Consider the following 288,358-nt stretch of genomic DNA (forward strand, 5'->3'; position numbering starts at 1 on the left):
GAAACCCACGAAGACACAGGGAGAACATGCAAACTCCAGGCAGGTGATGCCATAGATAAGCTTTGAACCAACGACCCTAATACTGCCAGGCGGAAGTGCTAACCATTTAGCCATTGTGCTGCCCGATATAGATACAAAATGGGGATGATTTACTAAAACTGGAGAGTGTAAAATCTGGTGCAGCTCTGTATGATAGCCAATCAGCTTCTAACACCAGCTTGGTCAATGAAGCTGATTTAGCACTTTCCAGTTTTAGTAAATCTCCTCCAATATTCCTTTCAGTCCCTTTTGCAGACTGCATAGGAATTGTTTCAGCAATCAGGATGACATTTCTTAGACAAATTCAGATTTAAATTTAGAGGAAAGGAATGTAGTAAATCTACTCTTGTCACTGTTTTTAATGAATAGCTCATAAAACCCAACACATTTGATTGGATCCAACCCTCTTTGACCCCCTCCCCCCAAAAAAAAAATATGAATCTGTTGTTTGTACAGCAGAAAAGCCCGCCCCAGATTGATTGTGTCTTGGATAAACATTGGGGCATCTTCTAAAGAGATCACATTCACAGTGGTATTCTCTTAGATAAACCCATGAAAATGGGTGACTAATATTACTGGCTCAAATAAACATAAAGCTCTTGCTTCTTCATCATCTTCCTTTTTCAGTTCTTTCAACATATTCGTTCGTGGAACATGAAGCGCAGATGACTGTGTTTTAAAATTAATAAAAGGAGAGAGTTTCATATTAAGTAGTTTGCCAATTTTACTCCATGGTCTTACTTATTCTTGTGGAAACAATAATATAGGCTTCATGATTCACACCCTTAGGACCAAGTTTGTTGAGCAAGAGTGCCTTTTTATCTTTTCTGTGACCTGGCATTCCACTGGGTTTGTTTTGATAATATGCATTGATGAAGTCACTTAAATGTACAAATGTATCCTTTTCACTCATTAGGTGGTTTGCATACACTATCGAGTGTGCTCTGTTTCTGCTTTTATATTAACATTTTTCCTAAAACTTTGCTGTCCCTACCTGCAATTTTTGCTTACCCAGCCAGGGACAGCCTTAAAATGAAAAAAAAAACAAACTATGCTAACAATAAATAAAGGCTAATCTTGAAATATTCTTGCAAGTAAGGAACAAAACATAAAAATATACTGTTGATGGGAGGAAAAATGGGTTGTCCTGGACCAAGTTTGGCTTTCATCACTTCCTGTTGCTGACAGCATGGCCCAGCTATTGGAGTGTAGGCATGGCCTTCTGGGAAATAAATTGCCATCTGGTAGCTGCCTATGTGGTGCAGCACAAGCCATAAATTGGCAAAGGGAGATCCATGGAGGGGAGGAGAGATGCTTTGGCTTTTTCACCTTTGGTGCTCAAGGGCCTTCACTGGCCAATGTGTGTGGGGCTTTAGCTACTGCTTCCACCCGTCTCTTTGGTATGAATTCCTGTGTTTTCTCATGTATTTGGTACCCAAATGGCTGTTACTTTTACCATCGAAAAAACGCTGCAGACAGACGCTAAATACCACAAAAGTACTGTTGCCAGATGGTACATTAAAAAAACGCCCACACTGCATAAATCTTTCAATTTGCTTCCTTTTCAAGTTTGATAATGTCATTTAAGCACATATCTAAAATTCTTAATTTGAATATTTTGGGAAAATAGAGGATACAGGCATAGGGGAAGGGGTTGAGGGAATGCAGAGTTAGGGTTTTAACCACTTGCACTCCAGAAGATTTTACCCCCTTTATGACCAGAGCATTGTTTGATATTGAACACTGCCTTGTTTTAACTGGCAATTGCTCTGTTATGCAACACAGTATGCAAATGTTTATAATTTTTTCACACAAATAGAGCTTTTTTTATGGTATTTGAACCCCTACTGGGTTTTTTCTTTTTTAAATGAAAAATGAAAAATAATTCAAAAAGGTTGAAAGGAAAAACAATATTTTCTACATTCTGTTATACAATATATCCAATAAAAAAAGAAAAAAAAATGTCTTCATAAATTTAAGACAACTGTATTCTGCTACATATCTTTGGTAAAAAAAAATCCCAATTAGTGTATATTAATTGGTTTGTACATAGGATATAGCGTCTAGAAACTATGGTATATAAACTGGAATTTACGCAGCCATGACTCCATACTGATAATGGTGGTGATCAGCAGCTTATAGTGGGACTGTCTATTGTGGCAAGCAATCTGGCACTGGTTGATGCTGGCTGGGAGGTAATCTAACTGACTAACTGACACTGACATAATTTGTGACACTAATGCAGTGATCAGTGCTAATAATCTACACTGTCACTCCACTAATGACACTAGCTGAGAAGGGGTTAACATTTGGGGACGATCAAAGGGTTAACTGTGTGCCTAACATTGTGTAATATCTGTTATATGTGCTACTTTTACTTTACTGTATGGCTGTTCCTTGTACACAGAGCTCTATATTTTGTAATCACAAAACTCTGTGTGTGATTGGATATAGTAGATTAGCTGACTTGAGCCATAATCACTTGTTGAAATCAGTCTGTGCCCAATCACTTTTGTGCGCCCCAAACCCAGAAGAAAGATCGTGACATACAGGTTTCTTGCCTGGCTTGGAGCTGCCATCTGCTCACAGTACAAGTCATTATTTTTCTTTGAAGAGTACAATTTCCTGCAGCTTTTAGATTTGCTGTGGCGGCCTGTGGCTGCGTGCTAAATCAGGTGTAGCATCCACAACTACCTAAAAAAATTTTTTTTCCCTAATTATCAGAATTAACTGGATTTGGGTGCTGCTGATCGGCACGGAAATTGGTGGTGCTCTGTGTCCATGGGACACAGCAGATCACCAGTCACAGGAAAGAGCTGATAACGCAGGCACTATCATTTGATCAGCTGTGTCCAATCACAGCTGGTTGCATGTAAACAGGAAATGCTGGTTATCGGCAGTCCTCTCCTCTCGCTGACAGCGCGTGAGGAGAGGAGAGCTGGTAATTGGCATTCCTCAGAGCGGACATGTACACTGATCATCAGGGTACTGATCATCAGTGCCCTGATTATCAGTGTAGCCCCATCAGTGCCACCTATCAGTGCCCATAATTGCCACCTGTCAGTGCCCATCAATGCCACATACCAGTGCCCATCAATGCCACATATCAGTGCCCATCAGAGCTGCCTTTCAGTGCTGTCTATCAGTGCCAGTCAGTGCCTCCAATTAGTGCCGGTCAGTGCCGCCTAAGCGTTCCAATCAGTGCTGCCTCTCAGTACCAGTCAGTGCTGCCTATCAGTGCCTATCAGTGCTGCCTATTTTATTTATTTATTTATTTATTTCAGGTACTTATATAGCGCCACCAATTTGCACAGCGCTTTTACATATATATTGTACATCACATCTCTAACCCTCAAGGGGCGTTCAATCTAAGATCCCTAACTCACATTCATACATACACATACTAGGGGAAATTTAGACAGGAGTCAATTAACCTACCAGCATGTCTTTGGAGTGTGGGAAGAAACCCATGCAGGCACAGGGAGAACAGAATCAGTGCCATATATGAGTGCTGCCTTTCAGTGCCCACCAGTGATGCCTGTCAATGCCCATCAGTGAGTCCTATCAGTGCCTCCTCATCAGTGCCGCCTATCAGTATTCATCAGTTCAGCCTATCAGTTCCCATCACTGCAGCCTAATTAGTGCACATCAGTGAAGGAGAAAAAATACTTATTTACAAAATTTTATAACAGAAAATTTTTTTTTTTCAAAATTTTCAGTCTTTTTCAGTTTGTTTAGCAAAAAAAAAAACAGTGGTGAATAAATACCACCAAAAGAAAGCTCTATCTGTCTCAAAAAGAAAGATAAAAATTTTGTTTGGGTACAGTGCTGCATGATTGTGCAATTGTCATTCAAAGTGCGACAGTACTGAAAGCTGAAAATTGGCCTGGGCAGGAAGGAAGTAAAAGTGCCCAGTAGGCAAGGGGTTAAAGCTAACCAATAATATAACATTTAAAAATGTATTAACCATGCAAATCTTGTGATGCCAGCATGCAGTGCCGTTGACACTGTGAGAGTCGCTCTTTTCTGTAACACCAAACGCATCTCCCAAGCATGTTATTGAAAAGGTTGGTGTTTTCCCATGCCATACTTAACTCTCACACTTATATGAGTTACATTTTCAGCTATTATACTTTGTAGTTAAAATGTAAAGTGTTGAATTTAATATGTTTCTCTTGGTTGGGCTGGGTTGCCTTTACAACCGAACTGGGTATCATAAATGTAGTATTTTTCAAGATGACAATATCAGGCAGTAGCTCGTCACCGCCATGTGTAGCTCTAGGATTGCATAGGCATGATTTGATTGTGACAATATGCTGCACATTTGCTGTAAATGATATTCTATTGATTGACTAGATAAGACATTTGCGTTTACCATGTTTTCGATTTGTTAGATATAATATATGATCTGTAAGAATTGTGAAATCTGGCAACATATCCACATATTTGGCACCTCAGGGCTGATTTGTTCATGTTAAAAAAAGAAAACTGGAGATTTTGCCCACCTCAACCATCAAAATCTTAGCTGTCTTTATCTGTAATAGCCATGTGAACGCTGGCACCTAATCTCTTTCTATAGGAATGTTCTCAATTAACTTGTCTTTGTGCCATATGTGGCTTACATGCATTCGAGTTACTTATTCATGTTACTTATTCAGAAAGTAACGTGAAAGCCAATGATGAACAGCAAAGTGTAAAGACCAGCAACCAGTCAGTTTTCAGTTCTGTGAAAGCAAATAAGTGAGTAAACAGTTTTTCTTGGTTGCTTTAAGTTGAACATTTTTCAAGTTGGCGTTAGACCTGGTTCACTCCTGCCCTATCCAACCCTCAGGTTTAGTTCAATATTATGTGCTCCTGATATTGTAGCAAACAATGATCTGCCTTAGAATATAAGCACTTAAGATGGCTTGAGATGCATGCTTTCCTGGCCATGTTGGAGAAAGCTGAATTTGGGTAAGATGCTGAACCTCTTTGAAGCTGGATGCACATTGTATAGAAATCCATCTAATGTGACTGTACAAGCTTTAGATTATTAGACTAAATTATCCAGTCAAAATGTATGTGATCTGGCAGGCCCTTGCACTACAAAGTTGTTGGTAGATCTCAAGGAAATTGTAAAATCACATTGCAACTTGTGTGGTGAGCCTAATGCAGGCCATAGATGGGTCGAAAATCGGCCGATTTTTCAGCCGAAAATAAAATCGGCCGATTTTCGGATCGTTAGTAGGCTAATTGTTCGGCTGTTTTTCGGTATTTTGGCAGATTTTTTTTGATCGGTAAAGTTGGAAAAAAATCGGCCGATTTTGCCAATCGGACGATTTTCACGGCAATTATGGGAAAATTGGCCGATCTTTTTACAAATAAAAAAATCTGCGCATGAGCAGTGACCTGCAAGAGGAAGACAAAAAAAAGAAGAAAAGAAGAAGAGGATGAAGAAGAAGAGGAAGAGGAAGAAGAAGAGGATGAAGAAGAAGAGGATGAAGAAGAGGAAGAAGAGGATGAAGAAGAAGAGGAAGAAGAAGAAGAGGAAGAAAAAGAGAATGAAGAAGAGGATGAAGAAGAAGAAGAGGACGAAGAAGAGGAAGAAGAAGAGGATGAAGAAGAGGATGAAGAAGAGGATGAAGAAGAGGAAGAAGAAGAGGAAGAAGAAGAAGAGGATGAAGAAGAAGAAGAAGAGGATGAATAGGATGATGAAGAAGAAGAGGATGAAGAAGAAGAAGAAGAAGAAGAAGAGGATGAAGAAGAAGAAGAGGATGAAGAGGAAGAGGAAGAAGAGGATGAATAAGAGGAAGAAGAAGAGGAAGAAGAAGAAGAAGAGGAAGAAGAAGAGGAAGAAGAAGAGGATGAAGAAGAAGAAGAAGAGGATGAAGAAAAGGATGAAGAAGAGGAAGAAGAAGAGGAAGAAAAAGAGGATGAAGAAGAAGAGGAAGAAGAAGAAGAGGAAGATGAAGAAGAGGAAGATGAAGAAGAGGATGAAGAAGAAGAAGAAGAGGAAGAAGAAGAGGAAGAAGAAGAAGAGGATGAAGAAGAAGAGGAATTCCAGTCCGGCAAAAAAGTGTCCCTGCAGAGAGCTCCGCTATTTCTTTGACAGTTCCTTGACATTTATAGCGGTTGCAACAATGTATCTATTTGTTTCCGAATAAAACCATCTGTATCCTAAATGGATACAAATAGATACATTGTTGCAACCGCTATAAATGTCAAAGAACTGTCAAAGAAATAGCGGAGCTCTCTGCAGGGACACTTTTTGCCGGCTGTAGACAGGATGAAAATCGGATTTTATTTACCGTTCCTGGTAACGTCGGCCGATTGAACGACCAATTTTTCGTTTTTTTAAAGAAAAATCAGCCGGTTTTCTCCCCATCTATGGCCTGCATAAGGCAAGCCATAGATGATTTGAATTTCTTTCCTGCAACCTGTGCCCACTCGATTCCTCCATATAACACAGAGGTTGATTTACTAAAACTGGTGAGTGCAAAATCTGGTACAGCTTTGCATAGAAACCAATCAGTTTCCAGTTTTTTTGTCAAAGCTTAATTGAACAAGCTGAAATTAGAAGTTGATTGGCCACCATGAACAGCTGCACCAGATTTTGCACTCTCCAGTTTTAGTAAATCAACCTCTGTGTTGTTCGGAGAATCCTTCCAGCAGCACTATTGTTTTCTGCTGGCGGGTAGCCTTCCCTGCTGGCTGAACACAATGATTATTGCTATAGACATTGGCTATTTGCTGTAATTGCATGCTAAAAATCCAACAGGCCGTTGAACCGATTCATCAGCAGAGATGATGTTTGTAGTAGATATGTAGTACACTTTAGCCTTAGTATGAAGGTTGTGTTTAGACAATATGAAGTGTTTTTTGAAACAGGATTGGCAAGCTTTGGGAAATACCATGACTGGAATACTGAACTATTAGTTGCAGTTTATAAAGCCTCATACGTATTTCATTTTGTAATATTCTTATTGTTGCTTAGACAACACATCCATATGTCAAATAAAAAAAAAAATGTGGCCACATTGCCATTTAGATTTTTTTGTCTCTCATATGGTAGTTATCATATGTTATCATTTAATTACCTTTTTTATAACAATAAAACACTTACAAATCTATTGGAAAATAAAACTTCTTTAGTTCATTATAACTGTCCCGTTGTCAGTGATACATCATTTTATTGCCCTCCTTTAGAAGCGTCTTCATTTTCTTACATTTTAAAATAGTTTTTAAGTAGTTTTATGGTGATGACACCAACATGTTTTCACAAAAATTGAACATATACTCTCCAAAGATTAAGTCATACATACATCTGAAAACACAGACTTAGAGGAAGAAGGGGACAATAGGAGTTCTCTAGGCGAAACGAAAACCCACATTTCGTTAGCATTCCTAAAAAACGTTTCCAGCCTTTGTAACTTCTACTGAAGTTGAAATATGCTCAGCATCACCTCAAAGGTGTCCACGCTGGGTATAACTACAATACCATGCTTACTTTTTATTGTTCATGAAGTACCTTTGTTTTCCATGGCTTCACTACATTAGAAGTCTTAAATAGTTCCAACTTTATGGAATTATAAACTTTTATTTAACCATTAAGAGTTTTGCATTCACTGACTGTGTAGGTGTTTAAGTTGTAGCAGTGCTCCAGTTCAAGAAAGCATCTTACATACATAGCAGCATTAATCTCTTGTTGTGGCTTTTCCTAACGTGCCAGTTACTTTGCTGGAATAGAAGGAGTGATTGGCATTGAAGTCACTCGCTGTTGTTATTTCTTTTTCTTCTTTTCGGTTTCTTTCTTGTTATCTCCTTCATTTACCATGACTTCACTGCATTGGAAGTACTAGGTGAAATAGTCTCAACTTGACTGCAGTATAAACTCATTTTTATAATTAGGAGTTTTGCGTTTGCCAATTGTGTAGGTGCTTAAGTTGTAGCAGTGCTCCAGTTCGAGCAAGCATCTTACATACATAGCAGCATTAATCTCTTGTTGTGGTTGTTCTTAGAGCTACTTTGCTGGGAGAGAAGGAGTGATGGGCATGGAAGTTACTCGCTGTTGGTTTTTCCTTTTTTTGTTTCCACCTTCCTCCTTGTTGCGATTTCTGTTCTTTTTTTCCTTTCCTTGGTTTTCCTTCTTCGGTTTTCCTGTAACTACTGCAAAAAGTAAATAGGTATGCATCAGGATTTGTATATGTAGACACACATCCTGTGTGTAGTCATAATATGGAATTAACACTAAACTGTAACCCTGTATTATAACCCTATTAGCAATTTTTCTAACAGAACTTACAACCTACAAAAATGGGATATGCACTATATTGCCACAAGTGTTGGGACACCCCTCCAAATCACTGGATTCAGGTGTTCCGATCACCTCCATGGCCACAGGTATATAAAATCAAGCACCTAGGCATGCAGACTGCTTCTACAAACATTTGTGAAAGAATGGGTTGCTCTCAGCAGCTCAGTGAATTTAAGCGTGGTACGGTGATACATTGCCACCTTTGCAATAAGTCCATCCATGAAATTTTCTTGCTACTAAATATTCCACGTTCAACTGTTAGTGGTATTATAACAAAATGGAAGCAACCGGGAACAATAGCAACTCAGCCACAAAGTGGTAGGCCACGTAAAATGACAGAGCAGGGTCAGCGTATTCTGAAGTGCACAGTGTGCAGAAGTCTTCAACTGTCTGCAGAGTCAATAGCTAAAACCTCCAAATTTGGTGTGGCCTTCAGATTAGCACAATAACACTGAGTAGAGAGCTTCATGGAATGGGTTTCCATGGCCGAGCAACTACATTCAAGCTGTACATCACCAAGTGCAATGCAAAGCATTGGATGCAGTAGTGTAAAGCATGCTGCCACTGGACTCTAGAGTAGTGGAGACGTGTTCTCTGGAGTGATGAATCACGTTTCTCTTTCTGGCAATCCGATGGACGTGTCTGGGTTTGGCGGTTGCAAGGAGAACAGTACTTGCCTGACTGCATTGTGCCAAGTGTAAAGTTTGGTGGAGGGGGGATTATGGTGTGGGGTTGTTTTTCAGGGGTTCACATTGGCCCCTTAGTTCCAGTGAAGGGAACTATTAAGGTGTCAGCAAACCAAGACATTTTGGACAATTTTATGCTCCCAGCTTTGTAAGAACAGTTTGGGGATGGACCCTTCCTGTTCCAACATGACTGCACACCAGTGCACAAAGCAAGTTCCATAAAGACATGGATGAGTGAGTTTGGGATTGAGGAACTTAACTGGCCTGCACAGAGTCCTGACCTCAACCTGATAGAACACCTTTGGGATGGATTAGAGCGGAGAATGCCAGCCAGGTCTTCTCGTCTGACATCACTGCCTGACCTCACAAATGCACTTCTGGAAGAATGGTCAAATATTCCCATAGACACTCCCCTATGCCTTGTGGGCAGCCTTCCTAAAAGAGTTGAAGCTGTTATAGCTGCAAAGGGTGGGCCAACTCAATAATGAACCCTACATACTAAGACTGGGATACCATTAAAGTTCATGTGTGTATAAAGGCAGTACTTTTGGCAATATAGTGTATGTCTCAGCACAAAATGTTAAAGGGCACTGTATTGTTATTTACTTTGCAGTTAGCAGTGCATGGCATGTACAGCGATAGCGCTAGATGCATAAAAACCGCATCTAAACATATTCAAATTAGGTGTTTGGCTACCAAGCATTTTTGCAGTACTTTGCCATTGTGTCAATGATCTTCGTTCTGGTTTTATTAAATTGTGTTTGTGATCACTGACCTCACCACATTAAATTACAGTAACCTGGAATGTAAACCCAGCCAGAGCCATTGCATGAGTTTCTATTCTCTTTTTTACACAGAACATTCTGCTTGGTAAATTATATCTGTACCATACCAGAGTCTTACGGGAAACGTTTCCCTTTAGTTCCTTAAATGGCAGTGGCTCAGGGGCCCCATGGGTATTCAATTACATAACATTTCTATTATTTATGTCCCATGTAAGTAGATGCAGTTAAGAAGGATCTTTTTATACCTTCCATGAAACAGACCCAGCAAATTCTATTTGCTGGGAAGCTTCCACTTATGAGCTTATAAAGGAGAACTCTTTCAAGTGCACTGATACAGATTGCTATTTTTTAGCCTTAAAAAAGCCTAAAACAATCTTCAGATCTCTGTTTCCCAATAAAAATTCACCTGTTTTGTTTTCATTGGAGGGATTGGATTAAAGTAACTCTTTTGCTAGATTAAAAGATGCATATAAAAAAGTAATACTCACCTGAACTGTCGATCTTCACTTTTTTGAAAAGGTAATATTACTGGAAAATAATTGCACCTAACATACTTCAAGGTGTGTTGGGTACCTGGTCCCTTGAACTGTGCTTCCTTCCAGCCCTCCTACATCATATGTAGTAAAGTAGAGGCCAGGAAGATCAGGTCAGAGATCATAGGGGGATCAGGAATCCAGCACACCTTAATGTTGAAGATTTTTGAGCAAGTTTAGCGCTTCAAGATAGAAAAGATCATCACCATGCACATTGGGATGGCACAGTGTTCACTGTTTTTTTTCATTGTTCTTCCCCCATAGGACAAAGTACATGTAGTACGGTATTGTCTGATGTATCTAGGTGTTTCCTATGAAATCCAGCCTGCCTGCTACGCTTCCCACATGACAAATCAGACAACAGCTAGGAAGAAGACTGATCCATGATAACTGCAGTTTGCCTTGGCTCAGGGGTTTTGCCCCAAGACAAGAGGAATGCTGGGTGTGTATTAGTCTCCTATCTCTACATTCCTCTTGCCAAATTTGTTTTGGGAAACTGCTTTGAGCCTGGGCAAATTGTAGTTGTGATGGATCCATCTCCTTACAAGCTGTTCCCAGATTTGCCATGCAGGGAAGGGGGTAAGTGGGAGTTCATTACTAGACCACAGTACTTTGTCCCATGAGGGGCAGAACAATATAAAAAACTGCAATAATAGTTCTTTAATTTTCTTCTTTGCAGGGAGATATTTTATTACTTTAATAGAGTTTCTGTTGATGACTGAGCTAATATCAATCACCTAAGTGCCAATTTTCTCGTTGTTTTATCTCTCTATATATCTTGGAGTGCACTGCTTTGTGTTATACCCATGCAGCTCTCACTTTGGTGTCAGAGACTTCTACCGATCTCTCACTCACTACATAGAGGGCGTTTTGGTAGATCTATATTTAAAATTGTACTTTTTTTTATTTTAAAAATCCTAACATGCGAAACAAACATGACAGTTCTCTGCACTGTTAATAAAACTGCTGACTAGAGTTCTCCTTTTAGATGTGCATTTTAATAGGTTCAGAATTTCATAAGAAGCATGTCTATAGTTATATTGATGCTTCAGACTTAGCATTCTTCACAGACCGACGTGGGTGTTGAGAAGGAGCAGGCATATCATAGATAGATTTGTTTCTGCAGTTTTTCTCCCTCTGTTGATGTTTTGCAGCTCTAGAACTTGAGGTTTTGTTTTGGAGATAGCATCCGGGGGTCCAGCCAAGTTTGTACAGGAAGAATGTAAGCTGGCCCCTTTTAATTAATGCCCTTTTAACAAATGATACGTATAAGACTAAACCAGAGTCTAGAAGTTCACTGCAGAGAAATTCCTGGAGCAGAAAGGTATCTTAAACAGAAGCCCACTTTCAAAAGCTAAGCCACTAAGACGCCTGTGGCACAGTCTGAATTCTCATGATCTCACAAAGCTGCATGCACTACACTTTTATCATCATCCTTGGCCCTTACAGAATTCTATGATAGTCTAACACATCTTTGTGGTGAAACTTTCAGTGCCATCATGTATTTTGAGTTTTTTACAACAAATCTCACAGCCAATCAGAATGTAAAATTCTCTGCCAACTGCTGTCTGGAGTACTCCCAAGTTTCAGCGGCTATATTTCTAAATAATCCAAACATATCATGAAGGAATAAGAAAATGAAAGTCTTTTTTTAATTTCTAATCTGGGACAAGGTAATACTTTTTACTGGAAAGACTTTACATTCCTAATTGTAAACAAAGGTCAGATTTTCTGAGGCATAGATGTGAATGATTATCTATTTCATGCTCACTAACATTTTTAACTGAACAAATGACATCTGAGATTTGAGTAAAAATGTTCTGACATCTGTTCCAAGAACATTTTCCAAACTGCAAACATATTTCCTTTAAAATTAACATAAAAGCACATTCTACCCACTCAATACTTTCATTTTTCATACGTGTACTGCTGCAGTGCAGAACAGGATGGGAGGTGTGAAACTTGTGGAACTGCTCTGTTCTAGTTACATAATTCCATTCCTGAGGTCAGGAAGTCTTTGTAGGTGTCATTTACTTGATTTGTATGGCTACATGTGTGAACTGCTTTCAAAAGGCCAGGGTAGATATCTTAAACTGGCATTATGCGTGGAAGACAGATCCTGTCAAAGGCCCCCACTGTTAAGGGATGGCTATTCCAGTTAGACTTAGGTGACCTCTTTCCCATCTCTTGTGAATCATTTGTCCTCTCTGTCCAAAATATGCACCTTACTGTTCTCAAAATAATTTTGCTCTCCTAAATTAGGGCATTTCTTTGTTGAGAGGTTACTTTGTCAACACGATGTACAGGTCTTTTCTTCTTCTCTGTGCTACACTGCATGTACTGCTATTACTACTAAAGTTAAAATTCCGACACTTGCAATTAATGCCAAAACATTCCTTCCTCTGACTCATTGCTAATGGCTTATCACTATTACAGACTACCTTCCTAGCCAATAGAAATTGTTGGAAGTACTGGATCTTTGCCTAATCAGAAAGCCCCAGAACTTGGTAGATGGGAAGCAGCAAACCACCTCTAGGTGGTTCAATTTCATACCTGCTAGCAACCTGACAGAGTATCTCTAAGTTTATGTGGGTAAATTTTACAGCTTTCAGTTGCTAATCAAAATTCCATCAAATAATCTACCAATTGAGATTAAGGACCCTGAATTAGAATCCAAAAGATGTGGCATAAATTCACAGACAAGATGGTTTAATATTTAGTCTATTTCTGTTTTATACTTCCAAATGGCTGATGTGTAAACAGTGCATAATCAAGTGAACAAGAGCCAGAGTTTGTCTGAGATTTGTTTTCTCTAAATGCATATTATGTAATCGTAATTTGTACGGTAATAGTTGAAGCTCTTTAACAGGGATCGGTGGACAGTCATAAGGAAAGTCACCAATGCAAGAGTGATATACAGTACAGGGGTCTATTATTTTTAAGGTGGAAGATCAACACTGGCAGTCTCTGTGCTTCCTATAGATTTCAATGTAATTCAAAAATGGTGTCATGAACACCTGGATGCCTTTGATGGCCTCCATGATAGCCTATAAACATCAATGAGCCTTTACGGCTGGTCTTCCCAGTCACCAGCTCTGAACATCAATGAGCCTGAAGTCCTGGAGACTTTCACTTTCTTCACCTTTTCAAAATGTTGAGAATTTTCTTATTGAAGAATTGGGCAAAATATTGCAACAAAAAGTTTATGACCTGTAGCAGAACATTTCAAGGAGGACAAAAATGACAAATAGTAAACAACAAAAATGTTTTGAAAACTTTAGATACACCTTGAGGTGTCCAGTATTTTGTTTTGTTATTTTACCACCACGCTCCTTGATGTCATTGATCATTAAAAATCTGCCCTTCCTAACAGCTGTCCATTGTGATGTTGTTGCTTTCAGGTTATGCAGTGTTTATTTTCTTCCTGTGTGATTTTTGATAGTAAATAGAAATGGTATAATATCAGTAACAAATGATTTTCATGCATCTGGAAAATCTGATTGATCAGTTAGCATTCTGGATCAGAGATTCAAACTGTACTAAACAGACTGAATTGCTTGTGAATATTACACAGTCTGTGTCCAGCGTAACTTTGCAGTTACACCGCTAAGCTCCATTCATACCATGTGAAAAACATTCAGGAAAAAGCAACTAGAAGAACTTTAAAGGAGAACTATTGTGCACTTTGGTTTTTAGTGAGATCACATACCAACCTTTTGGACAGGGGGTTTGGAGCACTGTACATTTCCTCCTTTCTTTTGTGACAGGGCAAAGGGATGCTTCCCCCAATGGTGCTTTTAGAACTTTCCGACTTCTCACTTGTGTTCCTTTCTTTTTCCAGCACTGTTTCGCTGGACGAGAGCAATGACTCCAAGATCCCCACTCGCTCATTTCACATTGTTCTGAAATACAACAGAGGAAACCTTAAACCTCACGAAACTATATGCATACTTTTCTGCTACATTTTTAAGTTGCATTTTTATTCTTTTTATTGAGATCAAAGCAACAAAACAGTATGCCAGGCCTAAGGTTAACATGGAGTTTAAAGGTGACCTATCAGTAATGTCACAAGTCTAAATGGATAAATTCTTGAAATGTCAAAATATACAGCAGAACAGTATAATGCTTCAAAAAACTTGTATCCATTTGAACAGCCCTTGAACTTAAGTGAAGAGAACTTATCTAGGTTGACATACAGAATTTGAGAGTAAAATTATCAGCCTACAGCAGGCAGAAGAAAGCATTTCCTCAGTCTCCTTTCTCCTTGTCATCACATGACAAGGTAAAAGGTAGCAGTAGGGACTGATATGTTTAAGATATTTGTACACACAGAGCAGATCATCCAGCTCCAGGATATACATGCTTGTGACATCTAGGGAAAGAGGTTCAGTTCAGGCAGTAGATGATAACCTTGGCTTATGACTGAACAAAAGTGGTGCCAGCCTTCTGGAGAAAAGAAGACAGGAAGAATGCATTCTCAGGGGGGAATGGTCTACTCTGATCTCTTCCAGTGGTAATACAAACCTGCAAGTTATTACTAGAATAGAAAACCTGAAGTCTGCAGCATGTATAGTATTAGCTGTTCTGCCTTCAGCAGGGAAATTCATTGCGTCATCATCTCTGCAATATTAAATTTAGCCACTAGATAGAGCCTGAAATAAATGTAATGTTTTCCAGAAGCTGGAGACTGATCAACTTTGAAAATAACTCTCATCCCTCATTTTGAGAAAAGGAAACAGGTGTATTGTGGGAGCTTAGACTCCATCTTAAAACTGAGTGAGATGAAACCAGCTATCATCCTTGCAGTTGATAGACTAAACCTACATCCCCTAAAGACAGCATTGCTGGTGAGCATGGACTTGTTGCCATCTGCAGCCTAATTATTTCATTGTGTTTTTGAATGGTTCATACATTGTATGTACTTCTCATTTCTTTTTCACATAGCTTCACCCACCTTGTTCTATTAATAAAGCTTCAAGACTACATTCAGTCTGGCTTATTGCAGAATAGGAGGGTTTAGCTGCAGTCCAATTACACACCAGGAAGCATGTAGCACTAGCCATTGGTGTCCATAAATGTTTGATTATGACCTTCTGGTTGTAAATATAACAGCCATTGTTTATCCTCGGCTGTTTTTCCAGAAAATTAATCCTCAGTTTGTGTTTACTAGCTTATGCCTACAAAACCTGACATAAATTTCTTTCTGTGCTGTATGGTACTGCAGTAGTAGAAGTTTATCATGAGGCTTGCAGAACTTGGCAATACAAGATATAGATAATAGCACATCTGCCTTGCAGTAAATGAGCCATGGGTTTGATTCTCCACCATGGCCCCTCCTGCATGGAGTTTGCATGTTCTCCCTGTGCTTGCGTGGGTTTCCTCCGGGTACTCCGGTTTCCTCCCACACACCAAAGACATGCTGGTAGGTTAATTGGATCCTGTCTAAATTGGCCCTAGTATGTGTGTGTGTATGTAAGAATGTAAGTTAGGGACCTTTAGATTGTACACCCCTTGAGGGTTAGGGACTGATGTGAATGTACAATATATATGTTAAGTGCTGCGTAAATTGGCGGCGCTATATAAGTACCTGAAATAAATAAATAAATATAGACAGTACTGGTCATAGGTCCCTTTTCTGGGGGCAGGACAGAATTGATTTGTTCAATAAAAAAATGCATACACTGAAAATTGTTGTTTTCTTAGTGTAAAAGCTGTTTGCAAGTATCAATTTTAGGTATTAATCAGCTCCAACATGTCTGCCAATGGAATGCCTCTCTACCATAGCAAAAACAATAAGGGCAGTTGCTAAACATTATTTCCATTTCAATTATATTTCAAAATGGCATATCTACAAACCCATCATGCACCACCACCATAACATTTATGGATCTTCTCTGTCTGATATCTGGCACCTTTATAATTATCAGTTTATTAATTTTAATAATCCAATATGTATTTCTACTTTTCGAAACAGAAAAACAATTATACATCTTTTAAACAAGGTCAGGGATTCAGGAACCATACATTCACCGAAGAATCTTGACCCACAGTACAATTACAGAGTTAATACAGGAATAATGGCCTTTGATCTCTGTTATCTTAGACCATGCAGAAGCTGAAATGGAATGAAATTACACAATACTGCCCAGCAAAGCCAAGATGTTTGTCAGGAACACATATTTTTGGTTCAGTTTGGAAAGGCTATCCATTCTTGTTCTGGTAGGTACTCAGTACTAATGAGTTTCCCTTTTAAACTTTATTTTCTTAATTTACACAATTGCTTCCTGCATCTTGGCAGCCCTCAAACAGGTCAGTCAGAAAGTAGAGAAATGCTATAAATCTTGGAAAACACATTTATTGGGGCGAGGGGTTTACATTGTATTATGGTACTCCAGTGACTGTTTTTATTGCTTTAATTTAAAGTGTCAACAAAGGTATATTGAAACCCAGCTAATGTCAGTTCTAGGAGAAAAAAAAATGACCTGCACACTAGCCATTAATGCACAATCTGGCCACCAAAGTACTGTTCTTACGTTTGATTGTTGAACAATCATACAAACATACAGTCGTGTTCAAAATAATAGCAGTCAGACATCACTAACCTGATCAATCACTGTTTTTGGTAGAAATGATATTTCTACATGGCAAATTTTTTTTTTTTTTTTTTTTTTTTTTAAGTCCGCAAACGTGCAACTATAACGAAAAAACCCGTAAGTGTTCACAAAAAAGTGCAAGTGCAAAACACCACACAAAAAGTGCACTTAGGGGTGTGCTTTTGTCCTACCCCCGAAGGGGTTGAACCGTTACCCTGATCCCCCGGGGCACGAAGCTCCTGACAGGGACAAGGTTCCCATTTGGTCCTCCTGGCCAAAAGGCCTGGTGGACCACCGTTCCTTATGCCCAGCCGAAGCCGGACATCCAGTACTAGGTCAGGGGGTTCTCCCGAAGAGAAAACCCCCTAGGGACAGGGGAGGAAGGAACCGTATGGCCACACATCCTCCCCCTAGACGTCAGGGTAGGCCCGAGGACCCACACCCTCCATCCTGTGAGAAAAAAACACACACAAAAGTAATAGGTGACAAACGTGGGGTGAGGAAAAATAAATAAATAAATAATTAAATAAATCTATAAAAATAATAAAAAGTGTCGTGCCCAAATTGTGCACTGACCAGACCCTGAGGCCTGTAGCAAAAAAATTGCCCAGAACTTGACCAAAAGGCCCGGTCCTAGAGGCGCAGTGCAAAAAGTGTTAAACTCGGTGACCATGTGCTCATTCACAGCATGGGGTCCCACACCCAAGTGTTACTTAGAGCACCCCTGAGGCGACTACTCAGGGGGCACCTAGTTTGCGGACTCTCTGCCTTCCCAGCCCCAGGCCAGACCAAGGTAGACCGTCCGAATCAGGAGGCAACTGGGTCCTTCAGACGTTCCAAAGGAGAATTACTCCCGAGGCCCCAGAACGAATCATGGCGCTCCCCGGTTTCTGTCCTCCCCGTAATAGCCATCCAGACCCCCATCATACCAGTGAGGGTACCATACAACAACCATCCTCTTACCAGAATGGTCGGTAGCACCCCCACTGGACACTGATAAGAACAGATACTACACTTGATCTTAGCCAAAAGGCCGAGAAGCGATTTCTACATGGCAAATAATTTACTAGCAGGTGTAGTAGAGTAATAGAAATCCAACAGACCCAACAGTCATGACATGCATGCTGCTGATTCTGTGTAATTGAATCACTAATTGAGAGGGGCATGTTCAAAATAATAGCAGTGTGGAGTTCTATTAGTGAGGTCATTCATTCTTTGAAAAACAGGTGGCAATTATTGCCCTTATTTAAGGAAGGAAGGCAACAAATGTACATGCTGGTTACAGTGCATTTCTCTCTGAAATTCTGAGGAAAATGGGTCGTTCCAGACATTGTTCAGAAGAACAGCGTACCTTGATTAAAAAGTTGATTGGAGAGGGGAAAATATATAAAGAAGTTTAGAAAATGATAGGCTGCTCAGCTAAAATGATCGCAAATGCTTTAAAATGGCAACCAAAACCTGAAAGACGTGGAAGAAAGCGAAAAACTACCAATCGAATGGATAGAAGAATAGCCAAAATGGCAAAGACTCAGCCAACAATCAGCTCCAGGAAGATCAAAGAAGGTCTAAAGTTACCTGTGAGTACTGTTACAATTAGAAGACGCCTATGTGAAGCCAAGCTATCTGCAAGAAGCCCCCGCAAAGTCCCACTGTTGAAAAAAAGACATGTGCTGAAAAGGTTACAATTTGCCAAAGAGCACATTGACTGGCCTAAAGAGAAATGGCACAACATTTTGTGGACTGATGAAAGTAAGATTGTTCTTTTTGGGTCTAGTGGCTGGAGACAGTTTGTCAGACGACCCCCAAACACTGAATTCAAGCCACAGTACACTGTGAAGACAGTGAAGCATGGTTGCGCAAGCATCATGATATGGGGATGTTTCTCATACTACAGTGTTGGGCCTATTTATCGCATACCAGGGATCATGGATCAGTTTGAATACATCAGAATACTTGAAGAGGTCCTGCTGCCTTATGTTGAAGAGGAAATGCCCTTGAAATGGGTGTTCCAACAAGACAACGACCACAAGCACACCAGTAAATCTGCAACATCTTGGTTCCAAACCAACAAGATTGACGTTATGGAGTGGCCAGCCCAATCCCCGGATCTTAATCCAATAGAAAACTTGTGGGGTGACATCAAAAATGCAGTTTCTGAGGCAAAACCAAGAAATAGAGAAGAACTGTGGAATGTAGTCCAATCATCCTGGGCTGGAATACCTGTTCACAGGTGCCAGAAGTTGGTTGACTCCATGCAACACAAATGTACAGCAGTTCTCAGAAACAGTGCTTATACAACTAAATATTAATTAAGTGATTCAAAGGAAAGCAAAATATTCAAACATTTTTCAGTTTATATAATGAATGTTTGAGTTTGTAAAGAAGAATACAAACACTGCTATTTTTTTGAACAGTCTAATACTCATTTTTCTTCAATTTTTTTAGAGGAACAACACTAATTTGATATATTTTTGTTCATGTTTTAATTTTGAATAGAATGTGTAGTGTTCCCAATGCATTTGTGTGTATGGAAATTAAAGCTATTAGAAGGATTTTGAGCTTTATTCACTTTTTTCAACACACTGCTATTTTGAACACAACTGTATGTGTGCATATGGAGCATATAGATAGAGGGCGATCAGATACTGATTAATAGTGACAAGCCACACACCCTGCAGCCAGTCACAAAGTATTTTACACAGCCAGGTACACACACTCTTTCGCTTATTGTCTTCAATGGCCAGTCTGGGGGAAGTTTGTTTTTATTGTAGAACTGGGGATAAGGATGGGGAATTTAGAAGGATACTCCAAAATTAGAACTATTCACACTGAGGGCATCTAGCTGATCTCTTAGCACTCTTGAAGTCCTGGCTGAAAGCAAATAGCTGACTTCTCTTTAAATTATAGTAACAAGTAGTTTAGAAGTGAGCCAAGTCCCTTTGCTGGTAGTAGTAGTTGCAGGGCTGAGCTTCTCAGGTACATGCCTGTTACGGCAGACTGTAGCAGCCCACAAGTAATGGAACCGAGCAAAGTCCTTTGTGGTAGCAACAGTTGGAAAATCTCTTCAGAACAGCAGTCAGTGTTCCCTTTTTCTCAGACCCACGCTGACTATTAAGCACCAGAGGGGTAGCAAAGCACACAGAGTCCCCAAGATCTCTCAGTGTCTGCACTCACAAGTCCAAGGACAGAATGGCAACCTCCTTCCAATCTTCTAAGCAACTCTCTCCAGTGATACCAGACAGATCTTTGGCAGACAGCTCCCCTCAGTCAGCTTACTGTAGAACCAGGGTCACTCTTTCTAACTTCAGGCCCTCAGGTCACCCACTCGAGGCCTGCATGGCAGCAAGTGCCAGGTGAGGCAAGCCTGCCTCAAGCCTTGCTTGGTGCAATCCTCTCCAGGGAAAGACGATGAATCCATGTGTTCACAGAACATAACTACCACTCCCAGTATGCAATGGGGTCATCTTCCCCTGCAATTGGCCAGGGCTGTATTCATGCTGCTCATTTGCCTAGTTCCCTCCCAGGTTTTGGAAGGCTCTCATAACTTTCTAAAGGCGGCACAACTCATGGCAAACTCAGCAGCACCAGAGCATCATGAGCAGACCTGACTAATCCATCACAACACTCTATTAAGCAGAGAGCACAATTAGATTTTCCTGACAGTCTCTCTGTTAAGCAGATGCTGAATCAGGACCACAATGAAGTCAATGGGAGCTGAACATTAAAAATAAATTCTGGCCTTTTGCTGAGGTAATAGGCAGATGATTGTCAAGCAAATTGCATGGGGGGCTGGACACTGACCTGCAGGACCAAAGCAAAAAATTATTTTTGAAAAATCTGTTTGGCAGGGAGGAGTGGTTATAGTAATTCTTAAAGTGAAACATTGAAAATGCAAAACTCTATCAAATTACATGCCTGGGGAATGCCCTGACCCTGCCAGCGAAATGGGTAATCTGTGCGAGGTATAAACCTACAACAGCAACATTGACATTTACAAAGAACAAAGTGTGTTTACATTGCCAGAAAACAATTGACAGCTCCCAGCCACTTTGTTCTGTTTGTAAACAAAGCAGCCAAGGATTTCATTAACCACTAGCCTACAGGGCACTTATACCCCCTTCCTGCCCAGGCCAATTTCCAGCTTTCAGCGCTGTCGCACTTTGAATGACAATTGCGCGGTCATGCAACTCTGTACCCATATGAAATTTTTATCATTTTTTTGTGACAGATAAAGCTTTATTTTGGTGGTATTTAATCACCTCTGGGTTTTTTATTTTTTCTTAAACAAACCAAAAACCACTGAAAATTTTGAAAAAAAAAAGTTTTTTCTTAGTTTTTGTTATAAAATTATGTAAATAAGTGATTTTTCATCTTCACTGATGTGTGCTAATGAGGCTGTAGTGATGGCCACTGATAAGATGCACTGATGGACACTGATAGGTGGCACTGATGGGCACTGATGAGGAGGCACTGGTAGGTGGCACTGATGGGCATTGACAGGCATCACTGATGGTCACTGAAAGGCAGCACTGATATATGGCACTGATAGGCGGCATTGACTGGCACTGATAGGCGGCATCTTATATGCCTCTCTTCTATTTTTTTTTTTTAGCAGACTGGATTGGATTAGATTGGAGGTAGGCAGATGTAAACACACACAAGTCAGTTTACACCCGCCTGTCCAAAGGGGTGAATGGAAGGTCCAACCATGTCTGCCTGAAAAACCAACAGGCGGACCTGATAGGACCCTTCGTGTGAAAGGGACCTCTATAGTACTTTCTCTCCCAGTGACTCCAAAATAGAAGACAAGAGTGATGGGAGTTATCAAGGAGGAAAGACAGCCAATAAACATCTGACATAGGTTTTAAAGCTTCCCCAATCTAGCCAAAGCTAACGTTTTGGTTGAAGTTAGCCTTTAAAGCTGGGTACACACACATTGAAATTCATCTGGTTCAACAGGAACCGGCCAAATTTTGATCCATGTGTTGCCTTCACTGTCCAACAGAAGCTGATTATTAGACTGGCTTCTGTTGAAAAGTCATGCTGGAAAACCAGCATTCGATCAGCTGCTGCAGCCAACAGCTACAGCGCTGAGCAATGCATTCTGATGGTCAGCTCAGCAGGGGAGATCCCTGCATCCATATCGCTTGTGAGGATGTGAGACTCTGTTTTATTTGTTCAACTCACTGGTTGAACAAAAAAAGAAAAAAAAACTATGTGTACAATCCTGTTTTATATATTGCAAATCCTATACTTAGGTGATGAGATTTTGTTAATTGTATGCACAAAAGGTGTCCACTTACCGGAGCTGCATTCCATGGTACCATTTGCTGCAATAAATCCCTCTGGACAAGTGGAGTAGCAAACTCCTTTATGTAAGTAGAAGCCATCGTTACACTTTGTGCAAAAGTTCCTGCTGAAACAGTTCTCACAGTTTGTCACTCTACATTCTAAAGAATAAAAAAACAGATCGTAAACCTCTATTTTAAGGATGTCATTTATGCTATGCAATAAATTCTATTAAAAGTCTACATAACTGAGATTACTTCATATAGTATAGTCAATAAAAAATGTAAGTATATGCAAGCCCAAGAATGAAAACATATATTGCAGTATATCAGTCATTTAATGTGGTGGCTGCATTTGTTTTTAGTCCTTCTTCATTTCTCACTTGGTGATCCTGCCAGAAACACACAGTACTTCCTGTCCTAGGAGACGATTCCCACTCACAGTACTGTATATACGGAGGAGCAATGTTGTCACCCTAGGCTGCATGTTCTAGATTTGTACTATAGAACACCTCCGCCTCTTCTGATATCCATAAAGGTGGAATTCTGTAGTTCACAGAGGATAATTGGTCATGGCTGATAAGGGGGGAATTCTGTAGCTCATAGAGGATAATTTATCAGGACTGATAAGGGGGAATTCTGTAGTTCATAGAGGATAATTGGTCAGGGTTAATAAGGGGGGAATTCTGTAGTTCAGAGGATAACTAGTCAAGGCTGATATGGGTGAATTCTGTAGTTCATAGAAGATAGCTTGTCAGGGCTAAGGGGGAATTCTGTATTTCACAGAGGATAATTGGCCAGAACTGATAAGGGGGAATTCTGTAGTTCACATAGGATAATTTGTTAAGGCTAATAAGGGGGAATTCTGTAGTTCATAGAGGATAACTGGTCAGGACTGATAAGAGGGAATTCTGTAGTTCATACATGATAACTGGTCAGGGCTGATAAGGGGGGAATTCTGTGTTTCACAGAGAATAATTGGTCAGGACTGATACGTGGGAATTCTGTAGTTCACAGAGCATAATTAGTGAAGGCTAATAAGGGGGAATTCTGTAGTTCACAGCGGATAACTGGTCAGGACTGATAAGGGGGAATTCTGTAGTTCATAGAGGAAAACTGGTCAGGACTGATAGGACTGCTTGCATTTCAGTGCAGCAAAAACACAGAAATTAAGAAGCTCATTGGATCTGGCAGAATCAAGAAGCTTTTTTTCTTTAATTGTGCATGCTTTCACTGGTATATTTAACAGAAAGAATATATGATAAAATATGGATGAATATTGATGTTGTGTCAGTTTTTACCAACCTGAAATGATAGGACTAATGACAGTGTGTGATTGAGATGTATTTTATATATTTTAGCTAAAACATAGTATTAAAACATGTACCTTTCCCATCACATAGTGAAATGATTTGAATGTTGGTTCAAGTATCATGCAGAGAGCTCTGATTACTCTAATATACAGTATGAATTTGTAGAACAGTATATAACATTGTAACCTACTGAAATGTTATTAATCACAATACATTAAAACCGACATTAGATGGCAGTGGCCATCTAAATTGGATTTGGCTGATGAACAGTGCTTGGGACTACATTTCTGAGGAGAGGTAGTGTGTGGGTGAGGGCATATAAATATCAAAGCTAGAGATATTGGCCAGGAGTGTGCAGAAGGAGATTGAAGGAGAAGGAGGTGTGCTGACACACTGAAATAGGACCCAGGACTGGAGAGAGAGTGCAGAAAGAACTCACTGACCGCCCGGCTTGCTATACACTCTAACAGCAGGAGAGCTGGATGCCAAGTCTAAACAAGAGGGCCCGTGGACTGTGTCTATCCATCGGGAAAGACGAATCATGGCATTCCACCGAACCAAATTGATTGGGTGAGAGAGACCCATGCATCCACTGACAAAGTGAACATTGATAGTTCTTCACCTCAGTTATCTGCTTGCACATAGTTGTGAACATTTCATACAGTTGCCCCAGTTGCTGCCTAGTTATACCAGCGCCATTGTTGGAATATACATGCAGTACAGTTATCATCCAAGCTGACCATAGGATATACAGTTATAGACAAAGATACATCAGTGCCAACTGTATCAACAGATCTCTTTCTGCAGAGCAGGATTCCTACTACAGTTTATCTTTTGCCTTTGACATCCAGATGGAGTTATCTATGTCCATAGACATGTATGCCAACTGTTGCTATTTAGCGCTTCAAGTTCAATTCATTACTGGAGCTCTTAAAGGGAACCTTGCACTAATTATTTGCCATCAATTAGGGAAGTGTTAGCTTTTCCCTCATTATCTTTGATGTGACTACTCTGAGGAACTAGCATCTACCCCCGGACGCAACTTCACACCAATTGTGCCCCAACAGGTGCGCAGAAGATCTTATAGGAGACACTGCTAATTATAACTGAATATTCTCTTTATTTCACATTTAATCTTTGTTATCTAGTTCTGAGAACAAACAGTGAGCTAATCTGTTATTGATAGAATTCTTGCTCACTGGGGATTCAACAGTCTCCTCAGACTTGAGGCAGTGGATTATTTCTGAAAGCAGGCCTGCTAACAGATACTGTTGTTTTATTGCGAATGCTGTCACCTATGCTCACGACTGCCAAGAGTGATCAGATTTGCTGCCAATATCAGCATTATTTTGTTATTCTTGACTTAGTTACCTCCAAATCCAATATAAACTTAATTTTGGTTTATACCACTCTGTGTGTGAGTCCATTGTACAGGTGTGATTTATCTGGGTCACCAGAGCACGCTGGTGTCAGTAGAGGTTGGGCTTTCAACGAGAGGTCCAGATTGGCAGGGAATCCAAAAATTACTAAGCAACCCTTAAGGGGGTAATGCTACAACATGTTAGTAGACTTACTTGTACACTTGTTTATCTCGCGACTACGATCACCATAAAATCCTGGGGGGCAGGACTGCAAGCAGACGCCAATCTGTCGAATATCATTCCTTTCCAAAAGTATAAAAAGCCTTGGTAAGCACTTAATACATCCGTTCACCTCTGAACATGCTTCACAACCTTTGCCACAGCCTAGGCTCACCTCTGTACTTCCTGAAAATAAACGTTTGGAACATTCTTTTAATAACAAATAATTTGTTACTTTATGGAAATACTGCAAATGAAAGCATCAAGTTATTGAGTTAGTAAATCAGAGCTATTATTTTGTGATCAACCAAATACCTTGCTGTTTGTTTGACTCTCTTCAGATGTCTTCAGGGGTGTATTTAAGTTTTTTGCTGCCCTAGGCAGCACAAAAATAAGACGCCCCCCTGGCAGAGATAGCCTGACACCAACCAACATCAGACCCCCTACCCCCCACCCCCACCCCCAGGAGAGAGCCTGACAGTGACCAACAACACCCCTGCCCTCCCACCCGAGAGTCTTCCACTAACAACCACACCCCCTGCAACAGAGAGTAAGACACTCACCTTTACGGCTTCGGACATCCCTGGGAACAAGCTCTGCATACACCATCAAGCAGCCCGCAGCCTTTTTCAGATCCCACCTGGTCCCCATGCCACATATGTCCCTTCTTCCTGGGGGGTGGAGGTGCTGCCTCCCTGAAAAATTCCGCCCTAGGCAAATACCTTGTGGTAAATACACCTCTGGATGCCTTGAACTGTCTACCACTACATATCTTTTGCAGCTTTTATTCACAAATATCTAATGCTGGGCAAATACATATTTATAAGTTTGTGCAATAGTATAATTATCCGTATGTTGATTGTATCGGACAGAGTTTTCAATATGAATAAAATATTTTTTCATCAAAAAGGAACACTCCATCCTGATGGATCCTGAAGGAAAACCTAATTACATTCATTAAATAAATACTGTTGTGGCAAGTGTTTATTTTTAAGCAAGGAACATTCAAAACAACCATATTTGTGATAACATTTATCGTAACATGTATGGGCAGCATAAGGGTGGCAAAAGGAGGCAAAAATAAAATCTAAAAATGCAAGTTTCATTGTATGTTCATATTGCATTGACCAAGTGACAATTTTACTTTATTAACACTTGTTAGCAAAAAACTTAAGTGCACTTAAAGAATATGTAAACCTTGCCGTGTGAAACAACCCATTCAGAAGCGTTTTTTAAAGATAAGCACAGGAGAACCTCCCAAATGCCTGGAATGTACTGAAAAATGGTAAATTATTAACTATTTCAGACTGTTTCAGCGAAATAGAGAGAGTAGAAGCAGAGACAGAAGTATGTGTTGAGATTAGCTTAGGTGTGAGTTGCTCATTAACTTTTGTTTTCCAAGGGTGGGAAAGGTTTCTGCTGGAGTGAGTCATTAAGGTCACCTGGCAGGGGGTCTTTATGAGGAAATTTAGATGTGAATGGTCATTAACATATCTTTTCTTTCCAAGGGTGGGAGAGGTCTGAGGTGTGAATTGGTCATTACAATGTGTGACAAGCTTGGTTGGAACATCCTGTTTTCAGTGTTTTGTCCATCTGAGTACCTTGAAAACACTTTGCATCCATTTTTCATGATGAAAAAAGGCTCTGGAGAGCATCGGGAATTGGAAGAGTTAAAAAAAAATTTCTGACGCAAATGCTTATAAACGCGATTTGCCACGTTTAGCCGCGTTTACAAGCATTTTGTGTTTGAAACGCTGATAAAATCGACTGCTGAACACAAGTTTTCTGTGTTCACAAAAACTACAGTAAACTTAAATGCCTGTAAATTACTGTAAACAAAGATGTGTACATGGACACATAGGAAAACATTAGGGTGAGTTCAGGGGCTGCTGAAAAAAACGCTGAACAGCTCCTAAATGTGAGTTTATTAGTTGCAGTGTACATGAGGAGGAGAAGCAGCAGTATACTGATCTTCCAAGTGAATGGCTGTGGGGGGGAAAGGAGGGGATGGCGGCAGTGTGTCAGGACATGTCTAATCATTGGATTAGCTCCCAACACAGCTAGAAAACTGACCATGCTGTGCTCTCATGCCTAGTGTGGTTGAGTGGTAATAGAAAAGCAGTAGGACTGGCAGGAACACCAGGGATTTCACCAGGAATCAATGCAAAGAGAACGGGGTACTTATTCATACAAGTACATGGTACAGCAGGAATATGAAATGTTGGCTTTACATATTCTTATATTCTTTACTTAACATTTCTGAGAACAAATAGCAGAAGCCAGCTTCTAAACCAAATTAGACCCTAATTTTGTAACACATAATAACACATACTTATATTATTTTCATATAAATTAACATGAGCTTGACCCTAACCCAGCCGGTTTGCAGTTCAGCGAACAGGCAAACCAACTGCCCAGTTCACCCGACCAAACCTCTGGCTGATGTTTGTAAACATCATTCTGCCCACAATTTGAAACACGCTGTGAAAATTTGAAAATACGCATTTACGTGTTCAGATGCCATTCATTTCAATGGCACCTGAAAATGTGGAGCATTTTGCTGCTATCGCGGCATGATTGCGCAAACAAAATTGTGGGGAACTTGACACCCAAAAATGGCTCCTTTTTTGGGCATCGCGCGTCCCACGATTTTGTTTGTGCAGTCGCGGCACGTTTGATGCAAGGAAAAATGCGCTGCTATCACAGCAAAAACGCCCCGCATTTTTAGGTGTCATTGAAATGAATGGCACCTGAACACGCAAATGCACGTTTTCACATTTTCACAGCATTCCCTAGTGTGAATGGACTCTAATGCTGCTTAATGACATGATAGATCTCTGTATGTAAACAAGCTGTCTGGGAACCTGGGTGACATCAGTGAAAAAATTAGAGCTATATTTGGCCAATAACATCATCCAGGATCTTTCCTGGCTTGTGTATATATAGAAACTGGCAGGGAGCTGTCATTTGCAGTGGTGAGTAGCAGCGGACAGCAGTGTCGTTCAGCGTGTCATTATCGTGGTAGGTCAGCATCGTGGATTGGGGCTCTTTATGATTGATGCACCGCTGGATGAAATGATTGATGTTGGAATTCAGGGGCGGACTGACAACTCATGGGGCCCCTGGGCAATAGGGGATCATGGGGCCCCTGTGTCCTTGCCCGAACTCAAAAAAGCCTATGAAAAAGGTACCAGGGGCATCTCATGGGGCCCCCTACTGACCCCGGGCCCTCGGGCGGTGCCCGAGTTTCCAAATGGTCAGTCCACCCCTGTGTTGGATTCACATTACTTTTTGTTTTTTATAACAAGCTACTTTTTTCATGGTGTTTTTTTGTTTAAGTATCCAGTACTCATTTACATGGGGGAGCAGATATTTTGGGCCCTCTTTGCTGCTGGCCAGGTAGGAGGGTGTAGGGAGCAGAGGCGGACAGACCATTTGGAAACTCGGGCACTGCCCGAGGGCCCGGGGTCAGTAGGGGGCCCCATGAGATGCCCCTGGTACCTTTTTAATAGGCTTTTTTGAGTTTGGGCAAGGACACAGGGTCCCCGTGATCCCCTATTGCCCGGGGGCCCCATGAGTTGTCAGTCCGCCCCTGGTAGGGAGTATGTGACCACCCCTCCCTCCTAAACCATACCAGGTCACATGCCTTCATTATTGAGAGGGAATCTTACAAATGAGCAGCAAACCTTAACCCCATGTTGAGAGGACAAGGGCCTCATTTCCCCATCAAAAAAGGGATATGGGGGTCTGTAGGAGAAAATTTTTAGATTCTGAAAGTCCCCTTTAAAACAAGGGGGGGGAGCACTAGATATAGAACTCCAATCCAACATCAATCATATTGTCCAAAAATGTAGATTCATCTAAATCACATTGACCCACTGACATGACAATCCTCAGTGCATGACAATGCCAACCTGCCACTACTCACATTTAGAGATATATATAAAATTTCTGGAAATTTTGAAACCATGGGAAAAAAACTTTTTCCCCTCTTTTTTGGAATTTCTGAATAATTGAAAAAAAAATTCAGTGTTGCCGCTTTGCTCTCAGAAGAAATTACACTGTTGAAATGTGTCCAAACTTGAGCTCTAGCTCTAGATCAGCTCACAACTTTTTTACCTTCGAGGAACCTCTGGCAAAAAGTCTGAGATCTCGGGGAACCTCTGAAATCATTTTCATATGTATAGCAATAGAATAAATATTAAAACTGCCCTACTTAATGTGAAACTCAAGCTTGCTTTTTTTTGCACAGATGCTCAATTCTGGGTCAAACTTGAGATAAGCAATGTACAGGAGGTCAGCAGGAAAGAGCACAGGTGGGCCAGGAGGGAACAGTATAGTGGGGGCCAGAAGAGCACAGCATAGTACAAGGGTGCCAGGAGGTATTAGTACAGGGGGGCCAGGAGAGAACAGTATGGAGGGGGCAGAATAGGAGAGTGTAGGGGGCTCAGGAGGGAACAGTATAGGGGAGCCAGGAGGGAACAGTATGGGGGGGGTCAGGAGGGAACAATGTAGCAGGGCCAGGAGAGAACAGTATGGGGGTGCAGGAGGGAATAATATAGGAAGGCAAGTAGAGTACAGCACAGTACAATAGGGCCAAGGGCCAAGAGGAAACAGTACTGGAGGGCACAATACCGGGATCTATAGTGGTTTTCCTCATGCAGAGTAACTCAAGAAAGATGCTGGATTTTATCTGGCACACTGGTCCCCACCTGCCCTCCTCTCTTGTCCCTTCTGAGTGATGTTACACACAGACACTTGGGACAGACAGGAGGGGAGGGTTGGCTGAGATTGGTGCAGATCATTGATGCAGCTTGACTTTCAGTTACGTGGGTATGCGATTTATACATCATCTGCTAGTGATGGATGGGCAGATCATGGCAGAACCCTGGTTGAGAAACACTGCTCTAGATTTTACTGAGGGGAGGAAAAGTAAAACCAATTTACTGACCAGACTACACATAAACATTATGCTGTGATGGTGGAGAACATTGATAGGATGTGTTAAAGATTATAAAGATAAACAAATTTACCTTCTTACATGTCAACTAAGACCTGAGAGGAGGACAGAAACTATCATCTACTGTATTTCAACAATCACAACTGTAGGAGGTACAAGATGGAGCCCACAAGCAAACTAAACTGGAGCCTTCCCTAGCAGTGCCCCCTAGCGGTAGAAATGCATATTTCTCTTGTTTGAGAAGTAGAGTGTTACTTGAATTGTATTCCAGGATTTGCTTGTCTTTAGCTGAGAAAACTTTACATAAAGTCTCAGAAATCTTTCATTAAGGTCTTCAAGTTATATAGTTTGAATACCATGTCATAGATATATTATTTATCATTTTAAAAGAACATATTCTACTCTTAATTTTTTTTTAAATATTCCAGAAAAAAACAAAAATGGCTTTAGAAATATATATATTTGTTTTTAAAGTATTTTTACAGTCCTTCCCATCTCTACTCCCATTACAATCAGCAACAGGAATCCTGTGTGATGTCAGTGACCAAATCTGGCCAATTATGTCACCCAGGATCCTTGCCTGCTTATTTTTGTAAACATCTGCCACTAAATGGTTTGTTTTATAAAAAGAAGCCAGACGGGGATTTTCCATTTAGCGGCAGTAGAGCTACTGCTGCTAAATGACAAAACCCCAGCCACTGTTTATAAACTGAAAATGTCACTTTTAAATGAGTACATTCTATTGCATCTGAAACTTCATGAGCAAGTCTAGGCATCCTCGTGCAAGTTATTTAAACAATTTATGTATTTTATCATTTCCATTTTAAACACATTAAAGACCTTCTCCATGCTGAATGGTAATGTTAAGCATTTTTTATTTGCAATGGTACATATTCCCCATGGTAGTGCCCCTTTACCAATGTTTTTTTAGCAAAAACTTCAAAATAGGCATTGAAAAAGGGCAAAAACGAAAACGTTTCTGCTCCTGTAGACTTTAATAGGGTTTTGCGCTATGTCCAGGTTTTTGCTGGGTTTGCGGAACCTCCTGCAATCCGAATTCATTGGTTTTGGCCATTTGGTGCATTGCCATTTGGTTCTTTTTTTTTTTCCTAAAAAAATATTAATTTAAGTTTCGTGGCAGAACAATTCAGCAATAACTAAACTGATATGCATGGTAGGGTAGTCAAAAGTACCAGGGGTTATCTTTAATATGTATTCAGTGGATACATCTATGTAATAAAGTATGTGATGACAAATACTTGAACGTGTAAATATTTAAGTAGGAACCACAGATGAACGATGAACCAAGTTCCTGGACCCTAAGCATTATATTTAGAGTACAAATAGATATCATATTTAGCAGTGTTAGGGGTTGTCATTATAAATAGCTCAGTGCCTTGTGAGTTTGTGGTGAGGATGGTTTTCCAAAAATGCCTAACCCTTTCCATGCTAGGAGTGTTTACAACCTTCTGTCTGAAAAGAATGCATGATTATTTATATTCTCAGCCCATAACAGCTTGTTATATCCTGTAAACAACCAAAGCAAATTACATCTCTTTTTATTCCAGCAGATCTTGGACATTATTATAGTACTTGTGGTTTGTGGTTACCTTGTTGTAAATACTTTTTCTACTCAGATTTTAATAGTCTCCTAGAATGTGAATTTAGCATGCAGTGTGATTTATGTGCCATTCTGGTGTATCATAATTCAGTAGTATTAATAGCCATCAGGTTGCGTGGTTTAAACAGCCTTGACATATACAGGTAGATGACTTTCTTGTAAGATAAGCGAAGTTTGTCTTAGAGGAGACAACATTTTCTTTACTTACTAGTCATTAAAAGGATTTCTCAACCTTGGTAGATACTTTTGATACCTCTTGGGGACTTTTTCAAAGATCTATATAGCTTTGCAAACTGGAAACATTGGTTGCTTCAGGTGGCATAAAATCTATATGCCAAACCACCACCCCCAACAAGAAGTGTTTTATTTTTCATTGTGAATCATAATGTGTTCAAGCCAAGATCCCACCATACCATGCACGAAATTCAGCATCTTTTCCACAGGTAGAAGGTTTGTACAGTAATTGCGTCCCTTTGACTTGGAAATAGATCACTATATCAAAAGATAATGCAAAAGCGCCTACATTGCAAATGTGTTCATACTATCTTTACACCTTAATGATCATCAAAAATATAGTATATTGTCAAATATATAGTATATTGATTTTGGACTGCACACTTTTAGATTATTACCATAAGAGTGCCTGCCCATATGGACGAAAAATATATTTGAAATATATTTAAAAAATATTCTTCCCAAATATATTGACATATATTTGAAATGCTACAATTTTGGCCATAGTCAATATATTTAAAAATATATTTCAATAAATAAATATATATATATATATATATATATATATATATATATATATACACACTGCATGTTGAAATGCGTTTTTATTACAAAATATATGAAAAATATTTTTCAAAATACATTTCAAATATACTGTATGTCTTTAAAAATAAAATCTAAATTTTTGGAATGCATTTACAAATATATGTAAAAATATATGCTAAAATTACTTTTTTATATGTAAAACAAAATCTGAAGAATATATTTAAAAAAATTCTACATTCCAAAATTGTAGATTTGTATTTTTAAAGACATACAGTATATTTGAAATGTATTCTTAAAAATATTTTTTATATATTTTGTAATAAAAACGCATTTCAACATGCAGTATATTTATACGTACTTTCCTAACTCCAGACACTACTAAACAACTCATTCACTCCCTTATTATGTCACGACTCCACTACTGCAACTCCCTCCTCACTGGCCTACCTCATTACAGACTATCCCCGCTTCAGTCTATCCTGAACTCAGCGGCCAGACTCATCCACCTTACCAACCACTCCACATCTGCCACCCCCCTCTGTCATTCCCTCCATTGGCTTCCGATTGCCAAACGCATTAAAATCAAACTACTAACATTGACATACAAAGCCATTCATAACGCTGCCCCAAACTACTTTACCGACCTGATACCCAAATACCACCCAACCCGTACTCTTCGCTCCTCACAAGGCCTCCTACTTTCTAACTCCCTGGACTCCTCCTCCTCCCACGCCCAACTGCAGGACTTCTCCAGGACTTCCCCCATCCTCTGGAACTCACTACCCCAATCCATCAGACTGTCACCTACCCTCCTCATCTTTAGGCGCACCCTGAAAACTCATCGCTTCAGGGAAGCCTACCCCACCCTCACCTAACAGCCGATCTCCTCCACTCCTCCCTCCGCTCCATCCCCCACAGCCACTTCCTCCTGTACCACTATCCCCTCCCTCCTAGATTGTAAGCTCGAAAGAACAGGGCCCTTGACCCCCTCGTGTTTTGTTTTGTTTTGTTACTGTATTGTCTCATGTACTGTCCCCCACTATATTGTACAGCGTTGAGCAAACTTTTTGGCGCTATATAAATACTGTATAATAATAATAATTATATATATATATATATTTATTGAACTATATTTTGAAATATATTGATTATGTCCAAAATTGTAGCATTTCAAATATATGTCAATATATTTGGGAATAATATTTTTTAAATATATTTCAAATATATTTTTCTTCCATGTGGGTGTGAGCCTTGAAGCCTTGAACTATTCCCCCTCCCACCTACTGCATTCTACTATTGGTCAGAACAAATGCCCACTAAGTAAATGACTGACAGTGAAGCACAGAAAAAAGGGCCAACTTCCTACAAAAAGTACATTTTTACACATAGTTACACAGTTGGTAAGGTTGACTATAGACACCAGTTTTTTTTCCTTCTTTCTTTGCATTAGTGTACCTGGGATGTTATACAAAATGCCCCAGAGCTGTGCTTCCCTGGGGGAGTGTAAGAGTGTTATATGTTACACGTTAAATATGGATGTAACATGTTCCTACAAGTGAACTTAGTCTTCTTAGCCTTTAAAGCGATATTAAACCAGAAACCAAAAATTAAATAAATTGCAGTCTACCAGCTCGTACAGTATATGTGGCAGCTGCATTAGCTTACTTTTTGTAGGTTTTTTTCCTTTTTATTTTATAACAGTAAATCTGTTACTTTTTATCTTCCCTTAGGAGACTAAGCTATCCAGCAAAAGGGGATTTTAAAGGGTCGAAACCATTAAACAATGGCGGCATGCTTACAAAGGTTATCTTTTGTTTATTTATGTAAAACCTTTGACACAAAAGGAAATAAAAACTTTTTGTGTAATTGATTACTAGTGTTAGCTGCAATTTGTCTGAATTCATCTTTAATTTGTTAGTCAAGTCCATCTAAATCTGCTAGTACATCTGTCACCTCTACAGATTGACAATGCCTTCAATGAAGTGGAGCCACCCCCGTACGCATGACAAGAATATCGGATGAATGATCGTCCGGTTTTTTTGCATGTTAGTTTCATATCGAAAGTGATGGAGTTACTAAAGTTACGAAAATTCTTGTATGACAGAAAGAAAATTTGGAAGTGATGTAATGTATTTGCATTCTATTTTCGGACAACAACTGTACTGCTTAAAAGAAAATCGTACGAATTGGTATCGTACGAGACAAATTTTCGTGCCTGTCCATTCAAATAATGTTGGACGAAAGCTGTCTACTAATGATCAGATTATTGTACGATTGCTTTGAAAGCAGTATTTTTCATTTGATTTTCTCATCGTGTGTGCTAGGATTCCACAGGAATTGTGTTACTGGCTGGATCACCAAGCAAAAAAAAAAGGAAAAGCAGCCTGAAAAAGAAAACAAGTATAGCTGAAATAAAATTGGGCAGTTCACATCAGGGATGGACTGACAACTCATGGGGCCTCCAGGCAATAGGGGATCATGGGGCCCCTGTGTCCTTGCCTGAACTCAAAAAAGCCTATGAAAAAGGTACCAGGAGCATCTCATGGGACCCCCTACTGACCCCGGGCCCTCGGGCAGTGCCCGAGTTTCCAAATGGTCAGTCCGCCCCTGGTTCACATAAAAAGATAGCATTTTCAGGTCAAAACATGGTAATGTGTTCCCAGATGTGAGCGGATTACATGTGGCCTAGAGACTAGCAGGCATATTCAACCCAATAAAGACAGAGTGAAAAGGAAAAGGAAATACATCACAAGCTAGTGGGAGGGAACACATGATGGAAGACAGAAAAACATGCAGTAACCAAAATATCCACAAGATAGCAGTATATTAACCAACTATATTGAAACTAATAAACAATGGCTTAAAGCGGTGTTCCACCTAAAAAAAAAAATATATATATAAAAGTCAGCAGTTACAAAATATAGCCACTTACCTGTCGCTCGGTCCAGCGGTGTCTTCACCACCACTGGTTTCACCAGCCATCTTCTCTCCCTGGTGCCGGCATCTTCAGTGTAGGCACCTGGCAGTGACAGTTTGTGGCTTCACAGACAAGTGCCCACTGCGCATGCGCAAGAAGCGCTGCGCTTTTTGAATGGCCCCGTAGTCTTCTGGGACCTCTCACGTGTCCCAGAAGACTACAGGGAGTGAGGGGGGGAGAACAACTTCCATTCGTGGGACCACAATCTAGGTGCCAGCAGCAAGTGAGCGATTGTGACTGGGTTAAAGCAGAGCTCCAATCAAATGTAAAAAAAATAAAAGTCAGCAGCTACAAAAACTGTAGCTGCTGACTTTTAAAGAACAGACACTCACCTGTCCTTCGATTCAGCAGTGTCCTCACCAAAGCTGGGTTCACCAGCCTTCCTTGCTCCCCAACGCCTGCATCTCCAGTGTGGGCACCCAGCTGTAACAGCTTGCAGCTTCACAGCCGGGTGCCCGCTGTGCATGCACGAGTAGCATTCTGAATGGTCCTGTAGTCTTCTGTGACCTGTCATGTGTCCCAGAAGACTATGGGGAGGGAGGACAACTTCTACTTCAGATCATCTAGGTGATCGCAGAGGAAGTGGGAGCGGGTACCTGTCAAATTCGGGTACTCGCCCCACCCCTGCTTCCCAAAGGTGTCCATCCTTAATGGCGAGTGGGGGGGGGGACAAAGGCTTAAAGCGGAACTTCCCCTTTTGGGTGGAGCTCCGCTTTGAAGTGTTACTAAACCCACAACAGTAAAATCAGGCTGTATATGCAGTAAAGCATGCTTCATGTACTCACTGTGGAACCTAAGGGGTTAATCCACTGCATTGTGTAAAAAAGGCTGTTTGATATTTCTTCTCTGTTCCTCCTCTTGTTGAAATGGCCACCTGATACAGACTGAACCCATGCCCGTGGTCACATGCACATGCTCAGTTTGATGTTTATTGCTAGAGAGGTTTTTTTTCTTTGGAGGGTTCATGTGATCAGCACAGGGCCAATCAGCACTGTCCAGACAGAGGGTCAGAGGTTTCACATCCTCCTAAAGCAGAAAGAAAACTCCTACAAGCTTTAACCAGTACTCTGCTGAAGTCACAAGACTGCTCTAACTGCTGATGAGAAAAGGTATTTAACAGTTTAGATTTACTAATATAATAGTATTTTCATGTGTGTACTGTGGCAGACCAGATATAGTGAATGCAGGGTCCTGGGTTTAGTAACAATTTAAGGAAAAGTAACCATATAAATTCTCAATTGACAGTAATATGAACATTAACCATGACTATGCATTGTGTTCTATTTTTATACAACAAGTGTAACAGCACACATATGGCACATGGGGCCCGGGTCACCTGGCATGTGTTCCATTAGGGGTTAGCACTCAACACCAGTAAAGTAACTCCTTTTCCCTAATCACCACCTTCTCTGGAGCTGACCAGGTTTTCACAAAAATACACACTTGCTCTTCTCCCCAAATGAGACTAATTCTACAGTATCACACCTCTGGTACGCCCAGGCTTTAGACAATGAAGAGGAATTTTTTGAGCTTCACTTAAAAAACAAATAGAACTAGAAAAGCTACAATTTCTGGGGAAATTGTGTGAAGTGTTCTTGCCTCCACCAGTAGTCTACAACTGGAGTGGGCGGAGTAACTGGGTGGAGTGGCTTGAGTAAATGTTGTGTGGTTGGAGTGGCTGGAGTAACTGTGAAAAGGTTTTGTCAGCTCCCACTCTAGTTTTGAACATTCCGCCATTCATTCCTATGGGACCAATTTCACCACAAAAACAGCGATATTTCGTGAACCATTCAGCGAAACGTTCCACAAAGTAATAGCACACCAATCAGGAACAATCCGCACGTTTCGGTATATTACTGTCTGTAGTGTAAAAACTGTGGGAGGAGTTAGGGTGGTAAATTTGGCTATAATAATAAGAATATATATGTGAGATAACAGTAAGTGGTCTTGCCATGCAAGAACACTTAAATATGAACAGACTCCAAACATTGGTAGAGAGTTGCATTGAAAAGATTATCCACATCTTGGCTATCACAGCAACTTAGTCCCACTAGCTAGACAGGAGGGGGTGCTGTGTTTCTACGCAGAACTTAGGATTCCATAATGTCCTTTCCTGGTCCTAGGCCCCATCGCTTCCCTCTTTCAGGCCCCCCAGGGGAAGTGCTTCTTCTTTAGTGCTGCATTCTGCTATCCTTGCTGCTGATGAAGACCTCAGTTAGCTCCTCAAATCAAAATTTAAAGGAACAGGGCTGAGCTAATATAGTGGATACACCTCCCAAGGGGAGTTGGCCATATGTTAAAACACCTGCCTACTCTCCCCACTCTATAACCTGGCACATGTGCCTGCAACTACCACAGAAGACATAACCTCAGAACATTGTCCCAGTAGAAACATACGATAGTCATTAACAAACAGAGTTAAATAATAGTTACTCTGTAACACTTTAGCAGTTAAGAGTTTCAAGGTTAATGAGTCCAATGTGTCATTAGATGTAGTACAGAGGGTCTGGCTTCCTTACAAATTTTCCAGTCCTGGGATGAGGCAACTGAACAAAACAGATCACGTCTGCTCCTGTAGGTCAGACATTCAACATCTGATCTTTAAAAGCGTGGTAACCCACACTGAATTCCTTATAGCATTTCTGAAAATTCTTGTGGGCCATATTTTGCAAAAGTTCATTCTGGAAAGGCGTCGGCATTTGAAGAAAGTCCCAAACGGCTTGGTTGTAGATTCCTATATGTTGTTGTTACAGGGAATCAAAAGGGATTCCAACACATAGCGAAAGTCCATCCCATGCTCGACCTTAAGATAGTGGTTGAAATAGGGGAGCACCTGCCTACACAGCAATGAATGTTGCCGCAATGTATAAATGGGAGTCCGCCCTTAAAGTTAAAGAATATGTAAACCCAACATTCATTTATTTATTTCAGGTACTTGTATAGCGCCGTCAATTTACGCAGCGCTTTACATATACAGTTGTGTTCAAAATAATAGCAGTCAGACATCACTAACCTGATCAGTCACTGTTTTTGGTAGAAATGATATTTCTACATGGCAAATAATTTACTAACAGGTGTAGTAGAGTAATAGAAATCCAACAGACCCAACAGTCATGACATGCATGCTGCTGATTCTGTGTAATTGAATCACTAATTGAAAGGGGCATGTTCAATATAATAGCAGTGTGGAGTTCTATTAGTGAGGTCATTCATTCTTTGAAAAACAGGTGGCAATTATTGCCCTTATTTAAGGAAGGAAGGCAGCAAATGTTGTACATGCTGGTTACAGTGCATTTCTCTCTGAAATTCTGAGGAAAATGGGTTGTTTCAGACATTGTTCAGAAGAACAGCGTACCTTGATTAAAAAGTTGATTGGAGAGGGGAAAACATATAAAGAAGTGCAGAAAATGATAGGCTGCTCAGCTAAAATGATTGCAAATGTTTTAAAATGGCAACCAAAACCTGAAAGACGTGGAAGAAAGCAAAAAAACTACCATTCGAATGGATAGAAGAATAGCCAAAATGGCAAAGACTCAGCCAACAATCAGCTCCAGGAAGATCAAAGAAGGTCTAAAGTTACCTGTGAGTACTGTTACAATTAGAAGACGCCTATGTGAAGTCAAGGTATCTGTAAGAAGCCCCCGCAAAGTCCCACTGTTGAAAAAAAGACATGTGCTGAAGAGGTTACAATTTGCCAAAGAGCACATTGACTGGCCTAAAGAGAAACATTTTGTGGACTGATGAAAGTAAGATTGTTCTTTTTGGGTCTAGTGGCCGGAGACAGTTTGTCAGACGACCCCCAAACACTGATTTCAAGCCACAGTACACTGTGAAGACAGTGAAGCATGGTTGCGCAAGCATCATGATTTGGGGATGTTTCTCATACTATGGTGTTGGGCCTATTTATCGCATACCAGGGATCATGGATCAGTTTGAATACATCAGAATACTTGAAGAGGTCCTGCTGCCTTATGCTGAAGAGGAAATGCCCTTGAAATGGGTGTTCCAACAAGACAACGACCCCAAACACACCAGTAGATGTGCAACATCTTAGTTCCAGACCAACAAGATTGACGTTATGGAGTGGCCAGCCCAATCCCCGGATCTTAATCCAATAGAAAACTTGTGGGGTGACATCAAAAATGCAGTTTCTGAGACAAAACCAAGAAATAGAGAAGAACTGTGGAATGTAGTTCAATCATCCTGGGCTGGAATACCTGTTCACAGGTGCCAGAAGTTGGGTGACTCCATGCAACACAAATGTACAGCAGTTCTCAGAAACAGTGCTTATACAACTAAATATTAATTAAGTGATTCAAAGGAAAGCAAAATCTTCAAACATTTTTCAGTTTATATAGTGAATGTTTGAGTTTGTAACGAAGAATACAAACACTGCTATTTTTTTGAACAGTCTAATATTCACTTTTCTTCAATTCTTTTAGAGGAACAACACAAATTTGAAATATTTTTCTTCATGTTTTGATTTGGAATAGAATGTGTAGTGTTCCCAATGCATTTGTGTGTATGGAAATAAAAGCTATTAGCAGGATTTTGAGCTATATTCACTTTTTTCAACAAACTGCTATTATTTTGAAAACAACTGTATATTGTACATTCACATCAGTCCCTAACCCTCAAGGGGTATACAATCTAAGGTCCCTAACTTACATTCATACATACTAGGGCCAATTTAGACAGGATCTAATTCACCTACCAGCATGTCTTTGGAGTGTGAGAGGAAACTGGAGTACCCAGAGGAAACCCATGGAGAACATGCAAACTCCAGGCAGCTGGTGCTGTGGTTGGGATTCAAACCAACAACCCTAGTACTGTCAGGTGGAAGTGCTAACCATTTAGCCACTGTGCTGTCCTAGCTTTTTATATTCCTGATATGTGCCAGATGTCCCATGTACTTTTATGAAAAAGTATCCTGTTTTGTATGCATTGCTTCATTTCTGTGAATTCCTGGTGGTATGGTCAGTCTCTCTGCTTTCTTATTAAAAACTCACCACACTAAGGCTCCATTCACATAAGTCATCTCCAAAATCATGCCATTTCCAGTGTTATTTGTGGTGTGACTTTGATCTGACTTTACATTCACTAGACTAAAGTGGCAACAAAAGTCATACCAAAGTGGTGCAGGATCTACTTTCAAGTTGCTGCTACTTGAAGTCGCACAGATTTAAATGGTACTCATTGGGAAACATGAGGTGTGAATGATCATGCGACTTTGGACCCCAAAGTTGCATGGCAAGTTGCACAAGTGTGAATGGAATCCAAGCAGAAGAACACACCGTAGTCAGTTCTCTAGCTGTGCTCTTTTGCAATGATCAGACGTATGCTGACACACCCCTCATGTACAGCCTCTCACTGGGAAGATCAGTGTGCTGCAGAGGGTATGTGTAAAGGTATTTATTATATATAAAGGTATTTATACATTTTTTATATCTATACACAAGTGTTTTGCCTTTCATTTCTGTTTTAAACTGAATTGTTTTCCAAGGTGAGAGTTTACAATTACTTTAATTTTCAAAAAAAGACATTTACTCAACATAAATGTATTTTTTTTAACCTCTTCTCGTCCAGCCCATGTCGATAAACGGCCAGATGGGAGTGCTGCCGATGCGGGGGGACATTTCTAAACATCCCCCCGCGTCCATTGCCTGTGCATGCTTCCTGGGAGTGCGCAGCACAGCGATCGGACCACAGCGGAACACAGATCGCTGTATGGGACCTCTGTGTGAGGTCTCAATTCAATTGATCACAGATTGGCCAATCAGTGATAACATGAATAGTAGTAAACAAGTTGTCACTTCCTGACATCATTGCTTACTACTTTTGAAATCTGTGAATGATCACAGAGGTCACATGGTACAAGGCTATTCACAACAGCCTTGTACTATGTGACAAGCTGTGACCAATCACAGCTCGCACGATATTTCTCAATGGCTGCAGGAATGCAGCCAGAGAAGAGGAGAAATGATTGCTTTTACAGCCTTTATGGGTGTAAAAGCAGCCAGTGTAAACAAAGAAAAAAAAAATCTTCATCACCCCCTACACGTAGTACAGAGTCACTATGGTGACACTGTACTGCTAGGGTGACAGTATGCAAAAAAAAATAAAAAAAAACCCATAAATAATATATATATAAAAAAAAATGTAAAGAACATTTTTTAAAAATTAAAATTTTTGGTTATAAACTAATTTAGGTTATTTTTTTTACTAGATGAATAAATTTTGGCCAAGATTTATGAACACTTTTTTAAAAAAAATTTGGGGATTTTTCATTTATATAGCAAAAAAATAAAAATCCCAGTGGTGAATAAATACCACCAAAAGAAAGTTTATCTGTCTCAGAAAAATGCTAAAAAATTCATATGGGTACAGTGTTGCATGACCGCACAATTGTCATTCAAAGTGTGATAGCACTGAAAGCTGAAAATTGGCCTGGACTGGAAGGGGTTGAAAGTGTCCAGACTTGAAGTCGTTAAAAAAATCAGTACAACAACATAAGTTTAGTGGTGAGGTTTTAAAACCCCATGTGTTTGTGGCTATAGGTTTTGGGGACTCTTCACATTAGTGCACATTTGGAACACAAATATGCTACCACAGTGCATGATAACTCACCAAACGTGGTGCAATGTATTAAAGTGCCCTTCATTTTGCATTGAATGAAGCAGGAAAAATGTCTTCTTTGTTGAGGTTCACAAAGAACATAAAGGTCCATTAAGGAATGTTGCAGCACATGCATTATCGCAGCCAGGGGCGGACTGACAACTCATGGGGCCCCCGGGCAATAGGGGATCATGGGGCCCTTGTGTCTTTGCCCAAACTCAAAAACGCCTATGAAAAGGGTACCAGGGGCATCTCATGGGGCCCCCTACTGACCCCAGGCCCTCGGGCAGTGCCCAAGTTTCCAAATGGTCAGTCTGCCTCTGATCACAGCGCATGAGAGTGATAGTGGGGCAGCACAGTGGCTAAATGGTTAGCACTTCTGCCTGGCAGTACTAGGGTCACTGGTTTAAATCCCAACCATGGCACCACCTGCCTGGAGTTTGCATGTTCTCCCTGTGCCTGCGTGGGTTCCCTCTGGGTACTTGGATCCTGTCTAAATTGTCCCTAGTATGTGTATGTATGAATGTGAGTTAGGGACCTTAGATTGTACACCCCTTGAGGGTTAGGGACTGATGTGAATGTACAATATATATGTAAAGTGCTGCATAAACTGACGGCACTATATAAGTATCTGAAATATATAAATAATAAAGCCTTAGAGTAAATTTAGCACATAAAAAACAACTACAAAATGCTCTTCTATTTTGACGTAATACTGTATTTGTTTGAAATGTTGCTAGATGGCACTGCTGCTTTAAAGTTCTTGTATGCCTGTGTATTCTACAGTCCCTGTTTCTTTCAGGGTGAAACTAATGCTAAACTGCTTTTAAGCTGCTACGCTAGAATGACAACGAAACCTTTTGTAACCAATCAGCAACATCACAGAAAGACAACTACCCCTCCGTACCAAGTTGTAAATATTTGATGCAAAAGATGAGCTCATGTCCTTGCAGAGAAAGCATGTACGTGTTATATGATCAGTAGAAGTAAATAATTGATCTTTGTTGTACCTGCAGCAAAACACCGTGCCCTGGCTCTTTCTACAATTACAGATGATTCTTTGTGACTCTGCCAAAGGGGATTATTGCTGAATTTAATGTTGAAGTGACTTATTAACCTTTTTTCCCACATACTTATATATGCACATGGCCCAGCAAATTTAGTCACTGTTCCTGGTATCATAGTAAGAACACCATTGAGAATAATTTCTGGGACTTTTCCAGTGCCACAGTGATATATTGCACATACCACATTGAATTATAAAAACAATATTTTTATTAGTTCAAAAATATAAACCACATCAAAAGAAGAGGGCTTGGTTCATATCCACAAATGCTGCTTGAAAACAGTAGCAGTATATTGTAACAACAGCTACGTCCACATACAATACCCTGGACACCCCACCAATCAGTGCTATACATATTCCAATGTGTGAAAGAACCCTATCACTTTATCTTAAGCTGATTTTGATGATGGGGCAGGGGTGACATTTGACACATTTTCCAGATCAAATGACCTGCTTTATCAGGAAATGTAGAGAGAAATTCTGAAGATATGATATCACACAGAAATTTGACATTGATAACATATCAGAGACATTCCTACATATATCAACATATAGGATTGCAATACATTATATGTGTATAGCTAACTTACTGTACATATTGTATGTACTACACTGTAGCCAAACACATAAAGCATCCAAGTCTTTCATACAGAGGGAGATGGTAGGTTAATTGGATCCTGTCTAAATTGGACCTAGTATGTGTACATATGAATATAAGTTAGGGACTATAGATTGTATGCCCCTTGAGGGTTAGGGACTGATGTGAATGTACAATATACTGTATTTTTCGCTCCATAAGACTCACTTTTTCTCCTGTACTATGTCTGCAGTCTATGGTCATCTCCTTTACTATGTCTGCAGTCTCTGGTCATCTGTACTGTGTCTGCAGTCTCTGGTCATCTCCTGTACTATGTCCGCAGTCTCTGGTCATCTCCTGTACTGTGTCCGCAGTCTCTGGTCGTCCCCTGTACTATGTCTGCGGTCTCTGGTCATCTCCTGTACTATGTCTGCAGTCTCTGGTCATCTCCTGTACTGTGTCTGCAGTCTCTGGTCATCTCAGGTACTATGTCTACAGTCTCTGGTCATCTCCTGTACTATGTCCGCAGTCTCTGGTCATCTCCTGTACTATGTATGCAGCCTCTGGTCATCTCCTGTACTATGTCGGCAGTCTCTGGTCATCTCCTGTAATACATCCGCAGTCTCTGGTCATCTCCTGTACTATGTCCGCAGTCTCTGGTCATCTCCTGTACTATGTCTGTAGTCTCTGTTCATCTCCTGTACTATTTCCGCAGTCTCTGGTCATCTCCTGTAGTACATCCGCAGTCTCTGGTCATCTCCTGTACTATGTCTGCAGTCTCTGGTCATCTCCTGTAGTACGTCCACATGTCTGCAGTCTCTGGTCATCTCCTGTACTATGTCTGCAGTCTCTGGTCATCTCCTGTAGTACATCTGCAATCTCTGGTCATCCCCTGTACTATGTCGGCAGTCTCTGGTCATCTCCTGTACTGTGTCCGCAGTCTCTGGTCATCTCCTGTACTACGTCTGCAGTCTCTGGTCATCTCCTGTACTATGTCTGCAGTCTCTGGTCATCTCCTGTAGTACATCTGCAATCTCTAGTCATCTCCTGTACTATGTCCGCAGTCTCTTGTCATCTCCTGCAGTATGTCTGCAGTCTCTGGTCATCTCCTGTACTATGTCCGCAGTCTCTGGTCATCTCCTGTAGTACATCCGCAGTCTCTGTTCATCTCCTGTACTATTTCCGCAGTCTCTGGTCATCTCCTGTACTATGTCTGCAGTCTCTGGTCATCTCCTGTACTATGTCTGCAGTCTCTAGTCATCTCCTGTAGTACGTCCGCATGTCTGCAGTCTCTGGTCATCTCCTGTACTATGTCTGCAGTCTCTGATCATCTCCTGTAGTATATCCGCAGTCTCTGGTCATCTCCTGTACTACATCTTCAGTCTCTGGTCATTTCCTGTATTATGTCTGCAGTCCATTGTTTCTGAAATTTTTTTTTCTTGTTTTCCTCCTCTAAAACCTAGATAAATTGATGGCACTATATAAGTACCTGTAATAAATAAATAAATAATAGAGAACTTTAAAAAATGGGTCCATTTCCACCGCAACTAACCAACATTCTCAAAGGAGAAAAAAATTTAAAACGTATGGGTGAGTATTACATTTGTTGGGCTGGTATCCATCACATTAGAGAGTCTCAGTTTTTTTCATATATATTTAAAATGTTGTTTATTCCTAACTTTACCTGTTCATATTAAGACTTCCCATTTCAGTTCCATGCACATTTATCCACTTGTTTATAACTGCATCAACACTGACCTGTGTAATGAAAGGAGCCTAAATATGTGTAGCACTAGCCCCTTAGGGACTGCTGATGAATTGGGTCCCCCTATAGTCCTGCACAGCCAGTCTTTCAGCATTTCCCACACAAGCTTTCATCCGGTGACAGAAATCAGTCCTTAAGTGTTTGTTTTGTTATTTTATTGAGGGGATTAGAACTTAGATAGGGAAAGGGGGATATAGGATGACCAAGGGGACTACAATCTGAGGACAACTTCCTGAACTATTCACAAGCTTCTCTTCTCTGATGCAGCCCCTGTTGGAGTGCTAGCCAGCAATTCCTAGTTGTACCACCCCAGACCCTAGATGAACTCCTCTTCACCCATAAATCTGGATACTTGCTTCCTGAGCAGGGGATCTACCTCCTGCTTCTTTAATTGAGGTGAACATTCACTAGTAGGGAGCTAATATGGTTTCCCATCAGACTGCTCCTTCCTCTATCCACCCAGGGGGTGCAGGTGTACTCACTCAGATCCATTTCTGTACCACTTGCGGGATGGCTGTTGCTTCCAAGCCAATCATCTGGGCTGCTCCTTCCCTGCTATACAGGTGGCCCTCGCTCAGGGGGCCAGTGAGTCCCACGTTATCCTCCTTTTCAGCTCCAGGCTTGCAGGCAGTCCCCATCTCACTAGGCCTCCTGGTAGACATCCTCTTCCAGCCTCACATCATCCTACTGCTTCTTCCATCTGACTCCACACTCCTGCTACTGACCAGGCTCTTACACTTTTAATAGAATTCCAGCCCCTTGCCAAGCCTTCTGTTGAGGATTGGTTGAGGTCCTTCAAGAGTGCCAGCAACCACTCCTCAGATCCACCCACTGCCTCCAAGTCTCTCCTCCGAAAGCTTCAGAGCAGGGGCAAATTTCAGAGGGGCTGGACTGCAGAGTCTCTCAGTCCTGACCACAATTAGACCCCTCTGGCTATCACACCTGAGCTGCTACCAGCTCCAGACTAATCATTAGGGTGTAGCTCCCCCTAGCTGCGCTCAGAGGGTGTTACATATGTTATATGGTATAAGTAAGTCTATATCAAACATATCTCCAGTATCAGCATTAATGCTTTTTATATATATTTAAGCTTGTGGTTATGCCCAATTTTACCTGCCCATGTCAGGACTTATTCTGGTGACATGCTTCTACATTCAGTTGGAATATAGGTTTCCAAGATTATTCTAGGTTACCCAAGGTGTTCTAATATAGGGTGACACTCATCGCATAGGTGATAATGTCAGGTATAAAAAAAGATATCAAGCAAACTAGTATGAAGGGCTTACTGTTTAAATGGTATAAAGTATCTGGTATGCTCTCAAGGCTCACAAAATTGCTGATATCAATTGGCCCCAAAAGAGAACCCTTCATGCAAAAGGGGAAGAGATAGCAGACTCCCTATGCAACAAGAAGGAGAACGTCTTTAATGTCAACCCACTGCAACTGCAATCACATACAGCAGCTCCGAATGTATTGAGTTACCTGAACATATCATCTTGGATACCTATATCATAAACTGGATATATAAGCATATCAATGGAACAGGAATTCCTTACATAAAGAGCTAGAGCAATTAAATATAAATAAATAAATAAATAAATATATATATATATATATATACACTGAGCCAAAAAGGTTAAAGGAACACTTTGAAAACACATGAGCTCTCAATGGGAAAAAATACCATGCTGGATATCTATACTGATATGGACTGAATAATGTATTAAGAACAAAAGGATGCCCCATCATTTGATCGAAATGAAAATGATCAACCTACAGAGAATTTAAAGACGCCCAGAAAATCAAAGTGAAAAAATGATGCAGCAGGTTAGTCCATTTTGCTGAAATCTCATTGCAGCAATTCAAAATGGAACCTAGTAGTTTGTATGGCCCTCACATGCTTGTATGCATGTCTGACAACATCGGGGCATGCTCCTAATGAGATGATGGATGTGTCCTGCGGTATTTTCTCCCAGATCTGGACCAGGGTATCACTGAGCTCCTGGACAGTCTGAGGTGCAACCTGGCGGTGTCAGATGCACCGAAACATGATATCCCAGAGGTATTCTATTGGATTTAGGTCAGGCGAGTGTGGGGGCCATTCAATGGTATCAATTCCTTCATCCTTCAGGAACTGCCTGCATACTCTTGCCACATGAGGCCGGTCATTGCTGTGCACCAGGAGGAACCCAGGGCCCACTGCACCAGCGTAGGGTCTGACAATGGGTCCAGGGATTTCATCACGATACCTAAAGGCAGTCAGGGTGCCATTTTCTAGCCTGTAGAGGTCTGTGCATCCCTCCATGGATATGCTTCCCCAAATCATCACTGACCCACCACCAAATGGTCATGCTGAACGATGTTACGGGCAGCATAATGTTCTCCATGGCTTCTCCAGACCCATTCACGTCTGTCCAATGTGCTCAGGGTGAACTTGCTCTCATTTGTGAAAAGCTCAGGGCGCCAGTGGAAGACCTGCCAATTCTGGTGTTCAATAGCAAATGCCAATCGAGCTCTATGGTGTCATGTAGTGAGCACAGAGCCAACTAGAGTATGTCTGGCCCTCAGGCCACACTCATTAAGTCTGTTTATGATTGATTGGTCAGGGACATTCACACCAGTGGCCTGCTGTAGGTCATTTTGTAGGACTCTGGCAGTGCTCATCCTGTTCCTCCTTGCGAAAAGGAGCAGATACCGGTCCTGCTGATGGGTTAAGGACCTTCTATGGTCCTGTCCAGCTCTCCTAGAGTAACTGCCTGTCTCCTGGAATCTCCTCCATGCTCTTGAGCCTGTGCTGGGAGACACAGCAAACCTTCTGGCAATGACACGTATTGATGTGACATCCTGGAGGAGTTGGACTTCCTGTGCAACCTCTGTAGGGTCCAGGTATCACCTCATGCTACCAGTAGTGACACTGACCCTAGCCAAATGCAAAACTAGTGAAAACCAGTCAGAAAAGTTGAGCAGGGAAAAAAATGTCAGTGTCCTTCACCTGTAAAGCCATTCCTGTTTTGGGGGTCATTTCCATTATTGCCCATCTAGTGCACCTGTTGTTAATTGAATTAACACCAAAGCAGCTGAAATTGATTAACAACCCCCTTTGCTACTTAACTGACCAGATCAATATCCCAGGAGCTTAATTGACTTGTGCTATACTCTGATTAAAAGTGTTCCTTTAAATTTTGAGCAGTATATATATATATATATATATATATATATATATATATATATACTGGATAAATAGATAGATAGATAGATAGATAGATAGATAGATAGATAGATATGTTTTATATGTTTACTTACACTATGTAACATTTTTATACACCTTTGAGTGCATGGGTCAGTCTTGGTGCCCTTGGAAACTACTTTATAGTATAAGTGTATACAGTGCTCGGAATAAATGAGTACATTACTTTTGAAAAATAAGATTTTAATCAACATCTCAATGAACACAAGAACAATTTCTAAAATTTTGACAAAACTGAGTTTTATAGAACATTTGTTTAGCTCATTACATGAAAGTAAGGTTAACAATATAACTTAGATTTCAAAATCTTCAGTTTTACTCAAATTAGTTGATGCAAAAATGAATACACCCCACAACAAAAACTACTACATCTAGTATTTTGTATGACCTCCATGCTTTGTAAGGACAGCACCAAGCCTTCTAGGAATGGAATGAACAAGTTGGCAACATATTGCAACATCTTTTTCCATTCTTCAAGAATGACCTCTTTTAGAACCTGGACTCTGAATGGAGAGTGATGCTCAACTTGTCTCTTCAGAATTCCCCATAGGTGTTCGATTGGGTTCAGATCAGGAGACACTCTTGGTCACTGCATCACTTTCACCCTGTTCTTCTGAAATGCAACAGTGGCCTTAGATCTGTGTTTTGGATAATTGTCATGTTGGAAAAGTGCACGACGGCCAAGGGCACGGAGTGATGGTAGCATCTTATCTTTCAATATAGAGCAGTATATCTGAATTCATGATACCATCAATGAAATGCAGCACCTTGGCACTCATGCAGCCCCACAGAAGGACACTGCCACCACCATGTTTCACTGTAGGCACCATGCATTTTTCTTTGTACTCTGCACTTTTACAATGTCATAAAGTTTTGCAGCCATCAGTTCCAAAAACATTTATCTTGGTCTCATAACTCCAGAGTACAGAGTCCCAGTAGTCTTCTTTTTCAGTATGGGCCCTGCCAAATTCTAGGGGGTCTTCTTTGTGCATGGGCTTTAGGAGAGGCTTCCTTCATGGACAACACCCATGTATGTCATTCCTCTGTAGTGTACGCCCTATTGTTTCATGGGAAAAAATCACCCCAGTTTGGCTTTCTACTTCTTTAGCTAACTGCGGAGAACTTTCATGGCAATTTTCCTGCAACCCTTCTCATTAGAACACACTCCTGTTAAGGTGTTAACCTCCGTGGACCGCCTGAACGTCTCTGTGAGATTGTTGTAGTTCCATCTTTGTTAAATTTTTGTATCACTTTTGCTACAGTATTCTGACTGATAAGTAAAGCTTTGCTGATCTTGTAGCCTTCACCTTTGTTGTGTAAAGAAATTATTTTCTTTCTCAGACCTTGTGACATTTCTCTTCCATGTGGTGCCATTGCTGACACCATGAAATGGGAAGGGGTTTTCTTTGTTAAGTAATGCCCTTTTATAATCAACTGTCTACTGGACACCTGTTTGATGAATAATTTGACTCACCTGTAGTTGAATTCTTCTTAATTAGGATTTTGCTCCTCAGACTTTCATTGGGGTGTATTAATTTTTGCAACATGGTCTTGAATTAATTTGTTAGGAAAAATGTTTTTTGTGTGTGCAAATTAACAAATCTTGTTTTCAATCAATGGCCCACATTTGTGGGAGTATTTTGTAGTATAGTTTTCCATAGAAAATGTTGGTTCTGAAAGGAAAGTAAAGGTTTTCTGACAAATCTGTTGGGGTGTACACGTTTATGCTGAGCACTGTATATGTGCACTGAATTGAAGTAGGAAGTCTTAATCTGGACAGGTAAAGTTGGAAATAAACACAATTTTAGATATATAGCATGTAATACTTATCCATAGCATATTACATTTTTGAGACACTTTGGGTGAGATTTACAAAAACTGGTGGGCATAGAATCTGGTGCATCTCGGCATAGTAACCAATCAGCTTCTGGGTTTCATTGTCAAAGCTTAATTGAAGAAGCTGAAGTTAGAAATTGATTGGTCACTATGCACAGCTGCACCAGATTCTTTGTGCACCAGTTTTTGTAAATCCCGCCCAAAGGGCCTTAGACTTCTTTTTTATTTGCCCTTTTTACCTTCCTCTGAATGGAAACCGGCCTTGGATTACATTTTTTGTTTGGCACATAGTTCAATACACAAGTAACTATGCACAATCTTTGATAAATATTGCAACAATATATGTTGGTAAACGTTGGAATGTCTCTGATATGTTATTGATGTAACATTTTTCTTTGATATGATATCTTCAGATAAGCTCTCCACATTTCTTGACAAAAGAGATTGTTTGATCTGGAAAACGTGTTGAATGTCACTCCTACCTCATCATCAAAAACATAAAGTTTTGGCTTTATGTGTATATCTTTTATTGCTTGCCTTGCGGCAAGGTTGGCTGAGCCATGAATATAAAGGAACAGGGCTGTATTTCTGAGAATATATCCAGAATACATCTAGTCTTAGCAATAGTGGAGTCCAATTCACTTTTTTCTGTTTTATTCTGCAATATGTTTTGATGTATGTTTTCTTTCTTTCATGTCTTAGAATGTCATGTACATCACCATAATCAGCAACTAATCATTTAAAAAGTCTCTGTTAATCAGTAGGTTGTTATGGGAGCTTAATGTTAAACTACAGGTAAACAGCATTGAAATACATACATGAAAGCCAATTTATCTGCCAAAATATTTGTGTCTGTATTTTTGAAATCTTGAAATGTAGAGTTGTGTTCATGTTTGCATACCGTTGGAGAATAGGCAACATGCAGTATGTACCATTTTTAAAGAAAACACGAGTGAACAGGCAAAATACATTTATTTCTTATGGTATTCAAGTAAACAAATGACATGATCCATGCTCAAAAGTCTGCATAACCTTAATTCTTAATACTGTGTATTGCCCCCTTTAGCAGCAATGACAGCGTGCAGTTTTTTGTTATAGTTGTCTATGAGTCCCCGAATTCTTGCCGGTGGTATACAGTAGCTGCCCATTCTTCTTGTCAAAATTCCTCCAGGTAATGCAAAGTCTTTGGTTGTTTTAAAAAAGGCCTGGATTCTTTCCTAAAATGTACATAATATAACTGGATACTACTATTTATAGGTAAAGTTGATCCAGGGAATATCTGGTTGCCTATTGGGGGATCAGGAAATTATTCCCCCCCCCCCCGTTGGAACATATTGGATCATGCTTTATTGGGGTTTTCTTCTGCCTTCCTCTGGATCAGCTGTGAGTACAAGATTGTGTGTTTATAGGCGTATATACATTTTTTTCCTTTTTATTGGTTGAACTAGATAGACTTGTTTCTTTTTTCAACAAGACTAACTATGTAACTATGTCTTGCATGAACCACACATTTGGGATCTCCCCAGAGTGGCACAATGATATTAAGGTCAGGAGACTGTGATGGCCCTTCCAGAACCTTCATCTTTTTTTGCAGTAACCACTGGAGGATCAGCTTGGCCTTGTGCTCAAGGTCACTGTCATGCTAGAATGTTCAAGAGCTTGCCATGTGTAGCTTTCGTGCAGAAGAATGCAATTAGACTGTCAGTATTTTCTGATAACATGCTGCATTCATCTTTCCATCAATTTTCAGATTCCCCGTGCCTTTAGAGCTCACACACCCCAAAACATCTGTGAGCTACCACCATGTTTCACAGTGGGGAGACCTTGTTGACCTAAAGCTCTACTTTTCGTCACTCTAGATTACAGTGTTCCAGAAGATATGAGGTTTGTCAAGGTGTTGTTGGCATATTGTAACTGGGCTTTTTGGGCACGGGTGCAGTAAGGGCTTTTTTCTGGCAATTTAACCATGTAGCTCATTTTTGTTCAAATATCATCATAATGTGTTCCTTGAAACAATCACGTTGTCTTTTTCCAGAGCAGCCTATATTTTTCCTGAGGTTTGCTGTGGGTTTTTCTTTGTATCCCAAACAATTCTTCTGGCAGTTTTGGCTGCCATCTTTCTTGGTCTACCTGACCTTGGTTTGGTATCAAGAGATCCACTTCTTAATAAGTGATTGTACAGTACTGACTGTCTTTTTCTATCCTTTTCCATCTTTATGAAGTTCCATTACCTTGTTACCCAGGTCTTTTGACAGTTATTTTCTGTTCCTCATGGCTCAGTATCTAGACTGCTCAGGGTATCCATGCAAGAGTTAACTCATTGACTATTTATACACAGACACTGACTGCAATTTAAAAAGCCATGTGGGAAATCAAACATTAGTTGCTATTTTAAATTATGTGTGTCACCTTGTGTGTCTGTACTAAGGCCAAATTTTCCAGGGAATGTAAACTTTTGATCAGGGCCATTTGGGTGATTTCCGTGATCATTATGATTTAACCCCTTCATACCTAAGGGTAAAACAAATCTTAAAGCCTAAGCACAATTTAGCAACTTTGACATGTGTTAGTAAAATGGTACATGTCTTGTGCATCTAGGTGGATAATACCTTGTTTTTTTTTCAGGACAAATTGGGCTTTCATTTGGTGGTAAATGGTAATGGATATCTCTTGATTTTTTTTTATCATCAAAGGAAAACTGACCCAAAATAGTAAAAAAAATTAAATTTAGTTGTATATGTCTTGCTACAACCATAACCAACCACCAAAGAATAACCCAAAATAATTTCTCCTGCTCCTGACGATCGCAGTGATAGCACATATGTGTATGTTAGTTGTTGATTGTACTCGTAGTACGGCCGAGAAACAATAGTGCGCATTTTGCTTTTTTTTTTCTATCCTGCCACTAACTGACACTGATACTAATTTAAAAATTAAAAAGAAAAATCCTGACAAAAAAAAAAACACTGACCCTAAACTTGACCTTTGATTTTGACCTTGACCCAAACACTGACCCTGGCACTGACCTAGATGAAACCTTGATCTAGGTATTTTTATTTATTTTTTAATTTCCTTTTTTAATTATTATTATTTTTATTTATTTATTTTTTTATTTCCTTTTTTAATTATTATTATTTTTATTTATTTATTTTTTTACAAACACTTTTGTTTTTCTCTCTGAAAGGACAAAGAGAGATAAAATGTTTTTCTCTCCTCCATTCAGAGAGAGAAAACAAGGGGGGCGGGCTTCACAGTGACTGAACACTGTGATATCCAATCAGAGACTTTCACAGCGATCATGTGATCTGGAATCGGGAGTTTCGGGTCCCGATCATTAGAACAGGACCCGGGGCTCTCACTGACACCCAAGTCTTTGTGTAGCACAAAGACAGGAACGCAAATTAATGGCTCCACTGAAAAAAAGCCCAGTCCAGTGGGGCCTCTAATGCGTACAGTCGGTGCCAAGAGGTTAAAAAGGAGCCAGACTACTATGTGATATTGACATGATCCATCATATTTTCAATATCAATGCCAAAATGTCATGATTTCTGCCAGGGTAGGCAAACTTTTGAGCACAACTGTAAACAGCCTGCCAGACAGCACAGCAACTCAGTGCCCTGGCGTTTTCCTGCTGCATTTAAACTGGAAGTGTTGTCACCTCTCTGCTCCCAAGATGCAACTGAACAGTGAAGAAACAGCAACAGGCAGTGTGGGTCCTTCCTTATCTCTCTCCTTCTATCAGCATTTTTTCTTCCACAAATATAAATGAAGCACACCTGACTGGCTTTCAGTGCCACCCCTCTCTCTTCCAGTCTGAGTTCTGATGAACAGGGGATTACAAGTGATACCTAAACAAATCAAGGTGAAATCTCTCCAAAGTAAAGAAAATCCCCTATAAATAGTTCTCACCAGGGGCAGACTGACCATTCAGAAACTCGGGCACTGCCCGAGGGCCGAGGGTCAGTAAGGGGCCCCATGAGATACCCCTGGTACCTTTCATAGGCTTTTTTGGGTGTGGTTTGAGTGTGGGCGAGGACACAGGGGCCCCATGATCCCCTATTGCCCGGGGGCCCCATGAGTTGTCAGTCTGCCCCTGGTTCTCACTGGAACAAGTATCTGTTTTGAGCCTCCATTTCTACTTCAATGACAACTCAAGATTATCAGTTTTTCTTCCCTTGAAATCATGCCATCAGAACAAAGAGAGATAATGAATCGTCCTCGTGAGAACAAAGTTGTAAGGCTTTAGATATGCTTTAATTGTTTAATCTGTATATAGAAGTGGGTTTAATAAAAAGCCAAAAGGGCATCTAACCCTTCCATCACTCAAAACTGAAAAAAAATGGCTTTATATATATACAAGGTGGCATTAAAAAGATTAGTTGTGTAACACACCAAAGATGGCAGCACAAGGCTGCACGCACAGTCACAGGCTGCTGACCCAGGAGCACAAGGTACACCACTTTGAAGTCTTCCAAGAACTCTGTCAGCTTGTCGTGGATGACCCATCCTTCATGTTGAGGATCATTACAGGTGAGGTGACAAAACAGGTTTTATATGGGTTTCACGCAGAATTTCATGTTTGCTCTTTGTTCTAAATTGCTGTTCATGATGAAATAGCAGACTTGGTAGCATGGTCAGAATAGCACCAGTTGCACAGCTCCCAATGTACACAGAACAATGTCTTTTGGTACAATGACTTATGAAAGTTGGTGCTCCCTGTGACTGTGAGTGCAGCCTTGTGCTGACGTCTGTTGGTGTGTTACAAAACTAGTCTCTAAACTATTTGATACCACCTTTTACTTTAATTGTTAAATACATATATAGTTGTGTGGGTTTATTTTCCAATATACTTGGAGATCAACAGTAACTGGAATACATTATTGCTCATTCTTGGCTACCACAGATATACTAAAATGTAGCTATGTCATCAATGCATACAATTTGCCAAAAGAAATGCTATGAATCAAGAATTTGGTTTAGACACAAATAAAAACAAATGACCTCATTTCATTGTTTTAGCTAAACGCAGACCCAATGCAACAAGCAACAAAAGAGATGTCTTAATTAAAGAAAAAAAGTGGAAAAAAACATTTTTTTTGAGTGGGCTTAGTTAGTCTGTTTGCGTTTCCCTTTCTAATCTGATGAGTAGCCCAACAAATAGCTGGATAATTCCAGGGTAATGCTCACTTCATTGCATCCCTTAGACAAGCACTTCCTGCAGATTACACAGCATCAGGCACATGCCAGCATCCAGAGTTTGCAAAACATACAACCAATGAGCCAAGCGGGCAGCAATCCCAGCAATATCATTACAGGGCAATGAACAGGGCAGTCATTCTCATCTGTTGGTATATATTTTGCTATTGTCAATAATGTTACTACAGAATGTATGTTGCCATCAACTTTGCTGTTGTTTATTGCTAAACTTGTTTAATTGAATGGAATTTTCTTGACAAACAGCTATATGAATGATACTGAAACAATGTGAAAAAAAACCTAAAAATACACAGTACAGGCTGCTTGAATATCTATCTATTAATTCATATTTTTCTAATAAACTGATTTTTAAGGGACTTACCTTGGCCATACCACTGCTTTAAAAAAAGGCAAATTTACTTTATAAAGCACAGAGCTGTGTTTTACAAATATATATCACTTAAACCTATTGATTTAAAGTGTTGCTAAACCCACAACAGTAAAATCAGTCTGTATATGCAGTAAAGCATGCTTGCTATACTCAGTGTGGAACCTAAGAGGTTAATCCTCTGCACTGTGTAAAAACGCTGTGTGATCCTCACTTCTCTGATCCTCCCCTTCTTCCAGTGCCCCCTCTTATCTCCTGATAAGACATGTCATGTGGAGTCACTCTGCACATGCTCAGTTTGGTGTGTATTGTTTTTTTTATTTCTTCAGAAAGTGCATGTGATCAGCACAGGGCCAATCAGCACTGTCCAGACAGAGGTCAGAGGTTCTGCATCCTCCTAGAGCAGAATGAAAACTCCTCCTCACAAGCTTTAACATTTTCTCAGCTGGACACTGATAGAAATCACAACATTGCTCTAACTGCTGATGAGCAAAAGTATTTAGCAATTTATATTTACTAAAATAACTGCATTTTCATGTTCTGTGTACTGTGAGAGACCAGATATAGTGAATGCAGGGTCCTGGGTTTAGTAACACTTTAACTATTTCCCAAAACAGTTACATTCAAGATATACTGTGAAAGATAAATGTCACCGTTTCTTGTGCTCTCAGCTGAACTGTCGAGTCATCAAATGACCAGTGTCATACCTGGTCACATGTGCAGCAAATGTGGCAAATGCAGATCAAAGAGGGTCTAAGATGGTGGCAAACTGGGCTGTAAAGTATAGGAGGGTTAAGTTCAGCTTTAACTTGCTTCTGGATTCTGAATCTAGCAAAGTTCTCTTCAAATTAATGAGGGAAAAAATTGTTAGGAGGAGAACCTGATTACAAGACCTGTCAAAGTCTTGTGATCAGCCTCTCCTCCAATCGCAGAATGTTCTTTGCAGTGTTATGTAGACAGAGCTCAGTGAGACACCGAATCCTGAATACCTCAGCCTGCATTTATCAATTACTAGTAAAATGAAGGAAGAAACACTGCAATGGCTATTGAAGACTGGATTGAAACATCCACTTTCGTTTTTAAATGGTCCAAATATGTATACAGGGTTGGGTCCTGGATGGAAGATATGTGCCCCCATTATTTGGGTTGTGGTCCCTTTAAGAGAACGAGAAAACATTTTGTGGAGTACTCAGGGATTCTCACCTGTGCAGGATGAGGGGTTCTGATGTGATCCGGTAAAGAGGAAAATCATCATTTACAATGATCTCAGAATTAAGTCTTGATATAGGACCTTGAATTTGGAGGCTCGGAGAGGTTTTGAGTTTGAAAGAGCCTCCAACCCTGACTAAGGGCACTAAAATGGTTAACCCATTTGCAAGAGAGCACTGAAAAGCAAGGAGGTAGCAGGTGTCCATGAGGTGTGGTGTGGAGCAGGACACGCTTGCGAGAAGGAGCTGTGTACTGTTTGGGCTATTGAGATGCTGCTGAGTTTGGTGATCTTTTATTTGGACCCCTGGATCAGGCATCCTGTTATGGGACAAGGATTATGTTGGCAGTGGGCTGTATCTTTGCTCTTGTAAAAGAAGTATATGGACTGTTTATTTTATTTATGCTGTTTGCTCTTACCAACACGGCTGGCTGGTGATCTGGACTCCCCCAAACATCCCCTGATGTTGAAGGACATGCCCAAGGTGGTGGGTAAGCTATAGGTAAAGAGTACATTATTCCACCAAGAGTACATGCTGGAGCAAGGTTCACTAACAAAGGTCATGGTCTAGGGTGGAAGGTTACTCACAAGGTTTCTCACAAGACATTTCAATGTATTTTAAAAGAGTTGTATGGAGTTGAAATAAAAGTATTTATACTCACATAAGTGGATGCAGCATCGATCCAAAGCTGCATCTGTTTGCCGCCGGCACTGCAGTGAGAACTGAGCGATCAGACTCTGCTCTGCCCCGCCAGCGCTCACTGGGCTGTAAAGGGGGTGGGCATGGCTAGCTCAGGCTCTCAGCGGATCGTTGAGAGGCTGAGCCAGGTGCTGTGGATCCTGACCATATTGCTCTTTTCAGAGCCCGAGAATGCGACATCAGTCATCAGCAGGCTTTAGCCCACTGTTGACTGAAAACGGGTCACAGGAGTGTAGAACTAACTGCACTCTTATGATTCATACAAGAAGTATTGCCAAAAAAGCTTTGGCTATACTTTTCCTTTAAAAGATATCAAACTGCCACCCTGCCTGTCAGAGCAATTGAACTAGGTTCTCATTATTGCTGTTCCTGATTGGTTAGCACAATTTTGTTGGTGGAATAGAGTACTCTTTACTTACAGCTCACCCACCATAGGCCTATACATCTGGAACCAAACTGCTAGAGCAACAGATTGACCTATTCTTCTAGTACAGCTTTTCTCAACCTTTTTGACACAGAGGAACCTTTTAAATAATGTTCCGGTCCAAGGGAATCCCTGTCAAAAATTTATATATCTACAACTCATGATACAATGTTCCTTACACTCGTGGTCATTGGGAAGAATGACCCCGTTATAGATAGCTAAAACGATCAATGGTGTTAATGGGAACTTATCTAAGAGGCAGAAATTGCTCATTGCTCAAGGAACCCCTAGCAACCTCTGGAGGAACCCTAGGGTCCCATGGAACCCTGATTGAGAGACCCTGTTCAGTGCTAGGTGTGCTAACTCTTTCAGCATCCCTGTAGTACTCTTCCCTGTGGTACTAAGGCTGGCAAGATGAATAGAGAAAGATGGGGCAGCACACCACAACTTCAGGGATAAAAATTTTAAGCTGACTCTGGCTATGAGAACTCCAGACCTGTATGACTATGACTAAGTCTATGAGACTCAGGGTTGGACTGACAACTCATGGGGCCTCCGGGCAATAGGAAATCATGGGACCCGTGTCCTCGCCCACACTCAAACCACACCTAAAAAAGCCTATGAAAGGTACCAGGGGCATCTCATGGGGTCCCCTTCTGACCCCAGGCCCTCGGGCAGTGCCCGAGAGCCCAAATTGTCAGTCCGCTCCTGGTGAGACTAGTAACGTTTGGATGTAGAGAACCTCTAAAGCAGCGGATTTGTCAACTTTTCTTGAATTATTAGTATTACTACTATATTATCTGTGCAATATTATATATATACAGGGGCAGACTGACCATTTGGAAACTCGGGCACTGCCCGAGGGCCCGGGGTCTGTAGGGGGCCCCATGAGATTCCCCTGGTACCTTTTTCATAGGCTTTTTTGAGTTTGGGCAAGGACACAGGGGCCTTGTCAGTCCGCCCCTGCACTGGAGTCACCAAGAGGTATTTGAAATAAGGGAATGATTTAACTCATTAGTATGCGTCTATAACTGGAATATCATTTTTCAACTAAAATGTCTGGGTTTGACTGAGGGCCTCACTGGTAAGTCATACCAGTAACTTTTCAGTTTCAGTTACATGAGTGTATGGGACACCAGGGGGCAAGGACCAGGGGCGGACTGACAAATCATGGGGCCCCCGGGCAATAGGGGATCATGGGGCCCCTGTGTCCTTGCACAAACTCAAAAAAGCCTATGAAAAAGGTACCAGGGGCATCTCATGGGGCCCCCTACTGACCCCGGGCCCTCGGGCAGTGCCCGAGTTTCCAAATGGTCAGTCCGCCTCTGGCAAGGACACAAGGGCCCCATGATCCCCTATTGCCCGGGGACCCCATGAGTTGTTAGTCCGCCCCATATATATATATATATATATATATATATATATATATATAGTAAAATGCTGAACTTAGTTCCCTATAAATAAAGTCATACATTAAACTGATAACTAAATAATAGCCTCCTAAGTCGTTGTTAGAATTAAGCGTGACATAAGATGATACAGAAATCAGAACATTGTTTCTGTTATTTTTTTAACAAACTGTTTTTTTTGGGTTTTTTTTTACATAAAAATAGAGACTGCAATGCAAAGCAGGCTTTAGAACGTAAGAGTAGTACTTACTTCTCCTGTGTCTCCTCCCCTTCACAACCTTGCTGCTGTCTGCGATATCCATCAAGACCAAGACAAGCACAGTAAATAGTCCAAACTGCATAGTAACTCTCCAGCACTGAGAACATGCACAGCCGGCTGATTGGAGGGACTCTGTGCCACTCTTATCGTTGTTTCAGTAACTGCTGTTTACGAATGCAAGTCTGTACTTGCCTGGTTCATCTCTGCAAACCATATCAGCTGTATAAAATAGATGTGGCAGATAACATGTTTCTTCTGACATCCTGGGCTTCCACCAAGTCCCACTGGGGTTAACACAATACTTGCTACATGGATTGAAGCCTATGTGGTCTTGAGCCACCTACACAAAAGAAAAATAGTTTGTTACTAAAGTGTTTGATCATTTTAAATACAGAGTTACTGTAGTTTTCAAGGTTTGTTTGTGTGTATTGTATGCAGTCACTAAAGGTAGTGTTTTTCTATTAACCTCCCTGGTGGTATGATTATTTCAGATTTTTGGTGCTGAAAGCGGTACCATTATTTTGCATGGAAATATGTCGTTTTTTTATTGTAGGCTGTAATTTTTAGGAATAACTCACTGAAATCTGTCCGAACAAGAGTCTATTAAACATCCCGGGTATGATAAAATTTGAAACAAAATCATAAATTATAATTTAATAAATAATCATAAAAAATAATAATATAATAATAATACATTTAATTCAATAATATAATCAAACCAAAAACACTGAAATTTGAAATATAGCGCCAAGTTCGCACATCACTGAGCAAAGTCGCAAAATTGTTTTCAGTGTCTGATGACAAATTTCCCCACGAATCATTATCACTCAATTCTGCAAGTGGTTCTGATTTACTATCGCTGTTCTCTAGCTGATCTAAAACCGCTTTTGACCTAAAGGGACGCTTTTTGGACGCCATGGACTTTTCTAAGTTTTCAGGCAGAAAGAACAATCAAAATGCAGACAGGGGACAGGACAGAGCACTCGGGACAAAATGTATGTGAAATGGTTTGAAACAGCAATGTTTTACTGTGAAAAATTTGTTTTGAAAAAAATGACATTTTTTTAAATTTTCAAATTTCCCGCCGCCATATGTCCCGACAACAGAGGGACCGGAACACAGAAGCTGTATGCCGGCACCAGCCAGAGGAGATGGCCGGGGACGCTGCAGGGGACACATCGCGGGAGCGAAGGACAAGGTAAGCTCTGCAGGGACTCCCTATGCAGCGCCGCATGGTAAGCCCGAGTGTAGCTCGGGGTTACCGCTTTTGGTACAGAAACTTTACCCTGAGCTACACTCGGGAATACCACCAGGGAGGTTAAAGAATGAATCCACCCAAAATCTGACATTTTAGGTTTGGGTAGTTAGGTGGAATTAACCAACCAGATCATCAGATTTCTTGAAAATAAAATGTGAAGACTCTTATAATTAAGTTTCTTAATTTACTGACATCCTCCAGTTTTTAAAGCGGAACTTCACCCAAAAGGGGAGGTTTCACTCTTAACTCCTAAACCCCCCCTCCTCTGACATATTTGGCACAGAATTTTTTTTCGTCCGTGAATGTGTATCTGGTTTTGACAGGTACCCACTTTAATTTATGTTTACATTGCCTAAGAGATGCACAAATGACTGAAAAAACGCTTTCATAAGCACTCTTTTTTTAAAATATATCTAAACACAAAAATTGGTAATATTGCAGCTTACAATTCCTTAAATGAGGTGGCTGCATTAGTTTTCTTTTTTCATATTTTTCTGTTTCATTTTAACCTGGTAATTTTGCCATTAACACACTTTCTTACAGTGACAACCATACTGAGCAGCATTGTCACCCTGGGGCAGTGAAAGTGTTAGGACTACATAACACCTCCCTCTCGTCTCCATACAGGTGAAGGTGTTTTTTAGTCCACAGAGATAGCAGGTAACAATGATAACTGAAGAGAGAACAGAAAGGCATCAGCTCACACGATTTCTGGCTGGATAAACAGCTATTTTTTTGACACTTGTTGAACAGATACAATAAAATGCCTTCAATGGTATATTTAACAGACCAAAGGGAAGTTCATTGTCAGGATTTACATACACTGTAATTTAGAGGCAGGGGCGGACTGACCATTTGGAAACTGCCCGAGGGCCTGGGGTCAGTAGGGGGCCCCATGAGATGCCCCTGGTACCTTTTTCATAGGCTTTTTTGAGTTTGGGCAAGGACACAGGGGCCCCATGAGTTGTCAGTCCGCCCCTGTTTAGAGGTATATACTGGCTCTACAGCACCTGAGCAAATACATCAGTAGAGGTGTGCTGTAAAAGTATTTAAAAAACAACAATATGCAAATGTGTAAATTGCAAATTAAAATGCTGTGTGTTGTTTTAAAATATTTACCTAAATATTTGTAGATGAATGCTTTGTGATTTCTGCATTTATAGAGGTATAGGTACATGCTGTCATCAGTTATCAGGTAGAAGTAGGAGAACCTATCTGTCAGTTTTGATGTATTGCTGTCAATCCACAGAGTGGCACGTTGGTGTCATAAGCTGGTGTAAAAAGTGAGATACAACATGGTATTGTATGCAGGGGCGGACTGACCATTTGGAAACTCGGGCACTGCCCGAGGGCCCAGGGTCAGTAGGGGGCCCCATGAGATGCCCCTGGTACCTTTTTCATAGGCTTTTTTGAGTTTGTGCAAGGACACAGGGGCCCCATGATCCCCTATTGCCCGGGGGCCCCATGAGTTGTCAGTCCGCCCCTGATTGTATGTGTTTGCAGCAATGTACTACATACACCACTTTAGCACCTGATGGATACCTGCATGTACAAGCTATTGGAATTTGAGCACAGGTATATCTTGTTTCTGTCGCATAGTGGGTCAGTAGCTAGACCTAAACCTAGTAGCTCTCCTCCACTTTGTGTCTGTTTGTCCCAGGTTGGCATTGTGTCCACAGTAGCATTTGTGTTGGCAGAACAAAGTAGGACTGGCCATAGAGGGATTCCTTTGATGCAGTTGGCCAACCTAAACATGTATTTCAATAAAGGAGGAGCCGTACGCCGTGACGTCACGCCGCACAAGGTCTGGCGGCCATCTTAGAGAGTGGCTGTTCTTTTTATGCTGATTTTATACTGGTATATTTGAGCATTTCCATGTGGAAGAGTATTAAGCTTATTTTTTACATAATAAAGCGGCAACATTACTACACTATGAGCATGTTTGTTATTGGCTCTGGTTTGCGCTAAGGATTCCCAGGACCCCAGTGGAAGCATGGCTGCAGAGGAGGCTTTTTTCCAGAGGAGGAATCCTGGTTTGATGCTGTCTGGCAGATCCATGTAAAGAGGGCTTCCTACAGATTCTTATACAACATATTGCGCATTAATCATGCGCATCTGGTGAGTGCGCATTTCTTACAATCTTTCGCATGGATTAAGTCACATGGAGTTATTGGATATCACAAGTGCATTAGGACTTTTATGGAGCACTGTATGCTGACCTGATTTCGTCAAGACTTCTCTAATTTATGAACACTTTTTTTCTTTTTGTTATAAGACTTCTCACAGTTTCACATTTATTTTTGGCGCCCAACTTAGCTCTTCATTAACTTATATTGTATATCACTATTTTATTATGATTAATTGATCTAGAAATATTATTGCATATACTACACATTTATTTTATTTTAATATTAACATATATTATTATAGCGCTGCACTGTTTTTTCAGATGTATTTCAATATGTGTGAACTAAAAATCCCTTTTTTCATCAACGTTTGCTATAAAGGATAATTAACAGAGGGTTCCTCCAGTTTTTCTAGTGTTAACAAATGTACTACATATACTTGTGTACTGCATATATATCATATAGACTTATACATTCAAACAGTCTGTCACACAGAAGGCAAAAGACATACTTACCAACGTTAGAAGCTGAGAAAGAGGAAAAATCTAGAAGGTAGAAAGCATGTGGACTGCACTGCCATGAAACACGTGTGAGGTTAAATTGGGCTGGATACTGAGTGTGGCCTAAAGGAACCTTGTTAAATATACTGTAGAGTAGACTAAGCCTACCTACACATTCAAGTGAAGCCAAATATATCATCAACAGGTCCCAGCAAATTGTGCAGTAGGTGAGCGGTGGTGCTGCAGTGGCCTGGCTGGCTATTAAAAAAATAAATGGTGGATAGTCACGACTTTGGGATTTGGGGCAACCAGGAAAAGATGCTCGGCATGTGCCCCAAGTTCCAGGTGCTAGCAGTGCCTCTGACTTTCCAACAACCGGTTGGCAGCAGGACACAGTGTAAATTTGCTGTGTCAGTAGGATGTTCCACAGAGTCTGAGACCGTTGAGAGGTATTTTAGCAGATGTGTGGACTTTAGTATAGGAGGAAGCAAAAGACACCAGTAAATATTCCAGTAGGACTTTTCCAGCAAAACTTGAACAGCAAAATAAATTGAAGTGATTACCTTGCAGCAGGAGCACTTTCCCATGTGTTCCCATATGTTTACTGCAACTGTCATGTGACTGGTGATGTCATTACTGAGCTAAAGTAAACTAATAGGAAAGTTTTCCTGGCTTCAGCTCTCAGGTGGAGACCAATCACAGAAAGGGCTCCCATCTCTGCAATGTAGTAATAACTACTGGTAGATGAGTTGGACGCTCTAAGAGTGTTGGCACTAACCACAAGTACCCACGAGGTCCTTGAGCATGCAGTATCTGCTTTTCTATATGTGATATAGCCGTAGCTTGGGTGATATATTACAGACAACTAAACTACATTATACCCTCTTGCTCCATCACATGTTCATAGAGAGGGAAGACAAGAGGTTTACTTAGATAGTAAGGCCTTATAAGGTGCTAGATCGATTGCCCCCCCTCCTTTGTCCCACATCATGCCATGGGACCCTCCAAGAACTCTTCTTCCTCTGGATCGTGACCAGACTAAGCATGAACCACCATGGCTCTCTAGTGATAGCACTCAATGTCGAGGCAGCCTATCAGTAAGTCAAGCCCAATCACATGAGGAAAGACAGTGTGCCTAGCTCTGTGCAAACACAGTTAGGGTTCATGTACACTGCAGCTGATAAACTGACGTTCAGGAGCTTTTCTGTGTTTTTTTCAGCAGCCCCTGAACTCACCCTAATGTTTTCCTATGTGTCCATGTACACTATGTCGTTTACAGGCAGTTGAGTTTACAGTCGGTTTGTTTTAACGCACCAAACTTGCGTTCAGGAGTAGATTTTATCAGCGTTTCAAATGCCAAACGCTTGTAAACGCGTGTAAACATGGCTAATTTATATAAGCGTTTGCGTTTAGAAGCGTTTTTTAACTGTTTCATATCCAAATGCTGTCCAGAGCCTTTTTTTCATCATCAGAAATGCACAAAAAGCGTTTTCCATGTATTCAAATGGACCTAGCACACCAGCGCAGTCAGTTCAAGGTTTTTCCTGAAGGAAAAAATGGTAGAACGTGCTGCATTATTCTCATGATGGGATCCATAGTGAATACAACCAGAAAAGACAGCTAATCTCAACACATACTGCTCTCCCTGTTTCTGCTCTCTCTATTTCTCTCACAATGTCTGAAATAGTTAATTTTTTACTGTTTTTCAGTGCATTCTGGGTATTCTGGAAGGCCTCCTGATGTTATCTTCTAAAAACGCTTCTAAACACAAACACACATAAACGCGCATAAACGTGGTATGCAAACGTGGCTAAACAGACGTTTTTTAACCTACGTTTTCCAGCAGTCAGTTTTCTTCATTCAGAAGTGTTTTCCAAATGTCCCGTGTACATGGAGCCTTAGCAGGTATTTGTGTAGGAACTTTCATAGGGTACAGTGGTGACACAGTGGTGACACTGCATAGGTGGCTAGATCAACAACAGGCACCACCTGGCACTTTATGGTCCATGAAGAGCTTAGTTTAGTAGACATAGCACAGTATCACATGTAGCAGAGATAATTTTCCATGGTGGTCACTTGCCGAACTAAAAACTTCTGCAAAAAATCTCTAGCCACTGGAGCAGGGGCGGACTGACCATTTGGAAACTCGGGCACTGCCCGAGGGCGCGGGGTCAGTAGAAGGCGCCATGAGATGCCCCTGTTACCTTTTTCATAGGCTTTTATGAGTTTGGGCAAGGACACAGGGGCCCCATGATCCACTATTGCCTAGGGGCCCCATGAGTTGTCAGTCTGCCCCTGCACTAGAGTCACCAAGAGGTATTTGAAATAAGGGAATGATTTAACTCATTAGTATGTAGCTATAACTGGAATATCATTTTTCAATTAAAATGTCTGGGTTTGACTGAGGGCCTCACTGGTAAGTCATACCATGTAACTTTTCAGTTTCAGTTACATGAGTGTACAGTCATGATTTCTCACCAGAGACTACTTTTTATTTTTTGTTTTTCAGATGGCAAACACAGTTTATTGCTCAGCTATTTTTAACCATCTAATTGCGTTGTTTTTTTAAGAATAAATGAATCCCATTCTTCAATACTATAGTAAATCTGTATGAAATCTATTTATTTTATGGTAGAAAGCTACAGAGTAAAACACTTCTTACTGTTAACCCTGGATGAAGGTCCTTGTTAAAAAAGAGAGCTGGTGTCTTGTTTTTAATGCTTTTTTTGGGATGCATCGTGTACACCCCTCTGCCAGTTTACTAGGCAAGGAGTAATAGCTTTACATATTGCAAACCCACAATCACACACAGTTTTCTTGGTACACCAGACGTAACCAGGGGTGGATTGACAACTCATGGGGCCCCCGGGCAATAGGGGATCATGGAGCCCCTATGTCCTCGCCCACACTCAAACCACACCCAAAAAAGCCTATGAAAGGTACCAGGGGCATCTCATGGGGCCCCATACTGACCCCGGGCCCTCGGGCAGTGCCCGAGTTCTCGAATGGTCAGTCCGCCCCTGGACGTAACAGAAACTCAGCAAAGCCGGCATGTTGACAGTAGGTCTATTTTTAAAGAAGGCCATTTCTTTTGAATCACCAGCATGAAACTGATGGGAGGAATGGCCAATCTGAATCTAAGGAATAGTATAGTTGATTAGTAGTTCCTTGGAGCTACGATTAAAGTGCATTAATGACCTCTGCTGACTTTAATTGTTCAGATGGTTACTACAAATTAATACCATAGTGAGGTGGTTTTTTCCACACTTCTGAAATGTAAGTTCAAATCCAGCCCTTACCCTTTTTACTTTTGGGAGAGTGAAGGATTAGAATGAACGGTTAGCACCTCTGTGAGCATTTTATCGATGTGTGTTTCTGATTTTAGGAATTATTTTTCTTCATTTTTTCTATTTTTAAAGAGCCAAACAGGAGTGGTGTTTAAACTGACCCACTTCCTTTTCATTTGACATTAGTCAGGCAGAACAAGAAGTGAGGGATACCACCACCACCACCACCACCACCACCAGAATCAAACAACAATAAAAAAAACTTTTTACAACGAGGAAGTTTTATGACATTTGCCAGGATATTATTTTAGCCTTTGCCTTTAGCCTGTGACAGATGTCAGAGCAGGAATAAGAGAGAAACCTCAAAAGAAATACATACAACATTTAAAACCTCTGAACAACAAACTCAAAGAGGTGCTGGGTACTTTTAGACTTGTAAGTATAGTAAGATGAGCTAAAATTTCGAACAAAATCAATAGTTCTGGCAAGGCAGCTCCCACACAGCAAGGCTTTCCTTGGCACCCAACAATAGCTCAAACCATAGAAATACAGAAAGGAGTGCCAGACCAAACTTAAATAAAACTATATAGAAGAGAGCAAAATAATTTTAAATGCTTGTAGAAAGCCATAACAAAACACAGCCAACACAATTTCAGGGGCAACACTACTCCCCTTCGTCAGGACTCAACACAGAATAAAACAATTAAAATTATGTTGGACTACCTTGGATTATCCTGTTTTGGTCTTGCGCACCTGACAGAAGCTCTATAACTTCCCAACTCTATCCAAAACTAAGGGCCATAGCTCAAATTTAGACAGATTAAGCAGGTATTGGATAAAATTGGAACCATCTGAAGCAAGCTTAACTTGTTGATTGATAGAAATCAATGTGAAACGTTTACTAAATATCTCACTTCACGTTTCAACCTCTGTGTGTGCTTTCCAGTCATTTATTTATTAATGGACAGAATTCTTTTATTTTTGCTCTCCTGGAATGTGCTAAAGGTCTGTTGACTTCCTTTTTTTCAGTATGCAAAGGGAATTCCAGTGACAACATCATGACACCAGTCATTTTCATCTCCATCAATTCATCAAAGCCACCACTGTTTAGAGAGGAATTTCCATGATTTCTATATATAATATTATGAATGCATCTGCAGGCATTGACCACGGTGGGAAGCAGGACAGGATTTAGTAAAGGAAAACCTTACAGCTGGGATCATTTCAGATATATACTGCAGTAGATTCATTTAAACATTGGGACTTTGGGGACTTTTTTGTTCTTAATTTCTAGACAGAGTAGACAGAGTTGGGGACAGTTACAACCTCTGTTGGATATTTGTGGCAGGGAAATTAACCATGACTTCTTGGAAATTGATGGGAAGTCCCATTGTAGTGCTCTGTTTTGAAAGGGGACAGTATACTGTCTTGGAGACATACTCTAGGGCAGTGGTCGGCAAGCCGCGGCTCGCGAGCCACATGCGGCTCTTTACACACTTTAATGCGGCTCTTCTGTGTGCCGGGCGCCCGCTCCCCTCCCTCCTCTCTGGCAGCCGCCCCAAAAGTCAGGACTCTGCAGCTAGCCCAGCAATGGGCAAACTACGGCCCGGCGGACCTTTTAATCCGGCCCGCGGAGCGTGCTCCAAAAAAAAAACAGCCAGGGCAGCGCGCTCAAATGCAATGATTGGCCAGTCTCGCTGCAACTCACATCCTGATAGCCAGTGATTGGCTGTCAGGATGTGTGTAGGCGGGGCAGCGTGACGAACGTGAGAGGAGCTAGGCTCCTCTCACAGTCCGCCCTGAAGACCGGAACGGCGCGGGAACACGGCGAGAAGAACGCGCGGAGCAAAGGTAAGTGAATTGACACAGGGGGGACTTGGCTTACTACTTGCTACTTACTTACTACTACTATATGAGGGATGAATTAATATGGGGGATGAATTACTATATGGGGGATGAATTACTATAGGGGGGGATGAATTACTATATGGGGGATGAATTACTATAGGGGGGATGAATTACTATGGGGGATGAATTACTATATGGGGGATGAATTACTATGGGGGATGAATTACTATATGGGGGATGAATTACTATGGGGGATGAATTACTATATGGGGGATGAATTACTATATGGGGGATTAATTACTATGGGGGATGAATTACTATGGGGGATGAATTACTATATGGGGGATGAATTACTATGGGGGATGAATTACTATGGGGGATGAATTACTATATGGGGGATGAATTACTATAAAAACCTATTGAAACAGTGTACCATCCTATGTATTTTCAGTTTTAAAAATGTGGCTCTCAAAATAAATTTCAATCGTGGTTTTGGCGAGATTTGGCTCAGTTGAAAAAAAAGGTTGCCCACCACTGCTCTAGGGTATGGAGCCAGTACATGTGCAGTATAGCACCTCAACCTCTGATTTCCAAAAACACTGCAGCAGTATAAGTGTCAGGAATTCAGAGAGGAGCCATGCGAGACCTAGGGACTTCTAGTTTTATCAGTTTTTTAGAGTAAGCTGAGGTGGGATGGCTTTATGCTTCAGTTACTTTGTTATCCTTTAACTTTAAATTCTTAAAAATGTGCTGAGCATTTATGATCTTATCTCAACAACATGGGAATTAGTATATGCAGACAAGGAACATTACCCTTTTTACTTTTGGGAGAGTGAAGGATTAGAATGAAATTAGCAAACATGCTAAACACAAGATTTTCCAGTCCATTCCAAAATATAAAGAGCAGTGCAGCAAATCATACTAGAGAGATTGTTAAATTATACTGTATAAGAAAAATTAATTAAAATTACATTCTTAAGAATAATATTTAATATATGCTTTTATCATAATATTTATTATAACTAACCAGTGCTTGTCATTTTAGGGGAGTAAAGACACACACCAATGATTTAAAATCACTTACATACCTCCTACCAGTCTTGGATTTCACTGGGACTTTTTACAAAATCCCAGCAACGTGTAGATCCAGGTTTTTTCCGCTGCTGATTGGATACTGCAACACTCATTTATCAACCTAACTTTGACTGCTTTGTACATAGAAATCGACTGATACAAAGTGTTCCCTATATATATCAGCATGGTCACATTAAGGTATTCTGTACACAGTGGAAAATGATAGGTCCATATACGCACTGTGCTGTCTGCACAGTGTGGCCATGCAGTGGGAAAAGCAAATAGAATTCTAAGATGCATCACTAGAGGGGCCACCAGAAGGAGGAAGGAGATCCTATATAGACCTTAATTAGACCTCTTTTAGAATATGTCCTATTCTGGGGACCTCACTTACAAAAAGATATTGATAAGCAAATCCAAAGACGGGCAACAAAAATGGTGAAAGGTCTGAGGGATAAAACAGATCAGGAGAGACTTCAGTAACGTAATGTGTACAGTCTGTAGGAAAGAACAGAAAGGGTAGACATGATCTAAACCTTTTTATACATCAAGGGGGTGAATAAGGTTCAGGAGGGCAGTCTGTGCTGAACACAGGGGTATGACCTCAAACTATCAGTAGGAAAGTTCAAAACTAATCTTAGAATGTATTATTTTATCCAAAGAGTAGTTAATGTTTGGAATAGACTTCCAGTAGAGGTAGTGAATCAATCAACAGTAATTCGATTTACCCACTTGACCTCCAGAGGATTTACCCCCCTTAATGACCAGGCCTCTTTTTGCTACTCGGCGCTGCACTAATTCAACTGATAATTGCGCGGTCATGCAATGCTGCACCCAAACGAAATTTATGTCCTTTTTTTTCACACAAATAGAGCTTTCTTTCGGTGGTATTTGATCACCTGTGCGCTTTTTATTTTTTACGCTATAAACAAAAAAGGCCACAAATTTTGAAGAAAAACGATATTTTTTACTTTCAGCTATAAAAAATATATAGTAAACTCAAAGTTAGTTATTCATTTAGGCCAAAATGTATTCTGCTACATATTTTTGGTAAAAAAATCCCAATAAGTGTATATTGATTGCTTTGTGTGAAAGTTATAGCGTCTACAAACTATGGTATAGATACTGCAATTTACGCCATTTTTTTGCTATACAGCGCTGCGCTAGTTTAACGGAAAATTGCGCGGTCATGCAATACGGTACATAAATGAAATTTACATCCTTTTTTTTCCCACAAATTGAGCTTTCTTTCGGTGGTATTTGATCACCTGTGTGCGGTTTTGATTTTTTGCGCTATAAAAAAAAAAGGCTGGCAATTTTGAGGAAAAAAAACAATATTTTGGACTTTTTGCTTTAAAACATGTCCAGTAAAAAAAAATTTTAAAATCAAATTTAGTCATAAATTTCTGCCAAAATGCATTCTGCGACATGTCTTTGCTAAAAAAAAACCCCAATACGTGTAAATTAATTGGTTTACGTGAAAGTTATAGTGTTTACAAATGGCGGGAAAGATACTGGGATTTTTAGTTTTTTTTTTATACTAATAATGGCGGCGATCACGACTTATTGCGGCAATCAGTGACTTATGGCGGCGATCAGCGACTTATGGCGGGACTATGGGACTGCGGTGGACATTCTGACATTGGGGGGTACTGACTTGGGGTCACTGACATCCCCAGTGACACCAATACAGCGATCAGTACAAAAAAAAAAAACACTGACACTGTACTAATGGCACTGGGGAGGAAGGAGTTAAGTTTATTATTCAGGGAAAGGGTTAACTGTGTGAGGGGAGTGTTTTACTAGGGGGCGGGGGTGTGTACTGCAGGGAACACTGCTGATCGGGAGAGAGAAACTCTTCTGTCCTGATCAGCTTGTCCTGGAGCTGTCAGGGAACTGACAGAAAGCACACTTTCTACTACTACTACTACTGCAGCCCTGCTCTCTGTCAGTGATTGCCGTCTAACGACCGGCTGTGACCCGGCGACTGACATCCGCGGCTGTGATCGGTGGGACAGGTAGGGCGGCGGCGCGCCTCGCGTGCGCCCCCTACCTGTTTTAAAAACACACATATTAAAACGTGGTTTTGCCCAGCCGTGCCTCCCTGCCGCCGTATTTCTACAGTGGCTGGGCGGCATGTAGTTAAACATGCTTTGGACAATATATACGATACTGAGATAAAAACGTTAAAAAAACCCCCAAAAAAACCCCAAAATGGACTCAGGGCTGTCACAGAGATTGTGTCCTTATCCACAGAGTGGATGACAATTCTGTGCACAATGCTGCCTAGAGTTACAGTTCTGCAGGCCCAAAGCCAAGTGATGTAGCCACACAGTGATGTACACATGAACACAGTAGAAGCCCATCAACCTCCACACAGAAAGTGACCCTTTCACTGTGCATCTACTCAGTGCTGGTTGTGAAAACACAAAGATGTAATGTACAAAGTTCCAAAGCGATGAACATAAACAGGGGACCTGTAAGCCAATGTACAGAAAGTGATGTACTCAGTGGATATATAGGGGTTTATTTACTAAAGCTGGAGAGTCCAAAATCAGACTCCCTTCTGCATAGAAACCAATCAGCTTCCAGGTTTCATTGCCAAAGCTTCATTGAACAAGCTGAGGTTAGAAGCTGATTGGTTTCTATGCAGAAGGGAGTCTGATTTTGGACTTTCCAGCTTTAGTAAATAAACCCCATACTGTCTGTGAATGCACAGTGATAACCTCTCTGTGCTGGTCTCAGCATAGATAGGGGAAAGTTCTGCACAGTTAGGTCTACATTTACCCAACAAAACAAATGCTGCATGAAATCAATGCTGGTCTCAGTGCTCACACAGAAGCAGATTCTGTTTAATTAGGAAGTATCACACCCCATACATGCATGCAGGGAGGTTACGTTGTATTGCTCCCTAGGGGCCCCTGAGGACACTGAAAGCCAATACAAATTGTACACTTTAATTGCTTACTTCATGTGGATATTAGCACTTTATAGGCCAGAGTCCACTTGACTCCAGAGCCCCACACTCACAAAGGACCATTTGCCTTCAACTCTGCAGCCCATGGCTAGGTCTGTTCCTATCTGCCCCAACAATGGACTCTGTATCATATTGAGAAAGCAACACCAAACATGTGCTTAACTCCACCAGCCCGTCTCACATCTTCACTTTATGCTGTCATTTATGTTCTGCCCGGAGGCACATAGGTTCAGTCCCTAGACACATCAGGGTTTATTTACTAAAGCTGGAGAGTCCAAAATCAGACTCCCTTCTACATAGAAACCAATCAGCTTCTAACCTCAGCTTGTTCAATGAAGCTTTGGCAATGAAACCTGGAAGCTGATTGGTTTCTATGCAGAAGGGAGTCTGATTTTGGACTCTCCAGCTTTAGTAAATAAACCCCATCCTGTACTGCAGCAGGCTTCAGGCTTCAGGCTTCAGGCTTCAAACCACTGGATATATTTTTTTGTATTTTCTAGTCTAGTCTAATGAGAAATTGTATCAAGTGAATATAAAGGAGAGTTAGTAATTACTCTTGAACTGTAGACAAAGTGTTCATGAGCTTTACTTTTCACACGTGCTACTGAGTACTTCTCTTTGACTTCATCCTTAGGCTGCTAGGTTAGTTGCAAATTATAGTTCTTTGATGCTTTACATATGGTTAAAACATGACTGCATGACTGTTGACTATCATGTCCAATATCCTCTTCTGTCAGAGAGGATAACAATACATTCCTAACTCACTAGTAGCAACTTAAAAGTCATTTAGGAAAGTGAGTAATGTGTGAAATAGTTTCTCTTACTTAACCCCTTCACGCCTAAGGGTAAAACAAATCTTAACGCCTAAGCACAATTTTGCAACTTTGACATGTGTTAGTAAAACAGTACATATCATCACAACTACTTTGTACATCCAGGTGAATTATACCTTGTTTTTTTTCAGGACAAATTGGACTTTCATTTGGTGGTAAATGGTAATGGATATCTCCTGATTTCTTTTTTATTATGAAAGGAAAACTGGTCCAAAATAGTAAAAAAAAACAATTTTTTTTTAAATTTAGCTGTGTGTTTCTTGTTACTACCGTAACCTACCACCAAAGAACAACCCAAAATACATTTTCCAGCTCTTGATGATTACAGTGATACCATATATGTGTATGTTATTTGTTGTTTGCACCTATACTACAGCCCAGAAATAATAATGCACGTTTTTTTTTGTTTTTTTTACCTAAAACACACTGACACTAACTGACACTGATACCAATTTAAAAAACAAAACAATAAACCCTGACCTTTGACCCTGACCTTGACCCAAACACTAACCCTGGCACTGAACTAGATAAAACCTTGATCTAGGTATTTTTTCTTTAATTTAATTTTTTAAGATTTATTTATTTGTTTTTTTTTTTTGTAAACAGTTTTTTTTTCTCTATGCAAGGAGAGAAAGAGATACACTGTATCTCTCTTCTCCATTCAGAGAGAAAAAAAAACAAGGGGGGATGGGCTTTAAAGTGACTGATCACTGTGATAGCTTATCAGAGGCTACCACAGTGATAATGTGATCCGGAATCAGGAGTCCTAGGTCCCAATTGTTAGAACCGGATCCGAAATCGGGAGTCCTGGGTCCCGACTATTAGATCAGGACCTGGGGCTCTCAGTGACACCTCGATCTTTGTGCTGGGAGCGGCCCCACAGAAAAAAGCCCAGTTCTGTGAGGCCGCATATTTGTGTGACGTTGACATCAAGGGGATAAGCTTGAAGACAGCCTGTACTGTGAACATATGGTGGCTTCCATGGCTGCCAGGCAGCTTGTATTTGTAGAAGGGAAGGATCAATAATGGCATCCTCCTAATCAGAAAAGGTGCTCCCGATATGGAACCATACGTAAATAATAAATTATGTTTATTTTCAAATTGTTAACACATCCAAAAATGAGTTTAAACACCCACAGATTCCATGATGTCTATAGAATAATACTACACCTGCTAAATGAAGAATCAATACAATCTGTACTGTATGTTTGCACCTCTTTTAGTGAGTTTACACAATTTTCAGTTGTGTAGTAAATAACATTTTCACTGCATAACAATATTACATTTGCAAACACATTTTATATTGACCCATTGTTTAATAGTCAAACATGAGCAGAGGAAGAATACTTTCATCATCTTGGTTAGTCACCATATTAACTCTTAATTTCAGTGGCCCAAGGATAAATTGAGGGCCCTGCTGCTGTAAATAACAGGCCTATGGACACCTCCCTGTAAAGTGGGTGGCATTGATGGGTGTTAAATGGGTATGAGATTTCCACAGACCACCAACTGATTGTGTGACATCATATAACTTACCTTTCCTAGATATTTTTTGTTAATGCAGATGGAGTCCTGGCTAGGAAGTGAAAACAGGGATCTAGCAATAACCACTAGACCACAATGATAAAGAACGGATATCTGCACATAGTTTTGTACGTTGACCACACACATCAATTTAATTTGGACTGTATAGATTTTAATTTATCAAAGTATTTGAAATAATTAAATATATACACCTTTACACACACACACACCTTTTAATAATGTGAATGAAACACACATTTGCGTTTGTTTTGTTGAGTATTAGTAATATAACATGTGGCCAATTTGAAAACACATAAAGTTAACTTTTTACCTTGTTCAGTGAACATTTGCTGGCTGAGTCTCCAACTGTATTCGATTCTACATATATGTATCAATTTTAAGCTAAAAAAGGCTTACAGCTTTATGGGGTTGGTTTATTAAAACTGGAGAGTGGAAAATCTTGTGCAGCTCTGCAGGGAAACCAATCAGCTTTCAGGTTTTGTTGTCAAGTGCACCAGTTTTAGTAAATCTCCTCCTATGTTTCAAGTACAGTATTTTTCTTTTTATGACTACTATGTTGCAACATACAGTATGTATTGGGACAGTCCCACATTTTTGGCCTCCATTAACACTATACATGTAATTTTAAGTCATGTCTTGTCATGTTTTAAGTATTACCTTAGTCTTATCCAGGTGAATTGATTTGATCCATTGGGGTTGATTTACTAAAAGCAAGTAAACAGTTCACTCTGCAATTGAAGTTATGCTTTACAATGAAATTTTCCATAGAGCTTAGGTGTCTTTTCTCATGCAGCAGTAAATAACTGCTGCTCAGTTCTCCGGCATTCTCAGAAAAGAGAGTTCTCCTCTGAATGCCTTTTTATGAAGAGGTGTAGATCTCTTTTCCGAATGAGGAGAGACGTGATCTACAAATGCTTTGAAAGCTAGAAAATGGCTGCTGTTACTGAAAACTTGCGAGATTACAGTAAGAGATCCATCAAACACAGTTTACTAAGCAGCTGTAAATTACCTCTGCTTCGTTTGCGGTTCCACAGATCCTCCACCTCTGGGCTGGAGAATCTGGAGGGAGAACACAGATCACCAGTGAAGGGCTGACATCACTCCTTCATACACTGGCCATTTGTGTGCTGAGATGATCAGCAGAGAACATGTTGTCTGCTGATCATCTCTGTTTCCTAAACCACTAATGATCTGAGATCAGCAACGATCCTTAGGATTGCCGCTGATCTCTGTTTCATAAAAGGACACCATAGTAATCTGGTGAAGCTCTGCTGGTGTTCCTCATCCAATCATGTGCGTGCAAAAATTCTGTTTTCCTATTTTCCTTGCATGTGATTGGGTATTCTTTGCAAAGTGAAATTTTACTACATTCACTAAGCTCTAGTCAAAATTTCCTGCAACTTCCCTTGCAAAGTTAATAGCCTTTTTGCCTTTAGTAAATCAACCCCATTGTGTCAGTAACTGTCCCAACTGTTACTTCTGAGTCATACCTAATTTATTTAGAGTACAAAAAAAATTAAGAATCAAATTTGAGAATAATTTATATACTGTATATATACTCTAGCAGCTTAATCTTTTAAACTAATTTTTAAAGTGGTTCTAAAGGCAGAGATTTGTTTACCTTACTCTCTGCATTAAGGTAAACATCTTTCTGCAAGCAGCACCCCCCTCCCATATATTTACCTGAGCCCATTCTCAATCCAGCAATGTGCATGAGAGCAGAGGCTCGGTCTGCTCTCTCCATCCTCATTGGCTCTGACACAGCAGTGGGAGCCATTGGATCTTCATGCTGTCAAACACAGCCAATGAGGAATAGACACACAAAGCTGGCTCAGGAGTGAACCTGTAGCAAGTGGAGGAGCCCAGAAGAGGAGGATCGGGGCTGCTGTGTGCAATACCAGTGCACAGAACCTGTAATTATGACATGTTTGTTATTTAAAATAATAACATGTAAACCTTTACAATAACTTTAAGGGTTCTGTACATGATAGATGAAAATGCTTGTGCTATTCTCCAAATATAGGGCCCACTTGGGCAAACAATAGAAGTGCATGAATACATAAAATTGGGTGCAGCGCTGATCATAAATAAATATATGTACAAAGGTGCTTAACTGAAGAAATTTGAACAATGACTTATTCAAATTAAACCATATAATGTGCTGATGGTATGAAATAAAGTGACATAAGTGTTAAAACATATGTAAACACACTGAATAAAGTGCACAATAAGAACCACATATAGTGGTTAAGGTGATAAGTGAATGTCCAATGTATTGAACATGAGGATCAAGGGGATCTCAAAATAGGTATTCCTTAATCTGGAATGGTAGATGGTGTGACCGATATTAGGTAAATTGCACACTCACCAGATGCACGATTTAATCATGCATTTGAGATATAACTGTCTCATCAGGTCAGCCAGATCATCCACTCTGGTGATAGCCAGGTTCCTGTTCCCTTCAGGGTCCTCCAATTAGTACCAGCAATGTCAGGTTTCCTCTAAGATAGGCTCTGCTCACACTGTCAGTATCCTCTGTCTGGTGCACTGTACAGGCAGGAGATCTGCTGCTACTGGCTCATTTTCATCCCGTCTGGTGCAGTGTACAGGCAGGAGATCTGCTGCTACTGGCTCATTCTCATCCAGTTGCAGTGTGAACTAGGACTGCGAGTAAGGTTGAACTCAAAGCTAAGCTCTATGTAAATGCACAATAGCAACACACATGAAAAACGTTTTACTTGACAAAGCAATTAAGCTTAACAAGTCCTGAGATTTACAAAGCTTTGCAAACACAGCACAGCCTGGTTTGATAGGTCAGGAGACCTATTTTTTTTCTCACTTACAGTTAAGTAACAGGTTTTGATCCTCTCCCATCCCATCAATAGTCAATGAAAGGAGAAGAGCTGGCTGACAAGCTCATATATTTGTCACTCTGCTTTCCCCTCCTATCAACATGCCTCTTGTTATACAGCTGACTGGCGCTTTGTGCTGCTTGTCCTTCTCCCAGTTTGAGTCTTTGCTGTATAGGGGACTACAAGTGGCTATTACTGGGTCAAATGCAAGTCTTTACACTGCCTACATTAAAAAAAAATAGTTATATGTTGATAAATATAAAGCTGCATTCATTTGTGTATTTTATATCTGCATGAAGCTGCATTAGCTTTAATGTGATGTGGCACAAAACAAAGCAAATGTGTTTCCTCACTTGGGATATAGTGTCTTGACCATACTAAATAAAATGACCAGATTTCCTAGGTTATAATTCTTGATCAGATTGTTTATTGTGCTATTCATGGGTGGACTTCTTCCAAAGTGGAGTTTGGTCCAGTCAGGCATGATTTCTAATTTAACTCAGCTATTTTGTGTTTTCACTGACTGTTCAACATCATCTGTTTATTTAAGCTTTGGCCACTATGCTCAATCAAATACTTTTTGAACCGTATACAGCAGATCAGCTTGCAATGTATTTTTTGAATAACAGCACCCAAAATAATGTCACTACTACTGTTGTCAACAAAATTGTAACCATGTGCTTGTGAACCATGCATTAGGTTAACATCCACGAATAAGTAGTTTTGTGTTAGACCCATGTCCAATTTATCTACTGTATGTTGCATATTATATTAAGTTCACTTGCTACTTCCTTTGTAGCATGCATCGATAGAAAGTTGCTCAAAGTTTTTTGGCCGCTATAAACTAACATCAATTTTGTATTGTATTCCTTGTTGTGCCTTGATTTCCATCCAGTGTAATCAGAAGGAAACCATTCTCAGCAGGAGAGCATAAGGTCTGGAACAGCCTCACAATCAATTCCAGGAAACATCTTAACATGCGGCACTCCAAGAAATGACTTAACGACCGACAATTTTATGCTAACATTTGGACACCTAGCTGGTTCTAATCTCTGACCTTCTTCCATTCCTATAAATATATTAAAAGACGTTCACACAATTGACTATGACAGCTGCAGTACCGCGGACTACAGCAAAACATCTGTTGCTTTGACCAGCATTTGTTTGCCATCAAATCCAAACGAAGTTGTGTTTGCAGATATAGTTAACCTACAGTATATTTGGAAGGTACTTGCTAAATAGCAATGTTAGATCCTATGATATTAGTGCTGCAAACAAGTCAGAGGCAATAATTAAATTTTACATTATTAAATGTTTATAGCTAATAGTTTCCAGCCAGCTGGTAAAACTGATAGCTGATGAGGATTTCAATGTCAACAGAAGACCAAGGAACTGTAATGGGATAAATGGTAGGCAATAGTGGACACTGATGCTACACAGTACCCTTAGATGAGTGTATTACCTTCATTTGGGCAGCACAGTGGCTTAGTGGTTAGCATGTCTGCCTTGCAGTAAATGGGTCATGGGTTCGACTCCCAACCATGGCGCCTCCTGCATGGAGTTTGCATGTTCTCCCTGTGCTTGCGTGGGTTTCCTCTGGGTGCTCCAGTTTCCTCCCACACTCCAAAGACATGCTTGTAGGTTAATTGGATCCTGTCTAAATTGGCCCTAATATATGTATGAATGTAAGTTAGGGACCTTAGATTGTACACCCCTTGAGGTTTAGCGACTGATGTGAATGCTCAATATATATGTGTGTAAAGCGCTGCATAAATTGACAGCACTATATAAGTACCATAAATAAATAAATTTGGCTGCTGGCCTCTCTAAGGTGCCTATGGAGTCCTTTGAAAAGCCAAAATGCCAGGAGGTATGACACATGTACCTTCATTCCATTGTGACCTATAACAGACTCCAAGAGCTGTCATATGGGGGTCAGGAGTAAGGGGCATGCCAGCCCTATGTGAATACCAACTTTAAAGAGAAAGCACTTTAGGGTGCCTGATGTACAGTATGTTACTTTTCTTGCTATTAAGATAATACAAGTTTAATGGTATTTTGTAATTATGTGTTCAGTAGTGACATGGTCATTAAAAAGACCCATCTGCAGCACCTAAGCTTTTTTGAGACCTGCTGACAATTTTCAGTACATTTTTAAATTTAAATAGTAGGTATTGATTTTCCACTTTTGATTAACCTGTGAACTTCTCATCCTTGGTAATCCAACAGCAGATTGTATTCTAGTACCTTCATATTCTTTTTTTTATATAACTATTACCATGATAAAATAAGGTGGTGCTTTATTATAGGAAACAAAGACCCTCATAGATAGTCTGCCTCTTTACTTTACACATCTAATTGTAGGCCAGTCACACTGCCTTTCGCAGCCTGTTACCAAGAGGGATAAAAGAACAGAAGGACCACAGCATGATAAAAAGGATCTCTCCTTGCAGCCCCTGCTTTTTGAAATAGGAACTGATTTTTGAGTACCCGGATACAACTCTAACATAAGTGTGCATACAAGAAACAGGAAAGGCACTCTAGATTACTACAGAGTCAGTCACAGGTTTTCTTCCATTGGAGAATTGCTTAAAAGGTAATAAAATAAAAAAAATGCTGTATCTGCATCATTATAATCACATATTCACTGTATATGAAAAATCTATGTTTTTTTTTCTTTTACCTACTAGCAATGATTTACACACATTTCCACATTACATAGCCACATAGGTGATATTAAACTGTGAATTAATGTCATCATCTCTGTCCACTGACCAGAAAAAATAAGCTGGCCCCCGGAATAGCAGTTATCATCTTAACTGGCAAGGGAACAGGTATCACATAAATAGCTGTTGTTATATACACCACTATGTCTACCTGTGTTGTAAATATGTATTTAGCAGTTGAAATTCTACTTTCAAATGAAGCTTCAGACAAAACCTGTTTTGAAAATGTAGAGCCTCTGTCAGATTTGCTGTCTGTGTCCCCAATGAAAATGATCCCTCAACCCCTGTCCCAGTGGTCACACAGGACTTGATACAAGACTGGGACACTGAGAGGAACTAAAATCTATTTGCCAAGCTTGTAAAAAGTCCTTTTGTTGTTGTGCCCCCATTGTGGGGATTTTCTGCTGATTTTAGTTATGGTGACCACAGAGGAAGTGTGGGAAAGTATCTGTAAAACGTACATAGACATTAATAAAAACCTGGCAAATAGATCTTTAATGAAGATAAACAAATATTAATATTAAAAATATATTACTGCACAAAGTATATTATTATTATTAGTAGTATTATTATTAAAAATAAAAATAAAATTTCTGTTTCTAACCCAGCAAGTTATTCAAACAGATCCATAGCTCCATTCAAGACTGGTATCTCCTGCACATGGAGACCTGGGTGCTGGCCATTATAGTCTGTCTCAACTCTTCATTGATAATAACAATAACTATCAGCTGCACTCCAATGAGCTCTTCTTGCGCTATTTTTTTTAATAATCAGTTAATTGACTGCATACAGTAATGTCTCCAACCCAAAACCAGTCTTCCTTGAAGCGTTTCACCACTCCTGACTTGCTCACAAGGATAGGGAAATTCAAACAGTGGTGAAATGTATCAAGGAAGGTTGGTTTTGTGTTGGAGATATTACTGCAAGAAGAGCTAATTGGAGTGTGACTGATTTCTTCCTATCTGCAATTTATTTTTATATTTCACCATTGATATATTTTAGGATTCACTAAATATAATAATATATTTACAAAATACATTAATATGCTCTAGAAATTCATTTGTTTTGTTATTTTAGCAATACTGCATTGATGTGTACTGATGAACAGCAATCGTTTTTATTTCAGAATGTATTTGAAATCTTTAGAAATGCAGATACAAATACAATTTTATTATCTTTTATGTGCAAAAAAATATCATTAATATGAAAATATATAATGGTCTGCAAAGAACATTCACTGACATGATCTAAGCCATGATGTAATTCAGCAGAAAGCTTTGCTGACTTTTCAGGGACAAGTTCTATGCCACTGGGAGGGAGGTGTAAAATATGAAAGTTTATTTCACTTGGATTGCAGAAAACCAGAAAAGACACATCTGTCCAAAATCCATAGTGTTTAGGAAGACCACACTCTATAAATCATAAAAACCACAACCATAAAACTAGTGAGAAAACACTGCTCAAGATTTTGCCAAGAACTTATCAAGATTATGAAAACTATTTATCAAAAAAGGGGAGCAATTAAAGAATAACTATTGTTTAAACTAATATTTCTTAAATATCTGCCTGTAGTTTGTATGTTCTCTGTATCCACATGGGTTTCCACTTCATGCATTAGTTTCCTTAATCTAAATATATATTAGGTAGTTAATCAACTTACTTTCAGAGCTAACCCTCTAGTATGTGTTATATGTGATAACTGTGGTATGGGCCATTAAATTGTAAACTCTTCTGGGGCAAGAACACAAAGGTTCTCTTCTCCAAGCTTCCCCTACACACTGCCATGTTTCACCCAATAGGTCTTAGTCATTATTATTATACAGGATTTATATAGCACCAACAGTTTGCACAGCGTTTTACAAAATGAAGGTAGACATTACAGTTACAATACAATTTGGTACAAGAGGAAACAGAGGGCCCTGGTCGTTAGAGCTTACAATCTAGTCATAGAGATTTCTACATCTTAACCCTATTGCGTGAAACACTTTAGCAAAGTAATGTTTGCTGATTTCCTATACAAATACTGTAAATGCAGATAATAGTGAATATTATGGTTTGTGGTCCTTCCTCTGGGGTAAGTACTGTTTGTTGTCAACAAATCTGGTTAGTTAAGTACCTTCTTGAATAATAAGCACCATAAGTCACCAAATGGTACCTTTAGTGCTCAGAAATGTTTTTCTAAGTGTTTTCCTGAACCTTCTAAACCATGACTTGAATTACAGAATGTGAAGGAAGACCCCATCCATATGACAGTAGTCAGTGTCTGATCAATTTGCTATAATGTCCAAATACTGCCACACTGCGACAGGGAAGCATGGTTGAGCTTTTCAAATACAGATGTTGGAGAAAGTCTTGGAAATGAAGTCTTGTTGGATCCAGCAAAGGTGGCAAGAGCCTCTTCTCTGACATGTTATGGTGCATCTGGGAGAGAAGCTTTGTTTTATATTTGTGAATTACAGGGCATTTTTAACGATTCAATGTCCTGTAAAAGTACTGCTGCGTTTGAAATATAAAATTGGAAAGGTCTGGTCTGTAAACATTTGTGATAGAATTTAATACAATTCTGAGAGACAAAAATGTAATGCAAACAAAGTGAGATGGACTGAAAAGCCAAGTCAAGTAAAAAAAAACAAGCACATAGAGTTAAAGCCTACCTCCTTTTTTAGTTTTGGGTGGACTGGAGAGAAGCTCCCTCAGGTTTTCATTGCTGTCTGCTACACCACTGGAGATAAGGTATAGACAGCAACAAAAACATTGTCAGAAGTTGTATCCTTCTCTTTTCTCTACAAAAATTTTTTTGTGTCCCTTTTAAACCTATTCCCCTTCTATTGTGGGAAGTGAGGAGGGATCTCCTGAATAGTGACAAAATAGAAACTATAATAAAAGGAGGTCTGAAAGTTTAGGATAGCACTTAATTTAAGGTCTCTTAGCACGTGCCAACTTTTATTAAATCCACAAAAAATAGTAACCTAGAAAGTGAGATGCTTTAATTATGTAAAATAACCACAAGGCCCTATATCCTTAAAAGCAGGTATCAACATGCTTTGTCTCCAGAAACAAAGAGTCAGTCTCTTTATTTTGGGAGACAAATCCATAATGCTTTAGGTGGATATAGTGCCCAGAAATTATTTAAAATGTTTTAATGTCTTTCACTTTCTAAGTTATATTTTTTTTTGTAGATTTTATAAAAGTTATCTTTTCTTCTATTTATTCTTTTATAATTCATATATCACTTGTTGCTACAGCAATTAAAACCTAAGGGAGGCTCAAACTGTTTCTCACTTCATCCAAAATTAAATAAACAATTTTGGCTTGAGTTTAATTTCAAATTGCGATATTTTTTTTCAATTAGTGTTTTTCCGAAAAATGGAAATACTAACTTTCCACACAGAGGTTACACCACAGACTTTTACAAATTAATAGTTAAACAATTTTTACATAAATATGAACCCAAATAGATTTTACTGTGTGTGGTCAGTTCAGCCACCAAAGTTAAAACCTAATTTTAGCCCCTTTGTTTTATTTAAAGTACCATCCTAAGAGCTAAACCAAGCCCAGTGAGTGATTATATAGAAATAGGAATATGATCTTAGCATCCTGGCAGACGGGAAGCCTAACTTGTTTGACTAAGATGTCATAACAATGCTGGTGTTCTGCAAGAACAATTAAATGTTTTGGAAAGGATTTGTTAGAAAAGGACTAGCAAGTGTCTTGTGTGCAGTAACTCCGATTCATAAAAGCTGAAATGCCTAACAAGAGCTCACAGTAGGAGAGCACATACTATGCTGCTTATAAAATGCACATAACACACAAAGTGGGGTACTTGTGGGATTATTTCTCACTTTGAGATATCAGACCTGTTTGAGGTTTTGGAATCTGATACTGGAAAAGACTCAGTTTAAAGGGTAGACAGCGATTATAAATGTAATCACTCTTAAGAGTATAGTTTTTGTAAAAGTGTGTGCCCAAGTAGAATCATTGAGAAGGGATTTGTACATTGTGTGGTTGGTTCACTAAAGGCAAATAGGCTGTTCACATTGCAAGTGAAAATTCACTTTTCAAAGAATCCCCAATTAAATGCAACGAAAATTTAAAAAAAAGTATTTTTGCTTGCATGTGTTAGAATGATGGAAGTCAGTGAAACTTCATGTTATTCACTATGCTAAGGGAATCTTCCCTTGCAAAGTGAACAGCCTATTTGCCTTAAGTAAATCAACTACAATAGGTGCAGCAGTAAATATGGCAAAGTGCTACATCTTTGGATGATTGGGTTAAAGAACAATTCCAAGTACTAAAAAAAAAAAAAAACAGTCGGTGAACTGGTAATGTCACGTAGGAAAGCTATACTGCAAATTTAAAATCAACTAGTATGCTTATTTTACTAAATATGATAACTCCATTTTTATTATTGATATATCCAGGGAAGCAAAGTCATTTTTGAAAAACAATTTTATTGCTTATCTGCATTGTGCACTGCAGACCAGGACTGAGAACAATCATGGCTGCATTTGCTTATCATGCTTGATTTAATGCATGTAGTGTCATTTGTCATTAATGAGTAATCTGCTGCACTGCACTCATGTAATTCCTGGAGAAAGAGACCACAAGCTGCTGGAGGGACACAAGCTCTGCATAATGTTCACTAAGCTCTCCTATACACATCCCATGTAAATACACAAGCCCTTTTAGGGATCTCTGGTGTATTTTGTTGTTCTATATCCTAATCCTCCACTCCTCCTACCACTCCATCCCCACAGCCACTTCCTCCTGTACCACTGTCCCCTCCCTCCTAGATTGTAAGCTCGAAAGAGCAGGGCTCCCGAAACCCTCGTGTATTGTTTTGTTACTGTATTGTCTCATGTACTGTCCCCCACTATAATGTACAGCGCTGAGCAAACCTTTTGGCGCTATATACTGTATAATAATAATAATAATCTGCAGTTCTATAGCTCTCTACACTATAATATGCAGAATGCAGACAGACTGAATGTAAGCAAAGCATTGTTTATGCTTGCACTCACCTATGAAGACACATACCATGGGAAAAAGGAAAATTCATGAGAATATATTTGTAGAGCAGCCTATTGCACCTGGATATATTACAGAACATGTTTTAAAATGCAGTTATCCTTTAATTTGAATTGTATAAAATCTTATGCAGCCTGATTGGATAGAATACCTTTCATTAAAACACCAGCCTCTTTCCAGTCATTCTATATTATGTATCCTACCCTTTGAACAATATTTTTAGAAGTTGACATTAGGGTTAATTATGGGAGTATATTTAATAGGTATATATGCAGTGATGTAAAAGAGTATATGTGAGAATGTTTGGCCTGTATTATCAAAGGTTAACCTTCACTTTTTGTCACATAGCCAAAACAGAAAGTGAGAGGAAATCTCTACAAAATAAAGGAATCTATTAGAGGCCCCCAGGTCACCAGAACCAGTGTCCCCACTGGAAACTTTCCCCTTTATTACTGTTCTGGGGACAACCCAAAATTTGGGTTTTTCTTTTACTTTCAATTATAATAGTAAACAGGACAAATAGAGAGGGTTTAACTCCCTAATGGGGGCACAGACAACAATAAAAACCTTACAGATGATCTCATCTACCTCCACTGCATCCAAAATTGAAAAAAAATGTCCTTTAGTTATACGTTAGGTAAATCAACCCCAATAATGTCTAAATTATAGGTTTCTATGCATTACTGTTGAAAGAAATGATCTAAAAAGGTAGGGGCTACTCCAAATTAGATATTATGTTTTTGCATTCCTTAAATACTGTATGCCTGGATCACTACTTAATTACCGCATACATTTAATGATTTATTTCCTTTTATGAATTGACTTTCATGCCTTTTCATGCAGTATTTACTGAGCATTTTGAGTGTTTTGCTGCAAATACCGCAAAACGGAATAGTGAATTGACAGTTTCAGGATCGTGTGCGATATTTAGGGAAAATGGGTCAAGACACCTGAATACCGCAAGTGATATGCTTTAGTGAATGGATTCCAGTGTGAAGAAATTAAAAGTGAACTATTAAAGGGTCCAAATGATCCTTTAATCAACTCTCCCTCGGCTGATAGATTGGCAAATGATCTAAATGAGCTAAAATCTTAGGGGCAAATTTGGCAAATCTTAGCTAACAGAAACTTAATGTCTTTTATTGTTATTATTATTATTATTATTATTAATAATAATAACAATAATGATTTATAACCTTTAGTGGGTTTGAAAGGTATAAGTGCAGTGGTGGCAAAAATAGTCTATTTGGGACAGTTAATAAACATGTCTACTGCACAGCTGTAAGCTTAATTTCAATGAATGGGCAATCTCAAAACAATTATGTAAACCTACATTTAAAGAGGTGCAAAGTTTTTCTCTTAGAGATAAGATTGCTGGATATATATATATATATATATATATATAAATCGGAATTAATATATTTAGTTTATTAGTTTGTAAGTTTGTATTCTTGACTTTGTAAGTCCAACGGTACTTGTGCAAATGTGTATCAAAATAATGATTCCAAGCAAACATGCACATAAACACAATATAGCCTCCAATTTCCTATGAAATATAAAAGGTGAAACAGTTAATACATTAGAAATAAATCTAGACTTGAAAAAAGGAATATTTGTAAAACAATAACAAATGAAAGCACAAAAACTGTAAGTGTCTTATGTAAAAACCTTTTCCTACTACCATTCTTCAATATTAAAATAAAAATAAAATGATTGTTACAATGAATGTAAATAAACTTTTATATTTGTGTATTTTGAAAGCAGTTAGTGCTTTTTTGAAGCCATCTAATATGCCCTCTGGAACTATTCCTTGTAGAAGTAATTTCTTATTTTCATAGTTCTTATATTGAAGAAAAAATCTTTTTTAGATGTGGATTGATTGATAAACAGCTTTCTACTGAATCTCATCTATTTATCTTTTTTTTTTTTTTTAATCAAGAAAAGTTTTTCTTTGATAGATCTTTAATATAGTTTCAAATACAGTACAGTGTAAAAGACCCATATACGTAGTCTGCAGTCCTAGAATTGTAATACATTTTAAAATGCATCAACTCTCTAAATATTAATTTCAAAATGTATACAATTTTATGTGGTGGTGATGTGGTTAAAATATAAACCAAATGGATTTAAAGATAAAGACAATGGGGTTGATCTATTAAAGGCAAATAGACTTAACTTTACAAGTGAATTTTCCTTTTAACCCCCCTAGCGGATTTCCCGTGTCTGGCTCGGAGTTAAATCGAGCTGTCAAAAGCGGTAACCCCGAGCCAGACTCGGGGTCACCGCAAAATACATTCTTGGTCCTGCGATCCGTGTCCGGGGTCCTGCAGCCTTCTCGAACCATCCGGTCTGACCGTCCCCTGTCTCCTTCCCGGCTATCTCACACTGATCTGTGTGATCAGCATGAGACAGCCGCGCTGTGCCGGCGGGGGGGGGGGGGGCTTGGGGAAAGTGGGAGTTTTAAAATTATACCTGTGTAAAAATAAAGTGTTACTCTAGTGAATACATTGTATCATTACCTCAGATATATCCATAGTGAAGTTTTTCAGTTTCTGTGACTAAAAACGGATTTGCACTCATGGCTTCCAAAAAGCGCCTTGCTAGCGCCAAAGCTGTTTTTGATAAGCTAGCAAACAGCGACAGTGAGGAGCTACTTGAATTGAGCGATAGTGATGTAAGTGATCTGCAAACACGGTGCACTATTGATTGCGGTATGCCAGCCCTGCCAAGATTCCCGTTTACTGGCGCATCTTGTATGAAAATCCACGTTGAAGGTGACAACCCCTTGGTGTACTTAGAATTGTTTCTGACCGATGAGGTTATTGAAATAATCATGATGGAGATAAACAGGTATGCAGCGCAACAATTAGCTGCTCTATACTGCAGGTTTTCACGAACCAGAAAGTGGGAACCTGTGACCAAAGAGGACATTTGGCTGTTTCTCGGCCTAATTATTCTTCAAGGAGTGGTGGGGAAACCGCTGCAGAAGTGGTATTGCACCACCAACAGAATGCTTGCCATGCCGTTATTTGGCACAGTCATGTCAGAGTACTGTTTTTCCACTTATCATGAAATTTTTGCATTTCTCAAACAATGACGATTTTGACAAATCGACTCATCCGACTCCCAAATTAAAGAAAATTTGGGAAGTCTCCCAAATAATTCTCAGGAATTTCCATCAGAGCTATGTACCAGAAAGAGACATCAGTATAGACGAAGTCTAATGGCCTACAAGGGAAGGCTCAGCTAGGTACAGTACATTGGATCCAAGAGAGCACGATTTGGCGTCAAATCCTACCTCCTTTGCGAATCCTCCTGGCTACATCTGGAACACAATTATTTACACCTGCAAAGGAAAAAAATTTGATCCAAAGTACAGCTAATATGGAATGGCAACATCTTCCATTCTGTCACTAATTGAGCCTCTGCTAAACCAAGGTTACTGTGTAACAACGGACAATTTCTATACCTCTCCAGAACTTTATGAGGTTCTTTTGCAGCACAAAACAGATGCCCATGGAACCATTAGGGCTAACCGGCACAACCTGTCATCAATGTTTGGAACAAGCAAACTGAAATATGGAGAAATAGTTGCCTGGCAGAAAGGCAAAATTATGGCACTGAGATGGTAGGACAAAAAGGATGTGTGCCTAATGAGTACCATTCACAATGCCTCCAAAGTGATGGTACAATTAAAAGGTGGGAAAAACATTTAGAAGCCCCAGGTAGTTATTGACTACAATAGCACCATGGGAGGTGTCGACAGAGCTGACCAAGCTATGACTTTCTATCCATCAATGAGAAAGCAGCAGAGGAAATATTACAAAAAGATTTTCCGGCATCTTCTAGAACAGTCCTTGTGGAATGCCTACATTCTGTTCCTCAAAAACAGTGACATGCCTGTGCTTCATGCGGACTTTATTTGGAAAGTTGCAGAATCCATCTTCCTGAAACACCAAACACCATCAATGTCTGTAGGTAGATCTGGATGACATGCTGTGGGAGTTGTCAACCCAGAACACCTGACTGGACTTCACTTTATGGACCACATCCCACCAACCCCAAAAAAGGCAGCACCTACACAGATGTGTGTGGTATGTTGCACTCAATGAGAGTGGAAAAAAAAAATCCGCAAAGAAACGAGGTTCCACTGTCCTGATTGTGATGTCGGACTTTGTGCAGTCCCGTGTTTCAAGATATACCACACCCGGAATGTTTTCTAGAACAAAATGCAATGTCTATATAATATTGTTTGGACAGAGTTCTGTGTGTTTGATTTGATTACATTATTTAATTTATTATTATTATATTATTATTATTTTTATAATTATTTATTATATTATAATTTATGATTTAATGTATTAAACTTTATTGTCTACTAGACGCTTTATTGTCTACTAGACGCTTGTTTGAACAGATTTCAGTGAGTTATTCCTAAGAATTACAGGCTTACAATAAAAAAACAACATATTTCCATTGAAAACAATGTACCGCTTTGAGCACAGAAATACTGACATAATTATACCGCTAGGGTGGTTAACTCAGTGAATGTGGTGAAAATTTACTTTGCAAAGAATACCCAATCACGTGCATTAAAAATAAAAAATATTTTTGCATATGATTGGATGATGGAAGTCAGCAGAGCTTCATCTCATTCACTAAGCTAAGAGAAAATTCTACAGTAAAGTGAACTATTTATTTTTAATAAATTAACCCCAAAATGTGTTAGGCCAAAACACAAAAACCTCTTCAGTGTACATGCAGTACAATTGCACTGAATTACAACTTTTTTGCCCATATAGCGTAGGCATGTAAACTTTTTTTTTTTTACGTTTTCTTGGAATTCAGCTGTAATAAACTTGTGCACATTTTTACACGTGCTTTCAACCAGTATATATCCACAAACATTGGTTATAGGATATCTAAATCCATCTATTATTTCATATTTTTTCATAGATGAGCATGGATACATTAGTTTTCTTTTTTAAAGCAGTACATGTTTTTGAATTCTTGCTAGAAATCCAATGTCTTTGTAACTTCCTATACACTGAACTGAAATCTCAAACAAAGATAACAGCTTTCCAAGCTATCTTCTGTGAACACTAAACTAATGCAGGCCATAGATGGGTCGTCCGCACGAAAAATTGGCCGATAATCACGCCGTTGGTGGGGCCAGCCCATCGGCAGTTTTTCGTGGATCTCCTCATTTATTTTTATCAGTCATGTTGGAAAATACTGTTTTTCATGGACATTGGTGGCAGCATCGCTGCCAGCAATGACCGATATTTCGTTTATCGGCCGAAAATTCGTCTGATAAACGAACCGTCTATGACCAGCCTAAGAAGGGGATCTGCTTGTAGTCCAAATCAGAAGACCAGCTTAAGGTGATAGTGCTGATTCTCAATAGATACAGTACATCTATTGAACATTGTCGGTCTAGGACTGGAAGTGTGTCACTGATAGGACTGTAAGGAAAAGAAGGCTGAAAAAAACTAATGCAGCCACTACATCTATGGAATAGTAATCTGCAATATATGACATTTTTGCTTTTGGGATTGACTACCCTTTTAGGTAAGGATACTGCAAAACATTGGACCATTATTCTACATTTTAACTTATTAATTTTAATCAGAACAACACAGAAAAAGGCTTCTACACAATAGAATTGTAGGCCTATGCTAAACTATCATTATAGGTGAAATGAAATCTACTAAAAAGAACCAAGTTAAGCTGGCCATAGATAGATCATTTTGTTAGGTGAACCAGTGGGCTGACAAAAAAGAAAATCAAATGGATTCCCCTATCCACACATTTGAGGTGGATGTAGGATTCCTCCCTGCTGTGCTATTATATTCTGACAGTGGGGACTCCTCCGCTGTCAGAATACACTGATCAGCACTGCAGTCAATTGGCTGAAGTGCCAATCGAAGAAAAATTTTCCATCATTCCTGTATGAGAGAAGGTGATCATTAAATCAACTTCCCTCAAGTAGGAATGGCCATGGATGGATTTAATTTTGCCATTTCAGCAAGGACCATTCGATCCAGCTATGGCCAGCTTTAGTCTTTTAAGGCATTCATAAGAATTTCTTTGGTTGAAATGCAATTACAAAGAATATTTATGTAATTTATTTTATATTGTATAATTAATGAGTTGGATGACTTAAGAATATAGTCAGATTTATTCTGTCTCAGAGGTCAACATCAACAGTGGGTATCAATGGTGAATTCTGATTTATTTCTTCTATTAATGTAGTCCATACAGACTGAATAGAACCATTCACTACTCATTGTTATCTAAAGAGCTTATCATCCAATGCCCCTAGAAAACAGACAGACAATAGTAACAATTTCAGAGGAAGGTTGGTAGCCTACCAGTTGGTTTGTGCCAGGAAACTAGAAGAAATGCACACAAATATAGTAAAAACATATAATTTCCTCACAATTATTGTTTTTCCTAGGATTTAAACCCCGGATCCAGAGCTACAAGGTATGAGGAGCTGAAAATGTTCTATGTGGGCATCTGATTTCTTTTACAATGTTGGTGTTCTACTATGTATGCTGTCCAACTTCTAAGATAAAAATTGTTGTTCCTACTAGTGACTGAAAAAGTGAATGTTTTTGGATACTATGTTGTCTTTTCGGCCACATAATTATTTAGCATATTATCTGTGCATGCATTGTTTTATTATTCTCTAAAAATAAAATTCATCAACTTATTACATGGAACACTCTATGCTATTTTCACAGAACTGAAAGCCTCATTGCAGAGTTTCTATATACACATTGTGTAATCAAAGGTCTTGTTTATTCTACTGCTGCCTATCGTGCAGGCCCAGAAACTAGGACACTCAATTTATCTCTGCCTGCCCAAGTAATATAAAGTTATACATGCAACTAAACAGCTATCAGAGCAGAATGATTTTCTGTTGTCATTAACCAGGCGCTGAGTAAAACCAGTTGCATTTAAGTAAAACACTTTCTCAATAATACGCTACTGTGGAACACAGACCCCAAGGAGTTTCAATTCGTCACTCCCAGCTAGGAATGAGAAAATTTACCCAAGCTCGAATTTGCAGAGGGTTCACTGAATCCTGTTTGAAATTCATGACACATGAACTTGGCAGCAAATCTCAGTGAAATATATGAGGGGATAATTCTGTTAATACTGTAAAATATTGGCCATTTTAAGGCTAATAGGGAAACTGCTGTCGAAAAAAGGCATGAACAGCTGGATACTACCATGGGGAGCCTGTGTCAATGCTATACTTTTTTAAAAAAAGAAAAAAATACAGTAGGGACAAGGTCTTGTGCAAATGCCTTAGAGGGTGACATAGAAAATACACAGATCTTTCAAATAACTGGTTTGACAAATGCCTTAAAGCTGTGTTGTAATTTGGAACCAGCATGGTACTATGGGACATTTTTTGGTCACAGTGTACTTTGGCAGCCTATTTTTTTCATGAGAAATCACAGATAGCAACAACAACCCAATCTACTTTTATTTGATTGATATCAGTTTAAAAAAATCAGGTGACTTGACTGGCAGACATAGCAACCCCAAAATACTGTAATTGCTCATAAAAAGCTGGCATTGTTGATGTACCCTATTCCTCCTCCTCCACTAATCCTTTCAGAGCCCTTGAAACTGGATACAGAGGAATTGTTTGAGCACTATCTATCATCTATTTATATATCTATCTAAACTCAACTATGTACAGTTTGTTATCTATCTATTGAATTTCATTATCAATCAAATTGGACCATCCCCAATATCAGTATCCAACCAGCGCCCCTTCAACTATTTGTGCCTGGAGAAGACGGAATTATTTAAGTGCTCTGATTTTTACCTTGTTGTATGTGGAACCATAACTAACTTTCCTTGTGTTCTCACGAGGAGGATTGACAATGACAAAATGATTAGGCTAATAGATGGGATCGCTCACAAAAACATTCACTGCAACTCTTCTTATATTTAGCACAAAGATCAGTCACTAATTTTTTTATCAGTATTTAGTTATATACAATCTTTTTTACTTTGTTTTCCACATCAAGGAAATATGGGCAGGGATGGGTATTTAAGTAATAAAAAAACAACCTAAAGTTGTGTTCTGTTTGCAGGAGCTTGCAAAGGAATGGGCCTTCTGTAGTCTGTTCCAGATGATAACATGCTGAAATAAGCAAAAATAATAGTGCCCTAAAATATACATGATGAAGAGTTGGTGAAAACATTCTCTTTCTTGCAGTTCATTGCCTGGTTGCTTCCATTATCCATAAAACATGTGGTGCTCTCTTCATGTATGGGTATACATGTGACACAAAATAATCAATTATTACACATGACATTTTACATGAAAATACATGAAAACCATATGTCCAAAGAAATCAATAGACATAGACAAAGTTGCTTAGTGATGACACCTAATATATTCCCAGTCCAAAGATCCACACCAACATGCAAAGTGGGTCCCACCACCTTTCCTCCTATGCATTTACCTCTAGTTATGGGCCTAAAAACATATGTTATTAGGTCTAAATGAAAATTTTACCCTCCAGACAGTATAGATGTAGTAGCCTCTATCTTCTTGGTTAACCTTATGGATGATCTTCTCCTTTAATTAATACTGGTGGATGTCCCTTTAGGAGACTGCCAGTCTCTGCCTTCTCTGCTCCCAGTACACTCAAGAAAACATACAATGGCCTCTCATAATCTATGCATTTTTTAACAGCACTTACAATAATCAAGTGGTAAAAAATGCCTTTAAAATCTCACTGTACAGCTGCAAATCGCTTCTTCTGCAGCATCAGCGTCACCCAGCTCCTCCCATGCGTTACGTCACACCTATGTGACTTCATCAGGAACTGGTTGCTTCCACATTAACATGTTCTACCCACCCCAACCACCCGACTGTCTCTAGTAACTACCTTCCCAATTTAGGTTTCACTTCCCCTAGTGTCTGGAGTGAAAGAAAAAAATGTTTGCAATCCACCCCCCACACCCAGCTTTTTTTGGTTGGTATAATTTTTTTCTGTGTAGGGCCAACCCTGTCCTGGTCAAGCAAAAAACAGGCTGGGATGACAAGGCTGTAAACAAAAAAAATGGACTACTGGTGTTGAGGGTGTACTACAGGCTGCAAGTAGCCTAATATGTTCTCAAGGTAATGGCCTGACCTGCTGAAAGTGATTTTATTAAAATGAATACTGTCTAGGTCACTGAGGGCTATGAAAAAACACACTGTGGAATACTACTTTTTTTTAATCCATTTAACAAAAAAAAAAAAAGTTTCCCTCTTAGTCTTACTGTTGCTGACACTAATGGCAACGTTTTTGTCTCTTGGCACCTCTTTTTCTTCTTCTCCTATCCCTCCTTCCCTTCATTAAAAAAATGACCCCTTAAATCTAAGGGCTGAAGTTTTAATTATTTTGGAAGAGAACTCTCTGTGCCTTCTGTCTTAACATTTGACTTTGATTATACTGTCTTGTGTCTCCACATTTAGACCTATGTTTATTTTGAAAATGTGGTGCCAGAGTTGCCAGTTTGTCCAAGACCTGAGCTCTGAGGAGCTGCTTGATGAGCATAGGCATTTCCAGCAATAAGTGATGTATTTTGCAGAACAGATCCTTCGGGTACACTACTTTTAAAGTAGTAAATATGACTTTCATTTAAAACACATACAGCAACAAAATTCACCTGCAATGAATGTTTGGTGAATGCCAGATTTGTAGCGTATCTACATTTTTATTGAAAACTTGCTTTTCTGCATCTGCACAGTTTCAATTATTCTACTTGGATATGGTAAACAACCACCTTGCTGCTGGTCAACTTTTCTTAGCCAATTGCCGCTTGTCCACAGTACTTTTATTGTGGGCGGGTGGCACAGCCAGGCCAGGCGACATACTGGTACATGCACACTAGCGCATCCCCCTTTGGCATCGAGCAGCATGATCCCATGATGTTGTGTTTAGTAGACACAACCAGGGCCGGGCTGACTATTTGGAAACTCGGGCACTGCCCGAGGGCCCGGGATCAGTAGGAGGCCCCATGAGATGCCCCTGGTACTTTTTTCATAGGCTTTTTTGAGTTTGGTCAAGGATACAGGGGCCCCATGATCCCCTATTGGCCGGGGCCCCATGAGTTGTCAGTCTGCCCCTGGACACAACGAATCATGGCGCTCGGTATGCTGCTATAATACAATAGCACAGTGCAAGTAAGTAAAACTTCTTTTTTATTTTAGGGAAAAAAATATAACTTAACAACCACTGTGTCTAAGATGATACACTTGAATTTCCAGCATAGCAAAATGCCTTGTGTTTTCATATTTTAGTCTATTGTAGTTGTTCACATTACTGTAGCTGTTTACCAAACGACACCTAACGGCTATAGAATAATTGAGTATTTGGGGATATGACAGCAGGTTGTGCCTACAAGCCTTCCACTAATCTCTTCTTATGCTGTTTGTCAGCAGCATTCCCCATGTTTTCCCTATCACAGATAAAGCAGAATGTCAATATGGCTATTGTGATCTCACCCTTTATAGTGTGGGGGCTGCCTTGTTCAAAAGTAGACTTATCAGTCCTTATAAGCCAACTGACCTACTGTAATTTCAAAGGCTAGGCAGTGTATTATGGCTTTAAAAAAAATTAAGTTTGGTGAATTTCCACATTCATTTGCTAGGGCAGTGAATTTCAAACCTGCTGGATTTACCGGATCCACCACACACAGGGATTTGTGTGTATGTTTCTGGGCAGTGGGAAAGGTGACTGACTAAAAATCCCAGTTTACATGATAGTTTTGGAAAAATCAGTTGCTACACAACCACTAGCTTGCAGTCACACCTGGGCCGAGTGTATTGCTGGTGATTGTTCCAGGCATTTTTCATTACAGGTATTTTTGCACATGTATCAAGCTTCAGGAGTTTGTTTCCTGGGCTGGAAAAAGGGAGGAGAGCAGTTCTACAGTAGGAGATGAATTCTTCAGGCACAAAAATGCTCAAAAGCGTGTGTATTGCATGTTTATAGGAGTTTCCATTCAAATCTATGGAGCTAAAATGCCTGTCAAACAACAAAAAAGAGGAATTCCCAGCTCAAAATTGCCAGCCAGCCTGCAAACAAACGAAATTAACCTGTCTAACAGTATGCGTTAAAAACAGGGGTTTAGTTAGCACACATTTGCAAGCACATGCGGAAGCTACAGAGCCTCGTCACGAGACCCCAGTATACTGTAGTTCCTAACTGTTCAATTTTAAGAGCCCCCATAGTAGAGGCACATGTATTTAATGGATAGACCAAGGGCAGATGGACCTGAGGGAGCCCACCCCTCCTTAAAGGTACAGGAGCACACTGGAGAGACTGGAGTTAAAACACCTGCCTACTGATGAGGTTATGGGTGTATTGCACCGAAAATGGATGGGACTACTTCTGCCCTTATCTTGTGGTGGTGTAGTTTCTTATACTGGCAAGTTTCCCCCTCTTTGCTTTACTTACTTCTTTGGAAAATGTTTTGGCCTTTTTTGTTTTTTGTGGATGCTATGTCTACCGCTTGTGTGCAAATGATGGAGGGTACAAGTTGTTGTATTGCCTAGATGATGTTCTTTTATGTTATCTTTTTTGTTGGACTTCATCACTACAATACCATTGCCCTCTGTTTGTTATCCGTATCCCAGAATTCTGAAACAAGAAAAAAAAAACTCCTGACTACATTTGAAAAATAGCTACTGTAGTTTTTCAACTGTTGTGCATATGGTGAACATGGAGATATAGAAATAACGGGATTCTGCAAGGTCACACATTGGGAACAAGCAGAAAAATGTTCAAGTGTGAATGGGGGCTTAGTGTGCACCAGATCCTACGATTTGCATCTGCCTGTGTGTGTCCAGCTGACCAGATTTTGGACAAGTCTCTGTTTAGTTTTGGCTGGTGGTAAAAGATTGTGAGAGTATGTTTGCACTAACTCTATAAGTAGTATTGCCTGGTTTATCTAACCTGTGACTTCTAGTGAGAGCAGTGTGTGTGGTTTGAGAAAGTCTCTGTCACAATCTGCTTGAGAGCAAAGCTTACTGACTAGAAGTGTCAGGAGCAAAGTTCCACACAAGTCTGCAAGTTGTGAGTGGTGATATTATTATTATACAGGATTTATATAGCACCAACAGTTTGCGCAGTGCTTTACAATATAAGGGAGACAGCACAATTACAATACATTTCAGTACAGAAGGAATATTAGGGCCCTGCTCGTGCAGCTTACAATCTAAAGGAGGGGGAGGTGATACATAAGGTGATAGCTGCGGGGGATGATCTGGTGGAGGTGATTCAAGTACAGTTCTTAGGTGGAGGTGGATTAGGCTTCCCTGAATAATTGAGTTTTCAAAGATCGCCTAAAGGCAGCCAGTGTGAGGGCTGACCAGACATACCGTGGTAGGGAATTCCAGAGGATGGGAGAGGCTCTATAGAAGACCTGTAGGCGAGCGTGGGAGGAGGTGACGAGGGGGCTAGAGAGGAAGATGTCTTGGGAGGAACGGAGCTGGCAAATTGGGTAATATCTGCAAATGAGGTTGGTGATGTAGCTAGGGGCACTGTTGTGGATGGCTTTGTAAGCTGTGGTCAGTATTTTTAATTTTATACGCTGGGTTAATGGAAGCCAATGAAGGGATTGGCAGAGAGGGGCAGCAGTCACTGATCAGCTGGAAAGGTGTTTGAGTCTAGCAGCAGCATTCATAATAGACTGAAGGGGGGATAACCTGTGTAACGGTAGATCAGTGAAGAGTTGCAGTAATCGAGGCGGGATAAAACCAAGGCATGGATAAGTTGTTTTTTGGTGTCATTGGCCAGTAAGGGGCAGATCTGGGAAATGTTGCGGAGGTTGAGGTGGCAGAATTTAGCCAGTGAATGGATGTGGGGCCCAGAGGAGAGGTCAGAGTCTAGGAGTATGCCTAGCACCCTGGCATGAGGGGAAGGGCCAATGGTTGTGCTCTTGATCTTAAAGTCATGAGTGGGGGATTGGGGAGGAGAAAATATTATAAGCTCGGTTTTGGAAAGATTGAGTTTAAGGTAGTGATGTGACATTCATGCTGATACGTCGCTTAGTAGATTGTGATACTTGAGAATATTGAGGGGGTGAGCTGGGGAGTGGAAAGATAGATCTGGGTGTCATCAGCATAGATGTGGTATTGGAAGCCATGGGAGGTTATCAATTGGCCCAGGGAGGAGGTAGAGAGAGAGAAAAGGAGGGCCCAAGGACAGAGCCTTGGGGTACCCCAACTGAAAGAGGGAGAGGAGAGGAGGAGGAGTTGTTGTATGTGATGCTGAAAGTGTGCTGAGAAAGGTAAGAAGAGAACCAGGAGAGAGCAGAGTCATGGAGGCCAATGGAGTGGAGTTTACTGAGGAGGAGCTGGTGGTTGACTGTGTCAAAGGCAGCGGACAGGTCTAGGAGTATGAGTATGGAGTAATGGCCATTGGTTTTAGCAGTTAGTAGGTTTTTAGTTAGTTTTAGCAGGGCAGTTTCAGTGGAATGTTGTGGGTGGAAGCCAGACTGTAGGGAGTCAAGATGGATGTGGTCTTTGAGGTAGCAGTTCATACGGTTGCGAACAAGGCTCTTGAGAAGCTTGGAGGCAAACGGGAGCAGGGAGATGGGTCTTAAGTTATTCAAACAGGTGGGGTCCAGCAAGGGTTTTTTAAGTATGGGGTAACCAGTGCATGTTTGAGTGGGGAGGGAAAGGTGCCCATGGAGAGTGAGAGGTTAAAGATGTGGGTTAGAGAGTTTAGGATAGAGCAGGAAGAAGGCTGCAAAAATCATGAGGGGACAGGGTCCAGGAGACAGGTGGGGAAGTGAGCCTTGGAAAGGAGTTCGGTAACTTCCTCGGTGGTAACAGGGTCGAAGGAGGACAGAGTTGAGTGTGGTGTTGGGCCTGGTATGTTGGTTGAAGGAGGGAGCTTAACACTGGAGATCTCATCACGAATTGTGTCAATCTTGTTCTTGAAATGACTGGCAATCTCCTGTGCAATAAGTAAGTTGGTGTTTGGAGGTAGTGAGGGATCTTTCAGGGCATCTCTTGCCAGGGTTGTGATGGGTGAGGCCTGGTTCTGCATGTAGTGAGGGGAGCAAGTGCGTCCAGGGAGGATAGATAGTTGTAGGCAGATGTGGCCAGGTCTGGGCAGGACAGGGGTGCAATTTTATCATAAAGGCACTCAGACGAATACAGTGCACTTCAGAATGACTAGGGTGTGCATGTTGTTTACAGTCACTACCTGTGTCTGGATTGGGAAACTGTTGGGTCATTTACCAGCTGGATAGTTTACCAGCATGCTGGTTGATTTCTGAGGACATACAACAGTCATATTTTGTGTATTACCTCCCTCAATCCATGACAATTGCCTTTGCAGATGTGCATCACAATGGACTTGGGTAGAAGGTGATGTCAAATGAAATTAGCAAGATGCTTTTATGTAATTTCTTTGAAAGTATGTACTGAATACCAATGAGCTATATGTGAACATATTATGCAGTGTATTAAAAAAATGCAGTAGGATCAATTATAATATTATCTCTTGTTCTTTTTGGAAAATCTTGGAAATTCTAAGCCATTCTGGTCTATATGTTTGGAATAGCTATTTTTACTTAGATAACTGAAAATTTGCTCAGGAGCAACCGTTCCGTGCCATTTTTGAGTAGTTCTTAAAGGACCCAGAAATTTCACTGTGAACAGTATTATCCAACAGTTACAAGAAATGTTATATTCTGTTCCCTGGTTGTTGATTTGTTGTTGTTTTCTGAGAACTGCTTGCTGAACTATGAGCAATTACCAGCAGTAACAAATCACAAAATCATATCAATAAATTGGAATACAGTAAACTGACACCTATCGCCATTGGGTTGCTACATTGTCTATATCTTCACTTTTCATTGCACTGGGATATTAAGCATGCATCCCGTTGTGGTGAATTATGGATTGCAGTCTTATTAGGGGTCTTTTGTTAAAATTAGTGGTGATGGTATTTTATACCACATTTTACAATATTGGGTCACATTTCTTTATACCTTCCTTTTATATTTTGTTAAGTAATTAAAGGGTTTGTTCACCTTTACAGAAAAGCACACTACTCTGTCCCATATGGAAATAACAACATAGTATGCTAAACCTACCTACCAGCCAGGGCTCCCTATCACTTCAAAGAATGTAAGCTAAAACTGCATTTAAAAGAAGTCTTATAACCCTCTACAGTCTCTGATGGCTTTAACCCAAATTATTGTAGGGATGAAGAAACCATTTGAACCAGCAAAAGGGAGCTGTGGCTGAAAGGTTGATTTAACAAACGATGCTGCTATGCAAATATAGGAAAACATAGTGTGATCTTTGGTAAAAGTTAACTAAACCTTTAAAGCTGAACTAGAGGCAGATATAAATGACACACATTAATGCAGCTCACTATTCAATAATATATCATTAAATGTGCTGATAGTAGGAGAGAGTAGAGTGACAGAGAGATGAGTTCATCAGTCTTCTGCATTTTCTTTCATGGTCCAGTCACAGGTTGGGAGTCAGGTAGGAGACCTGTAAGTATTACCTAAAGAGGTTCCAAAGCCTTAAGGAAGCCACTCACAGAAACTGGCCCAGTGTAAGCAGTCTCCATCTCCCTCAGACACGTGGTCGGTCATCATCTTGTTGGAGCAGTTGTGGACGCCGCTAGCAGATCCAGGCATGGAGTCCTCTGGGCCATCGGTTCCTGAACCTTCGGTTTCCGCGACTGATGACGGTACTGCTACAATCCTTGCGGCTTTCAAGCAGAGTAAAACCTCCTTATTGGTGCGTATTGACCGCCTAGCGGAGGAATACAATGTTATCTGGGGGTGACCTGGGATGGTGAGGGTATGGTGCTTGGGTGGGGTTCCTTTTGGGGGGGGTTCTCGCACGGGGAGTTGTGCTTTGGGGGAGGCCTTTTTTGTGGGGGGTGTTGTATGGGGGGGGGGGTTGGGGAGGGGGTGGATGGGTTACATGCACTGTACTTATCCATTGTATACGTCCAATAAATTATTCTGGTTATTAGCCATTGAGGTGGTTCATCATTTGTGCGTAGGGTTTTTTGTAATTATTTCTTTTTGGATGCGCCTCCTCTTTTATACATTGTATGGAGGTTCGGCATGAGCAGATGTACCACTCCCAGGATGGACTCTAGAGCCATTGGGGGTTTTTGCCCTTATGGTAAACCCTTACTCTTATGGAATTCTTTACTTTTCCTGGTCCAAGGAACCAGGCTGGCAAAGGGATTAAGTATCTCAACCAAATCTGTGACCATGGAGCCCTGGCAACCTTTGACTCCCTGAAACCACAATTTTTCTTGACTAACAGTTATCTATCTTCAGTTAAGACACACCTTCCAGTCACAATTTCATAATTGTCAGATTGTTTTTGAGGAGTCAGTTTTGGAGAGCCTGTCGAGGGAAGACTCCCTTACAAAACCCCTGTCTAATGTGTACAAAGCTCTTCAGCGAACTATTCAGGTAGAGGCTGTTGGCTAGTTGGACTGTAGATGCTCCAGACATGGATTCTGAGGACTGGGAGGATATCTGGGAGTTTCCTATGCAACAATTAGTATCTGCAAGAGATAGGTTGATTCAATTCAAGATACTACATAGAATCTATATTACTCCGCAGACGTTGCATAGGATCTACCCTACCCTCCCAGCCCTGTGCTAGTGTAGCTCAGAAGACCTGGCAAGCTTCATACATGTCTTTTGGCAATGTCCAAGGCTCCAGTCCTTTTGGAATGATGTAGCTGAGTGTATTGTTAAATGTACTCGGATATCTGTACCACTGACGGTTGACATATGCATTTTGAGTCTTGTCCATTTATTAGCCATGCCCAGAATGATGAGAACATTGATAGGCTTATTATTAGTCTATGCCTGCAAAGCCATATTTCTCAAGTGGAAGGCTTCAAGAGCACCCACACTTGACTTCTGGAAAAATTTAGTCAATTCCAGCATCCCATTGTACAAATAGACCTATGAGTCTAGGGGCTGTCCTAATAAGTTCTCTAAAATTTTTAATATTTGGGTTCATTCCTCTTCAACAACCCCATCAAGTGACAGCACTGTGTGATCTATATTCTGTCTAGTATATTTTGTTCTTTTTCCTATTTGTATTCAATGTGATAATTTTTCTGGTGGCATAAACCTGCTACATACATACAGTCATGGCCGAAATTGTTGGCACCCTTGATATTTCTCCAGGAAATCATGTATTTCTCACGAAACGTATTGCATTAACACATGTTTTGCTATACACATGTTTATTCCCTTTGTGTGTATTGGGACAAAACAAAAAAAGGGAGGAAAGAAAGCAAATTCGACATAATGTCACACAAACCTCCAAAAATGGGCTGGACAAAAGTATTGGCACCCTTTCACAACTGCGGATAAATAAGAATGTTACAAGCATGTGATGCTCCTGTAAACTCACCTGGGGCAAGTAACAGGTGTGGGCAATATAGAAATCACACCTGAAAGCAGATAAAAAGGAGAGACGTTCACTTAACCTTTGCATTGTGTGTCTGTCTGTGCCACACTAAGCATGGACAACAGAAAGAGGAGACGAGAACTGTCTGAGGACCTGAGAACCAAAATTGTGGCAAAATATCAACAATCTCAAGGTTACAAGTCCATCTCCAGAGAACTAGATTTGCCTTTGTCCACAGTGCGCAACATTATCAAGAAGTTTGCAACCCATGGCACTGTAGCTAATCTCCCTGGTCGTGGACGGATGAGGAAAATTGATGAAAGATTGCAACGCAGAATAGTCCGGATGGTGGATAAGCAGCCCCAAACATGTTCCAAAGACATTCAAGCTGTCCTGCAGGCTCAGGGAGCATCAGTGTCAGCGCGAACTATCCGTCGACATTTAAATGAAATGAAACGCTATGGCAGGAGACCCAGGAGGACCCCACTGCTGACACAGAGACATAAAAAAGCAAGACTACAGTTTGCCAAAATGTACTTGAGTAAGCCAAAAGCCTTCTGGGAAAACGTCTTGTGGACAGATGAGACCAAGATAGAGCTTTTCGGTAAAGCACATCATTCTACTGTTTACCGAAAACGGAATGAGGCCTACAAAGAACAAAACACAGTACCTACGGTAAAATATGGTGGAGGTTCAATGATGTTTTGGGGTTGTTTTGCTGCCTCTGGCACTGGGTGCCTTGACTGTGTGCAAGGCATCATGAAATCTGAGGATTACCAAAGGATTTTGGGTCGCACTGTAGGGCCCAGTGTCAGAAAGCTGGGTTTGCGTCCAAGATCCTGGGTCTTCCAGCAGGACAATGACCCCAAACATACGTCAAAAAGCACTCAGAAATGGATGGCAAAGAAGCGCTGGAGAGTTCTGAAGTGGCCAGCAATGAGCCCAGATCTAAATCCCATTGAACACCTGTGGAGAGATCTTAAAATTGCTGTTGGGAAAAGGTGTCCTTCCAATAAGAGAGACCTGGAGCTGTTTGCAAAGGAAGAGTGGTCCAAAATTCCGGGTGAGAGGTGTCAGAAGCTTATTGATGGTTATAGGAAGCGACTGATTTCAGTTATGTTTTCCAAAGGGTGTGCAACCAAATATTAAGTTAAGGGTGCCAATACTTTTGTCCAGCCCATTTTTGGGGTTTTGTGTGACATTATGTCATATTTGCTTTTCTGCCTCTGTTTTATATTTGTTCCAATACATACAAAGGGAATAAACATGTGTATAGCAAAACATGTGTTAATGCAATACCTTTTTTGTGTGAAATACTTGATTTTCAGGAAAAATATCAAGGGTGCCAACAATTTCGGCCATGACTGTATATGTTTCTGCCATAACAAATGTTGGTGAGCCCCTTTGTGACCATTACTGTTTTGGTTGCCATGTTCTTAAATTGTGAGGTTGTACTTTATTTGTTCTTTTTTATGTTGTTTATATGTAAATTCAGCTTGGGTATGCCCAATAGGCTTTGTTTTATACTTTTCTTTCGCCAAAGTTAATAAAGAGAATTTTCAGAAAGAAAAAAAGCCTTAAAGAAAGACCTTCTGTGCTGCAGCTCCCCCCCCCCAGCCCCTCCTTCTTCTTACCTTAGCTCAATCTGATCCAGCAATGTGCACGAGAGCAGAGGCTCTAGCCGTTGTCTCCCTCCTAATTGGGCAGATTGATAGCAGTGGGAGCCATTGACTCATGCTGCTGCCAATCAAATGCTGTGACACGGGAGCATATGGGGCGGGTGGGGCGGGGCCAAGCCAAGCCGCCCACTCTGAGTGAATGGACGCAGATAGGGAGCCTCGGGAGTGAGCCCACATGGGTGCCCCCATGGGTGCCCCCATGGAAAGAGGCTATTTGTGGGGGCACCCGCCAAAGAGGAGAGCCATGTATATATTTAATCTGTTACCTTAACCAGTTAACCACTGTTACCATGATAAAAAAAACAAAGATCCTTATTAAAATCATATATGGATGTCTTAGATTGTAACATTTCATTATAAAGAAGAGCTTCCATCCTTGTTATTAATTTTGTCACCCACCTTTATACTTTTTCAAATCTTCTGTCACTGTAAGCTGGCCAAAACTGTAGTCCATATTTAAAATGCAGCCTTATAAGTGATTCACATAGATGTAATACTATAACAGCATCAAGTTATTTTATTCTTCCTTTATCATTTTCAAGATTTTGTAGTTGATGTTTGACATTGAATTAAGTTGAGCCAGCATTACTAAGATCTTGTCCAGGTCTGTTTTCCAGAACTATATTTTATTTAACTTATATGGCAGGGTTCTCCAGACTATTACTCGTGGTCCACATCTGGCCCACTACAAGATTTTATCCATTCCCCAGCTATAGTCAGTGGCCTATCCTCAATGTGCACTGATTGAGATTCAAGGTCAGCGTAGGGTGCCTATGGTCATCGCTTGTGATGTAAGAAGGGACTCTGATGGGGATCCTGATGTCAGGAAGGACTCTGAAGGGGAACCTTACGTAAGGAGGGACCTAGAAGTGAGCCCTGATGTAAGGGGGGACTCTGATGGGGATCCTGATGTTAGGGAGGACTCTGATTGGGAACCTTATGTAAAGGGGGGCCTAGAAGTGGGCCCTGATGTAAGGCGGGACTTGGATGTGTATCCTGATGGAAGGTGGGTTCTGATGGGGAACCTAATGCAAGGAGGAATCTGATGGGGACACCTGATGCAAGGGGAGGAATCTGATGGGGAACCTGATGTAAGGAGTACCCTGAAGTGGACCCTGATCTAAGGGGGACTCTGATGGAGACCCTGATGTAAAGAGGGACTCTGATGGGGAACTCAATGTAAGGGGGAGCTCTGATGGAGACTCTAATAGGGGTCCTGATGTAAGAGGGAATCTCTTGGGAATTTATGTTGGCCCTCACATATTTGAAAAATATACAATTTGGCCCTTGCAATGAAAGGTTTGGAGACCCTTGTTTATGGGGGATCCCAGCTTGATGTAAGTTAAAAACCTTATCTTTATCATTATACTTTTCTTTTTTGTCATTTACCTTCTTAGAGTAAAGTTTACTAAAGCTCAAAAACAGATGTACAACTGACTCATTACTCTCTATGCACATTTTAACTACTCCTACTACTATTAGGCTTCAAACACTGTATGATACTGCTTCATAACAATACTTGTGAAACACTACTCCTTATCTGGTAAATTCGGAAAATGTTTCTGTAGACAACCACCCTTTGCCTTCTGCCTTTAACCACTTCTTTACCCATGAAAATACATGCTTCCTAAGGCCACACATTTACTTATCATGAGAAACAGCCAATTACACGCACACTCCTTTCTTTACTGTTGTATAAATCAGTCTTTCATGGGAAAATGAACTCATTAAAAGTCAACAGAAAATGATGCACTCATATTCTTATGCATGTTACTCACTTCATGTAGGATACAACCCTTATTTGCTTAGAAAAAAAAAATCTTAGATTTTTGGTTTTATTTCCACTCCAAAAATTATGTGAAAATATTCCCTATAGTGATGATTTTGCAACATAGGAATCTAAGTGCTATCTCTAGTACAACGATTTTCTTTTCAGAAAAGTTACTTTGTTTGTCTAGGGTGACCTATATATTCCCCTCATTCTTACTGACTTTTGAATTAGTACCTTTTGTCTCTGATTGATCTGTATCCTATGATCCTATTATTTCTACTCTCTGTACCTTTTGTCTCTGATTGATCTGTATCCTATGATTCTATTATTTCTACTCTCTGTACCTTTTGTCTCTGATTGATCTGTATCCTATGATATATTATTTCTACTCTCTGTCCTTGCTATACAGGTCCCCTCCTTAATCCTCTATTTTCACTTTTCTCTCTTTCTTATTTTCATGTTATGTCACCCATTACCAAACATTTAACTACATAGTGCTCTCCCCAGAAAGTAAATTAATAGTACAATGTGCTTCCAACATGTTTCAAAGATTTGTTTCCACTAACACTTCCCAGCTCTTTATCCACCAATAAAGCCACACTGGTGAAACATGTTGGGAGCACTTTGAACTGTAAATGTATTTTCTGTAGTGATCACTATGCACTTATATTTTTGGTGATGGGTAATGCAACTTGAGGATAGGAGTGAGAGGAAAGTGTTAGGACTTACAGTATATAGCAAGGACAGAGAGTAGATAATAATGTGATATAACAAAAAGCATATTAATCTAATCAAAATGCCTTATTCTAATCCTATGCAATTTTATTACCTCTTAATATACTGTATTTCCTATTTGATCTGTCATAATAACCTCAAATAATGTATATGAAACACCCTACACATCATAAGAAACTGGTTTGAATAGTTTAAAAAATAAGACATAATGACCTATCCACTATGTAGCTAAAACAATGTTTTGCCTTTAATGTTTACAACAAAAATGAGTACAGATATAGCACAAAATACAGGTTCAGCAATCAATATATCAATTTATTGTTTAACATAAAACATAAGCATATGCATGTGGTTACTGTGCATAACAAATCAATTACATCAGAGCAGAACCAAAAAGTACATCTTAAAAAAATCTGTTCTGCATTTGCATCACCACTACCCATATGAAATTTCTATCATTTTTTTTCACACAAATAGAGCATTCTTTTGGTGGTATTTAATCATCACTGGGTTTTTATTTTTTGCACTATAAACAAAAAAAGAGCAAAAATGTGTTTGTTTCTATTATAAAATTTTGCAAACAGGTAATTTTTCTTCTTCACTGATGTGTGTTGATGAGGCTGCACTGATAAGCAGCACTGATGGTCACTGATAGGCAGTACTGATGGGCACTGATGAGGCGGCACTGATATGCCGCACTGATGAGGCAGCGCTGACGAGGCAGCACTGGTGGGCATTGATGAGGAGGTACTGATGATGCTACACTGATATACAGCACTGATGGGCAGTGATAGGTGGCAATGATGGGGATTGATAGGCAGCACTGATGGGCACTAATAGGCAACACTGAAGGGTACTTACTGGTGGCACTAACTGGCAGCACTGATTGATGGCACTAACTTGCAGCACTGACTGGTGGCACTAACTGGCAGCACTGACTGGCAGCACTGACGGATGGCACTGACTGGTGGCACTGATAGGCAGCACTGACTGGTGGCACTGACAGGCACAGATTGGCAGCACTGCTGGGCAGCACTGTTGGGCATGGATGGGCAGCACTATTGGACACTGATGAGCACTTGTGGGGCTGCACTGATAATCAGATTATCAGTGCATATGTCTCCTTTAGCAGTTGCCAGTTATCAGCAGTACCTTCCTCAAGCTGCTGCAGCGTGAGGAAAGTACTGCTGATAACTGGCAAGCATATTTACATGGTGATCAGCTGTGATTGACCTTTTACCATGTCACGTGATCAGCTGTGTCCAAAGGACACAGAAATCACAGATAGAGGCAGGTGCACACCGCTGGGGGTGCGTTCTGGAGGGATGTCATATGACGCCCTCCCAGAACTGGATGACTGTAGCCTTCATTTGGCTATAGCGTGCTAAGGAAGTGGTTAAAACATCCAGTTTTATTATTAACTTGGGGGGGGAATTCAGTAAAGCTGCTGCACTACTTATCTGGCAGTAATCCCTCTTGGTAATGTATTACGCCAAATTCATGAAGCACATGCGTCACTTTTGATTTTGACAGAGACTCATTCACCAAATTCAGCTAGTTCTAAAATGTACCAATTTTACATTGTGGCGTAATGAATGCACCAAATTCAGTATAAAATACGGATAGTTTGTATCATCCAAAAGTGGAGCTAAAGAGGACCAACTCTCTTTTGACGTACAGAGAGAGGTAGGTTTTGCAAGTTGTCTTGTGTGCATTCTAAAAGCGCCACAGCATGCACCAAATTCAAGTACAATTTGTAGACAGGCACATGAATTTGGCACATGTTCCACCCAGGGGTGGACTGACCATTTGGAAACTCGGGCACTGCCCGAGGGCCCAGGGTCAGTAGGGGGCCCCATGAGATGCCCCTGTTAACTTTTTCATAAGTTTTTTTGAGTTTGGGCAAGGACACAGGGGCCCCATGATCCCCTATTGCCTGGGAGCCCCATGATTTGTCAGTCCGCACCTGGTTTCACCACTTTTTGAATGCACTCAAGACACTTTTGCAAAGTCTATCTACACCAGTCTTAATGAATTCTAGGGTTTATATTTATGAGCAGTCTTAACATATTGTGCCATGAAGCAAGCTGGGTAATATCTAATGAAGAAATAAATCTAGTACAATCATTTGCACATGGGCAATAGTATTGACATTAAAAACTGTATACAGTAAGTATTTTGCTATAGTGCTGTCTTCAACTCGTTTGTGGATAGTATATGGACATTGCATGCCCACACTGGGCAACCAAACTGATAAGAAGCATGGAGGAGCTCAGCTATGAGGAAAGATTAGAGGAACTGAATTTATTCTCTCTTGAGAAGAGGAGATTAAGGGGGGATATGATCAACATGTATAAATACATCAGTGGTTCATATAGTGAACTCTGTGTAGAGTTATTCACCCTGAGGTCATCACAGAGGACAAGGGGGCACTCTTTATGTCTGGAGGAAAAGAAATTTAATCTCCAAACTCGGAAAGGTTTCTTCACAGTGAGATCTGTGAAAATGTGGAATAAACTCCCTCAAGAGTTGGTTCTGGCCAGCTCAGTGGATTGCTTCAAAAAAGGCCTGGATTTTTTCTTAGATACACAGAATATAACTGGATACTAACATTTATAGGTACAATCCAGGGAATATCCGATTGCCTCTCGGGGGATCAGGAGGGAATTTTTTTCCTTGCAGGTGCAAATTGGATCATGCTTTGCTGGGGGTTTTTTTTGCCTTCCTCTGGATCAACTGTGGGTATAGGATTATAACTTTTTTTTTTTAATGGTTGAACTGGATGGACTTTTGTCTTTTTTCAGCCAGACTAACTATGTAACTATGTAACACCTCTACCTTTTGTGGCTTCATATATGTCCATCTTCTCATAGGTCTTAAAGTACAATATGTGCATGGAAAGTATTTGGCACTTTATTCGTAACTTACTAGGACAAGAAAGAGAGAAATCACTTCAACTCTGTTGGCCTGTAGGTCAGTGACCAGTGAATGTAACTTTTTTCCACGTCAGCTAACCCCATACTGGCCTTATACCTCCATATCCATCATATGTGCGTATACATATTTTATATTTTGATGGTAGAGTAGGGACTGGCCAGAGAGGACTTACTTTAGCCACTTGAGCTCTGTAAGGTTTTGCCCCCTTCATGACCAGGCCATTGTTTTGCTATTCAGCACTGCAATTGTGCAGTCATGCAACACTGTACCCAAAATAAATTTCTATAATTTTTTCACACAAATAGAGCTTTCTTTTGGTGGTATTTGATCACCACTGTGTTTTTTTATTGTTTATTAGATAAATGAAAAAAGTCCAAAAATTAAAAAAAAAGATCCTTTCTACTTTCTGTTTTAAAACATATCCAATAAAATCAAATTATTTCATACATTTAGGCCAAATAGGTTTGTGTGAAAGATAAAGGGGTTTACTTACTAAAGCTGGAGAGTGCAAGATCAGGCTGCACTTCAGCATAGAGACCAATCAGCTTCCAGGTTTTATTTGAAGTTAGAAGTTAGAAGCTGATAGTGAGGGGGCACACAGGCGGGGAGCACAGAGCACTTATCACCTTCTGGATGTGAAAGAGATTTTGTTCACCTGATTTCACATTTGGGACTTTATTACACTATTTATTGTTATGTGTTCATTATTTAAGCATGTTTTTCATGTCATATAACATAGATTGAGGCAGTGCTTCTGCTATTTTGTGTATTATGAAGTTAGAAGCTGATTTGCTACCATGCACAGCTGCACCAGAATCTGAGTACTCCAGTTTTAGTAAATCTACCCCATAGCGTCTACAAACTATGGTACACGTATTTGAAAATTGAACAATCCTGATGCACTCATTTGAGGCCCTAACATGCCAGGACAGTATGATTACCACGCAAACGACCCCTTTTTGGAAAATAGACAGTCTGCAGTATTTAGTAAGAGGCATGGTGAGTTTTTTTAAGTTGTAATTTTTTTGTCACAATTTTGTGGAAAATGAAGAAATTAAAACAATTTGTTTTTTTTTTCACAATTTTTTTTTTACATACTGTTACTAGTGCAGTACAGCATCATCATATGACTGGTGTGGTAGTGATCAAGTATACTAACTGGTGACAGTGTGTATTAAAAAAAAAGTTTTAAAATACTCTTTTTCAATTTTTTTTTCTTTCTTTTTTTTACATTTTTACACCCTGTTATCAGTGTAGCCCAGTGTCACTATAGTAACACTGTACTACTCTGGGGATGATCAGGGATTTTTTCTTTTACACTGTTATTACTTATACAGTGGAGGTTGGTCATAGCATTCACATGATAACAATGTAAACAACCTGTCATGAATTAGGTTCCATTCATGAAAAGCTTGCTTTTGATTGAAATCAGTGATTGGCTAAGCTGATCACATGGTACAGGTACCACGTGATTGCTTTGGTCCAATCACAGATCCCAATAGTAAGCAAGCTGTTCATGAATAGAACCCCATTCATTACAGGTTGTTTACATTGATATTATGTGATTGCTGTGATCAATCATAGCAATCACATGATACCTGGTTACCAATTACAAGTAACAGTGGACCACTGTGTCTGATGGACACATTGGCCACAGAATGGGCGCACTGTGTGTTCCTAAACAGGTGCAGGCTTAGTCACATCTATATACATGTATATATACATGACTAGGCCTGCATGTGCTTCCCCGCCACAGTAAATCTACTGTGCAGGAGCAATAAGTGGTTAAAGAAATTGGCCAACTTGAACACAAAACAAAAATATATGTTTTAAGAACATTTTATTACAGTGTGTAGAGCAGGGTTTCGCAACCAGGGTTCAATTGGAACCCTAGAGTTCCTCCAAAGGTTGCTAGGGGTTCCTTGAGCAATGAGCAATTTCTGCTTCTCATATAAGTTGCTACTGAAATCAATTATCTTTTTATCTATCTGTAAGGGGGGTAGTTCTTCCCAATTACCACAAGTGTAAGAAGCATTCTTCCCAATGATCATCATACTAATGTATCATGAGTTGTAGATGAGGTAACATTTAGCAGGGATTCCCTGAGACTGGATAGTTTGTTTAAGGTTTCCTCTATATTTAAAAGGTTGAGAAAGGCTGGTGTAGATGGGTTAGCTGAAGACATCAATAGAAAGGTTAGAGAAGTTTGGTTCCAAGGTCAATCAAACGAAATTAGAATATATATAAATCCACGCTAAAAAGTAAGATAAAATTGAAAATGCAAATAAATAGCAGCTGAACACTATACCCCGGTACCATATATAAATATAAAGTGCAGTGCTTAACAGAATACCAAACAATTAGTCAAACAAAATTGTAAAAAAAAAATATTGAAAGAAATGTCCGTCTATCCCAAAGACCGTGATGAAACAAGAAAAATCCAAGGACAGCTGATGAGTAACTAACCACTTGCTTAAAGGCTTACCAGAGAGATGTTACCCCCTGTTAAGAGTGGTCAATTGCGCTTTGTTGTATGATAACCCAGAAGGTTGGAAAGCCAGACCCTCCTTTGGACCCCCAGGGGAGAAAAGTCAAAGATCCTCCAAGTAATGATCCCTAAATAGGGTAGCTAAACCACTCTGGTTGTGACCCAAATAGGTATAGGCACCTGCCCCTGATGACATCACTTATGATGAAACGAGTAGGGCGGTGCCACGCAAGGGAAAATGTCACCAGCACACCAAGGATTACCAATATGGGTCCAAACGTTTTAATGAATGATCACATAGTTACAGCAAGGCAACGTTTCGGAGTCTCACAGGACCCATTCATCAGGCATGTCAGGTGGAGCCACGCACACATGCTACCACGCATGCGTGACCGGCCGGTGGCCAGTTTGGATGCTAGAAGAATCTGACTTTTTGCTTTTACATGCTCATCTATGTCCACCTTCATGTGAGTGTAACCATTTTTTAAATAAACAATGTTTTATTGGTTTTACACTATGTGGAGCATTCTTCTTTTGCATGTCTCCAAATACCTATTTGGGTGCCAACCAGAGTGGTTTACCTACCCTATTTAGGGATCAGGATCTTCGGCTTTTCTCCCTTGAGGGTCCAAAGGAGGGTCCGGCTTTTCAACCTTCTGGGTTATCATTCAACAAAGTAGGATTGACCACTCTTAATAGGGGGTCACATCACTCTGGTAAGCCTTTGAGTGAGCGATCGGTGACACATCAGCTGGCCTTGGATTTTTCCTGTTTTATCATAGTCTTTGGGGACTTTCCTTCGGGACTTTAGACAGACATTTCTTTCAATATTTTTTATTACAATTTTGTTTCACTAATTGTTTGGTATTCTGTTAAGCACTGCACTTTATATGTATAATCAAATGAAATTGCTTGAGAAAATGATGTTCTCATGAAAGGAAAACAATAAGGGACTCATGCCTGAAAACATTTGAAGAAAAATTTGTTTTCAAAGATACCCAAGTATGCTGAGACTGATGTGCTAGGAGAGGGGGCCAGATACTAAGCAAATAATTCACGCTTGTCCATTCCACTCTATGTTTTAGGCCACATAGAATGCAGCAGGAGAGGGAAGCTCCTTGGTAGATGACAGAACTAAGAACTATTACAGGCCAATCTCATCACTGGAATAGCCATTACATTATTTCACCCGCCAATAGCCACCATTAACAAGATGAACTTGGCCTTTAAGTTACCCAGTCTTTTAAAATATCACAAATATTGAGATGGCACACACATTTAAATGTGCAATCAATCTACTGTACCCTCTATATAATCAGTATTTCCTTTCATGTACACATTTGCTTATTCTGTTTAAGAAGGCTGCTTAAGCAATTCATTGTGCTCACGTTTCAGCATCCCAAATATACACAGCAGTGTTAAAAGTGTGAGAGACCACATGGAAAGAATTTAAGTTAGCTTGTCTGTGAAGGGAAAATTACAACCAAATGAGTTCACTAGCCCCTAGAATTTCCCTGTAGTTCTACCCACTGCTCATCTCTGGTTGCTCCAAAGCTCTGAACATTGTTAGCTAAAACCATTGTTCTCTGGGAGCTAGAAGGAACCCTCTGTATTCTCACACTGTTTACTATCAGCAGACATATTTAAACACTCACACTTTGGATTGGAAGCTTGGCTGAGTTTATCTGAGGATAAGATGTGAGACCTTGAAAACAGCCTCTGTCAGGTGCTGGTAAAGTACAGACTGTAGCACTGGATAAATTACATGAAGACATCTTCCCATGAATGAATCAGTTGTAATTGGCATTGGTAACTCTCTACATAGACATCCGGAGTCAGAGCAGTGTCAATGTCCCAGAATGAATGATTTGCCCCATTCTACACATCCCACACAGTGTATTTCCTAGTATTTCTATCTTGGTGCCCACTCATTAGGGTTACAATGCCTCCCATCTCTGGTCAACATATGATGCCAGCTCTGTCTGGAGCGTTAACATCTGGGGCAGTCAAAGGGTCAACTGTGTACTGTTTTGTGCTCACTGTGTGGTGTTTTACTAGGGGACGTGCTGCTTTGCAGAGAGATATAAAGCAGCTGACAGGAAAGAGATCTGTCAGCTCCTCTGCCGATCACCAAGTCCCTACCATGAATTGCAGGCCAGGACCCAGTGATTGACATCTTCGGGAGCCAATGACAGCACGGGTAGGGTGGTGCGCGCATGCATGTGCCCCCTACCCGGAAATGCAAAATCACATATAAAGTATTTATGTGATTTTGCACATCGTGGCCACCCTTTAGCAGTACATCTGCTATGGGGTGGTCTTTAACCTCTTCCTGTCCAGTGTCATTAGTACAGTGTCGGTGCTTTTTATTAGCACTGATCACTGTATTAGTGTGACTGGAGATGTCAGTGGCAGTCAGTTCCCACCCATTGTCATTTGGTGTCAGAATTCCCACCACAGTCAGGCAGTCCCACTATAAGTCACTGATCACCACCATTTCTAGCATAAATAAATAAATAAAAATTCCAGTATATACCGTCATTTGTAAATGCTATAATTTTCATGTAAACCAATTATTACACTTATTGAGATTTTATTTACCATGTAGCAGAATACATTTTGGCCTAAATTTATGAAGAAATTTAAAAAATAATTTTTTTATTGGATATGTGTTATAGCAAAAAGTTAAAAATATTGTTTTTTTTTTAATTGTTGGTCTTTTTTTGTTTATAGCGCAGCTTTAAAGCTGTACTGCTTAGCCACCTGGAAAATTGAATTTAAAGTGAAGTGACTGACCTCAGGTACACAGAGATACACAGAGACTGGCCTCAGATGCACAGAGACAAAACAAATCCTCCTACATAAGTTGTACTCTTTTATCTGTATCCATCTGTCCTGTACAGCCTTTTACAAAACACAGATGAAAAGATTTTTTCCAGCAGCAGAAAGCAGAGGGCGGAGATCTGATGTTATACATATTGCAGTTGCAGTACTAAAGCACATAGTTGAGTGTAATCTGAAAGCTGATTGGAAGAAAGTGACACCTCCCCCCTCTACACAAGCTCAGAGAAACTTGGTGTTTTGGATTCAGGATAGTACACACTATAGAGGGATATGCTTTGTTCATTTTTCATGTCTGAGATTTACAACCACTTTTTTTATAACTTGTGTCAGGTTTTTTGTTATTTGTGTCCCATTGGGCAGATTTCCCTTCACTTCCTGTCCCATAGACAAAACATAAAATGAGGAAAACACCTTAAAGTGAGAGTATCTCTAGTTTTCACCAGGGTAACCAGAACTTGTGTTCACAGTGGAAACTTTCCCCTCTATTATTGTTCTAGGGACAGCCCAAAATTTGGGAATATGTTTCACTTTCTCTGTCAGTGATAATGGTAAACATGACAAATAGAGAGCATTAGAGGCACAGACTGCAATAAAAACCTGACAGGTGTCCTATTCTCTCTCCATGCTATCCAAAACTCAAAATTGTTTTTCCTTTATACATTTTACTTTAATTCTTCATCATTAACAGGTTTAAATTTCTGTTGAAGAATTGCTGTAATGGGTCACCAAATTCTATTTGTGGGTCTTTTACAATGTGAGTAGCTGGGTTGCATTTTTTGTTTGGTTTTGCTATAGTTACATTAAATATGGATTAATAAAACTTTTATTTAACAGTGATACATCAAAAAACTTTATTGATTCACTTAGATATTTCAGCAACAAATGATTTTGCTTTATGTCGATCCTCCTATTTAAGAGTACTTGCTGCATACAGTCACAAGGAACCTTGTGTCAATTATATTACGTCTTAATTAATTATGGATGAGCATTATATGTTTAATATAATTTTATAACTACAATTTTAAACTATTTTTTATAGTTTTACAATAAGTTTCTATTTCTCTATGTGTAATATAAATATAAATATATATATATATTTATATACAGTATATATATATATATATATATATATTTATATATATATATATAGAGAGAGAGAGAGAGAGAGAGAGAGAGAGAGAGAGAGAGAGAGAGAGTTGCACTGTACACTCCAAAGTAAAAAACATACTGTGCACTTTAGAATTTATACTTTCAGAGAAATATATAAAGATATTTAATTTTCTTCTGCTCTGACACATTGTTAGAAATGGTTTACAAGACAATAGGTTCTGAGCATTACATTTAGATATACTTTGTGTATTTGAGAAAACATAATAATATACAGTATGTCTAGATGCTATTTAACATATTTATTTTGTATTTTTATATGAGTATCTGTTGGCTGTCAAACTGTAATTTGAACTTTCCCATGTTGTTATTTGCTAAAGATGTGATCAGGTTACTAATTCTGCCATACGGGGCTGTGCTGTGTAAATCTCAGCTCCCTTGTAAGTATTTCATCTGTGTATTTAATTGTTTGCAATAAGTTCAGATCTAAAGTGTGAGAGAAGTCTCTGAGGAAGTTGGGATACCAACAAAAATGGTCAGACATCAGTTTTCCCCCATTTGATGCTGTGGTGGTGCTATCTATGCCCTTTGGGGAAGGACTTTTGCCTCTACATTTGGAATGAAGCCTTTACCATTTAAAATTTTATTTGAGTAAACGTTTTTTTCTGTCTTTGGTCATTTGTCCTATGGGCTCATAGCAATATGGGTGACATCCAAGCCACGCATGATCTCAGTGGTCCCTGTAAATATCTAAGCCATGCATATGAGCTCATGGTGGTCCCTGTAGAAAAAGGTGTGTGGACAAGTTAACTGTAGGCTAAATCCACCTGGAGCCCTGAAGATCTTACTGAATCACATATATGCAGTCTCAGTGGTTCCGGTAAAAACCGCTGTAAGGCTATCTGTACATCCTGTATCACAGAGTAAATCCACCTGGAGAACTGAGGACACTCTCTCTCTACTATATATACAGTTAGGACCATATATATTTGGACACAGGCACAATTTTAGATTTTTCAGGTATTTGCCAAAACATATTCAAGCTATAGTTATATAATGGATATGGGCTGAAGATGCACACTCTCAGGTTTAATTTGAGGGTATTTACTGCCAAATTGGAGGAAGGGTTTAGGAATGACATCTCTTTAGAGTAGCCATCCCCCCTTTTTCAAGGGACCGAAAGTAATTGGACAACTGAATCAAAAGCTGTTTCATGGCAAGGGGTGCGCCATTGTTATTTCTTTGTCAGTTTGTGAGATGAGGAAACAGCTCTCATTGTTTGAATACTGCTTGTGTGGAGTAAATTAAATGTTTTGACTGACATTCTGCAGTTTAGCCACAAGATGTCACTGTTTTTCTAACACAGCCTCAGACTGCATAGATATTTCTATATTCATGAAGAGGTGGAGTTTACACACAGAGTTAAGAAGGAACAGGAAGAAGAGACAACAGCCATGTTCTGGAGAATGGTGAATGAGGGGGGCCGTGTGAGCTAAGAATCTGATGACATCCAGGTGTGAGAGCATCCCTCAGTAACCAGAGCTGCAGCTAAGTGAAGCTGATGAGATTGCTGCCAGGAAGCTGATGAGATTGCTGCCAGCAATGCTGATGAGATTGCTGCCAGGAATTCTGATGAGAGCAGAGGAACTAAGCAACATATACGGCGAGACCGTATGCTTGTTGGAGAGACATTTGTTCTGTTCAGAGTCACCAGCGGATGCCAAGCAGACGTGGGTCGGTAAGATCGTGCACGCACCTCATTACAGTGTTGGCGCCTTGAGACTGAGTCCAGGCCTATAGTTAGTTAGTTAGGGTCTCTGTTTGTGTCAGGCCACAAGTGTTGTTACTGATCATTGGAAGGACTCCACAACTTAAAGTGACATTTCTCATTGGAGAGCTGATAAAATCCTACAAACTCAAGCCAGACTGGCTTTTTGCTCAGAAGGAATACTCAGGCACGTGCTACAGGACCAGTTATGGGAGAGGGAATACTGTAGATTTGTGCAAGCTTGTAAGCTGTTGTGCTGCACTGCAGGCTAGCCCATACCATACACCCATACACTGATTCTTCCTCTTTTAGGGTAATAACAGGTAAGGTGTGGCAGCTTAGTTGTGCCCGCCAGTAGGTAAATTACTTCACTTTCTACCTTCATCCATCAGAGGGCGCCGTGCTGTGCAGCACAAGGGTCTCAGCCTTTGGGCTGGGTGTATGTAAATTTATTGTATGTTTCCAGCATTTGTGGTTGTGTTTATTTGCCACATCTAAGTAAAATTCTATTGTGGCAAAAGCTGGTGTTGAGGTTGCTTTCCTCGTTCGTGACTTCACTGTATCCTAGGAAGCCCACCCTGGTACACGGCTTACACGTTAAGCAGGTAAAAGGTCTGAAGTTGATTATAAGTGTGATATTTGCATTTAGAATCTATTGCTGTGAACCTACATCATACGTTCAAAGGAGCTGTCCATGCAAGTGAAACAGGCCATTGTAAGGCTTCAAAAACTAACCAAATACATCAGAGAGATAGCAGCAACATTAGAAATGGCCAAATCAACAGTTTGGTACATTCTGAGGAAAGAAGAACGCACTGGTGAGCTCAACAACATAAAAAGGCATTGACATCGCAGGATCCTCTCTATGGTAAAGAAAATTCACAACATCCAGACAAGTGAAGGACACTCTCCAGGAGGTGGGCGTATCATTGTCAAAGTCTACAATCAAGAGAAGTCTTCAAAGAGAGAGCAAATACAGAGGGTTTTCCGAATAAAAACTGACAATGCTGAGCAGGTGAACTCACTGTGGTCTCTAGCTGTGCTGGGAACTTGGCCTTCTTTCCTCCAGTGATCAAAGACACCCCCCCCCTCATCCACACAGCCTTCCACCTGGGAAGACCAGTGTGATGCTGTTTCACCTGCCTGAGCTCCTTCTGCAACTGAGAACAGAGGGTATGTGATCACTTATATAAAAGGGAAAAAAGGTATTAATAAGGTTTTTGTATATTTATACATAAATGTTTCGCCTTTCATTTCTGTTTTAAACTGAATGAGTTGTTTTACAATGTGAGGGTTTACAATCACTTTGAGGACTAAATCCACCTTTAGACTTATTTTGCATTTGGAATGTTTACATTTGTTGGATAATAGCTATACAGTATAAAATCAATATAAACAGCGCAAAACCCAACTCTAAAAAATGAAAATAAATAATTATACAAATAGATAATCCCAATCAAACAATAGTGAAATTAAGAAAGTGTCCAAAAAAATCAGAAAAAACAAACAAAATGTCTTTATTCCCAAAAAGTTGATGTGCTTCCACCATAGACCAGTGCTCAAACCAAAATATACCGCACGCACCAGATACTAGTGAAATAAACGCCTTTTAGGAATTTTAGGGATCCTATACCCTCCTTTACAGCCTCCAGAACTCCACTCCACCACCTGAGACCTTCAGTTCTCCTTCTATTACCTCCAGGCTTCTCCTCCCAGACAAGCTCCAAAGTAGTATAGGAAAAAATATATATATAGTGTAATACTGCAAATAACAGCATTTAGTATTATAAAAAACACCAGCCCACTCACATTTTATAAGATAAAATTCAACATTATTTATTGCCTCCAAATGGCTCTCACAATTCACATTCCATCCAGGACAGCTACAGAAATCCCACAGACTTGGCAAAGGATGACAGATTGTCTCTCTACACATACACCAAGATGGCAGCTTGGAACGAACTGCAATGGCATGCGCTCCACTCACAGGAAATTGTGTGTGACGTTGGACAGCAGACCGGAATTGCGTTGACACCTTTCGCCCCTCCCACAGGGCGTTTTCAAAGACACACACCACCAGCCTCAAGCCACTTTTATAGCAACAACAAAGATCCTCCCCTCTCATCTCATAGGTTGATTATTATTGATGAATTCTTAACATACTGTCATCCTATACCCCTGTACCGTGGAATTCCTTCACATAGTATACATCAAGTACATATCCCAAAACCCATTACCACAATCACTTAAGCTAAAAACTGGGTAATATATGAAGTACTCAATAAAGTAATAGTCCCAAATCTCTCTTAAACAACCTCAATTATGAAGGCAAATGAATAACTACAAACATGCAGCAAGTAGCTAATAACCCTTAATCTAAATCTTTATTAAAAATGAAAAATTAGAAAAAATAAATAAAAAAATAAATATTATTATTATTATACAATATTTATATAGCGCCAACAGTTTGCTCAGCGCTGTACATTATAACGGGAGACAGTACACGAGATAGTACAGTAACAATACAATACAATACACGAGGGGTTCAAGAGCCCTGCTCCTTGGAGCTTACAATCTAGGAGGGAGGGGATAGTGGTACCGGAGTGGAGGAGATCTGCAATTAGGTGAGGGCAGGGTAGGCTTCCCTGAAGAGATGGGTTGCGCCTAAAGGTGAGGAGGGTAGGTGACAGTCTGATGGATTGGGGTAGTGAGTTCCAGAGGATGGAGGAAGCCCTGGAGAAGTCCTGGAGATGGGCATGGGAGGAGGAGACCAGGGAACTAGAGAGTAGGAAGTCTTGTGAGGAGCAGAGAGTACGTTTTGGGTGGTAAATGTACAGTCATGTCCATAAATATTGGGACATCGACACAATTCTAACATTTTTGGCTCTATACACCACCACAATGGTGAGGTGGTATGCTTAGGATCCTTTCCTTAGCAGTTCCTTTCCTTCTCCATACTCTTCTCTTCCCATCATTCTTGTTCAAGTTGATCTTGGTCTCATTTGTCCATAGGATGTTGTTCCAGAACTGTGAAGGCTTTTTTAGATGTCGTTTGGCAAACTCTAATCTGGCCTTCCTGTTTTTGAGGCTCACCAATGGTTTACATCTTGTGGTGAACCCTCTGTACTCACTCTGGTGAAGTCTTCTCTTGATTGTTGACTTTGACACACATACACCTACCTCCTGGAGAGTGTTCTTGATCTGTCCAACTGTTGTGAAGGTGTTTTCTTCACCAGGGAAAGAATTCTTCGGTCATCCACCACAGTTGTTTTCCGTGGTCTTCCGGGTCTTTTGGTGTTGCTGAGCTCACCGGTGCGTTCCTTCTTTTTAAGAATGTTCCAAACAGTTGTTTTGGCCACGCCTAATGTTTTGGCTCTCTCTCTGATGGGTTTGTTTTGTTTTTTCAGCCTAATGATAGCTTGCTTCCCTGATAGTGACAGCTCTTTGGATCTCATCTTGAGAGTTGAAAGCAACAGATTCCAAATGCAAATAGCACACTTGAAATTAACTCTGGACCTTTTATCTGCTCATTGTAATTGGGATAATGAGGGAATAACAAACACCTGGCCATGGAACAGCTGAGAAGCCAATTGTTCCATTACTTTTGGTCCCTTAACAAGTGGGAGAAACATATGCAAACTGTTGTAATTCCTACACCGTTCACCTGATTTGGATGTAAATACCCTCAAATTAAAGCTGACAGTCTGCAGTTAAAGCACATCTTGTTCGTTTCATTTAAAATCCATTGTGGTGGTATATAGAGCCAAAAACGTTAGAATTGTGTCGATATCCCAATATTTATGGACCTGAGTGTATATCAGGTCAGTGATGTAGTTTGGGGCAGTGTTATAGACAGCTTTGTACGTCAATGTTAGTAATTTGAATTTTATGCGTTGGGCAAATAAAGACAAATAACAAAAAATAAAATTGAAAATAAAAGAAAAATAAATATAAAAATAAAAATGAAAAAGAACAGATCCGAGCTCCACGGTTGTAAATTCTTTGTTGAGTCAACTGGGCTTGAGCCATATGTTCCTTCACAATAGGCATTACTTGTGTAATTCTGTCTTAAATTTGGGCCACATGTTCAATTACACTTCTATGAGGGGAACTCTCACTCTCCCATGTTTCCCTCGCAATGTCCCCAGTCCCCAGAGATGCCCCAGTGGGTGTCTCCCATACAACATCTCAAAGGGAGAGAACCCTGTGGACGATTGGGGAACCTCAAGGATTGCAAACATTAAATACGGTAGAAGACAATCCCAATTTTTTCCCGTCTTTATCAACCAGATTCTTCAGCATTTGTTTTAACGTTTTGTTAAACCTTTCTACTAACCCATCTGTCTGGGGGTGGTACACTGATGTACGGAGTTGTGTCACCTTCAGAAGTTTACAAAGTTCTTTAGTTACCCTAGATATAAACGGGGTGCCCTGATCAGTTATTACCTCCTTGGGAAGGCCTACACGGCTGAAGACCTGAAATAACTATTTGGCAATGGTTTGGGCAGAGGTGTTTTGGAGAAGAATTGCCTCTGGGTAACGGGTGGCATAGTCCATTATCACCAAGATGTGTTGGTGCCCCCTAGCAGACTTTAGCAAGGAGCCAACCAAATCCATGGCGATCCTTTCAAAAGGGACCTCAATGATGGGCAGAGGAACCAAAGGACTGCAAAAATGTGGCATTGGAGCTGAAATCTGACACACTGGACAGGAAGAGCAGTACATTTCCACTTCCTTATTGACCCCAGGCCAATAGAACCTCTGTACGATTCTGTCTCGGGTCTTTTCAGCTCCTAAATGTCCCCCTAGAATGTGCCCATGGGCCAGCTCTAAGACCAATTTGAGGTAAGATTTAGGTACCACAAGTTGCTCTATGGTTTACTCCGCCCTCTGTGACACCCGGTATAATAGGTCTCCTTCTATGATAAAGTATGGGAGGGCAATCCTCTAGTCGGGATTCACTAATTCCCCCTCTATTTTTACTACATTCTCTTGGGCCCTTAGTAATGTGGGGTCCTTCAGTTGTTCAGTGGCAAAATTTTCCCTGTGTACTTCTAAGTCAAACACTAGGGGTGGCTGTTCCACTTCTGAGGTTGTAGGCTCCTTCCTAGGCCCTATTTCTCCTGCTAATACTGACAAAGGAAATTCAGGTGAATCCTCACCCACAGAGGATTCCCTATGAGAACCTTCAGGCTCTGAAGGACAGGTCAATGGGAAATCTGGGCCATTCCAGAGCTCCCAGAATTTTGGGAAATCCCTTCCCACAATGGCGTCATGCGGTAGTTGGGGAACCAGACCCACCTGATGGCACAGGTTACCCAGGGAGGTCTCAAAGGATACTGTTGCCACAGGATACTCTCGAGTGTCCCCATGAATGCAAATGACTGCCTGTTTTCTAGGGTGCAAGGTTTTCCCCCTTACCAGTCAGTTTTGACTAAATTAACCAAGCTTCCTGAATCCAACAACACCACAACATTTATACCATCAATATACATTTTTCATAAAGGCTTCTCATTTACCTTTACAGCAGTGCAAGTAATAGTTGCAAATAGGAACTGCCATCTCTCTGTAAGAAAGTCACAGTGCATTGGTTCATCTGTACTTGGGCAATCTGCTGCTACATGTCCCCCTTCCCGGCAGTGGTAACAGATTATCCTTCTGCTCACCTCTGCCGGGTTTGGCCTACCAGGCCGCTTGCGCCAGATATTGGAAACAGTCCCAAAAGTACCTTTCATTCCCCCTTTACCATTCTCTCCACCCCCATCTCTTGGTGCAATCTTACCCATAGCCGGGGATGGTCTGGTCTTGGGGGGGAAAGTCTGTGAGTCCTTGAGGAAAGATGCTAGATTTTCAGTTGCTAGATACCTCTCCACAAGGTCCACAAGCTTGTCTGCTGTATCCGGATCTCCATGTCACACCCATTTCTGCAACGTAGTAGGAAGAGACCTGAGAAACTTGTCCCTAACCACCCTTTCCACAATCTTTGGTCCAGACAGTGTATCTGGCTGCAACCATTTTCTAGTCAAATGAATAAGGTCATACATTTGGGATCGGGGTGGTTCCCAGTCGATAACTGCAGTTGTGTACCCGATGAGCCTGGACAGCCAGAGTTACGCCTGCCATTTTTAAACGGTCATAGTTCTTGGCTTCCTCAGGCTCAAGGTCAAAATAAGCCTTTTGGGACTTGCCAGATAGCAGGGGGGCCACTAGTCCAGCCCACTGCTCTTTAGGCTAACTTTCTTTTTCAGCTGTCCTCTCAAATGTGGTCAGAAACATCTTAGGGTCCTCATCTGCAGTCATCTTTGGCAGCAGGTGACTTACACGGAAAGATGGTATGGTTGTTGAATCACTCCCAGCCTCAGTCTGCTGCCTCTGCTGAAGCTGTTTCATGATGGCCGCAATTTGCTGTTGGTGTATCTGTTCCTGCTGTTCCAACGATTCCCTATGGTGGGCCTCCACCTGTTCCAGGGCTTGCTCCTGGACTGCAAGGCTCTGAAGCAAGCTTGCATTTGTTTGCTGCTGATTTGCATTCGCTTGATGCTGATTTTCATTTGCCACAGCAAGCTGTCTCAGTATTTCTTCCATGCTGGCCTTACTTCACCTGCCCGCATCCTCCACCATATGTGAGGGATTAGCCCAGTAGTGGGTTGTGCTTAACCCCCTGGATGGGTCAGAACACCGTGAAAGTGGCTCAGCACGACAGCAGGGACTTGGTGAAAAGTTGTGCTTTATTTACAAAGTCTGGTGAACACACGGTGCATATGGTCAAAACAGCAAAAAAAATACAAACAGAAAATAAGACCTTGCCACACTGGGCGTCTAACTGCAAACACAGGTTTCCTATCTAGCTGTCTGAATACAGCCTACCGCTGCTCAGACACGGGATGTTCACACAGTCTAAGATCACACAGATTATCTCTCACCACAGGATAGTTTGGTTGCTCCCCAGTCTGTCCTGAAAATCAAACTGGTTCCAGGTTGGAGCATTCTCCCTATGCAGCCTGGGAGTTTTATAGAGCCCAGAGCCCTTAACTCACTACACCTGAGCTAATTACATCATAAGTGAACCACACAGGCTCACTACACAGCACAACAGGAGAAACAGTCTGTGTAGAGCACGAACCTGGGACAAATATATCTCCCATCCTGAACACATCCCCTAGTTCTTCCTGACCTCCTGTCACAATATATATGTATATATATATATAGATAGATATATATATATATATATATATATAATTATATATGTACATTTTACATATACAGTACAGAAGGAAAATGTAACTAGAAACTGTACTTTTTCATCTGAATAATCTTGTCCACTGCTTTTTATCGTAAAATACATAAAGAAAAGAATCAGCTTTAAATATTTGTATTTGCTGATGTTTTGTGATTACACAATTGTCTTTATTTTGTCTTTTAGTTGATTTTCAACAGGGATTAATTTCAATAGACAATTACAAATAAACAGCCCCCCGAAAAGATATAAAAAAGAAACATCTGACAGCTATCGCCAAACATGCATGTTTGTGATTGCAAAACATCTAATGTAGTTTGGTTCATTATTTGGAAGCATTTGTTGTGAATGACAGCATGCTTAATTGCCCAACTCAAGTAAAACTTTTTTGTAGTTCTAAATAGCATGAGGAAGAATTATCTTCATTAGGGGTTTCACCTCAATTTTTTTACCTGTGACAGAAAGAAACAAAGGGAAAGGGAGTCACTGATACTGACGGCAATAAAAACCACACATAAGTTCCAACCATTCTCATCTCTACTAATAAAATGTGGTTTTAGTTTTTTGTGGTGCTGTATCTGGTCTTAGTGGAGAGATTTTCTATCATTTCCTGAACTTATAGTGCCCAATCTCAGGATACAGGAGTAAAAGGGACATCTGCCTAATAAGACACCAATAAAAAGTCCATCCAAATCTTTAAGAAAGTTGGCTTGAATTAGGCTGTTAATGTTTATACTTGTCAAAAGTGTGTAAATGCCTGTATAGCTTTAACATTTAAGCCCAATTTAACCCTCTTTATTTATTACTGAAATGCAGTTAGGCAGCATATATAGTACTAAACACACTGCTTATTTTAATTAATTGGTTTCTAAATGTTACATCAAGGGTTAAAATAACCTGTGCTGGCAGCTTCTTGGAGAGTCAGACATGCTCCAGTGCACATTGTACCAATCAATAGTGAAATCAAGTGTTGTTGATTGGATCATTCTGTGCAAGTGGAGAGTAATAATTTAAACTTCAGCACAGGCCTTATAAGTATTTACCTAGTACATACTATGTAAGGGGGTTGGTTGTATGGCACAGCTGCTATTGAGAGAACACTTTGTATCCATTCACGGAATTCAAAGCATACAGGTGCAAGCAGGGGCGGACTGACAACTCATGGAGCTCCCGAGCAATAGGGGATCATGGGGCCCCTGTGTCCTTGCCCAAACTCAAAAAAGCCTATGAAAAAGGTACCAGGGGCATCTCATGGGGCCCCCTACTGACCCCAAGCCCTCGGGCAGTGCCCGCATTTCCAAATGGTCAGTCCGCCCCTGGGTGCAAGCTGGACCAATGTAATTATATAAAAATATACCATGCCTAGAATTCTACTTTAAAGCTCTCCGTGTGTATATTGCTCCAGCATTCTTATAAAAGTGCATTAATAGTTCCAATGCAGTAATGATCCAAAATACACTGCAATGGACATTCCTATTACCATAAAGAGATGCTGGTGCTTTTGGAAACATTCATGTTTGCGCACATGGACACTTATATTATAAATACTGTCATTGAAGAAGATCAAAAAGCTCCAAAATGATGCTTGTACTTATGAGCCCCTAAAACTATAGCCACAAGTATTATACAGTACAGGCTGCTTAAACATGCATACATATATCTTATAATTCAGAAAATATAAGGTGCTTTTGAAGAACTGGCGTAGGAAAACATAGTACAGTATTCTTTATTATACGGTATTTGTGCAAATAGTATAGGAAAGGACTCATTTGTACACACAGCTTCTTAATCTAGCAATTCTAAGAAAAAGAAAGCCCAACTTAGTCGATTTAGTAGGGACTACACTGTTTAAAGCAGAAACCCCAAAATTGTGTCTCTCATTCTTAAAATTGTTTTGGACATTTTGTTGAGATTATATTTTTCATGCAATGAACATCTTAAATAACAATGGTTTAACCTCACACTGAGCTTGTAAAACTGGTTGTCACAAGGACTTCCTTTCCCTGCCTCTTTTAAAGCCCTGATGCTCAATCATGGCTCTTGTACATTTTGTGTGGTGCTTGGACCTCAGAAATACATAATGGGAGTGTGAGCGTTGAAGAGCTAATAGTAATGAGTTTTTCTAGACTCGTACCATGTTCCCGGTCTCTCATTGTCTTCTTGAGGAGGTTTTTTAGTCTCCAATCACACCCCATGTCCACTGTCTCTGGCTATCAATTCCTCTAGAATGTCTGCTGTCTGACAGTCTCCCTAGCTTTTCATATACAGAACATTATATGGATCCTTTGGTGATGTCAGGGGCTGCAGTTGAGGCCTCCTATACATTGTAAGTTGACAACCACTGCTCTGACTGCTGTAACTCCCGCCTCATTTGCCTACCTCATCGCAAGCTACCCCCTCTTCAGTCTATCATGAATGCTGCTGCCAGACTCATCCACCTTACTAACCATTCTGTATCTGCCACCCCTCTCTGCCAATAACTCCACTGGCTTCCCGTTGCCCAACAGATACAATTCAAAACACTAACAATAACGTATAAAGCCATTTATAAATCAATAGCCCCAAATTACATCACCGATCTTGTCTCTAAATATCACCAGAACCGTACTCTCCGCTCCTCACAATACCTCCTACTCTCTAGCTCCCTTGTCTCCATCTCCCATGCTCGTCTCCAGGACTTCTCCAGAGCTTCCCCCATCCTCTGGAACTCTCTACCCCAATTTATCAGACTATCGCCTACTCTGCTCACTTTTAGGCGATCCCTGAAAACCTATCTCTTCAGGGAAGCCTTTCCAGCCCTCAGCTAATACTGTAATCTTCTACTCTTCCAACCAGTCTATCCCCCACAGTTACTACCTTTTGTAACACTAGCCCCTCCCTCCTAGATTGTAAGCTCCAAGGAGCAGGGCCCTCAAATCCCTCTCTGAACTGTATTGTTACTGTATTGTCTCCCGTTATATTGTAAAGCACTGAGCAAACTGTTGGCACTATATAAATCCTGTATTATAATAATAATAATAATAAGAGCATTAATTCCTGTGTTCTTGGAGGCTCCTGATTATTTCATATAAGAGGCACCCTACACTAGGTGACATATTAAGCATATATGAAAAAGATCAAAGTATATCAAGTTTAATCTTTACTAATTTAGCAACTAGAAATTGTTGAGACAATAAATACTTTTATTAAGACTGCAACGTGCAGTGATCAGCACTGTTGTAATACACAACACAATATATAGAGTAGTGGGGTCAGCACAATGTAATGTAAAACATTACCTATATAGTGCAGTGGTCACAGTGCCCTTTATACTCTGGTCGGGAAGCGGGGAGTAAAAATGCTAAGAGTCTGTTTCACCTGGCATTCATGGTCAGTGGGAGTAAAAAATGTCTGCCATCTGTAGTTAATGGAAGAAACAAAAATCCAAATGTGGTCAGAGGGTGCAAAAAATATCTGCTTTCTGTGGTCAGTTGGGAGAAAAAAATGCCTTTTTTCTGTGGTCAGTGGGAGGAAAGAAAATGGCTGCCATCTGTAGTCAGTTGGATGAAAAAAAAATGCCCTTCATCTGTGGTCAGTGGTAAGAATAAATGCTTGCCATCCATGGTCAGCAAGAGGAAAAAAGTGTCCATCATCTGTGGTCAGTCAGAGGAAAATGTCTGCCTTCCTTGGTCAGTGAAAGGAAAAAAATGCTTGCCATCTGGGGTCAGTAGGATGAAATAAATGCCCAACATCTGTGGTCAGTGGGAAGATAAAAATGCCTGCCATTCATGGTCAGTGAGAGGAAAAAATGCTTGCCATCTGGAGTCAGTGGGATGAAAAAGTGTCCACCATCTTGTCAGTGGGAAGAAAAACTTCCCACCATCTATGGTCAATGAGTCGTAAAAAAACATGCTTAGCATCTGTGGTCAGTGGGAAGAAAAAATGCTCAGCTTTTTTGTCAGTGGGGGATAAAAAAATGGCTGCTTGATGTGGTCAGTGAGAGTATAAAGTGGGTGGAAAAAAAATGCTATTTGCAGTCATTGGTGAGTGAGATGAAAAAATGGAAGTAAAGATTGTCCCCAGCACTGAGGATCAGTACTGCTATTGGTGGTCAGAGAAAATGAAAAATGTCTCATTATCAGTGGGAAAAGCACTGTTGAGGAACAGCATTGGTGATCAGCAGGGTCAAGGAGGAAACTGATGCACAGTGGTGAGATTAGTGCTCAACCGGGTGACCAATGGGGGGGACTTACTCTGGCATATAATGATTTTTTATGCCGGAATCTGCTTGGTAGCTCCCTTTGTTGCTGATGCTATTATGGCTTGAAGGATTCTGCTGGGCACTGCTGGCTAAAGCTCACTCATCAGCATGGGAGACATAGGGAGTGTCAAAGAAAAGCTGATGTAGGGAGTGTCGTTCTGCTGCTGACTTTCTTTCCTGAGGCTGCCTGACATTGTTTGGCTCTTATTGCTACTGAATTGGAGCTCTGAAAAGTGGCAGAGACAGAAGCTGGCAGCAGGTGGTTTGTGGCCTCAGGACTCCATCAAGGGATGAGAGATATGTCCCCTGGGATCCTGGTGCAAGGGATAGCAATGCTGTATGCTGTGTTCCTGGGATACAGCCAGTGTAGGACAACTAAGTAAGAAGTTGAACTGTCTCAGCAAATCAGGGACAGTTGGACAGCTGGAATGTATATAATCTGTCCCACTGATCCTGTTTAGAATTGCCTTGCTGTGACAGAATTGATACATTTCCACCATTGAGTCAACCCATCATTTTTAATACACAATAAAAAGTTTTCCCAACAATATCTATTTTTTGCTTATTTCACAAAATGTTTTTTGGATTTTCAAGAAAACAAATGTTGTACAATACAAAATGTAAAAAAAAAAAAAAGAAAAGGTATAGCCTCAAAAACACATAAACAAAACACAGAATTGTTAATGTACAAGGAAAGTCCAAAATACCAGGTCCAATACAAAACAAACAATGCACATCAACTGTGAGCTATTAGAAAATGGAAGTTGCTTATAACAGGCAAGCGTATCCTGAAGTGGGGACCTGTCTTGAAGCGATCTAGTGGCTGTGGAGTGCTAGGGGAAGAAGCGTTCGTCAGCAGGTTATGTTACATTTAAAGGTACATCCAGAGACAAAGTGAGAGGAATAGGAAGTAAAGAATGAGAGCAAGGAAAGTTGTGATAAAAAGGGTGTCAAAAAAGTTAGTGGGGAGAGAGGAAGAGAGGAAAGAGGAGGAATATCAGAGGAAAGGAAGGCAGGAAAGGGTTCTGCCAGCCCTGGAAAAATTTCAAGGCCTGAGTAAGGCTGTATAGATAAGGTTTATAGGAATAAAGGAGAATAACCCAAGTTCAGTTGACTGTTATAGTCCAACCAGGGAGTCCAGATTTTGAGGTACTTACTATGAGTGTTGTTTAATATGGCAGTGAATTGTTTAATGCACCATTATGCCCATCATTCTCTGTTTCACCTCAAGGTTAACAGTAGATTCTTTCTATGCCTTAGACAAAATCTGCTTGGCTGCAAGAAAAACAAATTCCGCTATTTTTCTTTCACACTTGGTCAGGTTGGTATTGGCCTATGAAGCATGGCTTCCCAGGGTTACAAATTATGTTTTTGTTTAGGACCATGCAAACATATTATAAACTCATATCTAGAACAGGCTGGCTTTGAGGCAGTGCCATCAAATGTGTTTGAATGTGCCTGGGTTGTTACAGCCTCGAAAGCAAGCCAATGAAGTCCATGGTACTTATTTTTTTGCTTAGAACTGCCGATTTTTCAGCTCTGATTGGCTGTATTATATGCAAGCGCTCTGCGGTCTACATATAGCCCCATAGTGCTATGGTCCAATGTCCACGGTTTTAAATGACTAGTAACTACAGCTTGTTTCTCTTGTTCAGTCTGGATGAATGACTCAGGGGACCAGGCTTAAAGAAAGAGCTTTTAGACTGCAGAAGATGATGAATGATAGAATATATAGCTAAAACCAAAACGTACAGTTGAGTTTGTTTTGAATTTACACAAATGTATAAACCTTTCTTTTAAAGCAGCAACATACTTGACAGACTTTTTTGATCATTTAGCTTTCTATCCATTTGTAGGTTTGGATTTTCTTCATTCCATGCGCTACACTGATTACTATGCAGCTTTTAGAATCTTTTTCATATTTTCAGTTGGATAAATCAAACACATTTTTCTAAAGATAAACTAAGTGAAAGAATTAAACATACAAACAAATCATTTGATGTTTCCATAGCAACCAAACCATGTTTCCGAAACTTGGTTTTATGCAAGTATTATACTAGCCCTTATCTGGTGAATTTCTAGCAGACTGATGTTGACACATGAAATCGCTAACTCGTACAGTGATATATTAGTCCAAAAAATCCCTTCTAGCTGTTGTCATGTTTATTTCTACACCTATACAGAGGAGCCCACTTCTTCTGCTTCTGTTTTCTTAGTATTATTATTATTATACAGTATTTATATAGCGCCAACAGTTTGCTCAGCGCTTTACATTACAATGGGAGACAATACATGAGACAGTACAATAACAATACAGTGCGATACTTGACGGGTTCGAGGGCCCTGCTCCTTGGAGCTTACAATCTGGGAAAGATCTTAGTAAAGATTTGGGGGATTTGCTGATTACAGTTGTATTTCCATTGAAAAGATAAAATTGTATTTCCAGCCAATTGTCCTTATCAATCATGGACAGAGTAGGGGAATGGTTACAGTTTTTTTTGTTTCTGTACTGTGTCCCCTTGTGTTCTCTTCCTTATGGAAACAATACAGGAAGTGGGGAGAAGTTACCCCAAAAGGAGGAAATAACCCCTCTTGGACAAAAGTGACTTCTACAGTTGTCTCCAGTGGATTTCCGCTAACCTCCTATTCTGGTGACAACCATATATTTTTGTTTTTTCCAATACTTTCCATCTCAGTGTCAATAATCACCAGACAAAGAGGTGAATCTTTCCAGTAGCTATACAAAAAGTAGCAAAAGCCTAACTTTCAAGATCCTGACCAGTCAATATAGAAGAGTGCGCAGCCAATGGTGGTGAAGGTTGATTCCAAAATACGCCTTCAACACATTGGAGTAGATTTACTAAAACTGGAGCACTCAGAATTTGGTGCAGCTGTGCATGGTAGCCAATCAGCTTCTAACTTCAGCTTGTTCAATTAAGCCTTGACAATAAAACCTGGAAGCTGATTAGTTTCTATGCAGATCTGCACCAGATTTTGCACCATTCAGTTTTAGCAAATAACCCCCTGATTTTCTTTATATTCAAAATTCAAAATTGGTAGCTGCTGATTTTTTTTCTTTTTTTGAGGGAAGCCTGAAGCACTGCATTAAGAGCACAGAGGTGGACAGGGTACAGTAAAATCAGGTTGTTGATCAGCATGTTTACTGCCCCCCTCAACCTCCCACCTATTATTGCCATGGCATCTGGAGGGGATTGTACAGTGGCAATGCTTTGCTTCCCAGCCATGGCAAATTTAACTCTGTATTATAAGTTTGACAGGTGGCACTGACTGAAGTCATTGAATTTAAAAGGGCTACACCACAACCACAAGCCAAACAACTCAATTTTTCAATACAAAAGACAGCTAAAGGTCTCCAGTAAGTCTCAGCAATAAATAACAGTCCAGGTAACTAGCATTCAACATCCTGTCCCACACTGCCAGTGATGGCGCCAAGTAAATCCTAATTCAGAGCCAAATAAAGCAGAAGATTTATAAATGCTTATGTATAAAAGCCATTAACATGATAAAATATATCTTGATGTATATTATTGATTTTCATATTCAAACATAAGCTATTTCACAGAAGCCAGTACATTTTATTTTTAAATGGCACAATGCTACAAACTTTTTTGTTTTCTTCGAAGCATGGACACTTTAGTGTAAGCGGCATTCATAATCCATCTGGATTTACAGCCACGTGCTCTTTTGCCTTCAGAAATGTCAGACTTACAAGAGTACTGAGCTGAAATAATACAAAACAGATATTATTGCCCCACATTCTGTTACAAACTTGTGAAATACACAGTTCTGGCATTCGAGATGTTTTTACATACAATGCCTGATATACTGGTGCTGCAGTGCTGAGGACATATAAAGGTATTCTGTAATGTAAACGGGGTTATTCAAGATTAGTAAGCGGGGGAGACAAGATCCAGATGTGGATGATGGAAGAAGAATGAGAAGGAAGAAGAGGCTGCTTGACACACATACATAATGTCTTGACATAATGTCAAGACAAATCCTGATGTTTCCTGAGGTTAATGTGTTAAACATGAAACTTTCTGTGTCTTACTAAGAAACCAGAATATGGTTGAGTTAATTTTGTTCAAACTTTAAACCCAGTAAAACTGTGATGTGCAACAAAAAAATTAGATTGTGTCAAAAACAATGTGAGCGTACAAATGGCATCAACATGGCTTACATGTGCTTGTGATGCTTTGTACTGTGAAGATATATGAAAGAAACCTCTGCAGAACTAAATGATCTGGATGTCATTATTCTAGATGACTTATATTAATCTGTACAGGATAGTAGCAGTATGTTAGGATGTCTGTGGATCACTATTAACATATCTGCAAACATTAACAGATCTGCAGGGCTTAGTGGAGGAGATACCACAGAATAGATTGCCGCTGACATTTCAAATATGATCTTAAGGTCTGCAGGCCAGATTTCCTGAAGTGTATTTCTCAACAATATTTTAAGCACAGATGGAAAAAAAAACACTACCAGTTACATTTTAGTAGAATTTGGCTGTCAAAGGGTTACTGCATGCCCTCTGATCTTTGGAGTCAAGGTGATAAGTCTATGCACAGTGTAACAGTATCATAGTGAATCAGAAATCAGTCATTGCAAGTCTGTTTACTTATTTCCTCATATAAAAGGGAGCAATCCATGCAGATGGATGACGACATTTGCACGTGTATGTGACCATTATGTGATTTTGTATTTGTTCTAACTTGTTATGGCAGTTTGCTGAGCTGTCACACAACTGGAATGTTCACTTTTGGCCAAATGTTTGTACGGCAAAATGCAGTCATGTGGCACCCATAAGGGTAGTGATGAATGGGGTGTATAACAGACATATTGTTAGGTGCTGTTGATAAGCCTACATCTTTGCCTAAATGAGTGAAATAACTATTCAGTGAATAATGGAATGCGATATACAAATTTTATCCTAAATGTTTATAAGGGTGCATTCACATTTCTACATCCAGTCCAAACCTGGGTTTGGGTTTTTTCTAATGAACACAGAGGTACCTGACATGTATCAACCAGCATCATAGTGGATTATTGAAAGCAACACTGAAGGGAAAGAGGAGCCTCTGCATATTCTGAAAGAGATATAACTACACAAAAAAACATCTAATAAAAATGTGTTTGCTTAGGCAAACATGCCTGCATACTTAGTATAGTCACCAATTGCAAGCAAAGTAATCTGATGTTAGGTTCAGCTTTTACTGTATATACTGAAACCAACTAGCTGCTGCAGGTGCAGATGATGAGGAATCCAAATTTAAATTTAATATTCTAGTGACATATTAACAGTTGCTTAAAAGATAATTCAATTTTTAGCTAATTATTTTTATTGGTTCCATCTGCTGCCCCATTATCTCTCCAAGATACAGTAGTGATGTAAGGGGTATTGGAGGAACCACAACATAGAGTCATGCCAGAGAGGTATTCAACGCACCCAAAACTGTGCTGGATGTCCAGATTCTGTCAAAGTCCTGAAGAGGAGCCTCCCATCAGTCTTTTGCTTTTTTATTTAGGTAGCACTCTTCTGAGTAGAAAAGCTTATCTTCTTGGAGCAACTGCAGAGTGGGGCCCTCCTGTCTACGTGGAAGCAGTGGTCACATTGCAGTTGCATGCCTTCTTCTTAGCCAGACCTAGAAATGTGCAATCAGGAATGATGATGCTCCATGGCAATTGGAGAGATCTGGCTCTGACTCAGCTAGGGGATGTTTTGGGCCTCTGCTGAGATCACTGTTTCCCCAAAGAAAGCAGTATGCTGGCAGGAAACAGCCTTTCCTACTCAGGCTGTGGCTGACCTTAAAGAAAACAAATTGTAAGACTTTAAACACATTTTGTTTTGATACACCTAGAATGTGTTTAAATGGCTTTTAAGAAAGAGTCTTCTTTTACAAGCTGCTTGGCTTTTTTGTTTTTTTGTTTGTAGATACATATATATATATATATATATATATATATATATATATATATATATACATATATATATATATATATATTCATAAAGGTGCGATGGGACTGTGGTGGAGATGCTTTGGGTGGCTATTCAAGTGCAGTCTTACTAAACCTCCACTGCAAGACAAGGCAAAATGTCTTGTCTCCACTGTGGCCGAATCACACCACTGCATTGCAGTGATGTGCGGGTTGTGTGCACTAAACAAAGTACTGCATGCAGATCTTTTTTTTCCAGTGCAGCACAGGTCAATGCATGCCGGTCAACAGAACTCTATGAAATGTCACTGTGTGAAATTTCAATAAAGTTAGTTTAAAAAAAAAAGAAGATTGTGTGAATCACTCATATTTGCCCACCAACACAGCACTGGTCCAAACTGTGCCACACACCCTTAAAGAGATTACATGTAGTAGTGTAAGAAAGTAGAAATAGTAGGAGCTACAGTGTTCACAAATGTAATCCTTTGTTTCATTCACAAACCTCAGGAATTCCATATAAAACTCATTTGATTATAGAAATCCTCATGCAACCAAGGCAGTCAATGGAGACATAGTGCTACTGGAAGGATATGCTCAACCAAGAAGACAACTAAGGCAAATTAAACTAGGTTTAGGGAAGACAAAAGCAATAATGGGGACTAGCAGTTCAAATTGTACTTGGACATTTAAACATGTGCATGCATGGTATTGCTTTCCATATCCCAACCTTCACTTAGCATTCAAAGCATTCTATGGACAAAATAGCAATGTATTATGGTAGCTACAGTTATCAGCTGTTTTTCCCAAAGTTAAAGTACAGCACAAACAGTAAAGAGTTTAATGTAACAGCAAAGTCAACAAGAAATAACTTGATTGCCTTGAAGTTTCAAATAATGACTTCCTTTTTAGTAACATTACCCAGTTCAGTCTGGTTTAAATCACTTGCTAGATTACAGGGGGGTATGGAGATCAATGTTGCCAGAGGGAGTCAGACTAATTGTAAAGATTTCCTTACATTTCTTCCTGCATGTTCTGGGATAAAGGTTTAGCGAACTTCAGCATGTAAGTTTTTATGTATTCCCAGGTTTAAATAAGTATGAATAGGAATATGATGGGTAGATCTGCTAGGGCCAGTCTATGAGACTTAGCCAGTGGTGATATCATAATCTTACTTACTGTGGCCTATTTATTTTGTTTTCAATAAGCATTGGAATGTGGGTGGTGTAGACATTTTAGCCCTCATCATGTTGCAGAAATCAACAATAAAAGACTATTTACATAGAAACACAGAAGATTGGCAACAGAAAAAGAGCACATGGTCCATTTAGTATGCCATCTTTCTTTGTACTTTTTTTGTCTGAGTATACTATAGACCTATGTTTGTCCCAACCATGTTTGAATCAATTTACTCTTGACTGACTCACTACCTTTGCTGGAAGTCTATTTCAAGCATCAACTACTCCTTTGGTAAAATAATACTTTCTAAAATTAGTTTTGTGCTTTCCTTCTCTATTGTGAGGTTATGCCCCATATTCTTGATCTTAACTTCACCACCTTGATATGTTTAAAGGTCTCTTCGTTCCCTTCTTTCCTCCAGACTGTACATATTAAGTTCCTGAAGTCTCTCCTGATATGTGTTTTGCTTCTGACCCTTCACTATTTTTGTTGCCCATCTCTGGATGCTTTCTATCTTATCAATAGCTTTTTGCAAGTGAGGTCTCCAAAACTGGACACAGTGGGGTTGATTTACTAAAACTGGAAAGTGCAACATATGTGCAGCTCTGAATAGAAATTAATCAGCTTCCAGGTTTTATTGTCAAAGCCTAATTGAACAAGCTGAAGTTAGAAGCTGATTGGCTACCATGCACAGCTGCATGAGATTTTGCACTCTACAGTTTCAGTAAATCAACTCCAGTATGCTAAATGAAGTCTAAAGATCCTGTAAGCAGAATCAGTACTTCTTTCACGGTGATGATGACCCCTCTAGTGATATATCCACTGCCTAGCCACACTGTTTGCTCATTTTGCAATCATGTGAAATAGACACCCATAAACCTTTTTTTTCTGTAGTTCCAGTCAACACTATACCTCCAATTTTGTACTCTAGCAGGGGACTATTTTTTCCTATGTGCATTATTTTACATTTGCAAACATTGAGCTGCATTTTCCATTGATTAATTTTCTAGCAATGTCAAATCATGTTCTATGTTACAGACACCTCCATGGATATAAACCTCTATTGGATAGCTTTGTGTCACTAGCAAAAAGACATACCTTACCCACGAAGCCCTTAGGTTATAGCACTTACAAATGGAATAATAATAGTACAGGACCTAGTACAGAGCATTGTGGTACACCACTAGGAGCTGGTCTCTATTCTGAATAAACCCCATTTACAACCACACTCTGGTATCCAACATTAGCCAACTGCATATCCACTGAACTACCCAAGGGTTAAGTCCAGGCATATACAATTTTTTTATGAGATCAATATGTAGAATTATGTGTCAAATGGTTTGCTGATATTGAGACAGGCTATATCGACAGCAGCACCCTGGTCCAAAACATTTGTGATATAGTAAAAAAAAAACAATCATATTAGCCTAACAAAATCAGTAAAGCAATGCAGCTTTGGGTCCATCAAATAGTGTGTTTTTAAATGGAGAGATGGCATACATGGGATCTGAGGCTTTCGTCTAGGTGAACATGATACTTGTAATAGTGTAAAATATAATTTCAACTAAAACATTTCAGTTTTTGAAAGAGTATGTGAGGTTTAGAACCTTTTGTAATGTCTTGTTGGAGAACATATCTTTTACTTTCTGTTCTAGAGATGTTACAGAAAATGTAAAGGGAGTAGAAATCTCACCTTTTACAGTTGTCAACAGAATAAGGGTCCCCAATGTGGCTTAGTAATGTCATGCTTCTGCAGACTATGGACCTTTGCCCCAGGCACCAGAGTATGGAAAATTTAATTTTTGTCATGTTGTGCCTTTCTAAAAAAAATTGTTACAAAGCAAAATACTGCCAGATAAAATTGCAGATAAAGTTGTCACTGTGTGACTCCTGGGCTACATACCTCTCCTGAGGCAGTAATACTTGATCTACTCATCGTCAAATGATCATGAAAGTGATCCCTCTTTTACATGTAGAAATGGCAGATTTAGTGGGAGAGAGCACATCATCAATGGAAGGGTCGGAACTGCAGGGATGAGGACCGATACAAGGTCTTAATCTATTGCCAAGCAAGCCGAAGAGAGTGGAGCTGTTGCCAAAATTAGTGGAGAGCAAATAAAATAAAATAATTTCTTACAAGTAAAGTATTGCCCTAACAGTCAAGTTAACTGAAATTATGGAAGCAGTGTTTGCCAGGTGATAACTAAGATCAGCATGTCTAGAATGATTGCCATTTGCAGTGAAATCTGTTGCACTAAAAAAGGAAGTTAAAAAGTACAAACAGACAATGGAGTGTTCCAACATGAGCATCTCTGATAATAAACAGTAAATTTGAATGTTACAGCTATTTTTAAGCTAAGTGTAAATTAAAAATCTCTGAATTCACCTCCAAGCACTTACTGTGAGCAGAACCTAGACGCACAGATGAGCCAAGAGAGTGTGTATGGGCTGGATAGATTATATCTAGATAAGAAAAGGTCAGGTAATGTACAATATCTGATATTACTGCCAAGTGGAATAGAATAACAAATCAGTTAATAAATTTCAATTTTATTTTTACCCTGCAATCTTTTTCCCTGGAATAGAAGATAAATGCATATTATTGCAGAAGAATCTGTTAAAGGAATAATAATTATTAGTGATATCTTGTCTGTGATATATGTTGCCTCCCTAAAAAATGCTGCAGATGGTTCCTCACATATAGAGATGAGCTGAAGCTTCCAACTGAATTTTGGCTGTTTGGGCATTTGTTCAAAAGCTGATATTTCATATATAGCAGGGGTATTTCTACACTTACTATATATGACAGCTACCTATCTACCAGTGGTTGCTAAGTAAAGGGTGGATGACAGCCATGGCCATATTTGATTAATTATGTCACCCAGGAGACCCCACCCTTTTGTTTACTTTAAGTGGTGGGTCACCAGGAGATGTGAGTAACAAGATCAACAGGTTGATCAGCAGGATTTTTTTCAATGGGCATTGGGCATTTTTATTGTGACTGACGTGGATCTACATGGCTTGGCAACATAGTTGACAATAGATGTACACTATGAGAACTTTATTTTTATGTGTAAATGAACACTCATTCACATTGTTAATAGGGGATCCAGATTTTGATTACCCCCCTGCCCACAGACACCCACAACCACTGGGCCAGGCTTGTGGAGAATAGGCCCTTGTCCTCATCAACATGGGGACAAGGTGTTCTGACAGGGTGGTCCCCCCTAGCAAGGTAACCCCTATGTTGAGGGCATGTAGCTAAGTACGGGAGCAAGGGGGTACACACTTGTCCCTCGCACCTTTCCTGACTTGTTAAGCTGCATGCTTGAATCAGAATCTGATATGAATTTTTGAGGGGCGTCATGCTTTTTTTTGTTTTTACATGAAGTTCCCCCTTAAAATTCATACCAGACCCCTGGGGTCTGATATGGAACTTGTGGGAGGGGACCCTACACTTTAGATACCTATGCCTATGAACATCTCTGCCAGACCCTCATCTAGGATAAGGGTCTGGTATAGATGAAAGGAATCCAGAAGTAAGCATTCAAAGCTGTTATTTGTTTTTATTAACTCCTTCCTGCCTGGCCTACTGTAAGATGATGGCAGAGCAGGATCCCTATTATCCTGGGACGACGTCATGGGTGCACCCCATGGGTAATGCTCTGGTGCAATCTCTCACAGATCACTACACCGACCTGCTGTCAGTGTCATGTGATTGCTGTGAACAATCACAGCAAATCACATGGCAGTTGTAAAAAATAAATGGCTTCCCTTCATACTATTCATGTGATTGATCACAGTGATCACATGTACAGACCGGGCCAATCACAGCCCATCAGTAGCAAGTGATCAGCTATGGCCAATCACAGCTGATCACAACAAAAACTACTGAATGAATCAGTTTCATTCAGTAAAAATGCCTGCTTATATCAATTAAATTTGTTGGTATAAGCAATCATAATGTGTAAAAAGAAAAATCCTGATCACTTGCCCAGAGTAGTACAATGTTACTATGGTAACTCACTGGAGTAGAAAACAATTCATAAAAAAAAAGTAATAAAAATAAAAACAAAATGTTTAAAATTTAAAACATTATTATTGTTATTTTTTTTTTACATAGTGTCCCTGATCACTGCCGCATCAGTTTTATGATGATGCTGTACTGCACAGATGACAGTATATAAAAAAATGTAAAAAAAAAAAATTGTGAAAAATGTTTTCATTTCTTTATTTTCCACAAAATTTTGACAAAAAATGACAACTTCAAAAAACTTGCCATACCTCTTACTGAATACCTCAAACCTTCTGCTTTCTCAAAAGCAGTCATTTGGGGGGTATTTGTAGTGACTTGGCATTTTTGGGCCTCAAGAAATGAGATCAGCCATCAGTACATCAGGATTGATTGAATTTTAGATACTGTATATATACCATAGTTTGTGGACTCTATAACTTTCCTACCAACTAAATAATAAACACTGATTTGGGTTATTTTACGAAAGAAATGTATCAGAATACATTTTTGCCTAAATGTGAGTAGAAAGATTATTTATTTGCAACATTTTATAAAAGAAACTAAGAAAACGCATTTTTTCCCAAAAATGTTCAGTCTTTTTTCATTTATAGCATAAAAAATAAAAAACCCAGTGGTGATTAAATACCACCAAAAGAAATTTGTGTGAAAAAATTATAAAAATTTCATATGGTTAGAGTGTTGCAAGACAGCGCAATTGTCATTCAAAGTACAACAGTGCTGAAAGGTGACAAATGGCTGGGCAGGAAGGGGGTAAAAGTGCCAAGTAGATACATGGTTAAACTGCATATGGAAATGTCTGTTTTGCTGTAGTAATTTGTATATATCATACAGATGCGCCACTTCCCACAGGCAGGTTACCGGCACCCCCAGACACATTATATAAAATAGTTTATGACTTTTGTTTGACAATCCCTTGAGATTTAGCCTACAAAATGACCATTACTTTTTTTTTTAAATATCTGCTTGCACTGATTTCAATGAGGTTTGAATTTGGCACCTGAACTTTAGACATGTTCTGCGAACCTGCCTTGGACCAAACCCAGGTACATTTGGATCATCTCTACGTACATACAGGCCAGAGATGTCCTTGCATTTCATGCTTTGAGGCTAAGTTATGGAGTAGAATACAACACAACAACGAAAAGCTGCAACCCTTGCAGGAACATTCAGCAACTTCCCACCAGAGAAGAGACACTGGACATGTGATTTACATACCTCAAAAAAATTGATGTATGTAGTTTCTAACTTTCTTGATGGACACAACTGTATGGCCTTACAACTTTTTTCCTTGAAGATGTCACAATGCTCATAAATAGAGATGAGCGAATCGAACTTGGCGAAGTGGAATTCGTTTCGAAGATTAGGAAAAATTCGATTTGCGCCGAATCCGAAAATTAGCAGACTTCGGATGCGCGAATCGAAATTTTCCAAAAATGGCGGCGACATGTGTAGCGACGGAGCGGGGATCTCTGGGAAGGCGCGCAGACAAGGCGCGCTGACCCATAATGCATTCATTCATGACATGTGATCGCATTAGCCAATCAGCAGCCAGCCAGCCAGCACTGTGTAATGGTCGAGCTATAAATTGCGGCCATCTTAGAATTCTCCATTAGCCTCCGGTCATTAAAGAGAGACAGACCTCTCTGTATTAGGGACAGAGTTAGGGCCAGAGAGACTTTAGGGCCACAGAATCGTTACTTAGGGACACAGAATCGTTACTCAGGGACACAGAATTGTTAATCAGGGACACAGAATTGTTACTCAGGGACAGACACAGAATTGTTACTGAGGGACACAGAATTGTTACTGAGGGACACAGAATTGTTACTGAGGGACACAGAATTGTTACTCAGGGACACAGAATTGTTACTCAGGGACACAGAACTGTTACTCAGGGACACAGAATTGTTACTCAGGGACACAGAACTGTTATTCAGGGACACAGAATTGTTACTCAGGGACAGACACAGAATTGTTACTGAGGGACACAGAAATGTTACTGAGGGACACAGAATTGTTACTGAGGGACACAGAATTGTTACTCAGGGACACAGAATTGTTACGCAGGGACACATAATTGTTACTCAGGGACACAGAATTGTTACTCAGGGACACAGAACTGTTACTCAGGGACACAGAATTGTTACTGAGGGACACAGAACTGTTACTGAGGGACACAGAATTGTTACTCAGGGACAGACACAGAATTGTTACTGAGGGACACAGAATTGTTACTGAGGGACACAGAATTGTTACTCAGGGACAGACACAGAATTGTTACTGAGGGACACAGAATTGTTACTGAGGGACACAGAATTGTTACTCAGGGACAGACACAGAATTGTTACTGAGGGACACAGAAATGTTACTGAGGGACACAGAATTGTTACTGAGGGACACAGAATTGTTACTCAGGGACACAGAATTGTTACTGAGGGACACAGAATTGTTACTGAGGGACACAGAACTGTTACTCAGGGACACAGAATTGTTACTCAGAGACACAGAACTGTTACTCAGGGACACAGAATTGTTACTCAGGGACAGACACAGAATTGTTACTGAGGGACACAGAATTGTTACTGAGGGACACAGAATTGTTACTCAGGGACAGACACAGCATTGTTACTGAGGGACACAGAATTGTTACTGAGGGACACAGAATTGTTACTGAGGGACACAGAATTGTTACTGAGGGACAGACACAGAATTGTTACTGAGGGACACAGAATTGTTACTGAGGGACACAGAATTGTTACTCAGGGACACAGAATTGTTACTCAGGGACACAGAACTGTTACTCAGGGACACAGAATTGTTACTCAGGGACAGACACAGAATTGTTACTGAGGGACACAGAATTGTTACCGAGGGACACAGAATTGTTACTCAGGGACAGACACAGAATTGTTACTGAGGGACACAGAATTGTTACTGAGGGACACAGAATTGTTACTCAGGGACACAGAACTGTTACTCAGGGACACAGAATTGTTACTCAGGGACACAGAACTGTTACTCAGGGACACAGAATTGTTACTCAGGGACAGACACAGAATTGTTACTGAGGGCACAGAATTGTTACTGAGGGACACAGAATTGTTACTCAGGGACAAACACAGAATTGTTACTGAGGGACACAGAATTGTTACTGAGGGACACAGAATTGTTACTCAGGGACACAGAATTGTTACTCAGGGACACAGAACTGTTACTCAGGGACACAGAATTGTTACTCAGGGACAGACACAGAATTGTTACTGAGGGACACAGAATTGTTACTGAGGGACACAGAATTGTTACTCAGAGACACAGAATTGTTACTCAGGGACACAGAACTGTTACTCAGGGACACAGAATTGTTACTCAGGGACAGACACAGAATTGTTACTGAGGGACACAGAATTGTTACTGAGGGACACAGAATTGTTACTGAGGGACACAGAATTGTTACTGAGGGACAGACACAGAATTGTTACTGAGGGACACAGAATTGTTACTGAGGGACAAAGAATTGTTACTCAGGGACACAGAATTGTTACTCAGGGACACAGAACTGTTACTCAGGGACACAGAATTGTTACTCAGGGACACAGAACTGTTACTCAGGGACACAGAATTGTTACTCAGGGACAGACACAGAATTGTTACTGAGGGACACAGAATTGTTACTGAGGGACACAGAATTGTTACTCAGGGACAGACACAGAATTGTTACTGAGGGACACAGAATTGTTACTGAGGGACACAGAATTGTTACTCAGGGACACAGAACTGTTACTCAGGGACACATAATTGTTACTCAGGGACACAGAACTGTTACTCAGGGACACAGAATTGTTACTCAGGGACAGACACAGAATTGTTACTGAGGGACACAGAATTGTTACTGAGGGACACAGAATTGTTACTCAGGGACACAGAATTGTTACTCAGGGACACAGAATCGTTACTGAGGGACACAGAACTGTTACTCAGGGACACAGAATTGTTACTCAGGGACAGACACAGAATTGTTACTGAGGGACACAGAATTGTTACTGAGGGACACAGAATTGTTACTGAGGGACAGACACAGAATTGTTACTGAGGGACACAGAATTGTTACTGAGGGACACAGAATTGTTACTGAGGGACACAGAATTGTTACTCAGGGACACAGAATTGTTACTGAGGGACACAGAAATGTTACTGAGGGACACAGAATTGTTACTGAGGGACACAGAATTGTTACTCAGGGACACAGAATTGTTACTCAGGGACACATAATTGTTACTCAGGGACACAGAATTGTTACTCAGGGACACAGAACTGTTACTCAGGGACACAGAATTGTTACTCAGGGACACAGAACTGTTACTCAGGGACACAGAATTGTTACTCAGGGACAGACACAGAATTGTTACTGAGGGACAGACACAGAATTGTTACTGAGGGACACAGAATTGTTACTCAGGGACAGACACAGAATTGTTACTGAGGGACACAGAATTGTTACTCAGGGACACAGAATTGTTACTGAGGGACACAGAATTGTTACTGAGGGACACAGAATTGTTACTCAGGGACACAGAATTGTTACTCAGGGACACAGAACTGTTACTCAGGGACACAGAATTGTTACTCAGGGACACAGAACTGTTACTGAGGGACACAGAATTGTTACTGAGAGACACAGAATTGTTACTGAGGGACACAGAATTGTTACTCAGGGACACAGAACTGTTACTCAGGGACACAGAATTGTTACTCAGGGACAGACACAGAATTGTTACTGAGGGACACAGAATAGTTACTGAGGGACACAGAATTGTTACTCAGGGACACAGAATTGTTACTCAGGGACACAGAACTGTTACTCAGGGACACAGAATTGTTACTCAGGGACACAGAAATGTTACTCAGGGACACAGAATTGTTACTCAGGGACAGACACAGAATTGTTACTGAGGGACACAGAATTGTTCCTGAGGGACACAGAATTGTTACTCAGGGACAGACACAGAATTGTTACTGAGGGACACAGAATTGTTACTGAGGGCACAGAATTGTTACTGAGGGACACAGAATTGTTACTCAGGGACACAGAATTGTTACTCAGGGACACAGAATTGTTACTCAGGGACACAGAATCGTTACTCAGGGACACTGAATCGTTACTCAGGGACACAGAATTGTTACTCAGGGACACAGAATCGTTACTCAGGGACACAGAATTGTTACTCAGGGACACAGAATTGTTACTCAGGGACACAGAATCGTTACTCAGGGACACAGAATTGTTGAATTAAAGAGTATGTCAGACAACACGCAGAGGAGTGGCAGAGGAGGCAATGTTTCAGGAGCGAGCAGACGTGGCAGCAGAGGAAGGGGTCGAGGCAGCACTAGTCACAGCCAGAGTCCAGTGCTCCCGGTGTCATCCAGCGGTCGTGTCTCCACCGACAACCCTGCCGTCATCGATTGGTTGGCTCGGTCGTCTTCCTCTTCCCAGGTCACCTCTGACACCTACAGCCAACGGTCGGTGGGTACGTCAGACACAACCGTTAGTTGGCATGGCCCGGGAGCAAGCCCACTAAAATCATGTGTCCTCTACCTGCCCCTGTCCTTTGGTGTTCCCTCACCAAGCGAAGTATCGCATGCTGTGGGCTCAGCCCCACTGTACAGTGAGGAAAAGCTAACAGAGGGCGGTCAGGAACGGGGGGAGACATCCGCCTCTTCAGCAGCCAGGCGAAGAAGTATTGGCGAGGAGAGTGGCTCGGTAGCCGGTCTAGAGACAGGTCTGTCTCCTGACCCACACGCAGCCGAGGGGGCTAGTAGTGAGGCGGAGACCCTAATTGATGATGATGAGGCTGATCGCACTTGGCAGCCTCGTCGTCATCAGGCTATTGCTTCCGCATCATCAGGAGAAGAGGGTGCCAGCTTGGCAGCGAGCAAAACAGTCGGTGGGTTGCCCAGGAGGCAGCAGGGTCGCAGCAGTGTCAGTGGAGGCAAACGGCCACGGAGTAGAGCACCAGCTCCACTGCAGCCTACCACCACGGCTAGTAGTGGTGCCGGTGTGCACGGAGGAAGTAGCAGTCAGCCAGTGAGGAGTAGCGGGGGCAAAGTTTCCTACTCGGCGGTGTGGCAATTTTTCATCAAGCCGCCCGAGGAAGTAAACGTAGCCGTATGTCGACTATGTGGCCAGAAAGTCAAGCGTGGCCAGGGGGCCCATGTCTCCATCGCCACACTCTGCCATGTGCCACTTTCAGGTCTCCTCACACTGCTGGTGGGTTCCATTTTGTCATAGGGTGCTGGCAGATTACGGGCCTCCCATTGCTGCTGCCAGGCCCGTAATCTGTCATGGGCCCCTGTACCGCCTCCTCATGCTGCTGCCAGGCCCGTAATCTGTCATGGGTCCCTGTATGGCCTCCCATTGCTGTTGTCTCCATCGCCACACTCTGCCATGTGCCACTTTCAGGTCTCCTCACACTGCTGGTGGGTTCCATTTTGTCATAGGGTGCTGGCAGATTACGGGCCTCCCATTGCTGCTGCCAGGCCCGTAATCTGCCATGGGCCCCCGTACCGACTCCTCATGCTGCTGCCAGGCCCGTAATCTGCCATGGGCCCCTGTACGGCCTCCTCATGCTGCTGTCAGGTCCAGAGTGTGTCATGGGTCCCTGTACGGCCTCCCATTGCTGCTGTCTCCATCGCCACACTCTGCCATGTGCCACTTTCAGGTCTCCTCACACTGCTGGTGGGTTCCATTTTGTCATAGGGTGCTGTATGGCCTCCCATTGCTGCTGCCTCCACCGCCACACTGTGGCTCCACACTCTGGTTTTGGCCCCGTGACTGCCCAAATGAGTGAAGTTTGCGGTGATTCTAAGATTGACGGCACTCATCTGCATGTCATACTGACTGACAGTATTATTTCTCTTCCCCAGAGGACTCCAAGGGCATTTAAATTAAAGGTACAGTGTTCTGCACTAATATAAAGGCTCTCTGAAGCCTAGAAACACCCTTTTTATAAGTTAAATTCGCAGCGAATATATTCGACTCGAATCAAATTTATTCCGCGAATTCGCCAAATCAGCCGAATCGAATTTTTGAATACTTCGCTCATCTCTACTCATAAACTATAGCTGAATTCTACATCTTATTTCTCTTTAAACATAGAACACGCATAAAAAAATATTTAAGGAAAAGACAACCAAATCAGTCTTAGGCCAAAAATAGGTTCACTTTACTTAACCACAAGCTTGCCCTTGAGCATCTGTCCAAGCTGGAACTTGTAATATTGGGCTGACTGGAGCAGGATGAAGGCATTATGGTAACTTCCAAGAAAGGCCACTTTTAAAATAATGATGCACAGGTGGGAATCACATGTGCACATTGAAATAGTGGAAAGTCAAGAAACATGTTTAGTGCATAGTACCAGCTAAATAACTATTTTCCCAAAACAGTTACATTCAAATCATGCCATGAATGATGAACTATCACAATTGCTTGTGCTCTCTAGTGTCAGAACTGAGCACTTGTAGCACCAATGCAACTGCATATCAAACAGAGGCTATGACGGGCACCTCCTTGGCTCTAAGAAGGGTCTTCAAACTATGGCCCTCCAGGTGTTGAGGAACTGCAAGTCCCATGAGGCCTTGCAAGACTCTGACATCCACAGGCAAGACTCCCACAGGCAGAGGCATGATGGAACTGCCGAGCCATAGTTTGGAGACCCCTGCTCTAAAGGATAGGAGGGTTCTGTTCCACTTTAAATGCATATAGTCTATGTAGTCTATATCTACCAGGCATTTAGCCAACTTTCCTACCAAGGGAAAAGCCCTGTTTGACCTTTTTCCAGTCTGCCATGGTCAATAAAATATTGATATAGTCATTATAGCAGTGGATATACTGTATTATTGGATATAGTACCACAACAGTAATCATTTTAAGGTCTCCTAATTCATGTCAATGTAGTGTAATGTTGTTGCCTCATTTCATTGTAGTAACTAACAGAAATTGATCTCATTCCACCACAGATATTCAGAATTGTTTGAATTTGGTTTCTTGTACCTGGCTGGATGGCAGGCAAGAAAAACACACACTAAGAAAAGCTGCATTTTGATGCAGCCTAAAGTCTGATTTATAATTCCAGCTACTGCTGTTCTATGCAATCTGTTCCAGAATTATAACCATTTATGCTATAGGTAATATAGCTAAAACGCAATTTCAACAGTTGTTTTAATGGCATACTTGCAGATAATTATTGCAAGGAGAACCTGTTGTTCTTTCTATTAATTACAATCAAGAAATATGGAACGGCAAGTATGCAAATTGCAAAGATCACAACAAAAATGACTTTCAGGTTAATGCTTCAATAAAAACTCAAAACTTGTAGTCACTCAAATATACTATAGTTTCTCTTTAAGCACCATAAGATTTGTTTACATATATTTTAATGAGAGCAACTCAAAGTTTTAAGATCAGTGTAATTAACACTTCATTAATCAATTATCCCAGCCGTTGCTAGCACAGAAACATCTGGCTTAGTTCTGTGTTAACGTTAGAATTTAGGTCTGTTGGATACATACAAGGAGTCTGATTTTGTGCTATGTTCTTCCAGCAGATGACGAAAGTGAATACACTTGAGATTAACTCACTTCAAGTATCAGACCTCATCATTTACAGTGTGGTAGCAGTCCTCCAGTAATCGGGTCATGCTATTTCTCAAAAAAATAAAATCCTCAAGAAAGTGTCAACGAGTGAGTCTGGAAATTGTAAAATAATGTATGTAGATTTAGAGGGGGGGGGGGGGGTGTAATCAGAGGTGGCAATATGCGTTGTACTATTGAAAGTGACTCTAATAGGCACAGTTATCTAGACTACACATATAATACTTTTTTGTTGTAGTATTAAAATATTTTAAACTCTTGCTGTTTAGAAAATGTGTTTTTTCCATCTGCATCTGTTTGTCATGTACATGGACATGTACGTATTTAAATCTTGGCTCCCATCTGAGACCACCTCCTTTGTAGCTGTCATAGCTAAGCAGGTCTGAACGAAGGTAATATGTAAAGCATAAGCTGTGCATGATGTAGTGGGAAAGGTGGGCACAGATTCATCGGGTAAAGGAACGTAAATTAGTTAACTATATGTTTTAATGCAACCTTTTTTCTTAGACCACAGCGTTACATTATGACTGCATCATTCTCCATAAAACATTACATATCTTACAGTGACTTACATTAACTTACTGATTTATACAAACTCTTGGAAAGTAATTTCATGTATAATTAAATTTGCATGGCTGTAGCAATGTGTGATTCTAGCCATACCAATGTTTACATACCTGGCTTCATTGTGAGCTCAAGATACCTTCCCAAACTTTACAGATGTTTGACTTCAACCCAAATCTGTCTCACTGTTTTGAAGATCTTTCATTTTTCTTCTCCTTCACAATAACCGAAGGCTATGAACTGAGGCTGAGTTTTCTAGTTCTGCTAAAATCTGTTGTATCCAATTAAATTTGCCGCAAACTGATTGGATTAGATAGAACATTTTTTCTGTTAAAACAGTTTAGTTACATAAAATGTCTTTTTTTACATCATTATCTTTATCAATGTAAATATATTATTTGACTTGAAGAAAATATATCTTTCTAGAATAGAATTTTCTGTTAGAAAAATGGCTATTTGTACAGCGGTATTTCAACAAATGTAATGGCATGGTTCAGTACGAAATAAATCTTCATTCTTCCTATAATGTAATGTTCAGCAGCTGCAAACGTATAAGCCTATGTTAATAGTAAAATATATCAAACCATTCAGGTTAATAGGTTTTTAACCCAAGGAGCCACTTTATGTCCACTATGCAATATACTTATTCACCTCCCACACCTGCATATCTCTTATAAACCAGACCAGTTTTTACATTCTGATAGCAACCTACTGATTCAGCACAATGGTGTCATTACTTTTGACATATAAAACGTTTTTTTTAATTCCTTTTTTCTTGTTGCTCTCTGGACAAGCAAATCTTCTTTTAGCTTCTTAAATAATATGTCTTGCAAAAATTATTTTGTTTTATTTTTATGTGTTCTAAACACAAAAATACATGGTCAAACCATTCTCTAGTTTGACCAATGCTAGGTATTTAGCTTTACTGTGAATAAAAAGTGCAATTTTTTATTGCGACTGTTCCTATTTATAACAATATAACTAAGTTTCTGTATACAGCATGGCAATGTTATTTAACAATGCATTATTTTTTTATGTAAGACTTTGAAGAGCTAGCTTAGGGTTAACTAAGGGTTACTAGGGCATTAAATACAAACAGTTTTTATTCAACATTGAATATTTTCACTTAACGGGTTGATTAGATGAGAATGGGTGCACAAAGCTTTAAAGTGATTGTTAACCTCTGAAATGAAAAATTAACAAAGAATATCCCTCTATAATGTGTAGTTGTCTCCATCCAGAGCACTATTTATTTATTTGTTTATTACAGGTATTTATATAGTGCCGTCAATTTATGCAGTGCTTTACATACATCATACATTCACATCAGTCCCTAGCCCTTAAGGAGTGGACAATCTAAAGTCCCTAACTCGCATTCATACATACACATACTAGGGCCAATTTAGACAGGATTCAATTAACCTACCAGCATGTCTTTGGAGCGTGGGAGGAAGCCGGCGTACCCGGAGGAAACCCACAAAGGCACAGGGAGAACATACAAACTCCAGGCAGGTGGTGCTGTGGTTGGGATTCGAACCAATGACCCTAGTACTGCCAGGTGGAAGTGCTAACCACTAAGTGTAATTTCCCTCTGCTATCTGTATAGTTCACTCCTAATTGGTTTACCTGACAGCCCCGCCCCCCCTCCAGCACACAGCAAGTAATTGACAGCCTTAGCTCTGTACAACACAAACCAAACCAAGCCAAACTCAGTTACTTGCACTGCTTGTATTTAAAAAATAAATTTAAATCAAATGGAAAGCCAAAACATATTCATGACCCCTCATTGTGCACAGGCAAAGAGCACTGGGAGCAAACAGCTCACAATCAATCATCAACCACCAATATGTATTGTTTGCACTTCTGAAATAATAGATCCAAACAACAAACAAAACACTTTCAAAGGGGACCAAAGTTCAATTTTAGGATTTGCACATACTTTAACCACTTCTGGACCACCTACAGTACATGTACTGTGGGTGGGTGGCATGAGCAGGCTAAGCTACTTTCTATTTGACCTCTCTGTGGCTTTTGATACTTTTGACCATCCCCTCCTCCTCAAAAAACTCCACTCTCTTGGCCTCCGAGACTCTTCTCTCTCTTGGTTCTCCTCGTTTCTCCTCCTACCTATTGCAGCGCTCCTTCAGCATTACCTATAACTCTGTCTCCTCCTCTCCATTTCCTCTTTCTGTAGGGGTACCTCAAGGTTCTGTCATTGGACCCCTTCTCTTTTCTATCTACATTTCTTCCCTTGATCACTTGATAAACTCCCATGGCTTTACGTACCATCTCTATGCTGATGACACACAAATCTATCTTTTTTCTCACTCACCCCTTCAGTCTCCTCTCGTATTACTAACCTACTAAGTGACATATCGGCATGGATGTCACTCCACTTCCTCAAACTCAATCTTTCTAAAACTGAGCTCATACTTTTCCCTCCAGCCCGTGCCCCCTCCCCTGACTTCTCCATCAAGATCAATAATACAACCATCAGTCACTCCCTTCATGCCAGGGTGCTAGGTGTAATCCTGGACTCTCACCTTTCAGCCCCAAATCCAATCGCTGTCCAAATCTTGTAGACTTCACCTCCGTAACATCTCCAAGAAACACCCTTTCTTAACCTCTGAAACCACTAAGCAACTTATTCACTCCCTGGTTATCTCTTGCCTTGACTATTGTAACTCCCTCCTCATTGTCCTACCTAATCGCAGGCTATCCCTTCTTCAGTCTATCATGAATGCTGCTGCCATACTCATCCACCTTACTAACCGTTCTGTATCTGCCATCCCTCTCTGCCAAACCCTCTACTGATTTCCCATTGCCCAATGAATAAAATTCAAAACATTAGCAATAACATATAAAACCATTTATAACTCTGCCCCAAATTACATCACCAATCTTGTCTCCAAATATCACCCAAACCATCCTTTCCGCTTCTCCCACGACCTCCTGCTCTCCTCCTCCCATGCTTGTCTCCAGCAATTCTCTGGAGACTCCCCCATCCTCTGGAACTCTCTACCCCAATCTATCAGACTATTGCCTACTCTGCCCACTTTTAGGCAATCTCGGAAAACCTATCTCTTCAGGGAATCTTCTATTCCTCCTACCAGTCCATCCCACACAGTTATTACCTTTTGTACCACCAGCCCCTCCCTCTTAGATTGTAAGCTCCTAGGAGCAGGGCCCTCCTAACCCTCTTGTATTGAACTGTATTGTTGCTGTATTGTCTCCCTTTATATTGTAAACTGCTGAGCAAACTGTTGGCGCTATATAAATCCTGTATAATAATAATAATAATAAGCGATGTACCTGTATGTTGCTTAGCACATGCGCACTAGCATGACACCTGGAGCACACAGTGCGCCACTCCCACGATCATTTGTGGTGCCTGTTACTCTGGTGCTTTGATTGTCTGGGGGATCATGTCATCACTATGCAATGACATGATCACAATGTCAACAAAGGTGTTATGAATGAATTTCATTTATAACAGCTGTGATTCCTATAGTGATGATGTGATTACACCACAGCTGTTAAATGGTACCTGGGCCAATCACAGCACCCTGTACCATGTGATAGATGTGGGCTTATCACAGCACGATAGTTATAACAGCTGTTATGAATGTAACCCATTCATGACAGTGAAAAACATTACTGTTACAGTGATCATCACTGTAACAGCTGGCAAAGTATAAAACTGAAAAAAAACCTGATCACTCTCCCAAATTAGTGCAACATTTTCTTCAGAAATTTTGGCTGAAATTTATGAATAAAGTTGATTTTATGGGATATGTTTTACTACAGCAAGTAGAAAATCCTGACTTTTTAAAAAAATGTCAGTCTTTTTCATCTTTATAGTAAAGGAAAAAAAAAGCAGTGGTGATCACATATCACAAACATAAAGCTCTATTTCTGTGAAAAAAAATGCTAAAGATTTCAACTGAGTACTGAGTACAATGTTGCATGCCCACACAATTGCCAGTCAAAGTAGCGTAGTTCTGAATAGCAAAAAAATGGTCTGGTCATGAAGGGGGTAAAACCTCCCAGAGGGCAAGTGGTTATTAATGTATTAAAGCTGATGTTTAGTATTTATTTTTTTGTGGGACACAGCATCAAACACATTTGTAGTTTATAGCTATACCCAGCCATCCAATAATATACTAGGATTGACTAAAGTTGTGATGTAAAAAGCTGGTCTTTGGGGTCTGGGTTCATAATGCATGGAGGGATTAATGGTGTTTAAAACAAGGCCTAGGTGGCTTTTTTATTTATGTGTCAAAATACAAATATATTTGTATATATTCTGTGCGGTGCCTGAACAGTCGGATGTGTTGTTCTGTTTCTAGACTTTATGTTCATTTGGGGATGTGGTACCATATAAATGCCATCTGATATGCTACATATTTGATAAAAGGTTTTGGCAGAGCACAGGTGTAGCTTTTTCCTTTGTGATTGTCTCTAACAGAAAGTCAGTATGAAGATTTAGGCCTCATTCACATGGGCAGACAGTGTGTGCTTGGACACATACTAGCATGGATGGCAAATTGGGACCAGCTACTGTATCCTTGCAGCTACTGCATCTCAAGAAAAATGAACAGGGCTGCCTGCATGTGGATGCACGGAACACTTGTGCAGCCCGTGTGGAAAAAGACAGCTCTTCACATGGAAATACGCAGGATTTTTTTTCTTAGAGAATAGGTGCAGGAACTCCCCCCTTTCTGAATCACCCCTTGTCTCTGCCCCCTACCCACCGACACTTGATTCCACCCCTTATTAGAGATGGGCACAACAAAAAATCATTTTGTTTCAAATTCATTTGTCAATAATTTCGTTATATTCGTTACGTTAGAATGATTCGTTTTGCGGAATTTATTTTGTATATTCGGATTAGTTTTGGATTTTTTTTTTTATTCCGATTCATTCGTTATGTCATTGTGTTATTTTGGCTACTTAGTTGTGACTTCAGTGTGACTTGCTTGCTAATTTTATGTGACTTGCTTGCGACCTCGATGAGGCTTGCTTGTGACTTTGATGTTTTGGGACTTTGGCCAATCATAAAAAGTGTGCCAATATTATTGAGTGTACAAAACCCTCTGAAGTTGCAAAAGAATGAAACAAATGAATACAAATTGTAACGGAACCGGACCCAGACTGCACTTGGGTATTTCCGTTAGACTCCCGCTTCCCTGTCCGAACACAGATCCACGGACACCACCCTGACCATACAGGAAATAAACAGCACCAGACTCTCTTAAGACAGGAAGTCAACTGCTTTATTTTAACACAAACACAAGATATATATACACAGGGCGAGGAAATACAACCAGGAACAGGAAACACATCACAGGCCATCCCATCAGGAGGGAAGGGCTGCCAGAAACACCCCCACCAAACCAAGACACATAATAGAACAAAGGGATACACCACCTGGCAGTAGACAATAGGGGATCACATGCATCCCATAATAGTTTGCTAGAACAAACCCCCAGCCGCATGGCAGAGAACAATGAACAGCCCCCACACCAATATTAGAACATTTCACTCTGTCCCCTAACAGGCACAGGGTGACTTAAACATAAAAGGAATTTGGGAAGATGATACAGGGATCCCCCCACCCCCAAAAGTCACTCCCATCACATATCTCCCCTTTCGGCAGGAGACTAACGCAGGAGTAAATCCTAGACGGATGGACTCCGAAGTTAGTCTGTACTTCCAGTCCCCACACCCACTCAATGCCAGCACCCACACAGTACCCCAAACAAATTGTCCCACACCAAGCATTACTCACCCAGCCAACCTCTGCCTCTCTCGTAGAATATACACGCTGCTGGGGAGAAGTACAGACTGGTACTTCTCCCTGAAGTCCTCTCAGCTGCTGGAGAGAAGACAGGGTGGCTGGGCCGACTCCATCATGTGGTGGGGGATCTGGGCCGACTGCTCAGCATCCCTGGGGTTTCCAGGTGGCGACTGTAGTCTCATCCACTTTGACTTGATGGACATCCCCCAGTGTTTGCAAAGTACAACTGACATCCTCTTGTCCCAATGCCAGACCCTTTTCTGGGGTTGTGTCAGTGGAGACCGAAGTCCCATCCACGGACATCAGCTCAAGCTGCCGTTGTGAGGTGCCATTTGCATCCTCTTCCTGTAGCTCCTGTGGTGCTGATTGTTGTGGGCAGAGGTCAACCACGCCATGCCCTGATGCCAGCTCTTCTGCGGGAGACGTGCCGGCTGATTCCTTCTCAGCAGAAAAGTCGATCAAATCTCCAGTCCCTGGAACTGGTGTCTGGGGAAAGGGGTTCACCATCTCCTGTCCGTGGAACTCAGAAGATGTTACCAGTGCTGGGCAGAGTTCACTAATGTTTAGCCCTGTTGCCAGGTCTACTGCTGGTTCCTCCTCAGCCGAGAAGTCTATCAAATCCCCAGTCTCTGGAATTTCCACTGCCGATTCTAGGGCATGCTGCCGAACATGTTTTAGCAGTTGCCTGTATACCCTTTCCAGATGCAGTTCTTTCTTCAGCAGGTATTCCAGATCTGGTTCAAGCTCTGAGACCCCTGTGAGACTGAACATAGCCTCTCTGTCTTCTCGTAACTCCTCCAGGGTAGGTTCTCCTTCATCGCCAAACACAAAATGATATGTAAGGTTCTCCCACAGCAATCCAGACCCAGCAAAGTCATGTCCCTCAGGAGAGCACTCTGTTGACACCCCTAAATATTCCTGCTCTGCGTACCTTGCAGAGCCCGATATCTGTTGTCCAGCTCTATCTCCTGCTGGACCAGCCTGTCCAACCATTGCTCCTGGGGTCGCTCTCCCAGGAATGGCATCCCTAACTTCCAATGGTCCCTGGCCCTTTCCCCTGGGGTTGGATAGCACTTGCCTTTGTCCATACCAGAAGCCTGGAGGGCTCCTCTCCAAAGCACCTCCCAAATCCGCTGCCTGAGCTCCAGCTACTGATCCGTAGACACAGTCCTGGGGTATGTTGCAAGAACAGTCTGCAGCAGCCCTGGGAACTCTGATGCCAGGTCCATATCTCCACTGGGGTGACCGACGTCTCCTTTCTTGATCTTGAATCCCAGTGGTGGTTTGGACGTGTTCACAGCTTGGAAGCATAATCCCACCGCTTGCCACCAATGTAACGGAACCGGACCCAGACTGCATTTGGGTATTTCTGTCAGACTCCCGCTTCCCTGTCCGAACGCAGATCCATGGACACCACCCTGACCATACAGGAAATAGACAGCGCCAGACTCTCTTAAGACAGGTAGTCAACTGCTTTAATTTAACACAAACACAAGATATATACACAGGGCGAGGAAATACAACCAGGAACAGGAAACACATCACAGGCCATCCCATCAGGAGGGAAGGGCTTCCAGAAACACCCCCCAGCAAACCAAGACTCATAATAGAACAAAGGGATACACCACCTGGCAGTAGACAATGCATCCCATAATAGTTTGCTAGAACAATGGGATGCAGCCTCATGGCAGAGAACAATGAACAACCCCCACACCAATAATAGAACATTTCACCCTGTCCCCTAACAGGCACAGGGTGACTTAAACATAAGAGGAATTTGGGAAGATGATACAGGGGTCCCCCCACCCACAAAAGTCACTCCCGTCACACAAATTAATTAGTTGTTTTCATTATAATTTAGTTTGGATGTCTTGAAATTCCTATTGAAATGTAGCGCACATGTCTACCCCCTACCCACCTCCCAGTACTGCCCCTGTTAGATAATACAGAACCAAATATCATAATGTGATGCTAAGTAATTTGTATGGAATTTATTAATGATAAGCAGAAAAGCAGGAAAATAGATTCCCTGCAGCCAGAAACAATAGATCCCCCACAACAATAGACCCTCCTAGCAACAATGGACCCCCTACAACAAAACACCCCCCCAGCAACAAAATATCCCAGCAGCAAAAACAGATCTTCCACTAGCCAGCAGTAATAGACCACTCCCTCAGCAATAGATCCCTCCCAGCAACAACTGACCCCCCAGCAACATAAGACCCACAAAGCAACAATAGGTTTCTCACCAGCAACAATAGACCTTCCCAGCAACAATAGACCCTCCAGCATACCCCAGCACCCCTTGCCATTACATTCAGTGCTGGAGGTGCCAGAACTGTACCCCCCCCCCCATCCCTGTTCCTCCTGAAAAAAAACCCTGACTGTATGCAGGGGTAATTTCATGGGAATAAGACCAGGGTGGGAAGGTGTGTGTGGAATAGATAACCACTTTGACTCATTCAGCTGTGTGTGTAATCTGAGTTTCAGCTATACATCTCTGGAAACAACAGGATATTTTCAGCAAACATTTTGGATTACTAAACGTACAGAAAGAAACATTTAGCTTTATCTCCATTCTGAAAATCGTGTGAAATATTAATTTGCAGTGTTTAACTTTATCTGTCTAGAAAAAACATAAAAAAAAGTAAATATCTTTTTTTAATTCTGAACAATTAGATGAAAATACAACCCAGCACCATTCCAGTGAAAAAAAAAAAGCCAAGATGGGGAGACCTGACAAAGGCATGTGACTGGCTTTTCCTTCAATCATGGCGCTCCTTCTGCAGCATTAAGCAGAGAGAAGTGGTTGGAATACTGAAGGCTCTACACTGTGGCTTGGATTCTACAAATGGGAATTGGGATGTAAAATGCTGGCTGAGATGTGGTATAATACTGTGGCGTCTGGTGTAAAGTGGTTTCCCCTTTGTAAACTGGGCCCATGTGTTCCCTTTAATGTTCTTTTTTGTACTGTTAAAATTTAGCTGTAGCAACTTGGACCATACAAACTGTTCCCAGGGCAAAACCAGCTGGCCCTTTGCTTCGGAAAATTGCCATTGAAATTGAGTTTTTAAACCAGCTATTATGACCATACAGACCATAGCCGTTTCATTCTGAAGACAACCGATTTGGCAGGCAAAGAAAGGCAGTTTTGAATGAAAAAAAGGTTCAATCCTTCCAAAATAAAGACACTTTAGATGTATGGGTTAAAGCCAGATGAACCTAATCACTCCTATGAGGCACTGGCAGTGATAAATTAGATATAAACAAAGTAGTTTTATGACTGAACAGATTCAGTTTGTAGTGTTCTCTATGGACTGGCAGGAATGCATTAGTTGACTGTGCCTTTTAGTCTGGCCAATTGGAAAGCTATAGTGTGTAAAATGAGACTTAAATGTCTTACACGGCTAATCGGACCACTACAAAATCAACACTGCTGCATCCCACAGTTCATGGCTGACTTAGAGTGGTTTCCTGTACATGATGTTAAAGCTACAGATAAAATACTGGAGCTAACAGGCCCTATGGTGACAATTAAACTGAATACGGGAAGGTTCATTTAGCTGTTTTGCACAGCTCTCCTAAAGCAGAAATAAATAATATACCTAAGTCAATGCAGTCTATGCAATTGCGGACAGCTAAAGCTGAACGCCACCCACGTAATAAAAAAGCTAAAATCTGGAAAATATACCCAAAACTGATATCAGTCTCCTGTAACCTCCTGCGCAGAACAATACTATGAGTTGAGGAGGCAGCCTTCTGAGGATTTATAGCAGCCATTCTCAACCAGGCGGCTTCCATGGAACCCTAGGCTTTCTCTATATCTAGGGGATCCGTGAAATGTCGCACGGCTAAAGGCAGCACTAAATCCCTCTAACTTTAAAAAAAACAATAATTACATATACAATATCATGAAAAACATAATAGGGAATACATAAATCAAAGCAGTAATTACATAAACCCAAGAAATATAACAACGAACATAAACTAAAGTGCGTGTGCCTTTAAATTCATACACTATTCCATTCAGTGGAGAGAAAAAGGTCCCAACACTCCAATGCAAAATTCCTGTGTAGTAATGGTGTAAAACCCTTATTGCAGTGCACTCCATAGTAAAATCTGCTACCATTCCACCACTCTTCAAATACTGTATAGATGAAAGCTTTCCAAAACACCATGACCTTCAGAGAATGAATGGTCATGGTCAGCATATGCATAGATATCAAATGACTTTGCTAGTCCTCTGTGGCTGATGTGTGAAACAGCTCTGCTCCAAAATGTTGGCAGGATGCATAAATATAAAAAACAAATATGCCTGAAATAGTGTAAAATCATTAAAATTATATTTATTAAAACTCAACAAATGTACTCACATATTACAAAAGTCATAGTACTTTAAAAGTATTTTCTTCCAGCATCAATTGGCACAATCTGTCATATGGGATGATGTAATTGTGCTCAGGCCACGCCCCTACGCATTTTGACAGATACCGGTGTCTTCAGGGGATTTATTTAATTTGTTCCTTAAACTGTAGTCAAATAGCTTCTTATCTGATATGGTCTGCATGGTTCTGGGTCCAGGGCCACTTGGCAAAGCCAGCGGCATAGCAGGAATGATTTTTCTTGCCATCAGTAAAATTGTCACTCAGGCCACCACTGTAATGGGGGAATTTTTCTCACTGAGCACTAATCTTAGGGGCATTATCCCTATTGATAAATTAATTTTAGCAGCGGTTCCTTCAAAATTATTTCAAGGGTTCCTCTAGGGTAAAAAGCTTGAGAAAAGCTGCTCTACAGCTTTGTCACTATGTCTTTTCTAATATGCTTACGAAGGGAAGAGCACAGGGGTGACCTCCTTACTATCCAATCAGTGGGCCCAACATTTACCAGGCATAACTACTGCCTGTAACACAAAGGCACGGCTTTTTAATATAGGGAATAATGGGGGAATGGTCTGCTAAGTAGCATTATAAAGTTAACAATAAAGTAAATGTATCTGAGGTTTGTGGTAGTGGGTTTATTTACGGGGGCACTGCCATTTTTTTATGAGTACTGCTAGCTGTGTTGGACAAAACTGAAATTAAAGAAATTAAAGCCGTCTAAATGCTATATGATCTGGTAATGGTGTTCAGATCAGTGTTTCTCAACCTTTTTACAATCAAGGCACCCTTTAAAATTATGGACAGTCTCAGGCACCCCATTGTAAATTGTACAAAATTAAACTAATAGTTTAACATAATGCAGCAACACATGTAGTCACCCAACTTTAAAGGTGATTTATTCATCCGAAGCAAATAAACCTTTGCACACTGGTACTGACTAGTATTCTGGTGTTTCTTTTCTCCTTCAGTTTTCTCCCTCACTCAGCTAATGTCACCCGAGTGCTGACAAAGAGGAGGAAGAGGAGAGGAGGAAGCAAGGCTGCTATGCAGGTGCCTGACATCCTTCCTACCAACCAAAGGAATTTTGCCAAGGCACCCCTAAAGAAACCTAAAGGCACCCCAGGATGCCTGAGCACCCTGCTTGAAAAAGACTGATCTAGATCATTTGAGCTACAAATAAGAATAGAAAATACATGGGCAGTAAGTGAATAACTTTACATTTAGACTAGTGGTGGACAGCATTTTCGCAGCAATTAATAGGGATTTGTTTTACATAAATAAATGAATGTTTAATATAGGAAATCCTGTAGCAGGTTAAAAATACAGGACTACAGTATACAGCAGCTACATTAAACGTGGTAAGCACAAGCGACATTTAATGGTAATGAAAGTAATAATGTTATTTAAGGATTGTCTGTTTCCTAATAACCCCATGCCATGTGCACTTTGTACTGATCAGGATAAGCACCAGGGATTTCTATGACCCCTTTGCTTGAATAGTTTGCTGAGAGTGATTGTCAGTGAAAATTGGGCCACATAATCAGGACTGGATTTCTGTCACTGGAGTCTCTAGATACACAATCTTTGGCTCACATTTTTTACACAGCCCATTATCTTGTAGTACTGATCCTAAACCATCTTAAAATATTGTTTATGTGTAATAAAAAGGGTTGCCCTTGGAAATTTCCCTTGTTTTAGTTTTTGAAGATAAAATTATTTTTGAGGACTGTTACATATAATATCTATAATAACATATCTATGTATCATATAATCCAGCAACCACCAAACTGTGGCTTTAGAACCAGATGCAGCCCCATGCTAGCCTTTATCTGGCCTTTTGGGCACTATTCCTTCCTCCTCCCATTGATATGATGCACTATTCTTTCCACTGACACCAACAGGGGGGTAAAATTCCTGCCACTGACACTAATGATGGGGCATTATTCCTCCCACTAGTATTATTGATGGACATTATTCCTCCCACTGACACCAACATTGGGGTATAATTCCAGCCACTGACACTAATGAAGGGGTGATAATCCTTCCATTAGTATTAATAATGAATCACTATTCTTCCCACCTACAGCAACAATGGGGCACTAATCCTCCCACTGAAACCAACAATGGGGCACTATTTCTTCCACTGATAGCATTGGTGGAGCAATATTCCTCCCACTAATACCAATGATAGATCAGTTACTCCTCCTCCTACTGGCCGCCATGTTTATTCTCATTGATGATGGGCCTGTGACATTTTCTACCCCATTGGCCACCCTAAAGTCTGAAAGACAATAATCTGGTCCTTTTTTTGAAAAGGTTGGAGACCCCTGATATAATCCTTTGTTTCCACTGTGGTACTGATTATGTTCACTGCGCAGACCTCTGATATATGAGTGACCAGCTTAGGTGCAGTTCTTCAGGAGGTAATTGTCACTGGAATCTATTTTATAATGCTGTCAGCTATGACAGCACTGTCTCATTCTGTGACAGGGAATTATGAAAGACATCTGGATGTACAGATGTTTTTTATCTGTGTATTAATCTTTAAAGCAATTATCTTTACTGCGAATGACATCACACAATATCCCAAACTAGATTGACTGAATCCAAAACAATATTTTTTTTTTAAGAAGTTACAGTTTCCTTACATGTGACACAAAGCATGTATGTACAGTAAACGTGGACCTATAATGTGTATTAAAGCTTGATATAGCAAATACATGAATGCAGCGCAGTTTTCATTAATACATCATGAAGTATTTACACTATATTGCCAAAAGTATTAGGACATCCCTCCAAATCATTGGATTCAGGTGTTCCAATCACCTCCATGGCCACAGTTGTATAAAATCTAGCACCTAGGCATGCAGACTGCTTCTACAAACATTTGTGAAAGAATGGGTCACTCTCAGGAGCTCAGTGAATTTAAGTGTGGTACCGTGATAGGGTGCCTCCTGTGCAATAAGTCCATCCGTGAAATTTCCTTGCTACTAAATATTCCGCGGTCAACTGTTAGTGCTATTGTAACAAAGTGGAAGCAACTGGGAACAACAGCAACTCAGCCACGAAATGGTAGGCCATGTAAAATGACAGAGCGGGGTCAGCGCATGCTGAAGTGCACAGTACGCAGAAGTCACCAACTGTCTGCGGAGTCAATAGCTAAAGACCTCCAAACTTTGTGTGGCCTTCAGATTAGCACTACAACAGTACGTAGAGATCTTCATGGAATGGGTTTCCATGGCCGAGCAGTTACATCCAAGCCTTACATCACCAAGTGCAATGAAAAGCGTCAGATGCAGTGGTATAAAGCATGCCACCACTGGATTCTAGAGCAGTGAAGACATGTTCTCTGGAGTGATGAATTACACTTCTCTGTCTGAAAATCTGATGGATGTGTCTGGGTTTGGCGCTTACCAGGAGAACGGTACTTGCCTGACTGCATTGTGCCAAGTGTAAAGTTTGGTGGAGGGAGGATTATGGTGTGGGGTTGTTTTTCAGGGGTTGGGTTTGGCCCCTTAGTTCCAGTGAAGGGAACACTTAAGGTGTCAGCATATCAAAACATTTTGGACAATTTCATGCTCCCAACTTTATGGGAACAGTTTGGGGATGGCTCCTTTCTGTTCCAACATGACTGCGCACCAGTGCATAAAGAAATTGATGAGCAAGTTTGGGGTGGAGGAACTTGACTGGCCTGCACAGAGTCCTGACCTCAACCCCATAGAACACCTTTGGGATGAATAAGAGTGGAGACTACGAGCCAGACCTTCTTGTCTGACATCAGTGCCTGACCTCACAAATGCGCTTCTGGAAGAATGGTCAAACATTCCTATATACACACTTCTAAACCTTGCGGACAGCCTTCCCAGAAGAGTTGAAGCTGTTATAGCTTAAAAGGGTGGGCCAACTCAATATTGAACCCTACAGGCTAGGACTGGGATACCATTAAAGTTCAAGTGCGTGTAAAGGCAGACGTCCCAATAATTTGGCAATATAGTGTATTTTTAAACTCAATTAGTGTAAGTACTTGATTCGACTTGATATGAGCCTGTTGCAATCCGCTAAAGAGTTACATTCAGGCGTACAGAGGGAAGGCAGGGCTATATGCAAATATGCTGACAAGGAGTATGTGGATAGAAGGAGAAAGCAGAGTGAGTAGAAGGGTGACCTTATCAGTCTGCGGTCGCTTTTTTACTGTCAAGTCAACAGGTTTGCAGTGGAGAGATGACACCTCTGTCTTTTTTTCTACAGTCTATTATTGTAACAGATAATCTACAGTGTATTGTCACCTGGCTGGCTGTGCTGCATGCCAGGACTGTGAAAATCTCAAAAATGGATGAACAGCTGAAACAATCCAGATATACTGTACATGGCTTCTATATAGGTAAAAACCACCACAAAATAACGCTCTTTGTGGATGACATCATTTTAATACTAACTAATCCCTCTACTTCTTTAGCAGCAATTCAACAAACTCTCATACAATTCAGTAACATTTCATATTATAAAATAAGTGCATCCAAATCTAATATCCTAAATCTGGGTGTAGATCACATTCTAAAATTGCACCTCCAAATTTCCCTACATCTGGGAAAATGAAGCCATTCCTTATATTGGAATATTGTTGACAAACAAAACCTCTGACCTAGGTATGACGGAACATGGAATCCGACCCCTGCCCTCCTCACCAACTCGTGACAAAGGACTAGCCAATCTCACACCGCGCTGTCACTTACGTAACAATGCCACTCCCAGCTGCGCCCTGCACAATGATTTTCCAGCTCATGGGACCACAATCTATGTGCCAGCAGGCTGAGAACAATTGTTACTGGGTTAGGTTAATCACACAATTAACCCTTCACACTGCCACCACCGTCTTTTTACAGAGAAGTAGGAAACTCACAAATCCTAGCAATAACACTATGATATTAGCATAAGCATCTGCAACACACACTGTCACCATAGACAGGTATATTCAGTGGATTATTACATACAGTAGCACTCTTCAAGAGACAGGGATTCTTTAGTTTGCATTAAAAGCCTTAGAGACAGTTTCACCACTTTTCAAAATGGGGTTTATTACTAAAACGGTCAAAATGTTGCAATTAAAATATTTACAGAAACAAATGTTACAAGGACATAAAGAGAACAATAAAGCAACAGAGAAATAAAAGAAAGGAGTTAAGAAGGCAGAATACTTGCAAAGTCCTGGTTTAGCAGAGTCCAATTGTCCAAGCAAAAATATTGCCTTGGCTCTCAAGTCTGTTAAGATGTTTCTTGATTGATGTTAAACGAGAGCTCCCCTTCACCAGGCCTGTCAGTCCTTTTCTACGATATTAAAGTGGTGTCACCTGAGAACAACTGACCAATCACATAGTTTACTGTAGGTGATGGGTTCTAGGAGGTCACCAAGTTTATGACCAAGTCCCAACTACAATTTCATACTAATATTAATAACTTCCAGTACATGCAGGTGTATTCTAGCAACTGGCAGATTAATATTCAGAATTATATTTCAAACCCAGGAATACCAAACACAACGTACCTTTGTCACCCAGGAGGAAAGAGACTGCTTTCTTCCCTTTCCTATGTGCTAACATAGTCATGTAGGACCTTGTTTGGCTGGGCATGAAATGCCCTATTCAAATATATATCTAATATTAATGTGCCCAGTTCCTGTTGGATGCTATGAACTGTATGTGAAATGGTTACATGTGGAATAGACGTTTTATGGCACGCTCTGCATTCCTAAGCTCTAATGGCCTAACAGGTCATGCGTGATGGCTGACCGAGTTATTGTTTTACGATAGGGCAGAGGAAAGTGTTTTTGCAAAATAGACATCCTGCCAAGCCTAATTAGTGGTTTACAGCTCTGGAGCTGGCCATTATTTGTGTTTTATTTACGATAAGAGGCTCTTTTGAAGTCTGTTAAAACTTACAGCTGCAAATTCCATTTCAAGAGGAGGGAGGAGGGGTGAAAGATGATTGTTCATGAAAAAAAAATGTACCTTAACAAGATGGCTGTCGCGTACAGCTTTCATGTCTCTATTGTGCATAATCGTTACACTGGGAACTCTTAATTATTCTAAATTCATTCCAAAAATTCAAACCCACCTTAATCAAATGGTTAAACATGAACTATCCTGGCCTGGCAGACTGGCCGCATTTAAAATATTCATATTGCCACAGATTTTTTATCTATTTAGATCAATTCCAATCCCAATTAAATATTCATATCTAGCAAAACTACAATCTATGCTTAAAAATATGTCTGGGGGAAAATGAGACCTAGATGCTCACATAATATATTAATCAAATACTATCAAACACAAAAAAATAGGAGGAATGAGATTTTGTGACATTAGGGACTATCGCAAAGCATCAATATTAGACCAGCTCAAACATTGGCTATAGTGGAAGATGATACAAAATGGGGTGACATTGAAAAAACTCTAGCCTCTAGTACAGATTAAAGTGCCATACTACTAGTGGGCTTGTGGCAAAGGATTCCCACTAGTAAAACAACACCAACTATACGAGCCTCAGTTGAAGCTTGGAAATACTTAAGCTCCATGCCTATAGATCCTCTCCAAATAAGCCCTCTTCCTATACCTATAACAGCCTTAAAAGTCGTAATGCCTAGCATAGATATCTCGAATTGGAAACATAATGACATACGCACAATACAAGATATTTGTGTTAAAAACTATATAAAAAATTTTGAATTTAACCTCCTCCCTTCTGAAAAATCAACTTATACATGCATCAGTCATTGCCTATCGAAACATCCAGTAAAAACAATACATACACCAAAAGTATCTTTACAGTTCTATAGCTCCGCTACTCCTAAATCAGGTAGTATAACCCTATTTTATAACCTTCTACAATGTAAATCAGAATTTATCAAGACTACTCAATCAAGTGGGAAAAAGACTTAGAGACTGAAATCTCTAATGAGGAGTGGGAATGTGCATTCAGGAATGTGTTTTCAGCTACTAGATGTGCTAACCTTTGGGAGCTAACGCACAAAATTTCCACAAGATGGTATCTAACTCCTTACCAAATGGCCAAATTCTCTCAATGCTGGAGAAACTGCGGTCAGATTGGTACTCTATTACATATATTATGGACATGTAAAAATATTAGAAGCTATTGGTATAAAATTTTCCATGATATCGGAAATTACTGGGATATTAATACAACCTGATCCTACCCTAACCATTCTGAATATAAATATAGATACATATCCAATCCATTATCGACTTTTAGTGACACATATTTTTCTAGCATCAAGACTTACCATCACTAGACACTGGAAAAAAGACTTAGCCTCTTCTCTAAAAGAAGTCATTGAGCTTGTCTCATCTATGAGAAATCTTTAGCTTACCTAAACGATAGAATTACCAAATTTGACAAATCTTGGAAACCCTGATCCGACTGGTTCAGAACTGTAACCTAAGATATTATTATGTTTAACCTTCTACTCTAAAATGATTATATCGTGGAACTAGTATGATTGTTAGGAATTATTCAATATTTCCTTTTTTCTCTTTGTTAATCTTTACCATAGCACCTGTACTGTGATATTGTGTAGCATTTCATTGTCCTATTTTTGTTTTTGTATTTTTTGTTGTTGGAACTATATTTGTAAAACCAAATAAAAATGTATTATGGGAAAAAAAATAAATGGAATACTTGGCAGGTAAAACAGCTCTTATAATTCTGCTTGGAATTTAAAACCTTAAAATTACCAGTACTGCCCTAACTGGTTTGTTTTTGTAAATGCCTCCTCCAAGACCATTATCCATATCTGTCTTTGATTACTTAGTGAGTCACAGATCTGGAACAGGCATTTAAATATTTTGTGTCAGAACACCTCCTATGCACATGCTTGTTCTGGGTCAGAAACTCACTGAACAGTTCAGCCATTATACAAATCGAACAAAACTAAATCTAAAGATTACCAAAGATAGTGCCAGATTTAAATGAGTAATGTCAGCTTTCAAACTGTAACTATTTTACATTTTTGTTTTAGACATTACAGTTCCAAATCCATTAAAACCTGCATCATTACATTAATTAAAGCAGTAATAAAACCAAAAGCAAACATTTATTATATTGCAGCTTACCAAGTGTTAGTGTGATGGCTGTATTAGTTTCCTTTTTTTGGCTTTCTTTCTTCTATTTTCATTTGGTGCTTCAGCCAGCAACTCTGATGTTTTTCAGATGATCAACCTCTGCAGCAGAATGTATCAGTTTGCATGGATGAGACAGATCATTTACCACTGACAAGGGTGATCAAAATGATCAGCTTTATTTATTCATGTAAAATCCTAAAAGGAAAAAACTGTTTGCTGTCACTGGTTATAAATTATGAGCTGGAGTTTGGCTTCCATTTGTCAGTGCATTCAAATCTGCTAATACATTTAACAATCTCCTTCCCCCCAGACTGACAATGCTGCAGTCTACTGTGTCCTGTGCTCATTCCTCCAAAATGGTGTCTCGCTAATACAGGAGGTGTGTTACTGGCAAGATCACAAGGTGAAAACAGAGGGGAAAAAAACCACAGATAAGAAAACTGATGCAGCCACCACATCTAATGACTAATTAGCTACAATTTATTACATTTTTGGTTTTTGGTTTAATACTGCTTTAACTACAACATCAACCCACAGCGTTGTGGTTACTACTAAATTACAAATGTTTGTCGATAAACTATTCAAGTGTATGAAAATATTATATTAATATGAACACCATTAAAGTGACTCTGAAGGTAAAATTTTTTCTCTTAAAATAAAAAGATATTACACTTACCTGCTGTGGAATTCTTTTCCTCCTCTTTGGCGGTTCCCACCTGCACTGTTCACTCTTTCTTCCTGCCCCATTATCAAGCCCTATGCTATGGGGAGCACCCATGCATTAACGCTCCTGTTCCCAGTTGTGTGTCCATAGACACACACAGTGCCAGTAAGCCATGCCTCCTGCTCCCTCCTCATAGGAGTTTGACTGACAACCGTGGGAGCCTATGGTACAGATTGCTCTCAGCATCTCCTGTGAGATGAGGAAGAAAGAAGAGTTGCTGCAGAAGGGACAGCGCTGGATTGGTGAGAGGAGTCAGTTAAGTGTTTAGGGATGGGGGGATAAGTAGTGGGGAGGTTTTTTTTACCTTAATACAGAGAATGCATTAAAGTATAAAAAACTATTTTGACTTCAGAACCACTTTCAGAAATGAAAAATATATATTTTGAATGCATTGGTCCCTTGAGCATTGTAAGCCTCAGTTAGTACCCCAATCTTATATGGCATTTGTTTACTTTGCAGAAAAAGTAGTACTCATTTTCATCTTAATGCCCTGATAATGCATCTTTTGTGCAATTCATTTTTTTTCACCAGTTGATCCTGCTGTTATTTTTCAACTTGCAGACCAAGCTGTGCAGCAAAATTGGAAGTTGGGTGGGAGGGTGAAAAAAACCATTTAACACTGAGAAGGGTGCTTAAGATTGTCAGCTTTTATCATTCATATGGCATTATAGCAACGTTTGGCAGGCATTCAGGAGGCAATTTTGCCACCTCCTGCACATATAACATTTTTCGATCCCAATGGGGGTTTTGTAGTAAAAAAAAATAACACTGCAACTATGAGCCTTGTGCTCTGAACTCAATGAGTGAGTTTTAGGGGTGGTCCCACCTATCAAACTCTGCAGCCTGAGTTAAAACTTCAGCAGCCATGGTATGTGTACAGCCATGTCAGGCTGTAATGTTAGCATTTGGGTGGCAGGCAGTAAAACTGTCTCTCAGCCACCTGGTTTTACTGCCCCCTGGCCATCTGTGTGAAAGAGCCCTGTCTGGTACTGCTTAAAAAGTGTTAGCTAGAGTTAGGCATTAATCTGTTAGTGACTTTTGAAATGTCTATCTAAATCCTCTAGTCCATCTAACACTACACTCTCCAGACAATGCTTCTTTCCAAGAGTGACTCCATTGCTCCTCCATAGATTGTAAGCCACCCTAAAACAGGAAGAGTGTTATTGGCAGGATCACCAGATGGAAATAAAGAAAAAGAAGCTTATAAAAGAAAATCAATGCAGTTACCACATATAAAGTGGAATTTATTTATCCTGTCCTTTACAGCCAATCAAGCTGCCATCTTAGCCTCTGTTTGATCTGCAGTTGCCATAATGCTACACACGTGATCTGCTATGGCACCAGCCATTTGATGGTTTGAGAGACAAGGCCTTGGGCTCCCACTGCTGCTAATCAGAACCAATGATGAGAAACAAGGGGGGATGAGCCCTGTGCTGTGTGTCCTTTGGACACACAGAGCAGGGCTCAAGAACGAGCATGCACGAGTGCCCCCAGAGCAAATGGCTGGCTCTGGGGGCACTCAGCAGGGGGGTGGAGCCAAGAGCACCAGTGGAGACCTGAAAAAGAGGAGGATCGGGTCTGCTATGTGCAGAACAATTGCACAGAGCAGGTAAGTATAAATCTGTTATTTTAATTAAAAAAACTAACTTTACAATTCCACTTTAGGGATGAACACATGAACTGGAACCTATAAGTATATTGAACCATTTCAAACTATTCTATAGATGCTTCCTTCCAAGTTAGTGACTGTGGTCCTCTTGTAGTAAGCTTTCCGGGTAGTACTTTGATAAAGAGATTTACCGCTATTGTAAAAAGTTAAAATCCCCTTCAGCCCTTAAGTAATGTTCTGCAGCTGGGGCCATCACCCACTGGACTCATGCCATCTGAACATTGTTCCAGCAGCAGTGCTCAAAAGCTGAAGGGATTTTCCACGTTGATGAAAATCTCCTTTATACTTGTCGGAAGAATGCTAAAGTGTTCCCTATATCTGCACTATATTTATAAAATAACCAACATCTTTATTCTCTTTATTCCGGTAGTTATTGTATTCATTATTTGTTGTAGTTACTCGCAGCACGCAGAAACGCAAAGAAAAAAACATGATTCAGCCAACCAAAAATTAGCTTTCATTGGAGTTTCTGCAGCAAACTAACAAATGCTAATTTTTGATTTTTGAATTTATGTGGGAGCTGGCTCAATGACATAGAAAGAAATTTCATAAATGAGTCTCAATGTTTGAATTTTAATATTCTAAATTGTTTGCCATAGTGTTAACAGCATGGCCATGAACTAACTCTAACTTTATTCAGAAACACAAAATTAAATATGCTGAAGAGTTACATATGATGTTAGATTTATAGCTAGGGAGTCATTCATACACATGAATAACTGAGAAGACATGCTCGTACTGAGAGCGGTTAGTTAATGGTTGGGGACTCAGACACATTAGAATTAGAATTTATACACCAAGAGAGACCCATAAAGTACACAGAAGACAGAGGAATTAGACTCCAGAAATGTGTTTGAACAAGAGGTCATGATCTGAGTGAATGGCTCAGGGGAGATGTGAGGAAGTTGTACTTTACATAAGGTATTCCTAAAGCCATCATGTGGTGTAGCTTCATAGATTTCACAACCACCAAATGGACAGAGCTAAATGATGTAGCATAACTAATAAAATCACAGGGGAAGACTTTCTAATATTAAATATTCACGCAAATGTCTTATGAAGAAAAACAAAATAATGCTGAAAAATATGGTAGTACTTTGTTGATGTTTCCGTTTTGCTGTAAGGCTGTGTGTTCCGGTTGACACATGGAAATAATTACCTGTCATGCTGTTTTTTAACAGAATTTCTGACACATTAGTACTAGAAAATTATTTATATTAACACAGACTGGTTTATGCACTCTAGACTACTTTCTGAACTAAAACCATATCTTCATAGGTCTAACACTCCAGGAGAGATAGGAATCATTTATGAAAGCTTGTGAAGAGCAAAGTATTGGTGGTGCATACAAGCAATGAAACAAGAGATTGCCAGAGTGCTGCAAAATAGTCGAGAACACTTCTAAGTTGGAACCTGCTGGCTTCTTCCACATTAAGTCTGATTTGTTGTTTTGGCACAACTTAATTGGCGTGAAGTGAAAATTATATACACTCACCAGCCACTTTCTTAGGTACTGCTGAATGAAACAAAAAACGAGAAGCACACAACCTTGCAGATTACTTCAGTAACCAAAATTTATTGATAAAGGAATGGTACTCACAAACAGCGAATAAAATCAGGCATGTAAGTCCTCTAAGGGACTTCATAGACAGGAAGCCAGCGTGAATCCCATCATGGGGGTAATCACACAGTACAGCTGGCGCATTTCGAAGGCCATGCCTTCTTCATCAGTAGCTCTAAATTTTGGTTACTGAGGTAATGCGCAAGGTTGTGCGCTTCTCGTTTTTCGTTTCATTCTGTAGTATTGGTCGGGCTTCTCCAGCCTTGTGTGGAGCTGCACAACCTTTCATGCACTGGTGGTCGCTTTTTCTGGTTTTGGTTCCTTCCATTTGCCACCGGCCTGAGTCCTGGAGTGCAGGAGAAATTGTTATTTGGTCCACTTTCTTAGGTACACCTGTTCAATTGCATGTAACACAAATTGCTAATGAGCCAATCACATGGCAGCATCTCAATGAGTTTAGGTATGTAGATGTGGTAAAGACAACTTGCTGAAGTTCAAACTGAGCATCAGAATGGGCAAGAAAGTGGGACCCTTTGTCCCCCGCTACCCATTAAGGAGTGGCAGCTTTGGGGAGCGAATTTGACAGGTACCCACTCCCACTTCTTCTGCAATTGGTGATCAGCAGTGGAAGTTGTCCTCCCCCCCCTGCTCATGGGCTTCTGGGACACATGACAGGTTCCTGAAGACTACGGGGCCATTCACAAAGCGGAGCGCTTCTTGCACACGTCACAGCCGGGTGCCCACACTGAAGATGCCAGTGCCAGGGAGAGAAGACGGCCGGTGAAACCAGCCGTGGTGAGGACACTGCTGGACCGAGGAACAGGTGAGTGTCTGTATTTTAAAATTCAACAGCTACAATTTTTGTAGCTGCTGACTTTTTTTTTTTTTTTTCAGGTGGAACTCCGCTTTAAGTGACTTTGGGGATTTTCATGAACAACCATCTCTAGGATTTAGAGAGAATGGTCAGAAAAAGAGAAAATATCCAGTGAGTGGCAGTTGTGTGGGTGAAAATGCCTTGTTGATGTCAGAGGTCAGAGGAGAATGGGCAGACTGGCTGCTGTGACATTCAGATGTTAGGGTCAGAATTTGGCATAAACAACATGAAAGTATGGATCCATCCTGCCTTGTATCAACAGTTCAGGCTGGTGGTGGTGGTGGTGGTGTAATGGTGTGGGGTATATTTTTTTGGCACTAGCAAAGTGTACCTATTAAAGTGTCCAGTAAATGTATACATAGTACAATGCCCCAGACTACCAACAGAAATTCCATATTTCTACCTGGACTTGAACCTACATCTAAATAGAGAGTGCAAAGATTGGCAACTAAATGAGAGGTTCCTTAAGTGCACTGAATTTGTTATCCCCCGAGAATAGGTGATTAAGAGAGGATATAACCACCATGTAAGACATACCCTCTATAAATAGTAAACTTAGTGTTGTTCACAGGCACCTAAAATTGTCAATTTTAAAGTGTATAAATAGTCGTTTTTATAGTTTTGGATAGATTAGGAAAGTGTTAGAATGCCTGTCAAGCTTGTATTGTTGTCTGTGTCTTCACTAGGGAGTTTCAAATTGTTTGTCCTGGTGACAACTCAACAACTGTCATTGAGACACAAAGTGATTGCAAATTCAAAATCTACCAATGGGGACACCTAGGGGTCTATTTACTGAAGCTGAAGAGTGCAAAATCAGGCTCACTTCATAGAAACCAATCAGCTTCCAGGTTTTATTGCCAAAGCTTAATTGAACAAGTTGAGGTTAGAAGCTAATTGGTTTATGCAGAAGTGATCCTGATTTTGCGCTCTCCAGCTTTAGTAAATAAACACCCTACTGTCTAAGAGGAGAATTCCTCTTTTTCCCTCCCTTTGTAAACATTTATTTTCACTTCCTACTTTGGGATGTGAAGGGAAATCTCTCCAAAAGGACATAGATAGTTTGTGTTTGGAGGAAAATTACACGCACATGAGCTTTAATGGCATCCCAATCTTAGTCTGTATGGTTCAATATTGAGCTGGCCCACCCTTCACAGTTATAACAGCTTCAACTCTTCTGGGAAGGCTGTCCACAAGGTTTAGGAGTGTGTCTATGGGAATGTTTGACAATAGGTCAGTCAAGTTCCTCCACCCTCAAGCTTGCTCATCCATTTCTTTATGGACACTGCTTTCTGCACTGGTGCACAGTCATGTTGGAACAAGAACAGGCCATCCCCAAACTGTTCCCATAAAGTTGGGAGCATGAAATTGTCCAAAATGTCTTGGTATGCTGACGTCTTAACTGTTCCCTTCACTGGAACTAAGGGGCCAAACCCAACCCCTGAAAAACAACCCTACACCATAATCCCCCCTCCACCAAACTTTACACTTGGCACAATGCAGTCAGGCAAGTACCGTTCTCCTGGAAAGCACCAAACCCAGACACATCCATCAGATTTCCAGACAGAGAAGTAAGATTTGTCACTCCAGAGAATACGTCTCCACTGCTCTAGAGTCCAGTGGCGGCGTCCTTTACACCACTGCATCCGACGCTTTGCATTGCACTTAGTGTTGGTGTTGCAAGGCTTAGATGCAGATGCTCAGCCATGGAAACCCATTCCATGAAGCTCTCTACACACTGTTGTTGTGCTAATCTGAAGGCCACATGAAGTATGGAGGTCTTTAGCTATTGACTCTGCAGACAGTAGGCAACTTCATTTTTCGTGGCCTACAATTTTGTGGCTCAGTTACTGTTGTTCTCAGTTGCTTCCACTTTATAATAATACCACTAACGGTTGACCGTGGAATATTTAGTAACAAGGACATTTCAAGAATGAACTTATTGCACAGTTGGTCCTAAAAGCAATCCATTTTTTTTACAAATGTTTAAAGAAGCAGTCAGCATAACTAGGTGCTTGATTTTATACACCTGTGGCCATGCAGGTGATCGGAACACCTGAATCCAATGATTTGGAGGGGTGTCCCAATGCTTCTGGCAATATAGTCAATATATATATATATATATATATATCTTAGGAGGGTAGACAGCACCAACCAGTAAAAAAGGTTATTTATGCATACAACCAGGTGTGTTTCCTGAAAAAAACACCAAAATTATCAATATATAGCACAAAGGGGTTTACAGCATAGTGAGCATAATCTAGCTTCACAAAAAAATAAAATAGCTACTCCAGGCATCCCTGGCCTTTTGAATTACTAACCTGCAACATGCAGTAGAAATGGAGATGAGAGTTCAGGTCCAGAAGCTATATGAAGCTATAAGTTTATGCTCACTGTGCCCCATATTGTGTATATATATATATATATATATATATTTTTTTTTTTTTTCTTAAATTAATTATTTTTTAAATTTTTGAGCACAGAATGCTATGTAACACCCTGTTTTGATATTTGGATCACAAATCTTTTTATCCTATTTTTTGTATAGTTTTTACTCTACTTTCTATACCCCATTTTATAACACAGATATACATTTAAAAACACTGTATACACCGTGCAGCAATGTCAGAATTTAAATTCCCAACCATAAAATGCCTCTTTAAAACAGTGCAAGGAATGCATCTTCTTGCCAGATTCAAATTTCGAAAGAAAAACAGGATGACACAGTAAAATGGTTGCAGTGCGGATTAATGTATCCAGTTTATGTTTAGCAGATGCCTTATTTGCTGTACTGTTTCAGAGTGTAGTGCTGGTGGAAGATATTTCTGTAGACAAGAGTGGGATTTCTATCAGCCCATTCTAAGCCAGACTAATAAAACAAGCTTTTCAGTCAGAGTTGGTTATCCATGTTTTATAAATACATGGGACATTAGAATCCTAGAGGTTTGTGAAATTTAGCAAAAGAAGAGCACAAATACTATTCATCTGTGTACAAACTAAAGTATCTTTCTTGGAGTCTTTTCTTGATTTTCCAGAGGAAAGTTCATGGCCCATTTGTATCTTAAAAAGTTTTAAAGTGCCTGTATAGCCAAAAGGTTTCAATTTTTGACAGCGTAGGGAATTGTTAAAACGTATGTCATGTTATTTTTTGCTGCCTACGTACCACTGGGGAGATTTCCACTCACTTCTTCCTGTCTTGGACACACAACCAATAATGAGAGTAAATCTCATCAAAGTTATGGGAATACACGTGGTTTTAGTTAAAATATTTGTAACCATTGGATGATTTACCCTTCCCTGTTGCTCTGCTGACAACTCCTGAATCACGGATTTCCCCTCACATACTATCTTGGTGACAATGGTCACTAGGACAAAAAGGGAAGCACATCTCCCAAATTTAATCTAACACTTTTGCAATTCATCCAAATCTAAAAAGTTTGTCTTTACACTTTAAGTCATTGGAGTTTAATTTCTAAAAGAAAAGTGACTTTGCAGGGAATTTTTTTCCAGAGCCTAATAAGTGAGGTAAAGCTTTGCTGACTTCCATCATCTAACCATATAAAAGCAAAAAAAATGTTTTCTATTTTCCTTGCATGTAGTTGGGTATTTTTGCAAAGTAAAATTTAACTGGATTTTACCAAGCTCTGGGGAAAATTTCCTTGCAATGCGCAACTTCCCTTGCAAAGTGAACAGCCTGTTTGCTTTTAGTAAATCATCCCTGTTGCTAGCAGTTTATGCTTGCAATAGGGAAAAAATAGTTTTCCTGTCATATATCTTTCTAGATCTCTATGGTCTGAAATGATAGCTATTTTGGATCATCTTTCAATTGGTTGATTGGTCAGCTGTCAGACTTTGTTAACAACAAGTCTCCTGGAGGGCATTTCTTTTGGTGAACCCAAGAAAATATTCAATATAATAAACAATATTTAATTGTTCCAAGCATGACATGAGAGAACATGTTTAACCCATACTGTCAAAAATCCAATCAAACTTTTGAGGAAGTGAATTTTGAAAGTTAGGGGTGTAGCCAAACCCTTATGGTCTGTGACACTAAACAGTGCTTTAGTCACTCTCCTTCTAATTAATGACTTATGAGCAGTAAAGCCACTTCTAGCAAACAAACACGCCATCATGATGCCCTCATAGGTCCAGCAGCAGAGAAAGCCCCTTTCTCAATCAGAGTCTGAATTGAACCCCTCAGGCCAATTTAACAGGTCAGTACATATGCTACCTTGGTTGGTATGTTGTTTATTCACAAATCTTGAGCCAGACTATTAATTTGATTCTTTTACAGGACCAATAGTAGTGCTTCTCAGCAAAAAGTCGGTAAAAGTCAGATTTTTACAGGAAAAATAATATGTTGCATAAAATGTAATAAAAATCTAGTGGTCATATTGATATTCCACTTTTACTGAGGGTAATCTTTAAGCTGGCCATACATTATTATTATTATTATTACTATTATTATTATTACTATTAATAAACAGGATTTATATAGCAGTAATAGTTTGTGCAGCGCTTTACAATATAAAGGGAGACAGTACAGTTACAATACAATAAAATGCAAGAGGACTTAAGAGGGATACATGGATTTAAATTTGGCCAGATCAGCAGGGACTGGATGAATTTTAATCCAAATTTGAGTAGGATGGTTGTACAGAAGTCAGTCTACCAATCAACTGCCCTGTCAGCAGTTGCATAGCCAGCAGCACTGATCAGTGTATTCTGATAGCAGGGAAGCCCCCCCACACTGTCAGAGCACAATAACACAGCAGGAGTGATGTGGATGGGGGAATCGAATTTGTTTTTTTTTTGTTCAACCCACCGATTGAACAAAAAAGAAAACTGATTTATATATGGGCTGCCTTAAAAATGTATACTCTGCTTGAACTTCCTAGGTTTATAGCCTAGCCTATAGCAAAGTACAACTTCCCTTGCAAAGTGTACAGTCTATTTGCCTTTAGTAAATCAACACCATTAACCACCTCCCACCCGCCATATAGTAATATGATGGGCGCAAGGTGGTTCTCTTGTTCTGGGAGGACGTCATATGACGTCCTCCCATTCTCACTGCGCATGCGCGGCTCAGGGAGCGCCTAGCGCTGTGTATCACGGAAAGAGCCAAAGATGTCGGCTCGGTCATGTGATCAGCTGTGTCCAATCACAGCTGATCACATGTAAACAGGGAAATGCTGGTTATCGGCATTTCTCTCCACTCGAGCTGCCACTCTGACAGCTCGAGAGGAGAGGAGAGCCGGTAATCGGCTTTCCGCGAAGGGGACATGTACACTGATCATCAGGGCACTGATGATCAGTGTGCCTTGATTATCAGTGTAGCCCCAGCAGTGCCACCTGTCAGTGTCCATCAGTGCCTTATGTCAGTGCTCATCAGTGCCTCGTGCCAGTGCCACATCAGTGCCACACATCAGTGCCTACCAGTGCACATCAATGCCACATATCAGTGCCCATCTGAGCTGCCTTTCAGTGTCATCCATCAGTGCCAGTCAATGCCACCTCTCAATGCCAATCAGTGCCACCTATCAGTGCTGCCAAACAGTGCCACCTATCAGTGCCAGTCAGTGCTGCCTATCAGTGCCTGTCAGTGCCACCTAACAGTGCCAGTCAGTGCCGCCTAACAGTGCCAGTCAGTGCCGCCTATCAGTGCCATTCAGTGCCGCCTATTAGTGCCAGTCAGTGCCACCTATCAGTGCTGCCTGTCAGTGCCATATATCAGTGCCATGTATCAGTGCTGCCTTTCAGTGTCCATCAGTGATGCCTGTCAATGCCCATCAGTGCCACCTACCAGTGCCTCCTCATCAGTGCCCATCAGTGCCACCTATCAATGTCCATCAGTGCAGCCTATCAGTGCCCATCAGTGCAGCCTCATTAGCGCACATCAGTGAAGGAGAAAAATCACTTATTTACAAAATTTTATAACAAAAACTAAGAAAAAAACATTTTTTTTAAAAAATTTTCAGTGGTTTTTGGTTTGTTTAAAAAAAAATAAAAACCCAGAGGTGATTAAATACCACCAAAATAAAGCTCTATCTGTCACAAAAAATTATAAAAATTTCATATGGGTACAGTGTTGTTTGACCGCACAATTGTCATTCAAAGTGCGACAGCGCTGAAAGCTGGAAATTGGCCTGGGCAGGAAGGGGGTATAAGTGCCCTGTAGGCTAGTGGTTAAATTCATAAGCTATAAACAGTCTTTTTGTGAGGGGATAATATACAATCTATGTCTATTGGAGCTACAGTCAATGGGGATGCTGGTCAGATCTGGATGTATGCATACAAGGTGTGTCTAAAAAGTTTGGTGAATGGTATCAGAAAACAAACAAAACAAAAGATATAAACAAATTACCTTTATTGGCCTTCATAATAATTAACATTCTGCACAACACACTTTTGGCAACATTCATAAAGCTTCTGGAAACTACCTCTTTAGAAACCAATCTCAAAACCGCTGTCACTTGGATTGCCACCACGCCCACAAAATGTGTGCCTTTCATGACACTCTTCAGGCAGGGAAACAGTAAGAAGTCCGCAGGTGCCAGATCAGGGGAGTACAGCAGATGATTGAGAACTAGGTGGCACTTCTCGATGTGTCTCTGGATAGCCATGTGCATGCATGCGAACCCATTACCATTGAGATATCAAAGCATTCACCAAACCTTTTTAGACACACCTCGTATATTATCTCACTTCTTCCAATTCTGATCTCACAAGACCCCAAGATTGAAAGTTTTTTTTTTCTTAAAAAAAAGGTTGTTTAAAAAATTCCCATTCCCCATAAAAATACTTGGATTCAAGTGCTGCATAATAGTCTACAGACTTGGTGAATGATATATGAGTTAACCCCTTCTTGTCACCGCCTCCGAACCCTTTAAGATGTTCTGAATACCGGGAAGTGGAGGCGGGCAATCCAATCATGTGAACGCTGTGATTGACAGTCAAGTATGTATCGGGAGCTTTCCGGTATCTGCTGGTAACTGTGTTGGGGAGTGTGGGCTCTCAGCACAGAAATGTTTACATTTGGGATGCATATATAAAGCCTCTTAGCTTTAAAGCCCACCCACAGAGAGGCTGACAGGAAGGGGTTAAAGAATGATTGTTTATATCAAAGCTTAAACTTCATGTTTTTAAGTTTCGGATAGATTTCCAAAAACATTAGATATCCCTTACTGACCTCCTATAAGTGGGGCAGACCTGTGTGTTGAGACAAACTATTTAACCACTTCAATACCAGGCACTTTTACCCCCTTCCTGCCCAGGCCAATTTTCAGCTTTCAATGTTGTTGCACTTTGAATGACAATTGTGTGGTCATGCAACACTGTACCCATAAAACATTTGTATCCTTTTTTCTTTCACTCAAATAGAGCTTTCTTTTATTGGTATTTAATCATCACTGAGTTTTTTTATTTTTTTCTAAATAAACAATATAAAATCTAAAAATTTGAAAAAAAACTCATTTTTCTTTGTTTCTGTTATAAAATTTTGCAAATAAATAACATTTCTTCATAAATTTAGGTCATAATGTATTCTGCTACATTTCTTTGGTGAAAATACCCCAAATTAGTGTATATTATTTCATCTGTATGAAAGTTAAAGAGTCCACAAACCATGGTATATACTGTATATCTGACAATCGATCAATCCTGATGTATTGATAGCCCATCTCATTTCTTGAGGCCGAAAATGCTAGGATAGTAAAAATAGATAGTCCAAGGTATTTACTAAGAGGCATGGTGAGTTTTTTGGAGGTTGTAATTTTTTTGATACAATTTTTGGGAAAATGTAGAAAATGTAAAATAAACAAAACAATATCACAATTTTTTTTTTTTTACATATTGTAACCAGTCCAGTACAGTGTTCTTATATAACTGGAGTGGCGGTGATCAGGGACACTGACTGGTGACAGTATGTAAAAAAAATTAAATAATAATAATTAAATAATAATTAAATAATTTACATTTTTATTTTTTCTAATTTTTCTATTATTTTTTAATTTTTTATTACATTATTTTTCCCTTTTTTTTTTACTATTTTTTTGTTTCAGCACACTGTGCTCAAAGCAATACAATGCTACCATAGTAACATTGAACTACTCTGGGGAAGTGATCAGGATTTTTTTTTCAAGAATTTGATTGCTAATGCCAATGTATTTCATTGATATTTGCAATCATTATTACTAAATGAAACTGATCCATTCAGTCTTTTGTTGTGATTACCTATGATTGGGCAAAGCTCATCACATGGTACATATGGGCTGTGATTGGCCCTGTCTGTACCATGTGACTGCTTTGGCCAATTACAGCTAACAACACCATTGTAAACAATGAATGGCATGACATGAAGCCATCCATTGTATACAATTGACGCGTGATCTGCTGTGATTGGTCACAGCAGTCACATGACACTGGAAACAGGCCAGTGTAGTGATATGTCATCACTACAAGGACGTGAGCGGCTCCTTTTGACAGAACGTCATATGACGTCCAGTCACAGGGAGGAGTGTCCCGCCTGGCTGTCAATCTGCTATAGGCCAGGCGGGAAGGTGTTACATTGCCGCTGGAACTCCTTAAACAGTATTGGTAAATCTGCCAGGACATCTAATACTACACTCTCTCGAGATTGACAATTCTGCTGTTTCTGTTGTGCCTCCATCTAAAATGGAAACACCATAAGATGGGAAGGGGTTTATTTACTAAAGCTGGTTCACTCAGAATCTGGTGCACTTCTGCAGAGAAACCAATCAGCTTACAGATTTTATTGTTAAAGGTAATTGAACAAGCTGAGGTTAGAAGCTGATTGGAAGCTGACTACCATGCACAGTTGACTACATTCTGAGTGAACCAGCATTAGTAAATAAACCCCAAATTGTGTTACTGGGTAGATCACAAGTCAAAATAAAGGGGAAAAAAAGGTTAAAAAAATAAAAAAATAAAGCAGCCATCACATCTAAGGACTGGTAAGCTGCAATATATTATATTTTTGTTTTTGGGTTTAGTACAGCTTGTGGAAAACCAAGAGCCCCAGCAGAACACGAAGAACATGAGGAAGCACTAATAAGTGGAAATCTCCCAGATAAGAGTTTTTTAATAGTCCGTTGTCCTAGTGGAAGAGGAGATTCTCTTGTTATGTTTATAGTTTACATAAACATGTACATTTATGTGTTCATTGAAGAGACTGTTGTTCACAATCTATAGCCAGTTTTGGCCATCCAAGCCATTAAAAGTAGCAAGATAAAGTAAGTATTGTGTCTGCTTGTGAAAGAATTGCATTAATTTATTACAGGTTATAGCGCCATCAATTTACACAGTGCTTTATATATATATATATATATATATATATATATATATATATATATATATATATAAAGCATATGTCAGTGGTTCTTAACCTTTCTCAATCAAGGCACCCTTTCAATTTATGGACAGTCTTGAGGCACCCCATTCTATGGGGTACTTCTAGACTGTCCATAATTTTAAAAGGGCACCCCATTCTAAAATGGAAAAAAACATTCTAATACTTTTATATAATGCAGCAACATCCACCATATAGGACACCCAATGTTAGAAGTGATTTATTCTTCCAAAGCAAATACACTTTCACTCACTGGTACTGACTAGTATTCCTATGTTTCTCTTCTCCCTCAGTTTTTCTACATCACTCAGCTAATGTGACCCCAGCACTGATGGAGAGGGACAGGGGAGGGTCAAACTAGGATCCTGCGCAGGCAGCTGAAATCCTCATCAACTAATGATGTCATTGGTTCTCATTGGTTGGCTAGAAGGTCGTAATGGGACACAATGAAAACCCCTGGCTTTGTGTAACTAAAAGGTAGACTTGTTCCACCCGCTGGCTTGTATACAAATTTTGAGCAATTTTTAGATATTTTGCCAAGGCACCCCTTAAGAAATCTCAAGGCACCCCAGGGTGCCTGGGCACCCTGGTTAAGAAAGGCTGGTATATGTGATACATTGACATCAGTCCCTGCTCATCCTGTTCCTCCTTGCACAAAAGAACAGATATAGGTCCTGCTGATAGGTTAAGGACCTTCTACGGCTCTGTCCAGCTCTCCTAGAGTAATTGCCTGTCTTCTGGAATCTTCTCCATGCTCTTGAGACTGTGCTAGGAGACACAGCAAACCTTTTGGCAATGGCACGTATTAATGTGCCATCCTGGAGGAGATGGACTGCCTGTGCAACCTCTGCAGGGTCCATGTATCACCTCATGCTACCAGTAGTGACTCTGACCCTAGCCAAATACAAAACTAGTGAAAAACAGTCAGAAAAGATGAGTAGGGAAAAAATGTCAGTGGCCTCCATCTGTAAATCATTCCTGGTTTGGGGGTTGTCTCATTGTTGCCCTTCTAGTGCACCTGTTGTTAATTTCATTAACACCAAAGCAGCTGAAACTGATTAACAACCCCCTCTACTACTTAACTGACCAGATCAATATCCCAGGAGTTCAATTGATTTGATGGCATACGCTGATTAAAAAGTGTTCCTTTAATTTTTTTGAGCAGTGTACATCCCTCCCCTGTTCGCTTTGATGTATAGGATGGCCATGTTGTATGGGGATTTTATAGTTCTTTTGTCAAAATCTATATACAATAATATATATTTGTAACATCAGAAACTATTGTTTTTGCTATTACAGCTGTACCCTAAAGACCCCTAGCATGTCCAAGTGTGAATTTGTGGCCTGACTAATTCTTCTGCTCAGTTATGTCCAAGATTTACTATTCTAATTATAACCATTGGTGCTTGCTATTTCTCCTCAAATGTTTCCAATAAACAAACCTCTAACACTTCTAAGTGTTGGTGAAGTGTTCAATTTTAAAACCATACTTACAAGTAATGAAAAAGTTCCATGCAGATGGGGAAAAAAATAATGCATGGTTCCTTCTCAGAAGAATGGTTAGTTTGGGTTGAATCTTTAGCATGACTAATGGTAGATATATTTATACACAATAATTGGATTTCTCTAATAGTGAACCTGTGCTTCCCACAAGCATTTTTTTCATCAAGAAGAATCCCATTAACTTCTATTTATTTTGTTGGCCTTATACACTCCCCAACCACTTTATTAGATGCACCTGTTCAATTGCTTGGTAACAAAAATTGCTAATCAGCCAATTACATGGCAGCAATTCAATACATTTAGGCATGTAGACATGGAGAAGATGACCTACTGAAGTTCAAACCAAGTATCAGAATGGGGAAGAAAGGGGATTTAAGTGACTTTGAACAAGACATGGTTGTTGGTGCCAGATAGGCAGGTCTGACTATTTAAAAAGCTACTGATCTACTGGGATTTCACACACTCTAGGGTTTACAAAGAATGGTCCCAAAAAGAGAACATATCCAGTGAGCAGCAGTTGTGTGGACAGAAATACCTTTTTGATGTCAGAGGTCAGAGGGAAATGGGCACACTGGTTCAGCTGCCCCATTCAGATAATAGGATCAGAATTTGGCGTAAACAACATGAAAGCATGGATCTGACTGGTGGTGGTGATGTAATGGTGTGGGGGATACTTTCTTGGCACTAGCAAGGTGTACCTATTAAAGTGGCCAATGAGTGTAAGTGAAACCTTTTAAGATCCCGTGGCTATTCCAAAGGGCACATAAATAGGGGTGTACTACTGCCTGGTTTGTGTAGAAATGTTCAATAACATTCATAAATGCAAATGTAGAAGAAAAATTAAAATGTATGAGGATTATCAGAACAGTACATTTTTAAAATGAAGGTTCTGTAGTGCAAAGTAATATTTTTAAACATTGCCTCTTTAGTAATCCCAGAGAAAAAAAATCAGCTGTAATTGAGGAGGTACATTTTTTCGAAGAAGTTTCCAGTATACTCTGAGGGTGATTTACGAAAGCTGGACAGTGTAAAATCTGGTGCAGTTCTGCAAAGAAACCAATCAGCTTCCAGGTTTTATTGTCAAAGCTTAACTGAACAAGCTGAAGTTAGAAGCTCATTGGATAACATGCACAGCTTCACCAGATGCTGAGTGTTCCAGTTTTATTAAATCTCTTCCCTTGGTGCATTCTTGTTCTGAATTAGTATCAGAGAGAATTAAAACCAAAGAAGGCTGAACAAGTAGACTTTTAGAAGGAGGTCAACAGTGGCAGCCCATGCATATAAAACATAGCCTAATATTTGGTACCTATTCTGAAATTTCCCTTCTCTTGCGTTATGTAATCTGGACTGGACAGAGGTATATACATTATTGATGTATATCTTACATCATATATTTTTAATTAAATATGCTTACAGAAAAATGTATCTCTTTGTAAAGGTACTCTTCCCCATTACCTGCAAATTAACAAAACCCAAATTCTATCTTCATACTTTAAAGTTAAGATACCAGTTTTATATATAGAAAGTAAAAAAATATATATACTATATCGCGCTACGGTCTATTCAAATTCAGTGGGTATACCACACATAAGCAGCCAAACACAATATTGCAGGTTACAATACATAAAGAATATATATGAAAAGTGCAGCACTAAATTTAAACTTCCAAGAACATACTAAATATGACAAAAAAGTCCAATACAAAAGTTTTTGTATGTAGAAAAAAGTTAATCAATCAAGGATTCAACAAAAATCCAACAGATTCCCAACAGATCACCAAGAGGAAAAACCTCTTCACCAACACCAATCACACTGCCTCTTACCAGACGATACTGATGCCCCCGACGACATCATTGATGATGAAACATGTAGGGAATAGCTAGAACATGTGACGTCTTCGCACACTGAAATGTGGCAGCCATCTTGATGTTTGGAAACAAATTGCAATTTGGATATGGTGACATGCTGTTTTAAGCACTATTTGATGTACGTGTTTTAATGCATTTGAGGCATTAAAAATGGAAAATACTGCACTATGAGGTTTTCCTTTTTACCTTTGAATTGGATTGTCCTCCATGAGGATAATACTTATTTAAGTCCATCTCCAAAAAAACTCTGCATTGAAGACCAGGATCCTTAAAGATTGTTTACAAGTCCATTGTAAACTCCAGAACGCACACAGCGTGTATTGACCTTTCCTGTTTGGAGGTCAATATCATCTGGTAAGAGGCAGTGTGATTGGTGTTGGTGAAGGAGTTTTTCCTCTTGGTGATCTTTTGCGAATCTGTTGGCTTTCTGTTGGGTCCCACATACAAAAACTTTTGGATTGGACTTTTTTGTCATATTTGGTATGTTCTTGGAAGTTTAAATTTTGTGCTGCACTTTTCATATATATCTATATATTATATATAGAAAGTAAAAGTTCACCGTACTGCATATACTTAAAGGCAGGTCCCACCCACAAGGATATTTGCCTTTACTTAAAGGCAGATCCCACCCACAAGGATGACGCACAGGAAAATTCTGCACATGCACACTAGAGCATCATCTAAGGGAAAAAAATGATTTGCCAAATCTCATGAGACTTCACAAAACTATGCGCAAGGTTTCCCTGAAAGGTACAAGTGTAGCCTTCCCAGGTGGCAGCTTTGAGACCTTGGCTACATCACCAGTGCCCCCAGAGACCAAGAAGTGAAATCTAATGAAATGCTGCTAAATTTTTTTTCACTATACACACTAAAGTGATTTTATATCAGCATGAAGAGCTTCATGCTCTTTCATCCTCAGAGCTACTTGTTATTACTTTCAGCTCTTGATGATGAATGGAGCAGCAAGGAGAGCAACAGAAAGGTAAGGGGTGAAATAAAAGTGCATGTAAACCCTAACAATATTTTTTCTCTGTTAAATACACTATTGATTTGTATATCTGTTTGATAAGTGCAAAAAAAACACCTAACGATCTTGTCAGACATTCAAAGCTGTTCTTTGTCCTCTACTTACTTTCTGTGGTATCTCAAAGAGCCCTCCTAGTTCTTATCCTGGGCTACAGAATGATTAGCATTTATGCTGTAAAAATCTGAGAATTGGAGTGGTTGATTAGTTTAGCTAAAAACACCAGGCAGGGCTGACACTACTAAGTCCACATATATGCCAAATATTGGCAGCTCACAACAGAGCCCAACAGGGCCAAGAAGCTGAAGGCATTTCCAGAAGAGCAAGTATTTTTCTGTACTTGCTGGGTAGAGATACAGTATGTAGTTTTGACACTTACTTGCAGCATGCTTGTTCCTGACCTCTGATTGAAACATATGATGTCAGACACAGTTGAGCATCTATCATTTCAGAGAGAGGACAACAAAGGCAGCCCTATACTTTTCTAATGACAGAGACTTAAAGGGTAAGTGCACATCCTGTTTTACAAGAGATCCTCGTACCTAAAATATTGGTGGCGCAGTAGATAGCAAGTAAGAAATAAGGAATGCACAAAATCTAATAACTTTTCCAACAGCAAATTAGCTTTTTCTTTTCCCTCCTGAAAAGGGAATGTGAATTTTACTGGATGTACTCTAAAAATAAAGTTTTTAGTTAAATATACAGTACATAAATGAACTGCCTTACCTACCAAAACTGGTTATCGACATCTAAGGCTGATTAGCTGATTACCATTTTAAAAAAATGAAAGTGCACACACACACACACACACACATATATATATATATATATATTTAAATTTTTGTTAATTTTACATTTTTTTATTTTTTTCAAATACATATTGGTAAAATTGGAGACTTTTCCTTCTGCCTACGATTTTGCTTTGAATGCCAGGTAAATATCAAACTACAGGGAATTGGTGGTAAAGTGAACTCGTAAAGAGGATTTCTCATTTCCTAAAGTTATCAATCACAGATGTGGGCATTAAAGTCCAACCTCAAGATGCCCATAGACATTCAATGACTGAAGTTTATGGGTCAGCAGTAGATACGACCAGCCAAACCTCACCAGGGGGAGAAGTGAATGGACAGGTTGGAAAACCTTCAGTTCATATGTTTTCCCCCAATATGCCCTTGTAGTGTCTGCAGTGAACCTCCATCACCCCCTCTGTAGCCTAAATATGAACGGTTGCATGATGTCAGCATTTGAATTGCTTCTAATTATTTTAACTGAACACTACTCTACTTTAAAACAAAACTAAACTAAACTAAAAAGTAACATAACCTCTGTATCATTTTAGAACTAAGCAGCATAATAGAAAACTTGGTTCAGTAGTGTGTAAGACAGTACATTCTGGATATCCCTTTACTGTATGTCCAACTGCTTTCCTAGAACAGGATCATCTGAAAAAACACCACGATGAGCATCAGAACCTCATCTGCATTTGAGGAGTTATATTCTCTGCAGGCCTGACTATCCACTTATTTGACCTCCTCAAATTTGGGTGTTCTGCAACCCTACCAATGTGAATATTTGTCCCATATTACTTTTAATTTTTGCAACTCAATATGACTGAAACCCAAATACTACATTCAGAAGGATATCTCCTGGGACTTTATATTCCTTTTTCTCTCTTTCACTCTCCACCATTTTTCTTATGGTATCCTTTTACTGTAGCAAACCTTTGAAATACATTGTTATTATTAAAAGAGAAGTATGGGGTTATGAAATAAAAAAAAATATATACTTACCTAGGTGGGTTCAGCATCAAACCAATGCTGCATCTGTCCCCCCGTTGGCTCTGCACTGAGAACTGAGCAATCAAAGACCGGTAATCACTCAGTTCTCCAATCCTCTCTGAGCAGAGAGTGGTTACTGTCATTCACTGGCTCTCTGCTGTGCCCCTCCAGTGATCACTTGAGCATCAGGCTGTAAAGGGGGTGGGAGCAACTGGGAGGCTTCCGATCCAGGCAACTGGGTGGAACCCCACCCTTTGGCTCAGTGACATTAGCTGACAGCGGGATTTTGACCAATGTCGGGTAAAAACGGGTCACAGGATTGGAGAACTAAGTGCACTCCTCTGATGCATAGGAGGAGTAGGGTCAAAAGAGATTTGACCATACTTCTCCTTTTAACTGTTCTTGATTACAGTTCATTGTTGGCTTTAAATTCATGTTTTACATAATTTCTTTATACATCATTCAGAACTTGTACAGTTTATTATATGATTATAGTATACTGACCGAGGCTTACCATAACTTGAGATAATCTTACAAAGAACCATACCCTTTGAACTGAAAACTGAGTAAATAAAAGTCATAGACATCAGAAGACAGTCAGACAAATTGTCACATGTTGAATATATGAAGATGTAATTTTTTTCCAGTTTTTGGCTAAAACTTAAATGATTGCCTGTTAGATAGAGAAGGGATGATCTAAACTGTAAAGTATTATTTGCTTTGTTTGCCCTTGCTAGAGTAATTCACCCTCTCTTCTACTTTTTCTGATTACTGTGGTTACTGAGACAGAAATGATGGGAAATCCAGAATTTCATAGTGGTCATCATTACCAAGATGTAAAGGTAAAGCCAGTGGGGGCATTTGTTCTGGTGACAGACAGCTAAGAAGGGCATTCCTCTCACTTTGCAGAGATTTCCTGTCCCTTCCTATTTTTTCAAGAAAGGAAGTGAAGGGCTTCCCAATGAGACACAGATAAAAAGAAACTGATAGGAGTTCTAACCTTTCCCTAATCTGTCTCTGATGTGAAAATGCAGTTGTTTCATCCCTAAACTAGCATCTAAGTCTAGGAAGTAAATAATGGTACTAGATAATACCCCAACAACAACAACAAATAGATCTTTCCTGATGAGAAAGGCAGATGTACATTTTTATGAGAATACAGTGACCTTTGTAAGATGTAACAAATACCTGTAAATGTTAAGCTTACATGTCACTTGACATTCATGTAATCAACATGAAAAAACATAAGTGATGACACAGTGGGGTTGATTTAATAAAACTGGAGCACTCAGAATCTGGTGCAGCTGTTCATGGTAGCCAATCAGCTTCTAACTTCAGCTTGTTCAATTAGGCTTTGACAATAAAACATAGAAGCTGATTGGTTTCTATGCAGAGATGCGCCAGATTCAGAGTGCTTCAGTTTTAGTAAATGACCCCCAGTAGGTTTACTTTAAGTGCTCTTTGTTTTCCTTTTAATACAGGCTAAATTTCAGGAGGGCCACTAGAGTATTGTGTGTTCAAGAGAATACAATATCTCAGAACTCTCTCAAACAAACCCCTGCTACAGGGGCGGACTGACCATTCAAGCACTCGGGCACTGCCTGAGGGCCCAGGGTCAGTTGGGGGCCCCATGAGATGCCCCTGGTCCCTTTCTTTGGCTTTTTCATAGGCTTTATTGGGTGTGGGCAAGGACACAGGGGCCCCATGATCCCCTATTGCCTGGGGGCCCCATGAGTTGTCAGTCTAACCCCGCGTGCTACTTGCAACTGGAAGATGTGAATATCCACTGTGATCTAATATAGTTATGTGCAAGAGGAATACAGAAGCTTTGAATACTAAGTAGAACATCCTATTCCATACAAGACTAAAATATATCAGTGGTGAGATTGCCCTATGAAAGGCCATATAGCAGGTGTCACTGTCTTGTGGCTGGATTCCACAACTATAACATTAATTTATATTATAGAAAAGAGAGCATGACTCCATCATGTGGCTTTTTTATTAGTCTTGGTATTCTAATGTAGATACTGTATTTCTCACAGAAAGTATAAGAAGTCAGTGCATAAATGCATAAAGTCAAGATCAACTGAGCAAATGATCTTTAACCTCCATTTGATAAGCATACCAATAGTCTCATAAATGCTAGTAATCCAGAAGCAGGACTCAAATACGAATACCCTCTGGTACCTTCATATACTACTTTCTTAAAGTAGAACTAAAGGCAAAGCTTTTATTTTCATTTTAGATAGAGTAACTCCTGTTAGGTTTGGATTTATTTGTTTTTTTGCCAGACTTGTGCCAGTTGAGTAGATTTCCCTTCACATCCTATCCCACCATAGCCCAAACAAGAAATCCATATATTCCTGTTCTGGTAACAAGCCAAAATTTGGGATTTTCTTTCATGTTTACTCTTGGAGATAACAGTAAACAGGACAAACAGTAAACTGGACAAAGAGAGGGGAAATCTCCTTAACGGGGGCACAGACAGCAATAAAAACTTGACAGGTGTTTTAATCCCTCTGTACTCTATACATAACAAAAATCCCCCTACGGCTGCATTGGCGACAACCCAGAATTTGAGATTTTCTTTAATATTCACTCTTGGGAATAATGGTAAACAGGACAAATAGAGCGGTTGAATCTCCCTAACAGGGGCACAGACAGTAATAAAAGATTGACAGGTGTTCTAATCTTTCTCCGTTGTATCTAGATTAAAAAATGGTTTTGCTTTAGTTATACTTAAAGTCAGATATTGTACTGGTACCCCAAATATTTGCTATGGTTTATCAGAAGAAGGGAAGAACCACAGCTCTAATGGTTGCCCTAGGATCCACCCTACCTGCTCTTTTTGTTTTCCTGTTGGCTGCAGAGTATGAAATACAGCCTTATTGGCCAATGGGAAGGTAAGAATAGCATGATAGAAGAGCAGTGGTCCCTAACTTCTATAATAAAGCACTGTTTATTTGTATAGTACTTAGGTACTGCCTATTGCATACATACACCAATTAGCTCAACTCCCAGGTTCAAGGGTTTATTTTAACATGGGTTTTAGGTTAAACAATGCGACAGTATACCTTTAGTTATACTTAAAGTCAGATATTGTACTGCCATTCCAAATATTAGCTATGGTTTATCAGAGGAAAAACCAGAGCTCTAATGGCACCCTAGGATCCACCCTGCCTGCTCTTTTTGTCTTTCTGTTGGCTGCAGAGTATGAAATGCAGCCTTATTGGTCAATGGGAAGATAAGAATAGCAAGATAGAAGAGCAGTGGTCCCTGACTTCTATAATATAGTACTGTTTATTTGTATAGTACTTAGATACTGCCTATTGCATACATACACCAATTAGCCCAATTGCCAGGTTCAAGGGTTTATTTTGACATGGGTTTTAGGTTAAACAATGCCACAGTAAAGAGAAAAAAATGGATACGCTGCTCAATCAGGGAAATATGCAATACAGAAAGACAATTCATTAAAGGTTCACATTGTTGAACAGTGCTCTCCTGCTCTGAGTTCTCCCAGGTATCATTAAGCAAGATTTTTTGTGACATATTTTAGACCTCTGTTGTGCATCAGGTCCAAAACATATGACACAATACAATTTGTTTCTCTATTGTCCTCTCTGTTATCTAGCAAATGATCACTATAAGACAACCTCTAACAAAAGTGCATCAGTCATCACTGCTTTGTTAACCAGTGTTTCACCAGAATCCTTTTATCATGTGCTCCTTTATAATGTCAGATGTATGCTAAGTGCCCCCTGGTGCATGTCAATTTATGTAAAGCAAGTCTGTACATTTTATAGTACACATACTCTATATTCTGCTTGTGTGTTTTGCATGAGGTGTATTATTTTTGGTAAACATTTTTTATATGCCACTCTTTTTATTGAAAAGAACAGATGTACAAACATGAAGTACAAAAAACATGAGTATAAAGCTCTAAGATTATCATTCACATGTAACATAAATTGCACTCGGAAAAAAAATGAGGAAACGGACATTATATATATATATATATATATATATATATGGACCAGAAGTCCCTCTGTCACAACCCACAGGCAGTGATAAGCAGCAGCCATCATCATCGTTGTACCAGAACATTTTTTAATTTTATTCTTAGTCTAAGATGACAAGATAATAATATTTACAGAGCCTTTCAGGACTACCCCTAGGGGTACAGGTGCCACTGCTTCCAAAACTGTATTGTACACAGAGAAGTGAAATGTGATAATTGCACTGTAATAGTAATTTGGACCTCTTTGCTGACTTAGAGAGGGGCTAAAAGGTGTTCAGATGTTAGTAGGCTCGTTAGATCATATATTAAAGCCTTTTCAGTAGGCGTGTCAGAAAGGCATGTCATTAGCACAGATGCATCCATACATTATCACAATTGCATATTTGCCATCACATTGATTTAATGGCCAATATCCAAAGTATGGAAGCCCTAGATTCTGAAAATAACAGAAAGGAGAAGGGAGGCAATCTGTGTATAACACTGTACTTAAATTGGTACACCTGATGTACAGATCCAATGTAATGAAATTCCCTTGCTGATAATCGCCTCTTTCTACATATCCTGGAGCCGTCTGTCTTCTTAGCAGATGCCTCTTTATTGAATTCAGTACATGCGGAACATTACAGTGACAGGCAACTTCAGGATGAGCAACAGGGGCATAAGAGTGATGGAGGAACACCACTGTACTGGCTGTTCACATCAGAGTAACAAATCAATATAACTGCACAAACACAAAAAGATAACGAACACATATTCTGTCTTCTTTAAATAATTTAAGATCCTGATGAAGTATGAAAGTACAACAGATGTGCATAAAAGATGGTGCAATGTGTCATAAAAATCTGTTGCATCAATGAAGACTATAAAGTCACAAAATATATATAAACTCTCAACATCCATGTGGTGTGTCTTTCATGACCCAAAAACCAGCAAGGAAATATTATTTCTTTGAAAGGAAAAAAATAAACCTTTCCATTTCTCTGTTCTACATAACTAACCATGATCTAAATTTGTCTGTTTCAAATTAAAAAAAAAAAAAGAATTGTAAATTTGACCTTGCAGAAGCTACTTTTGCTAAACACATGCGTATGTTACAGAGCAGACCTCTCACTCTTTTCTGCAATCCAAATAATATTTTTTTTAAATGATTTTCTTTCTTTTTTTTTTTTTTTAATTCCAATCACGCCCACAAATGTTTGTTTCCAAATCTGATAACCGTAGGATCTTCTTGGCACTAAATCCTTGCAATGATCCAAAGATGAACAGCAAAAAAATTAAACATTGTGAGAAATGTTTTCCTTGCTTAGTTTGACCATTTACAACAAGTTCGAAAAAACCCATCAGACACCAGTGCATGTGTGTATATGTGCACTGTGCAAATGACTTGAGATTAGGCTGAGAGTTTTCAAAACTGCTGTCAGTAAATCAGCATCTCCCTGACATGCAACCATTTCTGTTTCCCTTGCTAAACTAAACTGTTTTCCTTTTGCCATCAGGATATATCACTGTATATATACATTAGGAATATACAAACTAAAGCACACTAATTATTTTCACTGTGAGGTTTTGGGTGATTTAATCTATATTCATCAACTGCAAGACTTCTTTCAAAACATAACATGTATATAAATACTGACTTAAACATTTAAAAGGCAGTAAACAGCAAAAATCATAAAACTCAGAAACTCTTAACCTTACCTTCTGTATAGTTTCCACTTTGAATGAATGTATATCTTTATGATTGCAATCCTTTCCAGAGAATCACTCCCAAAAAAAAAAAAAGCATCAACCGGCGCAAGGAAATAAAAGAAAATAATTATAATAAAAGGTTCCAGAACTGTGGGTTTGTTTCTTCTTATTGACACAAAGTAGTTAAAGAGCAAAAAGTAGAACTTCAGCTCTTATAACTGTGCTAGTGATAACTCCAACTGGCTTTCAGAGAGAAAGAGAGAGAGAGAGGTCTGGCTGTGTCTGCATTGTAGTCCATCAGCAAAACCAAGTGTTCATGCAGTGTAAAAAAACCAGCGTGTTAGCTCCTCTGGCTCCAACCACTTTCATGCAGTGACTGACTCTCACTTTCCCTCTCATTGTTTTTTTTTTAATGACCAAAGCATCCAGTTTTAAGTTAAGCCAGATATCTGTTGAATGCAAGTGCCACCTCCTCCAAGGGTAACAAAGATTTTTTTTTAACTCTTGCCATTCTCCTTGCTTTAGCTGCAAGATTATAAACTAGGGGAAAGCAGTGAATGCCCAATGGGTACATTTTACAGCACATCTGTAGACTTTATGTAAACCTCTTTTTTTTTTTTTTTTTAATATTGCATTCTCGACAATTCAAAGTAAATACAAGTTACTAAAACTATAGTAACATGTCCTGTGTGGAAATGTACCCTCTTAACCTAAAGTTATCTGGGAGTTACAATACAACTCCTCAGTTATAATTTTAATTTTTTTTTCAATGGATAGAATGGTATGAATTTCAGATGATTTTCTAGTTAGGTATTGGGGTTGATTTACTAAAACTGGAGAGTGAAAAATCTAGTGCAGCTCTGCATAGAAACCAATCAACTTTCAGGTTTTTTTGGCAAAGCTTACATGAACAAAGCTGAAGATAGAAGCAGATTGGCTACCAAGCACAGCTGCACTAGATTTTGCATGATCCAGTTTTGTGAAATCAGCCCCATTGTGTATGTGACTTACATATTATGTATTGTCTGCTTCCTTAAAGAAAATCATCTGCTTGGCAGGTCCCCAAACTGCTCACCTCACCTCCCTGTTGATGGGTGTTCTCTTTGCCTAACCAACTACAAAGGAGACACCCATGTGTGTGCACTCCTGACTGGCGTTGTGTGTGTCCATTGAAATACACAACATCCAGCAAGCCATGCCTCTGCAAGCTCCTTCCAGCTCCTGACAGAGGCAGGAGCTAGTCATTCCCCTACACTCGCCTCCTATTTGCAACCAGGAAATCCAGTGGAACAGTGCAGATCATGGAGTATTCGGGGACAGGGACAAAGACAGCAGGTAATTGGTTGGGGACAGGGAGGGTAGTACAAGCATTGGGGTGCTTTTTACCCTAATGCTCTGAACCTTTAATACTATTTTAATTTTTTTAACACACCTTCCGCTATTTTTTACCAAATAGATTACCTTTCTATGGCAATTTGCATTTACAGGGGTTAAACAAAAAATGGAAACACTACATTCAGGTGTGAAAGTGACGACATGTTTTGCATTAACAGCAGACGTGATGCAATATTTATTTGCTTCCACTGTGTGATGAGACACCTAGCTAACAGGTGGGAAGCCTCACTTTTGTCATACCCTGCTAGTAATACGCCTTCATAACAGAGCTTACTGAGCTTCAAAGAGGGCAAATTGTTAGTGCCCGCTTAGCTGGTGCCTCTGTGACTGAAGTTGCCAATTTATTTGTCTTGTTTTTAGGTACAATATCAAAGGTTATGACGGAATATAGTTTCCCTTAAAATATTGTCTAAAAAGCATAAGCACAGTCAACATGTTCAATTGACCAAAAGAGACAAAGGGACATTGTGCAGGATTGTGACCCGGAATAAGAAAACAACTGCTGCAAAAGTGACTGTAGAGCTCAATCTCAGTCCCATGAAGACTGAGACTGAGCATGTCAACCACACTTATGCTTTTCCCAGAAACTGTATATGCCATCATAACCTTTGATACTGTACCTTGTGAAACGGCAAATAAATTTGAAACTTCAGTCACAGAGGCACCAGCTAAGCGAGCACCAACAATTTGCCCTCTTTGAAACTCAGTAAGCTCTGATATGAAAAACTTATATCAACTTATATCAACGTAAAACCCACAAAGCAATAAATTGCATCACCCAACCCATAAATAATAATTACTAAATATCACAAACTTAAAATACACTGTGACACAAAAATATAAATTAAAATATTAAAAAAAAAATATAATTTAAAGTTTAAAAAATAATAAGTCCAGTGACAAAATCCAAAAAACCAGTCCCGTGAAAAAATGAATTATATTATATTATTATATTATATTATTCTTCCGTGCCAGTGATACCTCCACCATCCACCAGTGCAAAACCAACATTAACTTCACTCACCAGATAATGGTGAGTCAAACGCCTTTCAGGGATATTAAGGGCTCCTCGACCCCCTTTACTTTGTATATGACCTCCAAATATTGCCTCCTCTAGGATATGGAACCTCCTCTAGTTGCTCCTCTCACCGAATCCCCCAGAGAAAATCAGGAAGAAGAAAAAACCATAGTGTGATATCGTAATGATTTCCAATCTTAAAATAATTTTTCCAGACCACTCACATTTTAGCAAATATTAACCCACATTTTATTGAAGCAAAAACGATCTTTCTTTCATAAAAACAATCTTTCTTTCGTACAAAACGATTTCTGTATAGAGACCCCACAGCCAGGTATACAGCAGGATAACAGACCTCAGATGCAGACTCATCCACTATGCAAAGATGGCCCCTTGGAACACACCGCTCGGCGTGCGTTCCACTCACCGGAAATGACGTCAGACGCCGGGACAGGCAGCTGGAAATATGTCAATGCATTTCGCCCCACCTGGCTGTGGGGTCTCTATACAGAAATCGTTTTGTACGAAAGAAAGATTGTTTTTATGAAAGAAAGATTGTTTTTGCTTCAATAAAATGCGGGTTAATATCTGCTAAAATCTGAGTGGTCTGGAAAAATTCTTTTAAGATTGGAAATCATTACGGTATCACACTATGGTTTTTTCTTCTTCCTGATTTTCTCTGGGGGATTGGGTGAGAGGAGCAACTAGAGGAGGTTCCATATCCTAGAGGAGGCAATATTTGGAGGTCATATACAAAGTAAAGGGGGTCCAGGAGCCCTTAATATCCCTGAAAGGCGTTTGACTCACCATTATCTGGTGAGTGCGGTTAATGTTGGTTTTGCACTGGTGGATAGTGGAGGTATCACTGGCACAGAAGAATCCAATGAAAATATAATATAATTAATTTTTTCACGAGACTGGTTTTTTGGATTTTGTCACTGGACTTATTATTTTTTAAACTTTAAATTATATATTTTAAAATTAATATTTTAATTTATATTTTTGTATCACAGTGTATTTTAACCTCCTTGGCGGTATGATTCTTTCTGATTTTTGGTGCTGAAAGCGGTACCATTATTTTGCATGGAAATATGTAGTTTTTTTTATTGTAGGCCTGTAATTTTTAGGAATAACTCACTGAAATCTGTCCGAACAAGAGTCTAGTAAACATCCCGGGTATGTTAAAATTTGAAATACGTAATCATAAATTATAATTTAATAAATAATCATAAAAAATAATAATATAATAATAATACATTTAATTCAATAATATAATCAAACCAAAAACACTAAAATTTTAAATATAGCGCCAAGTTAGCACATTGCTGAGCAAACTCGCAAAATCGTTTTCAGTGTCTGATGACGAATTTCCCCACAAATCATTATCACTCAATTCTGCAAGTGGTTCTGATTTACTATCGCTGTTCTCCTAGCTGATCTAAACCGCTTTTGACCTAAAGGGACACTTTTTGGACGCCATGGACATTTCTCAGTTTCCAGGCAGAAAGAACAGACAAAATGCAGGCAGGGCACAGGACAAAGCACTCGGGACAAAATGTATGTGAAATTGGTTGAGACAGCAATGTTTTACTATGTAAAATGTAAAAAAAAAAAAAAGACATTTTTTAAAATTTTTAAGGTTCCCGCCGCCAGCGGCGCCCATACGTCCCGACGTCACAGGGACAGGCCACAGAAGCCGGATGCCGGCATCGGCCGGAGGAGATAGCCGGGGACACTGCAGGAGACACATCGTGTGTGCGCCGGGTAAGGTAAGTGAAGAACAAATGCCGGAGCAGTGCCGCATGGTATTCCCGAGTGTAGCTCGGGGTTACCATTTGTGGTACTGAAATGTTACCCCGAGCTACACTCGGGAATACCGCCAAGGAGGTTAAGTTTGTGATATTTAGTAATTATTATTTATGGGTTGGGTGATGCAATTTATTGTTTTGTGGGTTTTGTGCTGGTATAAGTTGATATAAGTTTTTTGGTTTTGCACCTGTGTACAGCAGCATCTCAAGGAAAATAGTGTGTGGAGTGAGAGAATCCTGGGCGCTGAGGTTTTTTCTCTTTTTACAAGCTCTGATATGACTCTGAATTACTAGCAGCACATGCAGTGAATGTTGAACATGTTGACTGTGCTTATGCTTTTTAGACAATATTTTAACGGAAACTATATTCCGTCATAACCTTTGATATTGTACCTAAAAACAAGACAAATAAATTGGCAACTTCAGTCACAGAGGCACCAGCTAAGCGGGCACTAACAATTTGCCCTCTTTAAAGCTCAGTAAGCTCTGTTATGAAGGCGTATTACTAGCAGGGTATGACAAAAGTGAGGCTTCCCATCTGTTAGCTAGGTGTCTCATCATACAGCGGAAGCAAAAAAATGTTACATCACTTACGCTTTCAATGTGAAACATATCGTCACTTTCACACCTGAAAATAATGTAGTGTTTCTATTTTTTTATCCGACTTCTTTATGATTTAGCCCCCGCATTCACGCTTTTTTCACGTTTCCAGAAGTAAAACAATGCTTGAGTGTAAGATTTCCATTTTATTCTATGGGCTCCCTTCCCATCTGAGTAAAGTGCTTTCGCACCTAAGAAGTACAGGCAGGAGCAATTGTTTTTGACCCCCCATAGACATCAATGGGAGCGCCTGAAAAATATGCATGATATGCAGTTTTTGCATGATTTCTTGGCATACAGGAGGAGCTATCCTCCTAGTAACCTGCTTTCCATTTTTTCCCTGAAAACGTGTAAAAACACAAGTAAAAATGCTTCAGAAACGTGTGAACCTAGCCTTATAACTCTACTTATCCACGCTTGCACAGATTTGTTTATTTTTATTGCTCTGGGTTATAGCTCATCACTCTTGTGCTTTCTTTTTCTGTTGTATTCTTAGAGCAGATAATTAGGATAAAATCTTCTGCAGCAGTATATCAAAATATATTCTGAAAATAAGGTTAAAAAGCAGAAACAATATACATAGTACAAAGTGAGGGCAAGCTTATGTTCTTTAGGAAAAAAAAGCGTTCACATCTTGAAATTTTATCTTTTATATACAAGCCCAGGAACCATACCTGCCAAAGACTTTTGTTTTTTTATATTGGAGTTGCTTGATTTCTGCAGTCTTACCTAGTTGCCAGTCTGAAAACATTTAAGAGTCTGCACAGATTCTCAATTATGCCCATCATAGTGTCACTGCAATTGAATTATGCACAGACATGATGTAATCTAAAGACGCAAACTGCTGACCATTTACAAAGAATATATTTATCCCTCTGCTCCACCCTGCTGCTGTTTACATGAAGCATTACCTATGGATCTAAAGCAGGAAGAGTTCAGAGCACAGAATGACAGGGAAGAGGTGGGGGGCCTAGTGAAAGACCTGCTTTGTTTGGCAATGGGAAAATGATATAAAAGCTTTAAGTCTTTTTATATTTTAGCATGGTGCCAATTATTCAGACTGACTAGGAATTCACTGAATTGTTTTACCTGCCTGAGGTTGTTGCTTGAAGCATCTATGTGATGGGAAACAAATTGAAAACATAAAATGTATTATATAGCTGTAGGTACCATAAGGTATCAGTACTCATGAAAACTTCTTTGGGTCTATTGGTAGTTGCAGGATCCTTTGCATTTTTCATTCTATCCGCTCCCCCCATCTCCGCAGGCTATTGGACATTGGAACTTGGGGGCTGGAACTTGCAGTGTGCTAGATGGGTTTGTGACTTGTTTTTTGTATTCGTGAAAACGTCTTTGTCACTGCTCTCAGGAGTGCATCAGAACCCCTGAATCCAGCATTAAAATTCTTATTGACTCATGATCAGACAATGAGCTTGCTTACTTCCCAACTAATGTGACACAACTTCAGCTTCTGGATAGGGTGAATGAGTGTAGAAGATTCCATTGTGACATGCAAGGTGGGGCAGTGGTTTTTCTCCATTACCCTGATAGAAACGTTTGGAAGGCTGACATTTGTGTGTTTGTGTGTGTGTTTGTTTGTGTGGGGTGGTACTGGCAACTTTTTCTTACCTTATTCTCTACACCTCAGTCATATATTTCCTTTTTCTTCCTGTCACCTAAAAAATACTTTTTCTTATTGTCAAAGGAGGGACACAGATATTCAGGAATTTTTAAACAGTTGGGTCTTACAATGCTGCCTACAGGAGGTTTTGAGACTAGCAAACATAAAAAAAAAACATTGATGGCCAGCCCCTGTATAACCCCAAGACTAATGTCATGCTTTCATTTTTTATTAGTGCCCTAGGAGGTTGGACTCCTATCCCTCAACTAAAATGGTGGATGTTTTTTCTTCAGTGACTTCAATCAAAAGTTCAAATTCACTGCTTGGGATAGTCTTTACACTGAAGCTATGGGGAATGGTGTATCCTCAACAACTGTTTGGAGGCTGTACCCAGTCCTAGCTGAGCTGGAGATTGTAAAGTTAGCCTAGAATGGGATCCTTGGGCACTGGGCTCTGCTTTATGGTGCTTTCAGACCTTCGTGTTCTGTGTTAGGTAGCTGCAGAGTACTTTCCATAATGTAAGAATACCAGCGACACCAGAAGCAGAACATTTATCACAGTTTTTCACTTGTGTTACCATGGTGGATGCACCGAAGCCTTACTTAGGATTGCCATCTTGAGACAGCATATATTTCTATACATTGTAAGCACTGACAAATATAACAGACCAGTATTTGGCAAGATTTAAAGCGGTTGTAAACCTCAGATATGACATATGAACAAAGCATATCCCTCTATAGTGTCTGCTTCTTCAGTTAAGAACACTAAGGGGTTTATTTACTAAACCTGGTTGACTCAGAATCTTGTCCACTTCTGCATAAAAATCAATCAGCTTCCAGGTTTTATTGCTGAAGCTTAACTGAACATGCTGAGGTTAGAAGCTGATTGGCTACCATGCACAGGTGCCCAAGATTCTGAGTCAACCAGTTTTAGTAAATCTCCTATTAAGTGTCATTTTTGTCTGCTGCCTCGTTCCTCTGCTAACTGCACGAGTCATTTCTGACAAGAGAGAAATAGATACAGGAGAGGAAATTCGAGCAGATTGACAGCCTCAGTTCTGTTCCTGTGTGCTGTGTGGAGGGGGTGTGTCCCTTCCCTCCAATTAACTCTCAGAACTCTCCTCACTGAGCTCCTCAGAGTTTAACTTCAGCTCTCCGCCCCCTTTTTCCTGAACTTTTAGACAATCTGTATACATTCAGCACTTTGAACTGCTGTAGAGGAGAGGGCTGCAGATAAACAGGTACAATTTATGTAAAAGGATTTGTTTAATCTCTGTGTATCACCTGTGAAATCATTGTTGTTCTTCACAGTAACACAGACACACTAGGTGTAAAACTGGGTTAGGTATAGCAGTTGAGTTCTCTATAACAAGTCACATAAACCTGTGCAAAGAGTAAAGACAATGTAAAAAAGCTCAGTAACCATAAATAACCACTCAAATTTTAATTAAATTAATTCAGTTTGATTCTTATAGAACAATACATTTTACACATGTAAAGTTGCTTTTTACGGACTAGGTTTAAATTGTCTTAAAAGGATTTCCTGGGTTGCAATATTTGTGAATAGTGAACCTTTGGCTGAACACTGTGCAGGTTTGATGGCAGAAATAACATACAGCCTATAATGTAATGCATAACCTTTGATCCTGTTCAGCTGAGTCACAAGAGCCAGTAGTTTAAAGGAATTGAAAATCCAGCTCAAGTAGCTCAAAGCAGCCATGTTGTTAGTGGGTGTTAAAATAGTTGAGGAGAGCTGAAAATTCAGTATAGGAGATATGGTATGCTATTTTTATTATTTATTTATTTTTCCTAAATTTTACATTGGTACATGTCCCCAATGGCAGTGTCCGGTCTTTAATGCGAAACAAAAATTACAACTGGCCCCAAAATTGTGATTGCCATTGCTATTTATGCTTCAACATCGAGACTCTTACACTGTAGATTAGAGGTAGACAGGGAAGCCTTGACAAGGCAGTGAAGCTTCCACATATATTTGCAAATCAGCAATTAACACCTCTGTTTTTAAAACAAAAAAGGTTGGCAATTGTGCTCGGAAATTGGTTGGCAATTGTGCTGGCTTTTCATGCCTATTATTTTACAATATCTTGTTTATTAGCCCTACAATAACAACATGAATAACAAGATTTGCTGCACCCCATACACTTGAATGGGGTTCAGCACAAAGTTTGTGAACTTCAAGCAAGATTCACAAAACTGTTTGCAAACCAAAAGCCTGTTTGGCTTACTAGTATACTTCCACAAGATGAGCAGAAAAGCAGTATTTTCACGGAGTCAACAGTCATAAATCAGTTTGGTCTACTTGCCCATATGGGCAGTTCTTGCCAAGACAAACTACAGGTATAAGACTAGGTTTTCTGTATTTTACTTACATTATAGTCAACCCCTTAACAATGAGCATTGAGATAATGCAGAATTGTTGATGCTCAATGTTTCTTGGAGGCATAAGTGAAGTTCTTTAGTCAACAGTCTGTTAATGCATTGTTAGGAGACATGAAAGGATGACCAATAGAAAACATTCTTGGCTAACAGCATATCATTGAACTGAAAGCCAAGAAAGCAACCTAAATCTTCTCCTGATTCCTCACCTTTAGAAGATGCAAGGAGCCATATCTGTGGAAGTAAGAAAAACCTAAATCGGAGGACAAAAAAAATCTTTACAATTGTTAGCAATCTAGGAAAGCAATTATTTGGAAAAGCAAATGCTATAAATATGATTTGTTTAGCTCACAATAAATAATTATAAGCAGACTCGACAGGACTGTAATTTATGTTGCATTTGCCACTACCATTGCCCTTATTCATGCAATTTAATTGAAACAGAGAATTATTTTTATTCTTGGATTGCACAAACAGCTTCCAGTAATGTATTATTAGAGGACGTTTTTATTCTAAGTCATTTAAATGTTGTTCATGTGTACCTATATAATGTAGTAACAGAAAATTATAGCAGAGCCCCAACCAAAAATAAGATAATAATAGGTAGCAAAGTAAAATATAGATTAACAAAATTAGCTCTTTTGTAATATTCATCTTCAATCTATAAATTATCCCTGCCACTACATGCCATCAGTTTGACGGTCAGCATCCTTCAACCCACTTCCTCTGTGCCCTGGCTGTCCTTGATCTACCTTAGCTAATTGGCGGACAGCAAAATCAGATGCAACACAGGGATGAACTCATCTTTCTGTCCCTCTGATTTCTCTTCTGATCATGTGTTTCTTGTCTTGAACTAACTGACAGAAAAATGCATTTAATGATGATGTAATAATAATAATAATAAATATTATTATAGGTTGCGATAATGTATGTCTTTTATATCAGCCTAAAATTCAGTTTTAAGCAATGTATATGGCATAAACAGGATCCTTAGGGAGAATGCTATAAAATATTATTGACTTGCTGTCTTCTTTAATAAGTATTAGTGGTCATTTTGTGTTTAAAATAATTTGCACTGAGTACAAAAGTAGCCTGGTCTTTCCAGAGCTGATTGTAATGAGCTCAGTCAATATAAACAACTATTCTATACTATATTTTCCTATATAGCTACTCTACATATACTTCCCTTCCTGAACCTTCAGCAAACTACATTTATATGATATCAAACATCAATTAGCTAAAATGTAAAAAAAGACAAAAAGTATGATATGATGTGTGTAAGCACACATAGACATTAAATTTACTACAGTAATAGAGTTTAGAATCTTTGCAGAATAAATATTGTAAACACTCGCTGAATTATCCATTCATGATTGGGTATTCAAACTGCACAGGAATTCCTTTTTGCTTGTGTAAGTGCTAGGATTTGTATAGTTAGGTTTGGCACAGTGGTGTTTTTCTGCCTAACAGAGAGACTGTGTCACGTACCTGATAGGAGACTGAAATGATGAGGTCGGCCTCACTTGTGTCACTAGCCCTGACCCCACTGGAGGTAGAACAGAGGGTGTCTAGGGACCAGGGGGACAAGAGCACCAGCAGATGTTGTTTGCAGCTCTTGTGGTTAGTGATCTTGGAAGAATGATGAACCTCTGATTCAGGCACAGTAGTAATATGCAGAGCTGGTATGGTAGATCACCAGGTGTGCAGCAGAGCAAGGCAGGAAGGTGGGATTGGAGACAGGAGCAATGTCATAGGAATAACCAGGGTCATCAACGGGCAAACAGCGAGGAACCAAATCAGAAGCAAGCCAAAGTCAGGAACAGAGCCGAAGTCAGGAACCAGTATCAAGCAGGAGAGTAATCAGAGTTAGGTCAGGAACAAGCCGGGTCAGCAACAAGGAAATCACACAGGAACGAGCAGGAGACCGGGAACAGCTGAAGACCAGTCAGCACAGGCAGAGGCACCTTTTAAATAGTCCATCTGGTGCCAATATTCACCATGCGTGTGCATGTGCGCGTGCGTGATCGCAGATTCCTGTGCGCATGCGCACGTCTATTCACCAGTTGTCTCACGGGAATTCCCTTACAGACTGTCAGGAAAGTCTAATTGGGCTCTCTGCTTAACAGAGTGCTATGGTGGATTAGTCAGGTCTGCTCATGATGCTCTGGTGCTGTTGAGTTTGTCTGAGCTTTACCCACCTTCAGGAAGCTATGAGAGTCTTCTAGAACATAGATAGGGGTTAGGCAAATTAACAGAATTAACATGGATGCAGCCCTGGCCAACTGCAAGGGAGGGTGACCCCATTGCATGCTGGGAGTGGTATTTATGTTCTGGGAGCCCATGGACTCTGAGTCTTTACTAGGAGAGGATTGAACAAGCCAGGCTGGAGGCAGGTTTGCCTCACCTGGCACTTGCTGCAATGTGGCCTCAGGTGGGTCGACCTGAGAGCCTGAAGTTAGAGAGAGTGTCCCTGGTCCTACAGTACGCTGACTGAGGGGAGCTGTCTGCCAAAGATCTGTCTGGTATCACTAGAGAGAGTCGCTTGCAAGATTGGAAGGACGCAACCATTCTGTCCTTGGACTTGTGAGTACAGACACTGAGAGATCTTGGGGACTCTGTGTGCTTGCTGCCTCTCTGGTGTTTGATAGTCAGCATGGGTCTGAGAAAGGGAACACTGGCTGGTCTTCTGAAGAGCTTGTCCAACTACTACTACTGCTAATGGGACTTAGCTCACTTCAGAAACTACTTGTTGCTACACTTTAAAGAGAAGTCTGCTATCTGTTGTCAGTCAGGGCTTCAATAGTGCTAAACTAAGAGAACAGTTAGATGTCCTCAGAGTGTGAATAGTTCTAATTTTGGGGTATCCTACTAAATCCCCTATCCCTATCCCTATCCCCAGTTCTACAAAAAAACCTCCAAAAACAAACATCCTCTGGACTGGTCATTAAAGACATACACTGTGCCTGGCATGTGCGTGTGCATGTGCAAAGTTATGGGAAACTGGGCAAAAATAAAAGTGGCGCTGCACTTGATTAAATAATGGAAGTGAAAATATACACAATTTATTGTGTAAAGATTTTCAACTCCCCTAATAAATCAGTCCATAATTCTTAAGTGTTGAAGAGTACTGTATGGAACCACAGAAACTTCTGAACACACATGTAATGTGTAGAACACACAAGCCCTTAATGACTGAGACTGTCCTGATCCATCTACTTGAAGTCTGGATGCAGAGTGTATTTTTAATAATTTATTTATCTCTAGCTTTTTGCATATTTTAGAGAAGTAAAGAGTACCAGTCAATTCCTAATTTTCAGGGTTTCCTAGAACTATCTGCTTTATATTGAAATCATTAGCATATATATATATATAGAGAGAGGGGGGGAGGGGGGGAGGAAGAGAGAGAGAGAGAGAGAGAGAGAGAGAGAGCAGGCCCCCTTTTGACTATAAATTAGAATGTACATATGAACACTATTTTGTATAATTTCTTTTTCTTTCTAGATTATAAACTCTAAAGACCTGAGCACTCCTTCCATCTGTGAATGATTACAATATATGAAATAAGGAAATAAAATAAAGAAATGCAAAATTAAAGACATATAAAAATATGTATATAAATGTTCTACTGATCATACTAATAAGTTCTACTAGCAACCAATCAGAAATCAGCATTAAGTTTTTTCTTTTGTTTGTTAGTATCTGACCCTACAGTGGATTGTAGTATACCATTATTCTTTTCATACATAAAAATTTGCTGACTGTATATTAGGTAATTATGAAAGAACCCTGCTTAAACTTTGTATCTATCTGAGTACCATTCTGGATCTCTGATTTTGTGTCGTAGTACTAATTGCACCATGTCCCTTCTCTTTTTTTATTTCTATACTACCATTTAAGGTAATTCACTGTCTGTGACAAACCGTGTTCCCCGTACGTACTAGAATTCCCACATTGTATCTAAGTTTTGAAAAGGAGTGCACAAAAAAATGAAATTCTCTCTTTTGCCATCCCCCCCCCCCAATAAACACATGATAATGAGAATTAGCACATTCTGACTTAACTGTGATTAACACCTTAATACTATGCCTGCAGGCCATGGAGAAATGACACTAGCATAGATTGCTGTGAGAAGATCAGATATAACTCAAGTGACAGAAAAGGTGAGAAAGATATAAATTGCTCTGAAAAAAAATGAGGCACCCTTTCTGTTTCACTTCATCTTTCTTATGGATGTTTTTCCCAGTTGTGATTCGGAAGTACAGATTCATACTTGGAACAGCTGGTGCTTCCAGGAAGGGATCATGCATCTAAGTCCCTCGGTTAAAAAAAAAAAAAGATCCTATTAAAAATGCAAAGCTAGCAGTTAGAATTTAAAGGCTTTTTTTTTTCTTTTCAAGAATAGTACAAAATCAATGCTGCACATTTGTGTGTCCTATCCAGTTACAATTTATATAACTTGAAAGTAGGGCACATAAGCATTGTGTCTACTTTTATCTAGGCAGTTATCTTTTGAATAAACATTTAGGCTTATTTTTATACATTTATATGTATGCTTTCTAATCAAAATTCTACATTATTACTAATATTATTTTTCAGACATTAAAATTAGTATATACAAAATGTAAATGCAAACAGCCATTCTTCAAGTGTAATTCCATTCAAAACCTAGCTAACCCTAAATCTATTCCCATCCCATTTTAAGCCTAGTCTATCTACCTTGTAAAGTAAAGATTCCTATACTCACCTATTAACATCCAGTAACATGATCAGGCCCCAGTCCTGGCTTCCGTGTAGAGGAGAGATGGCCGATAATAGCTGCCTGTTGGAATACAGTGTTCATATATTTTGTGCCACATCTACATCAGTATTCAGTAGAGATATATTCTTCCTCCAGTAGAGAGCAGTGTTATACGTTTGTAACTGCATCTATGCTATACTCTATGTCTTTTCTCTGAATAAAGTTTCCTGTTTCCTTGTTGCAGTGAAGCAGAAAAGTACATGTGGAGTGTGCATTGTCTGTTCTGTAGGGCTCTATACCTATATACAGAAACTCTAACACTGCCCCATAGAAAGCCTATAAGTGATGTCATTGCCCATGCTTTGCAGCAGTCATCGTTGCCTCTCATCTACACTGAAGCTGCCAATGGAGAGATCATGTGACTGGACTGGAGCTCCCTCAGCATAGGTAAGTATAGGTATTTCCTTTTATAGGGTAGATAGAATAGGCTTAGAATAGGGATGGGCATAGATTTCAGCTTAGTTAGGTTTTGACTGAAATTACACTTTAAAGTCAGACATTTTTGTCTATTACTAAAAACTTTTTTTTCTAAGTATTTACACTGTATGTGATTATGTCTTATACAAAATATGCTCTGCGGGCAAAATCAAGCAAGCAGGCTGCAGTCATTAAGCTTTCCCAGTGTGTCCTACACACAATTTGATAACATTTTATCAAGGTTTTTTGTCTACACAGGCAATGGACCACTTTGGTAGGAAGTGGGGGGCAAGTTGTCACAGAAGAATACTTGCAGTGATTTGGAGGAGATAAAATGATTCTGTATGTGCTAGGGGGTGCTTTGGGAGGGGAGAGAAGAGGGGTTGGATATAGAATCCACCCCCCCCCAGCACAAGTTCTCTCTTCTCCCAAAGTACCTGCTGGCACATGGAGTATCCTTTTATCCCCCCCCCCCAGATCACTGCAAGTATTCTTTTTTGACAACTTGCCTCCCTTCCCTGTGTCCCCTTCCCTGCAAATCTCATGTATATTGCAATCAGTACAGACTCTAGATCAGCGCAAATACTGGGCTCAGCTCCTGGGGATTTGGATTTTACGCCCCCCCCCCCCACTCCTGGTGTGCTCTGGTGGCTGGTTATTCTGCCTAGTGCATGCACCAGCCCTGCTGATATATTAACAGTCCCATAGCTGTGTGTACATTTATTCGTCATATGCATTTTAGGAATAAATAAATAGCCAGACAGACTGGTGGATAGTATACATTTTATATAGAATATACAGTCTCTGCAAGACTAATTACTTGTCATAACTCTCTAAAACCAAGAAACTAAAACACTCACTCCCAGGTTGACTCATACCCAGGCTTCTAGCAAGCATCTAACTAAACACAAAAATCCTACCTAAACTAGTGGGCACTACATCTTATTGAAATATTGCAGATAAACAAATATTAAAAATGACCTTGACATAACATTAACATGATCATTTCACTTTTGTTGATTAAAAAAAATCTCCTCTGGGTAATCAATGTATATTACAAGGATTTAACGAAGTTTGTTGCAGACTGGTTCCCTATAATCAACTGGTGCACTATCAGTGTTCTGTTGAGAAAAGTTGCAGTGTATACATTTCTTTAGAAGAGATGCCTGACCCATGCCCTTCTCACCAACTCAAGACCAAGGACACATCAATCTCACACAGTGCTGTCACTTGTGTAACAATACCACTCTCAGCTGCACCCTGCAAAAAGATTTTCCAGCTCATGGGACCATCTAGGTGCTGCAGCCTGAGAGCGATTGTCACTGGGTTAAGTTAACTAAGCAACTACCTCTGTAAGCTACCACCACCACCTTTTGACTGAGAAGGAGGAAATTCATAATCTTATCAATAACAATTATGATTTTTTGGAATGTCTGCAACACACACTGTCACCACAGACAGGCATGTTAAGAGAGCTTTTTAACAAAGTAGCACAGAGACAGGGATTCTTTAGTGTGCATTAAAAGCCTTAGGGACAGTTTTAACACTTTTCAAAATATGGTTTAATACTGAAAAGATTAAAATGGTGCAAATAAAATATTTACAGAAAAAAGGTGTTACAAAGAAATGAAGAAACCATAAAGCAACAGAGAATTAAAAAAGGAGTTGAAAATAAAGAATACTTGTGAAGTCTTTGGTTTTGGCAGAGTCCAATTATCCCATCAAAAACATTGTAGTGGCTCAAGCCTGGTTAGGTGTTCCTTGGTTGATGTTAAAATGAAAGTTATCAAATCTGCTGGCAATCTCTTTTTTACCTGACATCAAGATGGGTGTTGACAGAGGCCATCTGGCCAATCATCCAGTTTGGGGGGGGGGTTGCTGGGAGGTCACCACGTTTATGACAAATTCCCAAATACAGTTTCTTATAAGTATTCATATTTCTGAACACGTACCATTTACAGTCTGTGACCATGCAGATTTATTTCCAGCATGACATTAGCTTCAAAATGGATATAAAAGTCTCGGATATCCACTTCTCATAGGAGGGGTGTGGAGGCCTAATCCACTCTGGCACTTCCTAGCATAGGGGGGTTTGGGTTCAAAATGCCACCCAATAACTGATGAAGTCGAATATGACTTTATTCTGGCTATACTGTCATAATTTCAGAAGTTATGAAACATGCTGAGGTTTTAGAATCATGGCTGATAAGCCATCTATCAGAAATGTGTATAACACTAAGTTATTTATGACCCAATGTCTGTTAGGTTTCGGGATTGCTCAAGGTTTCGAGGGTTACAGTTTTATTAGGGTTTTTCAGACTGGAATGGGGGATTGGACTAATAGGTATGAGAAGGCCTGTATCTGGAGGGATAAAGAGAAGGGAACCATTGCTGCTTTTCACCAACATGTGCTACAAACTGCCATGACTGAATCTGAACGACAAGGCATCCTTGCCCTTCCACACAGCTTATGAAGGCTCAGTACACGTTAACAATACAGGCCTAAAATAGTACTTGTATCATACAGAAGACTTCTGGGAATATCAGGGCAGCAGGAAATGACAATTTTGGAGGCATTCTGTACACCAACTGCGTACAATCACAAGCAGAAAATGACATGTTTGGACACATTCTGTACACCAATTGTGTACAGTACACCCTAAGGTTGCCAGATTGCCATATTGCATTCCATTTTACTGAAAATAACAGCAACTGGAGAATGAAAAGGAAACATAATTTTTAATAACATTAAATACAGTATGGCTTGTGTAGCAATTGTTTATGTTGTATTATTTTTTGTATTTGCTATATTTTGATTTCCCTAAAAAATGGAGTTACCCAGTAAAGTTTCCATGAAATTTAACTGATGTGGTTTACCTATACTGAATTGACTTTATGGTAGTATGATTTTTCCTGCTATGAGGACCTGCTCATTCTGTTAGGCAGCAGAAAGCACAAATCTGTTAAATGAAATATTGATAGGCACAGCTTTCATGGACAGTGATTTAACCGCTTCCCGACCGTCATATAGCTGAAATACTGCTACAGGGTGGCACGGTTGTGCAAATCACGTATATATTTTGCACTTCCGGGTTGGGCTATCAATCACTGGGTCCCGGTCGGTGATTACTCGCAGGTGCCTGGTAATTTGCAAAGATCTCCAATGGGGAGGAGAACTATTTGTAAACAAAACAGTTCTCCCTGTCGACTTGTGCTCACTGCTTTAGATGGCTGTGCACAGCACAGCCATGCAAAGCAGTGTGATTACAGTGAAGTACAGTTTAAAACAGCACACAGCATACAGTTAACCCTTTGATTGGCCCTCATGATAACCCCTTGCTGCCCAGTGCCATTAGTACTAATCACTGTATTGGTGTCACTGGGGATGCCAGTGACACCAAGTCAGAATGCCCGCCGCAGTCCCGCAGCCCTGCTATAAGTTGCTGATCGTAAAAATATATATTAAAAAAAACCCCAGTATATATAACACCATTTGTAAACGCTATAACTTTCACGTACACCAGTTAATTGTTAATGTATTGGGATTTCTTTTAGCAATGACATGCAGCAGAATACATTTTGGCTTAAATTTGTGACAAAATTAGATTTTTTTAATTATTTTACTGGATATGTTTAATAGCAAAAAGTCAAAAATATTGTATGGTCGGTCTTTTTTTTTATAGCGCAAGAAATAAAAACCGCACAGGCGATCAAATACCACTGAAAGAAAGGTCAATTTGTTAGAAAAAAAAGGACCTAAATTTAATTTGGGTGCAGCATTGCATGACTGCACAATTGTCAGTTAAAGTAATGCAGCTCTGTAATGCAAAAACATGGCCTGGTCAGGAAGGGGGGTAAATCTGCAGGAGGGCAAGTGGGTAAAGGAATGCAGTGAATATTTTTTCAAAAAAACATGCTACCCAGGCATCTATAATTTTCCTAAGCAAATTAAAAAAATGTATTATTTTGTTTTAGATTTTTGGAAATAATTGTTTGCCATTAGCACTGAACTGTCTGTGTAGCTCTGCTCCTAGAATTTTTTTCAGCATTACCAGATGTGTGTTTCTTCATTATACTGTAAGTCACAGAGATCACTAACAGGTCATGTTTTCTATAGGTTTGGGTAGAATCATAGGCATGTTACTTGGTAGTATTTTGAAAAGCATTTACGTTATTTTGGATGTGATTTTGAGTCCAAACACTACAACAGCAAATTATCAATTGCTGAATTTATACTACACATTCACTGTTCTCTTCATCTGCACCTTTTCATGGTGCTCCCCATCCTTTAGCCAACATCTGGATTTGTCCTTTTTAAAAGAGGAGCTAGGGTTTTGGTAGCTTGTTCATCAATCACCAATTTTAAATGGTAAATCATTCATTTCAGCAATGATTCACTAATAATGATTTCCTGTGGAGACCCATTGCTCTCAATACCACTCTGTCATCCGCATTTGCATTTGCTGCAGTTTGGACACCAACAAATGATTATTTTAGTCTAAAATATTAATTTTCAAAGGCTTCACTCTCTCAAACCACTGAACATTCACTTCATACTTCATACTGAAAGGGAAAGCCAGTGAATAGGCAAGGATTGTGAGTCAATATACCTAGATCTGCTGCTTTCTTTTAAGATGTAATGCCCTTATGTAGATATCTTTGGAAAAATGGGCCTTGAAAAATGCAATAACTGAACAGAAGAGAAGGCAAGATACATTGGCCTACAGTTAGCTACATGGGTCCCAGTGGGACAAACTTTCCAAACTTCTACAAACTTCACCAGTTAAATTTAAACATCATCATTTTATTGAATTCAAGATGTTTACAGACACTGCAATCTTATGACCTTATTTATTACAGGTACTTACTGTATGTAATGCCGTCAATTTATACAGCACTTTATATATATATATATATATATATATATATATATATATATATACAGTGGGGATCGAAAGTTTGGGCACCCAGCTAAAAATTTGTATTAATGTGCATAAAGAAGCCAAGGAAAGATGGAAAAATCTCCAAAAGGCATCAAATTACAGATTAGACATTCTTATAATATGTCAACAAAGTTAGATTTTATTTCCATCATTTACACTTTCAAAATAACAGAAAACAAAAAAATGGCGTCTGCAAAAGTTTGGGCACCCTGCAGAGTTAATATCTTGTACTGCCCCCTTTGGCAAGTATCACAGCTTGTAAACACTTTTTGTAGCCAGCCAAGAGTCTTTCAATTCTTGTTTGAGGTATCTTTGCCCATTCTTCCTTACAAAAGTCTTCAAGTTCTTTGAGATTTCTGGGCTGTCTGTCATGCACTGCTCTTTTAAGGTCTATCCATAGATTTTCAATTATGTTGAGGTCAGGAGATTGTGACGGCCATGGCAAAACCTTCAGTTTACGCCTCTTGATGTAATCCCCCTGTGGATTTCAAGGTGTGTTTAGGATCATTATCCATTTGTAGAAGCCATCCTCTCATTAACTTCAGCTTTTTCACAGATGGCATCAAGTTACCATCCAAAATTTGCTGAAATTGTATTGAATCCATTTTTCCTTCTACTCGTGAGATGTTCCCTGTGCCACTGGCTGCAACACAACTCCAAAGCATGATTGATCCAACCCCATGCTTAACAGTTGGACAGAGGTTCTTTTCATTAAATTCTGTGCCCCTTCTTCCCCAATCGTACCTTTGTTCATTCCGGCCAAAAAGTTCAATTTTAACCTCATCGGTCCACAGAACTTGTTTCCAAAATGCATCAAGCTTGTCTATATGTTCATTTGCAAAGTTCAAACGATGATTTTTGTGGTGAGGATGTAGAAGAGGTTTTCTTCTGATGACTCTTCCATGAAGACCATATTTGTACAAGTATCTCTTTATAGTCCAGTGTCTGACAGATCTTTCTGGAGGGATCGTGCAGTCAAACGTGGGTTTTGAATTGTTTTTCTCACAATCCTGCGAGTTGTTCTGTCTGATATTTTTCTTGGTCTTCCAGATCTTGCTTTAACTTCCACTGTTCATGATGACTGCCATTTCTTAATTACATTCCGAACAGAGGATATTGACATCTGAAAACGCTTTGCTATCTTCTTATAGCCTTCTCCAGTTTTGTGAGCATCAACTATTTTCAGTTTCAGTTTTCTAGACAACTGCTTAGAAGAACCCATGGTGCTGATTGTTGGGGCAAGGTCAGATGAGTCTGGGTATTTAAAACCTTTGATATTGACATAACCTGGTCTTCCCAGATGATGATTGAGAACAATCCATGACACTGGCAGGTCTCAGCTTTGCAAAGGGGGCAGTGCATGCTATAAATTCTGCAGGGTGCCCAAACTTTTGCAGACGCCATTTTTTTGTTTTCTGTTATTTTGAAAGTGTAAATGATGGAAATAAAATCTAACTTTTGTTGACATATTATAAGAATGTCTAATCTGTAATTTGATGCCTTTTGGAGATTTTTCCATCTTTCCTTGGCTTCTTTATGCACATTAATACAAATGTTTAGCTGGGTGCCCAAACTTTCGATCCCCACTGTATATATATATATATATATATATATATATATATATTGTACATTAACATCAGTCCCTGCCTTCATGGAAACAACAGTCTACAGTAAAGGTCCCTAACTCTCATTTATGCTGGGGCCAATTTAAACAGGAGCCAATTACCCTAACAGCATGTCTTTGGAATGGGGGAGGAAACTTACACAGGCACAGGGTAAGCATGCAGATTCCTGGCAGGCAGTGCCATGGTTCGAACCAACAACCCTAGTGCTGCCAGGTAGCAGTACTAACCATTTAACCACTGTGATGTCCATAACATTTTTTATATAATTTAAGTTTTTAAGCAATCCAGGTCCTTCAAGACATTAGATGACCATCTTCCAATGCACCTGATTTTGGGATGTTTATGTTTTCTTCTTACTATTTCTATATGTATTTGTATCATCCAGAAAGCATAGCTTGGGTATGTATCAGCTCACTAATGACACTGTAATGATCTTTTAAACAATGATCTGCAGTATCTAGGTACAGAGCAATGGACCACTAGATATTGCAAAGTCATTTCTGGCATTACACATACAGTAGTATGGGACCTGAAGAGCTTTAAACATAAGCTGCTTACATACTGAATACAAGCAACAAAAGACTGTATCACGTCTTCTCCTTCTATTGCTTTGGCAAGCCTTTTGGAACTTTTTTCTGGCAGTTAATTACATTTAAGACGTTATGCCTCTGTATTCAATAAACACCTTTGGCCTGTTGTCTTACTGTCCTGTAAATTCCAGGCTGATTTTAAAAAATGCAGTTTAATTTTTTTTTTTACTCTCTCTTTCTTGTTTTTATCAGAATAAAGGTGTCCTTTTATTATGCAGTGGTAAGTGCGCTTGTTTCCTCCAAAATCTGACCTAAACTGCCTAATCACACAGTGGCATGGCCTCACCCTGCCACAATATAAAAAGAACAGTTTAAATTGCTAGCAAATTACATTCATTGCCAGCTTTTAAAAAAAAAGCAGTGTAAAAACCCCTCCAAAGGTACCCCAAAATGCAGAAGAAGAAGAATAGAAGACTTTTGGGGGTCGGTGTGTTTTTTTTTAAACAAATATCCTGGCAATGACAGCTGTCAAAGCAAATTGCCGACTATTTTAAAACTCTTTCTTTTTTTTTTTCCTTTGTAAATGTCAGTGATAAAAAAATCACTGCTCCCGGCTGCAAAAAATTTTGCATTGACACATGTTCCCCAGGGTAGTGCTTACCCCCTTCCTGCCTCCATGCTGTTTTTTGTGGCTCCCCCTTGCATATTAACACAGAAAGTTGGCATTTTTTTTTAAACAGATCCAGCTCCCATTGATTTTAATGAAGGTTCGCGTTCAGCATCCAAACTTCTTTGAACTTTGGCGAACCACAGTGAAACCGAACATAGACCTGTAAGGTTCACAACTAGTGGACAACAATGGGACTGTTTCCTTCAATGTTTGTTAATGGTAACGTTCCACAGTCTGTTGCTAGGTTTATGGCAGTTAAATTGGTGTATGAAGAGCATCCCAGAAAATTCTTAAACCAAACAGATGTTTACTCCAAAAATAAACTTTTCCCCACTGCAACTCTCTCACCTCCACTACTGCCTCTGGCCTGCCTCCTGCCTACACTCTACCTAGGTGAGAATGGAATGTCCCAGCATCCTTCTGGGATATCCCCCTCATTTATCCCAGGATGCTGGAGGAACAGGGACACACTGTAGCTGGAGAGTAGACCTTCTAACGCATCATCAGGAGCTGCCTGCAAGACCTCACAAGACAGCAGACTCCCAATGATGCAAGAATAAAGAATATTGTAGCCTTGAATCCAGCATGTTGCAGCAGAGCAGCTGATTGCAGCAGGACAACCCTGCATTTGCTGAGTATATACGTATCTGTTTTGAAGTTAGCTCTGAAAAAAATAAGACGGGATACATTAAAAAAAAAAACTAGGTAAAGTTCTTCTTCAAGTTCTTCTTCAAGGAAACAAAAATGTTGGAGCCCACTTAGTGATACAGTGTATGGGAAAGAAAAACTAAACCGAGTTGTTGATGGCTAGCTAATAGTCAAGTATGTTCTTGCTTTGGCAGCAGACAATCCTTGTAAGATGGAACAGCTGAGAAATGAAAAAGCAGGTCAGGTGCAATGCTTTGGCCAATCACAGCACATGATGATGTCCCAAGGGGGTGGGGGTTACCCCGCCCCGTTGTGACATCATCACAGTATTTAAGAACTGTCAGGTGGAGTGTTTTTTTTTTCTTTTTTCAGGTCGGCAGTGGTGGCGGGTATTGTGATTGCCATTGGATCTACTTTGGGGACCTTTTTATTTATTTTTTATTTCAGGTACTTATATAGCGCCATCAATTTATGCAGTGCTTTACATACATATATTGTACATTCACATCAGTCCCTAACCCTCAAGGGGCGTCCCTAACTCACATTCATTCATACACATGCTAGGGCCAATTTAGACAGGATCCAATTAACCTATTAGCATGTCTTTGGAGTGTGGGAGGAAACCAACGCAGGCACAGGGAGAACATGCAAACTCCAGGCAGGTGGCGCCATGGTTGGGATTTGAATCGACAACACTAGTACTGCCAGGTGGAAGTGCTAACCATTTAGCCACCGTGCTGCCCTTTTGTTTATTTTTGTTTTTAAAGGCAAATTTGTCTTTATTAGATCTTATATCAAATTAAACAGTACATAGCAAGAAAATAATAAGAACATTGACAATGGAGTAGGCAAAAAAAAACAACAACAGAGGTATCAGTATGATCCATGGGGATGAAGGAAGATGAATCCAAACATCCCATCAGAATAATCCCACCGGTCGCACCCCAATACGGACCGCAGGGCTACACCGAGGAACATGCTAGAATGAAAAAGACTCGAGGAGTAGGGCACAACTCCATTAAGGCACGACAGGGGAACACAAATCTCGGAGAGACGAAGAGGAGGAGAAATGGAGCCAGACCGACCACAGCAACTTATGTTTATCATAGGTATCATTGGCAAATGCCAGCATTTCCTCCATACACATGGTATCATTAAGTACAGAGACCCACAGTGGAAGAGGCGGGGGAGTAGTCAACTTCCAAAAGAGAGATATCAATTGGCGGGCGGCGGATAGAAAGAAGCGCAGCAAATTTTTCTTCTTCGCAGCCAGCGAGCCCGGTAATATAGAGAGAAGAGCAATTTCCGGCGAGGGGGCCAAGGACTCACCATAGATCTTGTCATATATAGCAAAGACCTGTCGCCAGAAGGGTTGTATTAGGTCGCAATCCCACCAGATATGGAGCTGTGTACCAACAGCTTTAGTACAACGCAAACGTAGATTAGATGTAGAAAGAAATATTTTGTGTAGGGAGAGGGGGTCCCTGTACCATCAAGAAAGTAGCTTAAAGTTCTTTTCTTGTGAATAACAAGAAATAGACGATTTATGAGTGACGTGGAACGACGTAAACCAGTCTGCAGCCGAGATGTATTTACCTATATCTCGAACCCACGCCTTGGTGTAGGGAGGGAGATCAGAATGAAGAGTATTGTGCAGTACTTTATATAGGGAGGCTAGGACATGTGTAGGCAGATTAGAGAGGGAGCACAGCTGCTCAAACTCAGTAAGTGGATAATGAATGTCAGAAGAAGAGTGTAGGTGTTTGCAAAATGCGGATAAATTGAAAGTGGTCAACCAATCCCCAGATCCGCCCCGAAGGAGGCAAATAAAGTCTCGAGCTATGGGCCATAAGGTACGCGTAAAGGGACCGATGACAGAAGAGCAGGGTTGTCAAATAGAGGTGATAAGGGAGAGGGATCAGACGATAAAAGAGCAACAATGCCCCGTTGTACCACAATCGCAATACAGCCATAGTCAATGGGGACAGGCCAAGACAACACCGCTGGTCTTGACTATAACCCCAGGGCAAAGCCGAAAGGTCAACCGGAGACAAATCTTGTTCAATCATACAAGAGGCTGTGTGGAAGGGCCTGGGAAACCAGTCAAGCATCCGGGCTAGCAGTGTGGCTCTATAGTATAGTTCAAAGTCTGGTAAACCCACTCCACCTCCGGATTTCGGGTACGTAAGTACCCTATATTTTAACCGTGAGAAACCTTGGCGCCAAATAAATCTAATTGAAATGGAACGCAGGGAAAGGAAGACACTCTTAGGGACAGTAATTGGTACAGTCTGGAAAACATATAGTAACTTCGGTAGGGTATCCATTTTGAGGGTGTTGATGCGGCCGAACGAAGACAAAGCCAAAGCACCCCAAGATGCCAGATCCTTTCGGATACGAGAAAGCGAGGGTAAGTAATTAAGGGAATACAGAGCAGTAAGGTCAGCAGGAATCATAATCCCTAGATACTTAATAGCCTTTGGGCGCCATTGCAAAGAGAAATTGGAGCGTAAGTTCACCAACACATGGACAGGTAACGATACATTCGAGGCCTCCGTTTTAGAGATATTAAGTTTGAAGTTACTGAAGAGACCGAATCTGTGGAATTCATGAAAAAGACTGGGGAGTTATATAAGTGGTTGTTGGATGTATACTAAAAGGTCATCTGCGTATAAAGACAGTTTGTGCAGAGGGAGTGCGGATGCCCAAAATTGAGTCATTCACTCGTATGGCTCTCGCAAGATGTTCCATTGCCAAGACAAAAAGAAGAGGTGAGAGTGGGAAACCCTGTCTAGTCCCATTCGAAATGGGGAAGGATGAAGAGACCGTACCATTCACCAGGACAGATGCTGAGGGGCCAGAATAGAGGGACATACTCCAAGCGAGGAATCGCGAGCCCAAACCTATCTGTTCTAAGGTAAGATGTAGAAAACGCCAATCAACGTGATCGAATGCCTTCTCAGCATCAAATGAAAGGAGGCAAGCCTTTAAGCCATGTTGTTTGATATAAGAGATAAGATGGATAGTTTTAGAAGTATTACCCCTAGCTTCACAACCTGGGACAAAACCAACCTGATCACAATGGACCAAGGTTGGCAAAAAAGGGGAGAGGCGGTTTGCCAAAAGCTTAGCAAAAAGCTTAACATCTAGGTTAAGTAGAGAGATTGGGTGGTAGCTACCGCAAAGAGAAGGGTCTTTTTCCGGCTTCAGGATAACCGAAATGTTGGCGGACAAAAAGGCTGAAGAAGGCACATTCAGATCGTCGATGATATTAAAAGCTTGGGCCAAAAGCGGGGCCAGTGGGGCTGCAAAAGTTTTGTAAAAGTTAGGGGTAAACCCATCCGGGCCCGGGCACTTACTAGTTTTCAGGGCCTTGATCGCCCCAAGGACTTCCATAATCGAGAAGGGCTCCTCCAGATCCAAAACATCCTGAGCATCTAGGACAGGCAGTGCCTTCTCCGTAATGTATTGGGCAGGGGCGTATTTGCTACGAGGCAAACAAGGCATTTGCTTCGGGAGGCACTTTTCAGAAAAAAAAAGAAAAAGAAAAGAAGAGCAGAAAAAGAATGAAAAGAAGAAGAAAAAACTAATAGACAGACAAGCTGTCCAAAAAATATACAGTGTGGTACAACACAGTACACTGAAGACCTAGGTGGGGAACGTCAAGGCGCATGTATCCGACCCCGACCCAGGCCTCCCACAGGCAAATAATAACTAAGGTCCCACTCAGACGAGAATGACCCCCCACATAAAACATATTCAATGAACCCTCAAACAGGCATGAAAAAACGAGACTCCTCCCTCGACAAATAAACATAAACATATAAACATAACCGGGCACTAACCAGGCATAGATGAGGTAAATGGTGGGAGGGCCTAAGGCCCCTGAGACCTTGGCCGAAGGCACCCCAGTCCGCCACAGCAAGCGGCAGCGGTGTCACCTAAGAACAAACCTCGAGCCACAGCCCCAGGGCCCGAAAGGCAACAGGCACAAATATAAGTGACAGAACCAACAGGAGTAACCAAGAGAAGGCAAATAACCCGTTAAAAAGAGGAAAAAGGGTTAAACGTCCCAAATTACTTGGACAGTGGATCATCTCTCTGGGATCTACTGGGAAGAGGACCCGGAACGCCTCTTCATCCCTCGATCGAACCGCTGCCAGGAAGAGGGAAATGGGAGGCCTGGGGTCGAGAGCTTGAAGGGCCAGTCCAGGAGGGGCACCTGAGGTAGCTCGAACACACCGAGAAATGTGGGCAAGTCTCCAATAGTGCGGAATTGAGCAGATTTACCCCTGCGTGTCCTGTGGTCTCAGGGCAGAAGAGGGGCTACGGGACCCCCATGCGCCCCGCGATCCCAGTGCAGGAGAAGGGCTGCGGGACCCCTGTGTGTCCTGTGGTCTCATTGCAGGATCCCAAGGAGGAGAGAGAGAAAGAGAGCCCCGAAGGGCTTACCTGCCTGTCATCTGGCAGCTCCATGTCCAGGGGGGATGAGGAGGGGCGAGGTGCCGGCGCCATCTTGGAGACTGGAGCGCCCGAGGCCTCGGCCGTGGATCGCGGCAGGAACCGGCTCATTGCTCTGCCGGACTGGCCCCCCTGCTACTCCCCGGGGGGTCTGGTGCTGTTTTTTGCCCATGAGGAGGGCTGAAGAGAATCTGCGAGGGAGGAAGAAGCCTGTGAAGGAGGTCCGGGCCGGGAGCTGTGCAGTATCGCTATCTAGCTCTCCATGCACCAAGCCACGCCCCCTTATTTTTGTTTTTAATAAAGGACTTATCAAAGACTGTCTATTGTAATTTTTTACACTACACATTTTTTTCACACGGCGGGGGGGGGGGGGGCGGGATTAGGGGGCCCCCTTGTTAAGGGGGCCTTCCAGATTCAGATAAGCCTCCCGCCCACAGACCTCCACAACCACCAGCCATAGTTGTGGGGAAGAGGCCTTTGTCCCCATCAACATATCAACATGGGGACAAGGTGCTTTGGGGGGGAGCCCCCCTGCCCCAACGTACCCCTCCATGTTGAGGACATGTGGCCAGCTATGGTTCAGGGCGGTGCTCACTCATCCCCCCCTTTCCTGACCTGCCGGGCTGCATGCTCAGATAAGGGTCTGGTAAGGAATGGGGGGGGGCATGCCATTTTTTAAAAACATTCTAGCAGGGGGGTTCCCCTCAAAATCCATACCAGACTTGAAGGGCTTGGTAAGGATGGATTTTTTTTGTAATTGTCGAGCAATGCCAGCAATTCTTTTTACATTCATTTTTCCCATTAAATAATGTTTTTAGTAACTGTGCAGTATCTTACCGCATACTCAGATACAGTAAGATACTGCTTAGCGAATTGTCCCCTTTGTTCAAAGTTTGCAGTCGAATTTTCATTAGGTTTGAATGTTTGACTGGGAACAAAACATGGTGGTGTTCGACCCATCACTACAGATAAGCAGGGAGAAACAGTAAAGGCTGAATATGCTGACTGGCAACTTGGGACAGAAGGGTTCTAATTTGGGAAAGGTCTACATTGAGACCTTTTTGCCTATAGTTAATGTCAGATGTCAGGACATTTGCCTCCAGAGTATCTGATAACATGTGTGTCTGCGTTTTATGAGGTTGCTCTCAGAGATAACAGCTCTTCTGTGTGTGTTCCCCCTGCCAGAAGCTGAGTCAAAAAAATAAATGATTTTCTTACTGTTAGTGATGAACATAGAAATGCATTGCTGCATTGCTGGTACCAAAAAATAAAGTTACTGTGAGAGAAAACAAAAGTATATACAGTCCTGAATACCTGTCTGATATGACTGAAGGCTCTTACCAAAACTGGAGATAAAAACTTGGGGTGGTGAAGAACTGTGTGTAGTGAAAGTAGACCCTGCAGGATGTCGGTTTGGGGAAAGATGTCCTACAATTTTGAAAACTCCAGGAAAGTAAGATCAAGTTTTACAGGTCAAATGTTCAAGAAAGTTAAAGCTAACAGAAGATTTGGGAGTAATGAGCCATTTAAGAATGTGCTGAATGAACGGAATGCTGTTCATCCCTTGTGATAGCAATAAAAGGGATTAATAAAAATTAAAGGTACAGTGTAAAAAAAAGCAAACAAATATATATATAATAAATATATATATATATATATTTTTTTTTTTAAATGAAGCGCTCCTGTACATCCATGCTTGCACTGTGAACTTCAGAGTGAGAGCAATAATTCTATCTCCAGACCTCTTGTGTAACACTAAATATCTGTAAAGGCTTTTAAAGTGTCGTCTATGGAGATTTTTAGGTACCTTAGTTTGGTGCCATGCCACAAGCATATGCAATTTTAAAGAGTGACATTTTTGGTAGCTATTTACTCACCTTACCATCATTTTTTAAATTTTACCAAAACATTGGGTATTCCATTGTGTTTTTGTGCACTAGAATTCATTAAAGTGATTTTTTCCAAAAAAATGGCTTTTGAAAACCTGCTGCTCAAATATTGAGTGACTTAAAAATATGCAATTCCCACTATTTTAGTCTCCAGGGCCTCTTCTTAAAAAAATATATAATGGCTGGTTGGCCCAGACTGGAAGTAGTTAAATTTCTGGTAAACATTTTTGGGGCCCCCACACCATTTGTTTATTTGCTTGGAGTTTCTTTGACATCCGTACCAGACCCTCTAGTAGATCTAGTATGTATTTTTAAGGGGAACGTTAGACCTTTTTTTTTATGTGTGGGGTCCCCCATTAACATCTATACCAGACCTTCATCTAGGATAAGGGTCTGGTAGATCGTGGGAATGCCCAGCAAATTTGTTTACAAACAGAAGTAAACTTTATTAAAATCACAGCTACCCACCAAATGGAACTTTTGACATTTTTTGCTATGTACATGTTCCCCAGGGTGGTGACCAACCCCTTGTGCCATTTATTTGATCTCAATCTCTTGCTATTACCCAAAATAATAACCATTACTGGTGTTTATCTTTTATCTCATTGATTTCAATGGGGCTTGGATTTGGCACACAAACTTTAGTAACAAACCCACCTCATACCAAACCCAAGTAAGTTTGACTCATTCTTATTCTTTAGGAAATGCTGTGTTAAGTTGTAATCTACATAAAGACCCTGTGGAAGCACTACTGGATGAGCTCATTCAGATTAATACAAAATCTGTATCTAAATTGACTATCTTTATTTTCAATAAATAAACAAACTATAGCCTGCTCCTGGACGTCCCCAATGTTTGCTGAGGACCCACATTAATAGAATTATGATTAATAAAAATTTATTGACTTTTGAATTTGACACATATTATAAATTCTTTAAAATCTGGTCCCCATGGATAAGTTATTCTCAACCAAATGTTAGAATCTTGAACTTACCATATACAGGACCGGAGTGCCCTAGAAGATGGAGTTTGAAATTCTCCCTATTCAACCCCTTTCCTTCTCTCTCTCCCTACCCCTCCTCAGACACACCCTTTTCCTGAACTCCCCATTTCCATCCTTTATTTCTCCCTCCCCCTTAACCCTTATGATTGTCTTTCATTCCACGTATGTCTCTCCTGGTTCTTTCCTGGCACACATTGTGATGAAAGCATGCATAACTTACCCTCACTCTCTTTTATCAAGATACCTCTTTCTATCTGTATACCATAAAAGGCTACACAAACAGCTGCTCTTCATGTTCATCTTTATTTCTTGGTGTCTACGGTCTTGCAGAAGATACACCATATATGTCTTCTGAGTGTACCTAGTGTAGCACTACCCCCTTAGGAATTGCTGATGAATTTGGGTCCTCCTATAGTCCTGCACAGTCAGTCAGTTAGCATTTTCCATAAAGCTTTCATCCACAGACAGAAAACAGGCCTTGAGCATTGGTTTTGTTATTTTATTGAGGGGAATAAACTTGGATAGGGTAAAGGGAGTATAGGATGACCAACGGAACCAAAATCTGAGGACAACCTTTCTGAACTATTCACAGTTTCTCTTCTCTGATGCAGTCTTTGTTGGAATGCTAGCCAGCATATCCAGTTGTACTACCCCAGACTCTAGATGAACCCCTTTTCACCCAGCAATCTGGAGACTCTCTTCCTAAGCAGGGGATCTGGCTGCTGTTCCTTTAAGTAAGGTGTACAGTCACTAGCAAAGGGCTAATCTGGTTTCCCAACAGAGTGATCCTTCCTCTATCCACCCTGAGATACTCAGATCCTCTCCTGTACCTCTTGCGGAATGGCTGCTGCTACCAGGCCTATCAGTTGGGCTGCTCCTTCCTTGCCACACAGGTGGTCCTCTCTCATCAGACCAGTGAGTCCTGAGGTTTCTTCCTTCCCAGCCCCAGGCTCGCAGGCAGGCCCCCATTCCAGCAGGCCTCCTGGCAGCCTTCTTCCTCTAGCCTCACATCTTCCTGACTCACACTCCTCTCCCACCACCACTCTCCAACTCCCTTGCTACTGTGCAGACTCTAAAACCTCCTAAGGGAGTCCAGCCCCTTGCCAAACCTCCTGTTGGAGATTGGCTGAGGTCCCTCAAAGGTGCAGCCAACCACTCCTCAGATCCACCCACTGCCTCCAAGGCCCTCCTTCAAAAGCCTCAGAGGAGGGGGAAATTCCAGAGAGGCTGGCCTGCAGAGTCCCTCAGCCCTGACCCAAATTTTACTCTTCTGGCTATTTCACCTGAGCTGCTATTTAGCTCCTGTCTAACCATTAGGGATCTAGCTTCACCAAGTGTAACTAGGGGGGTGCTACACTAGGGAAACAAAAAGGGATTTGATTTCCATTTGAAACAGCCTATACCTTCTTTTGGAAATATAACCCTTTCAAAGCTGAATTAAATGTAAACTTTTTTTTGTAAATAAAACCTCTCCTTTTGTGCTTTGTTGTGAGGCTTGTCAGTATATTTACCCCAGACATTTAATACTCAATTGACTCATGCAGAGCTATGCTATTTTGAGATTCCATAAAAGCTGGAAACATTAACAGAACAATGTCATTGTTGTTTTGTTATTACACAGGAAGATACAATGCATCATAAATGCCCAGGCTGTAATATTGCCGGTGTGATCCAGATTGAAATAGTCAGACACTGCTCTTAGAAGAGTAGGGTAAAGGTAGAGGTGGCAGCTAGCTAGTCTCAGACTCCGTAAGAGTAATCATAGTCCTTGTAGCAACTTCTAGCATCTAAGTGCCAGTCACATATATGCAAATTGTATGTGGTTTGAACTGCATCCAATCCGCATGACATAGTTACATAATTACATAGTTACTCTGGCTGAAAAAAGACAAAAGTCCGTCCAGTTCAACCATTAAAAAAAAAAAAAAAAAAAAGTTATAATCCTATGCCCACAGTTGATCCAGAGGAAGGCATGGCATGTGAAATAACATTGCTTCCTCTGGTTCCTGTTCACATATGTCTGCTGTACTGATGGTGTGGATTCAGTGCAGTTTGAAAAAGAGTCCTGTATGATTTCTGAGCAGTGACTTCAGGTTCAGGTGTTGATTACAGGCTATTGACTTCTATGGGAACCATTTCTAAACTGCACATGTGTGAACAGGATAAAATCTGACCTAATCTTGTCTTGAACCTGATGTAAACCTGACATGAACCACTGAACAACTACTGTGTCAGTTAGTTGTGAAACCCGAGCTTCAATCTGCACCACACAAGTGTGAATGAGCACTAACCCTCAAAGTAAAGGCACACATCAAGCTGTAGGCAAAAGGTTCTACTTACAATGTCTATAGAGAGCTCCCCAACCAGCTTTCCTGTGACACTCTTCAGTGAAAATTCTCTTTAATCCAGGTTCCTCCAAACCCTCAGCCAAGCACATGCTAAGGCCTAATAACAATAGATCTTCAGTAACACAGGCTGCCTGAAAGGTCAAAGGCCCTAGGAGAGAGCTCTGATCAGACTCTCCCAAACATTTATCTTCTTCCTAGCCACACCTTCTGGACCTCCCTCCCAGGGATTGGCTGAGGTCAGATAAATATTAATACCCCAGTGACTAACCCTTCTAATCTACTTCTGGAAGCTTCTTCCAGAGGCAGGCAAAAGTTATCAACTACCAGGCTTAGGAAGATTTGACCAGACCCAAAAACATAAATTGCTGCCCTCCTGAGTACGCCAAAATCATAAACTAAATGTATCCAGCCAAGGGCAGGGCTCTACTGTAAGAAGCCTCTGAAGTGTCCCTTTGGAACGTATGCCAGTGTAGTGGCTAAAGAATGTAGAATGTATTTCTGATTGCATACAGAGGAGCTCCTTTTAGTTGAAATTTGAGCAGCTGTGGCAGCAGAGATATCTTCAGACATAAAATACATGAGGGAAATGTTTCTGGGGAGAAGCCATATAGACCTTGTAGTGGTCAAGTCTATCTTTGTCAGGACAGGACTAGGAAAACCCACATGGTTACTGTGATAAGGGTGATAGATGGTAGAAATGTCCTGAGAAGGCAGGAAGGGTTACTGTACAGGTGTGGATACAGTGTGGATACAGTGAAAAGATGCAGACAGTGTCTGCTTCATTGCTCACAAAAGAAAGCATTCTCTAGGCAGTCATTTCTCCTGTGTGCTGCAAGAGCAGCTTGAAGCCTGACAACTGGGAACATGTGTTCAGGCCAATCTAGCATGAGAATTGGAAATTGTGAGGTGTCAGTGGTAGTTTGTATCTGAACAGACTGCTATATCTGAGCTGAGCAAGTAGCAGTCTATATGCAAACAGACAACAGATCCAGTCAAATACTTGAAGGAAATGAGTTGAGGCTGAGACTGAGACAGCTATGGAGAAATAGCCTGAGCTGTGAGACAAAGTAGCCAGAAGGCTCACATCCATTTGTGTTTGTTCTTATGCTTTAAAACGCTTGTGTGAACGCATCGCTGTGTTACTTTGACATATGGATAAATAAAAGTGGACAAAAAGTCCTAAAATGCATTCTATTGAGTTAACTGAGAGTGTAAATAGTAAGTTCACCTACAGGAAGATTTCCTAAGTAAACAAAGCTAAAGAAGGAGGCCATGTACATGTAATGTACAACTACAACAGCTGCATCCTTTATAGGAGGATGTGTACCATTTACCAACAGTGGTATGTAGAATATAGAATTGCACAGGGATTTTTTGGGGAAAATCTTCCAGCAGGTGAACTTTCACTTTAACAATAAATCTCCCAATCACACTAAGACATCTGTACAGCATTTCAACAATATGCCCTTTTGCACCAAAGAGATCTCAAAAGTTCTTATCCATACTTCTGTAGCACTACCCCCCTTAAGGGTTGCTTAGCAATTTTTGGGTTTCCTGTCAATCTGGACCTCTTGCTAAAAGCCCAACCTCTGCTGACACCACCGTGCTCTTGTGATTAAAATAAATCACTACTGTAAAATGAACTCACACACAAGTTAGTGTAAACCAATATGAAGTTTATATTGGAATTAAAAGTAACTTGGTCACAAAGAACAAAATGACACTGATATATGCAGCAATATAATCACTGTTGGCAATTGTGAACAAAAGTAATGCCATTCACAGTAAAGCAACAATAACTGTTAACAGGCTTGCTTTCAGAAATAATCTACTGCCTCCAAACTGAGGGGACTGCTTAATCCCCAGTGAGCAAGAACAATTATCAAGAAACAGGTAAGCTCACTGTGGTTCCTTAGAACTAGATGACAAGGATTAAATGTGAAGTAATTTAGGGTAAATGCTGCTGTCTCATCTCCACCTTAAACTGTCTCTGTGCAACGCATTGACTTTTTGCAAAACTCAGGATAATTAGTCTGTATCTTTTTGTCTGTTTGTGGTGAGTGATTATCACCTCCTTTTGCCTGTGATCAGAGAATCAATCATCTTTTATGACTTTGGCCTGTGTCTGCGTGGCTGGTCTGTTTCTGACCAACATCTCCCTGTTCATGTGATCCTTATCAGTTCCTTTCTCTAAGGATTGCAGTGATCTACCGCCTGCTGGATCGGTGTCCCGCTTTCTTGATGACTTCTCTGCCTGGGTACCCTACTTTCTCTTTTCTGAAATACCCACTATCATTCTTGGAGATTTTAACATCCCCACTAATGTAAACAAACCAGCTACATACCAACTCCTGAACCTAATCTCATCTTTTGCCTTAACACAATGGACACAGTCCTCCACTCACACTGATGGGAATACATTAGACCTTGTCTTCTCCCATCTTTGCACTCCCTACAACCTCACAAACATCCCCTTTCCTCTCTCTGATCACAAGCTCATCACCTTCACAGTGTCCTCATTAGAGATGAGCGAAGTATTCAAAAATTCGATTCGACTGATTCGGCGAATTCGTGGAAAAATTTTGATTCGAGTCGAATATATTCGCTGCGAATTTAACTTATAAAAGGGTGTTTCTAGGCTTCAGAGAGCCTTTATATTAGTGCAGAACACTGTACCTTTAATTTAAATGCCCTTGGAGTCTGCTGGGGAAGAGAAATAATACTGACAGTCAGTATGACATGCAGATGAGTGCCGTCGATCTTAGAATCACCGCACACTTCACTCATTTGGGCAGTCACGGGGCCAAAACCAGAGTGTGGAGCCACAGTGTGGCGGTGGAGGCAGCAGCAATGGGAGGCTATACAGCACCCTATGACAAAAATGGAAACCACCAGCAGTGTGAGGAGACCTGAAAGTGGCACATGGCAGAGTGTGGCGATGGAGACAGCAGCAATGGGAGGCCATACAGGGACCCATGAGACACTCTGGACCTGGCAGCAGCATGAGGAGGCGGTACAGGGGCCCATGACAGATTACGGGCCTGGCAGCAGCATTAGGAGTTGGTACGGGGGCCCATGGCAGATTACGGGCCTGGCAGCAGCAATGGGAGGCCGTACAGGGACCCATGACACACTCTGGACCTGGCAGCAGCATGGGGAGGCGGTACAGGGGCCCATGACAGATTACGGGCCTGGCAGCAGCATGAGGAGTCGGTACGGGGGCCCATGACACACTCTGGACCTGGCAGCAGCATGAGGAGGCGGTACAGGGGCGCATGACAGATTACGAGCCTGGCAGCAGCAACTTGGACAGGAGGACGTTCAGCTTCTGCACCGTCGGGTGCGTGCTCGCAAACTGTTGTCTCTTGGAAACGGATTCCAAGAAAGACTGCTGACAGAATCCGTGAAGAGGAGTAGCAGGAGAAGGAGCATCTGAACGAGCGGAATATGCCAACAAGCGACAACAGGGGCCCATGACAGATTACGGGCCTGGCAGCAGCATGAAGAGTCGGTACGGGGGCCCATGGCAGATTAGGGGCCTGGCAGCAGCTATGGGAGGCCCGTAATCTGCCAGCACCCTATGACAAAAAATGGAACCCACCAGCAGTGTGAGGAGACCTGAAAGTGGCACATGGCAGAGTGTGGCGATGGAGACAGCAGCAATGGGAGGCCGTACAGGGACCCATGAGAGACTCTGGACCTGGCAGCAGCATGAGGAGGCGGTATAGGGGCCCATGGCAGATTAGGGGCCTGGCAGCAGCTATGGGAGGCCCGTAATCTGCCAGCACCCTATGACAAAAAATGGAACACACCAGCAGTGTGAGGAGACCTGAAAGTGGCACATGGCAGAGTGTGGCGATGGAGACAGCAGCAATGGGAGGCCGTACAGGGACCCAGGAGAGACTCTGGACTTGGCAGCAGCATGAGGAGGCGGTATAGGGGCCCATGGCAGATTAGGGGCCTGGCAGCAGCTATGGGAGGCCCGTAATCTGCCAGCACCCTATGACAAAAAATGGAACACACCAGCAGTGTGAGGAGACCTGAAAGTGGCACATGTTTGGGGCATGATTCATGGCGGATTTAGTCAGTTGTGTCAGGAACTGGTGGTTTGAAATCCAGACTAATCCACGCCTGATTCATTTTCACAAACGTGAGTCTCTCCACACTTTGGGTGGACAGTCGTGTCCTCCGCGGAGTTGCAATACCTCCTGCTGCACTAAACACGCGCTCCGATGCCACGCTACTGGACGGGCATGACAGCCTTTCAAGGGCAAATTCAGCTAGTTGGGGCCAAAGGTCAAGTTTCATTGCCCAGTAGTCAAGGGGATTGTCTACCTCGGTTGGCAGGGTGCTGTCCAAGTAGGCTTAAGCCTGTTGTTTGAGGTCCTGCTCCAGGTCCACCTGATGCTGCTGCTGCTGCGGCTGGTTATTAGTTTCCTCACTGCGCTGGTGAAGAAAGCTACTCATCATCGACTGCAGACTGAGGCAGCTGCTGCTGGTGGAGCTGCCACTGCTCCTACCACCCCACCCCTCCCCTGCTGCCATGGCAGTGGAACGCGAGCGCACAGGGCCCACAGTGTCTGAGGATGGACGTTGGTGCAGGCAGGCAGAGACCAGCTGACTACATAGGTGGTTTTTATAGTACGTTATTTTGGCCTCCCTCTCAGCAGGTGTGAAAAAGGCCACCATTGGCAGATTAGGGGCCTGGCAGCAGCTATGGGAGGCCCGTAATCTGCCAGCACCCTATGTCAAAAAATTCAACACACCAGCAGTGTGAGGAGACCTGAAAGTGGCACATGGCATGAGACACTGTGGACCTGGCAGCAGCATGAGGAGGCGGTACAGGGGCCCATGGCAGATTAGGGGCCTGGCAGCAGCTATGGGAGGCCCGTAATCTGCCAGCACCCTATGTCAAAAAATTGAACACACCGGCAGTGTGTGAGGAGACCTGAAAGTGGCACATGGCAGAGTGTGGCGATGGAGACAGCAGCAATGGAAGGTTGTACAGGGACCCATGAGAGACTCTGGACCTGGCAGCAGCATGAGGAGGCGATATAGGGGCCCATGGCACATTAGGGGCCTGGCAGCAGCTATAGGAGGCCTGTAATCTGCCAGCACCCTATGACAAAAAATGGAACACACCAGCAGTGTGTGAGGAGACCTGAAAGTGGCACATGGCAGAGTGTGGCGATGGAGACAGCAGCAATGGGAGTCCGTACAGGGACCCATGAGAGACTCTGGACCTGGCAGCAGCATGAGGAGGCGGTATAGGGGCCCATGGCAGATTAGGGGCCTGGCAGCAGCTATGGGAGGCCCGTAATCTGCCAGCACCCTATGTCAAAAAATTCAACACACCAGCAGTGTGAGGAGACCTGAAAGTGGCACATGGCATGAGACACTGTGGACCTGGCAGCAGCATGAGGAGGCAGTACAGGGGCCCATGGCAGATTAGGGGCCTGGCAGCAGCAATGGGAGGCCCGTAATCTGCCAGCACCCTATGTCAAAAAATTCAACACACCAGCAGTGTGTGAGGAGACCTGAAAGTGGCACATGGCAGAGTGTGGCGATGGAGACAGCAGCAATGGGAGGCCGTACAGGGACCCATGAGAGACTCTGGACCTGGCAGCAGCATGAGGAGGCGGTATAGGGGCCCATGGCAGATTAGGGGCCTGGCAGCAGCTATAGGAGGCCCGTAATCTGCCAGCACCCTATGACAAAAAATTCAACACACCAGCAGTGTGAGGAGACCTGAAAGTGGCACATGGCAGAGTGTGGCGATGGAGACAGCAGCAATGGGAGGCCGTACAGGGACCCATGAGAGACTCTGGACCTGGCAGCAGCACGAGGAGGCGGTATAGGGGCCCATGGCAGATTAGGGGCCTGGCAGCAGCTATGGGAGGCCCGTAATCTGCCAGCACCCTATGTCAAAAAATTCAACACACCAGCAGTGTGAGGAGACCTGAAAGTGGCACATGGCATGAGACACTGTGGACCTGGCAGCAGCATGAGGAGGCGGTACAGGGGCCCATGGCAGATTAGGGGCCTGGCAGCAGCAATGGGAGGCCCGTAATCTGCCAGCACCCTATGTCAAAAAATTGAACACACCAGCATTGTGTGAGGAGACCTGAAAGTGGCACATGGCAGAGTGTGGCGATGGAGACAGCAGCAATGGGAGGCCGTACAGGGACCCATGACAGACTCTGGACTTGGCAGCAGCATGAGGAGGCGGTATAGGGGCCCATGGCAGATTAGGGGCCTGGCAGCAGCTATGGGAGGCCCGTAATCTGCCAGCACCCTATGTCAAAAAATTCAACACACCAGCAGTGTGTGAGGAGACCTGAAAGTGGCACATGGCAGAGTGTGGCGATGGAGACAGCAGCAATGGGAGGCCGTACAGGGACCCATGAGAGACTCTGGACCTGGCAGCAGCATGAGGAGGCGGTATATGGGCCTGGCAGCAGCTATGGGAGGCCCGTAATCTGCCAGCACCCTATGACAAAAAATGGAACACACCAGCAGTGTGAGGAGACCTGAAAGTGGCACATGTTTGGGGCATGATTCATGGCGGATTTAGTCAGTTGTGTCAGGAACTGGTGGTTTGAAATCCAGAATAATCCACGCCTGATTCATTTTCACAAACGTGAGTCTCTCCACACTTTGGGTGGACAGTCGTGTCCTCCGGGGAGTTACAATACCTCCTGCCGCACTAAACACGCGCTCCGATGCCATGCTACTGGCCGGGCATGACAGCCTTTCAAGGGCAAATTCAGCTAGTTGGCGCCAAAGGTCAAGTTTCGTTGCCCAGTAGTCAAGGGGATTGTCTACCTCGGTTGGCAGGGTGCTGTCCAAGTAGGCCCAAGCCTGTTGTTTGAGGTCCTGCTCCAGGTCCACCTGATGCTGCTGCTGCTGCGGCTGGTTATTAGTTTCCTCACTGCGCTGGTGAAGAAAGCTACTCATCATCGACTGCAGACTGAGGCAGCCGCTGCTGGTGGAGCTACCACTGCTCCTACCACCCCACCCCTCCCCTGCTGCCATGGCAGCGGAACGCGAGCGCACAGGGCCCACAGTGTCTGAGGATGGACGTTGGCGCACAAAGGCAGAGACCAACTGACTACATAGGTGGTTTTTATAGTACGTTATTTTGGCCTCCCTCTCAGCAGGTGTGAAAAAGGCCACCATTTTTGAACGGTAACGAGGGTCCAACAAGGTGGACAGCCAAAAGTCATCCCTCTGTCTGATGGTTATTATTCGGCTGTCGCTACGCAAGCAACCGAGCATGCTATGGGCCATTTGTGCCAAGTAATGCGAGGGACTCCCTGCCTCCATCTCCACAGCATACTGCCACGGTGCGTCTGGGTCCTCTGTCTCCTCCTCCTCTACCACATGCTCCTGCTCCTCCACTCCTGTCCGCTGAGTGGAAAAACCACCCATTTCACTCAATAATTCCTGAGCACAAATGTCCTCCTCTACCTCCTCCTCTTCTTCCTGTCCTGCCCCCACAGGGGTCATGTGGCGTTGAGATCTGTGCGCCACGTCTACCGCACCCTGACCAGCCATTGTTAACAGCATTTGTTCCAGGACGTGCAACAGAGGAATGACGTCGTTCATCCCATAGTCCTGGCGACTCACGAATAGCGTGGCCTCCTCAAAGGGCCTGAGCAAGCGGCAGGTGTCACGCATGAGCTGCCAATGGCTGACATCAAAGTTACACAGGGGAGTACCTTTATCCGCTTGTAACATCAGGAAATCGGTGATGGCCTTTCGCTGTTCGTAAAGGTGGTCTAACATGTGTAGGGTTGAATTCCACCTTGTTGCAACGTTGCAGATCAGGCGATGCTGTGCAATTCCGTTCTGCCGCTGCAGCTCAAGGAGGGTGTGCTTTGCGGTGTAGGAATGGCTGAAATGCATGCAAAGTTTACGTGACATTTTAAGGATGTCTTGCAGTGGGATGGTGGATTTTAGGAACCGCTTGACAACCAGATTGAACACGTGAGCCATGCATGGCACAACCTTCCTTGACGCAGAGCAGACACCATGTTCTTTCCGTTGTCGGTCAACATGGTTCCGATTTTGAGTTTGCGCGGAGACAGCCATCTGTCGATTTCTCTGTTCATTACACTCAGAAGTTCCTCCCCTGTGTGACTACGTTCGCCAAGGCATACCAGGTGCAGCACAGCGTGACTCCGTTGCGCCCTGCACATGTGATATGCCGGTCGGGTAATGGGACTTGGCACGGGGGTGGCGGCTGAGGACACGAAGGAAGAAGAGGTGGTAGAGGCGGACATCTTTTGTGGACCAAGGACGTGCAAACGTGGAGGCAAAAGCGGCGTGACCTGTCCAAGTTGCTGGTGCGGCTGTGACGGCACCACGTTCACCCAGTGGGCCGTAAATGACATGTACTGTCCCTGACCGTAGTTACAGCTCCACACGTCGGCGCTGCCGTGCACTTTGGCAGAGACCGACATGCTCAAAGACTGGCCCACCATCTCTTCTTCATGTGAATGCAGGGCTGGCACTGCCTTTTTGGCGAAGAAATGACGGCTTGGCACTCTCCACCGCGGCGCGGCACAAGCCATCATTTCTCGGAAAGGTGCTGAGTCCACCACTTGGAAAGGGAGGGACTGCAGCACCAGCAACTTGGACAGGAGGACGTTCAGCTTTTGCACCGTCGGGTGCGTGCTCGCAAACTGTTGTCTCTTGGAAACGGATTCCAAGAAAGACTGCTGACGGAATCCGTGAAGAGGAGTAGCAGGAGAAGGAGCATCTGAACAAGCGGAAGATGGCAACGAGCGACAACTCCCCTCAGCAGAGGTGTTGGAGCCTTGACTGGCTGATAGAGGGCGATTGACGTCGGGTGACGGAGCAAGTAACGGAGCGGGTGATGGAGCCGGGGCTGGGGCGGGCAGAACCGCCGTATCTTTATCACGGTTTTCCCAGGCCACCAAATGGCGACGCTGCATATGCTGCCGCAACGCTGTAGTCCCAACATGGGCCCCCTGGCCACGCTTGACTTTCTGGCCACATAGTCGACATACGGCTACGTTTACTTCCTCGGGCGGCTTGACAAAAAATTGCCACACCGCCGAGTAGGAAACTTTGCCCCCGATACTCCTCACTGGCTGACTGCTGCTTCCTCCGTGCACACCGGCACCACTACTGGCCGTGGTGGTAGGCTGCAGTGGAGCTGGTGCTGTACTCCGTGGCCGTTTGCCTCTACTGACACTGCTGCGACCCTGCTGCCTCCTGGGCAACCCACCGACTGTTTTGCTCGCTGCCAAGCTGCCACCCTCTTCTCCTGATGATGCGGAAGCAATAGCCTGATGACGACGAGGCTGACAAGTGCGATCAGCCTCATCTTCATCAATTAGGGTCTCCGCCTCACTACTAGCTCCCTCGGCTGCATGTGGGTCAGGAGACAGACCTGTCTCTAGACCAGCTACCGAGCCACTCTCCTCGCCAGTACTTCTTCGCCTGGCTGCTGAAGAGGCGGATGTCTCCCCCCGTTCCTGACCGCCCTCTGTTTGCTCTTCCTCACTGTACAGTGGGGCTGAGCCCACAGCATGCGATACTTCGCTTGGTGAGGGAACACCAAAGGACAGGGGCAGGTAGAGGACACGTGATTTCAGTGGGCTTGGTCCTGGGCCATGCCAACTAACGGTTGTGTCTGACGTACCCACCGACCGTTGGCTGTAGGTGTCAGAGGTGACCTGGGAAGAGGAAGACGACCGAGCCAACCAATCGATGACGGCAGGGTTGTCGGTGGAGACACGACCGCTGGATGACACCGGGAGCACTGGCCTCTGGCTGCGAATAGTGCTGCCTCGACCCCTTCCTCTGCTGCCACGTCTGCTCGCTCCTAAAACATTGCCTCCTCTGCCACTCCTCTGCATGTTGTCTGACATACTCTTTAATTAAACGATTCTGTGTCCCTGAGTAACAATTCTGTGTCTGTCCCTGAGTAACAATTCTGTGTCCCTGAGTAACGTTTCCGTGGCCCTAAGTAACAGTTCTGTGGCCCTCAGTAACAATTCTGTGTCCCTCAGTAACAATTCTGTGTCCCTCAGTAACAATTCTGTGTCTGTCCCTGAGTAACAATTCTGTGTCCCTGAGTAACAATTCTGTGTCCCTGAGTAACAATTCTGTGTCCCTCAGTAACAATTCTGTGTCCCTGAGTAACAATTCTGTGTCCCTGAGTAACAATTCTATGTCCCTGAGTAACAATTCTGTGTCCCTCAGTAACAATTCTGTGTCCCTGAGTAACAATTCTGTGTCTGTCCCTGAGTAACAATTCTGTGTCCCTAAGTAACGTTTCTGTGGCCCTAAGTAACGGTTCTGTGGCCCTCAGTAACAAATCTGTGTCCCTCAGTAACAATTCTGTGTCTGTCCCTGAGTAACAATTCTGTGTCCCTAAGTAACGTTTCTGTGTCCCTAAGTAATGTTTCTGTGGCCCTAAGTAACGATTCTGTGGCCCTAAGTAACGATTCTGTGGCCCTAAGTAACGTTTCTGTAGCCCTAAGTAACGTTTCTGTGGCCCTAAGTAACGTTTCTGTGGCCCTAAGTAACAGTTCTGTGGCCCTCAGTAACAGTTCTGTGGCCCTCAGTAACAATTCTGTGTCCCTCAGTAACAATTCTGTGTCTGTCCCTGAGTAACAATTCTGTGTCCCTAAGTAACGTTTCTGTGGCCCTAAGTAACGGTTCTGTGGCCCTCAGTAACAATTCTGTGTCCCTCAGTAACAATTCTGTGTCTGTCCCTAAGTAACAATTCTGTGGCCCTAAGTAACGTTTCTGTGGCCCTAAGTAACGTTTCTGTGGCCCTAAGTAACGTTTCTGTGGCCCTCAGTAATGTTTCTGTGGCCCTCAGTAACAATTCTGTGTCTGTCCCTGAGTAATAATTCTGTGTCCCTAAGTAACAATTCTGTGGCCCTAAGTAAAGTTTCTGTGGCCCTAAGTAACGTTTCTGTGGCCCTAAGTAACGATTCTGTGGCCCTAAGTAACGTTTCTGTGGCCCTAAGTAACGTTTCTGTGTCCCTCAGTAACAATTCTGTATCCCTCAGTAACAATTCTGTGTCTGTCCCTGAGTAACAATTCTGTGGCCCTAAGTAACGTTTCTGTGGCCCTAAGTAACGATTCTGTGGCCCTAAGTAACGTTTCTGTGGCCCTCAGTAACAAATCTGTGTCCCTCAGTAACAATTCTGTGTTTGTCCCTAAGTAACAATTCTGTGGCCCTAAGTAACGTTTCTGTGGCCCTAAGTAACGGTTCTGTGGCCCTAAGTAACGATTCTGTGGCCCTAAGTAACGTTTCTGTGGCCCTAAGTAACGTTTCTGTGGCCCTCAGTAACAAATCTGTGTCCCTCAGTAACAATTCTGTGTCTGTCCCTAAGTAACAATTCTGTGGCCCTAAGTAACGTTTCTGTGGCCCTAAGTAACGTTTCTGTGGCCCTAAGTAACAGTTCTGTGGCCCTCAGTAACAGTTCTGTGGCCCTCAGTAACAATTCTGTGTCCCTCAGTAACAATTCTGTGTCTGTCCCTGAGTAACAATTCTGTGTCCCTAAGTAACGTTTCTGTGGCCCTAAGTAATGGTTCTGTGGCCCTCAGTAACAATTCTGTGTCCCTCAGTAACAATTCTGTGTCTGTCCCTAAGTAACAATTCTATGGCCCTAAGTAACGTTTCTGTGGCCCTAAGTAACGTTTCTGTGGCCCTAAGTAACGTTTCTGTGGCCCTCAGTAACAATTCTGTATCCCTCAGTAACAATTCTGTGTCTGTCCCTGAGTAACAATTCTGTGTCCCTAAGTAACAATTCTGTAGCCCTAAGTAAAGTTTCTGTGGCCCTAAGTAACGTTTCTGTGGCCCTAAGTAACGATTCTGTGGCCCTAAGTAACGTTTATGTGGCTCTAAGTAACGTTTCTGTGTCCCTCAGTAACAATTCTGTATCCCTCAGTAACAATTCTGTCTGTCCCTGAGTAACAATTCTGTGGCCCTAAGTAACGTTTCTGTGGCCCTAAGTAACGTGTCTGTGGCCCTAAGTAACGATTCTGTGGCCCTAAGTAACGTTTCTGTGGCCCTCAGTAACAAATCTGTGTCCCTCAGTAACAATTCTGTGTCTGTCCCTAAGTAACAATTCTGTGGCCCTAAGTAACGTTTCTGTGGCCCTAAGTAACGGTTCTGTGGCCCTAAGTAATGATTCTGTGGCCCTAAGTAACGTTTCTGTGGCCCTAAGTAACGTTTCTGTGGCCCTCAGTAACAAATCTGTGTCCCTGAGTAACAATTCTGTGTCTGTCCCTAAGTAACAATTCTGTGGCCCTAAGTAACGTTTCTGTGGCCCTAAGTAACGGTTCTGTGGCCCTCAGTAACAATTCTGTGTCCCTCAATAACAATTCTGTGTCTGTCCCTAAGTAACAATTCTGTGGCCCTAAGTAACGTTTCTGTGGCCCTAAGTAACGATTCTGTGGCCCTCAGTAACAATTCTGTATCCCTCAGTAACAATTCTGTGTCTGTCCCTGAGTAACAATTCTGTGTCCCTAAGTAACATTTCTGTGGCCCTAACTAACGATTCTGTGGCCCTAAGTAACGTTTCTGTGGCCCTAAGTAACGTTTCTGTGGCCCTCAGTAACAAATCTGTGTCCCTCAGTAACAATTCTGTGTCCCTAAGTAACAATTCTGTGGCCCTAAGTAACAATTCTGTGTCCCTAAGTAACGTTTCTGTGGCCCTAAGTAACGTTTCTGTGGCCCTAAGTAACGATTCTGTGGCCCTAAGTAACGTTTCTGTGGCCCTAAGTAACGTTTCTGTGGCCCTCAGTAACAATTCTGTGTCCCTCAATAACAATTCTGTGTCTGTCCCTAAGTAAAAATTCTGTGGCCCTAAGTAACGTTTCTGTGGCCCTAAGTAACGATTCTGTGGCCCTCAGTAACAAATCTGTGTCCCTCAGTAACAATTCTGTGTCTGTCCCTAAGTAACAATTCTGTGGCCCTAAGTAACGTTTCTGTGGCCCTAAGTAACGATTCTGTGGCCCTCAGTAACAATTCTGTATCCCTCAGTAACAATTCTGTCTGTCCCTGAGTAACAATTCTGTGTCCCTAAGTAACGTTTCTGTGGCCCTAAGTAACGTTTCTGTGGCCCTAAGTAACGATTCTGTGGCCCTAAGTAACGTTTCTGTGGCCCTAAGTAACGTTTCTGTGGCCCTTAGTAACAATTCTGTGTCCCTCAATAACAATTTTGTGTCTGTCCCTAAGTAACAATTCTGTGGCCCTAAGTAACGTTTCTGTGGCCCTAAGTAACGATTCTGCGGCCCTCAGTAACAAATCTGTGTCCCTCACTAACAATTCTGTGTCTGTCCCTAAGTCACAATTCTGTGGCCCTAAGTAACGATTCTGTGGCCCTCAGTAACAAATCTGTGTCCCTCAGAATCTATCCCCTGTCCTGCCCTGACTTGGCCACTTCTGTCTACAACAGTTTGCTTTCATCCACACTAGACTCACTTGCTCCTCTAACTACATGAAGTATGAGGCCCCGACCATTACAACCTTGGCAGACTGACAACACTAAAAATCTTAAGAGACAGCCGTGAACTGGAGTGATTGTGGCATAAAACCAAAACCCAGCAAGCATTCACCCTATATAAATCTGCTTTCTTAAAATACAATTCCTCCCTCCATGCTGCCAAACAAGCCTACTTTGTCACTCTTATTAATACCTTGTCATCCAGTCCTTGTCGTCTCTTCTCTACTTTTAACTCTCTACTTTCTCCACCTCCACCCAGTACCTCACTCAATGCTTACGACATTGCAAATCATTTAAAAAACAAGATTGATGCAATTCATAGGGGCATCTCCACTGCACAGACATCTATCCCACTTAGCATACCTTATACTAAACCTCCCTCAACACTTTGCTCTTTTGACCTTGCTAATACTGAAGAGCTCTCTAAAGTTTTCTCAGAAGCCCATCTCACCACCTACCCTCTGGATCCTGTCCCCTCACAACTACTATGGTCACACTCTTCTTCTATCCTATGCTCCCTCAATCACATCTTCAATCTCTCCCTCTCTAATAGTGCCTTCTCCACCCCTCTAAAGCATGCACACATCACTCCCATACTTAAAAAGCCCTCGCTGGACCCCACCAACCTGAACAACTTAAAACCCATCTCCCTGCTCCCGTTTACCTCTAAACTCTTAGAACGCTTAGTCTACAATTGCCTGAGCTCCTACCTCACTGATAAAAACCTTCTTGACCCTTTACAGTCTGGCTTTCGCTCACTCCACTCCACTGAAACTGCCCTACTAAAACTCACTAATGATTTACTAACTGCTAAAACCAATGGCCACTACTCTATACTTTTACTACTTGACTTCTCTGTGGCTTTTGATACTGTTGACCATCTCCTCCTCAAAAAAAAACTCCACTCTCTTGGCCTCCGAGACTCTGCTCTCTCCTGGTTCTCCTCCTACCTATCTCAGCGCATCTCCAGTTACCTATAACTCTGTCTCCTCCTCTCCACTTCCTCTTTCTGTAGGGGTCCCTCAAGGTTCTGTCCTTGGATCCTTTCTCTTCTCCATCTACACCTCCTCCCTTGGTCACTTGATAAACGCCCATGGCTTTAAGTACTATGCTGATGACACACGAATCTATCTTTCTACTCCTCACCTCACCCCTTCAGTCTGCTCTCGCATTACTAACCTACTAAGTGACATATCGGCATGGATGTCACTTCACTTCCTCAAACTCAATCTTTCGAAAACTGAGCTCATACTATTCCCTCTAACCCGTGCTACCTCCCTTGACTTCTCCATCAAGATCAATAATACAACCATCAGTCCCTCCCCTCATGCCAGGGTACTAGGTGTAACCCTAAACTCCCATCTGTCCTTTCAGCCCCAAATCCAATCACTGTCCAAATCTTGTAGACTTCACCTCCACAACATCTCCAAGATATGCCCGTTCTTAACCTCTGAAACCACTAAGCAACTTATTCACTTCCTGGTTATCTCTCGCCTTGACTATTGTAACTCCCTCCTTAATGGCCTACCTCATCACAGGCTATCCCCTCTTCAGTCTATCATGAATGCTGCTGCCAGAATCATCCACCTTACTAACCGTTCCATATCTGCCATCCCTTTCTGCCAATCCCTCCACTGGATTCCCATTGCCCAACGAATAAAATTAAAAACATTAACAATAACATATAAAACCATTTATAACTCTGCCCCCAATTACATCACCAATCTTGTCTCCAAATATCACCCAAACCATCCGCTCTGCTCCTCGCATGACCTCCTGCTCTCTAGCTCCCTTGTCTCCTCTTCCCATGCTCATCTCCAGGACTTCTCCAGAGCCTCCCCTATCCTCTGGAACTCTATACCGCAATCTATCAGACTATCGCCTACTCTGCCCACCTTTAGGCGATCTCTGAAAACCTATCTCTTCAGGGAAGCCTATCCTGCCTTCAGTTAATAACGAAATCTTCTATTCCTCCTACCAGTTTATCCCCCTTAGTTATTAACTTTTGTACCACCAGCCCCTCCCTCTTAGATTATAAGCTCCAAGGAGCAAGGTCCTCCTAACCCTCTTGTATTGAACTGCATAGTTGCTGTATTGTCTCCCGTTATATTGTAAAGTGCTGAGAAAACTGTTGGCGCTATATTGAGATCAGTGTGGAATACAGTTCCTCAGGATGGCAACACATGGATAAAGAGGGAAAAAAAGGAGATTTAACAGTTTTCCTCTTGGTGGTAGTGAATTAGTGCGGGGTCCTCCTTTAAGGCACTACACGTAGGGCAGGCTTGAAGTAATGAATAGCAACAATTGGCATAAGTGCCTATGAACAAAGACAACTTCTTCTGAATATCAAAGGCAAAATGAACAGCAGTAGGAATCCTGCTTTGTTGAAAAAGGAAACTTGTTCTTTCTGCTGTATCCTGCCCCGCAACTGTATGTCCTGTGGTCAGCCTGTATCATAAACTATAAAGCAGATGTATCCCAAAGATGGCGGCTGGGAGAACTAAGCTGTACACTGGGACAACTATATGTAATGTTCACAACTATATGTAAGTAGATAGCTGAGGTGGCAAACTGTTAGTATTCACTTGGTTAGTGGTGCATGGGTCTCTCATTCGATTGAAGTGGTCCAGCAGATCTGTCTTTCACTGCTTCCGGGGTCAGTCCACAGACTCTCCAATTCTGACTCTGCATCCCATCTGGTTTGCTGCTGTCAGATTGGCCTGCTGGGCAGCATGGCAGACCGGATGGTCAATAAGCTCTTTCCACTCTTCCTTTCTCAACGACCCTGGCTTCATGGCCTTCAGCCATCATCACACCTCCTTCAGTCTTCTCCTAGACTCTCCTAGCCAATCTTCCAGGCTTTCATATTTATATGCCCCCGCCCACACACTACCTTTATTGGGAAATGTAGTCCCTGACTGCCCTGCTCACTAGCTGAGTCCTGCTATTCAGCATACAAGTTCCAGAGGGCTTTTCTGTAGATGTGAGTGACCCTGAATGGCAGGCCACCACCATCTAATGTCCATGTTAATGTATTGCAAGTAATACAATTTCCATGGGTGACACATTCCCCGCACTTGAAATTGTTGGTCCCCAAAAGTAAAGTAATAACTGTAGAAACCACCTCAAAGATGGTGTCAGCAGAGGGGGTTACAGGCTCTGCAATTTTCTCTAATAAGGTAACAGCTTCAAAAATGTCTCCGGAGTTAATGTCACCAAGGGAGCTTACAGAGTCTTGAATTTGCCTCAACAAACTGTATATAGGTGCCTCTAAGATTCTTTGGCTGCCATGGAAGTCTTCTTCAGAGCTTTCTCCCAGAACATTGTAAGTCAGTCTTCTGGGTGCTCTTGTCTCCCTTCTTTCTCTAAACTCCTCCTGGGGAGAAGCACTCTCTACCTCTTCTAGGTTTAGGAGTTCATCAGCCTCCTTGACTTCAGATCCTTTTTGAAAATCCCTTGGGGGATCAATTTTAAATTCAGGAAAAAGGAAGTCTTCAATATTGAAGCTTGTAAAGAAGAGGGCTCTGTGACATGTGCAGTGTCAGACCCCAGCCCTTCTCACCAACTCGTGACTGAAGGACCAGCCAATCTCGCTGTCACTTGCGTAACAATGCCACTCTCAGCTGCGCCCTACACAAAGATTTTCCAGCTTGCGGGACCACAATCTATGTGCCAGCAGCCTGAGAGCGAATGTTACTGGGTCAGGTTAATTACGCAATTAACCCTTCACACTGCCACCACCACCTTTTCACAGAGAAGCAGGAAGCTCACAAATCTTAGCAGTAACACCATGATATTAATATAAGCGTCTGTAATATACCCTGTCACCACAGACAGATGTATTCAGAGGATTATTACATACAGTAACACTCTTTAAGAGACAGGGATTCTTTATTTTGCTTTAAAAGCTTTAGAGACAGTTCAACACTTTTCAGAAAATAGGATTTATGACTAAAAAGGTCAAAATGGTGCAATTAAAATATTTACAGAAAAAGATGTAACAAAGACATAAAGAGAGCAATAAAACAACAGAGAAATAAAAGAAATAAGTTCAGAAGGCAGAATACTTGCAAAAGTCCTTGGTTTGAGCAGAGTCCAAGTGTCCGAACAAAAGGTTGCTTTGCTCTCAAGATGGTTCCTGATCGATGTTAAAAGGAGAGCTCATTTTTCTCCAGGCTGTCAGTCTTTTTCTATCATCTCAAAGGGGTGTCTCCTGAGAACAAATGACCAATTGTCCCGTTTGGGGATGGGTGTTAGGCGGTAACCAAGGTAATGACCAAATCCCTTACAAGTTCATACTACGGTCTATAACCTTCAATAGGTACAGGTAGCATCCTAGCAACTGGCAGATTAATATTTAGAATTATGTTCCGAACGCAGATATCAAACTTAGCATTTCTTTGCCACTTCGGATAAAAGAAATTGCTTTCTAAATTTTGTAGGCTCTACATAGGGATGTAAGGTGTCATGTGACTCATTAAAATGACCTATCTGAATATATACTTCATATTAATGTGCCCAGTTCCTGCTGAAGTTTATGAATTTGTATGAAAAATGACTCATGTGGAATGTACGTTTTATGGCTTGCTTTAGCCCTAATGGCCTAACAGGTCATGACTGACTGAGTTATTGTTTTACGATTGGGCAGCGAAAAGTGGTTTTTCAAAGAAGATCCCTGGGGACCAGACTACTTAGTGGTTTACAGCCATGGAGCTCATCCAGCTGTGCTCATCTAGGATAAGTGGCTTTTTGACCTCCGTTCACCCACAGCCTCACATTCCATTCAAAAGGGAGGAGGGAGGACAAGAGAGACAACATGGCCACGACCTAACAAGATTGCTATCAGTGTCCATGTCTGTATGCGCACAATTGTCACAGGCTCAGCAAGTCACATAGGGATTGTTTCTGAGGAAGATGGAATCTCTGGATGTAAACTTGTAGAAGGAGCAGTTGAACTTGAGGCAGGGGTGGGTGCCAAAAGACTGTCTTTTATAGCAGTTAAGAGTGGTTGCAAGTCTATTCCTATTTTCAGCCCCTCTTCCTCTTCGTTCCTCTACTCCTCTGAGACTGGGATGGGCTGAAGATGGGGAGATCTGCAGGCCCGAGTCCCTGCAGCAGGAGGGACTCCTGCTCAACTTGACTCTGGCTCTCAGGCAGGTGACTAACCCTGGCTGGAGCACTTTTTCTTCATGACCATTCTTCCAAACCTTCCCCACTTCCTCTTCTGGAGCCCTCAACTCTCTGACAACTCTCTGGTAAACTTGTTGGAGCTGTGGGTGAATGCTTTCTATAGGTACCATATTTTGCTTGGCTAGTGGAGTAAGGAGTCAGCATACTAAGTTGGTGTTGGTCTCAATTAGTAGTAAACACTGCTTTATCCACACGGGTCTGAGGCAAACAATCCCCAGAGTGTCAAATGTCTCTACTCTTCATGTCAAGGTTGTCCCAAAGGTCAAACAGATAGGTATGTAACTGTCATAGGGGCACTTCTGATTCCCCAGATCTCCAGCTCCTCTAACTTCTGAATGGGGGCATGCTTCAGATGTTTGTCATAAAAATCCCTATAGAATAGAGTCACTTGGGCCCCAGTGTCTAGCAAAGCTTTGGTGTATACTGCCTCCACTTGGATGGAGACCACTGGAGATGGACCTACCATTTCGTCTGGGAATCTCTCGGGTTGAGGCTTGGCACTTCTGATGCGAGCTTTCCAAAATGTGGTCACTCGCTTCCGAAGAGTTGGTTTTTTCAGCTTCTTGGAGTGGTGTGCATTGATTTCCCATGCTAGAGTCCCAGCCAGCGGAGTTGGAAGCTGACTTGGCTCTGGGGTACAGCTAACAAGAGGAGTCTGTGTGGCTTTGGTCTCTAGAGTTTGTTTTTCTTGGGTGTTGGAGCTCAGAATGTTCTTCGGGCCCTCAGCTGGCTCCTTCACTGAGGTCCCAGGTAGTTTTCTGCCATCTTTGGGAAGAATAGCCTTTTTAAGGCCTGTTTAAAGCCGTCAAGTTGGCCGATGGTTCTATATGTGAGCATTGAGCCCAAAAGTGTCCTGGTTCTCCACACCGAAAACAATGTCTGGGGTACCCTGGACTGGATTCTCCTCTTCCAACTGACATGGCTAACACTGTCTGCCCCATCTCTAACATGGTCTTCTGCATAGCAATGTGAGCATCTATAACCTGCCGCACGGACTTTTGCACTTCACAAAAAGATTGCTGAATCATGGCTTGGGCCTGGACCAACTGGGACATAGTCTGCACCATACCGTCCACGGTGGTCATGACCTGTGCCTCAGACACCCCCTCTCTGTTTGGAACAGCTTGAGTGACCCAAGTTCCACCTGGAACTTCGGTCTTCCTAGCCTTGGCCACCATCAGGGATTCTTCCTTTCTTATTGTCTTTAGCAGTTTTGAGTATGTCACCACCCCATAGGGGTAACTGTACAATTGGATCCAGAGGTTGGGCTCCCTTCTGTACCTGGGTACATAGAGCCTTGCTGGCACTTTCTGCCTTCACTCCTCCTTGAACGACCACCTGGGGCAGAATCTCGTCCACCCTTTGAACATACTCGAACAGATTCTCCCCTTCTCGTTGATAGGTGTGCTCAAATAGATAAGTCAACTCTGTACAGTTCTCAACTCGCCCAAATACTTCACATAAGGCTTCAAGACACTCATGGGCAGTACAGCCAGGCTTGTCCCATTTTAGGTTACGTACAATGTCTGAGGCGGGAGCCTGCAAGCTTTCCACTATCCTTTGTCTCTTTATGGTGTCTGCTACTTCCCATTCCTCCATAGCCTGGAGGGCTTGGTTAACCCATGTATTGAAGACATCTTCCCCTAGGGGTGAAGAGGTCTTTTAAGAGAAGAATCTCAGCCTCCGATGGTTGTGACTAGTAATAAATACAGAGGTTTTTTTATCTAGATCTTTATAAACTTCCCTAGTTCGGCCAGTGAAGCAGCGGATATGCCTCCTCCAGCTGCAGTGAAAATGGACGACTCTGGCTTAGGGGTACCTTTCTGTGAACTCTCTCCAGTAGCACCAGATCAGAATACTTGTGCCATTACTCTGTTAGTCCGATGTATGCTCTGTCCTTCAAGCAGATAAGTAATACCTTTTTCCCACTCAGTTAACACAATACATTGGGTGCATCTAGATTGCTGCTGATATCAATGATGCTTCCTTTATGATCTGGTTTGCGGGATGTTATCTTCTGCTTGACCTGTTCTTCCGTCCAATCATTCCTGGGAAGACTCAGCATCACACACCGCTCTGGCTTCCCATTCTCCTCTTGGCACCAAGCAATGATCTTAGATAGTTCCATGCTTTCTTTCTGGGGTTCACAGATTCTCTGAACAGGGACATTCTGGACGAGCCCCACATTTAGCGCTAACACCTTAAGGGTTGCTTAGCAATTTTTGGGGTCCCTGTCAATCTGGACTTCTTGCTGAAAGCCCAGTCTCTGCTGACACCTTGTGACTAGAATAAATCATTACTGTAAAATGGACTCACAGACAAGTTAGTGTAAACCAATATGAAGTTTATATTATAATTAAAGGTAACTTGGTCAAAAAGAAAAAAATATAATCACTGTTGGCAATTGTGAGCAAAAGTAACAATATTCACAGTAAAGCAGAAATAACTGTTAACAGGCCTGCTTTCAGAAATAATCCACTGCCTCCAATCTGAGGGGACTGTTGAATTCTCAGTGAGCAAGAACAACTATCAAGAAACAGGTAAGGTCATTGTGGGTCCTCAGAACTGGATGATAAGGATTAAATGTGACGTAAAGAGAATTCTCATTTGAAATTGAGCAATGTCCCTTTAAGAGCACTACAGTGTCTTCTACGCGCTTGTTGGGGCCCAGTTGGTATGAAGTTGATTTGAGTTTGGAATATAGTTTCTTAGGATGGCAACACAAGGATAATGAGGGAAAAGAAGGAGATTTAACACTTTTCCTCATGGTGGTAGTGAATTAGTTTGGGGTCCTCTTTACAGCACTAGACATAGGGCAGGTTTGAAGTAATGAATAGCAACAATTGGCATAAGTATCTATGAACAAAGACAACTTCTTCTGAATATCAAAGGAAAAATGAACAGCAGTAGGAATCCTGCTTTGATGAAAAAGGAAACTTGTTGTTTCAGTTGGCACTGCTGTATCCTGGCTCGTAACTGTATGTCTTGCGGTCAGCTTATACCATAAACTGTAAAGCAGATGTATCCCAACGATGGTGGCTGGGAGAACTAGGCTGCAAACTGGGACAACTATATGTAATGTTCACAACTATGTGTAAGTATATAGTTGAGGTGGTAAACTGTCACTATTCAATTGGTTGGTGTGTGCATGGGTCTCTCTTACCACATCAAAGTGGTCCAGCAGATCGTAGCGGTCTGTCTTTCCCTGCGGCCAGGGTCAATCCATATAGTGAATACTGTTTGAAAAATTATTTTTAATGCCAACCACTCTGCATATTCTGACCATCTCTGATATTTTGTTTGCTTGATTTTGATCAGCCTTAAAATAGCATTCAACCTTTCTGTTGATCTGCTTTTGACCTCTTTTTATTTCATTGTCTTTTTAGAGCCACACCTATAAAAATGTCTTTATATCAGCTGTCATAGTCCATAGCCATTCACATATTAATCAGATACAGGGCTGACATATTATGCAATGTTTTCAAATTACAGAATAGAATGTACATCAGACCCTGTCTCTTAAAGGGGTTCACAATTATGTCACACACACACTACCTTCAATTTTTAAAGAAGAAAATTAAAGGCATGAAAATGCTGGGAAAACATACAAACACAATAAATATTTTCCTTGATTGTATTCAATCCCAGAACATTAAAGCAAAAGTACTATACTGTGCTTACCTTCTGACCCTTTTCTTATCCTATATTATGTTTATGAATTTTTTTTGCTTAAAGTTTATAGTTTGCCCCTTCTATTATTTGATATATAGCACTGCATAATGTGTTGGCTTTTAATATATTAACCACTTGCCCTCTGGAAGATTTACCCCCCCCCCCCCCGACCAGGCCATTTTTTGCTATTCGGCACTGCTTTTCAACTGGTAATTGTGCGGTCATGCACCATTGTACCCAGACAAAATTTGTGTCCTTTTTTTCACACAAACGGAGCTTTACTTTGGTGGGGTTTTTTGTGATATAAATGAAAAAAATACTGAAAATTTTTAAAATTTTCGAATTTCAGTTATAAAAAATATTCAGTAAACTCAAAGTTAATCATAAATTTAGGTCAAAATGTATTCTGCTACATGTCTTTGGTAAAAAAAAAATCCCAATACGTGTATATCAATTTTTTTGTTTGAAAGTTATAGTGTCTACAAACTATAGTGTACATATTGGAATTTAAGTAGCTTTTACCTTTTGATTGCCTATCCCAATTCTTGAAGTGCTATAATGCCAGGGCAGTACAAACTCCTCCCCAAATGACCCCTTTTGGAAAGTAGACACTCCAAGGAATTTGCTGACAGTCATGCTGAGTCCATGGAATATTTTATTTTTTGCCACAAGTTTTTGAAAATCTTGGTGTGATCAGATGCTTTCCCAATTTTAAAATGGCTCTGTTTATATCCTGCGAAATGGAAATGATGAAATGCTCATAGCTTCCATTCTCTTATACCATAGAAATGACTGGAGGCATTCTCTGATCAGCTCTATGGTCATCCAGAGGAACTGTCAGCTGCATTATTGGGTTCAGCTCTTGCCAAACAATTCGCATGGAAACCTATCACGATTGAATTGCAGTCATATTGGTCCACAGACCAAATTCATCATATGCCCTTGTTCTCTGCTGTTACATATATGCCCAACAAGGACCAGCAATGTACTGGTATGTCCCTGGACTTTGAGTGGCCTGAAGCTAGTGCTGACAGTGAACGGAACTGATCCTGCTAACACTGCGTTTTAGGGAACACTATACAAAGGAGGCACTAGTATAGTTAAGTTCGTGTTCATTACATTGATCCATACAAACACTATACTGGTAATGGCGGTGATCAGTGACCTATAGCGCGAGTGTGATAGTGTGCTAAAATGTAGTGTATAGTACTTTTACTCACAGTGCCGTGCTCTCTCTTCTCTCCCTGGATGACATAGGGGGCAACGGGAGGGAGGGGAACGCATGCGCACGCACACCCAGAAATAAAAAGTGACATAAAGGTATGTCCTTTTGCCCAGAGCCGCCGCTCACCCACACATTGTGGGTAGGCAAGCAGAAAGTGGTTGAAAAGAAAATAGTTTTTCTCAATATTTAAATTTTTATTTATTTATTTTTTTAATACTTTAATCAGAGTAGTACAGTAATACCATATTAGCATTGTACTACTCTGTGGGGTGATCAGGGTTTTTTTAATTACACTTTGCATTGCAGGAGCAATAAGGATTATTGCACCTGCAATGCAATGTTTGCTTTGAACTGTCATGAATGGCTTAAGTTCATCACAGTGCAAAATACAGTGAGCTGAGATTGCTCCAGCTGGTCACATGGTATAGAGAGCTGTGATTGGTCCCATGTACCATGTGAGAGCTGTGCGCTAATCACAGCTCACCATGAAGAGAAGCAGAGCTGTTATGAATCAGATTGATTCATACCAGCTTTGTTGTGATCATGTGATCGCATCCCAAATTTCTAATTAACAGCTTTGACATGATGAAAAGCCGTGAACATGCAGATCTTGGGTAACAGTTTTGTAAACAATGAATGAGTACCAAGCCACTTTATCTGACAGCTGACTACAGTATAATAATATTAATAATAATAATAATTACAATGATAATAGGGCACATTGAGGAATTTAATGGTAATTTTCTTCTTTTCCCACTACACAGTTTACCCTGGCAGTGTAGCAGCATATGCAGAGGACATACTAATGGCTATATTTGAATATTAAAAATACAGTGTGCCTCTCACAACTATTTTCAGACTATAAACAACCCTTATAAAAATAGGTATGTTTTCCCAACCCAGTGTTCCTCAAATACTTATCCTATAAATATTGATTGCTGATTAACCTTCTTTTCATTGCTTGCACTGTTGGCTGAAATTCCATAGGACCAGTTTAGAACAGCCATGTGGTTCCAATGAAGAGCACACCTGCAGCTAAAAATATGCAGTGCTAGAAATACCCCATGCATGCTTTATTAGGAAAACAAGTAGAACATGGATACTATTGCAAAGATAACTGTCTTGTTAAACTCCTGTTCCCTAGGAACCAAACATTTTGTTTGCTTCCAGCTGCAAATAATTCTAGTCAGCAGGTATACTTTTTTTGTTTGCTAATTTTTTATGTTATAAAACAAACACGTATTGAAATAAGACTCTGTAGTGTCTGGCCTAAAGCAAAACTGCCTTGCCAGAAATACAGAACTACTCTGGCTAACTTTCTTTCCTAAAATAACAGTTGCCTTAATGGTTGACCCTCAGCTTGAAAAATTTCAAAGCCACTGACCTGCAATAAGTATAAAGAATCAGGAAAACTGTAAAAAAAGGTAAAAGTCCAGTTCTGCTTATTTGTTTGGAATCAATGTCTCATCTACAGTAATAAATAAAGAGGGTAAATAGGACAGGAACACTGTAAGCCAAACATTTTCAGCTGGAAGGATCAGCAGTGACAGCTTCTCTTCATGTTTCCTTTTAGGGCTATAAACCATTCCTGTCTGTAGCCTTTACAATGAAACTACATTCCTTTTCATTATGTTTGGAATTTTTCTTTTTGATAGCTAGTAGGGCACAGTGCTACATGCTCCTAGCTGTGAGACTGCACTGTCGCTAACAGTCCCTGTTCTCTACTAGGGATGAGTGAATCTGCCTGAGCTTGTTTTGTAGGGAGTTATTCAAATCCTGCTTGAAATCTGCAAACCCCCAATGTGGCAGTGAACCCCACTGAAGTCTATTAGGAGTTAATCCTGACACTAAACTCTGGCTATTTTCAAGGCTAATAGGCACGCTATTGTGAAAAAAGGGAATGGAGAGTTGTACTAGCCATGAGAAAATGTAACAAAGCAAGACATTTTAAAAAATGCTGTACGGTGGGGAGAAGGTCCTTTTAATGAGAATTTTTCAGCAACATAGAAAAAACACCAATCTTCTAAATGACATGTTTGGAGATGCCTTTAGGATGTATATGCTTTTATTAAACAGCACAATTTTCAAAAGCAGCTTAGAATTTAGCTATCATCAGAACAGTACATGACCACTTGAATAAACATCAAACAGAAAGAGACAATGCAGGTTTTACACTGCAATAAAATTAGAGTTTATTATCAGAGAGACGATAGCCATAAATATTGTGCAGTGGCTGGACAGTATGTAAGCAGCTTGGTTGGGCCACAGTATACAGTGAGAAATGAGACAGGTTTAATGTTGCAATAAAAGTAAGGATTTATTATCTCACAGATAATAGCCACAATGGCTGAACAGTGTGTAGGAAGTTTGCATAGGCTGCAGTAAAATGGGGAGACAGAAGACAGGTTTTGTTTTGAATTCAAAATTAGAGTGTATTGTTTGAAACAGTAGCAACATGTTTTGCACAGTATCTTGACATTGCAGGTCCAGGTTGCTGTGGCTTTCAACTGCCATATGGAAATGCAAAGAAAAAAGCACAACACTATAAATGTCTTGGACTAGGTCACTTACAGACCATTTACCGTGATCTACCAGTGAGCCAAATTAATATGAGAATACGTGCACGTGGAAGTAAGACACTGACACCTCGCAGTAATGCCAACTTCCTAAAATTCTGTTTTATTGAGGAACTAACAGTATCATTTATAGGGCTTATGATGCAGGCAAAGCATATACATTGATTGGGTGAAAAGTCCACTGGGTTTCTGCGTGTTCGTCCATCCGTGTTGATATCTTCCAATCATTGTCCCCAAAGAGACTCATTCCCTTTTATGGGGGTTGTTTACATTAAAAGATACTTTTCTCCTAATGAGTCACCAAGGGTGAGACTCCAGATGAAGGCGCCATCTTAATTATCATCATTGTTCCGTCACCCTATATCTGATTGTTTACTTAAGAGAGTAAGGAATTTAAAGAGCAAGATACAGACAGTAGCAAGACTATAAAATTGTCATTTTACTGATCATCTAATAAAACGTGGACTGTCTATCACAATCCACTACAATCCCCCCTTAAAATGGCTATTTTATTCCTGACTGTCCCTATGTCTTCTGATGTCCTAACTGCCTGGTGGCCCTCCCTCTGGAACTCTTTTAAGACGCATATAGAGCCCCTGAGTGGCTAATCCATCCCTAGAGTCTCGATACGTCCTGAGAAGGCCACAGTCAGGCACTATCTTTCCCTGTTTATAGTTTTCTGTTAGGGGGGGAAATTTGTAGCATTCCCTTTTGTTTTTATAAGTCTGAAATATGATGATCAGGGGCTATAGTCTGTAAGGGAGTATAGGATTCCCTTTCTTCACGGGGGAGTTCAACATTGTTATAGTTCAGGAATGTAGGGGAGATCTCGTTCACAGCGTTTCCTATTAGCCTCTTAATGCAAGGGATCACACAGCAGGCGACTATTGCCATTAGAATGATAATACCCAGGATAACCACCCCTGCTTGGGCGAGGGCTTTCTGCCAGCCACTCAGCCATCCAAACCACTGATCCCAGGGATGTGTAATACCTGAGTTTTCCTTAAGCTCATTTGACAGGTCCTCCAACCTCTTGATGGCCAGTGTCACCTTCCCATTTGGGCCTGTGTTATCTGGGATATACGTACAGCAGGTCATGGTCTTTGGTATCATTTTACAGACCCCCCCTTTTTCAGCTAATAACATATCGAGTGTCATACGATTTTGAAAGACCATGTTAGAAGTAGCCTCCAACTGCTCTGCTATCCCCTTGAGGGCATCTCGTGTGTAGTTTACAAACCGTTGTTGATTATAGTAGATGTAGTTTATCCAATCTACATTCTTGTTCTCAGTGATGAAGAGGAATAGGGATTCAAATCCCGCGGCCACCTGGTCTCTGGCTTTGAATTCATCGGGTACCCCCCTTGGGACTCCTATCGCATCTATATAGACATGGGGGTCAAAACTCCCTTGTGGGGCACTTCGTTTGTGCTTGGTTGCATGGAGGGGGTTAGGCGGCCCCTTAAGTAATGGATCTGAGAGGATGTGCAATGGCATTATGGCATTGGCAAGGGTACATTCCCCTCTCCATTTCCCCATCAGTCGGGTCCTAATCTTCTGATCACCACAGATCCAGAATATATCCCCCAATGACATGACCTGGTTCTGGGTGAGATCTGACCGGGCTGTACTATAAGCAGCACAGAATCCCTTTGTGAAGTTCCCCAGAAACCTTCCTCCTCCCTCATAGTTGGCATAGCAGGTATAATTACCGGGATATATGGTTAAACCATTTGGGGCCTTTTCGTCTCCTTGGATTAAGGGGTAACGCTTCTTCCAGTCCTCACATAAAGACTGGTTCGTAGAGATGTTAGTATACAGGCTTAAGACACACTCCTCTATGGAATCTGGTAGGGTTAGTGGCACCGTCCCCAGATGTGGTCTGGCATGCCCACACACATAGCAGTTGGACTTATTATGCGAGTTTGCATTGTATCTCATCCATTCTAACCACAGATTAGTGTCTGAGAGGCCGGTTTCTACTGCTATAGTATCTTCGTATGTAGGGTTTGCTATGGCCACCATCTCTGCCAACGTTTTGATCTTTGGCATAAGTGGGTTATAGGTGGGAGCAGTATCTCTGGAAGATTTCCATCGGTTTGATCTATACATATCCCTTATCCAGAATTGTCCCATCACTCCCCCATGTCCCCAGTATCCCAACCAGTAAAGCCCCTCATCTCCTGGGCTGGGGTTCTCTATGGTGAGGGTGAGTGGCATAGTTCTCCCTGTTGGGTTTTCATATGAACATGTGCCTTTTTTAAATATAGTCAATCTATCAATTAGGCTCTTCCCATTTTTATCTTTGCGGTTTAAGGCACTTAGCGGTTTATACCCCCAGTCAGGCCCCGTATTCCATCCTACTGAGCCCCAGTATCTGCATTTGTCTCCCCAATAGTCATCCGTCACACATATATATATACTACTGGAGTGATCCTGATACGTAGTACACTGCCAAGGTTGTTTCGGACAAGGCGCTATGAAGCAGAAGTCAAAGGCAAAAGTGGCCACACGGGTGTTGGAAGAATTGTACCAAAATGTTATCAGGCCACTCTGTTCGGGTGTCCCACCTTCCCTTGTGATTGCCACTCTTTGTCCCCTACCCATTCCCGAAAGCACATACAAAAGGATATATGTGTATAGTCTCATGTTCTAGTTGTCTTCTGGGGGTGCAACTTTCTTGCAGTGAGAGGCGTGGATCCAGGTACTCTTTCCTTCTAGCTTCACTGAGGTGGCCGTCACCAGAAGCACCTGGAAGGGACCGTCATATCTGGGTTCCAATGTATGTTTCCGCAGAAACTTCTTGACCAAGACCCAGTCTCCAGGTTGCAAAGTGTGCGTTCCAGTGTCCGCCTCAGGATCTGGAATGGAGGAGAAAACTTGCGCATGGATATTAGTCAACACACGTGCCAAAGATATCACATACTTTGTCAATGAGTCAGACTGCAACTGTAATTGTTGAGGATAGTAGGTACCCAGTCTAGGGGCGGACCCAAACAAAATCTCATAGGGAGACAACCCATGACTTCCCCTTGGTGTGTATCTAACGCTGAAAAGAGCAATAGGCAAGCTGTCCGGCCATCCCATGCCTACCTCTTGGGCCATTTTTAACATTCTTGACTTCAGGACCCCATTTAGGCGCTCTACCTTCCCACTACTCTGGGGATGATAGGGTGTGTGAAACGCAAGTGTGACCCCCAGAGCCCCCCAGATCTCTTTCGTGACATTGGCAGTAAAAGCCGGTCCCTGATCGCTTTCAACCACCTCGGGCACTCCGTATCTGCAGACTATCTCCGTGAGCAGCTTCTTGGCAGTGGTTCTTGCCGTCTGGTTGGTTACTGCGAATGCCTCTGGCCATCCTGAGAACATATCCACCACCACTAGGGCATATTCAAATCGTCCACTTTTTGGCATCTGGATATGATCTATCTGGATCCTCTGAAATGGATATAGTGCCCTGGCCAGATGCTTGCTTGGAGGTTTCTCAGGTCTTCCAGGATTGCACTTGGCACATACAACACAAGACTTACAGAATCTGTCTGTGTAAGCCGTAATTCCGGGTGCCACATAGTATTTACTGATCAAAGAGTTCATTAGCATCTTGGACAGGTGTGACGCTCCATGTGCCCACTGCACTGTTGCCGGATATAAGGATCTGGGAAGCAAAACCTTCTTCCCCACCACCCACAATCCTTTGTCCTCAACTGCTCCTTTCTGCATCCATTCCTTCCTTTCTTCTTCTGAAGCATTATCCTGGGCTTCCTGGAGTTGGTTGTCCTTGGGCTGATGAATTAGCACAGGCATCACCTCACTGCACATCTCTTCATCCTCTTCCTGCTCCCTGACCGCAGCTTGCTTAGCAGCCATGTCTGCCAGATGATTTCCTTTTGCTTCCATAGTGGTCAATTTACCGTGGGCCTTCACCTTCAGTATGGCCACTTGGGCTGGTAGTAAAAGTGCTTCCATAAGGTGGTTGATCGCCTTTCCATGCTTTACAGGAGTCCCAGCTGCCGTGAGAAAGCCCCTCATTTTCCAGATTAGGCCAAAATCAAGTGCAACCCCCAGTGCATATCTGGAGTCCGTGTAAATGTTAGCTGTCTTTCCTTTTGTTAATTTACAGGCTTTGGTGAGGGCCCTTAGTTCAGCCTCTTGTGCAGACATAAAAGGTGGAAGAGGTCTAGCTTGCAGTACCATTGTGTCGGTAGTCACAGCATATCCAGTGTGGTAGGTGCCAGCATTATCTGCAAAGCGGGATCCATCCACAAAAAGTATTAAGTCAGGATTTGATAGGGGCGTATCATGGACTGTTGGTAGGTGTGTAGTTTCTGCCTGCATAAGTCCCAAACAGTCATGTACCACATCCTCTGGTGCCATGTCTTCGGTGTCTTCTTCTGCTTCGTCTACCCCCCCCCCCCCTGGAAGAGGGAGAAGAGTTGCAGGGTTTATCTGGGTGCATCTGACCAGGGTGACATGATCAGGTAAAAGAAGGGAGCCTTGCAGTCGCAGATGCCTGGCGACAGATAGATGTTTTGGTTGGGTTTGGTTCAGTATTGCGGTAATGCCATGGGGGGCCAGAAGTGTGAGTGGATGTCCTAAGACCAAATCTGCCGTTTTATCCAGAAGAAGATGAGCAGCAAAAACAGCCCTCAGACAGGAGGGACCACCTCGTGCAACCGGGTCTAGCCTGCAGGAGTAATAACCCAGAGGCCGGAGGCGACCCCCATGGCGTTGTGCCAGAACTCCTGTTGCATGACCCTGTCTCTCAGCCACAAAAAGCTTGAAGGGCTCATCATAATCTGGTAGACCTAATGCAGGTGCAGTGGAGATGGCTTTTTTCAGGCGATGGAAATCAAGTACAGCTTCTTCTGTCAGGGAAAAGGGTTCAGATTTCAGGGCATCATAAAGGGACTGCATCAAGACGGAAGCTTCTGGGATCCAGGAACGACAATAGGAAACCAACCCTAGAAAAGCATGCAGGGTTTTTGGTCCCTGAGGTATTGGGACATTCTGGATAGCCCGTACTCTATCCGGTGTGAGGTGACGAGTGGCTTGGGAAATGCAATGTCCCAAGAAAATGACAGAAGTTTGGCACCACTGTAACTTGTCCTTAGAAACCTTGCAGCCCTGTTCAGCCAAGTGGTGGAGGAGGCTCAGAGAGGCGATTTTTCCTTCAGAATGGTTGGTGGCACATAGGAGCAAGTCATCCACATATTGGAGCACTATGACTTCCGGGTGTGACTGTTGCCAGGTGCTGAGGATAGATGTCATGGCCTTTGTAAATTGGCTTGGCGAATTTTGGGCCCCTTGGGGCATAACTCTCCAGGTATACTGTCGGCCAGCATGGGTAAAGGCGAAGAGATACATGCAAGAGGGGTCCAGCGGAACACTGAAGAAGGCATTGGCCAAGTCAATAACTGTGAACACTTGGGCTGTGGGAGGTACCCCTGCAAGCAGGGTGTGGGGGTTTGGTACAATGGGGGTTTCCAAAATAGTTGCCTCATTGACTGCTCTCAGATCTTGAACCATGCGATATTTGGTGGGCTCACCTTTTGGAGTTTTTTTCTTCACTGGGAAAAGGGGTGTATTGCATGGGGACACACAGGGAATTAATGCCCCATTTTCCAGAAGTATATTGACTTGTTTGGAGATGGCGTCCATCTGGGCTTGCTTCAGAGGGTATTGAGGCTTCCGTGGCAATGGTGCTCCAGGCTTAAGCTGGACTAACACTGGAGCAACTTTCAGATGGCCAATATCCTCAGGGCCGGTGGACCAAAGAGTGAGTGGCAGCTCCTGTAAGGCCTGTTCTACATGGTCTGGCAAGGGGTGGCCTGAAACTTCCTGTAGAGACATCATCAGTGGTAATGAACATAGAGCCGAGGTGTCTTCCTCTCCCAAGGGGGTGGAGAGCTGAATGGTGCCATCTGGTTGGTAGGATATAGTTGCTTGCAACCTGGACAAGACATCAGCTCCCAGCAGATTCAACGGGCAAGTATTTGACACCACAAAACGAGACAGAAGATTGGGTAAGGTGCCGATATGTAGAGGTTTTGTAAGCCAACTGCGTTGTGGGCAGCCGTCTACTCCAACGCAGGAAACATCAATGTTTGAGAGGTATGTTTCATTGGGTAAATCTTCTCTCCGCAAAACGCTTCTGGCTGCACCTGTGTCCACTAAGAATTGTGTAGGATGTCCCTCGATGGGGACAGTGACCTTTGCTAGGGGCCCACTAGCACAATATCCATGAGAAGAAACTGTCATAAGGGGAGTGGACACAGGTTTGCCCCTGTCCTATTGGAGAAGGTTTAGATGTTCTTGGGTAGGACCTGTGCGTGGGGGTCCTGGAAGCGGTGGAGGTGGTGGCATTGCAGACTCTTCCCACCCTGAGTTGTAGTCATTGAGTCGTCGTGAACGTCTGGGAGCTCTGCATTCCCTTCTGAAATGTCCTGGTTTTCCACAGTTGAAGCAAATAAGTGGGTTTCTTCTGGAGACCTGCTCTCCAGCCGACAACATGAGTGGTGTCGGCTTCCGGGCCACCTGGGCGGTCTCTAGACCTTTTGCCACCAATAGCAGTATATCCAGGTGGAGGGTACGGTACTCTGGACGGGCAGTGATCAAACCCTTGCGAACAGACTCCTTTAGTCCTGATACAAATGCAGAGGCCAGCATTTGAGTATGTACCTTGTTATGGACACTGAATCCCAGGTCTGTAAACACCTGTGTTAGTCTGGTATGGAACTTTTCCACCGACTCAGTCTTGTCTTGGGTAATGTCCTGCAATGTGGTTGCCTGGTCCGCCAGTCTCTCTCTGGCCCACTGCTGCAACTGGTCACAGAAAGAAATTCCCGAGGCATAAGTGGTGTCCTCATTTGGCTTTACTCTGGTGAGATCCTTTTCCATTATCGGCCAATATGCATCCCCAGCCTTGATCTCACACAGACTGACCAAATCCCTCCAGGCTGTGGAATAGGTCTTGTGGATCTGGGCTATGCGCCGGTAAAAAGGCATCAGGTGTTTCTCCGGGTCCGGGAGAGTTGTGACTAGTGCGGAGGCTTGGGATGGAGTGAAGGCCACATACATGATAGGAGCATCAGGTAGGTTGGGCACCGGGCGGGGATGGTCTCCTTCAGATCCTTGGGGGCGATAGACAGGATTGTGGTAAGTGGAAGAAAAGGGATGAGGTGCTGAGTCTGCTTCCATTCCAGACTCATACATAGATAATTTTTGACGTTGGGGTTGTGTGGTTGGGGGAAGTTGAACGAGTGGTTTGCTTTCTGGACCATGGCCTTCTGAGAACGGATCATTCTGTTGGGAACGAATGGAAACAGCATCATCCTCTCGGGTACCCTGGCGGACTGCCGCAGCCACTGTCTTTTCTTGAGCCCATCCTCTTCTGTCTGGCAGAGAGGTAGGGGTTACCACATCTGTAAAATTCCAGCCCTGCCATTCTGTGGGTGTCTTCAGTTCAACTTGGTCTGAAGCCTCTGTTTGTTTTGGTGGTGGTGGTACTACAGGCATTAGGGGTGTGTGGAGGGCCGAAGGTGGTTGGGAGCCAGAGACAGTAAGCACTGGGCACAAGGTGGTAGCTGGTATGAGGTGTGTATGGTGTATCGGTGTACTAAGCCCAGAGTCAACATGGCTTCCGGTGGCCTCACTGGGCGCCGCCATCTTTGAAGAGGGCGGAAGCGGAAGGGGCGGGGCCGGAGGCGGAAATGGAGGTGACTGAGTTGGAAGCATCGGATGTTGCATAGTCAGCGTCCGGTCACATCCCTTGCAAATCTCCTCCCACCCCGGATTCTTAACTGAACACCGCTTACATATCCGGAGGTTCTGACTACACGGTATGCAAAAATCTGGACTCTCGGGGTGGGGCCTTCCTTTATTTCCACATGCCTCGCACCTCCAGGACGGGCCATCATCATAGGGGGGCGGCGCCTTGCCGGGCGCATCTCCTTTCCTGATCTGATTCAGTTTTGCTCCACCCACCCCTCCTGATGTAGGGCGCGGGCCACATTAAACCAAGTTTCTGCTGTCTTTAACATGTCATGCTTCATTAGAAGCCCTCTTTCTCTTCTCTTTACACAGCTTTCTCAACTTTTTCACAAGCAAACGGACTGTTCTCTGGCTTTATAAGTTTCTGTCCCATTTTGTTTTACTTTCCTCCCGGGGACCCTAAGGTGGTCCCCAAAGCCGTCACTCTCTCTTGTTCTGAAAGTGCTGTGTCGTGAGACGGTTTAAACAGAACCCACGGACAGCACGCAGCACTTTGCCCCCCCCTTCTTCTCCTCCAGTAACTTCCCTATTTTTCAGCTACACTGAGAATAATGTACATTAACCCTGTAAACCAATATATCAGGATCTACGATTGTCACCGTACCACTACTTGTAGTACTTTCACGAATCCCCACTCTTTCGTGGTGTACACCAAACATTAATCCACATACACAGTGTGATCATGACATAGTATTTCAGACACGCCTGTCGGGAGTAAAATGTTTTTTTTTTTTTTTTTTTTAGTTTTCTTTTTCCCCCACAAGCCAATCCCTGGCTGTGGTTATTTTTTCCCTCGAGTCACCATTACTGCGACTACGAGTTTCCCCTCGACAGTCACCATCACCACGACTGCGAGTGCCCGGCACCCTCTCTCAAATCAGAGTGTTTCCTGTCCACTCCTGACGAGGAATATTTTGCCGTAATTCTCCCCTCCCTCACAGGCGCATCAACAACAAGCCAACCAATCACACTGGTACACACAGACAGCCAGACAACACAAAAGACAAGACATATCACACTGGTAGATGACGTTACACTGACAGGTGGGTTCAAAGGAGCCCCGGGCAAGTATACCTGTCACTTTGCTGATCAACGGACAGCCAGACGGGTGAGTAGTCCCGCTGAGCAATTCCAGACTACGCAGGTAAGGAATTATTAGACATAAAAATTCACTTACCGCTTTTGGAGGTGATCAGTCTCCGCGTCTGGAATGCTCCACGGTCCCCCTCATCCACTCTGGGTCGGGCTGATCCCGTGTTCAGAACCCGGGCTCCACGCTGGGCGCCAAATGTCTTGGACTAGGTCACTTACAGACCATTTACCGTGATCTACCAGTGAGCCAAATTAATATGAGAATACGTGCACGTGGAAGTAAGACACTGACACCTCGCAGTAATGCCAACTTCCTAAAATTCTGTTTTATTGAGGAACTAACAGTATCATTTATAGGGCTTATGATGCAGGCAAAGCATATACATTGATTGGGTGAAAAGTCCACTGGGTTTCTGCGTGTTCGTCCATCCGTGTTGATATCTTCCAATCATTGTCCCCAAAGAGACTCATTCCCTTTTATGGGGGTTGTTTACATTAAAAGATACTTTTCTCCTAATGAGTCACCAAGGGTGAGACTCCAGATGAAGGCGCCATCTTAATTATCATCATTGTTCCGTCACCCTATATCTGATTGTTTACTTAAGAGAGTAAGGAATTTAAAGAGCAAGATACAGACAGTAGCAAGACTATAAAATTGTCATTTTACTGATCATCTAATAAAACGTGGACTGTCTATCACAATCCACTACATAACCATCCCCAAGTATAATGGTCTGAACCCCCTTCTGTCCAAGCTCTTTGTGCTCTAGACCCTTCCATGTAATTCAACAGAAAGTTTCTGGCATGGATGGGCATATGGTGAAAGATTCCAAGTCATCACTTCTTTGTTGTTTTTTTTTTTTATTTGTTAGTTTTAATTTTTGTAATTTGTATTTTATTATTTATTTTTGTCTTTTTTTACTTGGTATTGATGCTGCAGAGGCCAGGTACGTCTGCAAAATTATTGCTTTTAATGTTAGGCAATACCCTTTGTTAAAGCAGTAGTAGGGCCATACCATGTGGAGTTAGGGCACATCTACCTTTCCTAGAGCTAGTCATGCATTGATCAAAATTTGGTCACTTGAGTAGCGTCTGACGTTTGATGCTGTAATCGGGCAGCACACTGCAGAGGCCAGGCACGTCTGCAATTCCTCCACTTCCACAACATGATCTTCCTCCTCCCAGGCTCCCATAGCTCAACAATCAGACTATAGGTGGACAGATTTGTAGGGGACTGCTATCTCCAGGGTCAGTACAAAGAGCCCTGCTATGTGTGTGGACCTGTTTTAAAATATTTGCTGCTGGAGAGAAAGAAAAAAAGTCTACAAATCCCCCCCCCACCCAGTTTGGTAATTCCAGCTTGGAAAAACTGCTGCTTCGCAGTTGCTATAATTGCAACTGGTGGAGTTAGCCCCCTGCAAGATTATGACCTGTTTTATACAGTATGGAACGGAGTATGGTATGGAACCTAGCACTATTATTTTTCCCAAATTGCTGTCCTCCAGATGCTAATATTTTGTTTAGCAGATGGTGCCATCTTTTATGTCCCCAGGATTCAGGTCATTAAAGAGAAAGACCACTACTGAGTGGCCACCTTATTAGATTCCTGATACATAGTTAAAATGGACAATCTACAAAAACCAACCTAGAGGGAGCAGAAACTGTTCCAGTTTGAGAATGTGCTGTGTGACCTATTTGTCGCATTTTCTGATGGTAGCAGGATCCCCTCAGATGAAGGTGCCTACACTTCTCTGGTCATTGAAGAGAGTTTCTTTTCAAATAACATCTGCTAGGTCTGGCTGCAGGCAGCACCCACAGGCAGCTGTTGAACCACATAATTGCTACCTAATCAGAATATAAGGAAGAGGTTTGGGGTGCAGGCAATGAGGAAGAGGTGGAGTAAATGGGGCAGGCTTGATATTCCTATTATTAATTTCACTATGGTCAGGATATTGGAGACATAGCTGCCATGGGAATGCCTAAAACCATAATCTTTCTTCCATCCACAATGCAGGGAAATGGGCAGGCAGCAGCAATGAAAAGGGAGAAATTGTACGACCAAGGGCAAAGACAGGCAACAGCAAATGTTAAGCTTAGTATCCTATGGCAATAGGCCATCCTCGAATCTTCCATATATTCTGTTTGTCTATAGAGTTTTGTTCATCCATAAAAGTCTATATTATTAATTTGAGCAGAGAATTTATTCAAACAGTGTGCCAAATGAAAGCCTTAACTGTAATTTAAAATGAAAAAAGAAGAAATTATTTAGGCAGGAAAATTTTTTAAAGTGACTGTCAAGTTGGCCGGTGCTTACTGACACATAAATTTTGCCCTGGACATCCATGACCTCTAATCAGGAAAAGGCCGAAGGAACCTTTTTTTTCTGTCCTATCACAACAGCACTCTCTTAGTTTCTGGCCTCACAATAGCAAGGTATCTTCTCACAGTGCAACCACATTTATTTTCACTGCCTAAACTGGACTACTGCCATAGGATGGCTGATGGAACCACTCAGTTGCACAAGGTAGATCAAGGAAAAATGTAAATACATTCAATTTGCTGTTAGGTCCAGTTTTTGAGAGAACCAAAAACATAGGTATGCATCAAATAACATGAATGTTTGTATTTACGGAAAAGGGAATGGGAAGCTCTGCAAGTGCTAGCTGTCTCAGAATCAACTTGAAATATCTATTCTTGTTGATCATTTGTTTTTCTGAACAAGCTTAGGCAGAAAGCACCAAGGAAAGCCTACTGAACATTCCCCAGACTGTTCCTAAATGTCTGATTTGACTGAACTTTCTTCCATGTATTCTGCTTTACTAGTGGGTTCTTAAATCCATGCTAAGATTTGAACTAACCTACCTACCCCCAACTGAAAGTAAGGCTTGCTATTTCTTATCAACAAAATAGATTACGCATTAGATTACTCTGGATGACAAGTGGCATAATTGTTTTGTATTGGGACAGTGAGTTCAATCATTATGATTAGCATTTAAATAATTTATAATAATTTACAGACTACCACTGACATGAGGTTGTTGGATGTTAATAGTCTGATGGATATTTGCCATACATTATTTGATCTGAAATATTTCTAGGCATCAAATAAGTTTCCATATCTGTTATATAAAAATAAAAAATTTCTTGTTAAGTTATATCAGTTGTTAAGATTTCAAAATCGCTATTGAAGAATTTTATAATGCTGATGTACTTCCAAAAAATCCTTTGTACCCTGGGCATGCCGAGAGAAATGCTTGTAATTAGAGATTGGTGAATCATCCAGATGGTCTAACATATTATAAAGACAGGGTTGAATGCAAATTTTGCATGGGAAAATCATTTAAAACCTTGTTAACTTACAGACTTACGTCACTAAGTAGTGACTGGTATTTGTTGGCAATAAATATCTTCTCCACTCCCTTTCTGTAATTTGACTTACAAAAAAAGAAAGGATGGCTTTTATGATATTGTATGTATAGACAAAACTGTTTGTTTATAGAATAGGTAAGGATAAACCCCTGTCAGTTGATTTTTTACTCCTGGTGAGATAGGGGTGGTAGAAGGAACCACAGAATGCAGTGGAGGACTAGGAAATTAGGATTCCTGGAACTAATAGTTTTTTCAGATTCTTCAGCGAGAGCTTTATTCTTCGCTACTTCAGCAATTAGTGACATGGGCAGCAGGAGAGGTAGGTATCTAACTTCTACTTTGCAGATAGACTTTTATGTCAGGAATAATTTTTTGTGACAAGTCTGCTGAGAAATAGAATACAAGCAAACCAGAATGCCTTCTTTTATGAACTATGGATAAATTGTAGGATGAATTTCTCAGCTACAGAGGTCAGTGAGGGCTCATTTTAATGCCATTTTACTTCTTGCTAGGAAGATGAAAACACTAAAATATCCATATGTTGACTTGAAAATACTATAGGGGTACTGAAATACTGAAACTGTTTTTTTCCAAGTGTGTCAATACTTTGTGTTTATGCAACATTTATTTAGCATTTTTAACTACTTGCTGCCCACCCACAGTAAATGTATTGCGAGCAGGTTTCACAACCGGGCACTTTCTGGCATGCATTCTCACACAGAGCACAAGTTTGTCAGCAGCCAATGATTTTGGCTGGAACCTGCTGATCAATCACAGCACAGAGTTCTGTGCTTACAAACACACAGAACTGTGATCTGGCTGTTTCTTCTCCTGAAAAACAGGGAGAGAGAGTGGCCAGATCTGTAAGTGAAAGCATCACACATTACACACAATACAGTTGTTAGGCACACATGTAACCCTTTCATTGCCCCTTGCCATTGTCATTAGTACAGTGTCCACCATTATCACTGATCACCATATTAGTGTCACTGGTGACGTCAGTGTCAGTCAGTTAGTGTCCCTCCCAGCCAGTGTCAGTTAGTGTCAGATTGCCTTCCACACTATCACAGTCACACTACAAGTTGTTGATCACTGCCATTACTAGTATAGCGTCTGTACAGATTAGTATCTTGATCATGATCAGAACTATACTAGTGTCCCCAATAGTATAGTATTCCCAAAACCACAGTTTAGTTTTTACCAAAGATATGTAGCAGAATACATATAATAGATATGTTTTATAACAGTAAGTAGAAAATATTGGGGGCTCTTTTGGTTATATAATAAAAAATAAAAAAGTGGTGATCAAAATACCACCAAAAGAAAGCTCTATTTGTGTTAAAAAAATTATATACATTTCATTTGCGTACAGTGTTGCATGACTGAGCAATTGTCAGTTAAATTAATGCAGTGCTGAATAGCAAGAAAATGGCCTGGTCATGAAGGGGGTAAAACCTCCCAGAGGTCAAGTAGTTAAAGCCTCATAACTGCCTTTCAATGCCTGCCATGAAAATTACAATGGGCACCACACAGTGTTGTTAACACAGGAGTGGTAACATTGTGTCATGGTAAAAATTAAGTAACATGTCACTTTCATGAGGCATCAATGCTTGTCAGCAGTCTCCATTGATATTAATGGTAATTCTCTGTAACCGTACTTTAACATCACCTGGAAGAATTTAAAGAGTGTTAAATAGGGAACTGAGGGAGAGACAGTGGAGGTTCCTTTATTCCAGAATGCACTGGGAACTAATAGAGAACTGGAACCTATCAGTTTTTGAGCTGGACCAAGCCAAGTGTCAAAGAGATTGAAGTATAAAAATCCATCTTTCAGAGAATTCACAAAAAAGTCTGCTATCACACCACAACCTAACCACACCTCAAAGTAGATAATTTCCTCTACATCACTTCCCCTTTAAGCACTTCCCACTCTAAAAGCAATACTTACATGGGCATTTATCAAGCATACTTGAAGCTTTTTCAACGCTTCATAAACACAACAAAAACACATCATAAACACATCATAAATGTTATAGGGACGCTAATAAGCACTGCTTCTTTTTTTCATAATCAACACACATCTGAATGAGCTGTAACAGAGATGAGTGATCTTATTGCCTAAACCATTTAGGAAGTTTGGAAGTGTCAATTACAACCTCTTAGTTACTGAGGTTTAGAGTTTGGACAGGAGAAATGTAGAGAGAGAATACTCCTCACCAGACTTACCAACTCTAAACCCCTATACCATCTAGGGTCTAACAGTAATGGTATACACCTTTGCAAAGGCACACCTGATACACCTAGGAGGACATAGGTGTAGAGACCTCTTTGATTCAATTCCTGAAAGAGAAAAGAAAGCAGCGGGTGATTCACCTTAAAGTCTGAGGGGACGCACCATTTACTTGAATGGATGGGCTTAATTTGATTTTGTTCCCAGTGTGTGTTCCATATAGTTTTATTTATTTTTTATGGCAATTTATTATGGTCATGACTACATTATTTTTAAATTTTTATTTGGGTTAATATGACATAGCCAGCAGTTGGATGCCTAGGCTCCATATTACGTTAGTAAGTTAAAGTGGAACTTCACACTTTCAGTCAACACTGATTATGTTTAATCCTTAAGCTGATAGCATTGATAAATAGATAGGAAAGTATATCATATTTACTTGTTTTAAACTCTTTTTAACATTTCTTCAGTTACTTCCTGGTTTCCATTCCTAGGCAAATTATGTCATGCATCCCAGGATGGGGTGGGGCACTTAGCCAAGCACACCTAAGTATGCCTGCCTGATCTAGGGACAGATGGATTCCATCATGATGTAAATGCTACATGAATCATCTGCCCTAACTCAAGGTGGCCACAGCCAGAAATGCTAGGGTTGTGTATTTCAACGTGATTTCTCAGCCAAATAAAGCATGGAGACATGGATGGATGGGTGAGTTTGCTTTGAACATTAAAAATGAATGAAATAACATTTTTGTTTTGTGGTGCTCAGATGCAGCAAAGTTCAACTTTAAGCTGCTTCTATAAACATAAAACACATAGCTGAATGAGTCAAGGGGCTGACCTAGGCTTACCTTTTGCTGCATATAGAGTATATAGAAAGAGGCAGCCTTAAGGGAAACAGCTTCTGCTGTGCTCTCTCCTAAAAACCAATAATATATTGTGATGCTCACCAGTGCCATGGGTTGACCCTGTATATTATTTATAAAATAAAGATTTTATATTAATAGTGAAAAGAAATTGTATAAAAAAAAGTCAGTTAAAAAAGAAATTATAAACTTGAAACCTTTTAAAATACCATTGACCCTAAACCATTATAGCTTTACTTTAAGTGCTGGGATAGTTAAACATCACACTAGAGCATATTTACGAGCACAGTTTGCTCTACACATTCTTCGAACTACATTGTTGTAAAAGAATTTCCGCATGAAGTATACAATCTGCTTACATGCTGCCAGTGTGTGAACATTTGTGGTTTTGTTCTTGGGATATGTATGTAATGCCAACATTTTGCAAGCAGATTTGTTTCTCAGGCTCTCTGTTAAAATGATAGTAAACATCTCTTTGCCAGAGATGTGCTTGTGCCAATATAGTCTGTATCTTCTATCTGTGCAGTCAAAAGAATAAAAGTATATAGTGGCAAGACCAATCACAAACTATTGCCATAATTATCTACCTGCCTTAATCCCATCTGGAAAACAAAACAAAAGATTGCCTCTGGAACGTAGTAGCTTAAAAGCAACATACAATCTTTTCAGAAATTTTTTAGATTTCATGTCAAATAATTTACATTGATGAAAGTAATATTATTTATACATGTATTCTACATGCACATTGTAACAATATATTCCATGTTATTCACTTAATCTGTCAGTGGTCATAAAGTTATGGCTGACCTGTGTATATATATTGTGAGCTGAGGATAGGTAGTGGGTGCAATGCTCCCTGGAGCGAGGCACTCATACTGGACAGATACTAGTCCAGTGATGTATTGACAAACAGTGCAGGGTTTATTGGTGCTATTTACAAGGCTATTTACAAGTGCTATGCAGTGCTCCAAAAAGAAAGAGTTCCAAAAATTCCAAAACAAATCCTAGCCATGGCCCGGCACTAACTATACAATCAGGTCCTAGCTATGCAGCTGTCCAAGCCTAAAACTCGGCAGTCTCCATGTACACAGTTTTGACAGTCACCACTGTATTTCCACTGTCTGTATTGGTTTTATCTTTGTTCACTAAAGTGGATTGTTTGGAATGCAGCCGATCAGACATCCTTTGTTCTCATACACAGTTTTACAGCCATATTTGTCTACTATTTTTTTCCCAATGGTTGTGCTTCACTGTTCCTTGTAACAATAAAACTATGGTCAACTCACTGAAAAGAATTCATTTTTGGCTGACATCTTAAAAGCTGTTCAGCAAGGGTTGAATGAGTCAACTGCAGTTTCATCTAATGGTTAAACTACAAACATTTATATACATTGTTTTTATTTTTGACAGTGACAGGTATATCATATCAGTTCATAGAATAATACAGGTGAATCTCATCAGGAATAACAATGTGAACCTCTGTGCCCAAGCTCCTTTGGGTTGGGCAAAACATGTCAGAGGGCATGGCCAGAATGGCGGATGAGGCCATCCCTCAGCATTGAACTCCTAGGGTTGGTTGAGCAGAGTCCATCCCTTCACTTGTATTGGCTGACACTGGAATCGCCCGGACTCACGCTCCCTTTTCTCACTTCTCTGTTGGGGTGATATTTTTCCTTCCATCCACAGCTTGCAATGGCACCATAAGGTATACGTTTTAATGTGAACTGAAGGCTATAGTATGGTTCATAGTGGCATATGCTAGTACACAGACATTGAGTTAAGAAACACAAGTGTTTTTGAGGATAACTTACATCAATTTAAAAGTAAAATCAAATGCTTATGATCAAAAATACTCCAAGGTCATTGCCATGGAGTCAGTGGGGTTGATATACTAAAACTAGAGAGTGCAAAATCTGGTGCAGTTCTGCATAGAAACCAATCATCTTCCAGGTTATACTTCTTAATTGACCAAGCTGAAGCTAGAATCTGATTGGCTACCATGCACAGCTGCACCAGATTTTGCACTCTCTAGTTTTAGTAAATCAACCCCGGTGTCTCATACTATGAACAAACTATGGGTGTGTTTCATTCTAAAAGCTACAAACAAAAAGCAGCCTCAACTTCCTAGGGCCAAAGAGTAGCTCTATGGACTATGCTGCCTGAGGCCTGCACGATAAAAAGAACTTTAGGAGAAACAAAAATATTTAAAAGAGAAGTAAGTAGAAGAAATAGAAAAAAGAGAGAAGAGAAGGAATGACAAAAAAGATTTTCCAGCTCAGCCACAATCCGGCATTGGGCATGCAGCACCAGAAATCCAACAAAGAACCATCATGCATGGAGAAAAATGTATATTTATTGTAATAAAATATAATAGAGTAAACATTTAAAATGTGAACAATCTTAAAAAATGCTTTAAGGTGATTATAGCTCAAACAAAACACTTATTCTAATTCCCCTTTACATAATTTTGTTCTGAAAGAAATTTGTAGGCTGCCATATTCATCCTCTCTTTTTGAAAATGCTAGTTGCTCCTGGTTATTGTGGTGACCTACAACCTCAATAGCTTCTGAGTCACTGAATCAAAAGAGGTATGCAGATAATGAATTTTGATCCCCTTAATTCCGAAGTGATGTACTATTTGGGATATATTCAGTTCTCTTAAAAAGCCGAGAAGGAAGGATTGGCCAGGTATGACAATTATGCTTTCAGATCCCTGACTGTTCAATCTAAGCCCCACTTGTTTGAACAAAAAACACACTATTAACAGCATCTGCTGCTGTAGTACTGACCTTATCACTGTCTGTATCACTCACTGCAGCACCCAGACAGGAATGTAACAGAGTTTACAATAGGGTAGCTCTCTTCAAAAAGGCAAAATTATCATTAAATAACATTTTAATGTAAAAGAAACTGAAATAAATTGGTGCAAGAAGATACTTACAGGAAAAAAATCAGGCAATAAGCACCAGTAAAATAAACAGGGCAATAGTGAAATGCGTTTAGCAAAGTTAGTCTGGTCTTTGGTGTACCCTAGGTTCACACTGATGCAGTGTGAGTTGATTCTGTTTCACAATGTAATTTCAGGAGCAGCTTCAGTTCCAGTTAGTGCTGGAATCTCCTATAGTCCATAGCATGTAGTTTCCATTCAAGTCCATGGAGCTACAAATTGCACTGCACTAAAGTTGCATAGGATCCTTTTTCAAATTGCATGGATTCATATGGCATATATGTGAATGGCCTCCATAGAAACTCATGTTCTTTCACTTGTCATGCAATTCCATGCGTTCTAGAATGCATCAGAAATCTCATCAGTGTGAACCATGGCTTAAAGTGACACTCAAGCTTTGTTTGGTTTTTTTTAATATGCTTACCTGCTCTGTGATTTTGCACAAAGCAGCCTGTCAGGAACCATCGCAACGCATGGGTCTACACATGCGTAGGTGTCTGCCGAGATGTATAGGTGGCAGGGCACTAGGACCCAGGCGCACCCGTCGTCTGGACAGTACTAGGCAGGCACTGGGACCCAGGCTACGCCTGTCAGGTGCAGGGCGGGCTATTTAAACTAGCCCTGCACAGACACTTGTTGCCGAATGGTCTTTGTATCCTGTTACCTGTGTGTGAGTACTTCTGATCTGGATTGTTTTGACCTTGTTGCCTTCTCCCGTCCTGACCCCTTGGCTTGCCTGACTCTGCTCCTGAATGTTCCCTTTTAGATCTGACCTCCTGGTATTGACCCTGCGTGTGACCCGACTATCCTTTGCCTACCGTTTTGTACCTTACCAATCCGCTAGTTACGGACCCGGCCTGCATGACTCTGATTTAGCTCATCCATCCACCCACCCCGCAGGGATCACTAGGCTCCCTTACATCAGACTCCTAGCTCTCTGGAGCCCCTGTCAGACTCCTCTACCCCTGTTGGAGATACCTGGTAGTTGCGACCTGGTACCGGAGCGCTCCAAGTCCATCCCCACCATCAGGGGCCCTGGTGAACAAGTGCTCCGGTGCTTAGACTCCGCACTCTGGGGAGGCTCTACCGGGGGACTGATAGAGGTGCTGTCAGGTGGTCTGTTACACAGCCCCAGTCCTCTTCTTTTCAGGTCCCTGCAGGAACTTCTGGCTCCTCTTTCTCAAGCAGTGCATGCCCTGCACACTCATCCCTGATCTGCTGCTTTATGCGGCCATAAGACACATAGAGCTGAGGCTCAGTCCACCCCCTCTCCTCATTGGCTCACTGGCTGTCAGCCAATGAGGAGAAAAAGCCCCAAGACAGCAGAGGCTGTTGAGAACATCGCTGGATCAGAGAGGTCTCAGGTAAGGATTGGGGGGGGGGGGTTGGGGGGCCCACTGCACTCAGAAGGTTTTTTAACTTCATGCAAACAATACATGAAGGTAAAAAACCTTGAGCCTTTAGATCCCCTTTAATTCCAATGCAGCAACACTTTTTGCAGCATACTTTCAAAATACGAGTTCAATTTTCTTTCTTTTCTTTCAAATTTGTTGTTCAGCTTCTAAAGTAATGTTTTGGTTTTTAGCATTTTCACCGGTGCTTCCCAAGCTTTGGAGGGTTAGTTATATATAGCTCACAGCTGCCTTTAAGACTGCACACAGCAGTCAGTAATTTTCCTGAACTTCATCTGCATTATGTACATCTTATAAACACAACTAAGCTTGATTTATCTAATACATAGGAGCTGACATTATTAACAATAGGCAGGCACTATTTTTCATATTTATTGTGGCTCAATGTTACAGGATCATTTTTCTGAGCTGATCAAATTGTATGCTCTTAAGAACAGGGGGCCCTATTTGTTTTTGTAATTTTGCTTATCCTCTGATATTTGCCCTTGTTTAAAAATTTTAATTTTGGCATTACCCTAAGAGAAGGAGAGCCTAGGGTTCCCGACCCTTCAAATATTTCCATGCACTACATATGTCCCGCACCCTAGACTAGATCAAACATAGGTCCGAAAAGGGATGGGTAGCCCTGGAACAATTTTTGTCTCCACTCCCTTTACCGATGCTCCTGTGGCAAAAATCACCTCTCCTCTCATAGGTTAAAATGCATTCCACCGTAGGGACCATGGTTACGACTCTGCTCCACACTTCTCCACATTTCTCCCTAATGTCCCCGATCATAGGAGCTCAGGAGTTCCCCACCGGGATTAGAGGACATGAGATTTCAGGCGTTTCTATCCACCAATCAGTTCTGAATCTGGGACTTTCTGATGGGCAACAGATGGCACTCCATTACTGAGTTCCAAGGGATGCTTGCTCCCCCGATTCATGGAGGGCTATGCAAATATGCCACTTTCTTTCTACCATTAAACTGAACAAGGTGCATTCAGGTAAGATCTCTCAATTTGAGCAACTCTGCACGGATACCTCTCTATACGCCATATGCTTTTGATTTCCCATGCTTTGATTTCCACACCTCTGGAGGATTACATCCCCCCTTTTCCTAAGCAATGGGAAAGGGACATAGATAAATCCCTGTCTTTGGCTCAGAAAGCCTGGGTTCTCTATTTTGAACTTCGGTCTTCCCTATCCTGCAGAAATCAGGAATTGAGCTACTAATTGCTGACCAGATGGTATAGGACGCCAGTGCTCATCCATAAGTTCTTCCCAGAGGTTTCACCATTGTGTTGGTGTTGCCAGCAAGAGACTGGAACACTGCTACACACCTTTTGGTCATGCCCAGCTTTACAGTTCTTTGGAAAGAGGTTATACAGATGTTTCACTAACTTACCGATTTCACTCTGGACATGCGCCCAGAAGTTTACCTCCTGAATCTTACTCAGACAGAGGTTCAGGAAGTCCCTCCTGATCCACTTACTCAATACAGCCAGAGTGTCTATGCCATTGAAATGGAAACAAACAGTCCCTCCGACGATCGGTCAATGGATAGCAGTCGTAAATGAGAACAATGATATGGAACATTTGGCGGCAGCCATTAAACATAAAGAAGAAGAGTTTTTTTAAAACATGGTTTTATTGGCACAATTTCCAATTGACACAAGATTACGCTTCACTTTTTTTTTCATAGGTTACATAGGTTCGGACCCAGTGGAAGTGGCCGAAGTTGCCCCCATGCTTTAAAAAGGACTGCAGCATCCCCCGCTACAATCTTCTTTATCCCTTCCCTCCCTTCCCCATTTCCCTCACCCACCTTCCCTTCCCCTCTCTCCATATTCCCTTCCCCCCTTTCATTCTCTCTCTCCTCTCTCTTTTGCTACCTTTTGCTTACCTATCGTTTATGGAGAAACGTTTACGATCTAGAGGCCCAAATCTGCATGGTTGAGATCCTGGTTATTGTTTCGAAGAGATGGCAAGGAATGTCTCCTACCTGGTAACAGTCCTCTGGTCATACTGACATTTTATTTGTCTACCTGCTGCTTTTTGTGCATGGCAGTGGGGCACTGTTTTTTGTATGGTATGGGTATAACTAATGTCCACTAATGTACTTATAACGTATGTTGATGACCTACCATGTTGGGTGGATTTTTTGCTTTGATGTTGTAACATGTATTGTGCTGAAGAGTGAAATAAAAAATGGTAAATTAAAAAAAAGTTTCATGCACATCAATGGTACTATATGCCATAATAGTACATGCTGTATATATGTTATATATTTTATGTTTATCAAGTTCTTCCTTTGATCCAGAGGAAGACAAAACAAAATGTTCTGGGCATCTTTTAATTTCAATATTATACTTTTAATGTTAAACTTACCTGCTCTTTGCAATGCTATTGCAGAGTAACTCCAAACCACCTCTTCTGGGATCTCTGTTGGTGCTCTAGGCTCCTCCTCTTCTCAGTGCTGCTTCCCATAGGGCCACACCTGCGGTTTCGCTGCCAAGTTGGGCTGTGTGTGTCCCCCTCATAACCAAAGGTATTGAACTGCCTTTTTAATTCCAACTGAACAATTTAGGGTTGAATAATTTTATTTGTTTTGAACAAAGAGTAAACAAACATAATTTTGCAGTTGTCCAGACATAATTGAAATATGAGTAGCATAGAACGTATTGCAATATATAGTATGGCCAGCCTTACATATATGTGAAATGAAAATTTTAAATACATATAACTGCATGGTGATTACTAAGTCTTACAGTTATTTTCTTTAGAAAGCAGCCACAGCATGAGCAGTAAAGAATGTTCTTTGCCAGCATGCGGTAGTAGAACCTTTTCTCTCTATGTGGAAGCATCCCCTTGTTGATTCAGATCTATAGGTCTACAACAGGGGTGTCCAAACTTTTTTCAAAGAGGGCCAGATTGGATGAAGTGAACATGGTGGAGGGCCGAACATTTTTCCAAACATTCTTTGAACCATTACAATTAAATGCAAATAAATTATTTTATGCCAAGTTACCGTATTTTTCGCCGTATAAGACGCACCTGACCATAAGACGCACCTAGGTTTTAGAGGCAGAAAACAGGAAAAAAAAAAATTCTGAACTAATGGACTGCAGACACAGTACAGGAGATGACCAGAGACTGCGGACAGCACAGGGATGACCAGAGACTGCGGACAGCACAGGGATGACCAGAGACTGCGGACAGCACAGGGATGACCAGAGACTGCGGACAGCACAGGGATGACCAGAGACTGCGGACAGCACAGGGATGACCAGAGACTGCGGACAGCAAAGGAATGACCAGAGACTGCGGACAGCACAGGGATGACCAGAGACTGCGGACAGTACAGATGACTGCTGACCTTTGGGCAGGTGGGGAGCGGGTACCTGAATTTGACAGATACCCGCTCCCACTTCCGCAGTTGTTCTTTGATCTTACCTGTTCCTCCATCCAGCCGCGCGCTGTCTTCCCGGCTTCTGTAATGGCGCTCGGCATGACAGCCGGGTGCCCAGTGCGCATGAGCGAGAAGCACTTGCGCTTTGTGATTGGTCCGGCGGCTTCTGGGATCTGTCATGTGTCCCAGGTACCGCCTTACCATTCACAAAAAGCACCGCTTCTTGCGCATGCGCACTTGGCACCCGGCTGTCATGCCCAGCGCCCACACTACAGAAGCCGGGAAGACAGCGCGCCGCTGGATAGAGGAACAGGTAAGGTCCCGCTGCAGAGCTGAGCGGCCGGCCCGGTATTCTGACACGGCCGCGGTGGAAATACCGGACCGGTCGCTCCATATTCGCTCCATAAGACACACTGACATGGAGGGCCGTATTAAACCGACCCTCGGGCCGTAAATGGCCCGCGGGCCGGACTTTGGACATGCCTGGTCTACAATCACCAAAGCTTATGCTCTCTGCAGATTGGAAAAATCTAGTTTTGACTTAACAGGGAGCTTGTTGGACTTGTACAGATAAATCACAGTTTTCAAGCAGAGAGCAAGGGTTATTCTCTGCAGCATGCTGACACGGGATAGGCTTTTCTACTCCAGCTATGGCTACTTTCTAAAGAAAACAAATGTTGACTTTGATCACATTTTGTTTTGATGTACATAAAATGCAATTAGCTGATTGAAACTGAAAATTCAGCTTGGTTTTAACTGTTTTATGAAACGCTGAAAGTTATCAGGTTGTTAGAAGCTAGGCCAGGGTCACCAATGATAGACCGGCAACTAGAATACATCTGACTAACAGGAAGAAGGATAGTCCATGTAGCCAGATTCTTGGCTAGAGAAGGAGCCAATATAAAAACACTGGGTGCAGGTACCTTGTATGCCTATACAAGATTCTTATGCTGGCTTTCTGTGCTATTCACCATCTATCCAGCAAAAAGAGCCAGACGGGCTTGAAAGACTTGAAAGACTTGGATGCAGGCTAGACAGAACTCTGGGAAGTGTAGTCTGAAAAAAGAGTCTTGCATGGAAGTATGGTCTGCTGCTCTCCAATATACACTGCTAATAAAAGGGGAAAGGAGCAGTTTTTCTTCTGAACTTAAGAGACCAAACTTGAGTGGCCCAGAATGTGCACATCGCTATTCCTGAGTGCACACTAACCTGCTACATGCCTGCAGCTTGATTCAGAAACCGGAGCACTGTTAAACCTGTGTGCAGAGGACTGGAGTCACTCTAGGCAGATCCAAAAGTGAGCTGTAATCTAAACGGTGGGACCAAAGTTGTTGCATCACTCTGAGTGGTGAGAGGGCATTGCTGCCATTGATCTATCAATACTAGCAAAGACTGAGTACAAAGGGACTGGTCATCTAACTAGCAGCCTTGTTCACTGCATGCAGAATTTACTGGGACCATACTTATGTGTGCCACCAGAAATACTGGGCCCCAACATTAGTCGGCTGAAGATTTAGGACAAAGGACTGTCTTCTCAAGGCTTTTCTATTAGAACTTTACTTGTCAACCAGAGAAAGAGGTACCTCTGTAGGCAGGTCTGGGTCTTAGCATAACAAATCATACAGAGGGCACTCTAAGCTGCATAGACTACTGGTTGCAGAAAAGTCATTGCAGTTTTGATCACCATTGTTGTTACTGTTTTATATATGCCATTGATTATTGCTGATTTATAGTTTATCGGGTGCAGAACAATTCAACCATATAAAATGTCATTCTAAATTGCTATAACTTAATGATCATATTGTTTGCTGTGGCTGACCTATTTCTGTATTGGCTCCTTTATGTACATACTGCCATTTACCTCAACCCATTACAATACATTGAGTTCATTTACCATTAAATAGTTTAGTGTTTATTTTCTAGTATTGAATCGCAGCTGGGTGCATTATATCCATACTGGTGTTCCTATAAAGAATTGCAGCAACTTTCACCCAACTAGGTGATTCAGAGGGGCTGAAGTTGTTCTAAGAGTTAAGGCTAAAGAACAGAGAACCCAATCTATCAAGCAGTACCTGCCAGGGTAGCGCTGCATCCATATAGGAGGGTGAGCAGCAGCAGTAAATGACATATCAGAGCAGACAAATCCACCTAGCCTGCCGGCCAGGGAAAGATTAAATATGAAATCACCACAATCCCTTCACAGAAAAATGCACTGCTCATGTAAAACATATACAATTTATTAAATACAGCAATATGAGAAAACATAACACCCAACCCCTAAAAAATATTAAAAATGTCATGTAACTCATAAGGGATATATATATACTGTATATTGCAGAGTAAAGATTGGAGATTTCAGAAATGAATCTGTATAAGGTTACAGAGGTGAGCCTGGGTCTTGATTATTATATTCTCAGAAGAAAAGATATCAAGAGAGAAATCCATATCACAACATGGTTATAATCCACTGAATGTATACACAGGGATTCACTGTGACAAATTTGGAAATCAATCATGCTTGTTTTTGAAGAAGGATCCCAGAGGATTTTCTTTGAGTTGTTCTATTCCACATAAGATGTCCAATCGAAGAACTACCATGTTTATAAATAATCTAGGTCAGAGTCATTTGACGAGAAAGCAAGCTTGGTAAGTAACTGGAGGGCAGAAGTATAGAATATGACAAGACAGATATTGCAGAAACAAAGGAACTTTTAGAAAAGGAACACATTTATGCCATCCTTTGGCTCCCTCCATAGATACAATGGAAAAGTGAAGATCGCTATCCTGGAACAACAAGGATCCTGGTTGTTCAGAAATGTTGATAATGGTTAAGAGGTACAGTGAATTGTTTACTGCTGCTTGCATAGATAATTTTCTCTGCTATATTCCCTGCCCATATAAAGCTACATAGCCTCTAACAGATTTGCTAAATGCCATGCCAGGATGCAGGGCTTCATAGAGAGATAGGGAGATAGGAATAATGGGTTGTAAATGAACAGGACTGAGACCTTAAAGTGTTACTAAACCCAGGACCCTGAATTTACTATATCTAGTCTCCCACAGTACCCAGAACATGGAAATGAAATTATTTTAGTAAATATAAACTGCTAAATACCTTTTCTCATCAGCAGTTAGAGCAGTCTTGTGACTTCTATCAGTGTCCAGCAGAGTACTGGTAAAGCTTGTAGGAGGAGTTTTCATTCTTCCCTGGTTGCCCTATGAGGCTGCATAACCCCTGGCCCTTTGTCTGCACAGTGCTGATTGGCCCTGTGCTGATCACATGCACTCTTCCAAGAAAAAAAAAAACCTCTGTAGCATTACACACCAAACTGAGCATGTGTAGCTTGCCCCCATGGCTCTGTTCTATCAGCAGATGGATTGGGGACAGTAGAAGAAGGGGAGGACCAGAGAAGGCAGGATCAAACATCCTTTTTACACAATGTGGAGGATTAACCCCTTAGGTTCCACAGTGAGTATAACAAGCATGCTTTACTGCATATACAGATTGATTTTACTGTTGTGGGTTTAGTAACACTTTAATACTGCAAAGCAGCATTCCCATTAGAAATACAGATGATTAGTCCTTTTCACAATAGCACCTTGTTTACTCAGCCGTGTACTCTATATTGCCATTCCAAGCAACATGTTTGTTTATTACATCTATTATATTCATGTACAGATTTTTCCAGAGTCAGAGGCCTAAGTCCAGTAGTGACTCACCATGAACTACAGGAGTGCAAATGTCATAAGTGTATACAGTCATGGCCGAAATTGTTGGCACCCTTGATATTTCTCCAGGAAATCATGTATTTCTCACGAAACGTATTGCATTAACACATGTTTTGCTATACACATGTTTATTCCCTTTGTGTGTATTGGGACAAAACAAAAAAAGGGAGGAAAGAAAGCAAATTCGACATAATGTCACACAAACCTCCAAAAATGGGCTGGACAAAAGTATTGGCACCCTTTCACAACTGCGGATAAATAAGAATGTTACAAGCATGTGATGCTCCTGTAAACTCACCTGGGGCAAGTAACAGGTGTGGGCAATATAGAAATCACACCTGAAAGCAGATAAAAAGGAGAGACGTTCACTTAACCTTTGCATTGTGTGTCTGTCTGTGCCACACTAAGCATGGACAACAGAAAGAGGAGACGAGAACTGTCTGAGGACCTGAGAACCAAAATTGTGGCAAAATATCAACAATCTCAAGGTTACAAGTCCATCTCCGGAGAACTAGATTTGCCTTTGTCCACAGTGCGCAACATTATCAAGAAGTTTGCAACCCATGGCACTGTAGCTAATCTCCCTGGTCGTGGACGGATGAGGAAAATTGATGAAAGATTGCAACGCAGAATAGTCCGGATGGTGGATAAGCAGCCCCAAACATGTTCCAAAGACATTCAAGCTGTCCTGCAGGCTCAGGGAGCATCAGTGTCAGCGCGAACTATCCGTCGACATTTAAATGAAATGAAACGCTATGGCAGGAGACCCAGGAGGACCCCACTGCTGACACAGAGACATAAAAAAGCAAGACTACAGTTTGCCAAAATGTACTTGAGTAAGCCAAAAGCCTTCTGGGAAAACGTCTTGTGGACAGATGAGACCAAGATAGAGCTTTTCGGTAAAGCACATCATTCTACTGTTTACCGAAAACGGAATGAGGCCTACAAAGAACAAAACACAGTACCTACGGTAAAATATGGTGGAGGTTCAATGATGTTTTGGGGTTGTTTTGCTGCCTCTGGCACTGGGTGCCTTGACTGTGTGCAAGGCATCATGAAATCTGAGGATTACCAAAGGATTTTGGGTCGCACTGTAGGGCCCAGTGTCAGAAAGCTGGGTTTGCGTCCAAGATCCTGGGTCTTCCAGCAGGACAATGACCCCAAACATACGTCAAAAAGCACTCAGAAATGGATGGCAAAGAAGCGCTGGAGAGTTCTGAAGTGGCCAGCAATGAGCCCAGATCTAAATCCCATTGAACACCTGTGGAGAGATCTTAAAATTGCTGTTGGGAAAAGGTGTCCTTCCAATAAGAGAGACCTGGAGCTGTTTGCAAAGGAAGAGTGGTCCAAAATTCCGGGTGAGAGGTGTCAGAAGCTTATTGATGGTTATAGGAAGCGACTGATTTCAGTTATGTTTTCCAAAGGGTGTGCAACCAAATATTAAGTTAAGGGTGCCAATACTTTTGTCCAGCCCATTTTTGGGGTTTTGTGTGACATTATGTCATATTTGCTTTTCTGCCTCTGTTTTATATTTGTTCCAATACATACAAAGGGAATAAACATGTGTATAGCAAAACATGTGTTAATGCAATACCTTTTTTGTGTGAAATACTTGATTTTCAGGAAAAATATCAAGGGTGCCAACAATTTCGGCCATGACTGTATGTACCCTTCCATTTTCTCTGATGTTATGCCAGTTTCGGGCTATGTGAAAGGCTGGAAGTTACTATTCTCATTAAATGTTTTCTTAAACATATCATCTGGTAACAACAGTTTCTTTGGTCCAATAAATATTAGGCTGTCTGTGCTATGATGGCAGTACAATGCTTTCAGGTATCACTGCATGAAAACAGTCAAATCACCTTGATTTGAAATGTTCTAAGTAAATTGGGGTTAAAGCATTTATACTGTAAATGCGTATGAGTAGTTCAAGCAGATAATGTGTTTTTTTTAATCTGGTATTTTCTTTTAATTTGTAAAAATACATTTAAAAATAGTGAAAATGCAGGAGAATATATTGATTATTACTGTATTTGTAGGCCCATATAGGGAAAATATCAATAAGCAAAACAGACAAAAATACATTTTTAAATGATCAGAGTAGGGGTATGCTAGAACCATTGTAAGCTATTTATTGCTGCCTGTGTTCCTGTTGAAGATTTTTCCTCACTTTTCGTAAAACTTGTGTTGTCTTGACAGAAATCTCTTTAACCACTTGAGCACCTGAGGATTTACCCCCCTTAATGACCAGGCCTCTTTTTGCTACTCGGCGCTGCACTAATTCAACTGATAATTGCGCGGTCATGCAATGCTGCTCCCAAACGAAATTTACGTCCTTTTTTTCACACAAATAGAGCTTTCTTTCCGTGTAATTTGATCACCTGTGCGCTTTTTATTTTTCACGCTATGAACAAAAAAAGGCCAAAAATTTTGAAGAAAAACAATATTTTTTACTTTCAGCTATAAAAATATATCGTAAACTCAAAGTTGGTTATAAATTTAGGCCAAAATGTATTCTGCTACATGTTTTTGGCAAAAAAAATCCCAATAAGTGTATATTGATCGCTTTGTGTGGAAGTTATAGCGTCTACAAACTATGGTATAAATACTGCAATTTACGCCATTTTTCTGCTATACAGCACTGCGCTAGTTTAACGGACAATTGCGTGGTCATGCAATACTGTACATAAATGAAATTTACATTTTTTTCCCCACAAATTGAGCTTTCTTTCGGTGGTATTTGATCGCCTGTGCGGTTTTTATTTTTTGCGCTATAAAAAAAAAAGGCTGACAATTTTGAGGAAATAAAAACAATATTTTGGACTTTTTGCTATAAAACATGTCCAGTAAAAAAAAATGCAAAAATCAAATTTAGTCATAAATTTCTGCCAAAATGCATTCTGCGACATGTCCCAATATGTGTAAATTAATTGGTTTACGTGAAAGTTATAGCGTTTACAAATGTCGGGAAAGATACTGGAATTTTTAATTTTTATTTATACTAATAATGGCGCCAATCAGCGACATATGGCGGCACCAGCGACTTATGGCAGGACTGCGGGACAGCGGCGGACATTTTGACACTGGGGGGGGACTGACTTGGGGTCATTGACATACCCAGTGACACCAATACAGTGATCAGTAAAAAAAACCACTGAAACTGTACTAATGTCACTGGGGAGGAAGGGGTTAACATTTTTAGAATTTGCAGTGTAAGGGGAGTGTTTTACTAGGGGGCGGGGGTGTGTACTGGATGGGGGGAGGGAGGGGGGAGCTGATCGAGGGAGAGAAACTCTGCAGCTTCTCACAAGCTGTCAGAGAACTGACACAGAACAGGGCTGTGTGTAAACAATGCAGCCCTGCTCTGTGTTAGCGATCACCGGCAATCGCGGGAAAACGGCCGGTAAAAACTGTCCGTGACCCGTCGGCTGACACCCGCTGCTGACACCCGCGGGACAGGTAGGGTGGGCACGCGCCTCGCGTGCGCCCCCTACCTGTTTTGAAGGCAGCCATTTTAAAACGTGCTTTTGCCTACGAGCGCCGCCCTGCCACCGTTTATATGCAGTGGCTGGGCGGCAAGTGGTTAATAGAGTCCCAGATAGTAGCAACAAGGGCTTGAATCCTCCCCTCTATCCAAAACAGAAAAAAAAAGTATGTGGACATATACTGTAAAATAAAAAAAGAGCCATAGCCCAATCATTTAGCCCTACCAAACGTTTTTTCTCAAGCTGGTTACTCTTTATTGAACGTTCACTTTCAAATTCAGAAATTGTACGCCTAATGACACCATTTAAATAGACTGGTGCCATAGAGCTGTCCTTACAAATTCTTTGGGCAGACTACAAATTTAATAAGCAATCTATCCCCACCATTCTAAATTAATTCATAAATAAATCCATAACTAAACTCATAACTACATTCATAACTGATTTACCTTAAATAATAATACATATTGCTTGGAACATAATGTTCACTTAGGTGAATTTTTCCCTGGGCTAATTTTCCTTTTTTCTTTTCTCATCTTTATATGTTTCATTTCTTTGTTATTTCTAAATTTAATTTAAGTTAAGTTATTCAATTAGATATTTTTCGATGTTAAGATGGATACATACAATTATTCTACTGGTTTATTGTTCCTCCTCTCTTCAAGCTTAATGATAGCCATTACACATGATGCTTTGATTTAATTCATGATATAGAATTGATCATTTCTTGAAATGTTCAAAAAATAAAATAATAATGACACAGAATGACAGTAATTTTGTGTTGTGAGAGACAAGATTGCATGTTCACCTTCTATATCACTTATCTTATTATCTTGTTGTACTTACCACTGTTATTGATTTGTATTATTTTCAAAAATCTTTTCTTGCAAAATAATAAAAATATATAAAAAAATGTTTAAAAAGTGACTATACTTACCTGCTCTGTGCAACAATATTACGCAGAAAAGTCCCTTACCTCCACTTCTGGCAGTGCCCAACCAACTCTGTCAAATTCTTCTTACTCCAGGTATCTCCTTAGCAAGCCAGGTGCTATAGAGGTACCCATGTGTGCATGCTCCTAATCCAGGCTGTGAGCGTCCATAGCCAAAAACACACAGTTCACACCCCCCACTCCCTTCTCACTGGAGTTTGACTGACAGCAGCAGGAGCCTATGGCTCACTCAGCTCCCAGTGATTCCTGTGAAAGCAGGATGTGAGGGAAGTGGTTCTGAAGTTGGGACAGCACTGGAGCAATTAAAGTAAAGGGCATTTCTCACTTTAATGCAAAGAATGCATTAAGGTAAAAAAAACGTATTGACTTTAGAGCCACTTTAACCACTTCAAGTCTGGACACTTTTACCCCCTTCCTGTCCAGGCCAATTTTCAGCTTTCAGTGCTATCACACTTCGAATGATAATTGCGCGGCAATGCACCACTGTACCCATATGAATTTTTTAGCATTTTTTTGAGACAGATAAAACTTTATTTTGGTGGTATTTATTCACCGCTGGGATTTTAATTTTTTTGCTATATAAATGCAAAAGTCGAAAAATTGTGAAAAAAAAGTTTTTATTTTGCAAATAAATAATCTTTCTTCTAAATAAATCTTGGCCAAAATGTATTCATCTATCTTTTTAGTACAAAAAAAAAAATAACCCAAATTAGTTTATAACCAAAAATTGTAATTCAAAAAATTCTTTTTACATTTTTATTATATTTTTTTTTATATCATTATTTATGGTTTTTTTTAACATGCTGTCACCCTAGCAGTACAGTGTCACCATAGTCACACTACTACTTGTGGGGGGTGATGAAGATTTTTTCTTTTTTTACACTGATTGTAAAGGCTGTAAAATCAATAATTTCTCCTTCTCTCTGGCTGCATTCTTGCAGCCATTGAGAAATACTATGAGGTTTGTGATTGGTCACAGCTTGTCACATGGTACAAGGCTGTTGTAAATAGCTTTGTACCATGTGACCTCTGTGATCATTCACAGATTTCACTAGTAGTAAGCAATGATGTCAGCAAGTGACATCTTGCTTACTACTATTCATGTGATCACATGAATCGGGACCTCACACAAAGGCCCGTACAGCGATCTGTGTTCTGATCATGGTGCCGCAAGCTCCCAGGGCTCGCGCACAGGCAATGGATGTGGGGGGATGTTTAGAAATGTCCACCCGCTCCGCCAGCGCTCCCGTCCGGCTGTTTATGTACATGGGCCGGACGGGAAGTGGTTAAACTGTTATGTCCACTAGCAATGTAGACAAGCACGTAAATACATCATGTGTTTGTATTACATATATGTGAACTGTCTTACCTGCCCAAAACGCATATAATTATGTTCTGGCAGTTTTCTCATTCAGACACTCTGCCAGACACTACATATGCTTCTGAACATTTTACTTTTTTGCCACAGCTGTCAAAGCAATATAGCTTTTTCAACAGTATGATTGGATAGTGAGGGCAGAGCAGCAAATGTTACTAATAGTTCGGTTTACCAGTATATGGAAGACCAAAATAGCAGACCAATCAACAAATCAAATTGCCTTCATCTGCTTTGTCCCTTTCCCGAACTGTGGGTTTAGGTAAAGGAAAGCGTTAAAAGCACCAAGCATTAAGCCTGCATAGGTAATGAATGAGCTTACGTTTATCTTTTCCTCCATCCCACTATTGATCATTCAGCTTATGTTAATGGCTTCTTTAGTCCGTTTTGCTAAAAGAGTATTCCATCACCGGTGCTGTTAATAATTCATACCTTTGAGCTCAGCGCTTAGAAAGTGAGCCCCTTTGGGGGACAAGCTTAGCCATCTATCTTCCAAAGGAGCTTCTAGACCAATTAGATGGAATCCATTAGTAGAGTTGTTTAGAGGAGCTAAAGTGGGAACACTTTTACAATGCATCAGCTATCCAGAGATCAAAGCTCCAATTAAACATTTTTCTTATCTAGTTTATTTTTTCACATTCATGTGTTTATTTATAGTTCTTCAGCCTGAGGTGCAGGATAAAAAGAACTTGATCCATTTTTGTTGTACTGAGTCAGTAATGTGTTGAGAATCTATTTACTGAAAATAACGTGCAACACATAATGCTGTCGTACGATCTGTAATACAGGAGTTTATACTGGGTTTATAAATACTAGAAGAAGAGGAAACACATTTCAAACAGTTATTCCTTTAAATAGCTTTGTTTTATGTGTACCAGTACTTTGTACATATTAGGTGTTTTGGTTGTTATAATCTGCCTTTTTGCTACTTTTCTGTATGTTGTAATTGTGTATTTTTATGTATTTGCTGATATTTCTCATGTAAACATTGAGCATAATATTAATAGTAAGGTAATCATATTGTTGGTCAGTATTAGTAAGGTAAAAGGGACTATATAAAATTGTACCTGAATTTATTTTGGTACCGGCCAAGGTAGAAACAGCACAAGTGCCAGTTAGGTGTGCTGCAGTGTTCGTGTAGTAACAAGCATCATGTTGTGTGGGTCTTTATTGTAGTTGGTTTCAGATCCAACAGCTCTAAGTTATTCTTTAACCACTTGCTGTCCTGCCCACAGTAATTTTACTGTGGGTGGGTGGCTCAGCCAGGCACAATCACGAACATGTATGTCGCTGGCTAATGGGAGTGCAGCACGTCACTCATGTGACCGATGTGTCCACTGGCTCCCAGGGTATCCTGTTGAGTAGCCAGGGAATCACTTGATTGCTATGTGATCACATGACCACAATGTAAACACAACTGTTATGAATGGGTTTCCTTCATACCAGCTGTGCTTAGTATTGTGATGCTGTGATTAACCCACAGCTATCACATGGTTCCTGGGCAGGGGTGGACTGACAACTCATGGGGCCCAATGGGCAATAGGGGATCATGGGGCCCCTGTGTCCTTGCCCAAACTCAAAAAAGCCTATGAAAAAGGTACCAGGGGCATCTCATGGGGCCCCCTACTGACCCCGGGCCCTCGGACGGTGCCCGAGTTTCCAAGCGGTCAGTCCGCCCCTGTTCCTGGAACAATCACATCACCCTGTACCATGTGATATCTGTGGGCCAATCACAGCACACAATATTAATCACAGCTGGTATGAATGAAACCTATTCATGACAGTTCAAAACATTGATGTTACAGACAAAATCACTGTAATAGCACTCAAAATATATAAAAAAAAATCCCCACCCCCAGACTAGTACAGTGTTACCATGGTGACACTGAACTACTCTAATGAAAGTATGTAAAAAAAAATAGTAAGAAAAAAAAGTTAAAACAAAAAAAATGTAAAAAAAAGTAAAAAAAATGTAATTCAAAAATGTTTTTATTTGTTTATTTTAATCATACTGTCACCGATCAGTATCCCTGATCATCACCACACCAGTCATATGATGATGGTGTGCTGCACCGGTGGCAGTATGTAAAAAGAAATTGAGAAAAAAAATGTATTTAACTTTGTCATTTTCCAAAAATAGTTGACAAAAATTTACAAATTCAAAAGACTCACCATGCCTCTTACTAA

At 41.0% G+C, this 288,358-nt stretch overlaps 1 protein-coding gene and 1 pseudogene across 1 annotated transcript; both read right to left on the minus strand.

Annotated features, from left to right (window-relative positions):
- Positions 1–7,148: 7,148 nt before the first annotated feature.
- On the minus strand, positions 7,149–195,608 carry RSPO1 (R-spondin 1). The gene is given in 7 exon segments (XM_089688764.1): positions 7,149–8,047; positions 8,050–8,184; positions 14,050–14,238; positions 22,233–22,379; positions 25,105–25,296; positions 60,129–60,477; positions 195,231–195,608. Coding segments are annotated over 6 exon segments (792 nt in total). The 5' UTR covers positions 60,220–60,477; positions 195,231–195,608; the 3' UTR covers positions 7,149–8,009.
- On the minus strand, positions 17,862–17,974 carry LOC149453027 (U2 spliceosomal RNA; annotated as a pseudogene).
- Positions 195,609–288,358: the final 92,750 nt, after the last annotated feature.

The sequence above is a fragment of the Staurois parvus genome, unplaced genomic scaffold (assembly GCF_062004578.1).
Source record: "Staurois parvus isolate SC_StPar_1 unplaced genomic scaffold, SC_StPar_1.0 ptg000454l, whole genome shotgun sequence".
NCBI classification, from domain to species: Eukaryota; Metazoa; Chordata; class Amphibia; order Anura; family Ranidae; genus Staurois; species Staurois parvus.